Consider the following 288,358-nt stretch of genomic DNA (forward strand, 5'->3'; position numbering starts at 1 on the left):
TCAGATTATGAGATTTTGATCCTCTCAGATTATGAGCCTCTCAGATAAAGAGGCTCTCTATATTTCTGTCCCGATGTTGCGGGGCAACGTACTGCACCATCTTTTGCCATTGACTCTTTTGTTCATAAGCTCATCAGATTACTTAGTGCTCAGCTGCTTGATTGAAAAGTAGCTGAGGAGACCTTGGACAGAGGATAATTCTTTCGTTTTGGCAAGGGCAAACCAGTGCAGGGTTGGCAGAGATGGACCAGAGTTGTTGTGGCCGAGGGCAGAGGGTCTGATGGGGAAGCCTGCTCCAGCCCGCTCTGATCCCTGGTCCATCTGCAGAGAACATGCATGATCAGAAGTTCCTCCTTCTGAGCTTGAAGGTTCATTAGTCAGCAAAGTAATAAGGACTATATATTACCAAGGACTCAAGGCCTACTGAGAATTTCTTGTGTGTGTATTAATCTCGGCAGAGCAAAGCTATGCCAAGCTTAAAACTAATCTGCATTAATGAACAGCCTCCTTGATTTCCATTTTTATGATGTGTGCAGCATGGTGATTTGTTTCTCCGCGGCTCGTAATGGGATGGCTGACTGATGAATCACCTTCTCCGAGAAGCTTGTCTGTGAGCAGTAACATTGCAAATGGGTGCAAATCAAAAAATCTGTTATTATTTCATTAAAGGGATGACACAGGCTCCTAGTTTCCAAAATTATCCCCTCTCTTCACACGGCCCACTGAAGTTTCTGTCTTGTTATGTGGGTGTGTGTTGAACCAGTCTCTGTGCTCATGCTATATAGAAAGATGCAGGCTACTTGGGATGATTTTGACATAATCTAACTCCGCCAGTCAAGCAGGAGAAAAGGCTGGAGGAGATTATTTGATGGTCAGATACAGGTATTTGGAGTGAGTTGAATAGAAGAGTTTGGAACCAGGACCAGATCTAGGAAAGCTGGAAATAGTGGGGTGAGAACATGGAAAAGAAGAGGAGGAGCAAAAAAAATAAAGCAGGGTGCAGATGGGTGACTCTTGGGTTTTAAATTTAAGGCTTAAACCTGTGAGCACAAGATACTGTCCAAGCACCATCATCATCACTACCAACCACCACCATCACCACCGTCATCATCCCCATCATCATCGTCGTCCTGGCTGGCACTACGCTAATCGCTTTATATGTCTTTATCTATAATTCTCATGGTAACCTTTTGAGAGAGGTGTTAGTATTCTTCTTCTTTCTTTTCTTTGAAAAAAAAATTGAGATAGAATTCATAAATCACAAAATTCACCCTTTTAAAGAGCACATTTCTGTGGCTTAGTGTCTTTCAGAGTTATACAGCCTTCATCACTATCTGATTCCAGAACATTTCATCAACCAAAAGAAACCCTGCAACTAGGAGCAGTCACTCCTTACTCTTTCCTACCCCATAGCCTCTGGCCACAACCAGTCTACTCTCTGTCTCTTTAGATTGCCTATTCTGGATGTTTCCTATAAGTGGAATCATACACTATGTACACTTTTGTGACTGGCATCTTTCACTTAGCATAATGTTTTCAAGGTTCATTTATGGTGTAGCGTGTATCAGTTCTTCATTCCTTTTTATGGCTGATAAAATTCCATTGTATGAATACGCCATATCTTGTTTATGCACTCACTGTTGGGTGTTTTCTTTGTTATTGTGAATGGTGCTGATATGAACTTTAATGCACAAGTTTTTGCATGGACATTTTTGCTTTCAATTTTCTTGGGTATATACCCAGAAGAGGAATTGCTGAATTGTATGGTAATTCAATGTTTTTTTTCATGTGCTTATTAGCCATAGAATGGCTTCAGAGAAATGTCTATTCAAATAATTTGCCCAATTGGTAATTGGGTTATTTCTTTTTTATTGATGAATCATAATGTTTCTTCATATTTTCTGTATACCAGACCTTCATCTGTTATGTGATTTGCAATTATTTTCTTCTATTACATGGGATTTTGAAAATTTTTCTTTATAGTGTCCTTTGAGCATTTTTGTTGTTGTTCAGTCACTCAGTTGCTTTGGCCTCTTTGTGACCCCATGGACTGCAGTATGCCAGGCTTCCCTGTTCTTCACCATCTCCTGGAGCTTGCTCAAACTCATGTCCATTGAGTCGGTGATGCCATCCAACCGTCTCATCTGTTGTCCCCTTTTCCTCCTGCCTTCAGTCTGTCCCCTATGCTTCCCTGGTAGCTCAGAGGGTAAAGTGTCTGCCTACAATGCAGGAGACCTGGGTTCGATCCCTGGGTCGGGAAGATCCCCTGAAGAAGGAAATGGCAACCCACTCCAGTACTCTTGCCTGAAAAATCCCATGGACAGAGAAGCCTGGTAGTCAGAGAGAGTCGGACACGACTGAGCAACTTCAGTCTGTCCCAGCATCAGGGTCTTTTCCAATGAGTCAGTTCTTCCCATCAGGTGGCCAAAGTATTGGAGTTTCAGTTTCAACATCAGTCCTTCCAATGAACATTCAGGACTGAATTCCTTTAGGATTGACTGGTTTGATCGCCTTGCAGTCCAAGGGACTCTCAAGAGTCTTCTCCAACACCACAGTTCAAAAGCATCAATTCTTCAGCACTCAGCTTTCTTTATAGTCCAACTCTCACATCCATTCATGACTACTGGAAAAACCATAGCTTTGACTATGTGGACTTTTGTTGGTAAAGTAACATCTCTGCTTTTTAATGCACTGTTGAGGTTTGTCGTAGCTTTACTTCCAGTGAGCAAGCATTTTTTAATTTCATGGCTACAGTCACCATCTGCAGTGATTTTGGAGCCTAAGAAAATAGTCTGTCACTGTTTCCACTGTCTCCCCATCTATTTGCCATGAAGTGATGGGACCAGATGCCATGATCTTCATTTTTTGAATGTTGAGCTTTAAGCCAACTTTTTCACTCTTCTCTTTCACTTTCATAAGAGGCTGTTTAGTTCCTCTTCACTTTCTTCTGTAAGGGTGGTGTCATCTGCATATCTGAGTTTATTGACATTTCTCCCGGCAATCTTGATTGCAGCCTGTGCTTCATCCAGCCCGGCATTTCTCATGGTGTACTCTGCATATAAGTTAAATAAGCAGGGTGACAATACACAGCCTTGATGTACTCCTTTCCCAATTTTGAACCAGTCCATTTTTCCATGTCCGCTTCTAACTGTTGCTTCTTGACCTGCATACAGGTTTCTCAGGAGTTAGGTAAGGTGGTCTGGTATTCCCATTTCTTTAAGAATTTTCACAGTTTGTTGTGGTTCACACGGTCAAAGGCGTTAGCATAGTCAGTGAAACAGAAGTAGATGTTTTTCTGGGATTCTCTTGCCTTTCCTAGGATCCAACGGATGTTGGCAATTTTATCTCTGGTTCCTCTGCCTTTTCTAAATCTAGCATGAACATCTGGAATTTCTCAGTTCACATACTGTTGAAGCCTGGCTTGGAGAATTTTGAGCATTACTTTGCTAGCATGTGAAGCGAGTGCAGTTGTGCAGTAGTTTGAACATTCTTTGGCATTGCCTTTCTTTAGGATTGGAATGAGAACTGACCTTTTTCAGTCCTGTGGCCACTGCTGAATATTCCAAATTTGCTGGCATATTGAGTGAAGCACTTTAACAGCATCATCTTTTAGGGTTTGAAATAGCTCAACTGGAATTCCATCACCTCCACTAGTTTTGTTCATAGTGATGCTTCCTAAGGCCCAGTTGACTTCATGTTCCAGGATGTCTGGTACTAGGTGAGTGATCATACCATCGTGGTTATCTGTGTCTTTAAGATCTCTTTTGTATAGTTCCTCTGTGTATTCTTGCCACCTCTTTTTAATATCTTCTGCTTTTGTTAGGTTCATACTGTTTCTGTCCTTTATTGTGCCCATCTATACATGAAGTGTGGAGAAAGAAATGGCAACCCACTCCAGTATTCTTGCCTGGAAAATCCCATGGACAGAGGAGCCTGGTAAGCTGCAGTCCATGAGGTTGCTAAGAGTCAGACACGACTGAGCAACTTCACTTTCACTTTTCATTTTCATGCATTGGAGAAGGAAACGGCAGCCCACTCCAGTGTTCTTGCCTGGAGAATCCCAGGGATGGGTGAGCCTGGTGGGCTGCCGTCTATGGGGTCGCACAGAGTTGGACACGACTGAAGTGACTTAGCAGCAGCAGCAGCAGCATACATGAAGTGTTCCCTTGGTAGCTGTAATTTTCTTGAAGAGATCTCTAGTCTTTCCCATTCTATTGTTTTCCTCTGTTTCCTTTGAGCATAACAGTTTTTAATTTCAATGGCATTATTTTATCCTTTTTTTCTTTTGTTGTTTGTGTTTCATATGTCATGTCTAAGAAACATGTCTAATTTGAGATTACAAAGATTTATTTCTATGGTTTTCCCTGTTTCATAGTTTTAACTCATATTTTGATCTTTGATTCATTTTGATGTGTTTCTAAGATAATTTGTATATAATTTTTGTATATGGTATGAGGTTAGGCTTCAATTTCATTTTTTGTATACAAATATTCAGTTATCTTATCACTATTTTTGAGAAAATCTTTTTCCCATTGAATAATCTTGGCAGTGGTTGAAAATCAACTGTCCACAAATGTCTGCATTTATTTCTGGATTCTGAATTCTATTTCACTAATTTATCTGCCCATCATTATGCCAGTATGAAGTAATGTTGATTACTGTAGCTTTGTCATAATTTTTGAAATTGGAATGTGTGAATCTTCTGAATCTGTTCTTTTTTAAGATTGTTCTGGCTATTCTAGATCCCTTGGATTTCTATATGAATTTTGAGATAAGCTTGTTAATTTCTCAAAAAAGCAAATGAGATTTTGATAAGTATTGTGTTGAGTCTGTAGATCAGTTTTAGGGTACTTCTATTTTAGTAATATTGTCTTCTAGTCTATGAACATGGGATGTTTTTATTTATTTTTATCCTTAATTTCTTCAATTATATTTTGTAGTTTTCGGTGTGAAAAATTTTCACTTTTTGGTTAAATTTATTTTTAAGTATTTTTTGATTCTATTGTAAATGGAATTTTCTTCATTTGTTTTTTAGGTTGTTCATAGCTAGTGAATAGAAATGCAGTTGATTTTGAACATTGATCTTGTGTTTTGTAACCTTGTCAAACTCATTTATTAGCTCTAGTAGTCGTTTGATTTTGTGAATTTCTTAGGATTTTCTATATAAAAAATCATGTAATCTACAAAAAGAGATAGTCTTCCTTCTTTTCTAATGCCAGTGCCTTTTATTTTTATATTTTGCCTAATAGGCTTAGCTAGACCTCCAGTGTAATGTTGAATAGACATAGTGAGAGCTGACAGTCTTGTCATCCTTACCAAAACCTTTCAGCTTTGCCATCCAGTCATACTTTGTCATAACTTACAAGTTTATATATATAACTTACAGGTTTTATATATATATATATATATATATATATATATATAAACAAAGTTTTAAACTTTGTTTATATATATATATATATATAAAATATATGCCATTGCTGCATCATTATTTTATACACATATAATGATATATATATGTCATATTTGTATTCTTGACTCTGAAGAGCTCTACCAGCTTGGACAGCAACGTGTTTTCTGGGAAAATAAGCTTACTTTTCTACTAATAGTGAGCAAGAATTTTCTCTAGCTCCAAATTGCTGGTGATAAGACTCATAATGGCTTAGGACTGGGATTTAGGAATGTGATGCCTAGGAAGTGTATTTTTTTTATTATACACATATCATGTATCATGTATATATACAGCCAGGCATAGTTATGTTACTTGTTGTGTTGTATCACTAGTTTATATATATATATATATACACATACACACACACACACACACACACACATATATGTTTTTTAAATATATTCACAAAATCATCTGTTCCTCTGTTAAAACTCTATTGTTTCTCTTCCTGTTTTTCCATGATGAAGTCTGAAACATGGGGGAGAAACTGTAAAGAATTGTACTCAAGAAAACATGTGAGAAAACTGTGATTGCCTTATATATGAACAGTGACCATGTAATTTGTCATTAAATGAGCACAGTTCTGAGAGTGAAAGGGAAAATCATTAATAATTAAGAAGAGGCAGCAAAGTTGAGTCTGGCTAAGGAAAACTGAGATATAAGTTCATGATACTTAGAAAAGAAGATAATAAGATATGTTTTTTAACATCTACCATATGATTTGAACACCGAATGTCATCAGTATATAGCATGTGTCCTATTATACTAATTCCTGTTGTCTGTTGAAATACAAGTCTAGAATTACATTCTAGCTCATGTAATTCTAAAGAACAGGAGTGGTTCAATGTGCTCTTTTGCAAACAGCCTTAGCCACAAGTGTATCTTTCAGGTAATGTGACGCATAGACATCTAAGTGACAGGAGGCACTTTCCTCTTTTTTGAGGAAATGTCTTGTCTCGGCCAAAGGATTGTGTAGTGCACAGGCCTCTGCTAAGGCAGATGGTTTTTCTGGACCAGATCACAAGCTGGGATTAAGCTTTTGAAAATGAATAATGATTTGGCCTCCTGCATAGCTGGAGTCCCAACTGATAGTTCTCGTTTAACCATCAGCACAAATCACAGGCAGTGCCCAACTCACCCGTGTGAGGAGTTCCAAACATTCATTGGAAAGTTGGATGTTTGGCACTAGAGTTTATTTTCCTCAAAAAAACAGCAACAATTAGTTTCCCAGGCTGGCCAACAGAGCCCTTTAAAACCCCAAGTGTGCTGTATAATTGACCCCAGAGAGCTCTGCTGGCCCCATTGGGACAATAAAGTTTTCTGTGAAAATGTGAGCAAGAATTTCCTCTAGTTCCAAGTTGCTGATGATAAGGAGCATGGTTTGGGGCTGGGGTTTTGTGAAGTCCAGACAGTGGAGCCTGGGTGTTGTCATTGTTGTTTAGTCACTCAGTCATGATTGACTCTTTTGTGACCCCACGGACAGTAGCCTGCCAGGCTCTTCCACCCATGGGATTTCGCAGTCAAGAATATTGGAGTGTGTTGTCATTTCCTTCTGCAGGGGCTCTTCCTGACCCAGGGATTGAACCCATGTCTCCTGCATTGGCAGGTGGATTTTTTTTAACCACTGAACTGCCAGGGAAGCCCCTAGGATGCTGTGTTAGTTTCCTCTTGCTACTATAACAAATGACCACAAATCTAGTAGCTTAAAACCAAACAAATTTACTATCTTATGGTTGCAGAGATGAGAAGTCCTTCATGAGTCTCAATGGGCTAAAATCTAGGTGTCTGTAGGGCTGCCTTCTTTCTGTAGACTTTGAGGAATCTATCACCTTCCCTTTTGCAGCTTCTAGAGGCCACCTACTTTCCTTGGCTCATGGCCCCTTCCTCCTTCAAAGCCAGCAACTGCTACTAAGTCCTTCTTATGCTGTCGTCGGGCTTCACTCGTGGTTCAGCTGGTAAAGAATCTACTTGCCAATGCAGGAGACTCAAGAGATGTGGGTTTGATCCCTGGGGTAGGGAAGATCCCTGGAGAAGAAAATGGGAGCCTACTCCAGTATTCTTGCCTGAATAATGCCATGAACAGAGGAGCCTGGAGGGCTACAGTCCATGGGATGGCAGAGTCAGACACGACTGAGCACATGCACACGCATGCATGCTGTCATCTCTCTGGGTCTCTCTTCTGTCTCCCTCTTCTACTTCTAAAGACCAATGTGATTACACTGGGCCTGCCTGGATAATCCAGCTTCATCTCCCCATGTCAAGGTCAGTTGATCAGCAATCTCAATTCCATCAGCAATCTTCATTTTCCTTGGCTATGTTAAATAACACATTCACAGGTTCCAGGGAGGAGGTCATGGATGTCTTCAAGGGGCCAATGGCCACAGGTAACCAGGAGTAAGGAGGTCCGTCTGAGTATCACATTCAATTAATTGCTAAGTTTTATTGATAGTATTTTGCAACTCCCAACAGAAACATCCTTATCTTTTTATTTTTTAAATTTATTATTTTATTTGGCTACTCTGGGTCTTAGTTGTAAAATGTGGAATCTTTTTTTTTTTTTTCATTTGTTTTTATTAGTTGGAGGCTAATTACTTATATTATCAAGTGTGAAACAGGAATCTTTTTTTTTTTTTTTTCAGTTGCAGTGTGCAGGATCTTTAGCTGCAGTATGACTTCTTAGTTGTGGCACGTGGGATCCAGCTCCCTGATGAGGGGTTGAACCTGAGCCTCCTGCATTGGGAGCATGGGGTCTGAGCCACTGGACCACCTGGGAAGTCCCCAAACATCCTTATCTTTTCCGTCTCCCTGGCTGTTTTCCTTATCGCCTTTCACATGTAATGCTTTTCCAATGCATTGACAGTTGCAGAAGGCCAGCTTTTAGAAAGTAAAAATGATTGAGCACTGAAGTGACCTGGGCCAGCCACATGGAGGGGTCTGGCCTTAAGGAAGAATGATGAATGTGTAGGAGAGGTTCCCAGAGGGATATCTTGGCACAGATGTAAAGATCTCAACTTGTTAGGAATGGCTAGTAATGATGATGAGATGAAAGGGAAAAAGAGGAAGCCATGTCAAGTTAGGAGATGATTCCAGAGGCTCCTGAGTTCTGGCCTGACGATGGGTTTGTGTAAACATACAGAGTGGCCATTTGAAAGAGCACAAGATCGGGCCAGCCTGATCCTTCTGGTAAAGAGGGACTGTGAGGCCCTGATGCTGCTCTGCTCTGCTTCTCAGACATGAACGGAAATGAATCGTGGATCTTCAGCTTCACCAAGAGCCTGCTTTGTCAGCCAGTCTAATTCCCACCTTCTTTGCAGCATCTCATTCAAGGAAGTTGCAGTCCAGCATCTCATAATACTTGAAAAGCAATTTAAATCTTGACTTCAGTCTTAGGAAAATGCCAATGAGGGATTACCTTCAATTCACAGAGCCAAATTTTCAAAGCCCACATACAGTGCGGCAGGTAGAAGTGGTGGTTTGGGGGTGATTTAAATGCACTGTATTTACTGTGTACTTTATTTCTAATATTATTATGTCAGCTCCACCTCAGATCGTCAGGCATTAGATCCTGGAGGGTGGGAACCCCTGCTCTAGTGACTCAGGCCACAGGAATTTCTTTGCTTCCTTGTCTGTTTCGTTCTCTTTCATGTTTCTTTTTCAATTTGGTGAAAACTCAGCTAGACGATTGCTTATTGATCCAGAAAAGCAAAGCCAGGTTCTCCTTTGTGGGTGGCAAAGGGCCAGGTTCTTGACACTCATATAGTAATATGTTTTCCCACCAAATTTAGTTCTTTCAGCCAAGGTAGAGAACAGGGAGGTGAGGACTGGTGGACGCAGGGCCATGGGCAGGTTGGTCCCCAGGCAGCTGTGGCCTCCTCCCCACTAATGGAATCAGTGTCATGAGGCATCGAGGCTCCATGAGAGCGGAACCGAAGCCAGCACCCATGGGGCTGCAACAAGAGGCAGAATCTTGCTGGGGTTTCATTTAAATGGATTCATTTTACAAATATTGGGATTTTTAACTCACTCAAGAAACAATGAAACACCAACTCTGGTTGTACGTATTAAATTATAACAGTGGTGAGGCAAATGAAGAGGTGCTTAGCAGATTTAAATAAAGAATTAATAGAACAGAAATTGGTAGCATGAAATTAGCACCATGTCGATCTAATCTAATGGTGCATTACCCTTCACCAAAATAGATACGGTAGGCTCAGCACTTATCTTTCTTGTGGCACTTGATGGCTAGAGGTCTTAAAGAACTTTTCAAATTACCCTTCAAAATTAATTAAATCTCTGCCTGGAAGTAGGGGGAGGAAGAAGCAGCTATCTGTAAAATAAAATGCAAAGACTCTTGCGTTCCCTGTCCTTTCTAATGCTGGCAGGCTGGTTTTTCTCTGTTCCAGCATGCATCTTTGTGGAGCTGACAGGTGACCTCTAGCATTGGGTTGGTCTTCCTTGGGACCGCTGTCAATTCCACCTTATCTGTGGATCTTGCCCACAAATCCTTCTAGAAGTGACTGCCTCTTCCAATCTACTGAAATCCTTAATGTGCATACATGTGTGCTAAGTTGCTTCAGTTGTTTGACTCTTTGTGACTCTATGAACTGTAACCTGCCAGACCCCTCTGTCCATGGGATTCTCCAGGCGAGAATACTGGAGTGGGCTGCCATGTCCTTCCCCAGGGGATCTTCCTGACTCTGAACCAGCATCTCTTACATCTCCTGCATTGGCAGGTGGATTCTTTACCACTAGCGCCACCTGGGAAGCCTGAAATCCTTAATAAATGGATGTACCCCATGTTATTCATAGACAGCTCTGCAACCAGGTTTTTGTCTTTGGGGGAAATATGGGCCATATTTTCTATATCTTTCTTTTTTTCCTGTGGCTCTCACCAGTGTTTCATATAAAGCTGGTGCCAGGAGGAATATTAAAAAATATTTAATAACTACTTTAACTGGGGCACCAACTGATCAGAACATATATCTAACACCCAGTACAGCCAAACCACCATAAACCCACTAAACATCAGCCCTGTGGGGGCTGGAATCATTCATTAGCTCATAAGATAGATCTAGGTTGTGACCAATTTCTTCTTCTGGAGCAGAGAATATTGCCAGTATGACTAATATAATTGGAAAGTTATAGCATCTTTATTTTACAAATAGATAAAACACTTTAAAAGAACTTCCTGGGTGATACTGAGGCTTGCAAATTGCATTTACGTTTTGCAAATAATGACAGTACAATGACATTAATAATGACAGTGCCATACATTTTTATGGTTCTTTATAAATTTTTAAAAGAATGTTCTCATCTGTGGTTGCATTTTATTTCTTAGAAACTTTGAGATATGACAGGTATTTTCAAATTATAAAGAAACTGATCATCAAAAAGATTATGCCTTGCATATTGCATCATGTAAATATTGACATGCGTGCCCCTAGGCACACATACGTACTTGAAGAGACGTACGTGTAAAAGGAAATGCCTGTGTTTGGGAAGCACCTGGTTCAGAGAGATGAAAAATTATGGTATTGTTTAGGAATGCATACAGTGCAATACATTGAAAGTTTGGAGGATGAACAGAAACATTAGGATTCATCTCATATGGATGAAGCTTCTCACCAGAAGTGTTCAGAACAGGAGTTTTGAGAAACTCGAAGAGTGAAGCAACTTCAGGAGTTTGGGGTATATACTTATGATGGTGGGTGCATGGTCAGTTGTGTCTGACTGTTTGTGATCCCATGGACTGTAGGCCACCAGGCTCCTCTGTCCATGGGATTCTCCATGAAAGGACACTGGAGTAAGTTGCCATTTCCTCCTCCAGGGTATCTTCCTGATCCAGGATTGAACCCGCATCTTCTGTGGCTCCTGCGTTGCAGGTGAAGTGTTTACTGCTGAGTCATCGGGGGAGCATATACTTATATAACTGGTTAAAACTTCTCAGTCTATTACAGGGAGCCATATCCTGAGATCCAATGATATACTTTCAAGAGGGTCTTTGAATACTCTGAAATTATATGGGGCACTTTCTATGTATAGATGTGAACTTATCTGAGGAGTGAATTCAAAGCTTTCGTTGAGTCTTCAAAGACTCTGTCATCCAAAATAGTTTAGTAATCTCTGCTTCAGGGAGTTTCAGTTATTTATCTTAAATGATAAATTATTGTTGTTATTTAGTCGCTAAGTCATGTCTGACTCTTATGACCCCATGGACTTATAGCCCTCCAGGCTTCTCTATCCATGAGATTGCCTAGGCAAGAAGACTGGAGTGGCTAGCCATTTCCTTCTCCAGGGAATCTTTCTGATCCAGGAATTGAACCCCAACCTCCTGCATTAGCAGGTAGATTATTTACCATTGAGCCAGCAGGAAAGCCCAAAAGATAGAATAGCATTAATTATGGTTTAGGATTAACACAGATAACTTGCAAACTTATAATGATATAGTCTAAGTTGTTTGTTATTGTATAAACTCTAATGACTTTATATATTATGTTAATATATTCTCTTATATCTTAATATCATATTATCTAAGTCATCTTTTCCATATTGCTTTGCTATTTCTATTGCCTGCTTCCCCAATCTCCTTTCCTGAAAGCCTTGATTTTACAATCTTCTGCACCTCTAGGCAATTTCTTCTTACTCCTTGGGGTATACAAAGAGCCTGAATGACCCCAGGCTCTAGAGAAGGACTGTAAGTTTCTACCACAAGCATCTTCCTGAATATGTGCCATCACTCAGACCCTCAGATTCTCACCTGGCCTTTTCTATCCATATTATGCCCAAGAGTATAATGGTTTGCACATTTCTTTCTATATTACCCAATCCATTAATTTTCTGATCAAGAGTAACTGCTATCAAATGATTGCCTTGTTGGTGACAGTAACATATTGATTGGCTTAGCTTTCAAGGGGGAAGTAATAGAGGTTAATGGCCCACATTTGATTATGCCTTGTTAACAGGTGAGGCTGTGGGGGATTGTGGAAAGGACTGGAAATCAGGGCCTCTGGGTTTCCTGAACGATGCATGATACCCTCTGCCTAACGTGTAACCTCTTCTCATCTCTGAAATGGCCTCGGTTGTAAAAGGTCCTTTCTGATATACCATCATACAATTCCTTAATAGGCCACCTAAGCAGACACAATCATTTTGGAGAGAGCTCCAACAATCAGAGATACTTTAGCATTTCCAAAATGCTTGCTTCATCTATTGCTTAATCAGTGGTTTGTAAGAAATCATGGTGATTATTGAAGGACAGGGCACCATTTTTACAGCTTCCATTAAGGAGTGAAGCCAGGCTGTGGCCGGGCTGGCTCAATAAATCATTTGTATTGGGAATATATTTGTCAGTTTTTCTGCAGATTGTGTAATTATTGCATCGTTTTATTTCCAGTGCTCATAAGTGGGGATTAAAGCTGACATTTGGTAATTGAAACAGTGTTCTCCCTTTCATAGCATAGTTAGCAGGAATTGTTAAGAACTTTATTTCTCTCCAAAGGGTTTTCTCTTTCTGGCTGCCTCTGAGTTCCTAGGGTTTCATACATTTTGTACTGGGTAGGCTCGCCAAGGCATCAAGGACCACTACCAACAGCTGCCACAAGTTTAAAACCTTTAGAAGAAGGAACAGATTGCAGTTTGCTCCTAGGAGTTCGTTGGGTTTAAATTTCTGAAATATTAAGAGACACCTAGTGTAAGAATTTTGAGCATTTTAACTTTTGTCTTTATTTATTTTTTATTGAAATATAGTTGATTTACAACATTGTGTTAATTTCTGCTGTTTAGTAAAATGATTCAGTTACCCACATGTGTTCATATATACTTTATATTTGTAAAATTTGAACATTTTAAATGAGTAGAGTTTTTCCTGCCTCAGGTCTGCAAGGAAAGGGTTCTCTTCCTTCCGTGATGCTTCTTGCTCCCCATCCAGCCTCCGAGCACACTCAAGACCAGAGGGTCCCGAGCTGTGTGCCAGACCCCGTCAGTGTTTGTCACAGTGACCCTAAGGGGTTGCCAAAATAAGAGTCTGCAGTTTATATGAGTGTGAGCTGATTGACTCCAAATCTGCCTTCCCCTCTGACACCCCATTGCTTCACACATTCCCATCACTTTCAGAGGAATTTCTTTTCTCATTATCGTTAATACTTTTCTACCTATAATGACATTTGAATTGACAGCTTTTCCCAGTGCCCCCTCATCTCACCCTTGCCGCAAACACACATGCACCCACACACAAGGACACATGCACAGTCCCTCACACACAGAGGGAAGCACAGATACTTACGCACACACAATATGAGAGGCTCTGTAGCCTGCATATGCATGACGTGCACTCACCTTCATATACATTGCAGTGAGACCCACAGGGTCTCCATGGGGCAGTTTCCTGTTTTCCCTGGCCCTGGACTCTGATGCCAGGTGCTCTGAGCTGCCCCCTCCCATCCCTGCCTCTCTCTTTCTGAACAGCACAGCCAGCTTTCTGCATCTTCCGCCTTCTGCTGAGGATGAAGGTGTGGGGCTGAGAGGCTGAGATGAAAGACTCTGACTGCACAGCTGTGGGAGTTTTTTGTCAGATCGATGGTTGGGATCCCGGGCAAGTTTGACTCTTGGGACCAGGCAGTGGAGTCCTGCTGCTGCTGGGCTGACATCTGGGCATACAATCTTCCCCTTCAGAACTCTAGGAATAGGACTTCCTCAGCAACCTGAGGTGGAGTGCAGGCCTAGGGAAATATGGGAAAGGACCCTTGGCGGTTCTTTCTTTTTAAATGAATTTTTATGGGAATATAGTTTCTTTATAGTGTTGGGTTTGTTCCTGCTGTCCAGCAAAGTGAATCAGCCAGACGTGTACATACAGCTCCTTTTTTTTTTGGATTTCCTTTCCGTTTAAGTCTGGGGCTTCCCAGGTGGCTCAGTGGTAAAGAAACCACCTGCCAATGCAGGAGACGCAGGAGACTCAGGTTTGATCCCTGGGTTGGGAAGATGCTCTTGCCTGGGAAATCCCGCAGACAGAGGAGCCTGGCGGGCTGCAGTTGATGGGGTCACCAAAGGGTCAGACACGACTCAGCAACTAAACAGCAACAACAGCGTCCCATCTCAGTCACCGCAGAGGATTGAGGAGGATTCCCTGTGCTGCACATGGGTTTTCGTTCAGTTCAGTTCAGTCGCTCAGTCGTGTCCGACTCTTTGCGACCCCATGGCCTGCAGCACGCCAGGCCTCCCTGTCCATCACCAACTCCCAGAGTTTACTCAAACTCATGTCCATTGAGTTAGTGATGCCATCCAACCATCTTATCCTGTCGTCCCCTTCTCCTCCTGCCTCCAATCTTTTCCAGCATCAGGTCTTTTCAAATGAGTCAGCTCTTCTCATCAGGTGGCCAAAGTATTAGAGCTTCAGCTTCAACATCAGTCCTTCCCATGAGTATTCAAGACTTATTTCCTTTTGGATTGACTAGTTGGATCTCCTTGAAGTCCAAGGGACTCTAAAGAGTCTTCTCTAATGCTATAGTTCAAAAGCATCAATTCTTTGGCACTCAGCTTTCTTTATAGTACAACTCTCACATCCATACATGACTACTGGAAAAACCATAGCCTTGACTAGATGGACTTTTGTTGGCAAAGTAATGTCTCTGCTTTTTAATATGCTGTCTAGGTTGGTCATAATTTTCCTTCCAAGGAGTAAGCGTCTTTTAATTTCATGGCTACAGTCACCATTTGCAGTGATTTTGGAGCCCAGAAAAATAAATTCTGCTACTGTTTACACTGTTTCTCCATCTATTTGCCATGAAGTAATGGGACCAGATGCCATGATATTTGTTTTCTACATGTTGAGCTTTAAGCCAACTTTTTCACTGACCTCTTTCACTTTCATCAAGAGGCCCTTTAGTTCTTCTTCACTTTCTGCCGAAAGGGTGGTGTCATCTGCATATCTGAGGTTATTGATATTTCTCCCAGCAATCTTGATTCCAGCTTGTGCTTCCTCCAGCCCAGCGTTTCTCATGATGTACTCTGCATATAAGTTAAATAAGAAGGGTGACAGTATACAGCCTTGATGTACTCCTTTTCCTATGTTGAACCAGTCTGTTGTTCCATGTCCAGTTCTAACTGTTGCTTCCTGACCTGCAGGAGGGTTTCTCAAGAGGCAGGTCAGGTGGTCTGGTATTCCCATCTCTTACAGAATTTTTCAGTTTATTGTGATCCACACAATCAAAGGCTTTAGCATAGTCAATAAAGCAGAAACAGATTTTTTTTTTTGAACTCCCTTGCTTTTTCAATGATCCACTGGATGTTGGCAATTTGATCTCTGGTTCCTCTGCCTTTCCTAAATCCAGCTTGAACATCTGGAAGTCACAGTTCATGTACTGTTGAAGCCTGGCTTGGAGAATTTTGAGCCTTACTTTACTAGTGTGTGAAATGAGTGCAATTGTGCTGTAGTCTGTGCATTCTTTAGCATTGCCTTTCTAGGGATTGGAATGAAAACTGACCTTTTCCAGTCCCATGGCCATGTTTTCATTAGTTGTCTCTTTTATGCGTAGCAGTGTGTATATGCCGATCACATTCTTGCTTGACCCCTGCCTCTCCCAAGATGCTCCATGTTGACTCAGCAGTAGTAATACAAGATTCATAATAGTGTGGTTTTAGAGGCAAACGCTTCTCCCATTGGATGACTGATGCCAGAAGTTCCCTCTGAAATGAACAAAGTCTACGCCTTCTCCAAAGTTTAAAGATAAGGGGAGCTTGCGGGTGTTCACGGCGAGTTGACCAATTGGCTCTCACGTGCATGGACGAGCACTGTGGTGTGAGCTCAGAGCAGCAGACCACGGCTGGGAGAACAGGACCGTCTCTGGTGTCCTCAGCCAAGCCGCCACCTCGCTTCCTTTCTTACTTCTCCCATCTGTCAAAAAATGAAAGGGTTGGCTTAGAAAATCTCCAGACCCTTTCATCACTAACTTCCAGATATGTGTATTATGATAAATTGACTGAAGCGCTATCATATTTTAGTGGGAATGGGGTGAAATAAGGACACAAGGGAACCAGCATCTGAAATGGACCCAAATAAAGTAGGGAAATCAGCCCTAAAGTCAGGCCTTCTCACTTCAAACTGGAAAATCAATGCGAGCCTGTTTGACCATCTCAACAAGGGTCTCCTGGTGCATTAGACTAGGCGTTGTGAGAATTGCAGGGAGTTATGTAAAGCAAGCCTACGTGAGTGGAGGAGCAGGGTATGTATTGAGCAAAGAAGCCTTGAAGAGATTTGTTGAGGCATTTAAAACAGACAGATGTACACATAGTTCCTCCATCAAAGGTTTAGCACTGGGGAGAGGCGTGGAAATTTTAAATGTAGAAGCGGGAGATTCTGGAGATACACTGGAAAAGAAACTTTCATCCCCGTGTACCAGTTGTTACTGTTGTTTGATTACCCAGTCATGTCTGACTCTTTTTCGACCCCATGGACTGTAGCCTGCCAGGCTCCTCTGTCCTCAGTCCATGGAATTCTCTAGGCAAGAATCCAGGAGTGGGTTGCCATTTCCTCCTCCAGAGGATCTTCCCAGAACAGGGACTGAACCCGCATCTCCTGTGTCTCCTGCCTTAGCAGGCAGATTCTTTACCACTGAGCCACCAGGAAAGTCTGTTCCAGGACACCACATAATCAAGGGTTATCTGCCTAGAACCACTTGGTACTGGAATTATAACTATTATCCTCCTGTAGAGGGTCCTGGTTGTTTTCCTGTCTTGCAGTTTCTTTTCACTATGCTGATCCTACAACTGTGTATGAGTTAGAATACTTCATTTATCATATTCATCCATATGGTTGTTTATACAGATATCAACCTGCCTTACCTTATAAGATGCTAAAGGAAATTAGTCAGCTATATGAAAATGAAGATGCAAAAGTAAATCTGGAGCCCTTGGAAGAAAAACATGAATGAACAGAGGTAAAACATCTAGCATTGAATTGAAGAAATTCTTCATTTCTGATACAGAACGCTGGAATCCCAGAGAGGAATTCTTTCTAAGTGAACATTCCATATTATAAACTTTTTATTTGAATGACTTACTGTAAATGGAAGCTTTAAGTGATCTGTGAAGTCTGTTAAAATGTGTTTTGAGTTCGTACAGTCAAAGCTATTGTTTTTTCAGTAGTCGTGTGGATGTGAAAGTTGGACCATAAGGAAGGCTGAATGCCCTAGAATTGATGCTTTTGAACTGTGGTGCAGGAGAAGACCCTTGAGAGTCCCTTGGACTGCAGGGAGGTCAAACCAGTCAATCCTAAAGGAAATCACCCCTGAATATTCATTGGAGGGACTGATGCTGAAGCTAAAGCTCCAATACTTTGGCCACCTGATGCGAAAAGCCGACTCATTAGAAAAGACCCTGATGCTGGGAAATATTGAATTCAGGAGGAGAAGGGGATGGCAGAGGATGAGATGGTTGAATGGCATCACCGACTCAATGGACATGAGTTTTAGCAAACTCCAGGAGGTGGTGAAGGGCAAGGAAGCCTGGTGTGCTGTAGTCCATGGGTTACAAGTTTTTCAAATAGGTATATATGGTGGACAGGCAGAGGGACTAGAAAAGAGACTTGTTGCCTGTTCTTGATCACATAAGTTATTTTTGCTGAGAAACTATTAATAAAAGAGTTAAATTTGCTAAAACTACACTACATGGTGTTAGTGACCCACCCACAATGCTAAACAGATCTGCCTTAAAGAAAATTCAGAAGGAAATATTGTTGTTCAGTGTTGTCCGTAAACTCAGAAGGTGGGTTTATATTTGCGTTATGATATAAATGAACCAGACTCTCCTCGACATGCAGTTTTCATCTAATGAAAATTTTACTGCGACTATTTATAATTGGCAGTATATCTTCCAGAAGAAGGTAGATTAGGAATGGCATTTGTCCTTAAGTGCATCAATAAAACCACATTTTGAAATTAAGACAAAAAAGAATTGCAGGCAGGCAGTTTGCAGACTCCTACCTAGTGGGGTGTCACAAGCTGTGTGACCCTGGAAAAGCTACTTAACCTCTCTGAGCTTCAGATGATTCATCTCTAAGTTAAGGACAATAATTCCTACCTGGGAGGTTATATGAGCCACACTTTGCAAAAGCATCAACGAGAGAGCAGGGTATACAGCAGGCTCTTTTTGGATGGTCTCACAGAGATGTACTGTGGCCCAGACACTTGACCTAGCAAGTTCCATAGAGCAGAGAAGAACATGAATACATAACATTTAGCTCTTTGGCGTTTGGAAAGCACGTTGCTTTTAAATATGCCTGCTTGCAGGAGGTTTTCTAAAGGTCAGCTATATGTGGCTTATTAAGGAAGATGATTGAATCATCTGGCAGTTTGAGAAGAAAAAGACAGATGGATTTCAACAGCGTCCTCCCGCACAATTGACATTTTCTGTTACAAATCAAGATGGGATTGTGGAGTTGCTCGTGTGGTTCTCCAAAGGAGACCGTGGTGTTGCTGGGCTGCGGCTCTGGTGGCTTGTTCCTTGTTTAGCCCAGTGAGGATCCTTGTTCCTGTCACTCTGAGTTACTGAAGGATTCATCATGCCCGAGACTCACAAGGGGGCTTCATTTCCACTTCCTGAGGAGGAGTGGCAGGGGGCAGATAACTTCATAAGGTGAGCAAATTGAATTGATTACCATCTGCAGATAGGGTGAACGCTTTGATCCTAGTCATGCTGGCAGGACCCCCAGGCTGTCTGATTCACTTAGACAAGAGCCCTGAGAGAACGGGCAGGGTAAGAAGCCCATATGCTCACCTGGCAGTCTGGTGCCATCTCGATTGAGCAGATCTTCAGAAACATGGAGAGCATCTTTACTACTAACGACCACCCACCCCTCCGCCCCCGCCCCTACAGATGTCATAGCAAGACTCTGAAGACAAGAGATATGCCTTGATCTGTTTTCATGTACTCATGTCTGTGGCTTTCTGATATCAACCGATGTGTTCATTGGTACGTGTCTTCCTTTTTGTCCTCCTCCTTCTGCAGGTAACGGGCTCAGTGCATCATTCATTCAGGAGGGCTACATGGTGGGGTAGAAGGTAGTGGCCTGTTGGTTATTCTGTCTTTGGTTTCTCAAAAGCTGAATTGCTCAGGAGAACTGCTGTAGTTTGCTGAGGAGGTGGAAGGAAAGAAGTGATTTTATTTTTATTTATTTATTATTATTATTTAGTTTATTTATTATTGGAGTATAATTGCTTTACAGTGTTATGTTAGTTTATGTTTTATGGCAAAGTGAATCAGCTATATGTGAACATATATCTCCTCCCTCTCAAGCCTCCATCCCACCCTCTAGGTCATCACAGAGTACTGAGCCGAGCTCCTTGAGCTATATACAGCAGCTTCCTACTGATGATATATTCACACATAGTGGTGGATGTATGTCGATCCTACTCTCCCAATTTGTTCCACCCTCCCTTTCCCTTACTGCGTGCACATATCCATTCTGTACATCTGCATCTCTATTCCTGCCCTGCAGATAGATTCATCTGTACCATTTTTCTAGATTCCATACATATGCAATAATATATATTTGTTTTTCTCTTTCTGACTTACTTCACTCTGTTTGATAGACTCTAGGTCTGTCCACATCACTACAAGTGATCCAATTTTGTTCCTTTTAATGGCTGGGTAATATTCAACTGGAGAAATGATTTTAGAGAATTGTAGAGAAGCAAGAGAGATCAGAAGACTCTCTCCACTTGCCCCCACCCAACCCTGCCCTCTACTAGACTGGGACATGAGGAAGAGAGATCTCTTAGAAGCACTGAGATAATTTATTTATTGATCTTATTTTGCTCTATGCATTTATAGATTTATCACTACTGGGTGCCCACTTCTAAGTGTCCTCTTCATTCTTTCCATCCCCAAATCAGTGCCTTTGGCTCTTCTCAAGAGCTCAAATATTGTCTGGTTCCTCTGTTTCTGGCAGATGGTGGTTTTATGAAATAGCGGAAGCTTCTCATATTGCAAAGAAAAAGTGCAAATTTTCCAGAATGACCATGGGGTCTGTATCATATGGCAATGAGCATCATTGGAGAGATTAGAACTGCAGGCACACTTTTAAGATAGGATTTTACTGTGCGGTGGAATGAAAAAACAGAAGTGTACAGTGTTTCCTATGGACTCCAGCATTTCAATTTTATTATACTTTTATTGAATATTCAATAAAAGAATATGACACCCTTTCAAATTGTGTTCATGTAACCTACTGCTATGAAGTCAAATGGAGACAGATAGCAGATCTGTGTTCTCAGCACAGGTGGTGTTCAACTGATCTTTAGACTTACATTTTTCCGGCATTGAGCATATTTTAAGTCCTCAGCATTAAAATCCTCAGTTTCTCATGGCTCAACTCATGTTACTTGTATGTTGCATTGCATTCAACAGTCCAGAATTTTTGTTTGAGAACATGTTTGGACTTTGGTTTGTGCTATTGTTAGCCAGTAATAGTATTGTTTCCTTCATTCATTCTACACAAATTTATTGAGTGCCCACTCATTGCCAGACATTGCATTAGGCTCAGAGGAATAAGACATACTGTCTTCCTGTCCGTGATTTTGCAGTTGACCAGGCAAGACAAACTCAGCTGATGCTATGCTTATGATCCCTTTTAAGCATTATGGCAGCATAAGGCAGAGGGTGATACAGTGGGCATCCAATCCAGGCTGTGGGGGTGGGGGCGGGGCAGGGAAGGCTTCCATGGCAGAAGAGTAAGGGAGGGGGAAACAGGGCAAGTGGCAGCAGCATGTCTGGTGATAGGTACCCATCAGCTCGATGTGCCTGTTTGACTCAGGAACTCAGATTTCAAAACACAAACCAGGGGGATTCCCTGGTGGCTTGGTGGTAGAGTCCTTCTGCCAATGCAGGAGACACGGGTTCGATCCCTGCTCTGGGAAGATCCCATGGAGAAGGAAATGGCAACCCACTCCAGTACTCTTGCCTGGGAAATCCCATGGACAGAGGAGCCTGGCAGGCTCTAGTCCATGGGGTCCCAAGAGTTAGACATGATTCAGCGACTAAACCACCACCACCATCCTGGTACTAGCCTCACCCACATTTATAGGCTAGACTCTATCAGTTAAACCATGCTCACTTTACATGGAAAAAGTGAAAGGTTTTTTTTTTTTTTTAATTGCAGGTATTTCCCTATTGGTCCTGTGGTTAAAATTCTATGCTTCCACTGCAGAGGGGCGTGGGTTTTATCCCTGGTCAGGGAACTAGGATCCTGTGTGCCTGCACAGTGTGGCCAGAAGCAAAAATGCAACAATTAATGTTTTTACATCATGGTTACTTTGTCCTGTCTTCCTGGAAAATTGCAGTACTTGCCTCCAGGCCAGTGCCTCCAGGGGAATCCAGGTTTCAGAGTCTGTACCCTCTTCTGCCCCTTCCCCTGGGTGTCCTGTTAAGCTGCTGGAACTGTTAAGTTATTCTTGCCCCTTGCCTCTAGTCCTGCACAAGCCTGAAGTTGTCTTTGATTTTATGATAGGATAGCTCTTTCTTGGACGGTCCAGTTCTCCAAACTAAGAATCATGTCAACAGAGTCTTTTAAAAGCAATGGAGGTGACAGAAAGCTCAACAAGTTTACTGGATTTGGCAATTAGGAGGCTGTTGGTGACTTGGCATGAGCAGAGAAGCCAGACTGAGGTGGGTTGAGGAGTGAATGAGAGCTATAGAAATGGAGAACATGAGTGGGGTCTTCTCAGTCAGAACTTGTCTTGATAGCGAGTGGAAGCGGGTAGATGGTGAGTGCAGAGTCAAGTTGAGATGGAGAGAAAACTGGTAGAGACATTTCCCATGCTACCTACTGGAACTTTTCACCCTGTTAATCCTGAAAGTCACTGAAAAAAGATACTCATGTATTTCAATCCCCACCCCACACCGCACCAATATCCCTTGTTTCCTAAACAGAAAAACTTTCATACCCTCTGCCTGTCATTGACATCCAGAAAGAGAATGCAGTTCATTTTTTTCGCTTTCAAATCATTAAGAACAACACTTCGGGAAAATTCTTGTCGTTGCCAGCTTGCCGAAGAAACAGGCTGTTGTTCTGCAAATGGGCCCCGTGTTATTACATGCATTTATTCTGTCTGCTCACCCAGATATCCCAGGATGCTTGTTTCCATAAAGCCTGCCTGTCATCTCTTATGGGACCTTCACACACCAGTGACACCGATTACCTCGCGTCACAGCCCATCAGTTGTCTTATCTCCAGAAGAATGTGAAATTGCCTAACAAGCCTGCAAATGTGAAGGGCTCCCATTTGGCTTAATCACACATGATGTTGGCCTGTCACATCTGTCCCCATACTGAAGCTGCACCTCCCATTTCTTAGAAAATACAGATTCCAGAGCCCTGGCTTGGCTCTCCTGACTGTGTGAAGTTTGGATCCCTAGTTCCCAATTCTGGGGTGAATTTCATTCTGGAAGTACACTCTTCCTACTGCCCCCTCTGTGCCCTTCTCCCCACCTGATAATTTTTCCATCATCTCATTCCTTAAAATTGATCTTGACAATCTGGCAACCTGGCAAAATTATTATTTTTTATTAGAATATAACTGTTTTACAATGTTGCATTCGTTTCTGCTGAACAACAACATGGATCAGCTATATGTATATGTGTATTCTCTCCTTCTTGAACCTCCCTCCCACCCACCCCCATTCCAACAGTCTAGGTCATCACAGAGCGCCAAGCTGAGTCCCCTCTGCTAATACAGTAGCTTCTTGCTAAGCTGTCTGTCTCACACACCGTAGTACATATATGTCTGTGCTACTCTCTCAGTTCATACCCTCCTTCCTTCCCCTACTGGGTCCACAAGTCCATTTTCTATGTCTGTGCCTCTTTTCCTGCCCTGAAAATAAAATTCACCAGTATCATTTTTCTAGATTCCGTATATATATGAGCTATGATATTTGTTTTTGTCTTTCTGACTTACTTCACTCTGTGTGACAGGCTCTATCCACATCACTTCAACTGACTCAATTTCATTCCTAGTTATGGCTGAGTAATATTCCATTGTATATATGTACCACAGAGAACTACCATATGACCCAGAAATCCTGCTACTGGACATATACCCTGAGAAGACAACAATTCAAAAAGGCACATGTACCCCGGTGTTCATTGCGGCACTATTTACAAGAGCCAGGACGTGGAAGCAACCTAATTGTCCTTCAGCAGATGAGTAGATAAGGAAAATGTGGCAAAATCATTTTCAGCATTTTCAGGCTTTTAACTGTGTTTTAAGTGAGTGATAGCCTTGGACCTTACTCGGGGCTAATGCACACATTCAGGTATGCACATCCAGCACATGTTGCCGGTTTGGGAGGATGTGTACGCCCTTGTCTCCCTTGTACTTCCACACTCCTTTGCAAAATTTTCCTACCAGGGTTTTCTTTAATTTTTATTTTGAGACTATAAAATATTTTATTAAGCAAAAACATACTTACTTCTTGAGTTTTGTCTTCTTTTTCTTAGGGATTGTTAAGGGTAATTGACAACACACATTTTCATAGAGTATAGTAAACGCTCACAGAATACTTGTGAAATCTGCCAGGGTCTTCTAGTTGGGTTGGTCAAAAAGTTTGTTCAGTTTTTCCAGAAGATGTTATGGAAAAACTTGAACGAACTTTTTGGCCAACTCAATATAATCCACTAGCTGTCAGCAGGCGTGATTGTGGTCAAAACTGCCCCCATCAGAAAAGGTGCATCTTTCACATTCTATGAAGTGAAAGATACTGTGGTGGATGCAAAGATGAGTAGAGTGATGGTCCGGCTGTCAACGAGGCAGAGGGCCAGACACTATATCAGAGGTGCATGTATTATATAAAGGATTGGGGAGCTGGGGACACAGTGTCATGAAGGAGGCCAACATGTGATTATATTTTTTAAAGGAGACAAACATGCTGAGGATAAATCAGTGCTTTGCTCTGTGGTCCAGAGGTTTCGGGAGCAGCTGCTTGTTTATAGATGCTGTGTTAATGACATTTAGAAATTTTCCGAATTCCTGATTCTCTGGCATTTGTGACCTTACTGGCTGTTGCTCTGAGGGGGTAGTCAATTCTTAGAGGCAGTAAAAGGCTCACCCCCCAGGAGGGAGCATCCCTTTCATTTGCAAACTAATCCAGAACCTTCACTCTGACCAACCTCCTCTCTCTGGTTCTGAACTCTAGGAGGCAGGTTCCTCTGCCCTAATCAGCCAGAACCAGGTACCAGGCACCTAGAGACCACCTCTATAACTCAGAGCCCGCTGAATACTCCAGTGAACCAATCCTAAGCTGTTTCTTGTGGAAAACACAATAAATGCTCTGGGCCATGCTTTCCACTCACCTCTTCAGGCTCTTGATCAAATCCGGTGTTTCCCTACGCAGCCCTGAATGCACTGTCCACTCTGGAAATGTAGTAATAAAGTAGAATCTCTGCATTAAACTTCTTTCAATGCATTAGCCTTCCTGTGTTGTCATTCAGTCACCTTTATAAATGAAAATCCTACGGTTGCATTTTGAGACAGAAGTGGGTTCTCAGATGTAGCATGACCCAGTTTGAAGGAAAGATCTTGGGTCTTGGGCCATCTGCTTCTTAGAGCTTATGGGCAATGGGGGTGAGTCTTTCCCTTTGTCATTAAATTCTTTATGAAAACATGATTTCTAGCAGTGGCATAGTATTATAACCTACATTTATATAATACATTTAATTAACCTAACTAATATAATGTTGTTTTCATTTTTTCACTTTTACATATTTCTGTAATAAGGGGCTTCCCTGGTGGCTTAGATGTAAAGAATCGGCCTGCAATGCAGGAGACCTGGGTTCAATCCTTGGGTTGGAAAAATCCCATGGAAAAGGAAATGGCAACCTACTCCAGTATTCTTGCCAGGAAAATTCCATGGACAGAGGAGCCTGACAGGGTTCTGTCCATGGGGTCGCAAAGAGCTGGACACGACTGAGCAACTAACACAGAAGCATACTTTTAGATTAAATGTGAACATTCTTGTTTCTTTCCTTTAAGAAATTTTAAAGATAAATGACCAAACTCTAAGAGACATTTTTGTGGAGATGGGATGAGTTGAAAAGAGATATGTTCCCTGAAAAATTCTGAAGGCATGGTCTATTTTTGTTTCTGTGCCTTATTTTAAAATAAGATTTAAAATCATGGTTTCTTAGGTAAGATAAACAATTTTCACACTTCTCAACCCTCAACTCTCTGCCTGTATATCAGGCTCATTGCCAGTGGACAGTTTTCAAACTCACACATGTTTTAATCTTTAGAGTTAAATCAATTTATGCAGTACATGGCCACTTCCCACATGCTAATAAACATGTGGGAAGTAAAATTGTTAGGCAGTGATTTCAGCATTGTTTCCACAATTCAAGTGCTTCAGAGTGCCTGTCACTTCTGTTTGTTGTAACTGAGTAAGACACCATCCCAGACCTCACAGACTGGGCTGTTGGCTGCCGATTGTTCAGAAGGCAGAGAAGAGATGACAACAGTGGTCAGAACCCTGGAAATGTGAAGAATTAAAATGAGGTCTGAAATGTGACTATCAGTTGACAGCAGATTTTTTTTTTTTTTTTGGAAGCGGAGACATTAGAACTTGTTATATCCAGGAACAAAGGTATTTTACCTATCGCCCTAGGCTCTGTGCCGAGAAGAGTGATACACACCGCTGTTTCCTTTCGGGAGGGTCTTTGCCATGTGCAAACACCTATGACCATGTTTTCTTGATACTCCTCAGTGACATTTTTTTATGGGTGGATTTGCTGATTGACAAATTCCATTTGTCACTCAGACCCCAGTCTGAAGTTGTTCCGGGAGTTCTTCAAGACAGCTTTCCCCTGTAACTTACATGCTGTTATATCTTTTAAAAAATTATTTTAAAAATTATTTATTTATTTATTTGTGGCTGTACTGGATTTTCCTTGCTGAAGGAGGGCTTTCTCTAGTTGCAGCAAGTGGGGGCTACTCTCTAGTTGGGGTGCGTGGGCTTCTTATTAAGGCGGCTTCTCTTGTTGTAGAGCATGGCCTCTAGGGCATAAGGGCTTCAGTAGGTGTGATGCATAGGTTTAGTTGCTCTGTGGCATGTGGAATCCTCCCAAACCAGGGATCAAACCAGTGTCCCCTACATTGGCAGGCAGATTCTTAACCATTGTACCACCAGGGAAGTCCCATAAACTGGTTTTAAAGACAGTTCTCAAAGACAAGTTTTCCAAGATCTCTTTAGCAATAGCAGAATGTCTGGCCTGGACCTTTGGACTCCCGCAAGGATTCTCAGATGTAACATTTTTTGGGCAGACATATGCACGTGTACATACAATGATATGGGCCAAGGGGTCAACAAAGTGGATTGAGTGTCTGCTAAGGAGGTGCCTAACTCTGGGGGTCAGTCTTTGCCTCTGTTAGTAATCTGATTAGTCAGAGAAAGTGTGGAAAGTGGTAAGGCCCTGTTTATACCACCTACCATTCACATTTGCCTCTGTAGTTAAAGCAAGAGGACAGCTCCTCTGTGATAATTAGCCCGAATGGAAAAATCCAGTGGGAATCACTTCTGGATGTTAGTAGAAACTGGGGGTGCTTGACAGAAGCTATGAATGCTATTTTCAGTTTCAGACCATTGTCTTAGTGAAATGGCTAAAATTAACTTTCTTAAGTTTCCCAGGAGCCAAGCTTCCCCCAGAGGAAGAGGCTGCGGGCGAAACGGTATGCACTCCATCTGAGATACCTGGGCTTGGCGGGACCAAAGCAGATCTGTGAAGTCTTCTGACTAGTCAGCCCAGCAGCTGCTCACTGTGCTGCCATCTGAAAGAGTGGGTTTCATCCTCAAGGCACGGCTAGGGAATTAACCCCAGTCTTGCCTACCTCGTGGGGGTTATTGTGTCACAGATATAGTACAGATAAAAGACCTTTAAAGTTGTTTTATGGCTTCCAAGGTAACACAGTGGTAAAGAGTAAGTCTGCCAATGAGGAGATGCAAGAGACATGGGTTTGATCGCTGGCTTGAGAAGATCCCCTGAAGGAGGAAATGACAACCCACTCCAGTATTCTTGCCTGGAAAATTCCATGGACAGAGGAGCCTGGCAGGCTACAGTCCATGAGGTCACAAAGAGTGAGACATGATTATGCATGCACATCAGACATCATAAAATTGTTTATTTACATTCTCATTATTAGGCCTTGAGCCATCTAATAATATTAAGGGCATTACAGGGGAAGTGGATGACTAGGATGTTAAAAGTCCATCTGAGATTCTAGCAAAGGTGCTAATTACTTACGAAAGTCACAGCAAAGGTGGTTTGAGAGATGGATGATAGTGGCATGGCAGCAGGTGTTATAGAGAAAATTCATTTCAAAGACATGAAACCCAACACTCAAGGCTTCCATTTCCCCTGGCCACTCACTGTCATGCTGTCTTGGATTTAAGGTTGTGGCTGGGGAGTGGGCTGAGAGCACCTTCCCTCCAGGAATCCCCACTTGTGCCCCTGGGGCCCCTGGGCCAGTTCTGTGACCTTTCTGCTTGTACTCTTCCGTGGTTGACTGTAAGGCAGACTGAATTGGAAGAATTTTATGGTTCAGGGAAGAGCATAATGAAAGTGGAATTACTACTCATTCATAACACAAATAAACACTGAGCCCTTATTACAAAACATGGCACCAAAATCTTGTATCACAGAGGGGAGCGTGAAATGGGCAAGAAAATCAATGTAGAGAGAAATGAAGCTTTTTAGAATGAAGAGATGGAGGACACATGTTGGGCAATGGAAGTGGATGTGAGATATTCTCTCAAACTATCCAGCCCCTTCCACTGCTGCCCTCTAGGGTAAGCTACCATCGTCTACTGCCTGGGCAATGAGCCTCCTCACTGAGCCACTAACAGACGCTCTGGTCCCCTTTCTAATCTGTTCTCCTCCCTTCAACCATCTTTAAAGACTCAAGGCTGATCATGATACTTTCCTGCCTATTACCCTTTGGCGCTTCCCACTGCTCCTAAGATGAAGACTAAACTCTTTCTTTTAATGAATTTTGATTGGAGTGTAGTTGGTTTACAGTGCTGTGTTAATTTCTACTGTACGGCAAAGTGAATCAGCTCTGTTTCCATATGTCTCCTCTTTTCTGGATTTTCTTCCCATTTACATCACCACAGAGCATTGAGTAGAGTTCCCTCTGATGGACAGTAGATTCTCATTAGTTAGCTGTTTTATACATAGTATCAATAATGTATGCATGTCAATCCCAACCTCCCAATTCTCCCCCTCCCTCTCCCCCTTGGTAACCATACGTTTGTTCCCTATGGATGAAGAACTCTTAGGTGGCCCAGCAGGGCCTGCACGGCCTTGTTCCTGACACCCCTCCACCTCTCCGCGTATCACGCTGTCCCTCCCTGGTTGTGTTTTAGCCGTGTACTGCTTTTCTTTTTGTCCCGTGTGGTCACCGTGCTCCTTGCAGGGATGGAGGCTTCCACCTGAGGTTCCTTCTGCCTGGCGCTCCCTATACAGGGTGAATTTCCACATTTCTAGAGTTAACGATCATTTAATGTCAGAGTCCATCCTTGATCACTTTGTTTATGTCAGATCCCCAACTGTGAGCCTGTCCTACATCACCTTTGTAGCAGTTTTACATCCTGGACTGCAGTGTTTGGTCATAATCCTTTCCCCTGCTTGTGTGATAGTTTCTTTTTTTTTTCATTTATTTATGTTAGTTGGAGGCTAATTACTTTACAATATTGTAGTGTTTTTTTTGCCATACATTGATATGAATCAGCCATGGATTTATATGTGTTCCCCATCCTGAACCCCCTTCCCACCTCCCTCCCCATCCCATCCCTCTGGGTCATCCTAGTGCACCAGCCCTGAGTACTTGTCTCATGCATCCAACCTGGGCTGGTGATCTGTTTCACAATTGATAATATGCATGTTTCAGTGCTATTCTGAAGGGAAGAACCTCATCCAGTTTGGGTTACAGGGTGCTCAGATGTTATCAGGTGTTCCTAGGACATGATGCATAACAACGGCTCATTAATACATGTTGGTCAGTCAATAAAAGCAAATAACAAGAAATGGTGAAATGCCACTCTAAGACTGGACTCAAGAAATCTTCTCAAAGCCGTTGTCCCAAAGGAGACATTGGGTGAGTTTATAAAGTAGCTCATCTGTCTGCCTTTTTCTTCCAGGTGAGCAGAAATCCTATTTTCTAAGTTTGAATCTCTTCCCTGCATTCAAAGTCATTTCTAACATGCAGCTTCTTAAATTTCTTTTATGAAAACAGCTTGAAATTCTGGGTGGAAAAGAGTCTTTTTCTATGAAAGAAAAGTAATTTAGTTTAGATGTTATTCAGTTTGATCTGCAAACCAAGAAAATACCCAGAGTCAATTAGACTGGCTCAGGGGGCCAGTAGGTGGTCCTTTGTCTCAGAAGCTGTTTCTTTCTCTCTTTTTTTGGCTCTACAGATGTGACCATGGAAGCCAGTGTGATAATACAGAGTGAAATTCATGTACTGCTAGCAGATTTAGCTGTTTTCTTGCCAAATGTTATGTTCATTAAGACTGAGCTATCATCAAAACAAAACAAAGGAGTCATTCAGGGAACCAGTTAGAAATGCAATCTGGTATTACATTTCTGATAACAAGGATAAATCAGTTCTGATGAGTCCCAGTAAACAGGTTTTGACTTCCTTTGTAATTTTTGAATGACGTTTTTAACTTATTACTTATGTGTGATTTATTTGAAGGGATTACTACCCATATATTAAAGACTCCCAAGTTTGAGGATCTTTAATCATCTTCCATATCATCAATCATCAAGGCAGAACGTTGAGGGAGAGCATATACTGCCTCTAATAAACCTTCCCAAGGCGTAGAGAAGCTGTGAGACAGCAGGTTTCAGATTTTATAACATTTGCTCAGTTTGATGTGCATTAGCTGGGTACCATTTAGCAGCAACCTCTGTATCAGCCGGGCTTCCCAGGTGGCGCTAGTGGTAAAGAACCCGCTTGCCAATGCAGGAGACATGAGACGTGGATTCAATCCCTGGGGCAGGAAGATCCTCTGGAGGAGGGCATGGCAACCCACCCCAGTATTCTTGCCTGGAGAATCCCATGGACAGAGGATCCTGGTGGGCTACATACAGTCCATGGGGTCACGAAGAGTCAGACATGGCTGAAGTGACTTAGCAGGCTCACACACACATGTACTACCTAAGCCAAAGAGGGAGGTGAGCAAGAATGGTGGTCAGAATGACTTGAATAGCTTCTTCTGAAGGGTTATTTCACGGACCTGGGCCGCACAGTAGCTTCTCACTTCAGCCTCAACATCCTCACGCCTTGATGCCACAGTCAGTTCCCAGCACTGGTGGCCTAATTCATAAGGAAGCACCCAGCCTAGTCCCTAGCGCCTGGTATTAATAACACTTGATTGTGACTGTTGAGAACTGGAATTTGATGGCAGCTTCTTATACTGGTTTCTCCAAGATTTATTTTCAGAAATTTTCCACCTAGGAAATCGTACTCAGGTCCTTTTCTCTTATAAATCAAATTCTCTAAAAACGGAAGCTTGCAGATTCATATCCTTTTCAAGGTTCAACTTTGCTTCCAAAGAATTATGATTTGCTCTGATGTATGAAACCTTAAACATACAAAACTAATTGCAGACCGGATTTTGCAGTAGTCACTAAAGTCCAAAGTTTTAAATTATTTTCATAAATTATAGTGGAATGAAGGAAGGGAAATGATGTGAGGGCAGAATAGTTATTTTTGTGACTTCTTGGAAGAAAAGTGTTTTATTCTCCACAATTACTCATCCTTTGGGAGCAGGGCTGATCCTTTATCGGGGAAAGGCAACCAATCATGGTGTCTGATTGGAAGGGCACCGAGAGGTCTCTTCTCCACTCCAGTGAGAAAAATAGTCTTCTGACTGGTCTGCCGCCATGTCTGCAATTCCAACCATGATGTCTTACTCTAAAGACAAGTCTCTATTATAGAAATGTGAATATATTCACCAGGAAAGGTAGTATTTCATATCTGTACAGCTACTAAATTAAAAAAAATGAACTGGTCCATTAGTTTGTCCCGGAAGAAATGCGTGCTAAAGAGTGTTCCAGTCCCTACAGTATATTCAGTCTAAGCTGGATCACCATTTGTTAGTAACATCACAAAAGTGACTCTTACATTGATCAGGGCCCTGTCTGTGATTACAGGAGCCTGTGTGCTTCCTGGGGCTGGAGTCCTGTCTCCCTCGTGGAATCCCCAGAGTGGAGCCTGTGGCCTGATGACATATAGTAGGCTCTGTTGTCCTCCTGCCCCTTTATTTAAAGACTGTTTTTTAAATTTTAATTTCAGTGCTCAGCCACGCAGTTGTGTCTGACTTTTTGTGGCCCCATGGACTGTAGCCTGCCAGGCTTCTCTGTCCGCGGAATTTTCCAGGCAAGAATACTGGAGGGAGTTGCTATTCCCTACTCCAGAGTATCTTTCAACTCAGGGATAGAACCCGAGTCTCTTGTGATTCCTGCCTTGGCAGGTGGATTCTTCATTACTAATCCCACCTGGGAAGACTTAATTTTTATTTTATTTATTTAGTTTATCTTTTTTGGCTGTGGTGGGTCTTTGTTGTTGTGCCTGGGCTTTCTCTACTTGCTAGCGGGGGCTACTTTTTGTTCCAGTGCCTGAGCTTCTCGTTGAGGTGGCTGTTGCGGAGCACAGGCTCTTGGTACACAGGCTTCGGTAGTTGCCGTGTGCGGGCTCCGGAGAGTGCAGGCTTCAGTAGCTGTGACGCATGGGCTTAGCTGCTCCTCAGCCTGTGGAATCTCTCCAGATCAGGGATCAAACCCATGTCCCCTGTATTGGCAGGCAAATTTTTATCCACTGTACCACCAGGGATGTCCAAGACTATTTTTTTTTTTAAGAGCAGTTTTAGGTTGACAATAAAATTGTGAAGAGCCTTCAGAGATTTCCCATGTACTCCCACCTCCACGTATCCATAGCCACCTCTCTTTACCAACATCACTCAATAGAATAGTACCTTTCTTTCTTTCTTTTTTTTAACCAAGGATGAACCTACTTTGACACATCAAATTACCCTTAAATCCATAAGTTGATCTTAGGGTTGACTCTTTGTATTTTACATTCTGTAAGTTTGGAAAAAATGTGTAACAGCATGTATCCATCATTATGTCCTGCAGAATATTTTCATTGCCATCAGAATCCCCTGTGCTTTGCCTATTCATCTCTCCGCCTACCAGCAGCCATTGATCTTTTTATTATCTCTATAATTTTGCCTTTTCCAGAATGTCTTATAATTGGAATCATACAGTTGTAACCTTTTCAGATGATCTCCTTTCACTTAGTAATATGCATTCAGTTCTATATCTTTTCATGGTTTCCTTGCCTTTTTACTCCTGAATGATATTCCGTTATCTGGATGTACCACTGTGGTGCTTTTTACTCAAACAAAAATGAAGCTAGGAGATTCACTTGGCCTGTATTATTCTTCCTCCTTTAAAAAAATTTGTTGCTTTTAATCAAACTGATTTGTAGGCATGTAGTTGACATTGGAAAAGACCCTGATGCTGGGAGGGATTGGGGGCAGGAGGAGAAGGGGACGACAGAGGATGAGATGACTGGATGGCATCACCGACTCAATGGACATGAGTTTGGGTAGACTCCGGGAGCTGGTGATGGACAGGGAGGCCTGGCGTGCTGCAATTCATGGGGTCACAAAGAGTCGGACACGACTGAGCGACTGAACTGAACTGAACTGAACTGACATGAGATGCAGTTTCCTATTCTTTGCCATACTACACTTCTGTGCCTCAGGTAAGTTAGATACATTGATGTCAGAAAATTAGATACAGTTAGAAAAACTTGACAATGTTGTTATATTATTTGTCACATACTTTAAGGTCCTTTGGTATAAGCAGTGTGCTGGATAGGTAGTTGGTTGCCATTAGAAAAAAAAAATCTTATCAGGAACCCACTTTGCAGAGGTGGGTCTTTCAAATGCTCCCAATACTGTTATTTCTGATCTGCATTGGTGGGGAGTGGGAATGCTAGAAGCAATTTTTCATTGGAGAAATGATCAGTGTTCCAGGAATGTGATTGGCTAGAATGTATAAGGATCTGCAAACCCAGTAATACATCACTCGCCAAAGAGCTCTGAAATGAAAAACTGCCCAAGTGAAACTAAAGAGTCTTCACTCATTGGTAGCTGGAGGTTGTCTGAAAGGGAACCTGCTCTGCCTTCTGGCAGTTAGCAGAGTTTTATGGGGATACAGGCTCCCAAGTTAGGAGAAAAAGAAACAAGCAAACAGTATGTGTTGTGGGGAGCACATCAAACGTTCATTTCCCAACACTCAGAAGCAGGTGGTCTGTAGATAAGAAAATTGAGAAATTACATTTAGTGGGTTCAAGTCTAGTGAGGGAAATGGGCGTTTCAGGAAGTCCAGGAGAGCACATTTTTTTTAGTTTGGGGTTGCAAGGCTGGGGTCTCACAAATCTTGGTGGTTGAGGTGGTGGTATTGTTCAGGGGATTGCATAGATGTATCTTAACCCTTTATGCACCTGTGTAACTGTGTTCTAGGTCTGGATTTGTCTTGGTCTTTGTACCTTCTTCCCTTGCTGGCATTGTTACCTGATGTGACAAGGAGACTAGCAAATCCTGCTTTTTGGGATTCTGAGTTATCTGGGAGCTCCGCTTTGCATCCTGATGATAGATTTTTCTAGGAGAGAAGCAGGGACATCCCCAGGCTTACAGAAATAGTTAGTAGGATCGGTTTTGTGTTTACCTACTTTATTTGTATGAGTAGCAGAATTCTACTTGAAATTTTTTTTCTATAGCACAGCAACTGTTGGCAATATATCTGTAGTGGCAGGCATATTCCTAATTCCTAGAAGTTCCTGATATTTAAAAGAAAATCTACATATTGATTTAAGTCTATTCACAACCAATATGGACAGGAAAGGGAAACTGGGTTTAACTGGGACTGACATTGTACTTGGATTATTGGCATCTTCATAATAACCCTATGGGATAATAATTATAACCCAATTTTGTAGGTGTGAAAATTCAGACAAAGAGGTTAAGTCATTTTCCCAGGGTCAGTAGCAGAGTTAAAATCTGAAACAAGCTCTGTTTAACTTTCTCTTATTTCAAAAGCCTAAGCATTTCCAATAGCATCATCTTCCTTCTCAGTATATGGAAGAAGGGATGTTTGTGGTTTCATCTTGTAAAGTAACAGTATACCAAAGAGAAGGCATTTTAATTTAGTGTTCATTCTTACTTTTAAAATATTTGTGCTCCATCTAAATGAAGAATACACTCTGCTCAATGCTATGAAAAATAAAGCTGAATTAATTTCATGTTTGTTAGCCTGTTGAAATTTCCAGATGTGGTTAAAAATCAAATGTGTTATTTTGCTATTTAAGGTTTGAAATGTAAGCTCTTTGAGAAGTCTGTGTTGTTTGGGGGTTTCCAAAGCTCTTGATTCTTTCTTGCTCATTTACACTGGGTTTGCAACTGAAATTATCCAGAGCAGCAATAGCCTTGAAGTATTTTCTGTATTCCATCAAGAAACCCAACATGTCCTTTCAAAACTTAATTGAGCAGCACAAAGCTAATTAGCTGTCCGAAGACACGCCGTTTAATTCACAATCCAGCATTAATTTGTTCAACACAATGAGCTTATCTTCCATATAAATGCCTTGCCCTATGGCTTCTCAAGCAGCTGCAATATACAAGAATGACTGATAACTCTTTCCTTTAAATGTGATGGTTGCTTTTTTTATTTTCTCTTCCTTTGGCCAAAAGAAGGCTGAATAGCATGCCAATTGTAATGGGAATGTTTTTTGTGGGTGGCAAATTTGAAGAAAATAGATGGCTAAAAGACCCATAACATGTAGTCATCAGAGAATTACCAAGTTTTTAGGGAATGCAACCATCATTGAATCTCAGTCCTGCATTTCACAGACTAGGAAATTAATGCTCAAATAAGTTCTGAGTGTTGTTCAAGGTCACTTGATAGGGTGTGACATATACATATTCCATACTTTTTCCCCTCAGTTATAAGGAATTGCTTTATTCTAAAATAAGGGCCTTGTCTGCTATTAATCAGTTGGTAACTAAATAGATACGTGTATTGAGAAACTAAGAAGAATAGTCCAATAATTAATGTTCCTACCCGAATAAGTATGTTTATCAAACGCTGTGTGTTCAAACCCACACATCCTTCAAGTCTCAGTTCAAACCTTCCCTAGTCTCTGACTCTTCACAAACCTCACCTCCCTAATGTTTTAACCACTCACTTCAGATCTTCATCCCTAATTCCTTTAATAACTCGTGTTGTTAAAGCATGTGCATGTGGACATGCATATTAGATTTTAGAAGTTTTGATTTTATATTACACATCACTATAACAAGCTCTTAGGAATAGGTTTTGGCACACATTTTATGTTTGCCCAAGCCCCTTGGTGAGCTTAGCATCTCATATCCAACAGTTAGTAGGGGGGAAGCTCAGGGTGGACACACAGGTAATTTGTGCTTATGAACCAGCAGGAGCACACTCAGCAGAGAAGGAACCCAAGCCTGCTTTGGTTCTGCCTACACAACCTTTTCACCCAGGTGGGACCTTTTTTTTCTTACTGAAGTAATAAGATAATTGAAATCAACTGTTGTCCTCTGATAGCCTAACTCAGCGGAGATTTCCAAGTTCTTATTTTGCTTGCCACAAGCTGGGACTTTGTCAATAAGATGTCTATAGTTATGTCACTGAGTTTGTGTACTTCCCAGAATTCAACATGCCTCTGGGTGCACAGGTTCTGAAAGACCTTGTAGAACTGAGAAGGGAGCTGATGAAATATATTAACAACCTTCTATCAGTGTGGTCTGTTCAAAGTTCAGTTAGTCACCAAAAATCCTCGTTTGCATCCTCCCAGGTAACTGAATTGAATACCTAGTAGGCAGAATTGAGAGTTTGGTTTTGCTTTCTGAAGGCACTGTTTAAGACCCCATTGGTGATGACATTGACATTTTAATACCTTGTGTCTGTTGAATTAGGTGACATCATGTGGAGAAACCTCCTGAATCCTAGAGGTGTTCAAATGCAAAAGGTTGGCTTGTTAGTTCCCTACCTCCACTGCAGGTAGCTGGGTGCTTCACTCCACAAGTCATGTGGTCTGCCCCAGAATGAGGGACCCAGAAATCCTAGGAGGCCCTTGAGCCCAGGAGGCAGAGAGCAGGATGTATTTGATGAGCAGTAGTAATGGTTACTGCTCTGGGAACAGACTGACTGTGGACTAGTCTCTGGTGGACCAGTAATGTTACTGACATTGACTATGTGTTCAGTTGCTCGGTCGTGTCCAACTCTTTGCAACCCCATGGACTGTAACCCACCAGGCTCCTCTGTCCACGGGATTCTCCAAGCAAGAATACTGGAGTGGGTTGCCATTTCCTTCTCCAGGGAATCTTCCTGACCTAGGGAATGAACCTGAGTCTCCTGCATTTTCTGCATTGATAGGCCGATTCTTTACCTCTGAGCTACCTGGGAAGCCCCACCAACATTGATTGCCTTCTCCAGTCCATAGAAATTGACTAAAGGCCAGACAAGAAATTCATGCAAGGCTTTACTGGGGCCCCTGCTGCAGCAGCAGGGAGAGAGAACAAACAACAATTTCCCTTGCTTGCTTGCTCCCTGAGGGTGTGGTGAGCTTGTTCCTTAATGGGTTGAGGGTATGGGTGTGTTCAGGGGTCTGGCCGGAGGGGTGGCTTAAGTGTTTCATGCACCCCTTAGGAGATGCTGTGTGCAGGGGGCATGCACAGTACCTTGCTTTTGCTCTTGGTTCTTCAGAAGTGGAAATAGGGTGTTTTGGTCTTTTTGTGTCTTTTGTCCAGAATTTGTCCCAACTGCACAGGCATGCAGTTATTTTTAGTCCCATGTGGTTTCTTTGTATTTTGTTGCTGGAGGAGAGGTTTGCTCAGGAACAGGCATTGCAGCAGTTCCAGCAAAGTGTCCCAGGTCCCATAGTAAGGCTCTCGGTACCCCAGTCTTCCTGCCTTTGAGAGAGGTGACAGTGTTGTAACTACCACAACTTTGCAGGTGACACCACTGGAATCCTAGCATCTGGAGAAGGCAGGGGAGCTGGCAAGTCAGAATCAGTTAAAGCTCAAACTAGGGCACTGGATTTCTTGGTTGGGTTAGTATTCAAGAAACACATACTATCATTATTGTATAAGGAGACAGACTGAAGCCTGATTTTCGCCTCAGTTCATTAGACTGGAGAGCAGAGTAGACACAATATTGTCACCCACAGTTGATGTTTTTATATTCTGTTGCAAAAATCAAGTTAATAAACCTCTTTATTTCTTTTTACATGAAAAAAAATAGAGATTGAGAGTGTTTTTTTAAAGGTAGATTTCAAATAGTTATTGCTGTTACAGAGATTATGTTAAAATGTCACTATGGAAGTTGCCCATTGGTTTTTCTTCATGAGTCACACGTTCCACGTCCCAGGACACTTGAGGATAAAAACCATAGTGCATTACTTAACCTAACTAGATGTGTCACAGCCAAATTGGTTGTTGCTGCTGCTGCTGCTGCTAAGTCACTTCAGTCGTGTCCGACTCTGTGCGACCCCATAGATGGCAGCTCACCAGGCTCCCCCGTCCCTGGGATTCTCCAGGCAAGAACACTGGAGTGGGTTGCCATTTCCTTCTCCAATGCATGAAAGTGAGAAGTGAAAGTGAAGTCACTCAGTTGTGTCCGATTCTTCGCGACCCCATGGACTGCAGCCTACCAGGCTCCTCCATCCATGGGATTTTCCAGGCAAGAGTACTGGAGTGGGGTGCCATTGCCTTCTCCAAAATTGGTTGTTAGGACACTGGTGATTTAACAGTTCTCTGATGTCAAAGTCTGTTATTCTTTGTGTTCAGCTGATCCCATGATGCTAATTGCAAGTGATTTTTGGCAATTGTCAAGATTATTTGATTTGGGCAGGTCATTTTGTTAAACCAAGTTAACAAACATTTCATCTTGTTAAACCAATCTCTTTCCATCTCTTAATCTCACATTTGTCCTGATAATTGCCTCAAAATTGGATTCTCTGGGTATTCTTCAGTATACATTCTAATATAAACCCATAACTGTAAAGTGTATTATACGGATTTGGACACACTGGTCTGTTGCTTTGCCAGTTCTTCCATCATATTTATTAATGATTTAGATTCTTCCTCCAATGAGATGTTCAGTTTTGCAAGCTTACCTTTGGTTGATCTATATGTCTTTGGGAATCAAAATGTGTCTTGGTCACCCCAGAAGCACAAGTCATGTTGTTAAGTGTATTTCTAGTTTCGGAGCAGCAGATACTCGTCTAACTTTAACAGAAAAGTAATTTATCACAGAGATATTAGATATCCTATAGGAATAATAGAAAAAAAGTGGAGAAGAAGGATAGGTAGGATAAGGCAGGAATTGAGGTAGGTTTGGGGATTCATGCAGCAGAAATAAGTCAATTGTCTTTGCAGGGCCCCACTGCTGGAATGAGTGAGATTTCTAACATTGTTTTATTTATGTTTTTGATATGCAAGAAGTGGATTTATTTAGAGATAAACACACTCCAAAGATAGAGTGTGGGCCCTCTCAGAAGGCAAGAGCAGCCTTGGGAGAAACGCTGCATAGACATGGCGTAGGCTGTTGCAGAAGGCAAGAGTGGCCCACATTGTTTTTTTTTTTTAACTCTGTCAAGATTCAAAGTCCTGGTTCAGCATGTCTGCTCGGGTCAACTGCTCATACGTCATTTGGGGCAAGGGAGGTACCTTGGTTTACAGCTCCCCAGGACTTCCCACAATGAGGGAGAGGTGAGAGCCTCCCCCACCCCCGCAAAGAAATTTGGAGTACTGTTACTTTTGAAAAAAGAGAAATAAACAAGAACCTATATAGGGAGTGAGTGGGTTTCCCAGGTGGTGCTAGTGGTAAATAACCCAGCCTCCCAATATAGGAGATGCTGGAGGTGCAGATTCAATCTCTCGATCGGGAAGGTCCCCTGGAGGAGGGCGTGGCCACCCACTCCAGTATTCTTGCCTGGAGAATCTCATGGACAGAGGAGCCTGGCAGGCTCTAGTCCATAGGGTCGCAAAGAGTCAGACAAGACTGAATCGACAGCACGCACGCACAGGGAGTGAGTGCTTTGAAGACAAATGATTTAATTTGACTGCGTGATTGAAGTAACAGGATTGAAGCGCCTTCCTTTGCTGTGTATACTGCACTGGGGAAAATTAGTGGGCTCTGGCCCAAACCTGGTATTTAGCCAGATTTGGTTTTCCAATTAGTGCAATCTTCTATTGGTCTGTGATTTGACTTTGCTGCCACACTTCTGATAAATTTATATTAGTGTCGGTAATATCTAGAAAGCTTAAAAGTTCCTCAGTTATAAATGAACACTTTTCATTAATATTTAGAGATTAAACTCATTTCTTATGAGCAGATGGAAACAAATGATAACTTGGCCTTTACTGTACAAAATTAATAGCAATTTATCAACATTTAGGCAAACTCTAGGCGAGTTTTAAGTGCTAGAATTTGTTGATTAACGTGGCTTTCTTTTGTTAATTGACTTTTAGACAACAGAGGTCCATTTAAATAACTGTTTTCTGGGGATGTGGCTGCATCAGAGTCTCTATTGTTTCCTGGAAATCACAGCTGTGTTGGTCCCGAGATTAATGAGTGGAGAGAACTATTTCCAGCAAAGGCCCTGGAGGCTGTTTTGGGAGGTCCTTGCTGTGACAGAGAACTTCAGATTTAAGGCTGATTGTCCTAAGCTCTTGGATCTGCATATGGGCTGCTGCTTCCCATACACACGATATGGAGCGTGCATGCATGCATACGAAGTTGCTTCAGTCATGTCTGACTTTTTGTGACCCCATGCCCTGTTGCCTACCAGGCTCCTCTGTCCATGGGATTTTCCAGGCATGAATACTGGAGTGGGTTGCCATGCCCTCTTCCCTTCTCGACCCAAGGATCAAACCTGCGTCTCTTACGTCTCCTGCATTGACAAGTGGGTTCTTTACCACTGGTGCCACCTGGAAAGTCCACACAATATGGTAGTACTGTAACAGTCCATTTGAATTTTGGCTTGTGTCAGTCATGCTTTCTTTATAGTCCTACCTTCTGATTTTTTTTTGGGGGGGGGATGTTTATTTGATCAACAGAAATTGATTTCCATTGACGAGATAAAGATGCTTTGCAGGAAACAGGGCCAGCTTCCTGGGCTGGCGACCTGTGCTGCCACAGGGAGCCTGAGCTCAGAAGGGTCTCACTTGTTTGTTCTCTATAGTTTTGAACTTTTTGTTAAAAATATCTAAGTTTTCACTCTGTCCACCCATTCTCCTTCTGAGTTCTTTGATTATCTTTATGATTATACTCTGAACTCTTTTTCAGGTAGGATCTCCCTTTCACTTAGTCCTTCTTCTGGGGTTTTATCTTGTTCCTTTGTCTGGAACATCGTCTTCATTTTGTCTAAGTTGCATTTGTGTTTAGGTATGTGGCAGGTTAGTTATGTTTCTCCACCTTGGAGAAGTGGCCCTCTGTAGGAGATGTCCTATGCGTCCCAGCTGTGCATTACCCTCTGATCACCTAAGCTATAAGCTCCAGAGGTTCCGCATGAGAAGGCTGCGTGGGTCCTTCGGTGGTGGTGGACTGACTATGTGTGGGGTCTGGCCCCTGATCTGGTTGGTTGCCAGGCCCTGACTTGTGCGGATGCCGCTGGCTGCTGTTTACTGGGACCTGGTCAAGAGCTGGGATTCTCAGGTGGCTTAGTAGTAAAGAATCTGCCTGCTAATGCAGGAGACGCAAGAGATGTGGGTTTGATCCCTGGGTCCGGAAGATCCCCTGATGGCAACCCACTCCAGTGTTCTTCCCTGGGAAATCCCATGGACAGAGGAGCCTGACAGGCTACAGTCCAAAGGGTCGCAAAGAGTTGGACACGACTGAGCGACTCAGCACATATGGTCAAGAGTTTGCTGATTGTGGAATCCTGGGGGGCCCCAGGGCTAGTGCTGGCTAGTCATGGCGAGAGTCAGGGTCCTAGATGCTCTCAGGCTGTGGCCCATGCACTGGTTGGTGAAACCAGATCCTGGGCTTGGTGCCAGGCTACCGGTAGGCAGAGCTGGTTCCTGAAGTCTGGCTGCAGGGCCAGGGATCCCAGAGCTTGTTTCAGATCAGTGGTGGTGGGGGCAGGGGAGGGGTGCGCTGGTTCCTGACACAGTTGGGTACGGGGTCCACGGTGTCCAGGTTGTGTCGGCCTGCTGTTGGGTATGGTGGTTGTTCAGCTGGTCCCAGGGAAGGGTCTGGCCTGCACTGGGGGATCGGCATCATAGTTTTTTTGCTTCTAGTATCTTCCTTCTGGTAACAGACTAGAAGGCTTCCCTGCTGGTTCAGTGGTAAAGAATCCACCTGCCCATGCCTGCCAATGCAGGAGACTTGGATTCGATCCCTGGATTTGGAAGATCCCCTGGAGAAGGAAATGGCAACCTACTCCAGTATTCTTGCCTGAGGAATCACAAGGACAGAGGAGCCTGGCGGGCCACAGCCCATGTGGTCGCAAAAGAATCAGATAGGAATTACCAGCTAAACAATAAGTCTAGAGACAGGTTGAGAGGCTTGTGCCGGCTTCCTGGTGGGAAGGGCGTGTGCCGCCTACTGGTGGGCGGAGCTGGGTCCTGGCCCTCTGGTAGGCTGGCTATGTCTAGGGGCGTGTCTAGGAGGGAATGTCCTCCCTCCCAGAGAGGGCCCTGGGCTCTTTAGTCTTCAGGCAGCCTGTCTGCTGATGGGTCATGCGGTGTCGAAGCCCAGTTGGTTGTTTGGCTTCAGGCATCCAGTCTCAGCACCTCCTCCTGGAGCCAGTTTTGTGTGGGGCAGGTTTTTGGCGCCAACGGGCCAAGATATCAGCTGCCAGCGTTGTTGGTTCTGCTGAATGCCCCCCAGTATGACTGCTGCGTGTCCGTGTTCCCCGGCTCCCTCACCCGCATGCGAGGCAAAGCTGCAGCCCCTGCTGCCCCCAGGACCCTCCAAGACCAGCAGGTCGGTCTGGCTCAGGTTTCTGTCAAATTGCTGCTGTTGTCCCTTTTCGAGTGTGCACGCGGTTTCGTGCGCCTTTAAGGGAGAAGCCTCTCTTTCCCCAGTCCTGTAGGCTCCTACGGTCTTATGGACAAACCTGAATGAACTTTGTGGTCAATCCAATATCTTAACCATAGCACTTTTTCAATGCCCCTCACATGGGAGAAACCACTTTTCTTTCCCACCCCAGCAAGCAGGGGAAAGAACACCTCTGCCTAACTGCTATGGTTAAGATGTCTATTCAGTAAAATACCATACAGAAGAATTGAGAATCAATGGTCTCTAAGCTTGGAGCAGCTGCTAAAATTAGTCAAACAAGGGAGAGAGGGAGCTCATCACTTTTGTATGATATTTTACTGAATAGATATTCTTGATTATTTGTGATAGGCTTTTTATGGACTTTTCAGATATTCTCAACAGGGATGAAGGAAGCTGAAACTTCACTTATGAATAAGTTTAAGTTTAGTTTAGTTGCTCAGCCGTGTCTGACTCTTTGAGACCCCATGGATTGTAGACTACCTGGCTCCTCCGTCCATGGGATTTTCCAGGCAAGAGTACTGGAGTGGGTTACCATTTCCTTCTCCACTTATGAATAACTTATTAACTTATGAATAGGGAGCCAAAATTATCTGCTGGATACCCAAGTCTGAATAACCATTGTTTATGCTACATTCTAAGTCACTTCAGTCATGTCCAACTCTTTGCAATGCTATGGACTGTAGCCTGCCAGGCTTATCTTTCCATGGGATTCTCTGGGCAAGAATACTGGAGTGGGTTGCCATTTCCTCTTCCAGGTGATCTCTCCGACCCAGGGATCAAACTCATATCTCCTTCATTGATTGTCAGGAGTGTTCTTTACCAATAGCACTACCTGGGAAGCCCCTAACCATTGTTTGCCAGTTGGCTTTTTAAGGAACAATACTATTCCATGGCAAAAGTGGGTAGTTCATTTGCATCTTGAACAATCACGCAGTTTTTTTTTTTTTTTTTCTTCCTGGAAACAACTATTATAGTTTGGTATGCAGCTGAAGTGCTTTCTGCGAACTGCCCATTTTGATATACAGAATATTAAAAAGAGGTCTTTTGGAGTTGTGACTTAATATAATGCAGAATGTTTACAGCTTCATCATGGTCATTCTTAAGTGAAATTGGCATTTTTGTTCTACCATATGTGAGTACTAGTGAAAAATGAAAACTACTAGTTCAGTGCCCTCACCTTTGTTTGGGCTAAGGCATTGGCGGTTTTATTCACCACTGCTTTGGGACCATCAGTGTAAATGTGGGCACAGTAGGTAAATAGCATTTCTGTGTGACTGTGAAAATATTTTTGACCCAGGTGCTCCTTGAAAGTGTCTCAGGGGTTTCATGGGGTTTGTGGACCACACTTTGAGACTAACTACTCTAGGAAAACAGTTTCATCAGCATTAATGGGGTAGAACAATTTCTTATTGGTTTTAGAAAACTAACCATTCTGTGTAACAAATCTTCATGGAAAAAAGTACACTCTGAATTTCCAACCTCTGAATTACTAAGAAACTGAGAACTCACCCCATTTGTAAATTGAGGACAGCTTGTATGTTAATAGTTTGCATAATACACCAGTCTCCTAGTTTACGTGGTGTTCAGTTTCTTGAAAGAAGGCAAATAATTAAAAAACATTTAAAATTAATTTTCTTATAAGAAGAACGATATACATTTCAGTGAGTAAGAAACCATCAAATGTCATTTTACTATAATGCATTAATATTCTATGTAAACACTTCTAGACAGAATGAATATGGTGAAAAATGATTTATTTATGAAATGAACAATAACAAAAATAACTGAAAAGCCTCCCTCCCCAAGACATTAACCTACAGTCTTTACTAATTCTATTCTCCATCTTTTTCATTTTCTTTACAAGAATTCTTCTTCTTATTGCTGTTGTTATTTGCATTGTTGATTTGTTATGTGTTAATTTCAGATGTATAGCAAAGTGATTCAGATATATATATATATACACACATACACATATATATGTTCTTTTTCAGATTCTTTTCCATTATAGGTTATTATAAGATATTGAATACAATTTCCTGTGATGCACAGTAAATCCTTGTAATTTATCTATTTTATTTATATTAGTGTGTATCTGTTAATCCCAAACTCTTAATTTATTCCTCCCTCTCCCTTTGCCCAGGCTTCCCTTGTGGCTCAGCTGGTAAAGAATCCGCCTGCAGTGTGGGAGACCTGTGTTCGATCCCTGGGTTGGGAAGATCCTCTGGAGAAGGGAAAGGCTACCCACTCCAGTAATCTGGCCTGAAGAATTCCATGGACTATGTAGTCCATGGGGTCGCAAAGAATAGGACACGACTGAGCGACTTTCACTTTCACTTTCTCCCTTTCCGATTTGGTAACCATAAGTTTGTCTTCTATGTCTGTGAGTCTATTTCTGTTTTGTAAATAAGTTCATTTATATCATTTTTTTAAAGATTCCACATATAAATTATTTCATAGGTTATTTGTCTTTCTCTTTCTGACTTCACTTTATATGAGAATGTCTAGGTTCATCCATGTTGAAGCACATAGCATTATTTAATTTTTTATTCCATCATTATAGGAATTCTTGTAAACCAATTTGTTTTTCATACTCCAGGTTGGTCAGAGTTTGAAATATTAGTTTGAAATATATTAGTTTAGCGTATTTTTCATTCTTGGCTGTGTATCTCATTGTGTTCTCCCACCTTCCATATTTAATGAATATCCTCTAAATGTATAATCATCAGCTGAACTGATTCATCTGGCCAACCAGTGAATCTGCAGGTTGTCAGATGATGCTAGTCCATACACATTAGTTCAGCTACCAGCTGTGCATTAAGCTCTCCTTGCAAGGGCGTTGTCATCACATATGCAGTTTCTAACTTCCAAATGAAAGGTGGGATATATCCAGCAGGTGGATGTTTGCTTTTCTTTTTTAAATTTGTATTTACTTTTGGAAAATACAAATTGTATGTCTTTAAAGTGTACAGTGGATGCTTTGACATTCATATACATTGTGAAATGATTGCCTCAGTTTAACCAATTAGCATATTTACCACGTGTGACGTGTCCAGAATTCATCTTGTAGCTGAGTTTGTGCCCTTTGATCAGTATCTCCCCTTTTATTCTATCACCTTGTTTCCCCGGACCCCACCCCACCCCATATGTCTCTGGTAACCACTGTTCTACTCTCTGTTACCATGCATTCAACTTTTTTAGATTTCACATGTATGTGAGATCATGTGATGTTTGTCTGTGTCTAGCTTACTTCACTTTACATTATGTTCTCCAGGTTCATCCCTGCCATCACCAATGGCAAAGTCTTCTTCTCTTTAAGAGCTGAATAGTATTCCATTGTATGTGTGTGTATATCTTATTTATCCATTCATCTATTGATGGACACTTACATTGTTTCCATATCTTGACAACTATAAATAATGCGGAAATGAACATAAAAGTGCAGTGACAGTGATTTTATTTCATTTGGCTATGTACCCAGAAGTGGGATTGCTGGCTCATATGGTAACTTATTATAATTTTTTGAAGAACCTCTGCTGTTTTCCATAGTGACTGTACAATTTATATTCCCACCAACAGTCACTTATTAGAGACTCTCTTTTCCCTGCTGTATATTCTTGTTTCTTTTGTGGAAAATTAGTTGACCTTATATGTATGGGTTTATTTCTGGGCTGTCTATTCTGTTCTGTTGATCGTTTATATCAACACTATACTGTTTTGCTTACCATAGCTTTGTAACAGTCTAAAATAGGGAGCTATGATGCCTACAGCTTTGTTCTTCTTGCTCAAGATTGCTTTAACTATTTGAGCTTTTTGTGAATCTGTAAAAATGTTGGGATTTTAAAAAAATTATTTATGAAAAATGCTACTGGAATTTTGATAGGGATTGCACTGACTCTGATCACTTTGGGTAGACTGGACATTTTAACAATATTAAACCTTCCAATTCATGAACATGCAATGTCTTTGCATTTACTGTGTCTTCTTCTGTAAGGCTGGTGCCAGGGATTCAGCCTGTAACCTGACATTGTGCTTGTACACAGCCACAGAGGCCAGGACTGGCGGCAGGCAGGGTGGTCCTGCAGAATCCTGGGGCTGGGGCACTTCGCACGCTCTGATTAGGGTGGTTCAGGTGGGGGGTGGATATGGAGAGGGACTCAGGCAGCCAGAGTCTGGAAATGCAAAAACACGTGGGGCCTTCAGCAGGGAAAGCTGGAGGGAGTCCTTGGCAGCTGTGCTGACTGTGTTTTGCTAAGTGGCAAAAACCGATGGCATCTTTCACACTGCAGGCCCCTGGGAGCATGGTGGCACCCTCCACACAGGTGATACTGGAAGAACCTGCCTGTCTTTACTGTTCCTTGCTGTCTCCCCAGAAGTCAGATTTGCTCAGTGCATGGGGTGAAACCAAACAGGTCGTTCATGCAGTGGCACGAGAGGCTTGGGATGCTGGTTGCTCCTTTTCCCAGTGAGGGACACTGTCTTGGGCCATGGTGTTCCCCTTTGGTGCTGAGCAGTGCTGTCTGGGATGATGCAGGTAGAATGAAACTCTTCTTTCTGCCCTTTTGATGCTGCTGTTCTTAGGTTTTTATTCCACCGTGTCTCAGGAGCATCTGAGGCAGCTCCTGAGCCCTCTTAGGCATGTTTCCACTCATAGATAGCTATTTGTTCTACTCTGTGAGGATGGAAGCTGGGCTTCCTCCTCCACCGTATCGAGGGTGTCCTACTTTCCCATGTTGGTGATATCACTCCCTGATTATTATTATTATTATTATTATTATTTCTGCACCAGGTCTTTGTTGCTGTGAGCAGGCTTCTCTAATTGTGGCGAGCTACTCTCTAGTTGCAGTGTGTGGGCTTTTCATTGCCGTGGCTTCTCTTGTTGTGGAGCATGGGCTCCAGGGCACGTGGGCTTTAGTAGTTTCAGAGCACAGGCTTAGCTGTTCCCCAGCATGTGGAATCTTCCCAGGCCAGGGATCAAACCTGTGTTCCCTGTGTTGGTAGGCGGCTTCTTAACCACTGGACGTCCAGTCAGTCCCTTAATTCTTGAAATTAAAACCAGCTGGCTGGGTCAGAAGAGTGCATGAGGATGTTTCTAGTTTGGGATGCCATCCTCCTCTTGATTTTCTTCTAGAACTTTGGGATGAGTTGGGCTAACACTGATCCAAGTGGCATGTCCAGCTGTTTTCTCCCTTCCAAGTGGAAACACTAGTGTTCTGGTGGCCCCTTATTTCCTGCTGCCGACGATTGTGTGTGTGTGTGTGTGTGTGTGTGTGTGTGTGCGTGCGCACGCATGCAGGAGGAGCCTCAGCAGAGTCAGTCTGCTGTGCCCACTCCTCAGGGCAGCAGTGGAGAAAGGTTGGCCTGGTTCCAGAGGTGCCAGCCATAATCAGTGGTCCTGCTTCATTCTGTCATCACCACACGCCGTGTCATCACTCCCAGGGCAAAGATACGGACTAAGGACTGTTACAGTCTCATCTGCATACTCTGTTCTGACAGCTCACTGCATGAACCCAGTGTCTTTGAATCCAGTCTAGACTCTCACCATATGTAAGTCATACTTATTTGTGGAGCCTCGTTGGCCTTCCTTGTCACTGAATCTTGGTTGGGGTGTGCAGTAGAATCTGCTTCTACTTAGCCTCCTGTCTTGGGGTGCTGGGGTTGACATGGCAGCTCCTTGTTTCCAAATCCTGCATACTCTACACTGAAATGAATGACTGTTTCTCTAATGAACATCTTCCTGTAACAGTGACCTGGGGGATAATAGTCTCAATGGAGCGCACAATATTTCGTTACGCCCAATCCCAGGATGCTGGCTGCCTACTCTTCCTTTGGCTTAGGTGTTTCTTGGCAGGGCAAAGAAGTTGAATTTCTTTACATTAAAATGGATATGAGAACATATGTGCACACAAATAAGTGAATAACCAAACGCATTTCCAGAATACCCATAATTTATACACTTAGAGGTGGACATATTTCTTCTCAATAACTTGACACAAATGAGAATGTGTTGTCTAGGTAGTGAACTCATCAGAGATTGACTGAGGCTGTCTCTTGTTTGTTGGAATCTCCTAGGGCCCCTCATAGTGGAACTCCGATAAACCTTGGCAACTGACTGCCTCTGGTAATGAGTTTGTCAACTCTGAAAGCCAAGTAACTCTTTGGTGCCTCAGATACAATTTTGTTACTTACAACAGAGAGCTCACTGCAGAGTTCTGAAAGACTCAGTGCTTAATCTCTAGGAGAGGGGTTGCTAAGCAACCGAGAAGCTGGGTGTTGTGAGGCTTCAGTCCCCTGCACACCTTTTTTTCCTGTACTTCCTTGTAGCCCACTTGGCTCCTGTTATCATCTCCTAAAGCCACATTCAGGCGCCCTTGCCATTTCAAAACCCCATCTGAAATCTCAGCTTCCCTAGTGGACACATCTGTCTTGCTACATGTCGTTGAAGTTAATATGTATCATCTCAATATTTTACTGATTTCTGGTTTCTATTTATCTAAACTTTCCAGTGGAGGTAGTGTGCATAATCTTTGTTTTTCTCAGGTTTCCCCCAACTGAGGGTATCTTAGGATCATGAAAACAGAACCTACACTTTTTTCTCTGCCTCTGACATCAGTAGAATTGCTGCAAATATACACTTCCTCAGATCTTCCTGCTAGTTCAGGAAGTCTCTGGAGGCATCATCTATGTGTTCTGAGAAGTGCTCTTTGTGGCCTCTTAGCTTCTACTGTTTTTTCCTTTCTTGTGCTAGAGGTTGAACTTCCTGATTTGTTGAAGGATTCTTCTATCCTTTGCAGGTTAATGACCTTTGCCATAAGGCCTGCCATGTTCCTGCAAAGATGCCTCCCATCCCAGTATGGGAAACAAGTTTGAGTGTGAGGATGCTGCTCCCTGTTTCTTAATAGAAACCTAGTGGGACTGTACCCTTTGCTCTCAAATTTGTGGTGCACTGAAATTTTTTAGTTCTAGAAGGGATCACATTAACAGAAGTACAATTTAATATCCATACCATAATATGCAAGGAGCTCCACGCTTTGCTTCTGTCTCCTGAAGAGCATGAACCACCAGCAACACGTCTCAGATCCAGTCCTCATTTCTCTTGCATCCCACCTGGCCTGGAGTCTCTCATTCATCCCTGGCTCCTCTTACTAGACCCATCCATCTTTCCTTCTCTCATCCCTCTCGTTTCTCTACTATTCGTTTGGTAGCTCATCCTAAGAGTGTCCTTCCTTTCATTCTCCTTCCAAATCCAGCTACACCCTGCCCATTCTCAAGGACAAGAGAGGATAATTTTTTTTCCCCCTGAGAGCAAATGATGGGACAGGGGAACTGAGTTGGCAATTATGGAATTTTCTTGGGTGGGCTGGAGGGAGGAGAATGCTTGCATGAAGAAGTATTAGCCTGCTGCCCAGAGATTGCATCAGTGCTGCTGCTCCTGCTGCTAAGTCGCTTTAGTCGTGTCTGACTCTGTGCGACCCCATAGACAGCAGCCCACCAGGCTCCCCCGTCCCTGGGGTTCTCCAGGCAAGAACCCTGGAGTGGGTTGCCATTTCCTTCTTCAATGCATGAAAGTGAGAAGTGAAAGTGAAGTCGCTCAGTTGTGTCCGACTCTTCGCGACCCCATGGAATGCAGCCTACCAGGCTCCTCCGCCAATGGGATTTTCCAGGCAAGAGTACTGGAGTGGGGTGCTATTGCCTTCTCTGCTCCTGGGCCTTTCATCAGTGGTGGAGCAGCATATAACAGATTATGAGCAGGAGCCCTGGAGCCTAACCTTCACTGTGACACCCTCCCTTCACCACAGATGTTCATCTAGATGGGAGCAGGCTGCTCAACATCTTTAAGTCTATTTCAGTTTCCTCATCTATAAAATAGGCTTTGGTGATGTTGACTAAGAAAATGTATGTAAAATGCCCAGTAAATGTTAGTTGTTTTATTTTTGGTTACTACCTTCTCTCCCCAAGATTCTGACAATTCTGGTCCAGGTGTGGGGAGAAGAGGGCATTGATGTGGGACCAGAGGGCAGTTGGAGGTATATAGACCCTGCTCTTTCCATTTGACTGTGGCTTTCCATTCTGCCCGTGTTGAGCTCTTCTTTCCCAGGAGAGCTGCCCCCAAGTTTCTTAGGCAGAGACATGCCTGGAGCAAGAACTGCACACCCCCTGATGGGGCTGGCCCAGCAGGGGATCTACAGCTCTGTCATTCTCAGATTTCCTGCTGCAAATGAGAAAACACTTCTTGTTCTGGGTCCATGCTGATTAAGTCAGCAGATCACTTTTCTTTGGGTCTCAGTTTCCCAACCTATAAAATGAGTACAGTAAGTCACCCCCATAAACGAATGTGTTCCATTCCTAGAGCGTGTTCATACGTCCAACAAAGTTAGCATAGATACTCAGTTAACACAATTGGCTATATAGTACTGTACTAGAATAGATTTATAACACTTCTCACACATATGCAAGAAAAAACAAACCCCAAAACAAAGAGAACACTTTTAATTTTACAGTACTTTGAAAAGAAGTGCAGCAGTACAGGACGACAGCTGGCACACGGGCTGGTAACACTGCCAGCTACATCCCTGCTGTTTTACACTCGCTTCCAGACACTTGAGCTTGAAATGAAGATACTGTACTAGTTACTGTACTCTATGCAGTCCTGTATGGTAAAGGGCACAGAAGCATAACCACTCGCAGGGGATGCACGCATGTGATGATGCACACCAGAAATGTGAACTAACGTAAGTGATTGGACATGTAAACACATGTTCACATCTTTGAAAATTCGCAACTTGAAGGTTCATGGGTACGGTATTTACTAGTATGTAGGAACAGAACATTTATCAAATGTATCTTGAAAATCATTATAATCCTTTCTGTTGTGGGAGACACTGGATGTTGATTCCATCTCTGGTTTATTTGTGTACTATTGTTATAATCTTGTAGGTGAGCAGACCCCAAGGGTTAGATTAGTCAGTCTGTGTAGATTCTGTCTTCCCTCTGAATTCACTTAATCCCAACACATGATCAGAACTGCTCTATGCATACATTTAGGATCTATGACTGATGAACCCAGCCACGATAACTGAAGACAACCCAGGAAGCTTTTATTAAGTGAAGAATAAAAAGTAATTTGGTGCAAAGCACTTTTCCTCCTGCTGTGATATTTCTCAGCCTCTGTTAGCTCCGCTGGGCAACTCACACACTGACTTCTGCCTGCAGCCCACCAGCCTCACCACCTCCACTTTGTCAGGGCTACTGAAAGCTGGCCACTGGCGCTTCCTCACTGTTACTGGGCCAGCGGTGAATAATGGGCAACCGGAATGTTCTTTCTCTTCCAAATGGTCACAGATGGCCTGCCACGCTATAATAATGTGTGTGAGCTTTTCCCTAATGGTCAGAAAAGGTGGTTTAAATTTTGCAATCAATACTTTGTTCGCTTGTGGCATTTTCCTCTATTAGAACCTTTCTTTCCAGAGGATGTCCTCATCTACAAAATGAATTCTGCACTAGTCCTTAGCTACCCAAAGCTCATCCATAGCTTTCTCTGACAACTCCAGCCTCCTTATTTTACACCATCCTTCTATTACTCTTAATCTTTCATGGTTTTACATTATAATTTTTTTCTTTCATTTTTAAATCACTTTTCCTCAAACTGGACTGTCAATTCTATGAGTAGAAACCATATTTTCTACCTCCTTGTACTGACTAGATGGTTTATAGTCAATAAATACCTCCAAGCTTATAGATTAACATTTGTACCCATAATTGTAGGTGGATGGATAGAAAACCAAGGTGATGTACTTGTCAGTTTGGGCTATATCACTAGCCATCTCAGAATCCCAGTAGCTTGTAGCAGTAAGCATTTATCTCTGTCTCATAAGTCTGTGTGTAGCCTGTGGTCTGGCTGATGGAGGCTGGGCTTGGCTGGGTCAGTCAGGATGGACCCCAGGCTTCTGGCTGGGCTCAAGTTTTTTCTTCATGTCTTTCTCTCTTTCTTTTTTTTTTTCCTGGCCTTGTGGCATGTGGGATTTTCATTCCCAGACCAGGGATCAAACCCATGCCTCCTGCAGTGGAGGGATGGAGTCTTAACCACTGGACTGCCAGGGAAGTCCCTCTTCAAGTCTTCATTCTGGGACACTGTCTGAAGGAATAGAGGTTCTTCATTAATTAGCATTCCTAAGATGTGTTCTTCATCCATGAAAATCCCATGACTCAAAGGAAGTCACATGACTCAGCTGATATCAATGAAGCAGGGAAGTTCCTCCACCCACTGCGGGTAGTATTGCAATGTTCCCTATTATAAGAAGATCAAGAGCTGGGCACAAGAATCAAGCCATCACAGATGGCGGTCATTGCCCTTGAAACTGGAAAAGACCCAGGAAGACAACCCACTCCAGCCCCCGTCCTCCTAGTCTATAAATTTTCGTTCCAAGTGTTGTCCAAGGACCAGCAGAATCAGCATCACCTGAAAGCTTGTTAGAAATGCAGAGTCTCAGGCCCCACCTCACACTTGCTAAATTAGAATTTTTATTTTAATAAAATCTTTAAGGGATTCACATACACATTGAAGTTGAAAATGGTCTTAAGTAGCATTTTCATAAGATGTGCTGTGAAAGACTAATAGGTGTTATATGGGGAAAAAGATCCTTCCATAATTAAATAAATTTGGGGGTATTTGAGGACATCTCAAAGCTTTCAACCAACTAATAAAGACTGCAGATCTCAGTGATGGGTTGTTTTAATAACAAGTGACACAGACTGAGTAGCCTAAAACAACACAAGTTTATTGTCTCACAGTTCAAGAGACCAGAAGTCTGAAACCTAGAGGTTGTCAGGGTTGGTTCCTTCTGGAGGATTCTGGGAGAATCTGCCCCATGCTGGCATCCTAGCTCCTGGTGCTGCTGGATGCCCTTTGGTGTTCCTTGGCTTACCGCTTCATCACTGCAATCTTTTCTTCTCTCATTACACAGCTGTCTTTCCTGTATGTGTCTCTGTGTGTCTGCCTCTTTCAGGAACACAATCGTGGATACAGGGCCCATTTTAACCCAGTGCGACTTTATACTTACACCTGCTGTGACCGTATTTCCAAATAAGATCACACTCTGGGTGGACCTCATACTTGAGGAGAAACACCATTCACTGCCCACCCCCCGAGGGATGGATATGAAATTTTGCATTCCCTTGACATAACTCCTTAGGGAACACTTTCTTTATAGAAGAGCTCATAACACAGACTTAGATGAGACTCTAAACCATCCTACATCTATGGCTCTTGATTTTCTTCCGAGAGTTTTCTAAGAGTGAAACTCTATAGATTCACTTTATAACCTATTTCAAAATGATTCCAAGTCTTGTCGGTAATTATTTATCAAGGTGGAAAATCTGTAGCCTAAGGCTAAATGTAACAATCAGGTAAATTTTGTTTAGCTATCTCATAAAATTGCATTGAGAAGTAACTCCATTTTCATATGAGGACTTGATATGATTAGTATTCAGGATGACTGATATTTAAAAGAAGCTAAAACAATACTAGTTCCCATTTTTTCCTTTGCATGAAAATCTAAATATTAGGATTTCACAATTAACTCACCCATGAGACTGTAATGATATCTAATATGAACAAAATTGATGGGATTAGAGAAGGGCAAGTTTGAATAGCCAACCTCTCTTTTTGGAAACAGATGCCTAGTTTCCAAGTAGGAGGAACTGTGACCCTAGGTCACTAAGGTGTCGTCTTTGGGGACCATTGAAAGTCCTGAATTAGGAATTGTCTTGGGAACACAGGTTTATTCTACTTGGTGGTGGTTGCTTAGTCGCTAAGTCATGTCAGACTCTTGTGACCCCATGGACTGTAGCCTGCCAGGCTCCTCTGTCCTTGGGATTTCCCAGGCAAGGATACTGGAGTGGGTTGCCATTTCTTTCTCCAGGGCATCTTCCTGACCCAGGGATCGAACCTGATTCTCTTGCATTGCAGGTAGATTCTTTACTGGTGAACCATCAGGGGATCCCACTAGCCATTACCAAAACATGTACATTTTGAAGAAAAAAATTTTGGGTAAAATTACAGATTTCATATGCAGTTGTAAGAAATAATATATAGAATCCCCTGTGTCCTTAATGTAACATTTTGTAAATAACTTCAGGACAGTATCACAGCTAAGATTTGCCTTTGATGCAATCCACCAATCCTACTCAAAGCGCACCAGTGTTGCTTGTACTCACTTTTCTATGTGTATGTGTGTGTTGTGTGCTTGTATATGTGTGCATTTAGCTCTGTATAATTTTATCACATGGTAGGTTCATGTATCCACCACCACAGCCAGAATACAGAAGAGCTTCATCACTCCAAGAAGCTCTCATACTGCTTTTGCACATGCATTTTGAATTTAAATTCTCCCAGCAAATTTTCCTGAGTCATCTATGCTCATGGAACCCTGAAAATTATTCTGCTTGGAATGGACGACCTCCCACCTGGACTGGCTGGCTGGGAGTGCCAGTCAGCAGTTGTGCAAACTTACAAAGTCAAACTGGACAGCGGAGAAGGCAGACCCATGTCCTTGGCCTCCTTAGCATCAGGCACTAACTAACTGAACTAACTGGCCAGAGATAAGGACTTCATTTCAAATAACAAATTAACAGTTTCCCATAACTCCATTAATGCATGGCTGTGATCCCATGAAATTGCATCTCTGACAAACTGGCTGCACTAAAATTTACTCTATGTAAAATGATTGTGCTAATTACTTTCTCTTTATGCTTGTATAATCGGCTGGCTGGCAATAACATCTTCGATGTAGTCATACACTAATGAGAAAAGCCATCCAATCTCATGCTGCCGGTCATTAGCAAGTGGCTTCAGGGGTCAAAGGGTAACTTCCCCCTTTGGTTGAGTTGAAGTGGCTGGTGTAGAAAACATCTTTTCTTACTTTTTTTAAAAAGCTTCAGGTGCTAACGAAATCTGGATATTGATAGAAGAAAGAGTTTGTCAAGGTCTGGGGGCTCTTATAAGCACCCTTACTCTTTCCCTCTTTGGAAATGGGACTCACAAATATAATGAAGCTGGCAGTTTCTCTTAGTTGTTCTCACATCCCATTCCATTTTTTATCTTCCTCTCCCAACACACCCACATGCATTCTAGCCCAGTGCTGACTTGCTATTCTATTTTTTAAACTTTTTATTTTATATTGGAGGAGAGCCAGTTAACAATGTTGTCATGGTTTCAGGTGGACAGCAGTGGGACTCAGCATGCATCCATTCTCCCCCAGACCCCCTTCCCATCCAGGCTGCCACATAACATTGAGCAGAGTTCCTTGTGTTATACAGTAGGACATACATGTTGATTCCAAACTTCCTAACTATCCCTGCAGCTCATTCTTCCCCTCTTGGCAACCAGAAGTTCATTCTCCAAGTCTGTGAATCTGTTCCTATTTTGTAAATGAGTTCATTTGTATAATTTCCTTTTAGATTCCACATATAGTGGATGTCATATGATATTTCTCCTTCTCTGAATGATTTACTTCACTCAGCATGACAATCTGTAGGTCCATCCACGTTGCTGCAGATGGCATTGTTTCATTCTTTTTAATGGCTGAGTAATAGTCCACTGTATAGATGTACCACATCTTTATCCATGCCTCTGACAGCGCACATTCAGGTTGCTTCTGTGTCCAGGCTAGTGTAAACAGTGCTGCAGTGGACATTGGGGTGCATGTATCCTTTCAGACCACGTTTTTCTCTAGGTATGTGCCCAGGAGTGGGATTGCAGGGTCATGTGGTAGCTCTGTTTTTAGTTTTTTAAGGAATCTCCATACTATACCAATTTAAATTCCACTGGCAGTGTAGGATGGTTCCCTTTTCTCCACACCCTCTCCAGCATTTATTATTTGTGGATTTTTGATGATAGCCATTTTGACTGGTATGTCTCCTTTGGAGAAACTTCGATGCAGGTCTTCTGCCCATTTTTTGATTGGGTTGTTTGTTTTGATGATGTTAAGCCTCATGAGCTGTTTGTAAATTTTGGAGACTAATCCCTTGCTGGCCACATCATTTGCAACTGGCTTGCTATTTTAGATTATCCTTACTTTATACTAATGATTCTCAATAAAATGGTAGTATCTAATACTGTATTTTATAACTTCATTGGGCAATATTTCTGGACTTCACAATGAAAATGGACTAGGTCCAGGGAGGTCAGATGTCCTGCGATGAATGGGGTTGTGGAACACCTCAATAAGTTGGTCCCCAGCCTTTCAAGATGCCACACCAATTATTCATATAGATGAAAAATCTGATTACTGTGATCAGAACCTGGAACTTAACTTCATTATGCTTAGAACACCAAATATTTCTGTATGCTTTTAATAGACACTGACTTTTCCGGGAATATACCTGCTGGGAAAATGGAAAAAAGGTTGTGTTTTATCTTGCTCTGGAATTTGAGTTGTTCAGTATTTTGGAAAACTCACAATTACAATGGCAAAGGTTGTTGAGGAATTTGAGTTGCTAACTTAGCACATCTGCGTCAGTCTGCATTTGGAGCGTTTACCTTCACAGTGATTCCGGGTCTGGTGCTGACTACTCATTCCATCTTCTAGTCTAACTGTGTCTGGGCAATGGCATTTTGAAAGACATATGATCTTACTCAAAGTTGACTTTAAATTTCTTTTTCTTCCCCTAAAGAGGGAGGTAGGTTATATCACCATTAAATTTTGTCTCAGGATGATAAAGTGGGTCTTATGAAATATTTAGTATTAATAAAGGTGCTGGGCTTCATAGAGGTAAAAAACACTGCTTTAGAAGAATGATGTAATAAATAATGATAATGATAATAATCATCATCATTGTAATAAAATAATCCTCATGACCTTTTCACCAAGACCTTCTTACTCTTAACAGGAGCCCGACTGGTCCTCTCACATCTAATCTCATCTCCCACTATCACACCCCCAACCTCCACCCAGCTTTTGAGTGCTTTTTCTGAAATGAAAATTAGATTTTATGACCTATCACTCTCTACTACTTTATTATCGTCTGGTTTTTTCAACCTGGAGTATTCCTCAGAATAGAGTTGTATCCTAATAAAATTGAGTTCCTTTGTAATCTTACATGTTGCATTTCATACATATAAAAATATTTTTGTGAGAAGGTGTCCTGTAGATTTCATCACACTTTGTAAGGATCCATGGCACAAAAAAGGATAATCATCTAGTTCAAGTGTATAAACACTTGTGTGTATAAATACAAGTGTGTGTAAACACCTTACTTTGTGTGTATAAACACCCTACTATTAGTGTGTATAAACACCCTTTGTGTGTATAAACACCCTACTATTAGTAATTGAGTCCTGCCCACTTGCCCACTCCATTTCTTTCTTTCTATCTTTCTTTTACAGTTTCGGCTGTGCTGGGACTTCATTGTGGCTTCTCTATTTCTGGTATACGGGATCTTACTTACCCAACCAGGGTCTGAACCCAGGTCCCTTGCATCGGGAGCTCAGAGCCTTTCCACCGGATCACCAGGGAAGTCCCTGCCCACTCCCTTTCTCACCCGCTTCCTCCCTCGTCTTTTCCCCTCCCCCTTCTCTGCCCCTACATAGACTTGACTATCACTGTAGGGTCCTGAGGAGACCATGCTCTTAAACTTGGTGGGCATAAAACTGTAGGCTTTGAAATGCTCTCCTGCTTGCCCTCACCTGCCTCACGTGTCAGTCTGAGTGGCCATCCCCACTGAAGGCTTCCCTTCACCGTCCCAGCACGCCAGGGTGCCGCTCCCTCCACCCACACTGAACCCGGTACGGATGCAGGCCAGGCTAACGGCAGCATTTCATAGTAATGCTGCTTGAAGTCAGGGTTCGTGTCTTCCGACCCTGCTGTCCTCTATGCCCAGAAAAGAGCCTGCATGTAGTAGGATTATAATAAAAGGCAGACGAATGGCTGTCACACACATTAATTTAGGATAAGCGATGCCACACCTCTGTGAACATACAGGAAGGGAGTCTGCAGCTGCTGACTACAGACTGCAAAAGCGGAGGTGCCTTTGCTGCCTTGTAGTGACAACGTCATCTCCAGACTTCTGGCTGGTGGATTTCTCTTCTCCCCACAGTCTGGTGTTTTATTCCTCTTCCTCCGTCCTTGGCCCCCTTTAGCTGAGACTCTTCTCTGTTACACCAGGGGATGGTAAGGGGTGGGGGGAGTGGGGAAGAGGTACTGGGGAGCTCCTGGGACATGACCACGGCCATTTGGGATGTCTCAGTGTCATGTCCCAAATATTTTTTTGTTTTGTTTTTAAGATTTTTTTTTTTTTTGATGTGGACCATTTTTAAAGTCTTTATTTGATTTTGTTATAATACTGCTTCTGGCTTCTGTTTTGGATTTTTGGCCTCCAGGCATGTGTAATCTTGGCTCCCTGATCAGGGGTGGAACCTGCGCACCCGGCACTGGAAGCCTTAACCACTTAACCTCCAGGGAAGTCCCAGCGCCCCAAACCTTTCAGTGTTTCTAAACTGGGGAGGGGAGGGTGGTGTCTTTGGAGAAGGGTGACTGTTTATTGGCAATTGTGGGAGAGGCTGAGCTTTCCATCTAGGTTGATATGAAATGAAATCAGAGCCTTGTGCAGTAATACAGGCACTTAAAGCCTAGAAAAATGGGAAGAAGAAATCCCCAGGAATTCACAGAAACTTGAGAGAAAGTTCTGTGTGTGTGTTAGTGGCTCAGTCATGAGAGAAAGTTCTGGGCTCCTATTAAGTCTTGGAAATGAGGTCCCAGTCAGTCTTTTTCTTAATTCCATTGGAGTATGATTGCTTTACAAAGTAAATTAACTATATGTTTGTGATGGACAGGGAGGCCTGGCGTGCTGCTATTCATGGGGTCACAAAGAGTCGGACACGATTGAGCAACTGAACTGAACTGAACTGAACTGATGCATATACATTCCTCTTGGACATCCCACCCGCCTGCCATCCCCGCCCCCGTAGGTCATCACAAGGGTACTGAGCTGAGTTCCCCGTGCCATATAGCAGGTTCCCACCAGCTATCTATTTTACATGTGGTAGTGTATATATGTCAATTCTAATCTCCCAGTTTGCCCCCCTCTTCCCCTCCCCATGTCCACGTATTCATTCTCTTAAGTCTGTGTCTCTATTCCTGCTCTGCAATTAGGTTCATTTGTACCATTTTTCTAGATTCCACATATACGCACTAATATGCAATAATTGTTTTTCTCTTTCTAAGTTATATATACCCTGAGAAACCCCATAATCAAATGACACAGGTACCCTAACGTGTACATGTGTGCTAGGTAGCAGTATGCAGTACTAGGTACAACAGCCAGAACATTGAAACAACTTCAGTGTCCAGTGGCAGGTGGATGGATAAAGAAGATGTGGTACATATATAGAATGGAATATTTGGTCTATAAAAAGGACCAAAATTGGGTCATTTGTTGAGTCAATTTTAACCAGATTCGAAAGGATAAGGATTGCTTCCTGACATCTGGGTTGGAGAATAAAAGACACACTTGTAATAATGTCCTTCATGATCAGAAATAAAAGATTGTAGTCCCTTTGGGACTTTTCTTTATACTTTCCTCAAAGGTTTTCACAGTAGGTCTCTAATAGAGAAACTCATCAAGTAGATTATTTCCTCCCTGTTCGTCAGGGCAAGGCTAGCCTGCTCTCGTAGAGAGACTCAGCAGTAATTGGGTGGCTTAAAAAAGGAAGATGTGGGTTTTTCTCTCATGGAACAGTTCAGGTTGTTGGGCAGCTCTGCACCAGAAATCATGCTGAGGAGGAGTCCACGGGCCTCTTTTCAGCTGGTTTCCCAACACCTCTAGTTCAGTGCTCCTCAAACTCCATCAGGCAGGTGGCCCGTTTGTAGAACTTGTTAAATGCTGGTTCTGGTTGTGACATGGGTCCAAGTTTCTGCATTTCTGGTAAGGTCTGAGAGTAATGAGGTTGGGAGTTCAGCTGTTTGGACTTCCACGGAGGGGCCAGTATAGGGAAGCCTGGGTGCAAGGTTTCAAGAGCCATGTCTGCAAGTGACATCCACACCACTGCTCTTGTGTCATCAGTGAGATGTTAGCTGTGTGGCCACACCTGGTACAAGGGAGCCCCGAAAACAGATGCTTGGCGAGTGGCCATGGTCCTCACATACTGTAACCCTGGGAGAGAGAGAGATGGGATGCCCGTGGAGAACCAGTACCTTCCGCTACATCATCTCTGCTGGATCCGTCCCTCGTAGGCATTGCATAAAGGAACCGGCCTCTGTTCTTTCCACTATGGTGTTACAATGTCCTGTTCACTAACAGGTGGTGGAATATAAGTGCATTGAAGTTGAGAACACGCTTAAATTTGTGGATGCAAACTCACATTTTTTTCTTATAAGAATTTCCTTCTCACATGCTGGTATGTCACCTTCGAAGGACAATGGGTGGAGTAAGAGATGGTGTGTCAGCAGAATCTCGTGTGACCCTCACTCAATCATTTGACAAATATTTGAATCCCAACTACTTGAAGACCATTGCTTTTGATGTTGAGAAAGTAGCACTGAAAGACAGGTGTGGGACGTAGTTTGGGTGGTCGCTGAGGGCGTTTCCTCATTTAAAAGTCTCCCTGAGTTCTGATTCCATCTCTACCTCTTAATCCTGGGTAACTTGGTACACATCTTTGCCTCAGCTTCCTCGCCTATAAAACTGTATAATAGAGGTATCCTATTGGTTATTTGAGGATCCCATGAGATGATGTATGAATCATTGTTGTTATTATGCCTGTCCTCAGAATGCTTACACTTTAACATTCCTCATCATATATATCCTGGCAGAAAATAAATCAAGGACCCCTCTATAGGGATTGTACGAGATGTGATCCCAAGATACTCCATATGCCCTTTAAAGCAAAAAGTGACAGTCAGTTGGGGCTAGGGCCTGCCTCCACTTTCCACCATTTTCATTGGGGGAAATCTATTCCTTTGGGAGGATGAGGCTTCATTTAACCACCAGCTTTCTACTTTCTTCCTTTGATAAAGTGTAAACATTTTGTCAACCTTCCACATCACCTCAGTTTTGATTCTGATGTTGGAGATTACTCCATCAACCACACAGCGAGCTTACCAGTCACTGATGATCTTGCATTGTTTCTCTGTCTCTGAAGAATTTCCCCTTATTTACAGGAGTGAAGTGACCTTGACTTGTAGAGGTTCTCACATCCATTTGCACTCAAGGTTTCTTTACGCCACCCTCTCTCTTACTGCCACTTAGAATTCTGTCCTACATGTCCTATATTATAACTCCAGAGATTTCAAATTCTTTTTTTTTTCATTTATTTTTATTAGCTGGAGGCTAATTACTTTACAATACTGTAGTGGTTTTTGTCATACATTGACATGAATCAGCCATGGATTTCTTATTTGGACTAGGGTTATAGAACAAGGCATAGTGTCATGATAGGTGGCTCTTAAATGGAGCACTTCAAAATCGTGTGTCAATTTTAAGGCTGCTTGGTAATTTTATGATTTTTTTAACTTACCTAGAAAATGCAAAAAATGATGTATTTAGAGATGTCTGTATATGTTGGGCATGTCTTTTATGGGCTACATACTGGTGTGACAATCAGATGGAACCTTTGGGTTCCCTCCTCAGAAATACACACATATACAACAACCTACAAAAATTTGCATAAAATTCCAGGGGTTTCTCTTTAAGTTCATGAACTCCACGCCACAAAATATCAAAATGGAACATCCTTGGAAATGTGAGGGCTTCACTGATGGTTCAGAAGGTAAAGAATATGCCTGCAATGTAGGAGACCCAGGTTCGATCCCTGGGTTGGAAAGATCCGCTGGAGAAAGAATGGAAACCCACTCCAGTGTTCTTGCCTGGTGAATCCCATGATCAGAAGAGCCTGGCAGGCTACAATCCATGGGGTTGCAAAGAGTTGGATAATACTTTGAATTTCATGTTTTATATGTGAGCTCATATGTCAAAGGTTTTATGTTAAGCAAAAGAAGTCACTATAGATTTTATCAAAGCAATTGTCAACATTTATTTCAGTATATTTTTAAGCAAAAGCAATCTTTCAAAACCCACTCTTATTGATTGAACTCTTTTAAATAGTATTCTGCCCACGTAAAATTTCTGTATGACTGTAGGCCAATCATGGGTGTTGTATAGCACTGTACGAGCTAACAATGCCAGCTCCGTTAGTAAGTGTATTAACAACTTTCATACTGGTTCTTTTAATTGAATCATTTTGCTTTATTTCCTGGATTAACCTATCATCATCCATGCCTTTAATCAAGTGGAGAAAGCCTACTTTGTGTGGATCAAAACCTGGAGCTTGTGTAGTTGGATAATTCATTGAAATTTTGTTTTTATTTAATTTCCTGTATACATTCAAAGGTATAGGCAGTATTTTGACCTTCAGTGCCTTAGGGGGGACATGTTGGCAAGGCAGATAGTGGAGGTTGCTTGCAGAGTGTTTTTTTCTTGGGTTTGGTGTTCTGAAAGCTCGAGCAGGGGAATTATACTGGGGGTGGGAAAAGTGAGAGAAAGCAAAACCGTACGACGGAGCAAAGGTGATTTCCAAGAACTAGGGGCCGGTGCATGGCCTTTGGTCGCTATAATCTCATCCTTCTCAGTAACCCGGAGGAAGACAGGAGCTTAGGTGCTGAGAGTAGGGCAGCAAGTGGATAGTTACTTGGTCTGATTTCCGCAAGACAGACTTAGGATGCAGATTCCTGCCCTGGACAGAGCTGGACTTTCAAGACCATGTGCCTATCAGCAGTGACTCATGGGAACACAAACCAAAGGACTTACAGGAATGTCTTCCTCATGCCGGGGACATTCACAGGGCTCTAGGGAGGACAGGTCTGTAATAATAAACATACTGACTTTCCTACCAGACTGACCGTAAGGGTGGGGTGAGGTGTCAGGACCAGATCTATTGTAATTTAAAGTAAATAAGGCTTCATGGCATAACTGGCCCACCTGCCTGTGCAGTAAGAGTCACACTCATTCATAAGATGCAGATGCAAGTGGAACTCACAACAGGGTGGGAGAAGTAAGACTTAAGCACCAATGTAGACAGTAATAGGAGTTATAAAAAACAAGAAGGCAAAAAATTTGTTGGAGGGAGTAGGAAAAACGTTTTATGAAAGAAGTGTTTTTTTGAGCATGTATTAAAGGACTGGTACAATTAAGATGTGTGAAAAGGAGGAAAACATCTTTCCAAGTGTAGGAAATAAGTGAGTGGAAGCATAAAGAGGGGCATTGTGAGGAATGAGAGGAGTTTGGTTAAATTGTCAGTTGTAACAAAAGGATAAGTGGGAAATATCCTTGTAAACGTAGTCTAGGGCCATGCTAAATATTTTAAAAGGAGATAGAATCCTCTAATACAAAAAGAAATAAGGGATCAATATTTTGAAATCTATATGACTTTGTATAAATTTTTTAATCTCTTGGATCTCAGTTTTCTTTATCTATGGAGTGGGGGTGATATTACCTTGTGGGGTTGTGCTTAGAATTAGAAAAATAATGATGATGACAATGATCATAGTTACCATTTACTGAGCACCAAGGTATGTGTATGGCGTGTAATGGTGCTCAATAAAAGTGGCTGATGTTATATCAGTTGTCAGTTGCTCAGTTGTGTCTGACTCTTTGTGACCCCATGGCCTGCAGCACGCCAGGCCTCCCTGTCCATCACCAAACCTGGAGCTTGCTCAAACTCATGTTCATTGAGTCAGTGATGTCATCCAACCGTCTCATCCTCTGTCATCGCCTTCTCCTTCTGCCTTCAATCTTTCCAGCATCAGGGTCTTTTCCAATGAGTCAGTTCTTCGCATCAGGTGGGTTTCAGCTTCATCATAAGTCCTTCCAGTGAACATTAGGGACTGATCTCCTTTAGGATGGACTGGTTGGATCTCCTTGCAGTCCAGGGGACTCTTAAGAGTCTTCTCCAACACCAGTTCAGAGGCATCAATTCTTCAGTGCTCAGCTTTCTTTATGGTCCAACTCTCACATCCATACAAAACTACTGGAAAAATCGTAGCTTTGACTAGATGGACCTTTGTTGGCAAAGTAATGTCTCTGCTTTTTAATATGTTGTCAAGGTTTGTTATAGCTTTTTTTTTTTTTTTTTTACAAGGAGCAAGTATCTATTAATTTCATGGCTGTAGTCACCATCTGCAGTGATTCTGGAGCCCCCCAAAATAAAGTCTCTCACTGTTTCCATTGTTTCCCCATCTATTTGCCATGAAGTGGTGGGACCAGATGCCATGATCTTAGTTTTTTGAATGTTGAGTTTTAAGGCAACTTTTTCACTCTCCTCTTTCACTTTCATCAAGAGGCTCTTTAGTTCTTTGCTTTTCATGTGTGATGTGTATAATTCAGCTACTCAGCTATTTAGACTGTGAGAAATCTTCAGAAACTATTCACTAGTACTAGACTTTTCTAGGACTCATCCAAATTTCTAGTTCTTTCCTCTTGGGATTGTAATTCTTTGAAATTAGGCATGGGCATGAAATTGCAATGGCCAATGAAATAGGAAGAATAATGTGCTACTTCCGTGCCTTTATGTGATGGTGCACAAGCCTCCCTTTTCTCTTTTGCTACTGTGGCAAGCTGTGAAGCATTGTTTTCAGATGGTGGTATCAGGTGTTGGAGCTTCTGGCAACCCGAGTTGCTAAATAATTATGATGAGCAGAGTTCTCTGCCTTCTGCTGATCAGTGTAGACATGTAGCATGAAAGAGAGATAGACCTTTGCTGTTTTAAGTTACTGAGATTTGGGGGATGTTTGTTACTGCAGCATAACCTCGTATGTCCTAACTAATGCATCTCTGGTCCAGTTCACCAAGACAGAGGAACAGCTTAGCTCGGTTTGGCTTGAAAGAGATAATTGGCTTTTTTTCTTAGCTTAGCCCAAGTCAACTATGATAACTCCTAAGGCCCTTCCCTTTCATATAGTACTGAGATACTAAGCTTTTTTTTTTTTAATCAGTCTTTTTTATCACACCCAGAAATTCTGCCTCCATAGGTTCTTTTCTAATATATCAAGCTCATTCTTTAAGCAGGTCTTATGTTAGTTTCAAAACCTACTGTTTTTATTATTTTTCTTTCTCATTAGTTATAAACCCAGTCTGTTTCTGTTTTACTCAGTTGATCTTTCTATAGCAAAAACAATGGACTCCGAGTCCCATATCACTAGGAGAATTGCTATTAATCCAAAGCAAAATAATAATAATAACATTTGTGGAATGCTTAGTATGTAATAGGCAAATGCTAAGTTCTTTCCCTGTGTCAACTTATTTTATCTTCATAACCCTCTGTGAAGTTAGTACAACTATTATTTCTATTTATAGACATTATAGAAACTGAGGCACAAAGCGGATGACACTCTAAGGAAGGTGGGTAGCCAGAACTCGAACCCAGAGGTTCTGACTCTGGAGCCCTCACTCCTGAATGCTACATCAAATTGCATTTCTTCAGGGTTAAGCTATTATTTTGGCAAGAGCATTTCTTTGGGTACCCCTTTCAAGATGTCCTACCAGGTATTCTTCAAGATCATCAATTAAGCAACAAGTATTGTGGGTTTCCTCTCTCTCTCCCTTTTTTTCTCTCCTTTTCTTCCACAGATATTAAGCATCTATCATGGATTCATATATAAGAAGTCATGATTTTAAAGTAGCAAAGAAATCATAATGTAGTTGAAGCTACTTCTATTAAGTTTTATGAAATTGTTAGAGAGCAATAGAATTCCAAATATATAGTCAAGTGCTGAATTATCTGCCACAACCAGAGTCTGGACGAGCTGCAGAAGCAGAGATCAGCATGACCTGGAGCCAACAGGACGTGCTTCCTACATCTGGGCCTTGAAGGATGGGTGGAAATTGGTCAGTAGCAGGGATAGGAGGGTGAGAAGTTGGAATTAACTTGAATCTGTGATTGATAAATGGATAATTGGAGTTTTTGCTGAGAAAACACAGTGGTAGTTAACTCTATCAGCATGCAGATATGCTGGTAAGAACTATTTCTTTGAAACTATTTTTCACTGTATCTTAAAATAACAACAAGGCCCCAAATTATAGATAGAGAAATTATAGTAATAGAGCTCAGGAAGACAGATTTTTATGGGAAAGTATTATTCACAGGGAGTTAAAAGCTTTTATGCTTTATAGAAGCTCTTAGGGTTGAAGCAAATCTCATGTTCATTTATAGCCTAACTCATTTATGCATTGCTGGGAGATTTTGCAAATGTAACCTCAATTCTGCCCTTGCCTGAACTCTGAGAATACCCCAGGCTGTATTTGTTCATAAAGGTGAATTTCTTTTTGAAGAGCGATTTGATGTAATTTTTGTTTTTCATGAAGCCTATTACTGTGCGTATACAATTTGCAAGTATCCAGGGCTCTGTTTTCTCCTGTAATGAGAGAACTGTGCAGTCATCTGTGCTTCTCTGACTGTCTGATTCCAATCACAGTCACGTTTTTGGAAAGAAAAGCAGCCACAGTGGGAAGCAAAATCTCTCTCTTTTTTTTGGTTTTCCATCAAGATCTGCCACCCTTTACCACTTCACCTACTTGCCACTGATGGTCTGAGTGTATTTACTGAGTCACCCTCCAGGATCCAGTAAGCTGCCTCTTTCAATGTCCTACTTTTATTGAGTTTAGAATGACAAGGGGTTCTTGGAAACCATCTGATCCAACTGCTTTATTTTGTAGGTGAGCTCTGAGGTCTGTTAGAAGAGATTCCTTCCCACTCATCCACAGCTTGCAGTGGCAAAGATGAGCACCTGGGTATCTTTGCCTGGATCTCCTGGTGAGATCATGTCCTGGGAATTGGGGATAGATTAGCGACTGTTAAAAATTTCCACCAAGAAGGTAACATGGATGAAACAGCAGACTAGGCAGTCAGGAGTTTCCTTTGTTTGATCCTCCCACAAATAAAGCCTTTCTTCTTCTTGACTGTTTCTCTTTGGAGACACAGGGCCAGGTTGTTAGGGGATTAGAGAAAGCTTTGTGTGAAAAGTGAAATTCACTTTTCTGTACAGCAGAAAGTAACACAACATTGTAAATAAACTACACTCAAATAAAGATTAGAAGAAGGAAGAGAAGAAAAAAAAAAGTGATGTATCAATCAACAAGCACCCACCAAGCATGAATTCTGTTCCCAGCCCACTGCTGGGTGCTAGGAGTCATGTAGAAGGACAAACCATGACCCTGAGTTGAAAAGATGGTACAGTGCATTTCAGAGAGGCACAGCTAAGCTGTAGCAAGGAAGAGCATGTGTAATGAGATGGTTAGTTCCTTCAGAAGGAGAGATCAATGTGATGGAATCAAAGGCAGCTGGGGGAACCTTCATGGAAGAAATGGTACCTGAGTAGTATCTATTGCTGAACACCTAAAGATGGTACAAGGGCGCCCCCAGCCACCCTCAGCTTCTCTCTCTAAATTCCATCATCTCCATGTCTACACATACTCACCTGTGTTCATGATTTTCCAGAGCAACTCTGATTTCAACCAACTTTCATTTAATAATTATGTAATTCATTATTAACCCAAATGTGCTTAAATTTTCCATGCGACTCAAGACATTCTGTATAATGTTTTGAAGAAAATGCTTTGGTAGAACAAATGGAACATTTTCTTTGATCTGAAGAATATGGTTTCAGTCCTCCACATTTGCATTCACGATCTTTAAAGTCTAGCATCTCACATTTTTACATTTTCTAATTTACAGTGTGATTTCTCAAACATTATTTTATTTGATCATAAAAGTAGACTGTAAGGAAAGGAGAATATTGTTAATATTACTGTTTTAGAGATGAGAGGACTGAGATTCAGTGAGGTAAAATGTTAATGTGAACACAGACCCTCTGAGTTCTACCTGGGGCTCTTTTTCTCAAATTACTTGGTTGCTCATTTTAATTGATGTTTTTATCCTGTGGTTCTTACTCTCTATTTCCCTGAAGAATCCAGTTCAGGTAAAATCAGCCAATAGTACTGTCTTCATGGTACTATTCAAAGTAAAATTTTTGAAGTCTAGAGGTGTCGATGAAGCTTTTAGAATGAAAATAGTTATTAGTTCCGGTGCCTATTTTTGGTTGGCTTTAGTCTACCATAAACTGACCTTTTTTCATAAACTTCAGTTATTCTGAATCTAAGTATATATTCCGGTTGTAAATTTTCTGATCATTTCCCATTTCATTGTTTTTACTGAGGCTCCTAAGAAATTGAAAAATCACACATCGCTTTTTATATTTGTCAGGCGAGTGTATTCTCTTCAGTTCTGTCTCATCTCAACAAAAATTTAAAGCGATGGACCAACTCCTGCAGCTCAATTCCAGAAAAATAAATGACCCAATCAAAAAATGGGCCAAAGAACTAAACAGACATTTCTCCAAAGAAGACATACAGATGGCTAACAAACACATGAAAAGATGCTCAACATCACTCATTATCAGAGAAATGCAAATCAAAACCACAATGAGGTACCATTACACGCCAGTCAGGATGGCTACTATCCAAAAGTCTGCAAGCAATAAATGCTGGAGAGGGTGTGGAGAAAAGGGAACCCTCTTACACTGTTGGTGGGAATGCAAACTAGTACAGCCACTATGGAAAACAGTGTGGAGATTTCTTAAAAAAATGTAAATAGAGCTGCCATATGACCCAGCAATACCACTTCTGGGCATACACACTGAGGAAACCAGATCTGAAAGAGACACATGCACCCCAATGTTCATCGCAAGCACTGTTTATAATAGCCAGGACATGGAAGCAACCTAGATGCCCATCAGCAGACGAATGGATAAGGAAGCTGTGGTACATACACACCATGGAATGTTACTCAGCCGTTAAAAAGAATTCATCTGAATCAGTTCTAATGAGATGGATGAAACTGGAGCCCATTATACAGAGTGAAGTAAGCCAGAAAGATAAAGAACATTACAGCATACTAACACATATATATGGAATTTAGAAAGATGGTAATGATAACCCTATACGCAAAACAGAAAAAGAGACACAGAAATACAGAACAAACTTTTGGACTCTGTGGGAGAAGGCGAGGGTGGGATGTTCAGAGAGAACAGCATGTATATTATCTATAGGGAAATAGATCACCAGCCCAGGTGGGATGCATGAAACAAGTGCCCGGGCTTGGTGCACTGGGAAGACCCAGAGGAATCGGGTGGAGAGGGCGGTGGGAGGGGGGATCGGGATGGAGAATACATGTAACTCCATGGCTGATTCATGTCAATGTATGACAAAACCCACTGCAATGTTGTGAAGTAATTAGCCTCCAACTAACAAAAATAAATGAAAAAATAAATAAATAAATAAAGCGATGGACGTTAGAGCCCTCGACGTGTCATAGCTCTCGGGCAGACTGTGTTATAGCTCTTAGGCAGATCAGTGTTACAGCTCCATGTTACAGCTCAATTTTATTTAGAAAATAGCAGGAAAATACATCCTCAAGGCATGAGGGTATGCTGACCCAAAGACGAGAAGAGAAAAGAGGGGGGGCCCGGCCCTTTGGCTCTTCTTTTTACATGTTTTTTCCTTCCCCTGGGCCTGCCATATGTAAGTTGGGTTAGCCAGGAGTGCTGTTTGTTCTACCTGAGGTCCTTACTCTGGTCCTTGGACCTTCCTTTGTTCTATTTTTGCAGGCTTTTCCCTTCCTTGTCTTTTTGCCACTGCCATTCTGGACTCCTGTTTCCTATTCTAACTACCTAACATATTCATGGCATGTGGTAGAATATCTTTATTTTTTCAAAAATATCACCAGTGCTACTTTATGCAATGGTTGACATTACAAAAATGTTATGTCTGAAACTTCAAAAAATTAACATTAGAAAAAATGTGTGCCTGTTCAATGTTCCCTATCATGTATGATCTCTGAAGCCATTTTTTATCTTGTGACAAAGTCATGAAATAGATTTCTTATTTATTGTTCAAGACCACTTGAGTGCCATAATTCACTTCTTTCATATAGAGTTCTAAACTAGGCCTTGTTTGTGTGGCGGGAAAGCTGGAACAGAAATTGAAGCTACAGTCAATATTCTTGAAGAATGCAAGATCTATCTGGGGAGACAGAATGTACCCTTTTGCAAGTGGCAAAAGAATTGATAGTCACCACTCTATTTATTTAGGTATTTAGGTATTCTGTTTACTTAGAACTCATTCAGTCTTTCAAATATAATAAATAAGGTCTTGCTGTGTGACAAAATGCATAGATAATATCTCCCTTGACTTCTTGAAGCCTACATTATGACTGGGGAGACTTCTCATTCAATTTACAAATAATTATAAGACAATAAGAAATGAGTGCCTTAAGAGGAAAAAAAAGTGCTCAAATGAGGAAGAGAATATTTCTGACAGCTAATCATGAAGGTCTTGGAAAAGTTCAGATTTGCAAAGTATCTTGAAGAATGGATAGGATTTTGGTAAGGGATTTGGGAAAAAAAGTGCTGGCATATAGAGAACTCTGAGTGAGTGAATGGCAGAAGATCAAGGTAAGCCCTGGGGCCACTGTGGCTGGGACACAAGATGTTTGTGGGGGAGGCATGGTAAGGAATTGTAGATACTAGAGGTTCTGTGGCTCAGGGCTTTCTGTTACCATTCATGATTTTGATGTAGTCAGAAAACAATGACTATATTTGTTGTCTATTTATTTCTTAAGGAAAATTGTTGCCCAGGTTAAGCTGACTAGTTTGAGACGACTGGCACATATTCTCTGTGCTTATTCTAGACATTCATGATTCTATTCGTGTATCCATCTATTTGCAAAAGCTTTCAATCACCCAGAAATTCCTCCCTTTGTGGCCAAATTCAGAAACAAGTTTCACTGTTTACATGCAAAAGAGTTCCAATGTAATAAAAAACAAAACAAAACAGAGTACTGATTACATGTTGGGTTTCAGAGGCATGTATATAAAGTTTGATGATGTGCATGTGAAGTCTGAGTATAGATACAACCTTTCAAAGTTGGGTGACATCTGGCTGATATGTTCCAAAACAGTTGTTCTGGATGCTTGTAGGCATTTGTTTTGTCTGGTCACTTCCCATGCCTGTCAGTTTTTAAATATTTGTAATTATCTTCCCTAAATATACATAAGAGAAATGCTTTTTACTAGTCTGGACCAAGACCATTTGTTTAAATAAAATGCTGCATTGGTGATATGTCATGGTCAGTAATATATCATATTATATTAAATGGGAATCATTTATATTAAAATCCTCGTTGCTTTATGGGGAAATCCATTAGAAATTCATCATCATGAAATTAGGCCTGATACTTGAGCAATGTAAACAGATTTTAAGTTGCTGTGACTTAAATATGTGTCATTAAACCTTATCTTAGTGTGACTAAGATAAGATAACCAGTTGAAGGAGCCTTTCCCACACCTATGACCTATGACATGATGTCTGAGGCCCTGGAGGCAGATGGCCTGAGTGCAAATCCTGACTCTGCCATTCATTAGCCATGGCTCTGGGCAAGTCCCTTCAGTTCAGTTCATTCATTCAGTCGTGTCCGACTCTTTGTGACCCCATGGACTGCAGCACGTCAGGCTTCCCTGTCCATCACCAGCCCCGGAGCTTGCTCAAACTTATGTCCATCAAGTCGGTGATGCCATCCAACCATCTCATCCTCTGTCCCCTTCTTCTCCTGCCTTTAATCTTTCCCAGCATCAAGGTATTTTCCAATGAGTTGGCTCTTCTCATCAGGGGGCCAAGTTTTGGACTTTCAGCTTCAGCATCAGTCCTTCCAATGAATATTCAGGACTGATTTCCTTTGGGATGGATTGGTTTGATCTCCTAGCAGTCCAAGGGACTCTTAAGAATGTTCTCCAACACCACAGTTCAAAATTCTCAATTCTTCAGCGCTCAGCTTTCTTTATAGTCCAACTCTCACATCCATACATGACTACTGGAAAAACTATAGCCTTGACTAGACAGACCTTTGTTGACAAAGTAATGTCTCTGTTGTAAATTGAGTCTAGCCATCAGACATACTTTTAATAACTGTTCAGATAATTAAATAATTTAATATGTGTGAAACCCTTATAGCAGTTTCTGGTACATAGTATGTGCTTGATAACTGTTAGTAAGTATCCTATTTTCATGATTGCATTTATTTTTTGGGGATACAAGTAGGAAATACTGTTGTTCTGAAATACACATATTGAAGAGGAATAGTAACTGTTTTCCAATGATACTTTTTATAATTACATCATGATTTTTGTTATACACAAAGATCTTGATGAACAACAATTGCTTACATTCTTACTAAAATTCCCTGAATGAATGCAAAGAGCTATTTTTCTTAGCCTCACCCTCTGTTCTCTATTTCCTGTGGATGAGATGATAGCTTGGCATTGTGTTTAGAATGCCAAGTGTTGCTTTCTCACACTTGGGGGCTTAAACTGTCTATTCTGCATTGTGTAACCCATGCCCAAATGTGCAAGGGAGTCTTCCCACCTTAAAACGAGTGGACTCTAGTGCTCTCAGGAGAAGGAAATGGCAACCCACTCCAGTATTCTTGCCTAGGAAATCCCATGGATGGAGAAGCCTGGTGGGCTACAGTCCATGGGGTTGGAGAGAGTCAGACACAACTGAGCATGCATGCATGCTAATGCTCTCTGCCACTAGGTATGACACAGGATACTGAGGTGACTGATGGGAGACCAGGTGGCTGATGAGGGCCGAGCATCCAGAAGCCATCCTCTGGCAACAAGTGAAGGAGGAGGTCAACTTTTCCCAAATATGTGAGGTCAAAGTCAACTTGCCCTAGCAACCAGGTGATAAAAATTCAGTCTTCAGGTTAACTTTTAGGCGACTCACAGAATTTAAACTTTCCCCTAGAAGGGTTGGAGAAGGCAATGGCACCCCACTCCAGTACTCTTGCCTGGAGAATCCCATGGACGGAGGAGCCTGGTGGGCTCCAGTCCATGGGGTCGCTAAGAGTTGGACACGACTGAGTGACTTCACTTTCACTTTTCGCTTTCATGCATTGGAGAAGGTAATGGCAACCCACTCCAGTACTCTTGCCTGGAGAATCCCATGGATGGGGGAGCCTGGTGGGCTGACATCTATGGGGTCGCACAGAGTTGGACACGACTGAAGCAACTTAGCAGCAGCAGTCTAGAAGGGTGAGATTCTAGGCAGAGGGAATTGAAAGTGTAAAAAATGCTTAAGTGTAGCTTTTGGGGGAGGGACTGGAAAGACTTTTGTGTGGTTGGAGCATAGACTGAAAGATTCAAAGGGAGACAGGAGAGGACTTGGAAAGTAGGCACGGGCAGGTTCAAGTGTAACAACATTGCCAGATAGTAATTGATACCAGCTAGGTGCCAGGGACTGCATCAGTAAATAAGGTGGTCACAACCTCTTGTTTTTGTGGTGCTTATGAAACCTGAAGGGCCTTGACTAGCAGGCTAAGCAGTTTGGATTTTACTTTGCAGATTATGGGGATGATGGAAGTGTTTGAAGTGATGGAATGACATCTTTAGAAAAGTATTTTGGAAGATCATTCATGGACGGGCAGCTAAAGGGAGCCTTGCTGGCTAGAAAAGAAAGAAAGTGTCTGACTCTTTGCGACCCCATGGACTGAAGCCTGCCAGGCTTCTCTGTCCATGGAATTCTTTAGGCAAGAATACTGGAGTGGGTGGCCATTTTGCTGGCTAGAAGGCCACTGCAAATGTTCCCGCAAGAGATGGTAAAGGCTTAAATGGCAGTGATGCAAGAATATTTAGGGAGCAGAATTGATGGGATTTGGTGATCAATTTTTAAGTAGGTGTAAGTTAAGAGAGGAATGAGATAATTTTCTGGATTCTGCTTTAGATAACTGTCTATACATTGAGCAAACATGAGGAATCAATGACACATGAAGTTTCCTAAAGTCCAGTGCAGAGCCTATTGAGGGCTATATACCCAATAACACTGGCTCTGGTTAAACAACCTGCCCAGGGCTTGACCCAGAGTAGATGCTTAACACCTTTTGTCAGGGGAAAATTAGAATTCCATGTTTATTAAATTTTAGCAGTTCTGGTTCAACCAAGGACCAAAACCTAAGCACCATATTCCAATATTTAAGAATGAAGCAATACAACCAGAAGAGAAATTGAAGACATGATCATTATTCTTGAAAAGTGGACAGTTCAGTAGGAGAAACACAATATACCCTTCGGCAAGTGGCATAAGAATCAATGGTTATTACTCCATTTATTTGGATAGAATTCAATCGGTCTTGCAAAATATAATGAGTAAGTTTCTTCCATGTGACAAAAAGCCATAAATATGCTGAGCACTTATAGGAGCTCAACATGTATTAATTGAATCTAAAATGAAATCTGGTCAATATCGCAACCATTTCCTTTTAGACTTTGCCCTGAAGAATAATGTTTCAGCCTCCTCTTTTTTGCTGTACTTGCTTGTTCCCAGGACTTTTCTTGCTTGGACTCTAACCCTATCCTAACACAGTTCCTCTACCAGGAGTGGTAACCAATATTTCTATTTTGCTCGAGAGTTCACAAGATCCTTTCAGCATTCACTAGTTACCTTGCCATTCATTTAACAATTTTCCCACCATCTGGTAATACATCTTCCATCATTCCCTGGATTTTGTTTTTCAAATTTTCTTGATACTGGCTTTTCAGAGGTTACCTTCTGTTCACAACCAGACATTCAGTATATAAAAGAATCAATCTGGGGTGTCCAACTCAGGTGAACTTTCCTAGAACTTTTTGAGTTCTTCTGCAATGCTACAGTTTATAAACCCCTATTCTATCAGGTGGCAGAGACTTAATCTTAGTCAACTTGAGAATGCCCCTGCATCTCAGGTTTAGGGGAAATCACTGGGTTCTTGTTGAGTTCTCCCTGCACTAGAATATTCTGAAACGTCCATTGTCCTATTTGGTCTTGAGTCTCAGTCATCTGCCTGCCAATGCAGATGATGCAAGAGATGTGGATTCGATCCTTAGGACAGAAAGATCCTCTGGAGTAGGGAATGGCACCCACTCCAGTATTCTTGCCTGGAAAAGGCCATGGACAGAGGAGTCTGGCAGACTACATCCATAGGGTCCCAAAGAGCTGGACATGACTGAGCGCACACACACACAGTCACATAGGTTGTTACTGCCTCTCCTCTTGCACCCTCCGTGTGTATGCCGTGTCTGACTCTATGACTCCTGGACTGTAGCCTGCCAGGCTCCATGGAATTTTCCAGGCAAGAATGCTAGAATGGGTAGTCATTCCTTTTTCCAGGAGCTCTTCCTGACCCAGGGATCAAGCTTGTGTCTCTTGTGTCCCCTGCATTGGCAAGTGGATTCTTTACCACTAGTGCCACCTGGGAAGCCCTCTTGCGCCCTTTAAGACCCTTCAGTCTGGCAGTTGTCTTTGAATAGGACATGAGATTCAAGCTCCTGCATATCATGCTTGGTCCTAAAACACTTGGTGAAGCTCTCTAAGCCACATCTGCCTGGACACAGCATACAGTCACTTTGCTCTGGCGTCTTGCCCACCTCCTTGAATTTTACAACAGAGAGAGGGGCACAGACCTTCTCTCTCTCAGGGATCCTCTTAACCTATGTAGAGTTTCTGCAAAGACTCCAGTTCTGCCCGGGCATGGTGATCAAGGCAGAACAAGGAACTTTCTTTCTCAAGAACCCATAATTAGGTAAATACATGTTGCTTTGTTTTTGCTTCTTTTCTTTCTCTCCTGAAAGGAACTTTCTGTAGTCCTTGGGTCTCTAAGTCCTGTCCTTCTCTAATTTGTTATGTATCTGATTTGTAAATCTCATATTTCTCCTCTGAGTTCTCTTTGTTTACACTGAAGGGCTTGACTTTTGAAATTCTAAAAGAATCACCTCGGTTTTCCTTTTTCCACTTTCTGTAACATTGTCCAGTCTCTTAATACAAAGTGTCTCCACTTGGCAAGGGGAGCCAAAGGTACTTGGAAATGAAGATTTTTTTAAAAAAAATTGCGTTTATATATCAGAATGGTATCTTGCTTGTTTATCTTCCTTTTCTTTCTTCCAAGAAGCACCAGCCTGGTATTAGGAGTTGAAACATGGTGATGGTTTTGGTGGTCACATTCTTAAGATCTTTAGAAAACTGATCTCATCTATAAGACCTACAGCAGTAATTTTCAAATGCACACAATTTTCTAAGATTCCTTAGGAGATACTGACTCAGATTCATGGAATGGAGTTTTGGATTAAGGAATTTTTTTTGTTTTTAATCTTCCTAGGGCTAGATCAGTGATTCTCAAACTTTGGTATGCATCAGAATCATGGTTTCTAGTCTAGTAAGTGTGGAGTAAAACCTGGGGTTTTGCTTTTCCAATAAGTTCTAAGGAGATGTTGAAGCTGTTGCTGGTCTGGAGACCCCACTTCCAGAATGGCTGCCTAAGTGAATGGTTCTCACACTTTGCTGCATTTTGGTATCATCTGGTAAGCTTTAAATATTTTTAGGGTTGAGACTGCACCCCATATCAAATCTGTCACCATCTCTGGGAGTGGGAAACAGGTACTAGTCCAGTTCAATTGCTCAGTCATATTTGACTCTTTGTGACCCCATGGACTGCAGCATGCAAGGCATCCCTATCTGTCACCAACTCCTGGAGCTTGCTTGAGTCGGTGATGCCATCCAACCATCTCATCCTCTGTCATCCCCTTCTGCCTTCAATCTTTCTCAACATTAGGGTCTTTTCTAATGAGTCAGCCCTTCACATCAGGTGGCCAAAGTACTGGAGCTTCAGCTTTATCATCAGTGCTTCCAGTGAATATTCAAGATTGGTTTCCCTTAGGGTTAACTGGTTTGATCGCCTTGCAGTCCAAGGGACTCTCAAGAGTCTTGTTCAATACCACAGTTCTAAAACGTCAATTCTTCAGTGCTCAGCTTTCTTTATAGTCCAACTCTCACATCCATACATGACTACTAGAAAAACCATAGCTTCAACTTGACAGACCTTTGTTGGCAAAGTAGTCTCTGCTATTTAATATACTGTCTAGGTTTGTCATAGCTTTTCTTCCAAGGAGCAAGCATGTTTTAATTTCATGGCTGCAGTCACCATTTGCAGTGTTTTTTGGAGCCCAAGAAAATAAAGTCTCTCACTGTTTCCATTGTTTCCCCATCTATTTGCCATGAAGTGATGGGATCAGATGCCATGATGTTAGTTTTTTGAATGTTGAGTTTTAAGCCAACTTTTTACTCTACTGTTGAATTTTCATCAAGAGGCTCTTTAGCTCCTCTTCACTTTCTGCCAAGAGAGAAGTGTCATCTACATATCTGAGGTTATTGATATTTCTCCCAGCAATCTTGATTCCAGCTTGTGCTTCATTCAGGCATTTCGCATGATATACTCTGCATGGAAGTTAAATAAGCAAGGTAACAGTATACAGCTGTGCCATACTCCTTTCCCAATTTTGAACCAGTCTGTTGTTCCTTGTCTGGTTCTAATTGTTGCTTCTTGACATGCCTACAGATGTCTCAGGAGGCAGATAAGGTGGTCTTGTACTTCTATCCCTTTAAGAATTTTCCACAGTTTGTTGTGATCCACACAGTCAAAGGCTTTAGTGTAGTCAATGAAGTGGAAGTAGATGTTTTTCTGGAATTGGTTTAAAGCTACCCGGGAAATTTCAATGTGCTCCTGAGTTAAGTTCTCTAATCCTTTGATTCTCAAGCTTCATAAGTGTCCAGATCATCCTCCTGCTGCTGCTGCTTCTAAGTCACTTCAGTCGTGTCCGACTCTGTGCGACTCCATAGATGGCAGCCCACCAGGCTCCTCCATCCCTGGGATTCTCTAGGCAAGAACACTGGAGTGGGTTGCCATTTCCTTCTCTACCAGATCATCCTAATGTTTAGTTAAAATGCAGATGCCGATTCTGTAGTTCTGAGATGGAGCAAAGGTTGGACATAATTTGTATAAAAGAAAATGCTCTAATTGTAAGTGAACAGTTTGCATTTTGACAAATGTGGGCACCTGTTTCAGCACTACTTCCATGAAGGTATAGGACGTTTTCATCACTCTAACACGTTTACCCAAGCCCCTCTCTCCCCAGTCCTGACTTCTAGCCCCAGGCACTCACTAATCTGCTTTCTGTCAAAACAGATTAATCTGGCCTATTCTAGGCTTTCACAGAAATGGAATTATACGGCATGTATTCTTTGATGTCTAGCTTCTTTGGCTTGCTCACTAGAGATTCTTCACTTTTAATAAGATCTCAGTTATGTAGACCACATTTACTTCTCCAAAGCAAGGGATTTAAGGATTTAGGCAGGAATTTTTGATGTAGGGTATTTAACCCAGAGACTTCAGTATGATTGGTATTGATTAAATAGGATGTATTAAAATGATTTAAAATGTAAAATATTGAATATACGAAATCAGAGTCTGTGATGACTAGAGGCTTTGTAGGGCAGAGGTCTCCAACCTTTTTGGCACCAGGGACCAGTTTCATGGAAGATATGTTTTCCATGGACAGGGAGGGGGAGGGCTTGGGGATAATTAAAGCACATTATTATCTGTTGTGCACTTTATTTCTATTATTATTACATCAGATCCACCTCAGATCATCAGGCTTTAGATCCAGAGGTTGGAGACCCCTGCTGTAGGGAACACATTGGGTACAAACTGTTGCAGGCATGAAACTTTTGGGAGAAGAGCAGGGAGTGGGTGTTGAGGGAGGGGCCCGAGGGGATGCAGCAAGCCAGCCAATCTATAGGGAGCTGGAGGTTTGGCTACCTCTGCAGTTACTCCAGGACTGTTGCCTGGAAAATCCCATGGATGGAGGAGCCTGGTGGGCTGCAGTCCCTGGGGTCGCTAAGAGTCAGACACGACTGAGCGACTTCACTTTCACTTTTCACTTTGATGCATTGGAGAAGGAAATGGCAACCCACTCCAGTATTCTTGCCTGGAGAATCCCAGGGACGGGGGAGCCTGGTGGGCTGCCGTCTATGGGGTCGCACAGAGTCGGACACGACTGAAGTGACTTAGCAGCAGCAGCAGCAGCAGTTACACCAAAGCTCTCCACCCTCAACATGGCACAGGTTGCCTTTGTTTTCACTTTATGCCTCTATATTCGAGTGATAAGGCGTTCCTTTTCTTGGCTTTGACAATTTGGGGAATTGCAAAGCTCAGGAGGAGGTAAGATAAGATGCCTGAAACTGCATTTTAGAAAAATGATGTGTAATATCCACTTTATGACATCTAAATGAGGTCTTTTTTTTAGCTGTGTCCCTGGGTCATGCCCACTGCTAACTTTAATACACCCACATGCTTGTACCCATCTTTCATCTTGTCACCAAATTTAAAGAATACTGTGTTTGTTTTTATCTGTCGTGTGTTCCCTTGTTAGATGAGAGTATATTTTATATTTCTTATTAAATGGCAACAGTTATTTTTGAAGGTTGATAATTTATAGCTTTACTACAGGGAACAAACTGAAGGGGGTTAGTGGGAGAAATAAGCTTTTTGTTTTATTATGCTCTGGGAACTGATTATGGACATAAAAAAATAAAACAACTCATACATTCACCAGAGCTTATTGTATTATCAGGTAATACACCTGCCTCTCTGATAAATAGGACTCAGTAGAACAGTTAATAAAAGCCTGAGAGTTATTTGGTACAGAAATACAACAGTATAAAGCTGCTCAAATGCAGTCTATAGCATTTTTTTTTTCACCATAAGGAAGGCCTTGAAATTCTAACAGTAATTGAAGACAATGCTTTGTTCACCATCACAACATGGGTGGGGGGAATTTCCCATTTCACGTGAAATCTTTCAGGAAATCTAAGCCTTAGGGGTTGGACACTTTTGCAAACAAACCAAAAATAACAGTGCACCACAAATCCCACTCATGCATGGCTATGCATGTCTACAGAACTCTTCCGTGAACACTATATATCTGGATTCTCACAATAACCATGAGTGTTAGGCTATACAGGTATCATCTCTATTTGATGACATGAAGCCCAGAGACTTCAAAGGATTTACCCAGGCCCCACAGCCCACTGGAGGAAGTTGGCTCTGGAACTCTATGGCCAGTTACTATCCCCAAGATATCAGGGAAAAGCATCTTTGTGATAAACTCTAAGCCACTATGGTGTTGTGTTTTATAAAATGGTAACTCATAGTATTTAAAAAATTTTAATTGAAGTATGTTGGATTTACAATGTGTTAACTTATGTGTTACAGCAAAGTTGATTCAGTTATACATATGTAAACTTTCTTTTTTGTTTTATAATATCAGGATTTATAATCTTCTTTTATTGTTATTTCTTCCCTCCCCCACGTTTTTATTTTTCGGCTACACCACCAGGCATCATGTGGGGTCTTAATTCTCCAACCAGAGATTGAACACATGCACCCCTGGAGTGGAGGTGTAGAGTCTTAACCACTAGACAACTAAGGAAGTCCCTCCTTTTTTTTTTTTTTTTTTGTTATGGTAGACAGCAAAGTCTGGTTAATGATAAACTCTGATTATCGGATTACTGGATTACTAGAAGGGCTTCCCTGGCGGTAAAGACTCTGCCTGCCAGTGCAGGAGATGTGAGTTCTACCCTGGGTCGGAAAGATCCCCTGGAGAAAGAAATGGCAATCCACTCCAGTATTCTTGCCTGGGAAATCCCATGGACGGAGGAGCCTGATGGACTATAGTCCATGGGGTAGAAGAGTCGGACACAACTTGCCAACTAAACAACCACCACCACCACCACTCCAAGATTACTAGAATCTTAGCAGCTTAGACTTACAGGTAGATGACTCAAAAATTATATTGTTCAAACTGGAGCATTTTAGAAAGTGAAAGGTGGTATTCTTAATCATTACATTGGACTGAGATAGACATGAGAACTGTCTACAGAAAGGAGACTGGACAGTTACCCTATCTAAGACAGCTTGTGGAAATTCTATTGCTTTAACCTACATCAGAGAAAAGTCCTCTCTAATCAAACAGGCAATGTAATTTCTCCAAGGAATACAGAAGAAAGTATTCCTGAGGGAAGCCTCTTGTTTCTCCCCCAATGCCACTTTCAGAAGTATTAGCTCTGATGCCTATCATGGGCATTGTGTCTGGTTTCCTAGAATACCTACTTCTGCTGGTTTCCTAGAGTACCTGTAACAGAGGACCACAAAATACATGGCTTAAAACAGCAGAAATGTATTGTCTCACAGATCTGGAGGCTAGAAGTCCAAAATTAAGTGGCTGTCTTAACCATGCTCCACCTGAAGCTTCTAGAGAAGGACCTTTCCTGGCCTCTTTCAGTTCCCGGTGGCCCCAACACCCCTTGGTGCATGGCACCATCACTTTAATATTTGCCTCTGTTTTCATATGACCACTTTTGTGTGTCTCTCTCTTTACATGGTATTCTTTTCTTATTAGGACACCAGTCACATTGAATTAGGGTCGACCCTAACAATCTCAGCTCTGATAAAGGTCTGTATAGTCAAAGCTATGGTTTTTCCAGTAGTTATGTACTGATGTGAGAGTCAGACCATAAAGAAGGCTGAGCACTGAGAACTGATACTTTCAAACTGTGATGATAGAGAAGACTCTTGAGAGTCCCTTTGACTGCAAGGTGATCAAACCAGTCAGTCCTAAAGGAAATCAACCCTGAATATTCATTGGAAGGACTGATGGTGAAACTGAAACTCCAGTACTTTGGCCACTTGATGCAAAGAGCAGGCTCATTGGAAAAGACCCTGATGCTGGGAAAGATTGAAGGCAGGAGGAGAAGGGGACCACAGAGGATGAGATGGTTGGATGGTATCACCGACTCAATGGACATGAGTTTGAATAGACTCCAGGAGATAGTGAAGGACAGGGAAGCCTGGAATGCTGCAGTCCATGGGGTTGCAAAGAACTGGACATGACTCAGTGACTGAATAACAACTAATGACCTCATGTTAACTTCGTTACATCTGAAAAAATCTGTTTCCAAATTGGCTCCCACTCACAGGTACTAGGGGTTTAGGACTTCAACATACCTTTTGGGGGTCACAATTTAACCTAGAATTTTATCCTTCTTGAACAGAAACTTATTTCTTTTTCTGCTCTTTTTAGCACAGCTTAAATGGGATAGTATTTCAAAAGGAACTTTTGTGAAATTTAAATGGGAAGATAACAGCACTGTTTCCAAAGAACTATTTTCAGTAAAAGCAGTGAAGAGTTCTTTATGTCAAGATAATCAGATTATCAGGGATAATGTCAGAGAGGCTTGCCACACTCTTGCCACCTGAGCTTCTGTCTGCTTCAAAAATGAGACCTGTGGGAACCATCTTGTTTTCCTAAGACTGGAAGCTCTTGTTCTTTGATAGATCACTCTGTTCACAGTTAAATCCCAACTTCCCCTAACTAATCCTTTTTATCTCTTTCAAATATTCTTTTCCAACCAAGGATGGCTCACTCAGTGCTGTGGGATGAATCTGTCTAGGTTATCATTCATTGACACACATAAATCCAACATGAATGATTTTTCTTTTCTTTACCCAGGTTATAAGCATGTTTTTTTCTGGAGAATTCTGAGATACTATGCTTTGATTTCTCCCTCTTTTTCTCTCTCTAGTCCCCACACAGAAAAGTCTACATCATAATATTGTAGAAGAGTAGGTTCCTTCTTTTTTATTGTGGTTGGGGCTGGTAGCTGTAGTTCAAAAAGGGAATTATAAATATATTTATACACACACAATTTTAAGATAACTATATAAGAACATGTTAACTTAATAAAATACAGAATTTTACATTGCTTAGAAGAGGTAACCTAATTTTTATAGTATAGTCCAACATTTTAAAAAAATATGATAATATCAACTCAGGATGTTCAATATAAAAAGTAATTCCTGTGTATTTTATATATTGTATTAATAATTTTGGGTCTATAATATTGATTCTATTTCTCTTATTATCCTCCATCTTTCTCATCTTTAGATTCATTTGTTTCTGTCATGGATAATACAATTTCTGTATCATCTCTGGTTTTACTTTCCAGCATATAATGTCCATTAATCATTTGTTGCCTGTTATTTTTCTTTCATATGTGACATATCCAGAAAACTACTCTAAAATTTCTCCCTGTTAGCACTGAGTAAATGGATATTATGCCTTTTTTTTTACATAAAAGTTGAAACCTATCACGTGCTGTAAAAATTTTAGTTCTGACAATTTTTTTAGCATATGGATAATCTTTTGATTATATATGGATTTGTTTCTTTTTTATTTTTTAAATATTTATTTGGCTGTGCTTGGTTTTAGTTGCATGTGGGATCTTCTATCTTTGTTGTGACACTTGGTATTGAACTCAGGCCCCCTGCATTGGGAGCATGGAGTCTTAACCTCTAGACCACCGCTGAAGTCCCAGCCATGGATTTCTTGGTTGGAGTTTCACCTCATCTTTATTGGATTTATCATACCTACAATACATCCTTAATTATTTACAACTTTGGATTACAAAGTTGATAAAATTATACCTACATCAATGTCTAGTTTTTGATAGTATACTACAATTATGCAAGTTATTGTCATTGGGGATGTGGGTGAAGGATATAGGAGAATACTTTGTACTATTTTTTTTTGCAACTTAATATAAATCAAATATTTCTATTAAAATCAAGAAAGTGGAATTGGAACTTGAAGGCTCATGTGAAGACATTTGAGTGACTTCTTCTGAATTTGTATATGTTTTACAGCAAAACTTTTACAGTTTTACTCATACCTATTTCAATAATAATTTTTGAATCTCACCTTTATTTTATTGTAGAGATTTAGCTAAGCATTTAACTTAATGTCTGAGGAAGAATTCTATTCTATTCGTCCTCTAACTAGTACAAGGTAAAAATGAAAGGCTGTAATTATAGTCATAATCACAAGTAGCATAAATAGGTTTATAAACAAATGGTACTCAGTATTCAAGTATGGGTCTCCAGTCCTTGGTACGCCATGACTTGCTGAAGGAATTCAACTACATTTGTTCTCAAGCTAATATAGAGAAAATTTATCCCACAATCTGATTACATGCAGGACAGTTAAAAATGCTTCTATTGTATAGCGAGCATAATCATTCTATAGCAGTTCTCTCACACTCCTCTCACAGACGAGGAAATTAAGGCCTCAAAAGTTATTTTACTGGCTTGCATGCTCAGCAAAATTGTTGTGTCCGTCTCTTTCTGACCCCATGGACTGTAGCCTGCCAACCTCTTCTGTCCATGGGATTCTCTAGGCAAGAATGCTGGAGTGTGTTGCCATTTCCTCCTCCAGGGGATCTCCCTTGCCCAAGAATCAAACCTGCGTCTCCTGTGCCTCTGGACTGCCTAAAGACATACTGACTTGGAAGCAGCACTGAGCTTAGACTAGATTTTCCTAGGCTCTGAGTTCATGAACATTCCCACACTTTTATGAAGGTCCTAACTGACAGTCTGTGGGACTCGAATTGATTAAATTTGATTTGTAGGTTGGGTGACAACACTAATTTTAGCTTGAGGGAATTTGTAACTTTTTTTTTTTTTTTTTTGGTGAAAGCCATGCTCCTTCTTACTCTATATTAAAAAACTCTTCAGGTTTGAAGCTTAGACAGTCTAGAAAACACTTCTCATTCCACTGGAAAAAGAATGTTAAGCAGTTTGGAAGTCTTTTGGGTCTCTAATCAATTATTCTGGTCTCCTTCCACTGAACAAAAACTTCAGCAGAGATGAATTGCTTCTTGGCAGGTTTTATTCCCACTTTGTTTTACTAGGATTTACACTGCTGCCTTTTCCAGGCTGTCAATTCTGAGAATTCCCAGAAAGGGAAGGAAATGGGTGAAATCTTGGGGAAGTGCATGAAAACACAAAAACGTTTATGTTTGAAAAACAAAATTTTGTTTTTCCCTTCTAAAGGAATTTCATAAAAACCAACAGTTTTATCAAATAACAACATATAGAGCATCTACCAACAATAGCAGGTATACATACATCTTTGTATGTACTTTTAACATTGTCTTTACCTGTTTGCACAAGAGTTAAACATCACTGAAAAGTGAAACATCCAGCCTGTTATCCAGAAGTTCACAGAATCTGGGTAGAGAATAGGACAGTTTTTTCTTAACCCTGGTTTAACTCTTCTCCTTTCATAAACTACGGTTGTTGTTGTTTAGTCACTAAGTCGTGTCTGACACTTTTGCAACTCCTTGGACTGTAGCCTGCCAGCCTCCTCTGTCCATGGGATTTCCCACTCAAGAATATTGGGGTGGGTAGCCATTTCCTTCTCCAGGGGGTCTTCCTGACCCAGGGATTGAACCCATGTCTCCCTAGTCTCCTGCTTGGTAGGCAGTTTCTTTACCACTGAGCCACCAGGGAAACCCCCATAAACCAGCATGCTACCTGTTAAAATGATTCTAGGGAACTGTAGTGAAAGCAAAATTCACAGGCTCTCTAGAAGCAGGACTTCTAAACCATAGGATATTGAGGTTCATTTGTTATCTCTGAGAGGAGACTGCATTATAAACACTCCTCAATTATACTTGGTCAGAGAAAAGTAAGCCATTACTTCTCATGAGCTCAAATGCAACTACTATTTTGAGGACTACCTTTTGCATGACTTCTGGTTAATTAGATGCTGCACTTAATTTGATGTAATGATTCATCAGTCTAATATTTCCTTTGTAAAAAAATTACCTCTGAAATGATAATATTTTCTTACTCAGAAACTCACTCCCACCTTGTAACTTATTTTAAAGATGAGATTGCACACAGTTTGTCAGTCTTTTATGAAAATAAAAGTGTGCTTAGTAGAATTGGGCTGGAATCTGCAAAACAAAAACTCTAGTGCTGCTGCTGGAAGGTAGTAATGGGATGGAGGATCTATTAGGTGTTATTTTGTAAAGCTATGTTGTGGCAGAGTGGGGGTGGAGCTGGAGGTTATGCCTTCCCAGGTTCTACTGTAACAGTTCAGTTCAGTTCAGTCGCTCAGTCGTGTCTGACTCTTTGCAACCCCATGAACCGCAGCATGCCAGGCCTCCCTGTCCATCACCAACTCCCAGAGTTTACCCAAACTCATGTTCATTGAGTTGGTGATGCATCTAACCATCTTATCCTCTGTCATCCCTTTCTCCTCCTGCCTTCAATCTTTCCCAACATCAGGGTCTTTTCAAATGAATCAGCTTTTCGTATATTAAAAAGCAGAGACATTACTTTGTCAACAAAGGTCTGTCTAGTCAAAGCTATGGTTTTTCCAGTGGACATGTATGGATGTGAGAGTTGGACTATAAAGAGGGCTGAGTGCAGAAGAATTGATGCTTTTGATCTGTGGCTTTGGAGAAGACTCTTGAGAGTCCCTTGGACTGCAAGGAGATCCAACCAATCCATCCTAAGGGAAATCGGTCCTGGGTGTTCATTGAAAGGACTGATGTCAAAGCTTTTTAATATGCTGTGTAGGTTGGTCATAACTTTCCTTCCAAGGAATAAGCGTCTTTTAATTTCATGGCTGCAGTCACCATCTGCAGTGATTTTGGAGCCCCCCGAAATAAAGCCAGCCACTCTTTCTACTGTTTCCCCATCTATTTGCCATGAAGTGATGGGACCAGAGGCCATGATCTTAGTTTTCTGAATGTTCAGCTTTAAGCCAACTTTTTCACTCTCCTCTTTCACTTTCATCAAGAGGCTTTTTAGTTCCTCTTCACTTCCTGCCATAAGGGTGGTATCATCTGTATATCTGATGTTATTGATATTTTTCCCAGCAATCTTGCTTCCAGCTTGTGCTTCATCCAGCCCAGCGTTTCTCATGATGTACTCTGCATATAAGTAAAATAAGCAGGGTGACAATATACAGCCTTGATGTACTCCTTTTCCTATTTGGAACTAGTCTGTTGTTGCATGTCCAGTTCTAACTGTTGCTTCCTGACCTGCATACAGATTTCTCTGATGAACTATGAATGGAGGTTTGTGACATTGTACAGGAGACAAGGATTAAGACCATCCCTAAGAAAAAGAAATGTAAGAAAGCAAAATGGCTGTCTGAGGAGGCCTTACACATAGCTCTGAAAAGAAGAGAAGCAAAAAGCAAAGGAGAAAAGGAAAGATATATCCATTTGAATGCAGAGTTCCAAAGAATAGCAAGGAGAGATAAGAAAGCCTTCCTCAATGATCAGTGCAAAGAAATAGAGGAAAACAATAGAATGGGAAAGACTAGAGATCTCTTCAAGAAAATTAGAGATACCAAGGGAACATTTCATGCAAAGATGGGCACAATAAAGGAGAGAAATGGTATGGACCTAACAGAAGCAGAAGATATTAAGAAGAGGTGGCAAGAATACACAGAAGAACTATACAAAAAGATCTTCACAACCCAGATAGTCGCAATGGTGTGATCAGTCACCTAGAGCCAGACATCCTGGAATGTGAAGTCAAGTGGGCCTTAGCAAGTTTCACTATGAGCAAAGCTAGTGGAGGTGATGGAATTCCAGTTGAGCTATTTCAAATCCTAAAAGGTGATCCTGTGAAAGTGCTGCACTCAATATGCCAGCAAATTTGGAAACTCAGCAGTGGCCACAGAACTGGAAAAGGTCAGTTTTCATTTGAATCCCAAAGAAAGGCAATGCCAAAGAATGCTCAAACTACCGCACAATTGCACGCATCTCACAATCTAGTAAAGTAATGCTCAAAATTCTCCAAGCCAGGCTTCAGCAATACGTGAACGGTGAACTTCTAGATGTCTGGTTTTAGAAAAGGCAGAGGAACCAGAGATCAAATTGCCAACATTTGCTGGATCATCAAAAAAGCAAGAGAGTTCCAGAAAAACATCTATTTCTGCTTTATTGACTATGCCAAAGCCTTTGACTGTGTGGATCACAGTACTGTAACTGTAAACTTTTCTGTAAGCATAACAGAAAAAGATCATGCCATATTTGCTTTGCTTTTGTCTGTTCCTTTCATTCTTATAAGTTACCTATAGTAATGTATCTTTTGTGTTAGTTGCTCAGTCATGTCCAACTCTTTGTGACCCATGGACTGTAGCCTGCCAGGCTCCTTTGTCCATGGGATTTCCCAGGCTAGAATACTGGAGTGGGTTGCCATTTTCCTTTCCAGGGGATCTTCCAGACCCAGGGATCAAACCTGGATCTCCCTCATTGCGGACAGATTCTTTACTGTCTGCCCCAATGTATTGTTGTCATTGTTGGCGTTTAAAATTTTTTATGTACTGGTTTATTAGTTTTTTTGGGTGTACTGGGTCTTTGTTGCTGCATGAGCTTTCCTCGAGTTGAGGGAAACAGGGGGCCACTCTGTCGTCGTGGGGTGTGGGCTTCTCATTGCCGTGGCTTCTCTTGTTTTTGGAGCACAGGTGCTAGGGCGCTCGGGCTTCGGTGTCTGAGCCATGTGGACTCAGCAGTCGCGGCTCCTGGGCTCTCGGGTATAGACTCAATAGTTGTGGTACACGGCCTTAGTTGTTCCACAGCATGTGGGGTCTTCCTGGATCAGGGATTGTACCCGTGTTGCCTCCATTAGTGGGTGGATTCTTTACCATTGATCTACTAGTGAAGTCCTACTTGTTGACTTTTTTTTTTTTTTTTTTACAATACAGGTGGATAAATGGAAATAGTGAAATGAGTAAAGAGTTTGACAAATATAGTCTGCACTCAACAAAGTGTTTAGTACCTGGAAAAAAAAAAGAATGTTGTTCAAGACAATAGTACTCTTCTTATAGTCCAGAAGGCTTTTTCTTAAATTTGGGGAAGTAAAATTTAACAACTGCTAGTTCCACAGGGAACTCTACTCAGTGCCCTGTGGTGATCTAAAGGGGAAGGAAATCCAAAAAAGAGGGGATATATTTATACATAGAGCTGATTCACTTTGCTATAGAGTAGAAACGAACACAGCATTGTAAAGCAACTACACTGCAATAAAAATTAAAAACTGCTAGTTCCACAAGGACAATCTTGACATGGACTGAGAAAGGTGGTTTTAATTAAAGCTGTGATGCTTCATCATCTGAACTTTGTTTATTGCTTCATGGATCTGATTTATGCAGAGCAGGGGATAAATAAATTCTTAAATGTGAAACATGGGTCAGAAGAATTAGAAGGCACATTAACTTTAAAGTGTAACCAAGAGCATAAACATATTTGCTTCTGTCTGAAACCAAATATAAAGTTTGTTTCTGCTTATGAAAAAAAAAATAAGCTGTTGCCTCATAATGCCAACATATCTACTTGTCTGTCAGCATGAAGCTAGAACCTCCTTGTGTCTGAATAAGGTTAAAACATTTCTAGCTGACTCAGTCCATATATATGATATGAAGACTGCTGGAATTAAAAGTAACACCCATTCAGTATCACAGGTTATCTTAATAGCTTTGCAGCAAAGATTGTCCGATTTGATTCTCTGAGATGTTTAAAATGTCAAAACTCACTGGGGCCCATCAAAAGTGACCGCTTGCTTGTTGCCTATGTGTGTGCACTATCTAGGTCTCAAGCAAAATGGTTATACACTTAAGTTATATAAAGAAAACTAAACCTATAGGTTATAACCCTAGAGAAAATATGTGTGTGTGTTTAAAGTAAATGATAAAGTTCAAGAGGTGAGATCGTTTCTACTGCAGGCTCTAGGTAAATGCTTTATCCATGGCTCTACCTTGATTTTATTTTAAAATTTTTGTTTATTTATTCATTCATTTTTGATAGTTAAAGCAAAAAATCTATTGTGGAGGGTTACAACATATGTATCAGTATGAGTACTGATATGAAGAACCAATTCATTGGAAAAGACCTTGATACTGGGAAAGACTGAAGGCAAAAGGAGAAGGGGACGGATGATAGAGGATGAGATGGTTGGATGGCATCACTGACTTGATGGACATGAGTTTGAGCAAACTCTGGGAGATAGTGGAGGACAGAGGAGACTGGCATGCTATAGTCCACAGGGGTCGCAAAGAGTCAGACAGGACTTGTGACAACAACAACAGCAGCACAGTGTAACATATAAAAATAACAGCACAAAAAAAGGACCGGGTATAAATGGGCTTGTGTTGCTGTAAGATACTAACGCTACCCATGAAATAGTACAGTATTTTTAATTTGTATTTTTTGCTGTTTTTATTGAAGTACAGTTGATTTATGCTTTATTAATTTAAGGTATACAACATGGTAGTTCAGTATTTTTATAGATTATATTCTATTTAAGGTTATCATCGGATACTACCTGTATTCCCTTTGCTGTACATAACACCCTTGCATCTTATTTATTTTATGGCTAGTAGTCTGCACCCCATAGTCCCCTTTCGTTATTTTATGTCCCTCTGCTCACCTCTCTTTCCACTGGTAACTGCTAGTTTGTTCTGTCTATGAGTCTGTTTTTGTTTTGTTATTCATTCATTTGTTTTATTTTGTTAGATTCCACATAAGGTTCTACCTTGATTTCAGTGTCTCTAGTGTTAGTAGAAATATCCCCAGAGTGTCATCTATAAGGGGTTCTACTCTGTAAAGCAGAATTTTCCCTTGGTTTCCAAAGTCCTTTAAAAGTTCATTCTCAAGACAAGAGATAACAAGTGTTGTGAGGAGGTGGAGAAAAGGGAACCCTTATTCACTGTTGGTGGGAATATAAGATACTGTAAAAAATAGTATGGTGGTTCCTCAAAAATTATAAGTAGTATTACTGTGTATGTGTGTTAGTCGATCAGTCGTGTTTGACTCTTTGCAGTCCCATGAACTGCAGCCCATCAGGTTCCTTTGTCCATGGAATTCACCAGGAGAGAATAGTGGAGTGGGTAGCCATTCTTTTCTCCAGGGGATCTTCCTGACCCTAGGATTGAACCTGGGTCTCCTGCATTGTAGGTGGATTCTTTACCACTTGAGCCACCAGGGAAGCCCCAGAATTAACATGGGATCCAGCAATCTTAATTATGGATATATATCCAAAGGGATGAAAACAAGATATTGAAGAGATATTTGTTCATGACAGCCAAGGTTTGAAATAACCTATGTGTCATCAATGAATGGATAAAGAATGAATAAATATTATATATATATATATATATATATATATATATATATATAAAACATTCAAACATATGAGAACATTATTTAGTCATGAGAAGGAAGGAAGTCTTGCCATTGCTACAACACGAGTGCATTTGAGGGCATTATACCAAGTGAAATAAGCCAGACAGAGAAATACAAATATTGCAAGGTGTCACTTATGTGAGGAATCTAAAAAATAAATCAAAGTCATAGCAACAGAGATTAGAAAAATGGTTGGTAGAGCCTGGTTGGTAGGGGAAATAGGGAAGTGTTGGTAGAGTGTTACAAAGTTTCAATGATAAGATGAAGAGTCTGAGGATCTAGTGTGTAACATAGTGACTCTGTGTGCAGATCAAGAAGCAACAGTTAGAAATGGACATGGAACAACATCCTGTTCCAAATTGGGAAAGGAGTACATCAAGGCTGTCACCTTGCTTATTTAACCTATATGCAGAGTACATCATGCAAAATGCCAGGGTTGATAAAGCACCAACTGGAATCAAGATTGCCAGAAGAAATATCAATAATTTCAGATATACAGATCTCAAAAATGACAGAATGATCTCTGGTCGTTTCCAAAGCAGACCATTCAATGTCACAGTAATCCAAGTCTATGCCCCCACCAGTAATGCTGAAGAAGCTGAAGTTGAATGGTTCTGTGAAGACCTACAAGACCTTTTAGAACTAACACCCAAAAAAGAGGTCCTTTTCATTACAGGGGACTGGAATGCAAAACTAGGAAGTCATGAAATACCTGGAGTAACAGGGAAATTTGACCTTGGAGTACAGAATGAAGCAGGGCAAATGTTAATAGAGTTTTGCCAAAAGAACGCACTGGTCATAGCAAACACCCTCTTCCAACAACACAAGAGAAGACTCTACACATGGACATCACCATATCGTCAACACTGAAATCAGACTGATTATATTTATTGCAGCCAAAGATGGAGAAGCTCTATACAGTCAGTAGCAAGACCGGGAGCTGACTGTGGCTCAGATCATGAACTTGCCAAATTCAGACTTATATTGAAGAAAGTAGGAAAAACTGCTAGGCCATTCAGGTATGACCTAAATCAAATCCCTATGATTATACAGTGGAAGTGAGAAATAGATTCAAGGGATTAGGTATGATAGACAGAGTACCTGAAGAACTAGGGATGGAGGTTCATGATATTGTACAAGAGGCAGGGATCAAGACCATCCCCAAGAAAAAGAAATGCAAAAAGACAAAATTGTTGTCTGTGGAGGCCTTACAAATAGCTGTGAAAAGAAGAGAAGCTAAACGCAAGGAGAAAAGGAAAGATATATCCATTTGAATGCAGAATTCTAAAGAATAGCAAAGAGAGATGAGAAAGCCTTCCTCAGTGATCAGTGCAAAGAAATAGAGGAAAACAATAGAATGGGAAAGACTAAGGGAACACTTCATGCAAAGATGGGCACAATAAAGGACAGAAATAGTATAGACCTAGCAGAGGCAGAAGATATTAAGAAGAGGTGGCAAGAATACACAGAAGAATTGTACAAAAAATATCTTCATGACCCAGATAATCACGATGGTGTGATCACTCACCTAGAGCCAGACATCCTGAAATGTGAAGTGAAGCAGGACTTAGGAAGCATCACTGTGAACAAAGCTAGTGGAGGTAATGGAATTCCAGTTGAGTTATTTCAAATACTAAAAGATGATGCTTTGAAAGTGCTGCACTCAATATGCCAACAAATTTGGAAAACTCAGCAGTGGCCACAGGACTGGAAAAGGTGAGTTTTCATTCCAATCCCACAGAAAGGCAATGCCAAAGAATGCTCAAACTACCACACACTTGCATTCATCTTCACATGCTAGCAAAGTAATGCTCAGAATTCTCCAAGCCAGGCTTCAACAGTATGTGAACGGTGAACTTCCAGATGTTCAAGCTGGCTTTCAAAAAGGCAGAGGAACCAGAGATCAAATTGCCAACATCCATTGGATAATCAAATAAGTGAGAGAGTTCCAGAAAAACATCTACTTCTGCTTTATTGACTATGCCAAAGTCCTTGATTGTGTGGATCACAACAAACTGTGGAAAATTCTGAAAGAAATGGGAATACCAGTCCACCTGACCAGCCCTTGAGAAATCTGTATGCAGGTCAAGAAGTAACAGTTAGAACTGGACATAGAACAACAGACTGGTTCCAAATAGGGAAAGGAGTCTGTCAAGGCTGTATATTGTCACCCTACTTATTTAACCTATATGCAGTGTACATTATGAGAAATGCTGGACTGGATGAAGCACAAGCTGGAGTCAAGATTGCCAGGAGAAGTATCAATAACCTCAGATATGCAGATGACACCACCCTTATGGCAGAAAGTGAAGAGGAACTAAAGAGCCTCTTGATGAAAGTGAAAGAGGAGAGTGAAAAAGCTGGCATAAAGTTCAACATTCAGAAAACTAAGATCATGGCATCTGGTCCCATCACTTCATGGCAAACAGATGGGGAAACAGTGGAAACAGTGGTAGACTTAATTTTCTTGGGTTCCAAAATCACTGTAGATGGTGACTTCAGCCATGAAATTAAAAGATGCCTGCTGCTTGGAAGAAAAGTTATGACAATCTTAGGATATTAAAAAAGAGACATTACTTTGCCAATAAAGGTTCATATAGTCAAATCTATGGGTTTCTAGTAGTTATACATAGATGTGAGATTTAGGCCATCACGAAAGCTGCATGCTGGATAATTGATTCTTTTGAACTGTGGTGTTTGAGAAGACTCTCGAGAGTCCCTTGATCAAACCAGTCAATCCTGAAGGAAATCAGTACTGCATACTCATTGGAAGGACTGGTGCTGAAGCTGAAGCTCCAACTTTGGCTGCCTGATGTGAAGAGCCGACTCATTAGAAAAGACCCTGATGCTGGGAAAGACTGAAGGCAGGAGGAAAGGTGATGACAGAGGATGAGATTGTTAGATGGCATCACCAATTCAATGGACATGAGCGTGGGCAAAATCCTGGAGATGGTGAAGGAAAGGGAAGCCTGGTGCAATCCATGGGGTTGCAAAAAGTCAGACACGATGAGCAACAGAACTGACCAACTGATATTTGATAGCACTTTATTACATAATTGAAGTTTGCTAAGAGAGTAGAACTTAAATATTCTAATCCCTAAAATATAGAAATATGTGATAATAGATGAGGAGAATCCTTTTACTGTCACACTATCATCACAATGCACAGTTTAAATATCCTACAGTGTTTTGAATTATATCTCAATAAAACTAAAAAATAAAAATAAATGAGTCCCAAGGGAGATTCTGTTAATGTGTTTTCTTTCCAAGTGTACTGTTAAGTCTCCAAGGGCTTGACTGCTGTCTTAATCAGCTTTGTGTAGTCAGTGGTGAGCATGCTGTAAGTACCCAATGCACATTTGTTGTGTGAATGAATGAAAAGCTTGCTGGATGGATGGGAGATTGCTCAATCCAGTCTCTATGAAGGCAGCTGCTTTCCCAACTGACCCTTTTTCATGGTGTTTCTCAAACATGTGGTCGAAGTATGTTCCATGGGTTACCTGCATCTGAATCATTTGGAGACTTTCTAATAATGCACATTCCATTTGAAACAGATCTCCAAAGTTGGAATTCAAAGTCCTGCATTTTCAACTGTAGCAAGTTCCCAGGTGATCCTTTGAGATGGGCAACCGCTGCCTTAGTAGTTATGAAGCCATCTCTTCCCATCTCTTTATAAAAATAACATCTTAAGGTCACATAGCTTTCCTCATTGATACAACTTGCAAAGTCACCTTTTTGAGTGTTTTCTACATTTGCTGTCACCGGATGAGGAGAATGAGTGTGCACACAGATGTTAAATCCTTAATTGGGGGTTACAAGCACGTGTGATCTGTGGTTAAATTCTATGGGCAAAATTCTGGCTTTTATTTTAATATAAACCATTACTTATTAAAAATGAAATAATTGAAAAGCCCCATGTTTTAAAAAAATTATGTATTTAACATAACAAATAGATGATCTCTGATACCTATCTGTTCCTAGTATGCTTTTTGTCAAAGCAATAAAAATATATAACTTAAAAGTTGTTCAGAAGGCCTAAATAAAAAACTCTGTCTTTTCTGTCTCTACACTGTGTCATTTCCCAGAGAGCATCCCTTTTAGCCATTTCCTTTTTTAGGTTTGACATTACCTCTATCTATTGGTTAAGATGTGTTTATCCACAACCTGATCAAAGTGGCCTCAGCATTTTAGATCTTTATTATCTCACATCAAAAAAAAAAAAAAAAAAAAAGACTTAGGTTGTTCTAGATCTCATTCAGCAGTTAAACAATTGAAAAATTATTGTCTCTGTTCCATGGAGTCATATTTAATTCATTATCATTTCTTCATTTTCTTATTACCTCATGGTCACAAGATGGCTGCTCCTAGTCCACTATCCTGAATATGTTCTAGGCAGGAAGAAGGACAAAGAAGTCTTGTCTTGCATCTGAGACTTTTATTATTATTATTGTGTGTGTGTGTTTGCCTGCAAATGCAAGGGGATAGACAATGTGCATTGCTGACTGATACAGTGGCTGGTTGGTAGAGTTGTTAGTTTCTCCCCTTTGGAACTCTTTCTCATTCCCTTTCTCCACTGTCCTTGTAATGGGTTCAAGAACAAATTCAAGACACACTTAGTGTCTAGAGTTTCCAAGGGGCAGGTGGTTTCTCTCTGGCTCTGCTGTGAAGCTTGTGGGACCCTAGTTCCCTAACCAGGAAGAGAACCTGAGCCCTTGGCAGTGAAAACATGGCATCCTAACCTCTGGACTGCCAGAGAGCATTGCCTGACATGGGTTCCTTCCCTTGGATAAGGACAGCCTTTTCCTGTCTATTCAGGGCTTCCTGGTTACATTATGCCCATTCAAAGTCTTCTGTTTAGAAATGTGTTAACCTAGCTTACTTGCTGATCGTCTTCCTCCCATCCCTTTGGCGTTTGGTTTTCTGTCTCTTTCATTTTACTGAAGTCTAAAAAGTAAGGCAATATGAAAGCTTTTGTGCTAGTTTCATTCACAACCCCATGTTATTACATTTTTGAACTGTGTCTACCTGACCCTCCTTTCTTTCACAATGACTTATAGTTTTAGGCTTAGAAAAATGTTTTTTCTCTATAGTCTTGGTTGCCTTAATTTTGTTTTCATCCTAGATAACTTGTTTTTTGCTGTTTTTGTTTTTGTTTTTTTTTTCCATTTCACCAAATGCAATATTCTTATGTCACTCCCTTATTAGAAATTCCCTCAGTGATCCTTGTGGCTGGCCAGATAAAGTCCAAACCATACATCTGGCCCATACCTACGCCTCCAGTCTCCTCTCTGGTGTTTCTTAATACCCACTCTACTCTCGAGACGACCTTACTTAACTGGTCTTCCCCCCAGTATACCTCTGAGCACATTGAAGGCAGAGGCTAAGCCTTTTCTTTCTATTACTCTTCATGGCCCAGGTCTTATCACAGAGTGTGTGCTTCATAAATGTTCTTAGAGTAGATTAATGGCTAAATTCAAATTTCTTCCCCAACTGGTTACATCCCTGTTCAAACTCCAGATGCTTCACTCAGCTAAAAGGATGTGCCTCAGTGTTTTCCTAGCTCTGCCTCTGAGTGATCTGAAACCACCACCCATAGAAGCACACAATGACTTTGCCGTTTGGCTTCATCACCTCCTGTTGACATCTCTCCACCACTGCTATCATCTCACTGGACTTAACCTTTATGGGAAAAACACAAGGTGATCCCCATCCATCTTGAACTCCTTTATTTAATGTATCCCCACTGGTCACATTTGCTTATTAAAGTATAGAAAGAATGATGAGGTTTTCATGGGTCTCCAAGTCATAAAAATGCTGAGCTGCATGGAACTTTAGAAATTAACCAGAATGAGCATTTCATCCAGGGGACCAGGAGACTCTGTGTGACCCAAAAGAGGGAAAGTGCTTCTCAGGGACACACCGTGCGGTCAGTGGTAGAATTAAAATTTAGCAGCTGGATCTCCAGATGCACAATTCAGTGAGTGCTTTTTCTAGTTTGTTTAAGTGCATTCTTACACAGACATACACACACACAGATAAACTGTGTACTGGTTAATGAAATAGAAAATTGAACGAAACTTTAACTACTTAGTGCTAACATATTTGATTTTGTTTTTTTAGGATACAAATTTTATTCAAGTTCCCATAGACTATAAACTAGGAGGCACTGGAACATATCCAGGGACATAAAACAAGATGGAAAAATTTCATGGTCTAAAGATATTGAAATCACACAGATTATTCTTATCACTGTGGAATTATAACATATTTGAATTTATAAAGCTTTTTGAAGTTTTTTGTCTTGAGGGGTTCCAACAGGGATTTTTAGCAGATGCAATATCAGCAGTGTTTGTGGGGAGACTTTTCTTTATGTGGTGTGTCCTACGCACTGCAGCCATTGGCATTCTTGGTCCCCTCCTGCTAAAATGTCAGTGGTGGTGGTTTAGACCCCAAGTCATGTCTGACTCTTGTGACCCCATGGACTGTAGCCTGTCAGGCTCCTCTGTCTATGGGATTCTTCAGGCAAGAATACTGGAGAGGGTTGCCATTTCTTTCTCCAAAACGTCAGTAATGCTCCCTAGATCAACAGTTGTGACAACTCCCCAGATCCCTGCCTACACTTCCAAATGCCCTGTATGGAGTCAGCCTTGCCCAGGAATCACTTTTTGATCCTCAGAGCAGAGAATGTAGGGTAGGGCTGGTTATGCTGATTTGCCTGATGAGAAAACTTCTTCTGGGAAGGGTCAGTTACCTGGCAGAGACAGGGCTATGAGTGATCAGGAGATGAGACCTTAGTTCTTTAAGCACTGGTTTTCTGCTGTTCCTATCAGACAGTTGATTTATTTCCAGTCCAGCCCAGACTCTGGCCTACTCAGAGGTGTCCCTGCTTGACCAGCAATTGTCGATGTGATGGGAAGGAGACAGGAAATAATGAAGAGCTGAGGCCCAAGAGGGAGGAAGGAGAGGCAGAGTGCCTGAGGCCCCCAGATCTCACCACCAAGAAAAACACTACCTGTGGGAACCTTTATTTTATATTTTTTCCCATTTATTTTTATTAGTTGGAGGCTAATTACTTTACTATATTGTAGTGGTTTTTGCCATACATTGACATGAATCAGCCATGGATTTACATGTATTCCCCATCTCGATTCCCCCCCCCCCACCTCCCTCCCCATCCCATCCCTCTGGGTCTTCCCAGTGCTCCAGCCATCAGCAGACAAACCTTTATTTTTAACTTCCCCAAATGGGGAGCAACCAAGATGTCCTGCAATAGGTGAGTGGATAAACATGCATGAATGTATGGTTCATCCATACAACAGAATGCTATTTAGCAATAAAAAGATTGAGCTCTCATGCTCTACAAATACATGGACAAACCTTAAATCTTAAATCACTAAATGGAAAAGCCAATCTGAAAGGATGCCTGCTATATGATTTCACTTATATGACATTTTTGAAAAAGACAGAGCTATAGAAATAACAAACAGATCAGTGGTTGCCGGAGATCTGGAGCAGTGGGTGGGGTTGGGGGAGATAGGACTGTATGAGTGAAGCACAGGGCATTTTTTAGTGTGGTGAGACTATTCTGTATGATGTTATAATTGTGGATACCTGACTATACACTTATCACAACCCATAGAACTTTAAGGCACAAAGAGTAAACCTTAATATATGCAAATGAAAAAATAATTTAGGGTGTTGGGGAATCTGTGGATAGAATGAAAATGTGATTAAAAAAAGTCTAGCTGTATTACAAATGTATGAAACAATTATTACTGAAAGATATAGAGGGAGGGGTGCTGACCTAAGTAACCCTAAGTAACCTAAGGGTTAGGGTTAGGGTTAGGGTTAGGGTTAGAAATGAGGGGAATCTGTAAGACTGAAGGCAAAAGGAATTGTACATAAGCACTGTACTGTACTGTAGTTGCTTTTAAATTTTTTCCCACAGAAATACAAGTTAACAATTCTGAAACCACTATACATATATGCTGGAACTGAACAATTAGGGAAATGAATGGAGGATGACAGAAGCCAGGTTTCCCACTGTTAAAGTGGGGAGGTTACAGATAAATAGGGAAAGAAGACTGAAATGATCCATGTGGTAATAGATTGATGGGAGACATTAGTACATATTCTTATTTAGCTTACTATACATACAGATGGTTACATACAAAAATAGTTACGGACATGTGTATAGAAACAGACTAGCAAATACATATGTATTTTTTTCACTGTGATGACCTAAAAACAGCACAACCCCAGGAGCAATGAGCACACCCAACATCCAGACCTTGATTTCTAATGTTACTGTCCAATAAAAGGCTCTAGGATCCTTGGAGAAATGTTTCAGAAACTGGCAATAGGAAGGCACCTGGGTAGCCTCCACCCCCTTCTCCTTTTCCTTCTCCTTCTTAACATCTTTCTGGAAGTATAATTGGCATACAATAAGCTGTGCAAATATGAAATGTGAAATTTGGTAAATATTTATTTTATATATATATATATGTGCCATAGGCATTCCTATATGTATATATATATACACACATACACCTGTGAAACCATCAGCATGATCACGTAATGAACATATCTACCACTTCCAAAACTTTGCTCATGCCTTTTTATAACATCTTCTTCTTACCCCTCATCTGTACCTCCCTACAGGCCACCACTTATTTACTTTCAATCACTATAGATTAGTTTGTATTTTCTAGAGCTGTATTCAAATGGAATTATGCAGTGTGTAATCTCCGCCCCCCTCCCCCACCCGGCTTCTTTTATTCAGCAGGATTGTTTTGAGAAAATCAGCCATGTTTTGCATGTATCAACAGTTCGTTCATTTCATTGCTGAGTGCTATTCCATTATGTGGGTCATGCCACAATTTATTTATCTGTTTGCTTGCTGATATATATTTGGGCTATTTCCAGATGGGGCCTTTCATATGAAGCTTCTAGAAATGAACATACTAATGAACATATCTAGAAATGGAATGGCTGAATGATATGGTGGTGGTGGTTTAATTGCTAACTCATGTCCGACTCTTATGACCACATGGACTGTAGCCTGCCAGGCTCCTCCGTCCATGGGATTCTCCAGGCGAGTATACTGGAGTGGGTTGCCATTTCCTTTTCCAGGGGATATTCCCAACCCAGGAATTGAACCCGGGTCTCCTATATTGCAGGCAGATTCTTTACCAACTGAGCTACAATATGGTAGGCATGTGTTTTAATTTTTAAGAAACTGCCAAACTGTTTTCCAAAGCGATTATAACATTTTCATCCCTGCTAGCAGTGTATGAGACTTTCTGCTCCTCCACATCCTTGCTAAAGCTTAAAATCATTATTCACTTTGAATTTTAGTCATTACAATAGATGTATCTCATTGTGTTATAATGTTAAACCTCTTTTCATGTGTTTATTTGCCATTTGTGTATATTTTTTAGTGAAATGTCTGTTAAGGAAACATTTTGCCTAATTTTAAAAATTGAGTTGTTTGCTTTCTTATTAATGAAATTTCTTATAATGAAATTTGCACATTCTAAATGTAAGTTCTTTATCATAGTTAACAGCTTTTTGCTTTTTAAAGTATTTTCTCCCAGTATGTGGCTGTTTTCCCCATTACCTTAACAGAATCTTTTGAAGACAGAAGTTTGAACTTCTAATGAAGTCAAATTTGCCAATTTGTTCTTTTATGAATCATACTTTTGGCTATATATTTAAGAATTTTTTTTTTTTTGCTGTACACAAGAAACTAATACAGCATTGTAAAGCAAGTAGACTCTGATAAAAATTAATTAAAGAAAGATATATTTGTCTAATTCACAGTCACAGTATTTTCTCCTGTATTTTCTTCTAGAGGTATTATGGTATTATGTTTTACACTTAGGTACACAACTCATTTTAAATTAACTTTTATATATGATATGATGTATGAATCAGTTAATTTTTTGCATATGAATATCCATTTGTACAAGCATCATTTGCTGAATAGACTGTCTTCTCCACTGAATTGCCTTTGTCAAAAATCAGTTGTCCATATTTGCACAAATCTAATTCTAAAGTATTCTGTTCCATTGAACAGTTTACCAATACTGCACTGTTTTCATTTCTAAAGCTTTGTAGTAAGTCTTGAAATCAGATAGCCTTAACTTCCCTGTGTCCTTTTCCCTGCCTGCTGTTCGCATGGAACTCACTGTATTGCCATTGCTAATAAACACAACTGTTTCAGCCAGTAGACCCACAGCCCTTGGCAGGTAGCATGACTGACTGATTTTTTAAAATGTAAACTAGATCATGTTTACGTCATACTGTCTCTCTCCAGTCATACTATTCTCTTTGCTTCTACTCCACGTGCACCAAGCACATTTCCATTTAGCAGACTTTGTAGTCCCCTCCCCACTCCCCACTCTGCCTGTAAATCCTTTCCCCCGAGAGTCACATGACTTGTCCCTCCTTTTCACTGAGGCCTCTCCAGGTCTCTGGCCCATGGAGCCAAGGCCTTTCCTGACTGTTTTCTCTGGAGTGCCTTTTCTGTTTTCTATATCCATCCACCCTGATTTGGTTTTCTTCAGAGCTCTCTTCTCTATCTGACATGGTACATTTTATTATATATTTATTTGTTTCTTTGAAGTTTATTTCCCTTACTAGAGAGTGAAACTTCTGTGAGAGGACTTTTGTCTGCTTTTTTCCTGTTGTTTTCTTTTTTTTCTGTGTATCTAGCATTGGGACAGTGACTGGCACATTGTAGATACTTAAAAGATAAGTCTTTGTAACTCATTTCTCCCCATTGTAGCTGGTGGATAGGAACCTATGTAAAGCAGAGTTAACATAGTAAATCACACTGCTCTTCTCAGAAAGATCTTGCAGGATTGACCCTGGGCTGGCATCTGGGAACTTGGCTTTCAAATGGGCTCCCACCACTCCTAGAATTGATCAGAAAGTTATTCACTCTGCCTAAACTGTTTGTACAAACAGTATGGTTTATGCTGAACACCTGCTTTCCTTTGTGGAAGGAAAATAAAAATGCCGTCAGTATTGCTAAGAGAACTTTCTAAAATGGAGCCAGGAGGCCATGGAAGAAATGTGACTTAAACATGTGTCAGCCTGGCTGGAATCTGATCTTTTGGCCACTTATTGTCATAACAAAGACATCCAGAACATCTGCCAGAAACTCAAGATACTTATCGAACCCTTACCCCAAAATAGCTCATGACAGCCTATCTAGTTATTGGACTTACCTTAAAATAGCTCATGATTCCTAAGGTCAAGTATTTCCTGACTCCTGTCACAGTCGATCACAGTTCTCACCAGGCAGCTGTAGCACAACCTGGTGACTTGTGTCTTTATAAGCCCCTGACTCCTTCCCTTTCCTGAAACACTCTTCTGGTTTTATCAGAATCGTATATATATCAAATTGCAATCCTTAAGACCCCAAATAAACTCTTTGCTTATTTACAGCCTTCTGCTCTTTTCTTTTTTTGATTGACACCTCCTGGGATTTTGTGATTTTGATGCAGGCTAGGCAGAGAGTGCCTATGTGACCAGCCCCCACTCAAAGCCCTGGCCTCTCAGGCTCAAATGATTTTCCTGGTAGAGGGCATTTCACAGATGTTGTCATTTGATGCTGAAAGAATTAAGCACACTGTGTGTGACTCCACACGGGAAGATTCTTGGGAGCTCATGTCTGGTCGCCTCTGTTCACTTCATGCGCCTTTTCTCTTTGCTGATTTAGTTTATATCTTTTTATTGTAGTAAATCAGAGTCATGAAAATGACTGTATGCTGAGTACTGTGAGAAGTTCTGCTAGTGAAGCATTGAACCTGGGGGTGGCCTTAGGGATGCCCAACATGGAAAGGATTATTTTTTCAAAATGAAAATTAAACAAATGGTCAACATTAAGGAGCCTTTCCAGTAAGAGAAGAGTGTCCAGTCACAGAGCCTGGGGCTCAGGGGCAGCTCTGCAGTCGCTGAAGGGTCTCTGGGATGCAGGTCAGACTCCAGTCTGAGGTGGTTTAGGGGCCTGGAGGAGGCTGGATGTTTTTAGCAGTAGTATGTATAGTGAGCTTGATTGCTGGCTCCACATTCTACATTGTTAAGAGGAGTAAGAGTTTGTTCATCTAAAGTGAGAGCTTTACTTGTGACCTGTCACTTCAGGAGCCGTATGTGCTAGCTCTGTGCTTAGCACTCACAAGGGAACTTCACAGTTGGCTTTGCCAAGTTGCTGAGCACTGCGTTGTGGATGTGGGGTCTCCATGCCTCCCTCACCGAAAGGCCATGTTTGCACCGGAGTCTGGAGTGGCTGAGTGTCATGTTGGAACTGAGGGTACCAGCTGTGAGGCCTGGCTAAAGGGGAAGAAGCAGATGTCAGGACAGCCACTCTGGGGTGGGGGAACATTCCAGATGAATAGAGGTCTGGTTCTTTCAGGGGCCTCAACCATTTTAGGAATCATTGTAGGGATTCATGTCTCCTCCATTGGTTCTCAGGATCTCTTGCCCCTTCCTCACACTGGGCTCCATGAATAGGCTGTCTTCATCTCTCTTGTTGTTGTTGTTGTTTGGTCACTAAGTTGTGTATGACTCTTGTGAGCCTGCCAGCCTCCTCTGTCCATGGATTTTCCCAGGCAAGAATACTGGAGTGGGTTCCCATTCCCAACCCAGGGATTGAACCCGAGTCTTTGCACTGGGAGGCAGATTCTTTACTGTTGAGCCAGCAGGGAAGCTCCTATTGAAATTCAAAAGCTCCTATATGAAATCCTCATGTTGGCTTATCTAACTTTCAGCATTGCAGGAGGAGGAGGGCGACAGGATCCTGTGTGGTGATGGAGCTGAGTCAGGGAGGGACAGCTTCACAATTAGATGGCTTGGAGGCCAGGGGCTCTTGCCTCTCCAGAGTTGTTCTATGTGGTACTCAGCATCAGCTAGTTCTCTACTCTCTCTTTTTCCTGCCCTGAAGACTGAGAAATCCTTATGTTGAGATGGAAGAACCATCAGATCCAAGGATTCTGGATCATAGCATTGCCACATGGAGGCCAGGCACCCTGAAGTTCTTGGTCATGAAATAGTCTTTCGCAGGAGACAAAAATAAACAAAATTTTGATGTGAGATTTTGGAATTTGTTACCCAGCAGAGCCTACCCTAGACTGCCTAAAATACCTTTGACTCAATCTTTTCTGCTCCTCATCCTCTCACCCCCTTCACTTCACCCCCAGCCCCAAGCCATGCTAACTATCCTATTATGATTCGATTACCAAATTTTAGCAGTGTTAAGCAAGCCTTCCATTAAACCCCTTTGTCATAAAGACCTAAGGAAGAGAATTCATTATAAGAAAAGGTGAAGAGGCCACCTTTTGTTTAATTAGTGTTAAAAACTCTCTAAAATGACAAGTTATATTCTTCTGGTCCTAGGAATGACTGAGTACTTAATTAATCCACAAAGCAGTTGTATTCCTGTGAGTCAGGCAAAGTCCCCAGGAATGTCACCATGCTACAGAAGGCAGCTTTCTCTCTCTGTCATTTGTCCACATTATTGAGTCATCCATCATCTGTTCACATTATCTGTCCATCATCCATCCAAAGCGGGGAAGAGTTCCATCACCAAACTTGGTTCCTTTATTTTAATGTCTTCATTTTTAGCCCACTTTCCAGGGAGCTCCTTTTCAAATGCTAACAGGAAGAGATTAGCTTTAATAGCCTCTCTCATTAATTGTCTGACCAGAGTAAGAATATGTCTTGAGAGACAGATTTCCCTTCCACGTGCCTGTGATAACGTCAAGGCACTATGCAGGATCTCCAGGTCTGTGAACGACCCCAGAATACAAATTGCTCTTTCAGAGGTATTTGACTCTGCTCCTAGAGAAACTATAATCTCAGCATGTCAGTTTTGACATTTCAGTTAGTAGGCATTGCACATTTTTGGTAAGACAGGGAGTTATTAATGGTATGGAAGGGGAGACACAGAAATATCACCCAATGTCATTTACATCTGTTCTGTCAAAAGAATGAGCAACAATCCATCATGGAAGGTTTAAGTGCCCTCCTGCCAGGGGTGAAGACAGAGACAACAGGAACAATATTAAACTAGATGACCCCTTAAGGTCCTGTTCACTTTTAGGAGCTATAAATGGTTGTATTTCAGAGCTAGAAGTACCATTTTAGATAATCACTTTATACATGAGGAAACCACGACCCACTGCAGGTGATAACAACTGTGATGGTGAGGTGGGTTTGGAATCTCCCTTTTCCTTCAACATTTAGTAACTTGACCACCTACCATGTGCTAGGCTGGGACTTTTGTTGTTTAGTCCCTTTGTGTCCAATTCTTTTGCAACCCCATGAACTGTAGCCCACCAATCTCCTTTGTGTGTTGAATTCTCCAGGCAAGAATACAGGAGTTGGTAGCCATTTCCCACTCCAAAGGATCTTCCCGACCGAAGGGTCAAACCCAAGTCTCCTGAGTTGCAGGCAGATTCTTTACCACTGAGCCACCAGGGACACCTAGGCTGGGGCTACCATGGTTAAAAACATAATGTTCTTGACTATGTAAGAGCTCATGGCCTAGGTTTTCATTTATGTCTCTCCTTACATCACAACAAATTGTTTCAAATTTGGACGTGCTTTCATTTCTGGACCATTTTTAACTCTGAGATGCAAGAGTGGCCTAATGTTTTTTTACACTTGATATTCTTCCCTTAAAAAGACTCAGTCATTTGATTTCAATATTTCCTCTCTATACACAGTGTTATTAATCAAAACCAGAAGTTCTTGGGAAGGATAATATATATAAAATCCTTAACCCTTTATTGATAATTATTTTTATATCATTTTTATGAACAAGAAAATGAAGCTCAGATAGCTTAAATTACATGTCCATTTTCCAGTAAATAATATGAATTGAAATCCAATGCACATCTGACTGATTCTAAAGCCCCCACTGTCTTATTTATAAACTGCTTTAGTATTCTAACTCTGCACATTCTTGGGGAATACATTCTAGAAAATCATATTAAATAGAGAATCTGCTTGTTCCCTTACTATTTTTTCACAGCCTTTTCTTTCTTTTTTTTTAAGTTAACTTTGGGGAATAGGTACAATAAAATGGTAGGGATATTAACTTCTCTCAAGGTAGAAAAGAATGGTTTCAAGGTGAAAGATCAGAGAGTGTTGGGAGCCTAGGATTCTAAGTCTGTGAGTAAGAAGGGTGACCAAAGAGGTCAGACTATTTGTTTGAGAACTACCCACAGTGAGTGAATTCTGAGTGGCACAATGAGGCTTGTTGCTACGACACCAAATAATTCCATATTCAGTGCAATGGAATCCCCATTTGTGTTCTTAAAAAATTAAAGCAGTTTTATGGATATTAAATGTTTAAGTGGCTCCAGCAGCTAGAAAGAAAAATCATCTTATGAATAAAACAGGCCAGTGCCTGATTGCTTGCATGAAAAGTATTTGAAAAATGTGTTTGCAGAGTTCGGGGCTTGACAGCTTTTGTTTTATGGTGTGCAGTGATAGGAGGCAGTGGATGAGTGAATATATAAATGATGGTAGGTAAAATAAAGAATGTAAAAATTTTGAGAGAGAAAGGAAATTTCTTCAATACATTTTTTGCCTGAGCACTTATTATGTGCTCAGCTACATACAGGTCTTCATGGAGAATGCAAAAATAGCCTCTGGTATGGGTTTTGCTTCATCCTTTTTTCATGTATTAGCTTGGAAGGCATTAACATATTTGGATATGTATCAAGTCAACCATGAGGTTCTAATGTGTTAGCACAGTAGATTTTTTGAAAAATGTGGTAAAATTCACACCCTGTTAAGTGTAAGGTTCAATGAGTTTTGACAAATCTTTTTATTTGTGTATTCACCATTACAATTAAGAGGTATAAAGTTTTTATTACCCTAAAAATTCCCATGTGACCCTTTGGAGTTAATCCCTCCCTCCCAGAGACTGACAACTGTTACTCTGATTTTTTATTCCTATTATTTTGTCTTTTCCAGATTATATTAATATTATATTAATTGGTATTATGCTAACAGTATGTAGATTTTTGTGTCTGCCTCTTTTGACTTAGTGTTATGCTTTTGGAGATTCATTCATTTTTGCTTGCATCACTGGTATTGATACATTTCTGTTTTAGTGCTGAGTAGTGTTCCATTGTATGGATATGCCACAATGTATTTGTCCATTTACTAATTAAATAACATTTGGATTTTTAGCTACTATGAATAAAACTTCTATAGAGAGTCATGTACAGATTTGTATGTGGATGATAAAATAAATATTTATCACTAATGTAAGTATTCAGTATAGGTTTTCACAGTGGGCAAGCCGCTTTTTTCTCTTCCCACTTAGTAACCTGGGAATCTAGGCTTCTTTCATTTTGTGGATCCCTAACCACTTGACCAACCTAGATAGCATATTAAAAAGCAGAGACATTACTTTGCCAACAAAGGTCCGTCTAGTCAAGGCTATGGTTTTTCCAGTGGTCATGTATGGATGTGAGACTTGGACTGTGAGGAAAGCTGAGCACTGAAAAATTGATGCTTTTGAACTGTGGTGTTGGAGAAGACTCTTGAGAGTCCCTTGGACTGCAAGGAGATCCAACCAGTCCATCCTAAAGGAGATCAGTCCTGGGTGTTCATTGGAAGGACTGATGCTGAAGCTGAAACTCCAATACTTTGGCCACCTCATGCAAAGAGTTGACTCATTGGAAAAGACCCTGATGCTGGGAGGGATTGGGGGCAGGAGGAGAAGGGTCCAACAGAGGATGAGATGGCTGGATGGCATCACCAACTCAATGGACATGAGTTTGAATAGACTCCTGGAGTTGGTGATGGATAGGGAGGCCTGGTGTGCTGCGATTCATGGGGTCGCAAAGAGTTGGACACGACTGAGCGACTGAACTGAACTTAACTGAACCACCTACGGCCTTGACCCTCTTTGTTTCCAGCCCTTGGAAAGGAAGGGGACCTGCTTCTACTATTCCAACCCAGAAGGGATACACCATAGTGTTGTTTGTGTTCTACTGGTAAGAAGCGGACAAGTGGCCACCCCAGGATGCAAGGGATCTGGGAATTTAGTCCCATGAACCACTTTACATTATGGACAGGGTGCATGGATTTTTGGTGGACTCATATCTGTTGATAACAAAATTTATTTGTCCAGCAAATATTTATTGAAAGCCTAACAAATACCAAGCACTGAGCTAGGTGCTGGAGATAAAGAAGTGACAAAATAAATAAGCAAACCCATCAAAAGCTCAAAACAGAAAGTCTAGTCCTTAGTATCTTGAGTTTATAGTTTGGTAAATTTCAGGGAATTATCATGTGTTTTATTTTCCTGGAAAAAGTTAATAGGAATGAAAGTGCCTAATCAGAAAGAGTGGGATATGGAATAGATATGAGAATTATAAAATGGCAGATGAAGGAAAAATCATGCCAAGTGGGTCAGGGAAATCTCCCCAGAAAAGATAAGATTTCACCTGAGTTCTTAAGGATGTTAGCAATGTGGGTAGAGTAGCAGTTTCAAAAGAGAGAAATGATCCAAAAAAGGGAGTGGAAGGCGTGACATGCCTCACATATGCCTTGCTGGAGGTGGGTAAAGGCATTTACCTGAACTCTCTGCTTTGCTAAGATGTCCACATACTGACCTTTCCACCCCAGTACAAGGCTCATTTAAGTTGCTTTCTAAGGAATTTCTGTTCAGTTTGGCAGTTTTAATGGTTGCTGCTCTGTTTTGCTGATGGTAATTGAATGCTTTAAAGTGTAGAATTGCATACCCCACGGTGGCAAAGTTTTTCATAAATTGAATAAGCAGTCCTATCTCCTAGTGGGTGGTTCCTAAATATTAATAGCATTTTTTCTGAACAAATTAAGCTAGCAAGAAGGTTACTTTCTTTCCTTTTACAGAGCGGTTTGGAGAGAGATGCTGATTACAAATTAAACCATTGATGGTTTAAATCTGGAGATTTATTAGTATGGTTGATTTCATATGTCATTTGCTGTTTGGATGTAGAGAGGGAAACAAATCTCTGATAGGTACTTCAGAGAAGATTTAAGACAGAACGTTAGGTGCTTATAAAATTATTCAGATGGTGGTAGCAGCAGCAGTCTGGGGGTCCCTCACAGTAGCTGTGATCTGGAAGTCAGGAAACTGCTGCCCCCATGACCCAGCAGGTGAGAAAAAGTGATCCCTAGAGTTCAGACAGTTCTTGCAGCCTCTGAAGAATGCCTCCACCTTATTTGCCTTCTAAATCTCACAGCGGTTTACCTTGCTCCTAGAGTCTATATTTCATCCATATTCTTAGATCTAAGGGAGTCTAGGAAATGTAGATTTTACTCTACTTGTGATTTAGAGTGACTGTAAAAGAGGTAACATTACTAAGCACCAATTGATAACACTTAATGTAATTATCACACTTATTTTTCTTGTTCCCTCACTTCTGTTTCCTTTTATGGCAGCTAAACAGAAAATGTTATACAGAAAAACCATAGAAAAAGAGATACTGAAGGCATTATTATTATTCTTAACTTTAAATATGAGAATTCATATTCCTATCTGATTGTTTTCTTATAAAAGCTGGTATTAAAAGTAATAATGATCCTTAATTTCTCATGGGAATATTACATAACATCAGATATTCTGCTTCCTGGACCCACTGGTCTTCTCACACATTGCTTTGGCTGTGCTCCTCAGACAACTTTGTTGCATTTTCCCCAAATAATTTTAAGTCAACAATTGATGAAATACAGATATTTTACTGAAGATGTAGTTGTAAGATGGGGAAGAGGATTCATATTGCAATCTATTTAATAAAACTGCTTGTTAAATCACCATGTCTTCCCATCTAAGTTCCTCTTCCCAACCTACTTTCTCCTTCTCTGGGAAGCTAAGAATCCTCTATGTAGTGTCAAGAAATGTAGCCAACACCTTCCACTTACCTGTCTACTACTCAGCAAAACAAAACCTGGACAGTTAGCAGAACTGTCACTATCAATCTGTCCGCATGGCCTTTTGCCAGGAAAGTAGGAAAATCACAGAGGTTTCTTTTTACCTTACAACCTAAGTGGCTTTTCAAAGTCCTTATCCAACAAAATAGTATATTTTTATAGCAAAATTCTATCTTAGAAAAATGCATTTTCTTTTTCTTGTTGTAGTTATTATAAAGCTTTTTAGCTCTGGAACAGGGGGTCTGATAGTCAACATTTTAGAGAAATGATCAAGAACTGTAATTAGTAGTATACGAAAAATAATAATTTTATGGCACAAATCTTTTTAAAGTTTACATTGATTAAACAAGACACTATAAAACTAATTAAAATGTCATTTAACTTAGATACTGTGATATATTTATATTTAAAAATTTCAGGTTTGAAGCCCTTTTATGTCCCTCATTTAATTTGAACACTGCAATAATATAAATACACAGTACTATTACTATTTTTTATTGAGAGATTTTCAACATGATTCCATATTTGTATGTTTTGCAATATGATCACCCTGCAAAGTTAAAGATGCTTTTTCCTGTGGTGAGAACTTGTAAGATTTACTCTCTTAGCAACTTTCAAATATACAGTATAGTAATATTAACTATAGTTGCCATGCTACACAGGTCTTATTTCTTACCAGAGTTTTGTGCTTTGGAATAGTGAGTTCTGAGGCTATAAAAATTGTGGCCAACTTATTTCCTTTGTTCACTATGGGGTATTATGGGGCACATTGCATCTATATATTTCTTTTTTATATATCGTATCTGATAGTCCCAACCCCATCCAGTTCCATAAAAATTGTGATAATAATAAAAATACCCAACTTTGACTGCCTACTTTGTGCTTTTGCTTTATAGACACTGTTGGAATCCTCAAAACATTACAAGATACATAATACATGACACGTATGTACATGTGGAGGATATTCAACTTGCCCAAGAATAGAATTTGTAAATGCTGAAAATACCATTCAAACTCAGAGTTTTTGTTCTTTCTTTTCTTATTTCCTGTATCCTGTAAAGCAGAATTCAGCCCACAGTGATTCAATTCAATTTAACAAATAATTACTGGATATTAATAACATCTACCTCTTTTCAAAATGAAAATGAAATTTGTTAAATTGTAAAGAATTTCAAGATAGGTACTGTAGTCAGTTGCTCAGTTATGTCTGACTCTCTGCAGCCCCATGGCCTGTAGCCTGCCAGTCTCCCCTGTCCATGGAATTTCCCAGGCAAGAATACTGGAGTGGGTTGCCATTTCCTCCTCCAGGGGATCTTTCTGACCCAGGGATCAAACTGGCATCTCTTGTGTCTCCTGCATAGGTAGATGGATTCTTTACCACTAGCACCACCTGGGAAGCCCCTAGATAGCTATAGCAGAGCATTAAATTGAACACAGGGTCCTCCTAAAGCACAGGGCACAGCTTAGGTGCCCAAGCTGTTCCTGGGTGTTGGCTTATGTGACCACCATCATACCAGGCTTTGTAGATACAAATACGAGTAAGATACCATCTTCCTGTTTGGGGAGTTTTCAGTTGTTGGGGGTTTGGGGGGCATTTCTTTCTCAGAATTACCTATCAAGTCTGCATTATATTCTCTTGACTGTCCTTGGGGGTGACAAATCTTTTCTTTCCGAGGGGTAAGATTTCCTGAAATAGCTAAACTCACACAGCTATGAGTTTTGCCCATAATTTTGAGAGAGCAGCCTTGGTAGTTATTAATGGCAACTTTTGATTCCAAACAAAATGTGACTCTAAGGAAGGAAGCTTGATTTTCTTGTGAGACCCTTGATCTAAGACTGGGCATATGTCCAATAAAAATACTCCAAAAATACTGGCCTTGAGAACCAGGGTGCCTTCTCAGAATAGGCAGACTGTATTGAAAGCAGTGCTGATTTGATTTCTGCTAATTAGCAATGGAAGTTAAAAATATTATCAGTTTCAGTACCCTAAAGTCATACTTTATATGCTTGGGAGACTGTTTCCCTGGTATTTTTCTTTTTCTTTCCATTCATTTTTATTAGTTGGAGGCTAATTACTTTACAATATTGTAGTGGTTTTTGCCATGCATTGACATGAATAAGTCATGGATTTACATGTGTTCCCCATCTTGAACGCCCCTCCAACCTCCCTCCCCATCCCATCCCTCTGGGTCATCCCAGTGCACCAGCCCTGAGCACTTGTCTCATGCATCCAACCTGGACTGGCGATCTGTTTCACATGTGATAATATACATGTTTCAGTGCTATTCTCTCAGATCATCCCACGCTCGCCTTCCCGCATAGAGTCCAAAAGTCTGGTCTATACATCCGTGTCTCTTTTTCTGTCCTGCATATAGGGTTATCGTTGCCATCTTTCTAAATTCCATATATATGCGTTAGTATACTGTATTGGTATTTATCTTTCTGGCTTACTTCACTCTGTATAATGGGCTCCAGTTTCATCCATCTCATTAGAACTGATTCAAATGAATTCTTTTTAATGGCTGAGTAATATTCCATTGTGTATATGTACCACAGCTTCCTTATCCATTTGTCTGCTGATGGGCATCTAGGTTGCTTCCATGTCCTGGCTACTATAAACAGTGCTGCGATGAACATTGGGGTGCACGTATCTGTTTCAGTTCTGGTTTCCTTGGTGTGTATGTCCAGGAGTGGGATTGCTGGGTCATATGGCAGTTCTTTTTTTTTTTTTTTTAGTTGGAGCAGTTCTATTTCCAGACTTTTTTAAGGAATCTCCACACTGTTCTCCATAGTGGCTGTACTAGTTTGCATTCCCACCAACAGTGTAAGAGGGTTCCCTTTTCTCCACACCCTCTCCAGCATTTATTGCTTGTAGACTTTTGGATAGCAGCCATCCTGACTGGCGTGTAATGGTACCTCATTGTGGTTTTGATTTGCATTTCTCTGATAATGAGTGATGTTGAGCATCTTTTCATGTGTTTGTTAGCCATCTGTATGTCTTCTTTGCAGAAATGTCTGTTTAGTTCTTTGGCCCATTTTTTGATTGGGTCATTTATTTTTCTGGAATTGAGCTGCAGGAGTTGCCTGTATATTTTTGAGATTAATCCTTTGTCTGTTGCTTCATTTGCTATTATTTTCTCCCATTCTGAAGGCTGTCTTTTCACCTTGTTTATAGTTTCCTTTGTAGTGCAAAAGCTTTTAAGTTTAATTCAGTCCCATTTGTTTATTTTTGCTTTTATTTCCAATATTCTGGGAGGTGGGTCATGGAGGATCTTGCTGTGATTTATGTCAGGGAATGTTTTGCCTCTGTTTTCCTCTAGGAGTTTTATAGTTTCTGGTCTTACATGTAGATCTTTAATCCATTTTGAGTTTATTTTTGTGTATGGTGTTTGAAAGTGTTATAGTTTCATTTTTTGCAAGTGGTTGACCAGTTTTCCCAGCTCCACTTGTTAAAGAAGTTGTTTTTTTTTTTTTCCATTGTATATTCTTGCCTCCTTTGTCGAAGATAAGGTGTCCATAGGTATGTGGATTTATCTCTGGGCTTTCTATTTTGTTCCATTGATCTATATTTCTGTCTTTGTGCCCGTACCACACTGTCTTGATGACTGTGGCTTTGTAGTAGAGTCTGAAGTCAGGCAGGTTGATTCCTCCAGTTCCATTCTTCTTTCTCAATATTGCTTTGGCTATTAGAGGTTTTTTTGTATTTCCATACAAATTGTGAGATTATTTGTTCTAGTTCTGTGAAGAATACTGTTGGTAGCTTGATAGGGATTGCATTGAATCTATAGATTGCTTTGGGTAGTATACTCATTTTCACAATATTGATTCTTCCAATCCATGAACACGGTATATTTCTCCATCTATTTGTGTCCTCTTTGATTTCTTTCATCAGTGTTTTATAGTTTTCTATGTATAGGTCTTTCGTTTCTATAGGGAGATATACTCCTAAGTATTTTATTTATTCTTTATTATTCTTATAAATACTTATTCTAAGTATTTATTCTTTTCGTTGCAATGGTGAATGGTATTGTTTCCTTAATTTCTCTTTCTGTTTTCTCATTGTTAGTATATAGGAATGCAAGGGATTTCTGTGTGTTAATTTTATATCCTGAAAATTTACTATATTCATTGATTAGCTCTAGTAATTTTCTGGTAGTGTCTTTAGGGTTTTCTATGTAGAGGATCATGTCATCTGCAAACAGTGAGAGTTTTACTTCTTCTTTTCCTATCTGGATTCATTTCATTTCTTTTTCTGCTCTGATTGCTGTGGCCAACACTTCCAAAACTATGTTGAATAGTAGTGGTGAGAGTGGGCACCCTTGTCTTTTTCCTGACTTTAGGGGAAATACTTTCAATTTTTCACCATTGAGGATAATGTTTGCTGTGGGTTTGTCATATATAGCTTTTATTATGTTGAGGTATGTTCCTTCTACTCCTGCTTTCTGGAGAGGTTTTATCATAAATGGATGTTGAATTTTGTCAAAGGCTTTTTCTGCATCTATTGAGATAATCATATGGTTTTTATCTTTCAGTTTGTTAATGTGGTGTATTACATGGAGAGATTTGTGGATGTTAAAGAATCCTTGCATTCCTGGGATAAAGCCCACTTGGTCATGATGTATGATCTTTTTAATAAGTTGTTGGATTCTGTTTGCTAGAATTTTGTTAAGGATTTTTGCATCTATGTTCATCAGTGATATTGGCCTGTAGTTTTCTTTTTTTGTGGCATCTTTGTCTGGTTTTGGAATTAGGGTGATGGTGGCCTCATAGAATGAGTTTGGAAGTTTACCTTCTTCTGCAATTTTCTGGAAGAGTTTGAGTAGGATAGGTGTTAGCTCTTCTCTGAATTTTTGGTAGAATTCAGCTGTGAAGCCATCTGGTCCTGGGCTTTTGTTTGCTGGAAGATTTCTGATTACAGTTTCGATTTCCATGCTTGTGATGGGCCTGTTAAGAACTTCTATTTCTTCCTGGTTCAGTTTTGGAAAGTTATACTTTTCTAAGAATTTGTCCATTTCTTCCAATTTGTCCACTTTATTGGCATAGAGCTGCTGGTAGTAGTCTCTTATGATCCTTTGTATTTCAGTGTTGTCTGTTGTGATCTCTCTATTTTCATTTCTAATTTGTTTATTTGGTTCTTCTCCCTTTGTTTCTTAATGAATCTGGCTAATGGTTTGTCAGTTTTGTTTATCTTTTCAGAAAACCAGCTTTTAACTTTGTTGATTTTTGCTATGGTCTCTTTAGTTTCTTTTGCATTTATTTCTGCCCTAATTTTTAAGATTTCTTTCCTTCTGCTAACTCTGGGGTTCTTCATTTCTTCCTCCTCTAGTTGCATTAGGTCTAGAGTTAGGGTATTTATTTGACTTTTTTCTTGTTTCTTGAGGTAAGCCTGTATTGCTAGGAACCTTCCCCTTGGCACTGCTTTCACAGTGTCCCATAGGTTTTGGGTTGTGTTTTCATTTTCATTAATTTCTATGCATATTTTGATTTCTTTTTTGATTCATTCTATGATTTATTGGTTATTCAGAAGCATGTTTTTAGCCTCCATATGTTTGAATTTTTAATAGTTTTTTTTCCTGTAATTGAGATCTAATATTACTGCATTGTGGTCAGAAAAGATGACTTGAATGATTTCAATTTTTTTGAATTTTCCAAGACTAGATTTATGGCCCAGGATGTGATCTACTCTGGAGAAGGTTCCGTGTACACTTTAGAAAAAGGTGAAATTGATTGTTTTGGGGTGAAATGTCCTATAGATATCAATTAGATCTAGCTTGACCATTGTGTCATTTAAAGTTTGTGTTTCCTTGTTAATTTTCTGTTTAGTTGATCTGTCCATAGGTGTGAGTGGGGTATTAAAGTTTCCCACTATTATTGTGTTACTATTAATTTCCTCTTTCATACTCGTTAGTGTTTGCCGTACATATTGTGGTGCTCCTATGTTGGGTACATATATATTTATAATTGTTATATCTTCTTCTTGGATTGATCCTTTGATCATTATGTAGTGTCCTTTTGCCTCTTTTCACAGCCTTTATTTGAAAGTCTATTTTATCTGATATGAGTATTGCGACTCCTGCTTTCTTTTGGTCTCTGTTTGCATGAAATATTTTTTTCCAGCCCTTCACTTTCAGTCTGTATGTGTCTCTTGTTTTGAGGTGGGTCTCTTGTAGACAGTATATATATGGGTCTTGTTTTTGTATCCATTCAGCCACTCTTTGTCTTTTGGTTGGGGCATTCAACCCATTTACATTTAAGGTAATTATCAATAGGTATGGTCCCATTGCCATTTACTTTGTTGTTTTTGGTTCGTGTTTATACAACCTTTCTGCATTTCCTGTCTAGAGAAGATCCTTTAGCATTTGTTGAAGAGCTGGTTTGGTGGTGCTGAATTCTCTCAGCTTTTGCTTGTTTGTAAAGCTTTTGAATTCTCCTTCATATCTGAATGAGACCCTTGCTGGGTATAGTCATCTGGTTGTAGGTTATTCTCTTTCATTATTTTAAGTATGTCCTGCCATTCCCTTCTGGCCTGAAGGGTTTCTATTGATAGATCAGCTATTATCCTTATGGGATTCCCCTTGTATGTTATTTGTTGTTTCTCCCTTGCTGTTTTAATATTTGTTCTTTGTGTTTGATCTTTGTTAATTTGATTAATATGTGTCTTGGGGTGTTTCGCCTTGGGTTTGTCCTGTTTGGGACTCTTTGGGTTTCTTGGACTTGTGTGACTATTTCCTTCCCCAATTTAGGGAAGTTTTCAGCTATTATCTCCTGAAGCATTTTCTCATGGGCTTTCTTTTTGTCGTCTTCTGGGACTCCTATGATTCAAATGTTGGGGTGTTTCACACTGTCCCAGAGGTCCCTGAGGTTATCCTCATTTCTTTTGATTCTTTTTTCTTCCCTGCTTCATTTATTTACACCATTTTATCTTCTACCTCACTTATCCTATCTTCTGCCTCCGTTATTCTACTGTTTGTTCCCTCCAGAGTGTTTTTGATCTCATTTATTGCATTATTCATTTTTCATTGACTCTTTTTTATTTCTTCTAGGTCCTTGTTAAACATTTCTTCCATCTTCTCAATCCTTGACTCCAGGCTATTTATCTGTAACTCCATTTTGTTTTCAAGATTTTGGATCATTTTTATTATCACTATTCTAAATTCTCTTTCAGGTAGATTACCTATCTCCTCCTCTTTTGTTTGGCTTGGTGGGCATTTTTCATGTTCCTTTACCTGGTGGGTATTTTTCTGCCTTTTCATTTTGTTTAGATTGCTGTGTTTGGGGTGGCCTTTCTGTATTCTAGTGGTCTGTGGTTCCTTTTTATTGTGGAGGTTTCTCCCAGTGGGTGGGGTTTGACGATTGGCTTGTCAGGTTTCCTGTTTAGGGAAGCTTGCGTCGGTGTTCTGGTGGGTGGAGCTGGATTTCTTCTCTCTGGAGTGCAATGGAGTGTCCAGTAGTGAGTTTTGAGATGGGTCTGTGGGTTTGGTGTGACTTTGGGCAGCCCGTATGTTGATGCTCAGGGCTGTGTTTCTGCGTTGCTGGAGAATTTGCATGGTATGTCTTGCTCTGGAACTTATTGGCTCTTGGGTGGTGATTGGTTTCAGTGTGGGTATGGAGGCTTTTGGATGATCTCTTATGGTTAGAAACTGGGAGCCTGTTTGCAGTTTGGTGGGGGTGCCGTCTCTGGGGCCAAGTTTGCCCCTTTCCCCTCCCCCCTGCCTCCTGCCTCCAGCGGGGGATGTGCCGGTCCGCCGCAGGCTAGCTCTCCTCTGGGATCGCTCAGTTCTTCCTTTGTTCTGCGAAGGGGCCCACAGTGTGTTCTGGCCGGTTAATTTTCTCTCTCTCTCTCTCTTGCTATCCCACAGTTTAAGTTGCTATCTCGCGTTAGCTCCCTCCAATTGCCCTCAGGGCATTCAGGCGTGGTCCTTACCCTAAGCAATGCCGCCCGCTCCTCTCTGTTCAGCCCCCACTTGGTGGTGGTGGATGCTGGCATCTGGGGTACTTTTCTGCTGGGAGTTGCTTTTAGGCATGTAATCTGTGGGTTTTATTTATTTTTCCTCCTGGTTAGCTTGCCCTCCGAGAGATTCGAAAACTTCCCCGAGACCCGCCAGTGAGAGGGTTTCCTGGTGTTTTGAAACTTCCTCTATTAGGACTCCCTTCCCGGGATGGATCTCCATCTCTAACTCTTTTGTCTCTCTTTTTATCTTTTATATTTTGTCCTACCTCCTTTTGAAGACAATAGGCTGCTTTTATGGGCGTCTGATGTCCTCTGCTAGTGATCAGAAGTTATTTTGCGGAGTTTGCTCAGCGTTCAAATGTTCTTTCGATGAATTTGTGGAGGAGAAAGTGGCCTCCCTGTCCTATTCCTCTGCCATCTTAGCTCCTCCTCCCTTGTATTTTTCTTGAAAAAAAAATTTCCCCCTTGTCTGTATGAGCTGTGATACACCAGGCTTTGCTAGAGGCTGGTAATGCTGCAAAAAGACTAGTTCAGGAATGAAGATGAATGCATAGATCTTGTGAAATGATGAAACGATAGACTAGGATAGAATCCTGTGAAGTCATTGGACTTTGGAGACTGTCTCTAACAAGGTTGGGGATCAAATGCAACATATTTGGTAACGTGCTTTGCAAAGGGGAGCACTAGATAAATATAAGAAATGGCGTAGCTTCTTCTCGCTTTACAAAGAACAAAAGCACTTCTCTCTCAGCCTGATCATCTGTCTTCTGACTTTACTTCTTAAGGTCAAGTTTTTGTGGGCTGGGTCCTGCTGGACCACTGCTGGGTCGCTTAGTTATAACCCAGCTGCTATCTTCTCACCATTCCAGGAGAGGAGCCGAGCCCTTTATTTTCTGGGTGATGAATGGGACCTGCCTAATCCCTTGGCTTCCCCACTTTCTTCCTCTGAGTTAGAGACTGGCTGACTTACATTATAGATTGGGTCAGCTATGAACAAGGAGTGTGCTGGGAAAATGAAATGAAGAATGGACTCAGTTATTCTAAGGTTTATTTTCCCAACCAGGCAAGGGAGAAGAGTTTCTCTAAATAGGTAAGACCATCATCAGTAGCTTGGATAGCTGTCAATTTTAGTCAGCTGGTGATGTAGGGTCTGTCTGTATACAATTAGAACCTGAGTCTCAGGACAGCCAGGGGATCCCAAAATAATCAATGTCATTCCAGTTATGAGGTTTTCTCTTCTCTCTCTTGATCTCTGTCACTGTTTATACAAGCACTTTGGTTGAAACAGGTTGTGAATCAAAAGACCAAGACCATCCCTCTGTTTACCTTGTGGATGTGTGTGTATGTGTGTATTGCTATGATGTTCATAGTCTGGAATAATGTGTAATTGCTCAATTAATTAAAAAACAAAAATACCTCCCTCACATCTTTTTTATGTTTGATTCGTTATTGTTAAGGTATCAGGAATTCCTGAAGTAAAATGCAGTGTCATCTAATTCAACCATTAACAATTTGAGAATTTTTATTATTTTTTAAAACTAAAATCTGATCTGCAATAAGTGTTGCCATCAGTTTACAAGCCTCTTTCAAAACAATCTCATATTTGTAAAATCGTTCTCCTATAGCTTCAATCAGTGCTTTAGACTCTTTTTTTCTTTAAAATCATCTAGTTCAGTATTTCTGGTTTTCAAATTTTTTTTACCTTTGTCATGAAAGATTCAAATAACACCAACTTGAAAATCTTGGCTTTGAGGATTTGATTTTTAATAGAAAACAACTAGCTGAATAATCTCCTCCTTTTTCCAGATAAACTGATTTCTTAGGCCACCTTGAGAGTTTCATTTCTCTTTGATTTCCCTTACCAGTTTCAATCTTATCTCTGGATAATCAAATCCCCATAAATGTAAAAGCCTTCTTTTTTGAAGTTGCTGTCATTGAAACCTTGACAGCTTTCTTATCTATGCCCTGAGCTGCTTCCTCAGCCCCTGCTAAGGTCCCATTGAAATGTATCTTTTCTTTCTCTCTCTCAATGTGTTTTGACCCAACACATTGTATAATATCTGGGGATATGATGGTTGTGTATATTTAACTTGCACTTTTTGAGAGACTGAGTTAACAACCTAATTGATAAGACTTTTATATCAATCAACCAATCAATCAAAATATTTACTTAGCTGCTGGTAAGACTGGGTGCTAAGTCACACATTAGAAATCATGAGGCACGGTCCTTCGCTGCTTTTGAGAGAAGTTTGCATTCTAGTGCATACACTGATTTCAAATCGTGGTGTTGGAGAAGACTCTTGAAAGTTGCTTGGACTGCAAGGAGATCAAATCAGTCAATCCTAAAGGAAATCAACCTTGAATATTCATTGGAGGGAGTGATGCTAAAGCTGAAGGTTCAATACTTTGGCCACCTGATGTGTAGAGCTGACTCACTGGAAAAGACGCTGATGCTAGGAAATATTGAGGGCAGGAGGAGTAGGGGGTGACAGAAGTTGAGATGACTGGATGGCATCACTGTCTCAATGGACATGAGTTTGAGCAAACTTAGGGAGATGGTGAAGGACAGGGAAGCCTGGTGTGCTGCAGTTCATGTGGTTGCAAAGAGTCAGACACAACTTAGTGACTGAACAACATGTGCACTGCTAGAGGCTTGAATTACATCCCCAGAGCTCCAGGGAGAAGAGACTGCTGGCTTCTTTGCATCACTCTGCTTTGCTTCTGCTGTAGCATCTTCATCCAGTGAGACATTTGTGGTTGTTGGTTCCTCTGTCTATACTGTCAACTCCCCTTTATCATCGGATGTTTAGCAACTAGAACAGTGAAGGGTATCTTCAGTACTTCTGTCTGGATGATTGATGGAGGCAATGCATGTCTAAATGTTCTGTAAGTTCTGTTCCAACCCAGTTCTGAGCCTATACTCACTGTGTAGAGTCCTGTTAAAATGTAGTCCACCATTATCCATGGCAGGGATTAAATCTGTAATTTTGTCTCTCTCTCTCTCTTTTTTTTAAAAATACAGAGGTGGCAGAGATTTTCCTGGGCTACCTTTAGGTAGAATTATTCTATGACACCCCTCCTTGCCTCCTTTCCATCCCAAGGAAAATAAACCTATGTTTGATACTTTCTTCTCCTTTGGAGAAATTAAATTTTACTATTCATAAAAGAGGATGGTCTACACTATTTAGGATTTCAGGGATCACGGGAGTAGTATTCAGATCCTGAGAAGGATACCCAAGGGATGGTGATTCTTTGTCATAGCTGATTCCTGAGGCCATCTGGTTTCTAAGCCTGATTTGTAACCCAGGGTGATGACAAGGGACAGTACTGCATCACACCAGTGCCCAGGCTTCAGGTGAAGTGGGCCTCTGTCTCACAGTGTTCTGGGAGAATAAATGGCTCCCCTGGCCTGTGCTTTAAGCCTCAGGAATGTCTATGGTTTGAAGAAGATGCCTCCTAATCTCTGGTCACTTCTCCCATGTCTGAGGTTTGGTGCAGACATCTGTAAATTTCCCCAGTTACTAAGTTGTGGGTTCTGCTTTATCAATGGCCTCTTCATTTACTTGAAGGTACTTTTCACCAATTTCATGTTCTATATATAACTTTGGGTCTGGGGTTTATATTTCCTATTCCGTGGGTGAAGAACAATGGTGAGTTTTGAGCTAAAGAGATTAGGTAAGTAGAAAAGTGAAAGTGATTGTTGCTCAGTCCTATCCAACTCTTCGCGACCCCATGGACTGTAACCCTCCAGGCTCCTCTGTCCATAGAATTCTCCAGGCAAGAATCTTGGAGTGTGTTGCCAAATTCCAATTAAAATGTGATCACTCTAGGACTTCCCTGGTGGTCCAGTGTTTAAGAATCTGCCTTCCAATCCAGGGGACACAGGTTCAATCTCTGGTCAAGGAACTAAGATCCCACATGCCTTGGGGCAACTAAGCCCTCAAGCCACAACTACTGAGCCCATGTGCCACAACTAGAGAGAAACCCCTGTGCTAAAACTAGAGAAGGCTGCAAGCCGCAGTGAAGATCCTACGTGCCAGCTAAGACCTGACACAGTCAAATAAATATTAAAAAAAAATGTGATCACCTCACTTCAACAGGATTAAAAGGCTTTTTTCCTAGAGGGGAATAAACATATTTATGAACACGGAAACAGCACCAGCCTTCACATGCTTCTGAAAAAGGGGCTTTTTGCCATTAATATCCAGTAGCTTTAGCATCCATTCTGAACATGTCTGCTGCCCTGCAATTAGTCTCCAGCATCTCAGTATTTTCCTTATTTCTTATTCTTTTTATGGTCACATCTACTCATAAGAGAAGGAGTGAAGTTTGTTTCTGTCTATTGGTTGTTAAAACTTTAAACTGAGGAATCTTTTCTCAGAGTGCCTGTATTTTAACAAGTGCAGACCTGTAAACCAAAGAATTAGAGCTCCACACACGAATTGTAAGTGTTGGCCAGTGAAGCCTAAGATATTTTGGAGTCATTAGACATTTTTGGTTCTCTTAAAATATCCTGAAATGTGGTGAATCATCTACTCCATCAGCATGATTTGGATTATTGGCGGTCAGTGATACTGTTTAAAGCTTTCTTTGATGTCAAAATACATTTTATAGGGGTTGATGTTAAATATCCTCCATGATATCAACCTCCATAGTAAAGAATGTCTTGAAATGGGTCTTTTGGGAAATGGCAGCCCTAAATCTTTCATCTTTGTCACGTGCCCAGTGGCTGGAACTGAAGTCTGGGGAGGTCCCCAACATTGCAACCTGATGTTTATGTTTGAATCCGACTTGACTTCATAAAGTCCATGTTGATTATAGGAAGGGAGTACTGGGAGGCCCTCCTTCTGGCTGCTATTTGGATCTCATAGGAAAGAGACATTAAAATGGCACGAAGGAAGGGAGGATGGAGCAGGAGGAGAAATCCTTAGCTCAATGCTTTAATCAACCCCCCTTTGTCCACTGGACCCATCATCAAAGATCTGCTTGTCACCTTGTGGGATGTCTTTAGGAGGTTCCAACTGTACTTGTTGAACCTACTCACTTTATTTGTTTTGTCTTTGTTTATAGACTCTTGCTGAAGATTGGGTTCATCCTAGTTGGACCAGAAGTCTCCAAGTGGCCCTTGATGCATGGAAACTACAATTCCCCACAGCACACCAGCCCAAGTGCCTGGGCCCTCAGCTTGGAGAGAAACTGGGAGTACTACTTACCCAAATGAAGAAGTCAGATCCAAGGCAGGAGACAGAGTAAGGTAATAGTATTACTTTTCAATTGCTGGGTAACATACCAGTTTAGCAGCTTAAATCTATACAACTTTATCATCCTGCGTTCCGTGTGTCAGGAGTTAGAGCGTGGATTAGCTGGGCTCTCTGCTCAGGCTGTCGTGTCGGCTGGAGCTGCAATCTCATTTAGGCTCGGGATACACTTCCAGGGTCACTAGCTGTTAGCAGAATCGAAGAATCGAGTCTGTTTTCTCCTTCAAGGCCAGCGGGCAAATCTCTCTGACTTCAAAGAGGGGCCCAGTCTCTCTTCTAAAGAGTGCACCTAGTAGGGTTATGCCCACCCAGGATAATCTCCCCACTTAAGTTGATTAACTAAAAAAAAAAAAACAAAAAAAAAAAACACAAAGCTTAATTATATTTGAAAAATTCCTTTGCCTTGTAATGTAGCAACCCCAGGAGGGATTCCATCATACCACATATCCTGCCCATACCCAAAGGCAGGGCCTTATGGAGGGCTCGTATGCCAGGGAATTGTGGCTCTCTTGTGGGCCATCTGAACATTCTACTTATCAAAATGATGAAAACAGTGTGATTCCAGGAGTCAGATAGTCCTGGGTTCAACTTCTGTCCTAGGTCTTTCCTGTCTGTTAAGTAATATTGGTTTTCTGATACCTGACCTATCAAATGAAGGTAGTCATATACTGTGCAATCTTGTAGAGATTTGAGGCAGTTTGTGTAATCATCTAGCACAGGGAGTCCCCCATCAGCAAGGATATTATGATAAGAAGGGAAGATACTGCTCTTGGTCAAGGAGTGGGGGGGAGTAGATAAGCAGTAATGCTGATATGTTATGAGCTTAATTGTTGTGGAAAAGTTTTTGAAGGCCTTTGGAATATTGAACTACATCTGCAAATCCACGTAAAGAATGGGAATTTACCAAGTAATAACTGGGCAGTTTCACATTTATGTTTTCAATTTGTTCAGCCTAAACCACAAAATTCAAACAAAGAAGATGTGAAAGTCTGGCCCAGACATTGCAAACTTGCAGCATCTGATGATAAGAATAGATAGAAGGAAAATGTTTTTCCTGTTTTTATAATAGAGCTAAATTTTTCTATTTATGAAAGTAATATATGCAAATTATATAATTTGGGAATTATGTATAAATACAAAGAAGATAACCAATATAGGAATTAGTTTGTTTCCTTCCAGTCTTTTCTCCTTGCAGTTTAGATTATTAGTATCTTTCTATGCATACAGTTGGGCTTCCCTATGGCTCAGTGATAAAGAATCTGCCTGCCAATGCAGAAGACACAAGAGACATGGGTTTGATCCCCGGGTTGGGAAGATCCCTTGGCGAAGGAAATGGCAACTCACTTTAGTATTCTTGCCTGGAGAATCCGATGGACAGGGGAGCCTGGCGGACTGCAGTCCTTAGGGTTGCAAAGAGTTGGACACAACTTAGTCACTAAATAACAACATGTGTACAATTACACATCCTTCTTATTTATCTTAATATTAGATGATAAACAGGCTTCTTTTTTTGACAACTGTTAAAACCATCGTTTAAAATGACTACAGTCTTTCGGGGTTGCAATTTTGCATTAGTTTGTGTGGCTATTTGATTAATGTCTCCCTTCACCAGCTGGGATATAAATTCCATAAGACTATGAACCAAGTCTCTTGTGCATCACTGTTGTAGCCCTCGCACCTAATGATACCTGGCACATGGCAGATAAACAATAAGTATTTGTTGAAAGGCTGAAAGAATGAATAAATGACTATATCGTATGAATGGGCTATAATTTACTCACACTTTATTGTTGTTAAACACTTTTTTCATTATTATAAGTGAAGTTGCAGTGAGTATTGCACATAAAGCATTTCCCATGAATAAAATGGTTCCCCAAATGCAGTGTATTTAATACTAGTATCCACCCATGAATGCTATATCATTCTTGTAAGTGTCAAAACATAGACAGACATCTGTAATATTTTTGATGGGAGAATCTGGTCTCATTATGCTCTTTGGGTTTGCTGGTTATAACATAGAACATACTGCTGCTGTTGCTAAGCCGCTTCAGTCGTGTCCGATTCTGTGCTACCGAATAGATGGCAGCCCACCAGGCTCCCCCGTCCCTGGGATTCTCCAAGCAAGAACAGTGGAGTGGGTTGCCATTTCCTTCCCCAATGCATGAAAAGTGAAGAGTGAAAGTGAAGTCACTCAGTCATGTCTGACTCTTCGTGACCCCAGGGACTGCAGCCTCCCAGGCTACTCTGTCCATGGGATTTTCCAGGCAAGAGTACTGGAGTGGGGTCCAGTGCCTTCTCCGAGTTGTGTCTATAGGTAAGACCCAAAGTGGGAATTTTGCAAAGGTGCTGTTTGTTTCTCTGGTGACCCCCAAGAGCTTGGGTGGCATCTGGGTATAGTAAGAGATGTACTTGCAGTAGACAGAATTCTAAAAATGGGTCCCAAGATTCTATGATTAATCTACAGGCTATGAATATAACGAGCTATTACTACCATAATTATGTTGTGTTATATGGCACGGTTGACTTTAAGATAGATAGATTAAAAGAAGCAGCTAGGGAATGAGATGCCCATAAAGGCTCTGAAAAACTCCTGCATGTTTCTTAGAATTTAGAAAGTCATACACATGTGTAGGGCTTTGTGCATGCTCAGGGTTGTGTGAATCCTGAGAAAAACCTGAGATAAATGTCCTAAGCTCTCACTTCTGGCTCACCTTGAAGTTCTATATAAATCTGAAGTAAAGACTAAGGTAAAGTTGTCAGCTGGCTGGCTGATTGTTAAGGTGTTCCCCAACATGTACACCAAGATTCTAAACAAAGACTGAGACACCTACTGGTTTCAAGAGTTTAAAGAAATTTCTGTTTATAATTAGCAACTACTAAGCTAATTGAGCAGACATTTCATTTACCAAATAAAACAGAGAATACAGATTTTATAAAAATAGTTCAGAAAAGTTACCAAACAACAATCATCAGTAATAACAAACTCTGGGAGGGACGGAGAATACAATTTTCAGAGTTTCCATATATGTTCCATTTTCAACAAAAATTATGAGACATGGAAAGAAACAAGAATGGATAGCCCAAACAGAGGAAATAAGCACATGATAGAAACTGTCCCTGAGGAAGCCCAGATGGTGGACTAAGTAGATAAAGATTTTTAAATCAACTATTTAAAATATATTCAAAATAACTTAAGAATATCAGGTTAATGAAATCAAAGAAACTATGAGAGCAGTGTTTCACCAAATAGAGACTACCAATAAATATATAAAAGTTATTTAAAAAGAACCAAATAGAAACTCTGGAGCAAAAAAATGCAGTAAATGAAATTAAAAAAAAAAAAAACTTACTAGAAGGGCTCAAAAGCAGGTTTGATAAGGTGGAATAAAGACTCGTTGAACTTAAAGATAGGTCACTTGAGGAACAGAAAGAAAAAGGAGAGAAGAAAAATAATGAACAGAGCCTTAGAGACCTGTGGTGTAGTCAAATGTATGAGCACACACACAGTGGGAATCCCAGGACAGAATGGAGCAAGAGGAGTAGAGGGAATGCATGCAGAAATAATGGCTGAGATTCCCCCAGGTTTGTTAACATAGAAACAAAGACATTGATCCACACATCTTAGAAGCTCAGGTAGCTCTGAGTAGGACAACCTCAAACAGAGTAACACCTAGACAAAACATAATCAAATTGCTGAAATGCAAAGACAGAGTCTTGAAAGCAGCAATAGAGAAGTAACTCATCACTTGGAAGATTAACCTGATTTCTCATCAGAAACCATGGACAGCAGAGGCAATAGAGTGATGTATTCAATGTGTTCAGAGCATAAGAATGTCAACCAATAAATCCATTAAATCTACCCTTCAGAAATAAAGGAGAAATTAAATCATTGTGACATAAATGAATTAGAGAGAATGTTGTATACAAAAATTAACTTGAAAATGGATCAAAGACCTAAATATAACAGCTAAAATATAAAACAGAATGAAACACAGGTCTAAAGCTTCATGACCTTGTCTTAGGCAATGGTTTCTTAGCAATGCCACCTAAAGTGCAAGGAACCAAAGAAAACAGATCAATGAATAGCATCAAGAAAGTAGAAAGATATCCCCCAGAATGAAAGAAAATATTTGCATAAACACACACGCAATGGATAATATATCCTTTTTGATATATGATGCAATAAAATATTTGTATATAAAAAAAGAAAAAAGATAGATTATCTAGATGGACTTTATTTAATCACATGAACCCCTTTAAAAGCAAATTTTTTTTTCTGGTTGGTGGCAGAGGGAAGTGAGAGAATGCTATCCTTATCTTCCCTGACATGCAGAATCTTGTGTAAAGATTCAACTGTGAGGCTGAGTCTAGAATTACCTCACAATTGTCTTCCTCTGTTCTTTTGTTTTCTTTTTTAAATTAATTTTTATTGGAGCTTAGTTGATTTACAGTGTGTTCGTTTCTACTGCACAGCAAAATGGATCAGTCATACATGTACATATATCCCCTCCCCTTTGGACTTCCTTCCCATTCAGTTTCCCCACGGTGCGTTGGGTAGAGTTCCCAGTGTTACACAGCATGTTCTCGTTAGTTATCTATTTTTTGTGCAGGTGTGTTAAGTTGCTTCAGTCCTGTCTCACTCTTTGTGACCCCATGGACTGTAGCCTACCAGGCTCCTCTGTCCGTGGGTTTCTCCAGGCAAGAATACTGGAGTGGGTTGCCATGCCCTCCTCCAGGGGATCTTCCCAACCCAGGGATCGAACCCAGGTCTCCTGCATTTGCAGGTGGGTTCTTTACTGCTAGTACCGCCTGAGAAGCCCCTGTCTATTTTGTACATAGTATCAATATTTTATATGTATCAGTCCTAATTCTCCTTGTTCCTTTCTTATTTGAGTATTTTAGAAGGACTGATGGTAGATGTAATTAACTGTCATAATTTTAGAACTGTTTTGGCAAATATATCCTCAAAATGTGATTTTGACTGACTGGCTGACAATCTGGAGTCTCCACAGAAGGCCACTTACCAGAGGACTTCACCATTGCTCAGAATCTAACTTTCAGCACCCAACAGACTTGGGAAGCAGCCTTTGTCTCCACACTGGGAGTGGGCGGGAAGAGCAGTAACCAGCCTGGTGGAAAATGATGGATGAACTGCTTATGCAAAGTGTTCATGGGTACAAGGGAAACTTAATTAAAAATGAGAGTTTTGAATTTCAGATGAAGAAAACATTCTAAACACATCATAGCATTAAAACAATAATAGCAACCAACTAACCAACAACTTAAACAGGTATTTATTTAAAAAGAGAGAGAAAAAATTGAGTGGCCTTCAGACTTTTTTGTAATGTAAAATGCCAGAGAAAATAAAGCAATGATTACTGATGTTCAATGGAACAGTTTATGCCCCCAAATTCTCTCCTTAGCCAGTTATCATTCATTTGAAAGCTGTGAAAAAGAATACACAGGTATGCAAGACTTTAGCACTATAGTACTTTTCACATTTTTTAAAAAACTAAAAATTTCTTAACAATAAGGGAAATAAATGAACTAGTCAAAATAAATGGAATAGAACAGGAAAAAACATAAAGAAATAAGAAAGATTAAAGACAATTTTATAAGTTAGAAAACAGAATACAGTTTATATTAAGTTCTAAAAACTTAATTTGTAAAAAAGCAATAATATAGACAAAAGATTATGTAATCCAAGTAGATTAAAAATACACTAGATTTAGCAATGACAATATAAGCAAATTAAATCAATTGTACAAAAATAATTTCTAAAATACTAGCCTATTAATTTTCAGTTTCATTGAAATATATAATTTTTTGATAAATATCCAAAAATTGGTACATAGGATAGAAGTTATCAATATATCAATAACTCTAAAATAATCCAAAGATTGAAGAAATAACCCCAGGAAATGGGTCAGGCCTAGGTGGTTTCACTAGTGTTTTATGGTCTTTTAAGAGATACACGATACTGATATTGTTTAAACTTTGTAGAGCACTGGGGAAAAAAAAGACCCTTGCAATAACTTTATTTTTGTATGGATAGTGTAAGCCTTGTGGCCAAAACTTGAAAGAGGTAGCACAGGACAAAAAGAAATGAAAAACTGTGAGTAATTTCTCATTTATCCACGAAGCAAACATGTTGAATAATATATTAGAAATACAAATCCAGCAGTATATTCAATGAATAATTCACCATGACTAAGTAGAATTTATTTTAGCAAAATGAATATGGCACATTTGAAAATCTATTAATATAAGTCATGATATTAGTAGGTTAAAGGGAAAACACTATTATCATAATTTCCAAATATGCATTTTATAATATTTAATATTATGATTAAAAGAACAAAATCTCAGTCCTTAGGAATAGGTGTGTCCTTCCTTAACATGTGGGGACTGGAAGCATGGTCTCAAGTGAACAACAGACACACCAACGACACAGTGGGTTAGATGTGGTCGGATGAAATAAAACACTTCCTAATGTCATCCTTAGACTTCAGCACAGTTTTGGAAACGCTACTTTATGCAAATAGAAGTGAAAATAACAGCAAATGAAAGAATGAAAATTGGGAAGGGTAAAGTTATAATTTATAGGAAATATAAAGAGATGAATGGCTTCTGAAAAACCCTATATAATCAACTAAAACCAGCTATTGGACATAATTAGAGTTCAAAAGATTTTAATTTGTGTTTTATTGCATAACAGTTAACAACTAGAAAACAAATTAGAAAGTAATTCTGACTTATAGGCACACCGGAAAAAAACAACAACAGAACAGCAAATTGCCTGGATCAAGGCTTAATGTGTCCTAAAGGCAAAATGGAATTCCACAACGTGGGTGTATCCGACTTTGGGAAAAGAAAGATCAGTTTCAACTCCTGTTCTTCCCCTTACTAGTGATGTGACTAGTTAACCAAGCTTAATTTCATCCTCTTTAAAGCTAAGAGAATAATATCTCGTGGGATTTTTATGAGGGTCGAATGAGACAATGCATCCGAAAGCGTTCAATAAAATGCTGGCTTATAGATTATTATTGAGAAAATTTCAAAACTATTGGCACATGATAATAATCCATCCTGGAAAAAGTTAATTATCTGGACAAATTTGTATGCATAATAAGTATACATAAGTAAGTTCTATGTAGTTTTGTTTTAATAGAGAAGATTTAGAAATGAGTTAATGTCACCAATAGAGGATTAATGAAATATACTATTATATAGCTAAGTTATTTAATGTTTACATTCATTTAAAAATATGACATGGTAATACATTCACTGATAATGTGAATTGTCGTAATATGTCTGGTGAAAGGATGAGCAAATATAGAATTTCTGATCCTATTTTGGTGAAAATTCCATATATGATCATATGTATTTAATTGTAAAATGAAAACTACAAGGATATACACTAAAATAATAGTAATGCTTCTCTATGGATTTTCAGATTTCAGGCCATTGCTTTTTTTCCTTTGTATTATTTGGGTTTTTCAATAATTCTATAAAGAACATTAATTCCTTGTATTAGTAAAAATAGTAAGAAACGGATTGCTTGAGGACCTCTCTTGCACACTGAAATCACTTGTCGAATCCTACAAGCTGACTTTCTCTCCTGACAGAGTTTAGGTAAAAACTTACCTCTTAGTCCTTTGCCTGATCCACAGTCTTTGGGAAGTTAAAGCCCACCCTTATATGATTGATGCGTTTCTGTACATGTGTCAATATCATCAGTCAAGAATTGCTCTGACTTGGGAACCATTGTCTCTTTGATGTGATTTGTGCATCTCAGCTCTCATCATTCATTCAACAAATATTGACTGTGCATCCAGATATTCTGCCAGATCCTTGGTATGAGCTGTTGGTCCGGGGTCCTAGAGAGATCCAAGAAATAACCCTGTTCTTTCTTGGCTAGGTTTCTGAATCAACTGAGAAATAAGACAAAAGAGGGAGCATCTTGAGAAAAAAATGTTTGCTAAAATTGTTCAGTAGACAGCTCATCTGATAATAGTTGGAGTCTGAAGAGCAGATATGCTTTACTAGGTCACTGCCTTCCACTGTTTGGGTGCAGAGGGAAGGACAGAGTCCACATCTCACATGGGCAGCAGTGTGGATGGACTTATACCCCCGAGTTGAGCTCTGCAGATAAAAGACTCTCCAGGTGACTTTTTCTGAATAAGGGTGAGGAAGGGAGTGGAGAGAAACCAGGTGTATGATGCTACTTTGATTTTTTCCTATGGAAGGAAAAGGCCAGGGATAGGGACACCCTCCCCAGAGAGGCAGTGGTTGTCTAAAAGAAAGTAAACTGCTAGTTTCAAAGTCATTCCCCCTATTCCCAACCATTGTTTTTTGGATATTTTCCTGGAATCCCTGGTGGGCAGTATAGAGTTTTTCCCCTGGAAGACTGAGTGGAGGCAGAGAGTGCTATCAATTAAATGAACTCTGAGGCCACACTATGCTTAAGGCTAAACATTAATTCCCAGGACTATTTCTCTTTCCAAATTATGTCTAGCTATATTTTTCAATATAGCCCACCAGAGATACAATAAAATTAAATGACAACATTAAGATACTCCTAATAATAAAATGTCAAGAACATAGAAATGCCCCAAATTGAATATAAACACCCTCCCATTATCCAATTCCTGGGGAGAAATTAGTCCAAAAATTAAATTGCTTTGCAAGTTCAAGTGCAAAGAAATTAAAGGCAGAAATCAAATTTGCTTGCCCCTGTAAGTGAAAGGTCTAATGAAAACAAAGTTCTTTTCTATTTTTTATTTTGTTCATTGTTAGCCAAAGGTGGTCTCTTGGGTGGAATTGGGGTGCTTTTAGCAGCTTTCATTGGGATGATTATGATTGCTTCAGGAACTCTGAAGATGAGTTAGTCCAATGCCAAATTTCTGATGAGCCTCACTTTTAAAAGACTGCAAATTGCTTCTATGTGTGCTGAGTCACTAAGTTGTGTCCGACTCTGCAACCCCATGAACTGCAGCCTGCCAGGCTCCTTTGTCCATGGGATTTTCCAGGCAAGAATACTGAGCAGGTTTCCATTTCATACTCCAGGGGACCTTCCCAACCCAGAGACTGAACCTGCATCTCTTGTGTCCCTTGCATTGTAGATGTATTCTTTACCACTGTGCCACCTGGGAAGCCCAAGTTGCTTGGACACTGATAATTACTAGTACTGTTGTCACCTACACCACATTTACAAAACAAGCCAATCCCCAGCTCTAATAGTAGAGTTTCCAGGCAAAGCTTTGTGTATAGAACACAGTACTTAATGCTTCCCAAGTCCACAGCAGAAGCTCAGTGGTTACTGAGAAGATCAACTGTAAATCCCAATTTCCCTGGAACTGTCCCAGTATATGTCTTATCCCAAAGTTATGATCAAATGGCACATTAATTCTCCAAATCACTTGGTTTAAAAAATAAATTATAGGGACTTCCTTGGTGGTCCATTGGTTAAGAATCCGCCTAACTTAAGATGACAAATATTTCTATATTTTCTCCTCTTTTTCTCTTCTTTTTTTTATTGCTTTTGAATGTTCAGTTATTCCAGAACCATTTAACTTACAGGTGGTAGACTCAAGAAAAATGTTATAAATTGAGTGACTTCCCAATAAAACTAAAATCTAGATTACCTTCATCAATAGAATGGTCAGATAATTTATTTTTTAATATTTACTTATTTATTTGGCTGCATCGGGTCTTAGTTGCAGCAAGCAAGATCTTTCATTCATCTATATGTCTAATCTTATGCCATCACCACATCCTTGTGACTACTGTCACTTTACAGTAAATATTGAAATCAAATGTATGAGTTTTCTAAATGTGTTAATCTCTTTCAAAATAGTTTCAACTCTTTCAGGTCCTTTGTTTTCCTATGTAATTTTAGAACCTACTGTCTTTGCTCCTTTTTGTTCATTTCCTTGCTCCCTTGAGTGGACTCCTTGCTCAGTGTCACAGAAGCTGGAGTTTGAATTCATCTCCTCCAGCAGTGCCAGACAAGACCTGGTCTTGTGAATGATTGCCTGGAGGAGAGTAACTGTGAGTGCATGCTCCCTATAGGTAGGCAGCCTCCCAAGAAAGAAAGAGAGAGAGAAGGGCTGGTGTGTAAGTCAAATGGACACCTAAAATCAAGCCCCAGAATAAGGTGAATCAGGCATGCCTCCTGTTACAACCAGAGCAGAGAGGATTGAATCTTGTTCCAAAAAGAACGGGAGAGAGAAAAGGCCTCAACTATGCATGCTCTTTTACCATTTCTTCCCAAGTGAGTAATCAGTCACCCAAACGAATGAGAAGGGATGAAGAGAAAATAGGAAGGTAACTGCCATCAATGGAATTGTATGCTCCCCATCAGTGTTGGCTTAACCTGTCAGCATTGAGTTGATAGTCTTAGTTTCCATTTCCATGTGATGAGGGAACCTACTTCTTACCTTTATGTATCTCATGAAACAAAGATGTGTGTGTATGTGTGTGTGTGTGTGTGTGTGTGTGTGTGTAGTGAGGGGGTGGTGCAGAAGGAGTTTGTCCTAAAAAAAAAAAACAAAAAAAAACCCCAGTGAAGTTGGTCATGGTTTGTGTAGGACACCTGCAGAGAATTCAGCTGATATCTTCATAAGTCATTGCCATACAGAAGATCTTCATAATTTTTAAGGAGTTTTTTTTTTTTTTTAAATAAAGCTTAGTATAAAATACTGAGATTTATTTGGGGGAAAAAGAACTTCCTCTTACAAAAGTGATCATGGTAGATTCTTAATCATATCTCAAGTTAGTTTTATTTCTCAAAACATAGCTTTTCCACAAAAATGCCCTCCCTAGTTATTTTTGGTCTCTCGTTTGTTTCTCTTCCATCCCACTGATGCTTTACCATGGAGCTGTAGCTGAATTCCTCTGTGAAGATGCTGACACATGGGCCAAGGGTACCATCTATGAGTGCCTGACAGCTGATCCTCACCTCACTGGATTCTGCACAGGATAAAGCCAATGCTTGCCCTGGACTCTGTCTTCTTGGCCCCAAGAAAACCTTTCTCTGGTAGGTTTTCCGGAGCTTTTATGAAAGTGGTTCTTTCAATTTCAGAAGTCAACTCTCTTTCATTTAACTATCCACAAACTCTCCCCTCTTCCTTAGGGGATAGTTTTCTTGTGCTGCCCTCAACTTCTCCTGTGCTCCCCTCAACAAAATCCCTATTGTGTATGTACTCTTCTTGTCCTGTAGACCCTGGAGAGCTGACAGCCCATAAGTTTCTAAAAAAGATTTACTCTTCAGCTTGGATGAGATACTTTGCTGTAGTTAATTTCTCTTCTCATCCTATTCTCAAAATAGGGAACAACATATGAACTTTAAGTATGTTAATTTGTTTACAGCTTATTCTTCTAGAGTAACTCACTCTTACTTAAAATGGGTCCTCAACAAGGCATTTCGCATTTTAAGCCTCATCGTGAATTGAAATGAAAGACCATTTCTTCTTATATTTTTAAGTGGTCCATTGGTACAGCTGTCTGGCAAAAAGCCCTGAAAAGACGCGTTCCATTTCGCGTAGGTTTTGACTTCAACTTCTTCCTGAAACATGAGAGGTTTGGTAGAACTCAGATATAGGAAAGGAAAGAGATGACAGCATTTTGGGAGGTGTGTATTATAGACTGAGAAATGATAACCACATTTGATGCTTATTAGGTGCTAGGCACTGATCTAAAATTTATCCATTTATTTTGTTTTCAGTCCTCCCTGGCTAGAGTGTAAGCTCCATGAAAGCAGAGATTGCTGTCTTTTCAATTTCTTGGTCTATCTCTAGTTCCTAGATCTTGGAATCAATGAAAAGATAGTTACTGTCTTAGTAAGTCTCTTGGCCCATGCAGTGAGTACTTTGATTATTTGGATGTTACACATGAGTAAACAGGGACTTAATTGGTCATGTAATTTGTCCAAGGCCATGAACTTAATGAGTAATACAGCCAAGAATCTAAGGTCTGACTCCTGAGTCCATGGTTGAAACACTTGTCTACACTATATCTCCATCTCTCTCAGTCCTATCAATAACAACTCTGTGAGATAGATACCACCCTTACTTTATGGATGAGGAAATTGAAGCCCAGAGAGGTTAAATAATCTGACTGAGGTCACACAGCCAGTACCTTGGGAAGGTACGTCTTGAACTCACATAATTTTGACTCTAAAGTCCACACACTTCTCCTTGTACTGTGGTGTATTGGTGAGAGGCTTTAAAAATTAGTATAATTATACATTTCAGGCTCAAGTTATGATGATGTTGAGAATAATGGAAACTCGTCAGTGGCAGAAAACAGAAGCTAAACATAGCTCAAATCAAAGATACAGGATCCTTACTTCTTATGGTTCAGGATCCAGGTTTCCTGGGGTTCACCTCTTTCCACATAGTGTCTCAGGTCATAAGGAGGCTGTAAACCTTGCTTATGTGCTCACCAGCCCTCAGGGCTGAAATATACCTTTTTCTTTTCAGTTAGTGCCACTAAAGACAGATTTGTTTGCTGTCCATTTACCACGATGATGGGTCACTGATCCGAGTCGAGCTAAGAAGGCTGTATGTTAACCAGCCAGAGCTGTGGAGGGTACTATAAAAATGATGAGGGAAGCTATGAAGGCACTCTCTGTGCCCTGAAGCTACTAAGGATGAATGCTCTGTATTCTGCTTTTGTGCTCTTGTGGGCATGGGGAGATAAATACCAAGTACTGCACAAATCCACCTGTCCAGATTCCAGCAGACGTAAGCTCTTTAGGGAATATGGTGCTTAAGAAGTTAATAATGTTTAGAAATCTCTGGGTCTGTCAGAATAATGAATGCAGCTAATAAACATTCTAATTAGTTAACCTAGAGAAAAATCTTTGCAACTCTAGAGCGGACATTTTCATATTATCCTGAATGTAAACATTACCTTATCACAGACTGCTGTTTAAATGTTACTCTATATCTTTTCTTGGGTTCAGACACTGTTATTGACTATGCAAAAAGCTGCAGAAAAAGACTTAATAAAAAGTGACAGCAGGCAGCTTTCCCTGCCGGCAGAGATTAAGCGCTTAGCTCTTGGCATTTCAATTACCTAAAACTAATGGAATAAATATTTTACAATATTATTGCCTTTTGGGGGGTAAAGCACTCAGAGAGAAAACTATACATGAAATGGAATTTTTTTTCTTAATGAAATAATTGAAAATGGATTTAATATCAGAATCTGATCATTAAAAAAATAAAGACACCAGCATGAAGAGATCGGGACATAATTTCTTGTATGCATGGCCTTCGCCACTGTCATTTTGCCTCCAGCATAACTTTAAAATAATGCCCTCTAACTCTATCCATAAAACCCTTTTAGCTGAGCTCAGATGATTTTATGATGGCATAAATTTATTAGGGTAATTTTTTTTTTTTTAAGCATGAGGCTAGTCAAGAATTTCCAGCTTCAGAGAATATTACATTTTAGGTGTCATGGGGTTGAGGTACGATTAAGTTTACTCTTTGACTTGGCTCTCAGTGATCCTGTTTTGTGTTCTTCCTTGTCCCCTGGCTTATTGAAGACACAAAAAAGCAACAGCTGCCTGGGAAATGTGCTTTCTCAATGCAGTGATACTTCTTTATTACCTAGTGCAGAGCCTTCTATGCAATAATGGATTTTCTCCACAGATACAGAGGGCCGAAAGATAAATCACACACTGCTAATTTCAGTGTTTGATGTCTTTGGAGAGAGGGAAATGGTCTATTTTCCCTTTAGGTATGTCATCATTTTTAGTAAAGTCAATAAAAATAATGTCAAATCTGAATCTGCAAATGACTGGCATATTCCATAATGTCACATCATATCTGATAGGGCCCATTAGTTTATAGTTATTGTTTATAGAATTTATCATAGTGTGTGTGTGTCTAGGAAAGTTTTATGATGGAACTAAAAATTCAAAAATACCTATAATCTTTTAACAGATCTCTTTCCCTATTCAACTGACTCGCCTTGTGCACATGGCATTTTCAGTTCAGTTCAGTTCAGTTCAGTTGCTCAGTCATGTCCAACTCTGTGACACCAGGGACTGCAGCACGCCAGGCCCTGTCCATCACCAACTCCTGGAGCTTACTCAAACTCATGTCCATTGAGTCAGTGATGCCATCCAACCATCTCATCCTCTGTCGTCCCCTTCACCTCCCACCTTCAATCTTTCTCAGCATCAGGGTCTTTTCTAGTGAGTCAGTTCTTCGCATCAGGTGGCCAAAGTATTGGAGTTTCAGCTTCAGCATCAGTCCTTCCACTGAATATTCAGGAACTGATTTCCTTTAGGATGGACTGGTTGAACCTCTTTGCAGTCCAAGGGACTCTCAGGAGTCTTCTCCAACACCACAGTTCAAAAGCATCAATTCTTTGGCACTCAACTTTCTTTATAGTCCAACTCTCACATCCAATGGAAAAACCATAGCTTTGACTAGATGGACCTTTGTTGACAAAGTAATGTCTGTGCTGTTTAATATGCTGTCTAGGTTGGTCATAACTTTTCTTCCAAGGAGCAAGCAACATTTTCAAGGGACATCTAAATAGTCATGGGTTTTATATGGTTTTATATTTGTTATATCAGTGATAACAGAAAATGATTTATTTATTGAAATTGCATCTATGTATGGCAAAACATCACTTCAAAGAAGACTTGATACTGCATCCCTTTTTATTTTTAAATTGAGGATTTATGTATACTGGCCAATATGCATGGAATGAGAACTATCTTTGAAATTAATTATCTGAAAAGATTATTTGATTACTTAGGAAAATATGTATACGTGAAGAAAGAACTTGTTGGACACTGAAGAAAATGAACAAGAAATTCTTGCCAGAGGATTGATTAAATTTTTCCTAATAATATAGTAAAATTATTCTGTAATTTCTGTTCTATAGATTGAAGACAAATGATCAAATTATAGCCCATGTAGATTAGGGAACCTTATAAATTCAGTACCAAAATCCAGAACTCTATAACCGAGAATAAACCCCTTTAGCATGTCTGTTGCATTTGCTTCCTAAATCTGTTCATTTCTCTGCAACTTGTCTTGTATCAATCTAACCCTACCTGCCATTTTCTGCTTTTTAAGTCAGTTGTTGCTCTTCTAGAATAATTTCTCAACTCAATAGCCGAAGTGATCAATTAAAGGTATAAGCCCCCCCCCCCCCCCAAAAAAAAAGGTATAAACCCAATCCTTTAATTCCCCTGCTCAGGCTCTCCAGTGACCTCCCATTACTACAGAAATTTAATCCCACCCCTTATCATCCTACAAAGCCCTGCCTAATCTGGCTCCTGCAGTCTCCAACACCTCAACCCCTAGCACTGTCCATCTCATTGTCTCCAACCATTCTGGACACCTTTTTCCCCTTATCTGAAATGTTCCTCCTGCAGACCTTAGAAGATCATCCATCACTTCTCTGAGTCCTCAGTTCAAGTCACATCTGTCAGGGGTGTTTCCTAACCCACACTATACTTAGCACATTTCTTTAAAGAACTTTTCAATATCTAATATTTATTTACTGATTTATTTATTACTATACTTCTCCTACAACAAGGCATCTTGTAAAAGTAAGTACCTGACTGGTCTTATTCACTAGTCTACCCCTAGTTCCTAGAAGAACTCCCAGTACTCTGTTGGTTCTCAATGCATATTTCGAATGGCCCTTATGTTTCTCCTGAAACTTGGAAGTTTTTTATCTACCTGAGTACAGTAGATTCCTAATTCCTAATTCATATCACTTGAATGTGCTCTTCTTCCCTATCATGCTGATCTGAATGCTTAACTGGGAAGCATTTTTATCCAACATAGATGGCTAACTACAAAATTAAAAAGAGTGGTGTGAGAACTCTGGTGATATTTAGGATGGATAACATTTTTATTATTTTTAGTGGCATGATGAAATAAGAATCCTTCTAAATGTTCTGGATATCCCCAGGTAGAAATTATCTTGTGAACAGGGTACCCCTGAGGTGTTTTGATTTCAAAGCTTCGTGTTGGATTTCATGATCACCCACTGGATTCAGGATTTATTACCCTACATTATTTGACAGATTGATAGGATCAAAATCGTGGCTGAAATTGTGGCCAAGATTCAGTTCCAACACCATACAAAGGGTAACCCCACCCCACCTGCAGCTTTATTCTATGTATACCTCTCCTAATTTATTACTTTTTAAAAATGCATATTAATAACCTAGGGACTTAGGCAGTGAGATGTCTACTTGTTCTTTCTGTAAGGTCAAGGTCAAGACCATCTTTCTAGGACCTCTTTCCTACTCTTTGCTTAAGGCTCAAATTACCTCCATTTACTTCCAGAAATGTCCCTCCTGTGTGTTTCCAAAACTGGGGAAGTTGGTAGCTTTTACAAGTGATGCTTCTTATTCAGTACTGAGTGTGTGAGTTGGAATATTCTAAAAATTTATTTTCTGGGTTCTTAGAAGTTCCAGGAACTCTGTAATATACAGCAAAAGCACAAATTCTCTGTGAAGATTTTGGAGGAGGAAATGACCTTATGTAGGAGGAAAATGTAGGGGGAAAATGACCTTACACAAGAAGTTCTAGAAAAGAATTCCTAGAACTATATTGATGAGGCATCTGAGAAGAAAGATGATGTTCTACAAGTAAGGTTTTATTTTACATCCATGGAAAATTTAAAGATAGTGTTAAAATTATGGAAAAGTCTTGATGAGAATTTCCTGATAGGTCTCATCACATAGACAGTTTTACATCAGCTAAATTTATTGACATCTTCATGTATTCTTTAAGACTTCTCTCCAAATTCACTGAATAAGAAATTCTCTATTTCCAGATGGCTTTATTTACATGATCATCTGGACCTGTGATGTTGCATAGGTGTTTACTACCCAGTTCATGCCAATAGTCTTCTACTTTCCTGTGTTCATATCACACCTCTGAGTTTCATAGGACTTGTTAAAAATTCTTGAATGTTTACAAAGGATTCATTGTTATTAAGCATATTTAAATTATCAGTGATCAAATCATCTGCAGCCATGAAATTAAAAGACACTTGCTCCTTGGAAGAAAACCTATGACAAACCTAGACAGCATGTTACAAAACAGAGACATCACTTCGCCATATAGTTAAAGCTATGGTTTTTCCAGTAGTCATGTATGGATGTCAGAGTTGGACCATAAAGAAGGCTGAACGTTGAAGAATTGGTACTTTTGAACTGTGGTGCTAGAGAAGACTCTTGAGACTCCCTTGGATAGCAAGGTAATCCTAAGGGAAATCAACCCTGAATATTCATTGGAAGGACTGATGCTGAAGCTGAAATTCCAATTCTTTGGTCATGAGGTGCAAAGAGCTGACTCATTGGAAAAGACCTTGATGATGCAAAAGATTGAGGGTAGAAGGAGAAGGGAGTGACAGAGAATGAGATGGTTGGATGGCAACCCTGACTCAATGGATGTGAGTTTGAGCAAATTCCATGAGATAGTGAAGGACAGGGGAGCCTGGCATGTGGCAGTCTATGGAGTTGCAAAGTGTCAGACATGACTTAGAGACTGAACAGCAACAAATCAAACCATGCAGTTTTGGAAGGGTGATGAGCTAACAGATAAGTGAAATAAAACACAAATTCCATAAAATGTTCCAAAGATATTTGGAAATCTAGCATTTTAAGTGATAAGAAAAAATAGATTATTCAAAAATTATCAGGAAATCTTCTTAGAAGTAGGTAGACATTGATAAAAGCTGAGGCTTTAAAATCATTTTTGATCAATTGATAGCTTAAATGTAAAAATTATACTATATGCATACTAGATTAAAATATAGATGTTTTAGTTATTTTGATGCTGAAGAACTTTTTAAAGTATAACATCCCAGCTAGAAACTTGTCACAAAAGGATGATAGGTTTGACTCCTTAAAATGATTAACATTCACGTAGAAAAATGTCTTGAAGCAAAGTTTAAAGAGTGAAAAAGTGGAGAAAGTTTGCTTTGTAGATCAGGATTAATATCTCTAAAATATTTTTTTAAAATCCTATAAAATATTGAGAAAACATTTCTGTCCCCATAGGAAAAATATGCAAATATGCAAAGGACATAAAGAGGTAATTCACAATGGGATAAATAAAAATGGCCAAGAAACATGGTAAATATGATTAACATTTCTGATACTCTATAAAAACAATAGCCCCCCCCACTTACTAGATTTGTATATAAAAAAGATTGGTAACACAACACATAAATAGAACATAGGAAAATGGACACTCTTATACACTGTTAATAGAGTACAAATTAGTACAATATTTCTCAAGGGCTATTTGACCAAAGGCACCAAAAAGAGAAATTTTGATCCTTTTTGATCTAGGAATTCCACTTCTAGGAAATTGTTTTAAGGGAAAAATAAGCCAAAAAAGGAAATGATAAACTAAATGTCAGAAGATAAGTGTCTAATAATGATTATTATTGAAGGATCATTAATGAGTGAATATTGCTTGTATTAATAATACTGACAAAGTAAGAAGATTCACATTTAGTGAACTTTAATAAGAAAACATTTAACATATGGTGCATATATTTATTTTAGAATACGGAGAGCCATTGATAAGGGTGCCAGTCTACATTAATTAACATAGCATGACAGTCACAACATAAAACTGAATGAAAAAGTTGTCTCTCCAATGGCATGTACAATATGCTACCATTTATTTTAAAATATGCATGTAACATATATGTAATTGATATAACTCCTTTTATGAGCTTGTGTTTCAAAAATAAGATGTTATAGCTCCTTTTAAATTCACATATTAGAAAGCTCAAGTCTGGGCTTCCCTGATGGCTCAGTGGTAAAGAATCTGCCTGCCAAAGCAGGAAACACAGGTTCAATCCCTGGTTCAGGAAGGTCCCACATGCCAAGGAGCAACTAAGCCTGTGCACTACAACTATTGAGCCTGTTCTCTGGAGCCTGGGAACAGCAACTACTAGAGCCCATGCTCCACAAGAAGAGAAATCACTGCAATGAGAAACCCATGCACTGCAACTAGAGAAAAGCCTGCCCAGCAACGAAAACCCAGCAGAACCAAAAATAAATAAATAAAAAAAAAAAAAAAAGAAATAATTATAATAAAAAAAAAGCCTTTTGAATGCCCAAGTCCCCAGTTTGCCTCTAAACTGAAATATCCTTTTCTCTTCCTAGGGTTCCCTCTACCATAATGGTCTCAGCAAATTGCCAAGGTTCTTTGTCACACTCATAGGATCAGTTCAGATTAATTTTGGCTTACAGCAAGAGTCAGATCTCAGCTGTGTTTGCTTGAAGCTGAGCACACATCAGATAAATACACTAAAAACTGGTTCCTTGTCAGGGTCACCTGTTGCCAAACCAAAGACTTGAGGTTGCAACGTTGTTTGTTTGTTTTTTTTTTTTCCCCCCTGAGTGGCCTGACATTATCAGATCCACAGCTGGAGCACATCGTAATTCCCATCATATCTGACATGACCAAGTCTGAACTTCTGTTTCTGGTCACTTTTCCTGGACCTAGGGCAGAATCCTTCCAGAAAGCCAACATGTTCTGCTGATGGATGAGAGAAGAATGTTTCCCCTGCCTCACCTCTGAATACCGCTGCAACCTGGACCCTCTCAGCCACTCAGGAGCAAGCCAGGTTTGGTAGATTTCAATGTCCACCAATCATAAGCTCTATTTCCCTAGGCCCTGGACATTTCAACTAAGGGCTTGTTTTTTGTATCCCTATAAGGATTTCTCTATAGTGGTCTTATTGGTCTTACTGGATCAAACCAATAGATTTCCATATTTTTCTTTTTTTCATATCTTAAAAGAAATAATTTATTTATTTGAATTGGAGGCTAATTACTTTAAAATATTCTGGTGGTTTTTGCCATACATTGACATGAATGTCACGGGTGTACATGTGTCCCCCATTCTGAACCCCCTTGTCACCTCCCTCCACATACTATCTCTCTGGGTTGTTCCAGTGCGCTGGCTTTGAGTGCCCTGTTTCATGCATTGAACTTGGATTGGTGATCTATTTTACATATGGTATACATGTTCAGTGCTATTCTCTCAAATCATCCCACCCTCACCTTCTCCCACAGAGTCCAAAAGACGGTTTTTTTATATCTGTGTCTCTTTTGCTGTCATTAGGGTCATCATTACCATCTTTCTAAATTCCATACATATGCATTAATATACTGTATTGGTGTTTTTCTTTCTGACTTACTTCACTCTGTATAATAGGCTCCAGTTTAATCCACCTCTTAGAACTGATTCAAATGCATGCTTTTTAATAGCTGAGTAATATTCCATTGTGTATATGTAACACTATTTTCTTATCTATTTGTTTGCTGATGGACATCTAGGTTGCTTCCATGTCCTAGCTATTGTAAACAGTGCTGTGATTAACATTGGGGTATGCATGTCTCTTTCAATTCTGGTTTCCTCAGTGTATATGCATAGCAGCGGGATTGCTGGGTTGTATGGCAGTTCTATTTCCAGTTTTTTAAGGAATCTCCACACTGTTCTCCATAGTGGCTGTACTAGTTTGTATTCCCACCAACAATGTAAAAAGTTTCCCTTTTCTCCACATCCTCTCCAGCATTTATTGTTTGTAGACTTTTTGATAGCAGCCATTCTGACCAGCGTGAGATGGTACCTCACTGTGGCTTTGATTTGCATTTCTCTGATAATGAGTGATGTTGAGCATCTTTTTATGTGTTTGTTAGCCATCTGTATGTCTTCTTTGGAGAAATATCTGTTTAGTTCTTTGGCCCATTTTTTGATTCGGTTATTTATTTTTCTGGTTTTGAGCTACATATTCAGTTTAGTTCAGTCGCTCAGTCGTGTCCGACTCTTTACGACCCCATGGACTGCAGCACGCCAGGCCTTTCTGTACGTCACCAACTCCTGGAGTTTACTCAAACTCATGTCCATTGAGTCGGTAATGTCATCCAACCATCTCATCCTCTGTCGTCCTCTTCTCCTCCTGCCTTCAATCTTTCCCAGCATCAGGGTCTTTTCAAATGAGTCAGCTCTTTGCATGAGGTGGCCAAAGTATTGGAGTTTCAGCTTCAATATCAGTCCTTCCAATGAACACCCAGGGCTGATCTCCTTTAGGATGGACTAGTTGGATCTCCTTGCACTCCAAGGAACTCTCAAGAGTCTTCTCCAACACCACAGTTCAAAAGCATCAATTCTTCTGCACTCAGCTTTCTTTATGGTCCAACACTTACATCCATACAGGACTACTGGAAAAACCATAGCCTTGACTAGACGAATCTTTGTTGGAAAAGTAGTGTCTCTGCTTTGTAATACACTGCCTGGGTTGGTCATAACTTTCCTTCCAGGGAGTAAGTGTCTTTTAATTTCATGGCTGCAGTCACCATCTGCAGTGATTTTGGAGCCCAAGAAAATAAAGTCTGTCACTGTTTCCAATGTTTCCCCATCTATTTGCCTTGAAGTGATGGGACCAGATGCCATGATCTTAATTTTCTGAATGTTGAGCTTTAAGCCAACATTTTTGCTGTCCTCTTTCTCTTTTACCAAGGTGCTCTTTAGTTCTTCTTCACTTTGTGCCATAAGGGTGGTGTCATCTGCATATCTGAGGTCATTGATATTTCTCCCAACAATTTTGATTCCAGCTTGTGCTTTGTCCAGCCCAGCATTTCTCATGATGTACTCTGCATATAAGTTAAATAAGCAAGGTGACAATATACAGCCTTGATGTACTCCTTTTCCTTTTGGGAGCCAGTCTGTTGTTCCATGTCCAGTTCTAACTGTTGCTTCCTTACCTACATACAGGTTTCTCAAGAGGCAGCTCAGGTGGTCTGGTATGCCCATCTCTTTCAGAATTTTCCACAGTTTATTGTGATCCACACAGTCAAAGGCTTTCACATAGTCAATAAAGCAGAAATAGGTGTTTTTCTTGAACTCTCTTGCTTTTTGATGACCCAGTGGATGTTGGCAGTTTGATCTCTAGTTCCTCTGCCTTTTCTAAAACCAGCTTGAACACCTGGGAGTTCATGGTTCACATACTGTTGAAGCCTGGCTTAGAGAATGTTGAGCATTACTTTACTAGCATGTGAGATGAGTGCAAGTGTGTAGTAGTTTGAGCGTTCTTTGGCATTCCCTTTCTTTGGGTTTGAAATGAAAATTGACCTTTTCCAGTTCTGTGGCCACTGCTGAGTTTTCCAAATTTGCTGGCATATTGAGTGCAGCACTTTCGCAGCATCATCCTCTAGGATTTGAGATAATTCAATTGGAATTCCATCACCTCCACTAGCTTTGTTCTTAGTGATGCTTCCTAAGGCCCGCTTGACTTCACATTCCAGGATGTCTGGCTCTAGGTGAGTGATCACACATGAACTGCTTTTATATTTTTGAGATTAATTTTTTGTCAGTTGCTTTGTTTGCTATTATTTTCTCCCATTCTGAAGGTGTCTTTTCACTTTTCTTATAGTTTCCTTCATTGTACAAAAGCTTTTAAGTTTAATTAAGTCCCATTTGTTCATTTTTGCTTTTATTTTCATTACTTTGGGAGGTGAGTCATAGAGGATCTTGCTGTGTTTTATGTCAGAGAGTTTTGCCTATGTTTTCCTCTAGGTGTTTTATAGTTTCTGGTCTTGCATTTAGATCCTTAATCCATTTTGAATTTATTTTTGTATGGTGTTATAAAGTGTTCTACTTTCATTCTTCTACAAGTGGTTGACCAGTTCTCTGCACCATTTGTTAAAGACATTGTCTTTTCTCCATTGTATATTTTTGCCTCCTTTGTCAAAGATGAGGTGTCCATAGGTGCGTGGGTTTATCTCTGGGCTTTCTATTTTGTTCCATTGATCTATATTTCTGTCTTTGTGCCAGTACCATACTATCTTCATGGCTGTACCTTTGTAGTATAGTCTGAAGTCAGGCAGGTTTATTCCTCCAGTTCCATTCTTCTTTCTCAAGATTGCTTTGGCTATTTGATTTTTTTTTTTGTATTTCCATACGAACTGTGAAATTATTTGTTTTAGTTCTGTGAAAAATACCATTGCTAGTTTGATAGGGATTGCATTGTATCTATAGATTGCTTTGGGTTGTATACTTGTTTTCACTATATTGATTCTTCCACTCCATGAGCATGGTAAATTCTCTACCTATTTGTGTCATCTTTGATTTCTTTCATCAGTGTTTTATGTATAGGTCTTTTGTTTCTTTAGGTAGATTTATTCATACTTATTTTCTTCTTTTCATTGCAGTGGTGAATGGGATTGTTTCCTTAATTTCTTTCTGTTTTCTCATTGTTAGCATGTAAGATTGCAAGGGATTGCTGTGTATTAATTTTACATCCTGCAACTTTACTATATTCATTGATTAGCTCTCATAATTTTCTGGTGGCGTCTTGAGAGTTTTCTATGTAGAGGGTCATGTCATCTGCAAACAGTGAGAGTTTTACTTCTTCTTTTCCAATCTGGATTTATTTTATTTCTTTTTCTTCTCTGATTGCTTTGGCTAAAACTTACAAAATTATATTAAATAGTAGTGGTGTGAGTGGGCACCCTTGTCTTGTTCCTGACTTTAGGGGAAATGCTTTCAATCTTTCACCATTCAGGATAATGTTTGCTGTGGGTTTATCATATATGGCTTTTATTATGTTGAGGTATATTCTTTCTCTGTCTGCTTTCTGGAGAGGTTGTTTTTTTTTTTTTATCATTAGTTGGTGTTGAATTTTGTCAAAGGCTTTCTCTGCATCTATCAAGATAACCATATCATTTTTATATTTCAATTTGTTAATGTGGTGTATCACATTGATTGATTTGTGAATACCAGAGAAACCTTGCATCCCTGGGATAAAGCTCACTTGGTTGTGAAGTATGATCTTTTTAATATATTGTTGGATTCTGTTTGCTAGAATTTGTTGAGGATTTTTTCATCTATGTTCATCAGTGATATTGGCCTATAGTTTTCTTTTCTTGTGGCATCTTTGTCTGGTTTTGGTATTAGGGTGATGGTGGCCTCATGGAATGAGTTTCAGAGTTAACCTTCCTCTGTAATTTTCTGGAAGAGTTTGAGTAGGACAAGTGTTAATTCTTCTCTAAATTTTTGGTAGAATTCACCTTTGAGGCTATCTGGTCCTGGGCTTTTGTTTGTTGGAAGATTTATGATTATAGTTTTTATTTCCATGCTTGTGATGGGTCTGTTAAGATTTTCTATTTCTTCCTGGTTCAGTTTTGGATGGTTATACGTTTCTAAGAATTTGTTCATTTCTTCCCAGTTGTCCATTTTGTTGGCATATAGTTGATGATAGTAATCTCTTATGATCCTTTGTATGTCAGTGTTGTCTGTTGTGATTTCTCCATTTTCATGTCTAATTTTGTTGATTTGATTCTTCTCCCTTTTTTCTTAATGAGTCTGGCTAGTAGTCTATTTCATTTATCTTCTTGAAGAACCAGCTTTTAGTTTTGTTGATTTTTGCTATAGTCTCCTTTGTTTTTCATTTATTTCTGCTTTAATTTTTATGATTTCTTTCCTTTTACTAACCCAGGGATTATTCATTTCTTCTTTTGCTAGTTTCTTCAGGTGTAAAGTTAGGTTATTTGTTTGATTTTTCTCTTGCTTCTTGAGGTAAGCTTGCATTGCTATGAACCTTCCCCTTAGCACTGTTTTTACAGTGTCACATAGGTTTTGGGTTGTCGTGTTTTCATTTTCATTCATTTCTATGCATATTTTGATTTCTTTTTTGATTTCTTCCATAATTTGTTATTCAGAAGCATGTTGTTTAGCCTCTATATGTTTGTATATTTAATAGATTTCCCCCCCGAAGTTGACATATAATTTTACTGCATTGTGATCAGAAAAGATGCTTGAAATGATTTCAGTTTTTTTGAATTTACCAAAGCTAGATTTATGGCCCAGGATGTGATCTATCCTGGAGAATATTTCATGTGCACTTAAGGAAAAGGTGAAATTCATTTTTTGGGGGTAAAATGTCCTATAGATATCAATTAGGTCGAACTGGTCCATTGTATTATTTAAAATTTGTGTTTCCTTGCTAATTTTCTGTTTGGTTGATTTATCCATAGGTGTTATTGAGGTATTAAAGTCTCCCACTCTTGTTGTGTTACTGTTCATTTCCCCTTTCATACTTGTTAGCATTTGCCTTATATATTGTGGTGCTCCTATGTTGGGTGCATATATATTTATAATTTGTTATATCTTCTTCTTGGATTGACCCTTTGAACATTATGTAGTGTCCTTCTTTGTCTCTTTTCATGGCCTTTATTTCAAAGTCTATTTTATCTTATATGAGTATTGCTACTCCAGCTTTCTTTCAGTCTCTATTTGCGTGAAGTATCTTTTTCCAGCTCTTCACTTTCAGTCTGTATGTGTCTCTAGGTTTGAGGTGGGTCTCTTGTAGACAGCATATATAGGGGTCTTGTTTTTGTATCCATGTGGCCAGTCTTTGTCTTTTGGTTGGGGCATTCAACCCATTTACATTTAAGGTAATTATTGATAAGTATGACCCCGTTGCTATTTACTTTTTTGTTTTGGGTTCAAGTTTATACACCTTTTCTGTGTTTCCTGTCTAGAGAAGATCCTTTAGCATTTGTTGGAGAGCTGGTTTGGTGGTGCTGAATTCTCTCAGCTTTTGCTTGTCTGTAAAGCTTTTGATTTCTCCTTCATATTTCAATGAGATCCTTGCTGGGTATAATAATCTGGGTTGTAGGTTTTTCTCTTTCATCACTTTAAGTATGTCATGCCATTTCCTTCTGGCCTGAAGAGTTTCTACTGAAAGATCAGCTGTTATCCTTAAGGGAATTGCCTTGTGTGTTATTTGTTGCTTTTCTCTCACTGCTTTTAATATTTGCTCTTTATGTTTGATCTTCATTAGTTTGATTAATATGTGTCTGGGGTGTTTCACCTTGGGTTTATCCTGTTTGGAACCCTCTGGGTTTCTTGGACTTGGGTGACTATTTCCTTCCCCATGTTAGTGAAGTTTTCAACTATTACCTCCTCAAGTATTTTCTCATGCCCTTCTTTTTACCTTCTTCTGGGACTCCTATGATTTGGCTGTTGGGGCATTTAACATTGTCCCAGAGGTCTCTGAGGTTGTCCTCATTTCCTTTAACTCTTTTTTTCTTTTTTCCTCTCTGCTTCATTTATTTCTACCATTCTATCTTCCATCTCACTTATCCTATCTTCTGCCTCTGTTTTTCTATTGTTGGTTCCCTCCAGAGTGCTTTTGATCTCAGTTATTGCATTATTCACTATTGATTGACTCTTCTTTATTTCTTCTAGGTCCTTGTTAAACTTTTCTTGCATCTTCTCAATCCTTGCCTCTAGTCTATTTATCTGTAACTCCATTTTGTTTTCAAGATTTTAGATCACCTTTACTATCATTATTTTGAATTCTTTTTCAAGTAGACTCCCTATCTCCTCCTTTTTTGTTTGGTTTGGTGGCATTTATCATGTTTCTTTACCTGCTGAATATTTCTCTGCCTTTTCATTTTGTTTAGATTGCTGTGTTTGGGGTGCCCTTTCTGTAGGTTGGAAGTTCATGGTTCCTCTTTATTGTGGAGCCTGATCCCTGTGGGTGGGGTTGGACGAGTGGCTTGTCAAGGTTTCCTGGTTAGGGGAGCTGGCATCTATGTTCTGGTGGGTGGAGCTGGATCTCTTCTCTCTGGAGTGCAGTGAAGTGTCCAGTAGTGAGTTTTGGGGTGTCTATGGATTTGGCATGGCTTTGGGCAGCCTGTCTTTTAATGCTCAGGGCTGTGTTCCTGCTTTGCTGGACAATTAGCATGGTGGTCTTTGCTGGAGAATCAGCATGGTATGTTGTGCTATGAAACTTGTTGGCTCTTGGGTGGAGCTTGGTTTCAGTGTAGGTATGGAGGCTTTTGGGTGAGCTCTTTTCTGTTAATGTTCCCTGGAATCAGGCATTCTCTGATGTTCTGAAGTTTTGAAGTTAAGCCTCCTGCCTCTGGCTTTCAGTCTTATTCCTTCAGTAGCCTCAAGACTTCTCCATTCATACAGCACAGATGACAATACATCTAGGTTAATGGTGAAATGATTCTTCACAGCGAGGGACACCCAGAGAGGTTCACAGAGTTACATGGAGAAGAGAAGAGGGAGGAGGGAGATAGAGGTGACCTGGTGGAGAAGAGGGGGCATCAAAAGGGGAGAGAGCAATCTAGCCAGTAATCAATTCTCTAAGTGCTCTCCACAGTCTGGAACACCCAGAGAGATTCACAGAGTTGCATAGAGAAGACAAGGGGGAGGGTGGATATGGGTGACCAGGAGAAGAAGAGGGGGAGTCAAAAGGGGAGGGAGCAATCAAGCCAGTAATCACACCCCTAAGTGAACATGGATACTGTAGATTCTTAAAGTTACAAAATTGATAATAAATACCAAAAAGCAAAGTTTAAAAATAGAGTTTAGACTCTCAAAAAAAAAATTAAAAATACAAAACAAAATCAATCACAAAATTTATAAATATACACATATGAAATTTGCTTTAAAATAGGGCCTTTTTGGCAAGGTAATAGTAGATTATAAAAATGAAAATTGAAGAAGTAATAAAGGAGTTAAATTTTAAAAAAAATTAAAAAGTGATAATAGTAAAAATACATCTAGGAATTTCTCTGGAGCTGTTGTGGGCAGTGTGGGGTCAGTTGTTTCAGATATTTCCTTGTTCCAGCTTGTACTTGTCCTCAGGGTCTATAGGCACCTCCAAAACTTAGTCAATATTAACTACAGGGTTTTAATCTGTTGCACCTGTCACTTCCAGAGCAGTTCCCTCCTCTTTGCTTATTTTGGCTTCTTCTGTTTGCAAGTCTCTTCAGTGTCTAATTTCCACCCTGACACAAGGAGGTGAAGGTGGTCACTTACTTAGGTGCACTTGTTCAGTTGTGTCATGAGGAGGGAGGGACACTGCAAGCAAATCTCACCGGCATGTGCGGGGAGCACTCACAGTGTCTGGACCACACTGGGTTTGCCCCAGCTCTAGGTGGCATGTGCTTCTTGGGTCTACACTGCTCAGGCTCCAGGGTACTCTGCAGGACCTCCCTGGTCCCGGCTGCTGGGTTTCCTGGGTGCACAGGGGGAGCACCGTCTCAGGTGTGCCGTGTGTCTCCTCTGGGGAGCTGATCTCAGGCTGTGACCCTCCTGGCAGATGTCAACCGTCCAGGATCCCAGGGAGACGTGGTTAGCAACTGGGAGCCTGCTCACAGTTTGGTGGAGGATGCCAAGCTCTGGGCCTGAGATTGCAGCAGCCCCTTTTCTTCTGGCTCTGGCTGTCTCTCTGCCTCTCTGCCTCTGGCGGCGGGAAGGGGCCTGTATGTGGCTCTCCTTTGGTATTCACTCAGTCCTTTGTTCTATGAGCAGGCCAGGCTGTGCATTAGAGCCTTTCATGGGAAAGTTCTCTCTTATTTTTTTCTCCCCCTATGGCGATCCCACAGTTTGGGTTGCTATCTTATGTTAGCTCCCTCAGATAGTCCTCAGGGCATTCAGGCCTGGTTCTTACCCTAAGCATTGACTGTGCCGGCCGTGCCTCCCTGTCCAGCCCCTGCTCACTGGTGGCTGACATGAGCCTCTGGGCTACTTCTTCACTGACAGTTGCACTTAGGTTCCTATTCTGTGTTTTTGTTTTTGTTGTTGTTGTTTTTTTCCTTCCAGTTATGTTGCCCTCTGAGATCCCAAAACTCCCCACAGACCTGTCTGTGAGAGGGTTTCCTACTGTTTGGAAACTTCTCCTCTTTCACGACTCTCTCCCCAGGACAGGTCTTCATCCCTAACTGTTTGGTCTCTCTTTTTGTCTTTTATATTTTGTCCTACATCCTTTAGAAGAGAATGGGCTGCCTTCCTGGGTGCCTGGTGTCCTCCGCCAGTGTACAGAAGTTGTTTTGTGGAAGTTGCTCAGCATTCAAATGAACTTTTGATGAATATGTGGGGAGAAAGTGGTCTCCCTGTCCTATTCCTCTGCCATCTTGGGACTGCTCCCCCAGGTTCCATGTTTTTCATTCTTAGTGAAAACAGTTGAATTTTGAAACTTACCCTCCAGAAAACTCCATAGCATTTCTTCATGTATCTCAGCCATATTCAGATTCTTGGTACCATTAGTATGTTTTATAAATAAAAATTTTCAATGAAATATTTTCTTGATACTTGTTCTCTTCAATGGGAGATGGGATTGTTGGAAACAGAGAAAGGGAGGCATTTAGAGATGCATTTTCCCCCAAATTTCTACTATTTTATTTCTAGATGATAAAATTTCAGGTGATTTGCTTATATTTTTTTCTACATTTTAGTTTTAAAAATAAGCATGTTTAACATTTTAAAAACAAGGATAAAGAAACTATTTAGTTTTGGAAAGTATGAAATTTCTCAAATTCCTTTATGCAAGTGTTTTGATGCAAGAGCACAACCAAGCAATTCAGTGTTTCTAGGCCACAGGTAATCCACAAGTAAAATGGAAGGGTATGATAACTTATCTATAGCTCAAAAATGTCTTCCTAAGAGAAATAATTCACAGTGTCAATATGCCAGAGAATTCAGAGATAGAACATATTTGGAGGCACTCACTTTACAGAGGAGGTGGCAGAGTTCTAGAAGATATAACTGGCTTCCTAAGATGTGTGTGTGTATGTTGTGCTCAGTTGTATCTGACTCATTGTGACCCCATGGAGTGTAGCCTGCTAGGCTCCTCTGTCCATGGCATTTTCCAGGCAAGAATACTGGAGTGGGTAGCCATCCCCTTTTCGAGGGGATCTTCCCAACTCAGGGGTGAACGCACGTCTCCTGCGTTGGCAGGTGGATTCTTTAGCACTGAGCCACTTGGGAAGCCCTTCCTAAAGATAGTGAGGGCTTTCCCAATAGCTCAGTGGGTAAAGAATCTGCCTGCAATGCAGGAGACGTGAGTTAGATTGCTGGGTTGGAAAGATCACCTGGAGAAGGGAATGGCTTCCCACTCTGGTATTCTTGCCTGAAAAATCCCATGGACAGAGGAGTCTGGTGGACTGCAATCCATGGGCTCACAAAGAGTCAGATACAATTGAGCGACTAAGCATACAAAGGTAGTGTAAATCATCAGGGGAGAGCTGGGACCACACCCTAGTTTTTGACCCCTCCATTTGAGTGAGACTGAATTCCACCACTCTCTGGGCCTGTAGTTTATTTTTCACTTTAAAAATAAAAAGTTTATAAGATAGTCTTTAAGGTCTATCTCTGCTTTAAAATTCAATGACCTTTGAAAAAAAATAGTGACTCAGAAGACACATGAGACAGCTTGGAATATGTTGGCATCACTAACTGTATTGAGTTAAATTATCACATTTATTATAGTTGGAACTACTTCAGAATGAGATCTTTTATTTACTAGTAGCAGAAATGTGTTTTCTTTATTTGTGTAGTTAAAAGTTATTGGAAAAAATGAGGCCAGTGCCTCAGTCTTCAAGGGAGCTCTTATCTCCCTTGACTCTGCGTTAGACGAGGATGGTTGTAGGTTTTCTCATTGCTGTCACTTAGGATGCACTGTAAAGCGTATTTTACCTAGATTGCTTCAACAAACTTTTCAACCCTCCGAGCAGTAATTAGCGCATTCCGCTCTTTTGCTTACCTTGTCCTTTTCTACCCTCATTACTTGAGACCACGTGCAACTGAGATGGCTTGATTTGTCTGGTGCTAGACAACTGAGATTTGTCTGGAATACTCTGCGTTTCATTCATATGCTCTCCAGGACCTTCTTTTCATGATTTGTTGGGGGCATTCTTTTGATCTGTAACTTTCATCTAAAGTCATTCAAGCTCTGTTTCATCTCCATAGTAGATCTCTGATGCATATCATTATATCATAATATTAAAACATATCATCCAAACTTTTCAAAACAAAAATTTTAAGAATCATCCCCAGTAGTATTAGGATTGGAACTCAGAAGGCAGGCCTCAAGAGGAAGTGCCTAACATAGCTTGTATGGGATTGGTGACCCTATAAGAATCCAGATGCAGTAAAATCTGGATACCAATCCTGTATTCCATCCTCCTTCATCATTCTCTCCACATTATCCCACTTCTTCCTTTAAATTATTTATTAACTTAACAATGTTTAAATTATATAAAAATTATTAGAATAAATGTGAAGTTCCTCTACAAAGGGTAATCCACATGCCCACTCCTCTCTTAGTTGTAGCCATTAACATTTTTGATGAGTGTCTTAGTAAACATCTTTCTATTTATCTCATATGTATATACACATTAGATGTAGATTAAATATACAGATAGGGATGTAGACATATATATGGATTTAGCTATATAGATATGGAAGGGCTTCCCAGGTGGCTCAGTGATAAAGAATCAACCTGCCAATGCAGGAGACATGGGCTCAATCCTGGGGTCAGGAGGATCCCCTGGAGAAGGAAATGGCAACCCACTCCAGTATTCTTGCCTGGGAAATCCCATAGACAGAAGAGCCTGGCAGGCTACAGTCCGTGGGGTCGCAAAAGAGTCAGACATGACTTAGCAACTAAAACAACAACAAACAACATATAGGTATGGATGTAAATTAACATAGTTTTCCATTTTACAGTTAAGTGGATTGTGGTATATATATAATTTTCTGACTTGTTAAAAACTTAATAAGCCCTGGATATGTTTTTGGGTAAGTAGCTGTAGATCTATTCATTCTTTTGAATTTATCCATTATATAAGTGTACCATAATATATTTAGGGCTTCTCTGGTGGCTCAGCAGTAAAGAATCTGCCTGCAATACGGGAACCACAGGAGATGCGGATTTGATCCCTGAGTCTGGAAGTTCCCCTGGGGGAGAGCATGCAACCCACTTCAGTATTCTTGCCTGGAGAATTCCATGAACAGAGGAGATTGGAGGGTTACAGTCCATGGGTCACAAAAAGTTGTACACAACTGAAGTGACTTTACATGTACCATTATATACTTACTATTATCCTAAGAATGGATATTATTACTAATATTATTAATTATTAAAATGTGTATTCAGCATTTTTTTTTCAATTTTCTTTGTAAAAACAATGCTACAGTAGTGTCCTTTAAGGCCACCTGCAAGTATTTCCTTACACTTGTCTTGATTCAAATTCACAAACCTCATCAGATTTGCTTGGCCATGGTTTATTGTTAGATGCTGCTGAGTGACCTTCCAGCTAGCCTGGTGTTAACTATTTTCTCATAGTAGGCCCCAGAGGGAAGCCTTGATCAATCACAAACAGAAGATATTGGGAAGCTTGTGGATAAATTATTTTCCTTCCTTCTATCTGATGGGCTTTTGCCAGATGTAGTGTTTAAATGTGCCCTCTCAAGAGATGTGCTTTCTGCTAAGGCTGTGCAGTGGCCAGATTCATAATTCACCATTTTATATTTGCTTTCCCTCCTTCTTCACCTCATTTTCTTTTTCCTCTAATCTAACTTTCTTGGGATTGTATGCCTAATGAAATATTAAATATCTATTTTGCCTCAGGATTTGTGTTCTAGAAAATCTGGGCTTAGAAAAAGTTGTTGTTGTTCAGTTGCTCAGTTGTGTCCAACTCATTGCAACCCCATGGACTACAGCATGCCAGGCTTCCCTGTCCCTCACTGTTTCAAGTCTGTTCAAATTCATGTCCGTTGAGTTGGTGATGCCATCTATCCATCTCATCCTATCTTGCCCCCTTCTCCTCCTGCCCTCAATCTTTCCTAGCATCAGGGTCTTTTCCAATGAGTCAACTCTTTGCATCAGATGGCCAAAGTATTGGAGATTTAGCTTCAGCAACAGTCCTTGCAATGAATATTCAGGGTTGATTTCCTTTAGGATGGACTGGTTTGATTTCCTTTAGTCCAAGGGACTCTCAAGGGTCTTCTCCAGGACCATGGTTTGAAACCATCAATTCTTTGGTGCTCAGCCTTGCTTGGTGGTCCAACTCTCACATCTGTACACCACTACTGGAAAAACCATAGCTTTGACCGTGTGGATCTTTGTCGGCAAAGTGATATCTGTGCTTTTTAATACACTGTCTTAGGTTTGTCTTAGGTTTGTCATAGCTTTTCTTCCAAGGAGCAAGTGTCTCTTAATTTCATGGCTGCAGTCATCATCCACAGTGATTTTGGAGCCCAGGAAAGCACAATTACACCAAAAAAAAAAAAAAAATTACACCACCCTACCTTTTAATCAGATATATAGTTGCAAATATATATGTTTTTGTTTTTATTAGTTGTTAATACTTACATCATAAGAAGAGCTATGTTGATATGTACGTGTGTGTGTGTGTGTGTGTGTGTATATATATATATATATATATATTATAAAGCAAGATATTCCTTTTTGAGCACTCGATAGTGGTAAAGAACCTCTCTGAGTGTATGTTCAGGTGCAATGAAATCCTTTAAGTGATGAGTTCTAGTGCTTTAATTTTGTAGCTAAATAAAACAAAGCCTGAATTAGTTCTTTATTCTTCTCTGAATTACACTATAAAACTGTTACTGCTCTCCACAGAAGCCATCTTTCAGAAAATATGAAGTTGCTGAACAGAGCATCATTAGGACACCCTAGATTACATTTTTTTTTAATGTTGGAAAGATAGTTGGTAACATAAACTTTCATAACTTCATGATGCAGAGAGAACTTGATTAGCCTTTTGCCCAAGGTTTAGCCTACTGTGCAGAGGGGAGAAGGAATTCAAGGATATTTTCACCTTATTTTGTGTTCCAGGGTGACATGGGTGTAGGCAAGGGGAGAAATGGTTAGAGTCTGAGATAAATAAAAACTGTCAAAACCTAGGCAACTGAAGCCTATCTCTGACTTGTCATCTCTCCATGGTGTTCTCAGTACCAGCAATCATAATCCTAACCCACATTTGTAGTTTCTGATCTAGGAGGGGCTAACAGTCCCTCTGTGAGTATATTTTCAAATGTGTACATGTTATTTAAAACATTTCATTTACTGTGAGAATGTTGGGAACCACAGATAACCCTTAAATTATAGATCTGACTCTATAGTGTGATGTTCTCAGTCACGCATATCCTCGTACACTCATCCTGTGTCTGCCATGTAAATGGACTTAGATTCATACAGGGGATTCTGACTGCACTGTTAATGAAGCCCAATTTTTTTATTTTTTTGTTTGTTACTCTGTGAATGTTTTTCTGAGTTGGCCTCACTTTCAGAACCCTGAAACTTAGTTGGGCACAGGGCAGAAGGAAGATCATGGATTCTCTGGAGAGTCTCCAAGGGAGATTTCTTTAGATCAGGAGAGTAGGTGGATATATAGGAATTATGTTATCTTTTCATATTTGCTTAATCTGGAAAATGGATGTGGTGCTCTAGTGAACTCCTAAAAAGAGTACACTCAGCCAACCATGAATGCAGGGTCTCAACACAGGTGTAGGAGGAAGGGGGGGGGTGCAGTTTAATGGAGTGGAAATATGTTAGCAATGTTTCTAGTTGCCAGCAAGCCAGATACACCTGTGTTGGCTTAGAATGAGGTCTGTGTGGATTTATAAAATGGAAACCTCATTTGAATTCTAACTAGATTAAAGGCATCGATGGATTCAGGCCAGTTTATCCTGTAGTTGGGAGAACCGGGGCTCTCTTGCGTAGTTACCTACTGAAACACATGCTCTTGCAGTGCTTTACTGATGAAAAAGCAATATTTAACTAACTGCTATCATCTGGAAACCATGACTTGAATTCAGAGTTGCCACTTCTCAAATTGCAGCTTCCTGCTGATATCTTACATGCCAGGTCAGAGGGCAAAAAGAGAAAGCTAAAAATGCAAACTGTACCCTTTTCATGATTCAGTGTTTTCTCTGACCACTTCATGTTTCTGAAATACTTTATAGTAAAATCTTAAGAAAACATCTTCATTTTTCTCAAAATAATTCATATACAAGGTTATAGAAAGTAGAATGGCGTATTTCTCATAATGGTGAAGACAACATTCTTCAAAGTCTTAGTGTCCATGAATCATTCTGGAATGATTATATATGGTGGGTAACTTGAATATATGTATTTTCAGTCCTCTATTTTAGGAAATGTGATAAAGATGCTGCTAATTGTTTGATACTTATGTAGGGGTCTATGTCTGTATGTTTTTCCTTTGAATCTCTGAACAATTGAATCTTGTAGAAATGGTTCTATGCCACCTTTAACGCCTAGGTCTTAAGAGACTATCAACTTCTACATCCTGTCCTCTAGAATACTTACACTTGGAATCCAGTATCGATGCGGTGAAAAAACTCAATTACCCCAGTGTAGAAGTCCATCTTGGAGAAGGCAATGGCAACCCACTCCAGTACTCTTGCCTGGAAAATTCCATGGACGGAGGAGCCTGGTAGGCTGCAATCCCTGGGGTCACTAAGAGTCGGACAGGACTGAACGCCTTCACTTTCACTTTTCACTTTGATGCATTGGAGAAGGAAATGCCAACCCACTCCAGTGTTCTTGCCTGGAGAATCCCAGGGACGGGGGACCCTGGTGGGCTGCCGTCCATGGGGTCGCACAGAGTCGGACACGACTGAAGCGACTTAGCAGCAGCAGCAGCAGAAGTCCATGTATGAAAGAACTAAGACCCTCAACTGATGGTATTCCCGGACTTTCCAGTCAACAGCCAGCACTTACTTGCAACTGTTTGAATGAGCCATCTCTGAAGTGGATACTTCACGTCCACATGAACTGCCCCAGCTAATTCCATGCAGAGGAAAAGCACTGCCCGAGCCAAGCCAGGGCCAAAGTCCTGACCACAAATTGTGAGATATAATAAAACAGTGGCTGATTAGAGTCACTGGATTTGGAGGTAATTCATTATGCAGCAAAAGCTAGCCAGAACAGAAATTTTGGCATAGGGATGATTAAGAAATCTGGTTTCAAATTCTGGCTCTAACATTTAATAGCTGTGTGATTTTGGAGACAGTTATTAAACCCTTCAAGGCCTTCCCAGGTGACTCAGGGGTAAAGAATCTGCCTGCCAATGCAGGAGGTGTGGGTTCAATCTCTGGGTCAGGAAGATTCCCTGGAGAAGGAAATGGCACCCCACTCCAGTATTCTTGCCTGGAAAATCCCATGGACGGAGGAACCTGGCGGGCTACAGTCTGTGGGGTCACAAAAGAGTCAGATATGACATAGTAACTAAGCAACAACAACATTAAGCCCTTCTCAACCTTAGTTTCCTTATCTGTAAAGTGGAAATAATAATATATGTTTTAAAAACCAAGGTTAAGCATTAAGGCTATAATATGTAAATTGATTATTACATTTCCTGAAAAATGATAGTAACTCCAAACGGAAGCAATTGTTTGTTATTCATCAAACATTTAGCCCACTACTCTGTACCTTCTTCTTCCTAAGCAGTTTTTCAGATTAGGGTATTGCCAATGGGAACACCATTTTTGAAAATCAGTTTAGCAAGGTGATTCAAAGCTTTAAAATGTTCATATATCTTTCATCAGGTAATTCTATTTTATGAGTCTGTTCTAAGGAAATATTCCTAAATACTGACCATAATAAATCCCTTCATGAAATAAAATGCTTATATAATACTCTGATCTCTGCACAGTACTTATAAATGCAAAAGTCTTTTGATTTCATCACTGTATTTTCCAGACATAAACCAAAGTTTTCAGCAATGCTTGAAACTCCCCTCAAGTTGAAACCATCCCAGGCATCTTAACTTAGAAAATATTAACAACACTGGAATCAAGATTGCCAGCAGAAATATAAATAACCTCAGATATGCAGATGACACCACACTTATGGCAGAAAGCGAAGAAGAACTAAAGGGCCTCTTGATGAAATTGAAAGAGGAGAGTGAAAAAGTTGCCTTAAAACTCAACATTCAGAAAGCTAAGATCATGGCATCTAGTCCTGTCACTTCATGGCAAATAGAAAGGGAAACAATGGAAACCATGACAGACTTTATTTTCTTGGGCTCCAAAATCACTGCAGATGGTGACTGCAGCCATGAAATTAAAAGGTGCTTGCTCCTTGGAAGAAAAGTTATGACCAACCTAGACAGCGTATGACATTACTTTGCCAACAGAGGTCCGTCTAGTCAAAGCTATGGTTTTTCCAGTAGTCATGTATGGATATGTGAGTTGGTTTATAAAGAAAGCTGAGTGCCAAAGAATTGATGCTTTTAAACTGTGGTGTTGGAGAAGATTTTGAGAGTCCCTTGGACTTCAAGGAGATCCAACCAGTCCATCCTAAAAGAAATCAGTCCTGAATGTTCATTGGAAGGACTGATGCTGAAGCTGAAACTCCAATACTTTGGCCACCTGATGCGAAGAACTGACTCACTAGAAAAGACCCTGATGCTGGGAAAGATTTTGAAGGCAGGAGGAGAAGGGGACGACAGAGGATGAGATGGTTGGATGGCATCACTGACTCAATGGACATGAGTTTGAGTAGGCTTCAGGAGTTGGTGATGGACAGGGAGGCCTGGCATGATGCAGCCCACAGGGTTGCAAAGAGTCAGACACAATTGAGCGATTGAACCAAACTGACTAGGTTAAGTACATACACTATAGGGCTTCCCAGGTGGTACTAGTGGTAAAGAACCCATCTGTCAATGCAGAAGACATAAAAGATGCGTGTTTGATACCTGAGTCAGGAAGAGTCCCTGGAGGAAGGCACGGTACCCACTCCAGTATTCTTGCCTGGAGAATGCCATGGACAGAGGAGCCTGGTGGGCTATGGTCCACAGGGTCACAAAGAGCTGAACATGACTGAAATGACTTAGCATGTGTATACACATCATTCAATAAGGAAGCGTAGCTTTTAAGAATTGCCTTTCATTCAACAAATATTTATTGAATACCAACAAAATGGTAGATTCTGCGTAAGTTCCTAGGAGAACAGAGATGAAACCACAGCCTCTAATTTTTCCTAGAGAGACTCATGAGGGGTCATTTTGGCCAGAGTCAGTCCTGCTTCTCATGCATTCCATAAATGTCTGTCTACTTCTATGTCTGGAATTGTCACAGTCTTTTTACTCAGAACCATCTTCCCCATGTTACCAGTCAAGGTGAAGGTGATAGTCACTCAGTCATGTCCAACTCTTTGTGACCACATGGACTTTAGCCTGCCAGGCTCCTCTGTCCATGGAATTCTCCAGGCAATAATACTGGAGTGGCTTGTCATTTGCCTCTCCATTTGCCAGTCAAAGCATGATTCAGTTTGAGCTCTCCTTCCTCCAAGCAGTCTTCCCTGGATCTGAGCTACACACTCTCTAGCTCCAGTGTATCCCCATGGTGCTGGCTTCTTGCAGTGCTCAATCTTTACTCATCCCTAGTTATTCTGTGTAGTTAGTTTTCTTTTTAGGTAACTGTATATTATTTTCACAACTAGGTAAAATTTTTAAATTAATCTCAAATATAATATTTCTTATGTGTACATGATACCTGGATATCTTATTAAATTACATATTCTGATTCAGTAGGTTTGGGGTGAAATCCTGGATTCTTCATAGATTCCAAGAGGTAAAGAGAGAAAAAATGATTTCAAGTGAAAATGTGCCAGGTGGGTTTTGATATTTTGTTTTTGATACCTTACAATATAAAGTTGCCCATAAGACAGTTCTTCATAGATGCCAAGCTTCCAGGTGATGTCCTTGCTGCTTGGACCTAAGACCACACTTTGAGTCACAATAGCAAGGATGGTGAGAACAGGGACCAGCATATTACTCTGTTTTTCCAACACCTTGGGCAGTGCGTTGGATGAGGTGAAAGTGTTCAGTAAATGTTTCTGGTGGGGAAAAATAAAGGAAGAATACAAACCTTGGGACAACACTGACCTAAGTTACAGTATCAATTCTACTACTTAATACTGTGACTGATCATGGACATTTACTTATTTATAAAACAACTTTTTTTGATTTTTGTGATATCAGAATTAAATTATATATTTTAAAATTCTTGGCATAGTGGTAATCTGTAGCAAGAAACTGACGAATAATATTACCTGTTAATGATGATATAGGAAAATTTTGCTTTTCCAGACTCAAGAAGATTTCTTCAGTGGTATGATTCTTGGTTTTGTACAGAAGCAAATAACTCAGAGGGAAAGTAAATGAAAGTGAAAGAGCTGGTCGCTCAGTTGTTTCTGACTCTTTGCGACCCCATGGACTGTAGCCTGCCAGGCTCCTCTCTCTGTGGAACTCTCCAGGCAAGAATATTGGAGTGGGTTGCCATTCCCTTCTTTAGGGAATTTTTCTGATTCAGGGATTGAATATGGATCTCCTGCATTGCAGGAGGATTCTTACTGTCTGAACTACCAGGGAAGCCCAGAGGGAGAAGGTACTGATAAAATTTTTGACTTTATTTGTAAAGATTATTGCATTTATAATTTATCAGTTCTAACATCTATTCCAAGAGGTACAAGAAAAAAACCAAGACAAATGAAAATATGCCAGGTGGGTTACCACATGTTTCTAGTCACTCACAATGCAGAGTTGCCTAGAAGAAAATCGAAGCTAATCAATAATCCCAAAGGAGAAAACAATGTCACTGTCATCTTCTTACTAATCTGGTTCATACCCAGCCTCTTTGGCAGAGATACTGTCTAGGTCTTCTCCAGATGAAGCCCTGGCAAAGGCCCTCATTAGGATGCCTCAGAAGGTGAATATTGAGAGGGCTGGCTTGAAGCATTTGGTGCTCAGCTAATTGTATTGGAAAAGGAGTTGCATGCTGAAGAAATCCCTAAGCTGCACTTGAATCTGCTCTGCTCATCGACTGGCAGAAACAGTGGTTACAGTATCCCCCAGATTCCGACAGTTTGTATTGCAAGTGAGGGAGTAAGTTGTCTTTCTTGCATGAATTGTATTTCAGAGCAGGAAAACAATTAGTGAAGGAAAGTTTTTTTTTTTTTTTAAATTCATAGCTTAAAAATGAGAAGAAATGATAGAAATAGAAAACCACGTTTACAATCTTAATGGATCTAGATGATGGTCCTCAATAGTTGCTAAAACCATTAGATAAGAAACATTAGATGTGAAACTTAATAAGAGATGAATCAGGCTGACATTACCTGAATTCACTAATTAGTCTTTCCATCACTAAAGGAGGGAAAAATAGGACATACTTTTCTTTTGATGCAAGGCAATAGAAAGTGTACAGAAATATTACAATAGATTGTTTACAAAAGAAATAACCCATAACTGATCAGACCTCTAGATCTAACTCCCAGTTTACTGAAAAATATAGGAGATGGAGGTCATGTTAAGTGATATTAGCATAATTTAATCAGTCAAATTCAGTATTCTGTAAGACAAATGGTTTAGTTTTTTCAAATAGTAAATACCAAAGGGGAAAAAAAAGGAGAATTGTTATATATTAAAAGGTACTTATACTCACACAATCTTAATATAATATATGAGGACTTTCCTGGTCATCCAGTGGCTAAAACTTTGTCTTGCAATGCAGGGAGTGGAAGCTCAGTCCCTGGTTGGGAAGTTAAGATCCCATATGCCTTATGACTAAAAAACCAAAACATAAAATGGAAGCAATATTGTAACAAATTCAATAAAGGCTTAAAAAGAGGTCCACATAAAAAAGTCTTAAAAATTAAATGTAATGTATGAAACTTGTTTGTTTGGATTGTTGCTCAAATAAATCTTAAAAATATTTTTAAATATTTAGGAACACAGAACTTGAAGTAGGTATTAAAATATTATAAGGAATTATTGATAATCTCATGATGATGTTATTGGAATCACATTTTTAAAAGTCCTTACCTGTTGAGATGTCTCCTGGAGTATTTCTTGATGAAGAAGCCCATCTTTACTTGGAAGAGGAAACAGTGACACTCAAATTCAGAGAAGTGAAGTATTTCACTGGATAAATTAGCAAAAAAATGAAGTGTTTGTGTTGTCAAGTGTGACAAAAATGAGAGTAAATGAAAACTCATACATCTGGTAGAAGTTTAAAGGGTAGAGCATTTTACGCAGCATCTTGGCAATATTTGCCAGAGTTCAGGTTGCATGTCCTCAATATTAAGAATTCAGGGAATTTCCAGAATTCTTCTTCCAGCTTTGTGAATCAGTGGATCTATATGGAAGCTCCACCTCCTGCTATAGATCTGACTGGACTTGGTTCTTCCTTCATATTCAGGCTCAGGACTGTCCTGTGTTTTTAACTTTTGTTATCAATAAATATATTTTTAAAATATTTTAGAAATAGTACTGAAGGTTCCCATAAGCACTTCTCTCACAGTTAATCCTATTTTAAATAACATATTTGTATAGTGTGTTTGTTATAATTAATGAAAAATTGATTCACTGTTATTAGCTGAAGTCTATAGATTATTTGGATTTCCTTGGCTTTTACCTAGTGTCTGCTCTCTGTTCCAGGATACTGTCTGGGATATCGTATATTTAGTTGTCATGTCTCTTTAGGGTCTTCTTGGACTGTCGCAGTTAGTTAGACCTTGTTATCAAAGACCCTAATAGTTTTGAGAAGTACTGGGCAGGAATAATGAAGGATGCCTTTCTATTAAATTTTTTCTGGTGTGTCTTATGGTTAGCTTCAGGTTATGGCTTTTGGGGAAAAAATTCAGAGACACAAATTTTTATTTCATTCTTGCTTAAATTGTTTCAGCTTTGGCTGTTGGCCCCTTTAATGTCAGTGTGTGTGTGTGTTTTCTTTCAGCACTCTCTTACTTTCTGGGCTACCAAATGCTCCAGACTCATTTTGTATATTCCCTGCCCCAGTCCTAGGACCAGCCATCTCTCCAATAATCCCTGGTTCCTTATTGGAAAATAATTTTAGAAACCAGTATTTGGGTGTTAAGTGTGCTCATTTCTACTGTGGTGTTATTTCTTGTACGCTTTCTCAGCTGACAGAGCAAAAATATATCTGTGTATATCCTTATACCTGTAAATATTTCTTTAGGCACAAAACTATACCTATGTTAAGTTAGACATGAGTTCTTACTGAGGTTTCCAATTCTAATCCATTACCACACAGATCTTTCTAGCTAATTATCCTTGCTAATCTGTAACCTTCCAAAAGTAAGAAACTTGGCTCTCATCATCCACCATCTATTTACTTAATTCTTCATTTTCAGTGGATAGGTATAGCAGTGTTAGAATTATTAATCCCTATCTTATGGATTAATCCCTATCTTATCAACTGACTATATTCAGTTCCTTTTGCCCTTTCTCTTAAAGATTCCATTAATTTTCAAAGTCCCTTAGGTCAATACATTTTCCCTACCTCTTTGCTAGGTAGCCAAGTAGTAGAGAATCTGCCTGCCAATGCAGGAGACGTAAATTCGATCCCTAGGTCAGGAAGATCCCCTGCAAAAGGAAATATCATCTCACTCCAGTATTCTGTCCTGAAAAATCCCATGGACAGAGGAGCCTGGCAGGCTACAGTCCATGGGGTCACAAAGAGTTGGACATGCCTGAGCATGCATGCATCCTCTTCACTGAACTTGTTTCATATATTTTAAATACAATTAGATTATCTTCTCATGGTCTGCCTTCTTTTTTGGGATCCTCTAAACTCCTAAATGATTTTTTAAAGTTTGCATTTATTAAGGTGCATTCGTTGTGTTGTAAATTCCCATGTGGTGCTAGTGGTAAAGAATTCACTTGCTAATGCAGGAGATGAAGGTTTGATACCTGAGCCGGGAAGATCCCCTGAAGTAGGAAATGGCAACCCACTTCAGTATTCTTCCCTAGAAAATTCAATGGAGAGAGGAGCCTGGAGGGGCTATAATCCATGGGATTGCAAAGAATTGGACATGACTGAACACACGCATCACACACATGGGTTTTGATAAATGTATAGTGTCATGTACCACCATTAGTTGTTGTTGTTTAGTTCCTAAGTCATGTCCAACTCTATTGCAGCCTGATGGTAATTCATCCTTCTTTTCCTCTCTGTAGCATCAGTTGAACTTTTTACTTTATGGTTTTTCCTTTTCAAGAATGTCATATAAATGGAATGCTATTGTTTGTAACCTTTCTGGAGGGGCTTCCTTTACTTAGCAATATGCATTTAAGGTTCCATTATGTCTTTGTAGCCTGAAGGGTTGTTTCTTTATATCACTGAATAGTATTTCATTGTATGATATACTACAGTTTATTTCTACAGTCACCTATTGAAGAATATCTTGTTTTCAGTTTTTGGTGAAAGGATAAAACCACTATAAACTTTCATATGCAGGGTTTTGTGTTGACACATACTCAGCCCATCTGAATAAGCAACTAGGAGCAGAAATGCTGGATTGTAGGGTAAAACTATGTTTAAAAGAAACTGTCAAACTTCCATCCAGAGTGGCTTTAGCATTTTGTATTTCTACCTGCAATTAATTGTATTCCTAATGCCCTCTATTCTTGCCAGCATTTGGTTTTGTTTTTCGAATCTTAGCTTCTTTAATAGGTGTATAGACATGTCCATTCCATTCTCCAGTGGACCACTTTTTGTCAGAACTCTCCACCTTGATGTGAACGTCTTGGGGGGCCCTACTCAGCATGGCGTAGTTTCATTGAGTTAACAAGGCTGTGGTCCATGTGATTAGACTGGCTAGTTTAGTGTGATTGTGGTTTTAGGCTGTCTACCCTCTGATGCCCTCTCTCAGCACCTACCATCTTAGCAGGGTTTCTCTTACCTTGGACGTGGGGTATCTCTTCACGACTGCTCCAGCAAAGCACAGCCACTGCTCCTGACCTTGGACGTGGGGTATCCCTGGAGAAGGGAATGGCAAACCACTTCAGTATTCTTGCCTTGAGAACCCCATGAACAGTATGAAAAGGCAAAAATGTAGGGCACTGAAAGATGAACTCCCCGGGTTGGTAGATGTGCAATATGGTACTGGAGATCACTGGAGAAATAACTCCAGAAAGAATGAAGGGACGAAGCCAAAGCAAAAACAACACCCAGTTGTGGACGTGACTGGTGATAGAAGCAAGGTCTGATGCTGTAAAGAGCAATATTGCATAGAAACCTGCAATGTTAGGTCCATGAATCAAGGCAAATAGGAAGTGGTCGAATAAGAGATGGCAAGAGTGAACATCAAAATTCTAGGAATCAGCAAACTAAAATGGACTGGAATGGGTGAAATGAACTCAGATGACCATTATATGTCCTACTGTGGGGAGGAATCCCTTAGAAGAAATGGAGTATCCATCATAGTCAACAAGAGTCCAAAATGCAGTACTTGGATGCCATCTCAAAAATGACAGAATGATCTCTGTTAATTTCCAAGGCAAACCATTCAATATCATAGTAATCCAAGTTTATGCCCCAACCAGTAACGCTGAAGAAGCTGAGGCTGAACGGTTCTATGAAGACCTACAGGACCTTTTAAAACTAATACCCAAAAAAGATGTCCTTTTCATTAAAGGGGACTGGAATGCAAAAGTAGGAAGTCAAGAAACACCTGGAATACCAGGCAATTTTGGCCTTGGAGTACAGAATGAAGTAGGGCAAAGGCTAATAGGGTTTTGCCAAGAGAACGCACTGGTCATAGCAAACACCCTCTTCCAACAACACAAGAGAAGACTCTATACATGGACATCACCAGATGGCCAATACCAAAATCAGATTGATTATATTCTTTGCAGCCGAAGATGGAGAAGCTCTATATAGTCAGCAAAAACAAGACCAGGAGCTGACTGTGGCTCAGATCATGAACTCCTTATTGCCAAATTCAGACTTAAACTGAAGAAAGTAGGGAAAACCACTAGACCATTCAGTATGACCTAAATCAAATCCCTTACGATTATACAGTAGAAGTGAGAAATAGATTTAAGGGACTAGATCTGATAGAGTGTCTGGTGAACCATGGATGAAGGTTCGTGGCATAGTACAGGAGACAGGGATCAGACCATCCCCAAGAAAAAGAAATGCAAAAAAGCAAATGGCTGTCTGAGGAGGCCTTACAAATAACTGAAAAGAAGAGAAGGGAAAAGCAAAGGAGAAAAGGAAAGATATAAGCATCTGAATGCAGAGTTCCAAAGAATAGCCAGGAGAGATAAGAAAGACTTCCTCAGTGATCAATGCAAAGAAATAGAGGAAGACAATAGAATAGGAAAGACTAGAGATCTCTTCAAGATGATTAGAGATACCAAGGGAACATTTCATGCAAAGATGGGCACAATATAAGACAGAAATGGTATGGACCTAACAGAAGCAGAGGATATTAAGAAGAGGTGACAAGAACACACAGAAGAACTGTACAAAAAAGATCTTCACAATCCAGATAATCACGATGGTGTGACCAGTAACCTAGAGCCAGACATCCTGGAGTGTGAAGTTAAGTGGTCCTCAGGAGGCATCACTACGATCAAAGCTAGTGGAGGTGATGGAATTCTAGTTGAGCTATTTCAAATCCTAAAAGATGATGGTGTGAAAGTGCTGCACTCAATATGCCAGCCAATTTGAAAAACTCAGCAGTGGCCACAAGCCTGGAAAAGGTCAGTTTTCATTCTAATCCCAAAGAATGCTCAAACTACCACACAATTGTACTCATCTCACATGCTAGCAAAATAATGCTCAAAATTCTCTAAGCCAGGCTTCAGCAATACATGAACCATGAATATCCAGATGTTCAAGCTGGTTACAGAAAAAGCAGAGGAACCAGAAATCAAATTGCCAACATCTGCTGGATCATCAAAAAAGCAAGAGAGTTCCAAAAAATCTGCTTTATTGATAATGCCAAAGCCTTTGGCTGTGTGGATCACAATAAACTGGAAAATTCTCAAAGAGATGGGAACACCAGACCACCTGACCAGCCTCCTGAGAAATCAGTATGCAGGTCAGGAATCAACAGTTAGAACTGGACATGGAGCAACAGACTGGTTCCCAAAAGGAAAAGGAGTACATCAAGGCTGTATATTGTCACCCTGCTTATTTAACTTATATGCAGAGTACATCATGAGAAACGCTGGGCTGGATGAAGCACAAGCTGGAATCAAGATTGCTGGGAAAAATATCAATAATCTCAGATATGCAGATGACACCACCCTTATGGCAGAAAGTGAAGAACTAAAGAGCCTTTTGATGAAAGTGAAAGAGGAGAGTGAAAAAGTTCGCTTTATTAAAGCTCAACATTCAGAAAACGAAGATCATGGCATCCGGTCCCATCACTTCAAGGCAAATAGATGGGGAAACAGTGGAAGCAGTGGCTGACTTTATTTTTCTGGGCTCCAAAATCACTGCAGATAGTGACTGCAGCCATGAAATTAAAAGGTGCTTGCTTCTTGGAAGAAAAGTTATGACCAACCTAGATAGCATATTAAAAAGCAGAGACATTACTTTGTCAACAAAAGTCCATATGGTTTTTCCAGTAGTCATGTATGGATGTAAGATTTGGAGTATAAAGAAAGCCTTTCGAAAGATGGTAATGATAACCCTATATGCAAAACAGAAAAAGAGACACAGATGTATACAGAACAGACTTTTGGACTCTGTGGGAGAAGGCGAGGGTGGGATGTTTCGAGAAAACAAGATCGAAACATGTATATTATCTATAGTGAAACAGATCACCAGCCCAGGTGGGATGCATGAGACAAGTGCTCGGGCCTGGTGCACGGGGAAGACCCAGAGGGATCGGGTAGAGAGGGAGGTGGGAGTGGGGATCAGGATGGGGAATACATGTAAATCCATGGCTGATTCATGTCAGTGTATGACAAAACCCACTACAATATTGTAAAGTAATTAGCCTCCAACTAATAAAAATAAATGAAAAAAAAAAAAAAAGAAAAGAAAGCCGAGTGCCGAAGAATTGATGCTTTTGAACTGTGGTGTTGGAGAAGACTCTTGAGAGTCCCTTGGACAGCACGGAGATCCAACCAGTCCATCCTAAAGGAGATCAGTCCTGGGTGTTCATTGGAAGGACTGATGTTGAAGCTGAAACTCCAATACTTTGGCCACCAGATGCAAAGAGCTGACTCATCTGAAAAGACCCTGATGCTGGGAAAGATTGAGGGCAGGAGGAGAAGGGGATGACAGAGGATAAAATGACTGGATGGCCTTACCGACTTGATGGACATGGGTTTGGGTAAACTCTGGGAGTTGGTGATGGACAGGGAGGTCTGACGTCCTTTGATCCACGGGGTCGCAAAGAGTCAGACACGACTGAGTGACTTAACTGGTGAACTGAGGCATATCCATTGTTGTTTTAATTTTCACTTTTAAATGATAATGAATATTAAAACTTTTTGGTGTTTATTTGCTATCTGTGTATCTTCCTGAGCTGTTTGTTCAGATAACTTGCTCTTTTTAAAATTGGGTTATTTTCTTATTAATGAGTATGAAGTGTTCTTTGTATATTCTGAATACAAGTCCTTTATTAGGTAAGTGTTTTGAATTTTTTTCACCCGGTTTGTGACTTATCTTTTCAGTCTCTACGCAATCATTTTTATTTTTACTTCTGGGGCTACAGAATAGAGATGATTAGCTATATTATTCTTCTAATAGCAGTGGCAGAGCCTAGAAATAACAATCAACCTCACAATCTTGTTAAAATCCCCTAATTTTGTTATTTGATAACATTGCATTAAGCAGAGAAAGTCACATAGTCAAATTTTGCATTAATGACATAGGATAGAATATACAGATAGTAGATGGGGAAGAGTGAATAATCTTAATAATAATTGATCACCCTATCCATGAAACTACAGTGGCTATTACTTTATTTTGTGTCTTATTTAATATTGAACATTTCTTCCATCTTTCTGAAAGATCCTAATGTGAAAAAGCAATACATTCTGTATTTCTTTCTTATGCATAATTTTACTTCCCAGACATTGTTCGCATTGATCAATGTTGCATAAGTAAGAGCTCATCTAATAAATACTGCTCTGACTGCAATTCAGTGAATAAAGCTGGTTTCTCTCCATTGCCTTGTCAATGTTTGCATGTAGCTCTGTTCTATAATAATTTTTTACAATTATCTAACAATGTTATAATGGATTGGTTGCTTATTACCATTTTTTTTAAAAATCATGACTTCTCCAGTCATTCTTTTTTTTTTTTTTATTATTATTATTTTTTTCCAGTGGGTTTTATCATACATTGATATGAATCAGCCATGGATTTACATGTATTCCCAATCCCGATCCCCCCTCCCACCTCCCTCTCCACCCGATTCCTCTGGGTCTTCCCAGTGCACCAGGCCGGAGCATTTGTCTCATGCATCCCACCTGGGCTGGGGATCTGTTTCACCATAGATAGTATACATGCTGTTCTTTTGAAATATCCCATCCTCACATTCTCCCACAAAGTTCAAAAGTCTGTTCTGTATTTCTGTGTCTCTTTTTCTGTTTTGCATATAGGGTTATCGTTATCACCTTTCTAAATTCCATATATATGTGTTAGTATGCTGTAATGTTCTTTATCTTTCTGGCTTACTTCACTCTGTATAATGGGCTCCAGCTTCATCCATCTCATTAGGACTGGTTCAAATGAATTCTTTTTAATGGCTGAGTAATATTCCATGGTGTATATGTACCACAGCTTCCTTATCCATTCATCTGCTGATGGGCATCTAGGTTGCTTCCATGTCCTGGCTATTATAAACAGTGCTGCTATGAACATTGGGGTGCACGTGTCTCTTTCAGATCTGGTTTCCTCAGTGTGTATGCCCAGAAGTGGGATTGCTGGGTCATATGGCAGTTCTATTTCCAGTTTTTTAAGGAATCTCCACACTGTTTTCCATAGCGGCTGTACTAGTTTGCATTCCCACCAACAGTGTAAGAGGGTTCCCTTTTCTCCACACCCTCTCCAGCATTTATTGCTTGTAGACTTTTGGATAGCAGCCATCCTGACTGGCGTGTAATGGTACCTCATTGTGGTTTTGATTTGCATTTCTCTAATAATGAGTGATGTTGAGCATCTTTTCATGTGTTTGTTAGCCATCTGTATGTCTTCTTTGGAGAAATGTCTGTTTAGTTCTTTGGCCCATTTTTTGATTGGGTCATTTATTTTTCTGGAATTGAGCTGCAGGAGTTGCTTGTATATTTTTGAGATTAATCCTTTGTCTGTTTCTTCATTTGCTATTATTTTCTCCCAATCTGAGGGCTGTCTTTTCACCTTGCTTATAGTTTCCTGCGCGCCCGACTGGCGCCAGCGGAAACTGAGACTGGGTCCGCGGAAGGGAGGGGGCGCGCCACACCTGGGTAGAGTGCGCCCACCAAGCCCCTGGCTTCCAGTCATTCTTTTTATCAAACTTATTCCATACAGTGGCCTAGGTCTTCTATATTTGAACATGATGTCAGCTTTTTTCTACTTGAAAATCAACTTAGTTGGATATATCTTTTTAGGTCATACAGTCTTGCCTTGATAACTGTAGCAGTTGCTTCACCATCATTGTAATTGTTGTGGTGATTCATTAATATTATTTTCATGTTCTACTTTAAAAATTAAAACCTTAAAGAAAAGCAAAGTTTAGAGTCTTCCCAATCCCAGTACATTATTCAAAGGCAATCAATGATATCATCTTGTGTGTTATCATTCAAGACCATTTTATGTCATATATGTGTATATATATATGTATATCTCTCTTTCTATATATATATATATACACACACACACATATATATATATATATATTCCATTTTGTTTTAGAATTTAACATCACTATGGAAAGCTCTGAAAAAATTTTGAGCAGAAGTAAATTTTTTTCCCGAATTTTCCTGATACCCTCTCACCCTTAGGAATCTTTCTTTTTTTTTAACTTTAAATTTTATAGTTGATTAAAAATATTATGTTAGTTTCAGATGTACAGCAAAGCGATTCAGTTATACCTATATGTGTACCTATTCTTTCTCAAATTCTTTTTCCATGTAGGTTGTTACATTAGAGTGAGTTGAGTTCCCTGTGCTATATAGTATGTCCTTGTGTAGCACAGGGACTCTTTAATCTTTGAAGTTTGGTAATGTCTTTAAAAGTGTGTATTTCACTGTTAATTATTCTATGCCATTTTCTGGAACGTTTCACACACACATGCACACACACAGTAGAAGACAATTGTTCCAATACACGGCAGAAGAAAAATTTTCTGAAAAAAAAATATAAATTCAAATTCATTTGTATTTTGGAAAAATGTCTCTTTTACTGTATCTTTGATTGTTTTTTTATCCATTCTTTTGACTTTACTTCAAGAAGGTCTACTATATATCACTTTGTGTTCTGCATATATCACTCTCCCCTTAATTATTATAAATTATTTTTCCAATTTTCTTTTCTCAGTTTGGTAATCTAGTTTCCTGGATGTTTTTAGTGGTCATTTCTACTTTATACTCTTTATAACTGGTTTTCATTTCCTTGATAGTTTTATTTTCCACTTCTGAGATGTCAGTTTACTATTCACTTTGTGTTTCTTTTTATATTTTAGTATATTTTGTATTATTATAATTCATGCATTTCTTTTTATATTTATCTTTTATATACACTCAGATTTCAAAGAAGTTAGGCTTTCTAAAATTTATTTGATATCATAGATATTTTTCTTTTTGTTTTTCATTGTGCTGGGGCTTCATGGTGATATATAGGCTTCTCTAGTTGTGGCTCATGGGCTTAGTTGCCCCATGACATTGGGATCTTAGTTCACCAACCAGGGATTGAACCCACGTCTTCTGCATTGGAAGGTGGATTCTTAACCACTGGATCACTAAAGAAGTCCCATAGCCATTTTTTATATCTACATTAAACATTTATTTTCTCCTTTAAGTTATTATATATTTTCCATGTGATACCATAGTCTTTTATATGTTTTCCTTCCTTTCTCCTGGTATTATCCTGAAGAGTAGTTTTATTTGCTTTTTGTTTGTTGTATTATATTCCTTCTTTTGGTGTTTTTGTCTATGCTAAATCCTAATTGATTGTGAATTGTATTTATGTAGGCTTTTGGACTAGCTTTTGTCTAGAATATATGTGACAAGGGGCTGGGGAGTGAGCCAGCAGAGTGGGCAGTTTAAATTTACAAATATTGTTTCCAAACACCTTCTCACCAACTCTGCTATTTATTTTGCTCCAATAATATGGGTGTTCTGCACTCTCAAAATGTGACTGCCACCCCTCTGAGGAAGTAGGAAATCTCTGTGCCCAATGGCTGAGTTCTGTAGGCCGTAAGTCTCACTCTTCTTATTATCTAAAGTGTTTGTTTTTCCGCAGCTGACTGTTAGAAACAGCTAAGAGCAGAAAACCTACCCAGTCACACCGGAAGGTGACCCTTTGAGCAGATAGCATGTGAGCTCTTTTCTGCATCATCCCCTCTTAATCCTCAGAGGAGCAAGATGTATCAATAGCCTCTCAAACTCTTGAACTTGTCCTAAATAAGAGAACTATACATTGGGATCTTTAAAAACTTGCTACATTATATGGAAAACTTTTGTCAGGTTAGAACATAAAGGCACTTATTATGCCTTTGTGTTTCATTTATTTGATACAATTAACATGTGTTGTGGATATTTTATAATTTCAATGAAAATGGGATTCATTCCCCACCTCCTCTATCTGATTTATTGTGTTGATTTTGCCTAATGGTAAATATATCTTTATACAACTATTTTTAACCAGATGTCTCTTTAAGTTTTATTAACATTCAGTTTTCTAAATTTTAGAAGTTAAAAAAAATTTTACATAAGAAACTTGGAATGAATGTTAAACCACAGATATAAATCAATGAGTAAGGTGATCTGGCACCCACTTCCTAGAGATAATAGGGCTTATCAGATAACTTTGAATATTTCAGCATCCGCATAAGCTATAAAAAGCCCCGTACTTGTGGAAACCTGCTGTTAGCACCAGGGGCTCAACTCGTTGCTCTGTGATGACATGGGGGTGGGGTGGGGGGAGGGGTGGGAGGGAGGCGATATATATTTACATAGAGCTGATTCACATTGTAGTACAGCAGAAACTAATAAACATTGGAAAGGAATTATACCCCAATAAAAAAAAGGAAAAAAAAAGATTTACAACAACAAAAATCCTTGTAGACTGAAAGCATGTTTAATTTGGCTTAACCAAACATCTAAGTGTTCACCCGATGACAACAGAAACACAAAATATAGTCTCAAATATAGTTTCAAAGGTGATTAGTTAATTGATAAATCAAGAAATACTGGTCTGAACCTAGTAGTGATAAGGAAATTGCTAATAACAACAGAAAAATGAACAGCTAAGAAAGATAAAAAGTGGTTGTCTCAGGTATAGGATAGGAGGAATAAGGAGAGGTCAGGCAGAAGACTTGTTTTTTATCCTAAACTTTTCTATATTGTTTGATTTTTAACAATGTTGGTGAGTTCCTTGGATGAGATAAAAATCATTCATTAAAAATAATAAACTAAAAATAAAAATAAAATAAATAAAAAAATAAATTAGATGTTAGTGAAAATAGCTTTTTAAAAACATTTTGTTAAATGCTTCTCTTATCACAGACTTTAGGTCTTAAATATTAAATTAAGGTGTGCAGTAGGGTTTGAATATGGAGTAATGTTCATATCTCTGTTTTATGCATTTTAACATCAGAATATCTCAGCACCTGTTGATACACTGTTCCATATTTCCTAGTTCTTTTTGACCCCCTGTGTTCTAGATCACGTATCTTAGATCTGTGTCATTGGTTGTGTTAAGTACATACATTTATTGTTAAGGTCATATACATTTCATTTTCTGTTTCTCGTAGAGCCTGTTTGGAGAGCACTAAAAGCATCCTTTACATCTGTTGGGTGTCCCTGTCTCTAGATTCTAACACTAGGTTTTTCTGGGTCTTCCACCACTTCTCCCAACAGTCCATAGTCAAGCACCTCCCTTGCCGTGGTTCTAGTCACCCACATGGAGGACTCCTGATTTTGAAGAGAAGATAAAGCAGTGACGAGTGATATACTTTCCAGTTTTGGGAAGTGATATACTTCCCAAGTTTTGAGCCTCCTGGGACCAAATTTTCTTCATCTACACATATGTGCATGCATGGTGAGCTGTTCAGTCATGTCTGACTCTTTGCAACACCATGGACTGTAGCCCACCAGGCTCCTCTGTCTGTGGGATTTTTCAGTCAAGAACACTGGAGAGGGTTGTCATTTCCTTCTCCAGGGGATCTTCCCAACCTAGGGATAGAACCCCTGCATCTGAAGCATCTTCTGTTTGGCAGGCAAATTCTTTACCACTGTTGCTGCTGCTGCTGCTAAGTTGCTTCAGTCGTGTCCGACTCTGTGCGACCCCATAGACGGCAGCCCACCAGGCTCCCCCGTCCCTGGGATTCTCCAGGCAAGAACACTGGAGTGGGTTGCTGTTTCCTTCTCCACTGTTACCACATGGGAAGTCCTCATCTACACGAACAGAATGTCAAATTGGGTAATTGGTGAGGTCTGTTAGGAATGTGGGGCTTCTCTGATGGCTTAGTAGTAAAGAATCTGCCTGCAATGCAGGAGACACAGGTTTGATCTCTGAGTGGGGAAGACCCCCTGGATTGGCTTAGAGTATGCTGATGAGCTTCCCTGTTGGCTCAGTGGTAAAGGATCCACCTGCACCCACACACAAAAATAAACTCAAAATGGATTAAAGATCTACATGTAAGACCAGAAACTATAAAACTCCTAGAGGAGAACATAGGCAAAACACTCTCCGACATAAATCACAGCAGGATCCTCTATGACCCACCTCCCAGAATATTGGAAATAAAAGCAAAAATAAACAAATGGGACCTAATGAAACTTAAAAGCTTTTGCACTACAAAGGAAACTATAAGCAAGGTGAAAAGACAGCCCTCAGATTGGGAGAAAATAATAGCAAATGAAGAAACAGACAAAGGATTAATCTCAAAAATATACAAGCAACTCCTGCAGCTCAATTCCAGAAAAATAAATGACCCAATCAAAAAATGGGCCAAAGAACTAAACAGACATTTCTCCAAAGAAGACATACAGATGGCTAACAAACACATGAAAAGATGCTCAACATCACTCATTATCAGAGAAATGCAAATCAAAACCACAATGAGGTACCATTACACGCCAGTCAGGATGGCTGCTATCCAAAAGTCTACAAGCAATAAATGCTGGAGAGGTTGTAGAGAAAAGGGAACCCTCTTACACTGTTGTTGGGAATGCAAACTAGTACAGCCACTATGGAAAACAGTGTGGAGATTTCTTAAAAAACTGGAAAAAGAACTGCCATATGAGCCAGCAATCCCACTTCTGGGCATACACACTGAGGAAACCAGATCTGAAAGAGACATGTGCACCCCAATGTTCATCCCAGCACTGTTTATAATAGCCAGGACATGGAAGCAACCTAGATGCCCATCAGCAGATGAATGGATAAGGAAGCTGTGGTACATATACACCATGGAATATTACTCAGCCATCAAAAAGAATTCATTTGAATCAGTTCTAATGAGATGGATGAAACTGGAGCCCCTTATACAGAGTGAAGTAAGCCAGAAAGATAAAGAACATTACAGCATACTAACACATATATATGGAATTTAGAAAGATGGTAATGATAACCCTATACGCAAAACAGAAAAAGAGACACAGAAGTACAGAACAGACTTTTGAACTCTGTGGGAGAAGGTGAGGGTGGGATATTTCAAAAGAACAGCATGTATACTATCTATGGTGAAACAGATCACCAGCCCAGGTGGGATGCATGAGACAAGTGCTCGGGCCTGGTGCACTGGGAGGACCCAGAGGAATCGGGTGGAGAGGGAGGTGGGAGGGGGGATCAGGATGGGGAATACGTGTAAATCTATGGCTGATTCATATCAATGTATGACAAAACCCACTGAAATGTTGTGAAGTAATTAGCCTCCAACTAATAAAAAAAAATAAAACAAAACATAAAGCAGAAGCAAAAATAAAATAAAAGAAAATAAAATTGTCCTATGCAACCCCCCCCAAAAAAAAAAAAGAATCCACCTGCAATGCAGGAGATGCAAGAGACTCAGGTTCGATTCCTCGGTTAGGAAGATAGCCTGGAGGAGGACTTGGCAACCCACTCTAGCACTCATGCCTAGAGAATCCCATGGACAGAGGAGACTGGCGGGCTGCATTCTCTAAGGTCACACAGAGTTGGATATGGCCGAAGGGACGAAGCAGCAGTAGCATTAGGAATGTAAAATGTTCAGATTCTATGGAAATGTGGAAACAATGTCATTATGTCATTCACTCTGAATGACCTAAACCATGATGTCAGATGATTTAAAGCCTCCCTCTCTACCTCTCACTGACAAATACATGTGGGGAGTCACATGAATATACTTCTACAGAGTGCTTGAAATGAGAGGGGGAAGCTGATACGGGTGTTATTGGGAAAAGAGCAAAAATGCAGAAGCAAGGTAGTGTGGCAACTATCAATTTCAGAAATCTAATGATGTGAGAGGACTTGGGTATGGCTGGAGTCTAAGGAATAAATGAGAAGTTTATCCCACGAATCCAAGCTCTTTAAACATCTGGAGAGACTCCAAGATTTCTGGGTGGAGGGGGGAATAACAAAACCACTTGCTTAACATCCCCCTCTTTTCAGGAGTCTGATAATTAGAGCAAGGCAGAAATAACGAGGAGCTCTGCAAGGTCATATCAATCATCAAAGCAGGAGAAATATAGTCCCCAGTTCCTGCAAAAACCCATAGCAAGAGGCTGAGGCTTCACTTGATAGATTTAGATGATTCATTTGTTCCTTCAGTGAGTATTTGTGTGTGTGTGTGTGTATGTGCTCTGTCATGTCCAACTCTTTGTGACCCCATAAACTGTAGCCCACCAGCCTCCTCTGTCTGTGGGATTCTCCAGTCAAGAATACTGGAGTGGGTTGCTGAGTCCTTATCCAGGGTGTCTTCCCAACCCAAGTCTCCTGCATCTCCTGCATTGCAGGTGGATTCTTTACTGCTGAGCCAGCAGGGAAGCTCATCAGCATATGAGGCCAATCATTATTCTGAGTTCAAAAGGTTCCAAAAGCAAAATGATACAAAACAAAGCAAAAACTCTTGGCATTTTGTTACATTTTGTTTTGTACTCTTTACTATTCTGCTTGGTCTTCTCTTGAACTGTCTGAGGTGGGCACAAGAAGGATGATTACTCCCATTTAGCAGATGGGATAACTGAGGCAAAGATGGGTCATATAATATGCCCAATGCCAGGCAGCAGATTTTCACAGAGGTAGGATCAGAATTCTAGGTTCCTGATATGTTGGCAATCTTTCTGCCTGCTTACATTGCTGCTTCTCCAATTCATCCACACAGGTGACTCAGAGGAGGAGGTTTATATCAAGGCCCTGCAATAGAACTTGGCAGAGAATAGGTGCTCTGTAAAAGGTGGCTGCCCCTTTAGTTTGAGCCACTCCTTTCCAACACCACTCTCTGGAATGCAGGCCCTTATAGGATGGGATTTTTCTCAATGATCCCTGCAGTGAAACAGGATTTTTTAAAAATGGACTTACTTATAGGATGGACTTACTCTACGTGGGAAAATGCAGGCTATGGATGGAGTCTGCAAAATTTTGCAGCTGAGGCTAGCAAAACTACCCCATTCTTATTTTGCTAGCTTTTTGCTCTTAGGTTTCATATCTTCCTACTTACTAATGTTCTCATCAGATATATGCAAACGACTTATGACTATTAGCATTGACACTAGCAAAATGTAGGTTTTGTCTAAGTAAATGGGAGAACTCCAGCCAGCATTTGCATTATTTGAGCCTTTTATTTATTATTTTTCCATCACCTTCCAGTTGTGCATTCTCTCCATGTATGCCAGAGATTTGCTTTATTTTCATTTTTTCCCTCAATTATTTAATGTTGGCTTTGAGGCTCAGGAGTCATAACACAATTGCATGATTAATTTTGTTCCTCTGTTACAATGGAGTTTTCATGAAATTAACTATGCCATTTCCTTCTCAGTAATGTCCTGTGATGAATATTTTATTTTTCTCAATTGCTATGTGGCTGGCATTGCTTGATATTTTGTGGTACCTTTTCAAATAACAAGATGCTCCTGAGACCTTTCAGAGCCTCTGCTGCAGCAGAGTGGAGCTCTGTGCCTTAATAGGAAAGCCAGAGATCAGTTAAAGGAACGTTCCTCTCCAAGAGCACAGAAAATGCCTAATATGGGAGCCACAGGGTTTGAACAAGATTCACCTGACCTCCCAAAGGTTGTATATTAGAAATCATCATGGCATCAGCAGAGAAAGGGAAATAAATGCATCCCATCATGGAGATATGTTGTAGACCAACCTAGTTCCATGACCTTACCTACTAAGAACTGCAAGGGCTTTCTGTTTTTCCATGAGCACAGAGTTGGCTCTAGAATATTCATCATAAAACCTCCTCTGGCAACTCCAAGGGCTGTGTTGTTGTTGTGTAGACAATAAGTCATGTCTGACTCTTTTGCAACCCTATGGACTGTAGCCGGCAAGGCTCCTCTGTTCATGGAATTTTCCAGGCAAGAATACTGGAGTGGGTTAGCATTTCCTTCTCCAGGGGATCTTTCTGATACAGGGATGGAACCCACATCTCCTGCTTGGTAGGTGAATTCTTTACCACTGAGCCACCGGGAAAGCCCCCTAAGGGCTGTGTGAGTGAGTTAGTGAAAGTCGCTTAGTTGTGTCCAACTCTTTATGACCTCACGGTCTATAGACCGCTGGGTTCTTCTGTCCATGGAATTCTCTGCTGAGTATTTTTCTGAGATGGACATAAGTTCAGCAACAAGAACGACCCCCTGAAAGAGTGACCAGAGCAAGTGCAAGGCAAAAGAAAGGAAAAAAAAAAAATTGAGCAACTACTAATGGCCAGATACTCTAGTGTTTTAAAAATATCTCATTTAATTGTCAAAATTACCTTGCAATTGGGTTATGAACCCCATTGTAAATATGAGACCTCTGGCGCTCAGAGAGGTTAAGTAACTTGTCTAAGGGACCCAGTGTCAGGCATTTAAATATTTGCTGATTAAATAATGAATGAATGAATGTTAACGCTGCCAATGCAGGGGATCGATAATGGGAGTTCCTCTTATCTCTATTTTAGAGGAATAAATATTCCCTTGGCAGGCGGATGACTTAGCAAGTGACATGGGAGCTTATTAAATGAAGTTATTGGCATGAAGTGCTGGGGGGATAAGGGTGCTCTGTCCCTCTGTCCCAGCTGCGTGCTCTGTAGTCTCATCACAAGATTGGAAGTGCATGGCTCTGCTTACCTTCCTTTCCACCCCAGCCCTGCTTTGCCAAGGAGCATTTAGGAAGCTCTGGGCATTCTCCTGAGATACTTAATGGGATGTAATTATACATGATTCTGTATGTGGCCAAGGACTGGGGACAGGAATCAAGGTCCTAAGTGTTTTCTGCCTTTGGGTGCATTTGAAGGTATGGGAGTTTAAAGAATTGGAAACTTCAAAGCTGGACAATAAACGTGGGTTTCATATTTAAATGACAGAGGATGTGCCTGCAAGTCCTGCTTAGAAGCGCTCATTTCCTTTGCAAGTCCTGTTTCTGCTAAACCTTGTGGTTTTTCAAATTGTGCTGAGAGCAAATCCCACATCCCCTTTGAAATGATTTGGTTTCTGCACTCAAAACTGGTCTGAAGGGCAAACTGCTGAAAAAGCTTCTTTCCCCTTGAATTAAATGCTCTCGGGCAGGGGGAAAAGAGTGTGAGATTGTTGTGCCTGGTTCAAAGCATGCCAGGTATGGCCAGTATCCATATCAGAGCCTCCAGTGCCCATGGTGACATTAATAATGAATCACGAGTTTCTTGCAGATTTTCAACTAAGCAGTGTTGCTTTTCCTGTGGTTAGGTCAGTTCCAGGGTGTTTGGCGCTGGCATTTCAGGTATGTCCTGCCAAAATGAATGCAAAGTAATTAGCAGCAGGCAATGCTTTTGCTTTGCTCACCAGAAGTAGTCTTTTAACCTAAGCAGAATGGAGTTTTCATGTGAATCTTGGTTGTGAAAAATCTCTCTTTTCTGAGGATTACTAACCAAGCCAGGTAACTGCTGGGTGGGTTTGAGATCTTTTCTCTGATATTGATGGACCCATATTAGGTGGAACTGGGTGACAGCAATTGCAATAGGCACATTAAGGAAGTGGGGTTGGGTGGGCCTCATCTGTCTGCCAGGCCGAGGATAGCTGAAAAAGGACTCCTTCTGGTTTCGCTCTGTCTCCACGGCCCTCCCGCAGTCTGTGCCATGGGCAGCTCTCGTCTGACCATTGCAGAAACCTCCTAACTATCCCTCCTGCTTCCACTCTCAACCTGCTCCCATTTAGCAAGCCAAGGTGAGCTGCTGCTTCTCCCTTTTTCCCCCAACATTTATCTATTTGGCTGGGCCAGGTCTTAGTTGCTGCATGCACGATCTTCCATCTTCGTTGTGGTATGCGGCATCTTTAGTTGCGGCATGAACTCTTAGTTGCAGCATGTGGGATCTAGTCCCCTGACCAGATGTCAAACCTGAACCCCCTGCCTAGGGAGCACGGAGTCTTAGCCATTGGGCCACCAGGGAAGTCCCTGGATGAGCTTCTTAAACAAAAGCCAATCTAGATGATTCACTCCCCTGGTTGAAAACTTTCAAAGGTTTTCAGCTCCACTTGGCATAATTCCAAAACTCCGCCCCGGTCGGCTGGTCCCGCAGGTCCCTGCTCTCCCCTCCCGTGCCCTGGCTGTGCTGGACTTCGGCCAAGTCCCTGCACCCAGAGTTCTCACCCCTCCACAGACCTTCTCACGCCTTCTCACCTCTGCCCTCTCTGCTTCCCTCTCTGTCCGTCTCATCTCTACAAATCCATCAAGTCTCATTTCAAAGTTGGTTCCTCAGAAAGTCTTCCCTGACTTTAAAATAAAAGTCAGTCCTCATAGGGGAAGAGGCCAAGATGGCAGAGCAGGAAGGCCCAGAATTATTCTTCTCCCAGAGGCATATCAACATGACAAGTGTTTACAGAGCAACTGTCTATGAGAACAACCTGAAGACTAGCAGAGAATGTTTTCCACAACTAAGGATATGAAGAAGGAACCACGTCAAGAGGGTGTGCAGAATCTCATGTGCTCTGAGTCCCAGCAAAGAGGCAGTAGTATGAAAGGAACCTGGATCAGACCCACTTTCTGAACTTAGTGAGCCTCCTAAGAGGCAGGAGGCAATGGGAAATGGAGACATTAGCAGCAGCCATTTTTGGAAGCCCGTTCTGCCGTGGTGATACCGGGAAGCCCTGTTGTGGAATCCACCCTGGTGGCTCAGTAGTAAAGAATCCATGTGCTAATGCAGAAGACATGAAAGACGTAGGCTCGATCCCTGGGTCAAGAAGATCCCCTGCAGTAGGAAGTGGCAACCCACTCCAGTATTCTTGCCTGGAAAATCCCGAGGATAGAGGAGTTGGCAGACTATCCAAGGGGTCACACAGAGTTGGACATGACTGATATGACTTAGCACATACTCCTGCCTACTAGTGCCAGTGGCTTACTTTATCACCAGTACTGTGCCTCCAGTCATGAAGGGTTCTGGGTCCACCCACCAGTAGACTGGCAGCAGCTGCCACACCTCCCTAGGCCACATAGCCAACCATATGAAAAGCTTATGCCACTGACAGCAGGCCTGTGGTTATCACACAAGGCAAGGCCTGGCAGCCAACTAGAACCTGGGGACCAGGGATGCCTACCAGAATATGGACAGTATGCAGGTTTCTCAAAAAATTAAGAACAGAAATACCATATGATTCAGCAGTTTCATTTCTGAGTATTTGCCTAAAAAGAAATCAAAGCACTAATTAGAAAAGATATATGCATCTCAATGTTTATTGCAACATTACTTACAATAGCCAAGATATGAAAGCAATACAAGTCTTCATCAACAGATGAATGGATTAAGAAGATGTGGTGTATATACACAATGGAACATTATTCAGCCACCAGCAATGAAATCTTCCCATTTGTAACAACATGGATGGATCTAGAAGGTATTAGCTAAATGAAATAAGTCAGAGACAGAAAGGTGAATACCACAGATCCCACCTGTGTGTGGAATCAAAAACAAAACAAAGCAAATAAATGAAAACAGACATGGAATAAATAGGTGGTTGCTAGAGGGGCAGGGGATGAGTGTGGGTGAAACAGGAGGAAGGGATCCAAAGGTACATACCTTCAGTAACAAATTAAGTCATGGGGATGTAATATGCAGCAGAAGGAATATGCTCAACAATGGAGTAATAAGTTTGTATGGAGTCAGATGTTTACTGGACTTCGCTGGTGATCATTCATCCTCTATGTAAATGTCAAATCACTATGGAGTACACCTAAAATCACATAATATTGTGTGTCAACTGTATAGATAAATGAAAAAAATATTCTCATACTGTTTCTTGTATTTTCCTTTCATAGAATTTAAGGCTGAGGCTGTTTGTTAGTGTGTATTTTATATATGTCATTATGTATCTATATCTATATCTATCCTCCTTTCCACTGATTTATAAGCTCAGTTAAGCAGGGATCAAGTCTGTTTTATATTCTTAGCACCTAACAGAGTGCCTGACACATAAGAATTACTATTTATTGAATGAATAAAAAATTGGTTTCTTCCATAATTGAAAAAGACACATGTACCCCAATGTTCATTGAATACTATTTACAATCGTTTGGACATGGAAGCAAGCCTAGATGAATCGATAAAGAAGTTATGGTATATATATACAATGGAATGTTACTCAGCCTTAAAAAGGCAATTCTCATGAGGCAGATGAACCTAGAGCCTATTATACAGAATGAAGTAAGTCAGAAAAAGACAAATATCGTATATTAATTCATATATATAGGATCTAGAAAGATGGTACTGATGAACCTATTTCAAGGCAGCAGTTGAGACATAGATATAGAGAATAACAGTGGGGGAAGGAGAAGATGGGATGAATTGAGACATTGAGTAGCATTGAAACATATACATTACCATATGTAAAATAGCCAGTCGGAATTTACTGTATGATGCAGGGAGCTCAGACTTGGTGCTCTGTGACCACCTAGAGGGGTGGAATGGGGTGGGGGGGTGGGAGGGAGGTTCACATGGTGGGGGACATTTGTATACCTACTGCTGATTCATGCTGATGTATTGCAGAATCCAACACAGCATTGTAAAGTAATTATCCTCCAACTAAAAATAAATTTTAAAAAATTGGTTTCTTGTGCCATTAGTCAAGTTGACTTGCTTTCATTTTAAAAACCACTATATAGGATACCCGATTTCAGCCCTCACATCAGTGGGCACAGCCTTCCCTGGCTCTTGTATTAACTGTGGCCTCAGCATGTTGGTCTTGGTGGGCGTACTGCCCATACCAGCCCTGTTGGTATCTGCTCCCTCTCCTGATCCAAGTTGAACCCTTGGAACCTGACATCATACCACTTGATCAAAATCTGATTCTTGATTGTTCCAACCTCTTTGGCAGTGCTTTGAGCCTTTGCTCAAAGCCTGTTTTCAAAATCCTTATATTTTTAAGTTGCAGCCTCTTGATAGATCTCCCTGAGGAGTATTTGTAACTCTATAGCACCATGAGAGTCAACTTAAGCCTCGCTCAACTTCTTATCTTGGCTTATGTGAGCAGGAAGTCCTAGTACAAATATTTATAAAGTAATCTCCATTGAAAATATTATGGTTGTTGCAATTTACAGGAAGTCAAGCTTTTGGGATTCCTCAAAGTCATAAAACTTAAGATTATAAGTGATACACTTTGGGGATGAAATTATAAATAGAAGTGTGATGCATATGTATTGTTCATTGAAGAAGGCCTTCTTATCTCTCCTTGCTATTCTCTGAAACACTGCATTCAGTTGGATATCTTTCCCTTTAGCCTTTCACTTCTCTTTTCTCAGCCATTTGTAAAGCCTCCTCAGACAATCACTTTACCTTCTTTCATTTCTTTTTCTTTGGGATGATTTTGCTCACTGCCTCCTGTACAATGTTATGAACCTCTATGTATAGTTCTTCAGGCACTCTATCTACCAGCTCTAATCCCTTGAATCTCTTTGTTACCTCCACTGTATAATCATGAGGGATTTGATTTAGGTCATACTTGAATCGCCTAGTGGTTTTCCCTTCTTTCTTCAATTTAAGCCTGAATTTTGCAATAAGAAGCTGATGATTGGAGCCACAGTCAGCCCCATGGTCTTATTCTTACTGATTGTGTAGAACTTCTCCATGTTTGACTGCGAAGAATATAATGAATCTGATTTTGGTATTGACTCTTTAGTGATGTTCATGTGTAGTTTTCTCTTGTGTTGTTGGAAAAGAATGTTTGCTATGATCACTGTGCTCTCTTGACAAACCTCTGTTATATTCCAGTTAGGCATTCATCTAACATTCCTCTTACCCCTACCCTTGCTAGGAGTCAAAGAAGTTCTTTGTTTGGAGTTCTCATTCCAAATTTTGTGAAAATTTAAATTGTCTTACCCTTGGCTCTCTGCACTTCTCACTTGAATCTGACCCTCTACAAGAGCCTGGCTCCTTTTATTCCTCAAGTATCTTGCAAATACTGCAGTATGTTTAATCCCCACAGCACCAGATATGCTGATTTTGTGGCAGAGAATTCATCTTAACTCATCATGAGGGAAAGGGCAATGACACAGAACGTTCAAGAATGCTACTTCAATCCCCTTTTCATTTTTTTGAACAAAACAACCCTCAACCTCTCATTAGTAAATGTTATGTGCCTGTTAGGAAAAAAGCTTCCTGACTCTAATTTATCTGGTGGCATTTTCTATCACAGTAAACAAAATATTAGTGAAAGGTTGAGCCTGCTTCTGCCTTTCCCTTTGCCAATTTACAAAATAAACATTTACTGATTTGGTCATTTAGAGTTTAAACTATTGAACTGAAGACAGATGTTCTTTGAACAAGGATTGAAAGGAGGAGACTGATCAGAAATTCTCACAAGGCTGGAACTTAAAACATTGATAATTACAGCATCTCTTATCTGTCACCAGAGCCTGTAGGGAGAAAATGTGGCCCTAGATTTTCTGAAGATGTTACAGTGTACACCAGCTAATGGGCTTTGGAAAACCTTTTTCTTACGTGTTCTTCCATGGAATTAAAAAGAAAATCGTTTCTGAGTTTAGCTTTGTATACTGAAATTTGTCCAAACAGTCTATCAAACTGATGCATAACTGAATACATATGTTCCTGTTCATTTTGGGGAGTCAGTAAGCACTATGAAAACAAACCAACTCAAACAATGTCAGCACCACCCCAAAAGATATGACAATGGAACAAAATTCTTCTTTTTTAAAAAAATTGCATGGAAAAGGAAATGTGATTATTTGGGGGAAATAACGGTGCAGCAAATGGGATTTTTTTTTTTTTTTCTGTAGTCAACCTCTGATAGCACTGAGAATATAAATGGAAATATAGGATGGGTGCGTGACAGTTTTCTTCAGGCATGAGAGTCATACTAAGAACCATTCATGATTGAAAAGGTGGACTGCACACAGTGTGACCGAAGTCATGGCTGTGTACTTTACCCTCACTGGCTACCAAGGAAAAAAAGTCCAATGTCAGCACAACACAAAAATGCTCTTGGTGGCTAAAATTGCACCATCAAGATCCATCACTTTGGGAAAACCAAGATTTTTGGTAGCCATCTTGGTTTAAAATGTTTTCCCTAAAAAGTCACAAACAGGATATGTAGAGGTTGGGAATGGAGATGTAGATATGGAGAAAAAGAGAGGTTAGCCTATAATTATATTAGCCCTGTTTGGGATAGGAAGGCTCAGAAGGAACAAAAATGGACCATACTAGTGAATGACATTACCCAGTGGTGAGTTGGAGGACAAGAATACACCAATCACAAGGCAACCATCTCCCTGGTTTAATCAAAACCAAGGTCAACTGTGGCTTCCCTTGTAACTCATCTGGTAAATAATGCTGCTGCAATGCACGAGACCCTCGTTCGATTCCTGGGCTGGGAAGTTCCACTGTAGAAGGTATAGGCTACCGACTCCGGTATTCTTGGGCTTCCCTGGTGGCTGAGACAGTAAAGAATCTGCTTGCAGTGAATGAGGGAGACCTGGGTTCGATCCCTGGGTTAGGAAGATCCTCTGGAGAAGGGAATGGCTACCCACTCCAGTATTCTGGCCTGGAGAATCCCATGGACAGAGCAACCTGGCAGGCTACAGTCCATGGGGTCGAAAAGAGTCGGACAGAACTCAGCGACTTTCACAAGACCATCTGTCTGGGTGGGGCAGAAATTTACTTAGTGAAATAGCACACTCCAGTGAAGCCAAGGATTCTTAGGGACATTTTCTGACTTTTTGTCCAACACCTCCAGAGCAGTCTAAGAGGCACAGTGGGAAGAGAGTGGTGCAGTTAGACCACAAAAGGGTTCATGCCTGCAGGCAGCACTGTCTGAACTAGCCAGAGAGAGAGAGAGAAAGGACAGTTTGGAAAGAAGAGGCTCATCCCAGGAACTAAGACAAAAGGGGAAGTTATCCTGAGTTCTTCCCTTCTTCCTCCTTTTACTCCTGTGAATGTTTATAGAAAATTACAGTTCTGCTCTGTATTTTGAAAGAGAATATAAATCTACTGCCTCCCGACATGTCACAGCCACCATTTGCCACTGCCAACCACCTATGGATTTCTTATAAGCAGGGTTCATTCATTGTGAAAATTAGATAATTGAAACAATCTATCTGCTTCAGGCTGCTGGCTTTGGGGGCGACGTTTGCCTGTTGCTATGACAAGTAATTTTCAGAGTGAAATTTTAGGCACAATAACTCACTGAACAATACCCTGTTGCCCTGTTCTGTTTATCAGGAAGGCAAGGCCTTTTTAAGGATAAAATTATTTATTTATTTACATTTATTGGCCACTGGATATGATAAGGCAACATCCTGCCAATTAGTATTCTAGCCAGTCCCTTTCTTCTGCCTTATGATCATCTTCCATGCTGAAAAGGAAGATTTGATAAAAGAGTAAAATTATGTTGATGGTGGTCCTCTGGGATTCCTCAGTCATATCTTCTAGACGGTGAGATATTGATTATAGTACAGATCTTGATGGGATGAAATCAGAGGAACTGAGAAATCCATAGTTCATGTTGCTTCACAGATATGCATGTGGCATCTTTATCCAGGGATTAATGATAATTTTATATATTCTAGTCATAAAGAAACATCTTTTAAAAAATCAAGTATACTTGATTTATGATGTTGTGTTAATCATGCCGTACAGCAAAGTGATTCAGCTATACATATATATATACACATTATTTTTTAAATATTCTTTCCACTGTAGTTTATCATAAGACATTGAACCTGGTTCCCTGTGCTGTGCAGTAAGACCTTGTTTTCTGCCCACTGTCTGGCCGCCAGTTTGCATCTGCTCACCCCAGCCTCTCACTCTGCCCCTCTCCCAAGTTTCTACTCCTTGGCAACCACAAGTCTGGTTTCTATGTCTGTGAGTCTGTTTCTGGTTCACAGATAGGTTCATTTGTGTCATAGTTCAGATTCCACATATAAGTGATATCATACGGTATTTGTATTTTCAGAAAAGAGAGTCTTCAAAGGAGCATGACACAGGCGTGGAACATTTTCTCTGTGTTTTATAGGATTAAAAGCAGCCAGCAAAGTCAAAAAGGTCAAAAGAGGACATGAGCTCTGAGAGAGCTGGGACTTCTGCTGTTTTTGATCTCTGCCTTGTTCCTGTTGCCTGGAAGGGTTCAAGGTCCAACAGGTGCACATGATAGATATTTTCTGAACAAGTAAGTGAATGAATTGCTTTTTCCCACTTCACTTCAGACACATTACATTCTAGTGCCCTCCCCCTTTCACTTTGCATCAAAACCTGCTCTTACAAATCTATCCCCATTTAAACACAAGTCCTTACAACCTACTCCAGGAAAAGGGCACTATAGATCCACATAAGTTGGAGAAATTTTGTGTGCTAGATTCTATTATTGATAATTGAAAATATTCTTGGGAATACCAGAGGCACCTTCTCCTGTAGCTAAAGAATTTGAATAACTTTACCTGACTTAAATTTTCCTAAACTTTATTCTTTCATTTCATTTGGCAAATGTTAACTGCACATCTGTTATATGCTAGGAAATGGTCTAGACATAGGAAGCAACTATGGAATTTACATTTTGGTGGGGAAGACACAAATTAATGAAGTATTTTGTCTAACCAAATGGTGGTACGTGCAATGAAGAAAAAGAAATAGAAAAGAAAAATAAGGCAAGAGCGGTAGGGAGGACTGTGACGGGGTTACAATTTTAAGTTGAGTGGTTATCATTGAGGAGAGGTTAGAGACACTGTGGGGAAAGGCTTTCCAAGTAGTGGAAGCAGCAGCTGTGAAGGTCCTGAGGATGTCTGCATGTCTGGAATGTGTGAGGAAACATGAGGGCCAGGGCTGCTGGGTGAATCTAGGATGGGAAGAGCAGTAAGAGGAAAGGTCGTGGGGGTGAAAGGGGTGGAGGTGGGCGTCAGGTTGTGTAGATCACGCGTGTGTGCTAAGTCGCTTCAGTTGTGCTGTGGGATTCTCTAGGCGAGAATACTGGAATGGGTTGCCATGCCTTCCTCAAGGGGATCTTCCCAACCCAGGGATTGAACCCACGTCTCTTATTTTCCCTGCATTGGCAGGTGGGTTCTTCATCACTAATGCTTCCTGGGAAGCCTTATATAGGGCATGTCTAACTACAAAAGTGCTTTACTGGTTTTTAAGTACTGTCTCTGTGTCTCCTCACACACAATTAAACACAACCACACACACAACTTTAAGAAAAGAAAAAGAAAAAAAATCAAGACTTGTTTCCTCCTAAGGAAAATGAGGAAAATAATAGTGTCCTCATTTTACTAAAGTAACATAATAGTGCCCTCATTTTAAAATTAGATACACATTTTATAGAGTTGTGGGTATTTAATGAATGCTCAATAAATGTTAAATCTCTGCCTTTTTTCCCCCAAACCATGTTGTCTGCCCACTCTCCTGTCACTTAGAGTAATAAGTAATGAGCATGACATGCAGAATCAAAGGGACAGAGCAAGCACTGAAACTGAATAGATAAAAACTCAAACCTTAGTGAATTCAATGCAGTAGATTTCACTAATGAAGTCGATGAGAGAAATGAAGAGATTCCACATCAGAGGATGAAGAAAATAGACTGGGCAACAGGGATAAGGATTCTGGGCTGTAAACATAGATGGTGGGTGCAAACAGTGAGAAAGGCCCTGCTATCCACTAGGGAGGTTTCCTGGAAGAGTGAATACTGGATGGTTTCTGGGGGGTAAATGGGAGGATGAATGGGCCTTTCTGACAACCCACATTGAAGGCTAGTAGACATCCTGGGTTGGACACAGGGAAATATATAGATTCTGAAGGTTGGCCAATCACTGCTTGAGAGTTTCTATTTTCTTACATAATAACCAAACACATGATATTATCATAGCTTGTTTATCTAATGAGTAGAAAATATCTTTCATTGATATTTTACTCTGTGTTTCCCCAATTAGACTGTCATTGAGCTTCTTTTCATATGTTTATTGAAAATTAGGGTTAAATTATTTTAATTCATTGACATTCATTGAGATTACTTATATTCATGTAATGTGTTCGTTTATTTCCATGTTGCCTTACTAATGGTTATGAGTATTGTTGCCAACTTTTGGTATTGCTAGCACCGTTTCAATGAATAATCTACCCAGGTCATCTTGTACTTATTTAGGTTTGTTTGTTGGATAAATTCCCACAAGCAAATCACTGAATCAAAAGTATATGTATTTAAAATAATTAGTGGGAGATATATTTAATAATTTAATCATTGTATAATATAATACAAGAACATATTGAAAGAAAGTGAAAGTGATAGTCGCTCAGGCATCTCTGACTCTTTGTGACCCCATGGACTGTAGCCTGCCAGGTTCCTCTGTCCATGGAACTCTCCAGGCAAGAATATTGGAGTGGGTAGCCATTCCCCTCTCCAGGCTATCTTCCTGACCCAGGAAAGAACATATAATAATCTTTGAAAAGATCAAGGGGGTAAATTGCAAAAAGTAAGTCTTTAATCAGCTTCTCCCCTCTAACTACCCAGTTCCTTTTCCTGGAGGCAAATATTGCTACCAGCTTACAGAGAATCCTTCAGAAATATTCCATGTATATATAAGCAACTATACATAGGAACATTCCTTTTATTTAGGCAGATCTGTGCTTTCTTTTGCATTGTAGTTTGTAGAAAAGAGATAGCTCTTGCCAGGACATTGATTAAAACAAAGACAACAGTCTTTGATATAAGCATTCTGATTGGAACATATTTCTTTATTGTCTTGTCATTTAGTCTTAGCCATACACTGTCACCATGATGGATGCCGCCAATAAAAGTGATTATTCCTTTAATTTTAGTATGCTTAACACTTCACTTGGGAGGAAAAGCTGGCTGTAAATATGGGGCCCTGCACTGTTCCTGGCCACAAATTTTGGAGCTTGCTTCAATCTGGATTGATTACTCTCTACAGCTGGTACGCAGCAGTTACACTGGGATCCCTCTTCCCCATCATCCTGGTGGTTCTCCTTGCTTCTCCCTTGTGTTGCTGTCTCTTATTTCTTTTGTCCCATAAAGTATTCTTCCCTAGATTATCTCTTCATTTTGGGGAAATATATCTCTTCATAGCTTTTGATGAAAGAAATGCGTGGGAGGTTAATAGCTTAAGAACTGATTGATTTGAAAATATTTTCCATGTATTCTTACTCATAACCGGTATTGCCTGGGTACTGAATTCTGTGTTGGAAGTTGTTTTTCTTCAGAACTGTGAAGGCATTTGGTAGAGAGTTCAGTGTTATATTTCAGAAATCTGAAAACTCATTTCTTCTAACTGGGAGAGTTAAATATCTTCTAATATGTTGAAATTGTAGTGAGTAAACAGCTGTTTTGAATTTCTGCCTCTGTATTTGACATGAGTGTATGACAGTCCTGCTCACACCCAGAGTCTGGACATTTAGAGAGAGCCTGAGCTCAGGATTCCCACCACAAACTCTGCCATTGCTTTCCTCAGGGAATCTTTTAAAATAATCACTTATAGTTGAGCCAATAAAAAGGGACCTATCAGTCTCTCAATTTATCCCCCCATTCACCCCCACCCTGGCCACACCTCTATTCTCTATGACTTCATCTGTATTCCTGCCTTGCAAATAGGTTCATCTGTACCATTTTTCTAGATTCCACATATATGTGTTAATATATGATATTTGTTTTTCTCTTTCTGACTTAACTTCACTCTGTATGACAGACTCTAGGTCCAGGTTCTAGAAATGACCCAATATCATTCCTTTTTATGGCCAAGTAATATTCCATGATATATATGGAATTTTTTCCATTTTCCATTTTTCCATCCCATTATATATATTATATATATATATATATATATATATTATATATAAGATGTACCACATCTTCTTTATCCATCCCCCTGTTGACGGACATTTAGTTGGCCTCCATGTCCTGGCTCCCTTATGTGAAATATAGAGCTAGTGGGAACCTGTTGGGTAGCACAGGGAGCTCAGGTCGGTGCTCTGTGATGATGTAGAGTGGTGGGATGGAGGCATGGGAGGGAAGTCCAAGAGGGAGGGGATGTATATACGCATATAGCTGATGCAGTTCATTACAGCAGAAACTAGCACAGTATTGTAAAGCAACTATACCCCAATTAAAAGAAAGACTCCTGACCCAACCACCTTATAAATAATAGGTGCTCAGTACCCTGCAGCTCCTGCTTGCTCATGATCCGAGAAGGGATTGCCCTTCCCCCAGCTCACTGTGCCCCCCCTCCTCTTTGTGAAATCTACAAGTAATAAATCATGGACTTAGGTCGTTTGTGTGAGTGTCCTGTGTCTTCAATTGAAACAACTCCTGAGTTTTCGCTTCTCTGAAGTGGGAGCTCAGAGGCCAAGGGAGCTACCTGCTGACCCACGCGGGTGGCTTGTACCTCCTCATTCAGCAGGTCATAGTCTAAATATTCTTAATTTAATACACCATCAACTGGCCCTCCAACACACCAATGAAGGGAATTTTTACAGTGTTATGCCTTGGTCTATTACTGTGCATTTTGCTGGATTCTTGTAGCACTTTTCAGTGTTGAAACTGTTCTGTAGTTTTGAGAAGTTTTCATGCCCTAGTTTATTCATGATTCTTCCTTTCCTTTTCCTCTCTTTTCTCTTCTAGGAAGTCTTTTAATTTCAATTTTCTTCTTCTGGGTTAAGCCGTCAGTTTTCTTATCTTTACTTTAAAATTTTCATCTGTTTGTGCTCTATTTCATAGAGATATCTTCAAGTATATATTTTAACTTTTTCTAAAACTTTTGATTCTTAACATGCTTTTAATCTATGTATTTAATCTTCAAGTGTATATTTTGTCTTTCTCTAAAACTTTTGATTCTTAACATCCTTTTAATTTATGTGCATTAAGTTGCTTCAGTCATGTCTGAATCTGCAACCTATGAACTCACCAGGTTCCTCTGTCCATGGGATTCTCCAGGCAAGAATACTGGAGTGGGTTGCCATGCCCTCTTCCAGGAGAATTTCCTGACACAGGGATTGAACTGGAGTCTCCTGAGGCTCCTGCATTGCAGATGGATTCTTTACCGCTGAGTCACTGGGGAAGCCCTTCAATTTATGAGTTGCTTTAATTTGTTCTATGGATTTTCTTTCTTAGAATATCCTGTTCTTAATTCATTGATGGACTATTTACTAATATTACTCCTTGACATTTTTAACATATCATTTTAAGTTTTTTTAAATTTCAACAAGTTTCTTATCCATCCCCTTTAATTCCTTTATTATCTTTTAATTGGGCTGTCTTTATTTTTTATATTAGAGTCTTTCTTTAGGTTTCAAGCAATCCAGACTTGTTTGCTCAGGACTAAGGATTAGGGTCTAGAAATCTATTGGAAGTTCTGAGAGTATAGTTAAGCTCCTCTTGGAGATTCATTATAAGTCAATCCTGATGAGCTTCAGTAATGCTGAAGAAGCTGAAGATGAACGGTTCTATGAAGACCTACAAGACCTTTTAGAACTACCACCCAAAAGAGATGTCTGGCTCTAGATGTCTGGCTTTTCACTATAGGGGACTGGAATGCAAAACTAGGAAGTCAAGAAATACCAAGAGTAACAGGCAAATTTGGCCTTGGAGTACAGAATGAAGCAGGGCAAAGGCTAATAGAGTTTTGTGAAAAGAACACACTAGTCGTAGCAAACACCCTCTTCCAACAACACAAGAGAAGTCTCTACACATGGACATCACCAGACGGCCAACACTGAAATCAGATTGATGATATTTTTTGCAGCCAAAGGTGGAGAAGCTCTATACAGTCAGAAAAAACAAGACGGGGAGCTGACTGTGGCTCAGATCGTGAACTCCTTATTGCCAAATTCATACATAACCTGAAGAATGTAGGGAAAACCACTAGACCATTCAGATATGATCTAAATCAAAACCCTTATGATTATACAGTGGAAGTGAGAAATAGATTTCAGGGACTACATCTGATAGGCAGAGTGCCTGATGAACTATGGATGGAGGTTCATGACATAGTACAGGAGACAGGGATCAAGACCATCCCCAAGAAAAAGAAATGCAAAAAAGCAAAATGGCTGTCTGAGGAGGCCTTAAAATTGCTCTGAAAAGAAGAGAAGCGGAAAGCAAAGGAGAAAAGGAAAGATATACTCATTTGAATGCAGAGTTCCAAAGAATAGCAAGGCGAGATAAGAAAGGCTTCCTTAGTGATCAATGCAGAGAAATAGAGGAAAACAATAGAACGGGACAGACTAGCGATCTCTTCAAGAAAATTAGAGATACCAAGGGGACATTTCATGCAAAGATGGGCTCAATAAAGGACAGAAATGGTATGGACCTAACAAAAGCAGAAGGTATTAAGAAGAGGTGGCAAGAATACACAGAAAAACTATACAAAAGAGATCTTTAACAGCCCTCAGATTGGGAGAAAATAATAGCAAATGAAGAAACAGACAAAGGATTAATCTCAGAAATATACAAGCAACTCCTGCAGCTCAATTCCAGAAAAATAAATGACCCAATCAAAAAATGGGCCAAAGAACTAAACAGACATTTCTGCAAAGAAGACATACAGATGGCTAACAAACACATGAAAAGATGCTCAACATCACTCATTATCAGAGAAATGCAAATCAAAACCACAATGAGGTACCATTACACACCAGTCAGGATGGCTGCCATCCAAAAGTCTACAAGCAATAAATGCTGGAGAGGGTGTGGAGAAAAGGGAACCCTCTTACACTGTTGGTGGGAATGCAAACTAGTACAGCCACTATGGAAAACAGTGTGGAGATTCCTTAAAAAACTGGAAATAGAACTGCCATATGAGCCAGCAATCCCACTTCTGGGCATACACACTGAGGAAACCAGATCTGAAAGAGACACGTGCACCCCAGTGTTCATCGCAGCACTGTTTATAATAGCCAGGACATGGAAGCAACCTAGATGCCCATCAGCACATGAATGGTTAAGGAAGCTGTGGTACATATACACAATGGAATATTACTCAGCCTTTAAAAAGAATTCATTTGAATCATTTCTAATGAGATGGATGAAACTGGAGCCCATTATACAGAGTGAAGTAAGCCAGAAAGATAAAGAACATTACAGCATACTAACACATATATATGGAATTTAGAAAGGTGGTAACGATAACCCTATATGCAAAACAGAAAAAGAGACACAGAAATACAGAACAGACTTTTGAACTTTGTGGGAGAATGTGAGGGTGGGATATTTCAAAAGAACAGCATGTATATTATCTATGGTGAAACAGATCACCAGCCCAGGTGGGATGCATGAGACAAGTGCTCGGGCCTGGTGCACTGGGAGGACCCGGGGGAATCGGGTGGAGAGGGAGGTGGGAGGGGGGATCAGGATGGGGAATACGTGTAAATCCATGGCTGATTCATATCAATGTATGACAAAACCCACTGAAATGTTGTGAAGTGATTGGCCTCCAACTAATAAAAAAAAATAAATAAATAAAAAAAAAAAAAAAAAAAAAGAGATCTTTATGACCCAGATAATCACGATGGTGTAATCACTCACCTAGAGCCAGATATCTTGGAATGTGAAGCCAAGTGGGCCTTAGGAAGCATCACTATGAACAAAGCTAGTGGAAGTGATGGAATTCCAGATGAGCTATTTCAAATCCTAAAAGATGATGCTGTGAAAGTGCTGCACTCAATATGCCAGCAAATTTGGAAGACTCAACAGTGGCCACAAGACTGGAAAAGGTCAGTTTTCATTCCAATCCCAAAGAAAGGCAATGCCAAAGAATGCTCAAACTACTGCACAATTGCACTCATCTCACACGCTAACAAAGTAATAATCAAAATTCTCCAAGCCAGGCTTCAGCAATACGTGAACCGTGAACTTCCAGATGTTCAAGCTGGTTTTAGAAAAGGCAGAGGAACCAGAGATCAAATTGCCGAAATCGACTGGATCATCAAAAAAGCAAGAGAGTTCCAGGAAAACATCTGTTTCTGCTTTATTGACTATGCCAAAGACTTGGACTGTGTGGATCACAATAAACTGTGGAAAATTCTGAAGGAGATGGGAATACCAGAGCACCCGATGTGCCTCCTGAGAAATCTGTATGCAGGTCAGGAAGCAACAGTTAGAACTGGACATGGAACTACAGACTGGTTCCCAATAGGAAAAGGAGTACGTCAAGGCTGTATATTGTTACCGAGCTTAGTTAACTTATATGCAGAGTACATCATGAGAAACGCTGGGCTGGATGAAGCACAAGCTGGAATCAAGATTGCTGGGAAAAATATCAATAACCTCAGATATGACACCACTCTTATGGCAGAAAGTGAAGAAGAAGTAAAGAGCCTCTTGATGAAAGTGAAAGAGGAGAGTGAAAAATTTGGCTTAAAGCTCAACATTCAGAAAACTAAGATCATGGCATCTGGTCCCATCACTTCATGGCAAATAGATTGGGAAAGAGTGCCAGACTTTATTTTTGGGGGGCTCCAACATCACTGCAGAAGGTGCCTGCAGTCATGAAATTAAAAGACACTTACTCCTTGGAAGAAAGTTATCACCAACCTAGACAGCATATTAAAAAGCAGAGACATTACTTTTCCAACAAAGGTCTGTCTAGTCAAAGCTATAGTTTTTCCAGTAGTCATGTATGGATGTGAGAGTTGGACTATAAAGAAAGCTGAGCACTGAAGAATTGATGCTTTTGAACTGTGGTGTTGGAGAAGACTCTTGAGAGCTCCTTAGAGTGCAAGGAGATCCAACCAGTCCATCCTAAAAGAAATCAGTCCTGAATATTTATTGGAAGGACTGATGTTGAAGCTGAAACTCCACTACTTTGGCCACCTGATGTGAGGAGCTGACTCATTTGAAAAGACCCTGATGCTGGGAAAGATTGAAGGTAGGAGGAGAAGGGGACGACAAAGGATGAGATGGTTCGATGGCATCACCGACTCAACACAGAGGCCTGGCGTGCTGTGATCCATGGGGTCGTGAGGAGTCAAACATATCTGATCTACTGAACTGAACTGCACTGATGGGCTTTTTGCAAGAGAATCCCCAAAGATTGGTAAATTTTTTTATTTGTTTGTTTTTTGGTGGCTGTGGTTCTGGTCATAGTCTTCAGAGAAGAATCTTCTGATTTCTGCCTAGAGGGTAGAAGGCTGGTTGTTGCTTTTCAGCCCTACGATGAGGTCCAAGTCTGGCAGTTTCAGTACTCAGCATTCAGCATGCATGCATTTCTTTCATCCCCATGCTTTCCGTGGATAATCTCTGTGATAGGCTGACAGGATAATAACTCAGGCAGGGTTTCTATGCTGAAGTCAAGGAGAATGTCTTCTTAGAAAATCTCAGTCTGTTCTTATGGCCTTTAACTGATTGGATGAAGTCCATGCATAGGAACAGCAATATGTTTATTCAAAGTCTACTGATTTAAATATTAAGCATATCTAAAAATATCTTCATAGCAGCATCTAGATGGGTCTTGTTGTTTAGCTGCTCGGTCAAACTCTTTGCAACACCATGGACTACAGCATGCTAGGCTTCCCTGTCCTTCACTATCTCCCAGAGTTTGCTCAAACTCATGTACATTGAGTTGGTGATGCCATCCAACCATCTTGTCCTCTGTCATCCCCTTCTCCTCCTGCCTTCAATCTTCCCTAGCATCAGGATCTTTTCTAATGAGTGGGTTCTTCACATCAGGTGGCTAAAGTATTGTCACTTCAGCATCAGTCCTTCCAATTCAGGGTTGATTTCCTTTAGGATTGACTGGTTTGATCTCCTTGCAGTCCAAGGTATTGTTAACAGTCTTCTCTAAAAGGATATTTCACTCAAAACCTGGGTACCATAGCTTAGCCAAGTTGACACAAAAGTTAGCCAGCACACTCTTTTATCCTTTCCATAGTAAAAATCATCTTTAAATTTCTACTTGTTTTGTGGAGGGACAATCACAAACCAGTTTGGGGATGAGATCTAGAAATATATGTGATTGTATTTTGAGTTGATTTTATCGAATCTTCCTCATTTTTTGGTGCCCTCCTATCTCATTTTCAATTTCATAGATATCTGGTATTACCAGTTCCTAGGCCCTTTGAGGATTACCTAAGTATAAATTAGGTTGATTCCTTACTTTCTTCACTCTAAGCTTAAAATTTTGTTGTCTTTCATCAGTTTGTTTTCCAGATTTCAAAATATTTTGCTGTTGCACCTTCTCCTGTCCTCATTATCTTTGTGGCTCCATATCTTTTTATCCTTTAAATTTACAGAGGTGTTATGGCATGAATATTTGTGTCCCCCACCATTCATATGTTGGAGCCCTAAGCCTTAATGTGATGATATTTGGAGGTGGAGCTTTGTGAGATAATCAGGTTTAGATGAGGGCATTAGGGTGGGACCTTCATTCTTGCTTTAGTGTCCTTATAAAAAGAGGAAGAGAGACCAGGACGCACACACTGTCTCTCTGCCTTAGTCCTGTAAGGACACAGCTTGAAGATGGTTGTCTGAATACCAGAAAGAGGTTCTTACCTGGAACCAAATCTGCCAGAATCTGGATATTGGACTTTCTACCCTCTAGAACTGTAAGAAATAAATATATGTTGTTTAAGCCACCCCGTCTGTGGCATTGTGTCACAGCAGCTCAGGCTGACTACTGTAGATTTTGGTACCAAGAAGGAGGGTGCTGCTGTAACAAATAACTAAAAATGTAAAAGCAGCCTTAGAGTTGGATAATGGGCAGTGTCTGGAAGAACTGTGACAGGCAAGATGGAATAGATGGTAAGGGCAATTCTGGTGAAGGCCAGGAGGTAAATGAGAATCATGTTATTGGACAATGGAGAAAAGGAGATCCACCTCATAAATTGGCAAATGACTTTGTTGAGCTGTGTTCTAGGGTTTGTGGAAGATAAACCTTGTAAGTGAGGAAGTTGGATGTTTTATCTGAGATAGCTAAGCAAAGCTTTGAAGGAGTGGCTTGGTTACTGCTGACTGCTTGTAGTAAAGTCCGAAAGAGAGAGATGAAATTGTTAAAGTGAAATCAGAACTTAGATACTTGAAAAATTCTCAGCTTATTCATATTGTGAAAATTGAGAAAACTTGTTCCAAAATGAACAATAAGGGTGGCTGAGCATGGTTTGAAAAATACATTATCATGAGTGTGAACCATGGATCTGGTCAGCCACCATAGATCTGATTAGCCATATGGATCTAATTAGCCATGGATCTAACTGGCAGAAACAGTGCCAGAATGAATTGAGAGGAGATGAGACAAAATGAAGGAAGGTTGTCAGATTTCTTAGATCCCACAGATCCAGGCATAGATTTGATTGGTCATGAATATGCTCTATTCTGTAAGAGAAGGAACAAATAACCTCAGTGGCAATTCAAAGACCATCAGGGGGATGCCTCTTTAGTTTCAAATGGGAGGCCATTGCTTCAGTTTCAACAAGCTGGACAGTGGTGATCAGAGCTTTGGAGAAGCCATTTCCACTCAGCAGAGCCACAGAGATGACACCAGGGACTCCAGTGGGTCTGAAAGGCTGATCATTTAGCCAAGTAGGATTATTCTCCAGGCTTAAGATCATATGGTATTAGCCTTGCTAGGTTCTGGACTTACTTGGTAGTCATCACATCTTTCTTCTTTTCAACTTTTCCCTTTTAGAATGAAAATGTCTGTTCTACACCTGTCCCACCACTGTACTTTGGAAGCAGGTAACTTGTCTGGTTTCACAGGTTCACAGCAAATTTTATCTCAAATGAATTGTACTTTGACTCTTACCCACAATTAATCTAGATGATATTTAGATGAGACTTTGGATTTTAAAATTGATATGAGTTAAGAAATTTGGGCTTTGGGGATAGAATTAATATATTTTGGATGTGAGGATACGAATTTTGGCTGGCCAGAAGCAGAATGTTATAGGCTTAATGTGTGTGTGTCCCCCTTAAATCTGTATGTTGAAGCCCTAATCCTCAATATGATGGTATTTGAAGATGGGGTCATTGGGAGATAACTGGGTTTGAATGAGGGTCCCTAAGGTGGGGCCTTAGGATGGGATTAGCGTCCTTGTAAGAATAAGAGAGACCTGAACCTTCCTTCCTCTCTACTATGGGAGGAGACATTGAGAGCATAGCTGATTAGGCCAGGGAGAGAACTGTCATCAAGCATGAAATCTTGACCTTGGACTTCTCAGCCTCCAGAACTGTGAGAAATAAATTTCTTCTGTTAAACTGTCTATAAGATTTTGTAAAAGCAGCCCACATTAACTAATATGGAGGGTGGAACCTGGAACTTGCTTGATATGTCCCTATTTGCAGAGGAGGAGAAATAGGGTAATATCTAGAGCATAAGATACTATTGAAAAAAGAAAGCTAAAATGTAGTTAGAGTAGAGGGTTATGGGTGGTCTAGGGGAAGCGTGAAGACCCACGGTTTCTTTTCGGTCACGGAAAAGAGCAGTAAGGGATCTTTTGTGGAAAATCACACTTGCCTCAACATTTGACTTGTTAGCACTCCTAAGTGCTTCTAGAGAATGTTCAAAACGTTTAGAACACTGAGAAAGATAGGATGTGTTCTGCTGTGAATAAGCATGTACCAGAGAAGATTCCATTGCCATTTTAAAGAGAGAGCAGATAAATTTAAAATGGGATGGTTTGATGTGAGCCTTCTGCTGGGTAATGAATGGTATGGCACGTGATCTCACAGCTCCTTGTGGCATATTTTTAAGTATGGTACTTGCAGATGACCTTTTACAGAGGTAAATTGCATATAAGGGCCTATAAGTGCCACATTTAATAATGCTTCAGAGACATTAGGAAGACAGCAGTTATTATTTGGGGATAAGGTCCCATTATTAACTTTCAGGTGCTGCTGAGCAGCAAATCCAGCTTCAACAACAGATGTCTCATTCTGAAGCTTTAAGAATGGATCCAGCCTGGCATATCTATACTCAATAAGTTAAGGGTTGGGGAGTAGAAAAAATAACAAAGGAAAGGAAAAATGCTTCAAGTACGAAAATCTAAATGGTTCACTCTGGAAGATAATATTGACCCATCATTTTATGGGGAAAAGGCAGTCTTTGAGCTGGAATGGAATATAATGGGATCCTAGTTTTTACCTGAGTTGTCCATTTCCAGTCTTCTCTATCATGCATTCTGAAGGTATTTTTTCTGGGTATTTGTTGTTTGTGTATGTTAGCTTAGTTGCTTCAGTCATGTCTGACTTTTTGCAACCCCATGGACTGTAGGCCACCAGGCTGTTCTGTCCAAGGGATTCTCTAGGCAAGAATACTGGAGTGAATTGCCATGCCTTCCTCCAGGGGTTCTTCCCAACCTGGGGATCAAACTCATGTCTGTCTGCCTCTCTTGCATTGTAGGTGGATTCTTTACCCACCTGGGAGGCACCTCTGCTGTTTAGTTTATCTTATATAGCTGCTAAATTGAAATAACACTCTCATAATATTTAATAGTAGTGAAAGACCCTTCAAATGGCTTTTTTTTCTACCTGCAGGAAGAAGTGGAAACTCCTTGATCTAGTAATCAAGACTATTTATATGTATAATGTGGACTTTGCAACATGACTCTTTCTTCCCTGACTCTTTACTTTCAGGGTATCTTGCTTACAGCAGATTGATGTTCTTTCTGCCTGTTAATGTATTATGCTTATTCATAATTTCCTGCTTTTGTTGTGATATTCTACCCTTCCTCTTGAGTTACTATAGTTCAGAGATCAGACAATTTTGTCTGTTAATGGGCAGATAATAAATACTTTCAGCTTTGTGGGCCATATGTTATCTGTTGAAATGCTTAATTCAAGTCTGCTGTTGTTCAATAAAAGTAGCCGTAGATGACATGCAAACAAATGGGTATGAGGGGAGGGACCGAGAAAGAGACACAGATGGATCCTGAAATTTCCTCCTTTTACGGATGCACTGAATGTACAGCTATGCATGAAGCAGTTCCTTCTGAAGGAAATCCAGGAATGACATGAATGTCTCCTGTACATCTGGAGAATGAGGCAATATCCACATCAACACAGGTGAGAAAGGCTGAGAGCAACCCTATCCCACCCCAGCACTATATAATCAAGGGGAACCACTGAATCCCAGCCTCTCCCTGGGGAGTGAAGGGTTTGGGCCACATATAATATTGTTCAATCACTCTGTCACAGACGACTCTGTGGCCCCATGGACTGTAGCACACGAGGCTGCCTGGTCCTTCGCCATCTCCTGGACTTTTCTCAAACTCAAATGATGCCGTCCAACCATCTCATCCTCTGTCATCCCCTTCTCCTCCTGCCCTCAATCTTTCCCAGCATCAGTCTTTTCCAATGAGTCAGCTCTTTGCATCAGGCGGCCAAAGTATTGGAGTTTCAGCTTCAGCATCTGTCCTTCCAATGAATATTCAGGATTGGTTTCCTTTAGGAATTGACTGGTTTGATCTCCTGGCAGTCCAAGGGACTCTCGAGTCTTCTCCAACAACACAGTTCAAAAGCATCAATTCTTCAGCACTCAGCCCTTATTATGGTCCAACTCTCGCATCCATATTGACAACTTACAAGGCTGACATCTGAGGGATGAGCTTGTTGCTCTGGCTTGAGCAACCATTGTGGTTATCTCCCATGGCTCAGTGCAGAAAGGGCAGGCAAAAATGACTTCTTTCGCTCTTTCTTTGAAAAGAGTTGAATACATAAATACTTTGCAAGAAAAAAAATTGAAATAAACAGCCTATATTTACACCTCAAAAAACTAGAAAAGGAATAAACTAAAGCCAAATTTAGAAGGAGAAAAACAGTAACAAAGACAAGAGCAGAATTAAATGAAATAGAAACTAAAAATACAATAATACTAAGAGCTGATTTTTTTTTAAGGTAGGCAAAAATGACAAACCTTAGATCAGGTCAGTTCAGTCACTCAGTTGTGTCCGACTATTTGAGACCCCATGAACTGCAGCACACCAGGCCTCCCTGTCCATAACCAGCCCCTGGGGTTTACTCAGACTCATGTCCATTGAGTTGGTGATGCCATCCAACCACCTCATCCTCTGTCATCCCCTTCTCCCGCCTTCAATCTTTCTCAGCATCAGGGTCTTTTCTAATGAGTCAGTTCCTCACATCAGGTGGCCAATGTATTGGAGCTTCAGCTTTAACATCAGTCCTTCCAATGAATATTCAGGACTGATTTCCTTTAGGATGGACTGGTTGGATCTCCTTGCACTCCAAGGCACTCACAAGAATCTTCTCCAATACCACAGTTCAAAAGCATCAATTCTTTGGCACTCAGCTTTCTTTATGGTCCAACTGTCACATCCATACATGACTACTGAAAAAACTGTAACTTTGACTAGACCGGATGTTTGTTGGCAAAGTAATGTCTCTGCTTTTTAATATGCTGTCTAGGTTGGACATAACTTTTCTTCCAAGGAGCAAACATCTTTTAATTTCAGGGCTGCAGGCACCATCTGCAGTGATTTCGGAGCCCCCAAAAATAAAGTGTGCCACTGTTTCCGCTGTTTCCCCATCTATTTGCTATGAAGTGATGAGACTGGATGCCGTGATCTTAGTTTTCTGAATGTTGAGTTTTAAGCCAATCTTTTCACTCTCCTCTTTCACTTTCATTAAGAGGCTCCTTAGTTCTCCTTTGCTTTCTGCCATAAGGATGGTGTCATCTGTGTATCTGAGGTTATTGATATTTCTCCTGGGAATCTTGATCCCAGCTTGTGCTTCAGACCAGCATTTCTTTTTATTTACTCTGCATATATGTTAAATAAGCAGGGTGACAATATACAGCCTTGACGTACTCTTTTCCCAATTTGGAACCAGTCTGTTGTTCCATGCCCAGTTCTAGCTATTGTTTCCTGAACTGCATATAGCTATCTCAAGAGGCAGATCAGGTGGTCTGGTATTCCCATCTCTTGAGGAATTTTCCAGTTTGTTGTGATCCACACAATCAAAGGCTTTGGCATAGTCTATAAAGCAGAAGTAGATGCTTTTCTGTAAATTTCTTGCTTTTTTCATGATCCAACAGATGTTGGCAACTTGATCTCTGATTCCTCTGCATTCTCTAAATCCAGCTTGAACATCTGGAAGTTCACAGTTCATGTACTGTTGATACCTGACTTGAAGAAATTTGAGCATTACTTTGCTAGTGTGTGAGATGAGTGCAATTGTGCGGTAGTTTGAGTATTCTTTGGCATTTCCTTTCTTTGGAATTGGAATGAAAACTGACCTTTTCCAGCCCTGTGGCCGCTGTTGAGTTTTCCATATTTGCTGGCATATTGAGTGTAGCACTTTCACAGCATCATCTTTTAGGATTTGAAATAGCTCAACTGGAATTCCATCACCTCCACTAGCTTTGTTCCTAGTGGTGCTTCCTAAGGCCCAGTTGACTTCACATTCCAGGATGTCTGGCTCTAGGTGACTGATCACACCATTGTGATTATCTGGGTCATGAAGATCTTTTTTGTACAGTTCTTCTGTGTATTCTTGCCACCTCTTCTTAAAGCCTTCTGCTTATGTTAGGTCCATACCATTTCTGTCCTTTATTGAGCCCATCTTTGCATGAAATATTCCCTTGGTATCTCTAATTTTCTTGAAGAGATTTCTAGTCTTTCCCATTCTATTGTTTTCTTCTATTTCTTTGCATTGATCACTGAGGAAGGCTTTCATATCTCTCCTTGCTATTCTTTGGAACTCTGCATTCAAATGGATATATCTTTCCTTTTCTCCTTTGCTTTTTGCTTCTCTTCTTTTCACAGCTGTTTGTAAGGTCTCCTCATACACCCATTCTGCCTTTTTGCATTACTTTTTCTTGGAGATGGTCTTGATCACTGCCTCCTGTACAAAGTCATTAATCTCTATCCATAGTTCTTCAGGCAATCTGTCTATCAGATATAATCACTTGAATCTATTTCTCACTTCCACTGTATAATCATAAAAGGGTTTTGATTTAGGTCATACCTGAATGATCTAGTGGTTTTCCCTACATTCTTCAGTTTAAGTCTGAATTTGGCAATAAGGAGTTCACAATCTGAGCCACAGTCAGCTCCCGGTCTTGTTTTTTTCTGACTGTATAGAGCTTCTCCATCTTTGGCTACAATAAATATAACAATCTGATTTCGGTGTTGGGCATCTGGTAATGTCCATGTGTAGAGTCTTCTTTTGTGTTGTTGGAAGAGGGCGTTTGCTATGACCAGTGCGTTCTTTTGGCAAAACTCTATTAGCCTTTGCCCTGCTTCATTCTGTACTCCAAGGCCAAATTTGCCTGGTACTCCAGGTGTTTCTTGACTTCCTACTTTTGCATTCCAGTCCCCTTTAATGAAAAGGACATTTTCTTTGGGTGCTAGTTCTAAAAGGTCTTGTAGGTCTTCATAGAGCCATTCAACTTCAGCTTCTTCAGCATTAATGGTCAGGGCATATACTTGGATAACTGTGATATTGAATGGTGTGCATTGGAAATGAACAGAGATCATTCTGTTATTTCAGAGATTGATTCAAAGTATTGCATTTTGAACTCTTGTTGACTATGATGGCTACTCCATTTCTTCTAAAGGATTCTGCCAACAGTAGTAGATATAATGATCATTTGAGTTAAATTCACCCTTTTCAGTCCATTTTAGTTTGCTGATTCCTAAAATGTCAATGCTCACTCTTGCCATCTCCTCTTTGACCACTTCCAATTCGCCTTGATTCATGGACGTAACATTCCAGGTTCCTATGCAATATTGCTTTTTACAGTATAAGACTTTACTTCCATCATCAGTCACGTCCAGAACTGGGTGATGCTTTTGTTTTGGCTCCATCTCTTCATTCTTTCTGGAGTTATTTCTCCACTGATCTCCAGTAGCATATTGGGCACCTACCCACCTGGGGAGTTCATCTTCCAGTGTCCTATCTTTTTGCCTTTTCATGCTGTTCATGGAGATCTCAAGGCAAGTATACTGAAGTGGTTTGCCATTCCCTTCTCCAGCGGACCATGTTTTGTCAGAACTCTCTACCATGAACCATCTGTCTTGGGTGGCCCCATATGTCATGGCTGATAGTTTCATTGAGTTAGAGAAGGCTGTGGTCCAAGTGATCAGGTTGGTTCAGTTCTGTTCAGTCACTCAGTCATGTCTGACTCTTTGCAGCCCCATGGACTGCAGCACACCAGGCCTCCCTGTCCATCACCAACTCCTGAGTTTGCTCAACCTCATGCCCATTGGGTCAGTGATACCCTCCAACCATCTCATCCTCTGTCGTCCCCTTCTCCTCCTGCCCTCAATCTTTCCCAGCATCAGGGTCTTTTCAAATGAGTCAGCTCTTTGTCTCAGGTGGCCGAAGTATTTGAGTTTCAGCTTCATCATCAGTCCTTCCAATGAATATCCAGCACTGATTTCCTTTAGGATGGACTGGTTGAATCTCCTTGCAGTCCAAGGGACTCTCAAGAGTCAGTTTTCTGTGATCCTGGTTTTCAGTCTGTCTCCCTCTGATGGAGAAAGAGAAGAGGCCCAGGGAAGCTTCCTGATGGGAGGAGCTGACTGAGGAGCAAAGGGTTTTTTCTGATGGGCGGGCCCATGCTCAGTAAATCTTTAATCCAAGTTTCTCTTGATGGGTGGGGCTGTGTTCCCTCCCTGTTATTTACCTGGGGCTAAACTATGGTGTATATAATGAAGATAATGGTTCAGTTCAGTCAGTTCAGTCGCCCAGTCTTCTCCAACACCACAGTTCAAAAGCATCAATTTTTCGGCACTCATCTTTCTTCACAGTCCAACTCTCACATCCATACATTACCACTGGGAAAACCATAGCTTTGACTCGATGGACCTTTGTTGGCAAAGTAATGTCTCTGCTTTTTAATATGCTGTCTGGTTTGGTCATAACTTTCCTTCCAAGGAGTAAGCGTCTTTTAATTTCATGGCTGCAGTCACCATCTGCAGTGATTTTGGAGCCCCCCAAAAAATGTCAGCCACTGTTTCCACTGTTTCCCCATCTATTTGCCATGAAGTGATGGGACTGGATGTGATGATCTCAGTGTTCTGAATGTTGAGCTTTAAGCCAACGTTTTCACTCTCCTCTTTCACTTTCATCAAGAGGCTTTTTAGTTCCTCTTCACTTTCTGCCATAAGGTGATGTCATCTGCATATCTGAGGTTATTGATATTTCTCCTGGCAATCTTGATTCCAGCTTGTGCTTCTTCCAGCCCAGCGTTTTTCATGATGTACTCTGCATATAAGTTAAATAAGCAGGGTGACAATATACCACCTTGATGTACACCTTTTCCTATTTGGAACCAGTGTGTTGCTTCATGTTCAGTTCTAACTTTTGCTTCCTGACATGCATATAGGTTTCTCAAGAGGCAGGTCAGGTGGTCTGGTATTCCCATCTCTTTCAGAATTTTCCACAGTTTATTGTGATCCACACAGTCGAAGGCTTTGGCATAGTCAATAAAGTAGAAATAGATGTTTTTCTGGAACTCTCTTGCTTTTTCCATGATCCAGCAGATGTTGGCAATTTGATCTCTGGTTCCTGTGCCTTTTCTAAAACCAGCTTGAACATCTGGAAGTTCACAGTTCACATATTGCTGAAGCCTGGCTTGGAGAATTTTGGGCATTACTTTACTAGTGTGTGAGATGAGTGCAATTGTGCAGTAGTTTGAGCATTCTTTGGCATTTCCTTTCTTTGGGATTGGAATGAAAACTGACCTTTTCCAGTCCTGTGGCCACTGCTGAATTTTCCAAATTTGCTGGCTTATTGAGTGCAGCACCTTCACCACATCATCCTTCAGGATTTGAAATAGCTCTACTGGAATTCCATCACTTCCACTAGCTTTGTTCCTAGTGATGCTTTCTAAGGCCCACTTGACTTCACATTCTAGGATGTCTGGCTCTAGGCGAATGATCACACCATCGTGATTATCTAGGTGACCTCCTTCAAAAGGTCCCATGCATGCCCTGCTACACTCAATGCCCCCAACCCTGCAGCAGACCACTACCCTCCCACGCCTCCCCTGGAGACTCCTGGACACTCATGGGCAAGTCTGGGTCAGTCTCTTGTGGGGTCACTGCTCCCTTCTCCTGGGTCCTGGTGTGTACAAAGTTCTGTTTGTGCCCTCCAAGAGTCTGTTTTCCCAGTCCTGTGTAAGTTCTGGTGGCTCTAGGGTGGGATTAATGGTGACCTCTTCCAAGATGGCTTATGCCATGTCCAGGTCTGCTGCACCCAAAGCTCCTGACCCGTGTCAGTCCACTGCTGACCTGTACTTCCACAGGAGATGCTCAAACACAGTTCTGTGTCAGTCTCTGTTGGGTCTCTCAGTCCTGGTGCTCACAGGGTTTGTTTGAGCCCCCTGAGCATCTCTGGTGGGTATGGGGTTTGATTCTGAACACAATTTTGCCACTCCTACCATCTTTCTGGGGCTTTTCCTTTGCCCTTGGACATGGATATCTCCTCAAAGTCACTCCAGTGCCACACAGCTGCAAGAAAAAAGAACACAAATAAAATCAGAAACCAATGAGGAAACATTAGAACTGATAACACAGATGTACTAAAGGTCATAAGAAACTACTACAAACAATGATAAACCAGCCAGTTAAATAGCCTAGAATAATTGGATAAATTCCTAGAAACAAAATTCACCAAGGTTAAATCATGAAGAAATATAAAATATGAAGAGACCAATTATTTTTAGGGAGATTGAATGAGTAATCAACAACCTGCCAACAAAGAAAATTCCAGAACCAGATGAATTTAGTGCTGACTTCTACCAAACATTTAAAGAATTTATACAAATTCTTCCCAAAGTCTTCCCCAAAAAAGCATAAGAAGTATACTTCCTAATTCATTTTATGAGACCAGCATTATCCTGATACAAAAACCAGGCAAGGAAATAACAAGAAAGGAGAGCTACAGTCCAGTATCCCAGATAAATATAGATGTAGAAGTCCTCAACAAAATGTTAGCAAAACAAATTTAAAAGTACATTAAAGGACTGTTACAGTGCACTTAAGTGGGATTTATTTTCAGGATGTGATGTAAGGATGGTTCAGTATCCACAAATCAATATGTGATATGCCACATTAACAAAATGAAGGGTAAAATTCATAAGATCATCTCAATAGACGCAGAAAAAGAGTTTGACAAAAGTCAGTGTCTTTTAATGGTAAATGCACTCAATAAACTAAGTATAGAAGGAATGTATGTACCTCAACATAATAAATGCCATATCTTACAAGCCTATAGCTAATACCATACTCAATAGTGAAAAGGAGAAAGCTTTTTCTCTAAGATCAGAAACAAGACAAAGATGCTCATTCTCACCACTTTTATTCATAGTGCTGGAAATCCTAGCCAGAGCAATTAGGCAAGAAAAAGAAATAAAAATCATCTAAATCAGAAAGGAAGAAGTAAAATAATCTCTGTTTAGAAATGGCATAATATTATATATAGAAACCTTAAAGACCCCAACAAAAGTGTACTATCAGAGCTAATAAACAGTTTCAATAAAGTTGCAGGTTGTCAATGGGTACCAGCCTTCAGTTATATGATGAATAAAGTCTGAGAATCTAATCTATGATTTAGAGACTATACCCAATAATATTGTGCTTTATAACTGAAATTTGATAAGAGAGTAGAACTTAATGTTCTCATTTAATAAAAGGGGGTAAATATGTTCAGTGATAAACATTTTAATTAACTTAATGGTGGAAATCCTTTCACAATGCATAAATATATCAAACCATGATGTTACAAACTTTAAATATTTTACAGTTTTGTCAATTATATCTCAGTTGAGCTGAAAAAAACTGAAAGTCTCAAAAGTTTGTGACCTGATTTGGTCCTTGGGTGTAGTTTACTTACTGCTGATCTAGCCTCCTGAATCCTACTATCAGAAAAACCAGGCAAAAAACACAGCATCTTGTATGACTTCATTTACTTGAAAGGTTCAGAACTGGTTCCATTAATGCAAGCCCCGTATTCTCTTAAGACCATCCTCAATGCATCTCCTTTTGTCTTCAAAGGCATCAGGATTTTCGCCTCTTTGTCTTTATGGTTTCTGGTCAGAGTTAGCCTGGTTAGAGTGTGCTCCTCCTACGTTTCTCAGGGTTTTTTCTCTCTCATTTTCCCAGTCTCGTGTCAGAAGCTGAACCAGAACTGGAAATAACATGGATGTTTTTGTTTGGTTTGTTTTCTATGTCAAGCCGAATCAGATCTAAATAGATTTACAGCTACAATCACTGTCCCACATCCTTGTTCTTAGTTCTCAGCTCAACATTCTTTTCTTGTCTCAGACACTGAGATCCAACCCCTGATCCAGGGGTTCCCCGGGTCTGACCCAGAGATCAAGTCTGGGATGGAGTTGGAGAAAAGTTCAGGTAGAAAAATTCTCTTCCTTTATCCTCTTTCAGCTAAACAAAAAGTAGCAACAAACTAAACATGAACTACACAAGAAAACCCTTACCAAATTTAATTTTAAGCTAATACTTTTTTTCTCTTTTTCCCCTGCTTTCCTCTGTCATCCGAGAACTATAATGCTTGAGTTAATGGTTTTTATTGACCAAGAGTAATGATCATGGATGCATTTAGGCAAACCTGGATTCTCTGTGATTCTGGGATTCTGATAAGATACACAGGCTTGTATTTCTCTGTCTTGGTTCTCATATGCTTTTGTGATATCCTGAGTATTTTTACTCAGAAATTGGCAAATGTTATGATTGCTGGGTGAGACTTTAGAGGTGAGTGGTTATTGCTTGGGAAACCTTACCTATATGTTCTTCCACTTAGAAAGTTCTCAGTGAAAACTTACAGGAAAAAAAAAAAAAACACACCCATGAAATTTAAAAACATAAAGTGTAAACATATGAGAGTCAAAGTGATTTATTCATCACTTTAGCTATTAGATAAAGCATGAATGTGAAATTAGCAAATTAGATTGATATCTCGTCTGGTTAGTAACATAGTATTAATAGCTTGGTCAGGTCCATTAATTATTTTTACGCCCCATATGACTAGATCTTGTTTATAAGATGGGCTCTGAGGGAGGGAAATGTGGAGCCATTCATTACCAACAGGCAGAGACTCTGTGACTTTTTAAGTACCGAATAGAGTCTATGAGCCACATTAACATCTGATCAGTAGAGTTTCGGGTCATAGTTAAAGTCACTGAAATGGTGTGTGCTCTACAATTTGGACAGCCTGTTATAAGGATAGCACAAGGCATCAGACACCCTCATCTGACTTCCTCCTCGGAGTTTTCTATCAAAACTCCCACCTGCTTCCTCACTTTTTATCATATTAGTACTCAGAAAAATGAGTGACCTAAGGTAAAGCCTTTTGAATTTTCATTAAAATTAAAAAAATCAGTATGAAAGAAAAAATAATCACTATTTTGCCAGTAATTCCTCTCTCAGTTTTTCTTTCTTAAAAGGAATCTGAATAATTTGGGAGATGTGGACTGATTATGTTATATTGGGATTTCAATTTTAAAATTAGAATTTCAACATTAAGTTATTTCCATTGAAGCTATATGGAATTGCTATTTTTAACAGTCAAAAAGAGTATAAATTCTGGTAATTTCATTTAATCCAGTTTAGTAATGTGAATAGTATTCATTGATTTTCCCTCTGTCAGTTATTCTGCTGTGTAAAATCTTTATTTTCTTATTAATCCTTATATTAATCATGTGAATAGTGCTCGTCGATATCCATCAGTTCCTCCCCACCCTTATTTCTACCAAAGTCACATTAAATGGACCTTGAGAAGCTAATGAGTTTTCAAGACCAATCCCCTCCCTATCTCACTCCCAACGCTGCACTTCCTACCAGATTGCCTCTTCTAGACTTGTTTTTTATGGAAACTTTTGCAGTCATTGCCATCATCATACACTTTTTTAAAACCAGTTTTTAAAATCAAGGTAAAGTTAATTTACAATGTTGTATTAATTGCAGGTGTATGGCAAGTAATTCAGTTGCTATTTTTATTATATATTTTTGCCATCATCACTCTGAAAAGTTCCTTTTAAAGTGTTAAATAAAGGTCCTCATAACTCGAACAGTCTGGGAGCCATGGTCTAGGGCTCGTTTATTAGCTCTGGCTGCTGCTGCATCCTTTATCGTGGTCAAAAGTAGATGCTGTAATTAGGCCTCCACTTGCCAGCTTGCTTAGATCAGCTGGGGACATTAAAAATCAGCCAAGGCCTGAAAGCAATCAGAGTGAAATTGGATGAAACTTCTAATGATATCTTCAAACAGAATGTTTCCCAGAAGTCACCATTTCCAGACTAGCCAGGTTTGGAAACCTAGGCTTAACTATTTAGAATGAACATGTATATCACATCCTTTGCAGAAATGGACCTAAAACCTCTTGGACCTCTTAAGAGATTCTGGACATTTGAAAAAGATCTTGGATTCATCTGGTCAAGTGAACACTGGGGTGGGTTTATAGCAATTCCTTGCATGTGGCGAATAGGCAGACAACAGGAATCTCCAGATGAAGACAAAAATGGAAAAAAGAATATGGGGATTGGATAGGAGAGTATAAAGAATCCCTTCCCCTCCACACCCCACCAACACCATGAGAGGTAGTTGTGAGCTCCATGCACTCGGTGAAATGTTCACACTGTGTGTGGTCCAGAGCCTGCACCTCACAGGAGACTTGCAGACCTGGGGCACTTGTGTCCTCATCTGGGAGCATGCTGTGTTGTTCTGTCAACGTAATTATCTCCATCAGTTTACATATGCCAGTTTATAAAGAATATTTGCATCTTTAACTGTGACTGTCCATGTCCGTTCATGAATCATATTCCACAGTCCTGTTGTCACAACCATGCACCCGTACTTCTCAGGTCATACCGGGTAATATCCCATAAAAGGAAAGGAGTAACAAGAAATATTAATAGTATTATAATAATGATGGTCAGTTGGATATGTCATCTCTGCCTATTTCTGCAAATCTCTATTGACCCAAGGTGAGGTCTCAAGATTCTTGCTAATATCCTACAGAAGTCTTTTATAAAGCTGGTTCTTCAATCTCCAGATGTGTTTAATCTCTATTTCCTTGTCCTCCATCTTCTTAATGCCCACTTTCTTTATTAGCACTTGTTTTGTTAGTCTGTTTGATAGACCTTTGGTTTTTAGGCTTTTAAACGTTTCTGGAAAGCCCTCTCCACTTTGCTTGGCCTGAATGGGTTTGGGTCTCTTTCATAGTGCTTCGTTTCAGGCAACTGAGTCAAAACATAGAGCTACTATGATGTGGGTGAAGCAACTCAGCATGTGAGTCAAGATGTACGTGTGCATGCATGCTCAGTTGCTCAGTCATGTCCAACTCTTTTGCAACCCCATGGACTATAGCCTTCAGGCTCCACTGTCCATGGAATTTTCCAGGCAAGAATATTGGAGTGGGTCCCCATTTCCTACTCCAGAGGATCTTCCTGACCTGCATCTCCTGTGTCTCCAGTCCCGGGTTTAAATCCTGTCCCAGTTATGTTCCAACTCCCTTCTTCAAATCCCCGAGTTTCCCTTTTACCATCGTCCACATCTTGTCATGACCCTCTGCAGTGCCTGTCCCCAGAAGTGCAGGTCAGTAGGATTTCCTTGCTGTACCTAGTGTCTCCCTTCCCTCCTTCCTTGTTTAATTGTATTCAGTGGCTCAGTGAGGTAGGGCTCCAATATGCCCTTATGTCCTCAAATTCCCTTTCAACCAGGATTTCAACAGAGCATGAGGAGTGTTGAGTTGCAGTTACAACTAGAAAAAAATTAGAGGTGCTCATAGAATTGACTTTCACAAGATTCCATGCAAAAAAATCTGCCTTTTTCGATTCCTATATTTCCAGGCAAATTACTTGTTTCTTAGGAAATGAAGGACTGCCTCTTGGTAGGACTTCAGAAATTACATTTTGGTAGGACCTCAGAAATTACTCTAGTTTCCAGGAAGAAATTGCTGAAGGCCTAAACTAACTGCTTACCATGAACCACACTCCAAAACTCTAATTCTGAGATATAATGTTATACGCTTTAAAAAACTCTCTCTCTGTTGACTAGTAGTTGGGCCTCTCCTGACCAACAATGATGAGAAATAAAATACATTAAAAAAAAATGCAGGTCATCTTTTTCTCAACCTTGTTTTTAAGCACCACATCATCCTCTGATGCTTTGTGCTTATTCCAGGACATTTTCAAAGCCTTGTGATATTTCCTGGCCTGACCTTCCCGTGTCCTTATGTGACTCTCTACCTATAAAAAAAAGCCAAATTCACATTAAAATATATTGAAGACAAATAACATACCCAGATATCAGGAGGTTATTATAAAATTGAATCAAAGCAAACATTAATAGATAAGCATAAAACAAACTCAGATCTTATAGTCTTAAAGGGATTAACATATGATTTTGACTTTAAATGCCCTGAAAAGATTATTATTAGACTCATTAATGACCATTTTTCCAAAGTTGGACACCAGTGTGTTTGCTTGATTTTGTTGTACATGTCCTAGACAGACCTTTTAAAAAGCGAAACAATGTATTGGACTGTCTGCAAGTATGGAAATAAAGAAATATTGATGTAGCTGGAAGTATACCAACTGAAGAACCTATTTCTGAGAGATAGGTCAGAATTCTTGAGAACAAGTTTCTTTGAAAAACAAAATTGTGCTAGGGAGGAGACGTGTCGCATCCTCTTGAATTTTTGTACTCAGATATAAATTGACTGGTCTAAATATAGGAATAGTTGGTTTGTAAATTGAAAATGCATTAGGACTTTTTACTCCCATTCCCACGGGATTGCATTGTTTGAGAGAAATGTGTCTGGGGCTGTGTTTTGTTTGATCTGAAATGGCCTTGAAGACTGAAGGGCAGAGTAGGTTCTACTTTGGTTATTGTAATGCCAATATATTTATATTCAGTGCAAGCTTGGTGACTCCTAGTCAAAAGGGAGGTGTACTTGTTTAACGAAAGATTTTTCTGGATGATGGATAGAACATATGGCAGCCTCAGATTTTCTGTCCTATTCTGAAATAAATGTAAAAATATGTGTTTGCCTTTCTAGGATGCAACATTGGCTTTAGGTATTCAGATGCAGTTTAGAGAAGACCCTCCAAATGTCAATGGACTTAACAGAATGCATCACATCTTTATTGTGGGTCATTAGCAGTCGGGGGATGAAAACTAGATGGGCTTACAAAAAGGCCAAACAAGGAGACTGGTGACTCTGGAGGCTTATTTGCCATTATTGTAGTTGAAGGAGATGCAATTTGATCTGAGCTAATGACACATTCTAGTCCTATGAATCTGTAAATACCATTTGATTTCCTCTGAAGATGAATTAATGCTCCCCCAACAGGAAATAAAAATGAAAAAGATTCTGAAGTTGCTCAAGGAGAAAGAATTATATAATTTCAAGACTGGAAGGAGAAAGAGGAGAAGCACGTTGATTAGGCAGATGCCTAGCATAGATCAGGCATGATAACTCCCTCCAGATTTCTTGGCTGGAGAATCCCCATGGACAGAGGAGCCTGGCGTGCTACAGTCCAAGAGGTCGGAAAGAGTTGGACATGACTGAGGAACTAAGCGCAGCATAGCATAGATCAGGAACAAGTTATGTGCTCAGAATCAATTACTATATTTAATTCTCACAACCACCTTGTCAGCTCCATGTTATTATCCTTATTTTACTTACTAGCCTGGAGGTCAGAGTAGCCTTCGCCAAATCATAGAGATAAGAAGCATGTAAGAAAACCCTTAATTCCTTACTAGCTATTTGTGTCAAATAGAGCATGGAGATAAGTCAAACTTCCAGGCTCAGGGCCAAGTGGTTGAAACAAGACTGCATAGAGCCTTGACTTTCCCATTCCAAAAAAACCCACTGGGCTTTTATGGGCAAAGGGATTTGTCATTGGTATCATGCTTACACATGGTTTCCCTAAGTGGCCGCTCCATAGGACAAAGCTACCAATGGGATCCCTCCCCTTTAGATAACTTCATTAACCTTGTCTGTTATGTTAGTCCCAGTTTATAGCCTCTTGGTGGGGTCCCAGTTCCCTGTGCAGCTCTTCCACCATCTACTCTCCAAACTATTGTCTAAGGTCATCATTCTGCTTGATCCCAAGTACCTCAAGTTTAGAGTTGATAATATCTTGAGCCCTTGCTCAAGAACTTCTAATAGCTGAATATTGAATTTCCCACCATCCAAACCTACCGTGTATGAACATCTCCAGGAATTAATTCCCTTTGGGAAATAAGACTATTTGTGTTTGAATTCTTTAACCTTTGGAAATTTTTTCTTTATATCGAGCTCAAATGTATTAAGCTACTTCTGGCTAGTCCTAGTTCTCTGAAAACTTAACTGATTTTTTTTCAAAGATTCACAGCAAGTCCTCATCCAGCAAAAGTTGAGAAGGGTTTGGAGTTGAGTCAAGTTCCCAGGCTTAGACTGACATTCATTCATTCAAAATATAATTTTGAGTTAGTACTAGCTGCCAGCTACAGCTGTAATTGCTCGGTATACATCAGTGGACATAAACCATGAAGAATAAGTCTAATTTCTATTCCATAATAAAAGGTTTTAAATCTTTGAAGTCAGTTATCTTTTTTCCATTGAGCCACCTCAGGCTTACAGGCTTAATCTATCCAGTTCTTTGTATATACGATATGATGTCACCACCCTTTATAGGGAGCCTCCTTAGAAATGAGGGCCAAAAGAAAGTGGGCCACATTATTTTACTCTTCATCACATACCTTCAATGTCTAACAAATAGTAATACTCAATAAACAATTATTAAAGATAATATGAATGCATCTTGCTTACTTCTTGAACTCTTCTAATTTGGTCTAGAATTAGAAGTGAATCTCCTTGAGCTAGAATTTATAAATTTACTCCCTGAATAATGATAGAAATCCTTTTTCAGTATGATATAAGATTAATCACAAGTGTTATTTTAAGGAAACTACGCAAAGTAAGGCAATAAATCATTGAAAAAGCAAGAGAGTTCCAGAAGAACATCTATTTCTGCTTTATTGACTATGCCAAAGTCTTTGTGTGGATCACAATAAACTGTGGAAAATTCTGAAAGAGATGGGAATACCAGACCACCTGACCTGCCTCTTGAGACACCTGTATGCAGGTCAGGAAGCAACAGTTAGAACTGGACATGGAACAACAGACTGGTTCCAAATAGGAAAAGGAGTACGTCAAGGCTGTATATTGTCACCCTGCTTATTTAACTTATATACAGAGTACATCATGAGAAACGCTGGGCTGGAGGAACCACAAGCTGGAATCAAGATTGCCGGAAGAAATTTCAATAGCCTCAGATATGCAGAGGATACCACCCTTATGGCAGAAAGTGAAGAAAAACTAAAGAGCATCTTGATGAAAGTGAAAGAGGAGAGTGAAAAATTTGGCTTAAAGCTCAACATTCAGAAAGCTAAGATCATGGCATCTGGTCCCATCACTTCATGGCAAATAGATGGGGAAACAGTGGAAACAGTGGCTGACTTTATTTTGGGGGGCTCCAAAATCACTGCAGATGGTGACTATAGCCATGAAATTAAAAGACACTTACTCCTTGGAAGGAAAGCTGTGACCAACCTAGATAGCATATTAAAAAGCAGAGACATTACTTTGCCAACAAAGGTCCACCGACTCAAGGCTATGGTTTTTGCAGTGGTCATGTATGGATGTGAGAGTTGGACTGTGAAGAAAGCTGAGTGCCGAAAAATTGATGTTATTGAACTGTGGTGTTGGAGAAGACTCTTGAGAGTCCCTTGAACTGCAAGGAGATCCAACTAGTCCATCCTAAAGGAGATCAGTCCGGGGTGTTCATTGGAAGGACTGATGCCAAAGCTGAAACTCCAGTACTTTGGCCACCTCATCGGGAGAATTGACTCACTGGAAAAGACCCTGATGCTGGGAGGGATTGGGGGCAGGAGGAGAAGGGGCCGACAGAGGATGAGATGGCTGGATGGCATCACCAACTTGATGGACATGAGTTTGAGTAAACTCTGGGACTTGGTGATGGACAGGGAGGCCTGGCGTGCTGCGATTCATGGGGTCGCAAAAAGTTGGACACGACTGAGTGACTGAACTGACTGACTGACTGACACAAAGTAAAAGTAAAAGTGGATGATTAATGTTACAGGTAGGCATTGAAATAAAGAATAAGCTTACAACCATATGCAAATAGATCTTGGAACCACCGAAAATGAGGACCACAGCACATCAAAAAATGGTTGTGGATATTTGGAACTTTAGATTTATTTGTCCGAGTAAAGAATTTCCCAGAAGAGCAAACCCCATTATAAAGGATTTTATTATTATCAGCAGTATATCTTGAACTGTAGCTCTCACTAGCAGAATGCACCATTTTTGCATGAATATATTTAAAATAATTGTCATCTTCTTTGAACTCCTAGCACTTAGTGCTAATGACAATTAACTTGTTAACTTACTCTTGTACTGTCCTCTGGCATCTCTTAAAATGTTACACTATTGCATGTTTTGTGTTATTTTGCTTTTTTAAAAATCTCTTTAACTAAAGTTAATTTTGTAAGAAGTGTAATGTTTTTCACTTCTTTATGGGTCTCACAAAGTCTATAAGAACACTGTTGTATTAGTCAGACTGGGCCAAAATGCTATAACAGATATATCCACAGACCTATAATGACTTAAAGGCAATTTAACTTTTATATCTTATTCATTTAACCAAGCTGGGTATTCTTGTTCATAAACATTGTGAATTCAGGCCTAGTAACTTTCACTATCTACTTCCTCCCTCCCCAGAACTTTGTTGCCTCCTACATCAAGCTTGTAAAAGTTCAAAAAACTTAGCTGAGCCACATCCCATTCTTAAAACTTGGTTCCCAAATGCAAACATAATTTCCAGTCAGTGTTATTGGAGAGTTGAGTCACAGAGGCACAGGTGATGGGGGAACGTAGTCCTTTCCTGAGCAGCCACTTTCCAGACCCAAGACCTGTAGTCTAGAAGGCAAAAATGGATTCTGACGGACAGCTAGCTGTCTCTGCTAAGCACAAAGTGGTTTAACAAATATTTGTTGATGTACTTATATCAGCAGTAAAGATTAAATTGCTTTTATTTCTTCTTGGAACAGTGCTATTAAATGCCCCTTAGAAATTTTAGAAAATTCTGCAGTAGTGTGTGCTAGATTATACATTTCTTCAACAATGATTTGAAAGATTGCTGATGTTTATCTAGGGAGATGTGAAGCAATTTAATATTATTAATTGCTAACAAACGGATAAGATTTACACGAATTGTCAAAGCTTAAAGCTCCAAATAATCATTCTTCACACAGGAAAATTTATTATGCCATTATGCTTATTTCTATCAGGGTTCCTATAGTGCAATTGCTGTTCGCTATTAAATTTTTATTGCACATTTAATTTATCTTTCCCTCTAGTGGGGAAATGTATTAGAGAATTCATTTGACACCAGTATCATCTCCCCTTCTCTTTTTCTCACTCTGCTTGCCCTGAAATAGATAGGAGTATATTTGTATCTTGGTATTAATTATACAAAAGCTTAGGAGAACAATGCTTGCTGCTGCCTGAAGGGAATTATCCAGCTAGAATTAGCGTTATGGAAAAGCAAGTGGACTTCCATTATAAACATCCATTTTCAGTGGTTTATAAAGAGTTCTGGAAAACATCCATTTATAAGTGAAAGCTTGCTTTTCATCGATTAAAATAGAAAGTAATTTTGGTTTCCAAATTTTGGTTTCAAAAGGCTTGTAAAAGGTTGAGGTTGGGGGCTCTTTCATTTCTAAGGTGCTATATTGAAAATGAGATCTTATATTTCTGAAGGTAGAACTTCTATGTTCAAAGGTTAATAATCTCGTTCTTTGCACCTCTTCCTGCCCCAAGAGTTACATATAGTTGAATCAAGAGGAAAACAATGATACAAGATACATAAACCACCTTTTTTCATCACCAATGCCTTTTTCTTAACAGGGCCTAATTCAGTGGAAACACCCTAGACCTTGGTACAGTACAATCATTCTCTTGACTTTTGGAAAGATTTCTAGCTCTTGGGCGTGATTCACCAAGACAGAAGTCAGCTTGTATTATTGATTAATCTGAAGGTTTGGTCTCTCACAGGATTTGATAACACACTGCAACTATATTTTTTGCACATTGAACAACTACTGAAGTTTTGTTTTTGCTTTGAGTAGGAGGCTGGACATGACAAAATATTTGTGATCCCATTTCTAGAGCCTAAGAGAGGTTAAATATTTTTTCCTTTGAGCCAGTACAACTGTAAGGCTTGCGAATCTCAGAAGGGAATGCATAGCTGTCCTCTCTCTGGCAGGAAGAATCTCTGAACCCTCCAGACTGGTGGTTATGATTTCCATGTGCCTTCATTCCCACCCCACTAGAGCATGTTTTCCGTTGCTCATGATGTTTAATCTACATACATTCCCAGGTGGTGCTAGTGGTCAAGAATCCACCTGTCAATGTCGGAGACACAAGTGATGCAGTCTTGATCCCTGGGTGGAAAAGATCCCTTGAGGTTGGAAATGGCAACCCACTCCAGTATTCTTGCCTGGAGAATTCCATGGACAGAGGAGCCTGGTGGGCTACTGTCCATGGGGTCACAAATAGTCGGACACGACTGAGCGATTGAGCACAGCAGACACATATTTTCCAAATGACTACATTTATTTCCTTATAGACAGTGACATTAACGTCCTGGAGAACAGTGCAATTAGTGCTCCAGAAGAAATAGCACTTAAATCTGGCAGTTACAAGGTTTAGGTACTGGACAGTAGCTTGAGGCTTAACAGCTTCTGAGTAATTTTTCCATCTTTCCTTTAATACCTGAAAGTATCAGCTAGTCGAGAAAGACTGAGAAACCCACCAAAGCCAAGCTGCCTTTTCCGTTCATCTTCTGAGGTCGTTTTCTGAAACCTCGTACATTATGTTCAGCCGGACACACCATCTAGTGGGCTTCCACTTTGGTCATGATGTACTCTTGCAACCCTACTCTTTGGAGTCTTTCTGGCAGCCTCAGAACCACCTGGGACAAACTGTTTTTCCCCTGATATTTCTGTTTATATAATTAGGTAGAATGCCAGGGCTTGGCATCATTGACTAACCAGCACACAGTGCTTAGTAGCTGTTCAAGAAGTTGTGTCCGTGTTGCTTGAGACTTAGGGGACCCATCTGACAACGCTTTTCCATGAACTGATTCTCTAGCTTCCTCCTGCAAGATCCCTCCAGACACATACATACACACTCACTCACCCTCAACTGGTCTTGACTGTTCACTGGTTACAAGTGACTGGAGCCTACTCAGACTGGTCCCAGATGAAGGAGGTGATTGAAGAATAGAAGAGGTTACAGAGGTGGAGGAAGTGTTGAGTCACTGAGACTGCTCCTTCCATCTCTCACTGGCTCCTAGGAACTCCCGTCTCAGACGTTCTCTATATATTGCTGTCATTTTCTTAGTTTTTCTCTGCAGAACAGCTTTCTCTCTCAAACTTCCCTTTCCTACTTCCCAATTAGTTTACTTGTCATTAACTTGGTTTGCGTGATTCTGACTCCAACTCTGACTCTTGAGGAATATTTGGTTTAATCACACACTGTCAACTGCCTTCAGTCTTCATATGCTTTTGTTGACATTCTTAAGTTTAGTAAGTGCCAAGTATCTGTAGCCTCCCGACTGACAGTCTTCTGTAGTCAGAATCAGTTAAAGACAGTTGAAATTCTGAAACCTCATTGTGTCATTTACTCAAACTAGGTGACTTGCTTTATGATATCATTTTAAATCATCAAAAGTTTCATTATTTGAGGATTTATTAAAGAAAAAATAACAGGAACCACAGAGAAATAGGAGAGGTTTTGCCAAATATTTTCATGTAGAAATTAAATAAAGGAGGAATTTTTCCCTGTTTTCTTACGTCCTAAAAAGTTTCCTGGGTAGACTCTAATTTATATTCCAAATTTAAGTTAGCAATACACTTTGTATAATAGAAAACCCACTTTTTTCTCCTTTACTAAATAAATGTTGAATAAACTTCTAAGAATATTGGTTTGATGACTATTCAATGATAAATTTACCTAGTTCAGTTCAGTTCAGTCGCTCAGTCGTGTCCGACTCTTTGTGACCCCCTGAGCACACCAGGCCTCCTCCCTGTCCATTACCAACTCCCGGAATCCACCCAAACCCATGTCTATTGAGTCGGTGATGCCATCCAACCATCTCATCCTCTGTTGTCCCCTTCTCCTCCTGCCCTCAATCTTTCCCAGCATCAGGGTCTTTTCAAATGAGTCAGCTCTTTGCCTCAGGTGGCCAAAATATTGGAGTTTCAGCTTCAACATCAGTCCTACCAATGAACTCCCAGGACTGATCTCCTTTAGGATGGACTGGTTGGATCTCCTTGCAGTTCGAGGGACTCTCAAGAGTCTTCTACAACACCACAGTTCAAAAGCATCAATTCTTCGCCCCTCAGCTTTCTTTATAGTCCAACTCTCATATCCATACATGACCACTGGAAAAACCATAGCCTTGATTAGATGGACCTTTGTTGATAAAGCAATGTCTCTGCTTTTTAATATGCTGTCTAGTTACCTGTATTTGTCAGGCTGGCCGTGGTTTTGTCCAGCACTCAGAGCAAGTTCTGACCCACATTATCTCTAAAAGCCATACTTAGGCATTTGCCCAGTTTCCTGTGTAAGGGATTTTTAACCCTGGCTGCCCTGAACTTCTGGCTGAGTGTCTCCCCAAGTCAAGGAGAGCCTGAGTAGAAGAGAAGCTATCAGGAAGAGGGGTGGGAGAAAGGGGAGAGGCTGGAGCTGACCTGCCTTTGTCTCTGCCAGGATGACAACTGTCCCCCTGGACTGAGCAGAGGCTGCTCCTTTGCCAGGCTCGTCTACGTTTTAGTTTGATTTCTTCCCAGCACGTCACTTCCCTGCAGAGTCATGGATTGCCTCTCTGATTTGGTTTGGCAGCATTAATCTAAAGAACATGTTGGAACTTCCCTGGTGGTTGAGACTCTGCTCTTCCACTGCAGGCAAATAACCATGTCTTGGCCAGGGATCTAAGATCCTATGTGCCACATAGCTCAGTCAAAAGAGAAAAATTAAAGGACACATTTAATGGCCTGGGCATGGTTACTTGCATGATTTTGTTTTGTTTTGTTGGTAGCTGCTGACCTCTGTTAACACCGCTGAGGCCTCGAGTCTGCTAAAGCCTTGCTTCTGCTTGGAGCCCAGATTCTCTTCCCAGACGCTTGGCGTTTGCAGTTGCTGCCCTCCAGACACCGTGCTCTTAGAGGTGTTCTAATTCTGGGCCACTGCCTGCTGTCAGAATGAATGCCTGTGATGGAGAAAGAAGGTGGCAACCGCTCCAGGCACGCTGTCTCCTGTCCTAATTCATCGCTGTCTCGTGGGGTCAGGCTTCTCTGCTCCCCGGGCCGCGGGTCTCTAGGCGGGGTGGAATCTGCACCCTAGTGATGGATGGCAGTGTTCGGGAACTCCTGGCTGGAGCTGCTGTCCACTGCAGTGAGAGCGGCCGTCAGCAGAGGAGGCAGAGCGAGCGGAGTTCACCTTAGAAGCCGCGCACGTTTTTCCCAACATTTGGTGTCACTTGTTATTAGCGCTGATGGCTTGTGGCCACGGGCCTTCGCTTCTCCTGACTTCCCTGGTGTCAAGGGCTACCCAGGCTCTTCTGCAGGTGATAGTTCAGACTGGCAGTTCTGATGTTCTCTTTGATTCCTCCCGTCCCCACGGACTTAACACCCTAAGGCTCTCTCATTTCCTCCGGCATTGCATTACATTCTGGACAACATTCTCCCCTTAGCCAAGGCCCTCTTTGTCTCACCCAGCAAGGACTGGAAAACAACAGTAGGGGGGCCGGGAAGAGGAGACTTCTGTGTAAGAAGCAAATCTCCACACTTCATTTGGAGATGACTCTGAAATAAGGCATTTTCCCTGAGGAAAGTAGATCAAAGCATTGCCACTTTGACAGATTTCTTTCTCTGATGATTTACATGGTGGTTTTCTGAGGTCCCGAAGTTCTTATCACTTGTAACTCCTCCCAAACTTGAAACATTTTTGACTGGAAGTTGAATAAAGAAAAACCAAAGGAAGCTGACAACCAGAAGGGGATCACTGGAATGCAGATTTCAGCCGCCCTACAGGGCTTATTTTGTCTCCTCTCCCTGAAACCACCTACTGTTCTAGTTACACACGCTGACACCTTTTTCTCTGATATCCACAGATCCTACCATTGTGCTGTGAAACATGTGGCTTAAATTATTACATAGCTGTAGGTCTATTTCTAGGTCTTTAGGACTTTTAATACTGCAATTTAGAGGACTTTTTCCTCTAAATTGGGGTGTAATGGCTTTGGGGGCAGAGGCCATATTTTATCTGGAATAACCTGAGAATGGGGTGGATTGAGTCTTGAGTGGTTTTTCCCAGATTCAATTACAAACCCTGAAGTAAGCACGAGAAAAAGCATATTATTGTAACATCATTGATGTTATGAAAAGCATTATTGACTTATTTATGCCTCCAAATCATTTTAGAAAGTGATTTGAGGAATCTTATCTCTCTTTGTCTTTATGCCTACAAGAAGACTTTTTTTTTAAGGTGAGGAAATGGCAGCAAAAGGAAAATGAAATTAGAAAAATAAGGTAAATAGAAAGTTTGATAATATATAATGAATATCAAAAGACACTATTTCCCTGCTGGAGATGAGTCACAAATTTAGCTGCAAATTTATCAGCAACCAAAACAAAGGGGAAATACAGTCTGTTACAAACATTATGATGCCCATAAAATGAAAGCTTAAGTAAAAACACAGAATGCCTGCTGTTTATAGTTCTGAGATACCAGTACCTAAAACTCACGATTCCCAAGAAGGGCCACTGATGCTATTATTGCCAACACTTTGTCATTGCCAACATTTTCAAAAACAGGCAAGTTTCTCAGCATCCCCCCAGCACATGATAGCTGGGGGGTTAATAGACATATTGATAGTAGCTCATAGTTTCATAGACGTTGTTCCATGACACTTCAAAACAGTTCATCATGCAGTAGTATTTTTCTTGCTGAAACCAATGGAACAAAAATTTTGTGTGGTTTGTATATCAGTAAGCATTGGTAATCAACCCAGTGGAGGGCAGGTGTGACAAACTAGTAATATCCCTAAAGTTATGGTTGTGTACTTGAGTAGAAGGTCATAAAATCTCCCCCAAGAGGAAGCCTGAATATTTGTGTAAATAGTTAAGCAGGGAAAGTATCTCATTTGAAATAACTGCCATGAAATTGTTATGTAAATGTTCATGACCATGTGTTCCATACTAGCAAATTAAAAAAAAAAAAAAAAAGGAAGTGGGAAAATATTATCCACAACTGCAGATCTAGAATCAATGGAAAGAATAAGGAGTAGAAAATGTTTGTTAGAGACTTCCTTGATGTCCAGTAGCTGAGACTCTGTGTTCCCAATGCAGAGGTCTCAGGTTTGATCCATGGTTAGAGAACTAGATCTCACCTGCTGCAAGTGAAAACGAAAAAATCCTGCATGCCTCAGTGAAGATCTAAGATCTCACTTGCTGTAACTAAGACCCAGACCAGACAGACAAATAAATAAAATGAATTTTAAAAAGAACATGTTGGTTAATGATTCTCCATGAACCCACATTTTTAGGAAATTGGATTGTTCATTTAGGAAATTAGTCTTGCTCATCTTGTCTGTTACAGTATCTCAACAGTGACAATGCTGGGTGGTCTCGTAAGCTTTCTGAATCTGGAGAGCTAGAGGGGGAAGCACATAACTTGGAGAATATTTACTAAATTATTGTGGGTGAAGGGAAATAAAGTACTTGCTAAAGAAAAGAGGGATAAAGGCTTATGAGAGGAGAGAAGGAAGGACCAGAAAAGAAAGAAGAAAACTGGGCAAGGAGAAAGGAAAAAGAGGGAATGGGATGGACACAAGCAGGAGTAGAGAGAGAGTAAATGGGGAAGAAAAAAGACATTCTAAATAAACCTCAAACAGTGGTCAGCAACTTGACTTTCATGCAAAAAGCTGTCAAGAGTAAAGTTTCCTCTTCAGTGCACAGAAGGTAAAGAGAAATGAAAGGGACTTTTCCTTCCCTCTCCCTATCAATCTTCTTCCTGCCTTGTAGGTTTTCTCACGCCCCACTGCTATCGTGGCTCACTGCAGGTGGTGGACAGTCCCTCCAGAGGGAGAGCAAGAGACACACAAGAGTTTGTGTTCCAGAGCACTGGAGACAGGGTCCAAAGGGGTTGGGTTATGCAAGGCCCTGCAGATGCCGATAAAGAGTACGGATTTTGCTTCATAGTCTAGATGGCAGCATTGCAGGGTTTTACAAAGGTGCACAGTGAGATCAGTTTCAATTTAGAAATATTCCTTTGGCAGCATTACAGAGCACAGATTGAAGAGGGCACTTGCTCAATTCTGTCTCCAAATACTTTGATACAGTTGAAATCCAGAATATTTTCATCACGATGAGGATCTCCTGTTGCTCTTTTATAGGCTACATTTACATTCTTCTCATTCCTCTCCTTGACTCCTGGCAATCGGTTATCTGTATTTCTATAATTTTGTGTTTTTAAAATGTTATTTAAATGGAATTATTTAGTATGCAACTTTTGAGATTAGATTTTTTTTACTCAGCATAATTCTCTAGAGATTCTTCCAGATTATTGCATGTATCAACAGATCATTCATTTTCACTGTTGAATTATATATTCCATGGTATGAATGTAGCATAGTCTGGTTAACTTTTCACCCACTGAAGGATGTATAAACTGTTTCCAGTTTTGTCTATTACAGGTATGACTGCTATGAACCTTCTTGTACAGGTTTTTGCCTGAATGTATATCTTCATGCCTCTGGGATAAATAGCCAAGAGTGCAGTTGCTGGGTTGTATGATAGTTGTTTGATTTTTGTTGTTGTTTTAAGAAACTGCCAAACTCATTTTCATAGTGATTGTATTATTTTTCATTTTTACCAACAATATATGAGTGATTCCATTTCTAAATATCCTCACTAGCATTCAGTGTTGTCACTACTTTTTATTTTAGCCATTCTGATAGATTTATATTGAGATCTCATTGTAGTTTTAATTTGCATTTAGTGGATAGCTAATGGTGTTGAATGTCTTCTCATGTGCTTATTTTCTATCTGTATATTCTCCTTGGTGAGATGTATCTCCGTGTCTTTTGGTCTTTTGCTCATTTTCTAATTGGTTGCTTTTTTGGTTGAATTTTCTTCTTATATATTCTAGTCCATTATCATGTATGTGGTTTACAGATATTTCCTCCCATTCTGTAACTTGTTTTTTCATCTTTTTAACAAGCTCTTTCCCAGAGCAAGCTTTTTTTTTCTTTTTGATGAACTCCTAATTTACAATTCTTCCCTTTTATCAATTGTCATTTTAGTGTCAAGTTAAGAACTAGCCCAAGGTCCTGAAGCTTCTGAAGATGTTCTTTTATGTTTTCTTAAAAAAAGTTTTGTTAGCTTTGAGGTTTATATTGGTTCATGATCTACTTTGAATTAGCTTTTTTATAGGAGGTGATACTTAAGGTGAGGTCTGTTTTTTTTTGCTTTGATGTCCAATTGTTCCAGCACCGTTTGTTGAAAAGGCCATCCTTCCTCCATTAAATTACTTTTGTACGTTTGTCAGAAATCATTTGGGTGTATTTGTGTGAGTCATTTTCTGAGTTCTCTATTCTGTTTCATTGATCTATGTATCTATTCCTCCATCAATGCCTTGGAATCTTGATAACTGGAACTGTGTAATAACTATTGAAGTCAAGTAGACTGATTATTACCACTTTATTCTTACTTGTCATATTTATCTATTCTAGTTCCTATACCATTCTATATCAGTTATAAAATAATCTTGTCCATATCTATAACAATCTTGTTAATATTTTGGTTGCGTGCTAAGTCACTAAGTTGTGTCCAACTCTTTGATGACCCCATGGATTGTAGCCCGCCAGACTCCTCTGTCCATGGGATTTTCCAGGCAAGAATACTGGAGTGGGTTGCCATTTCCTCCTCTAGAATATTTTGACTGGAATTACAGTAAACCTAAATGTCAGTTTGGGAAAAATGGATATCACTACTTTGTTAAATCTTCTAATCCATGACCATGATTCTCCACTTATTTTTATATTTTTTGATTTATTCCATTAGCAGTGTATTGTTTTTAATCCATAAGTCATATTTATGTTTTGATAGACTTATATCTGAATCATTGTTTTTGAATGATTATAAATGTTATTGTCCTTTAAATTTTGTTTTCTACATGTTAGCTTTCACTATTTAGAAATGCAGTTGATTCTTGTGTGTTGATCTTGTATTTTACGAGCTTGCTGAACTTACTAGGAGGTTTTTTGGGGAAAGATTCCTTGGGATTTTCTAGGTAAGCAATTATGCTGTCCCCAAATCAGCACAGTTTTACTTCTTCATTTCCAGTCTGAATGCTTTTTATTTCTTTCCTGATTTTATTGCCCTGGCTAGAACTTATAGCACTATGTTGAATAAGAGTGATGAGAACAGATATCCCTGCCTTGTTCATGATCTAAGGGAAAATGTTGAATAATTCAGTCTTTCACCATTATGCATAATGTTAGTTGTAAGTTTTCTGTAGATTCCTCTGTAGTTGAGGCAGTTCTCTGTCTTGTTTTTTAGTTTCTTCTTCTTTTTTTAATTATCAGTGAGTGTTGCAGACTAAATACATGTAGGAGATGCTTCAGAGGAAAGCATCTTTCTGTCTGAAAGAGGTCTAAGAAAGTTTACCAAGGTATGCAATTCAGAAGGCAAAGAGAAGTGGGATGTGGCTTCACAACAGTGGACTTGAAGATTAATATATAGAACCTTGAAATTGGCATACTTCATTGGTGTTCATAGTTGAGGCAACTCTGGCATTTCCCATTTTCTGGAAATCTTTCTCCACTGGCCAAATGACCTGCATCCTACCCTCTCACAATGAAGCTATTTCTGTTGACCCATGTTATATGCTGGGCTTCCCCAGTCGCTCAGCAGTAAACAATCTGCTTACAATGCAGGAGATGTGGGAGACATGGTTTTGATCCCTGGGCCAAGAAGATCCCCTGGAGGAGAAAATGGCAACCCACTCTGGTATTCTTGCCTGGAAATTCCCATGGACAGAGGAGCCTGGTGGGCTACAGTCCATGGGATCACAGAGTCGAACATGACTGAGTGACTGCTGGATGCTGACTTTGTCATCTGTGAACAGAAATCACAGATGGAAGACAAGTGAAGAAAACTCAAAGCCTGAAAGAAAAAGGGGATAAGACTTCAGAAGATCCTATAAATCAACTAAATTCTTCTTTCACAGAGTATATTTAACAAATGATATAAAATATTGAAGAATCAAGCAATAAGAGAATTAGCATTTGTATTGAATATATATATATGTACTAAAAACTAGAAAACAAAACTGAAATAATTAAAAATTATTGCTCTTAGAGTCTTGAGATAGGGGTAAGTTGGGATGATGAGATGTTACTTTTGATTAAAAATCCTTTTGTAGTAAATTGAAATTAGTATCATAAACCAGCTATACTTCAATAAAAAGAAAAGAATGTATATTATTGATGCCAGCAATTACAAATATGTATTATGTCTTTAAAAGAGTCATTGCCCATCATTTTGTTGATTATGTATTTGAAGGTAATAAAACTACTACTTAAAAATATCCTCTGATATTAATTTTATAAAAAAAATATTTGCTTTGGATAAAACTAAATATTTAAAATGCAAAACAAATTTATAAACAAATGAAAAAGATACCAGAAGACAACATAGTTCTATTTGTCTAATTTTTAAAGTTTCTAGGTAAATCTTTGTAAGAGGAGCATTTAACAAAATATCTGGCATGTAATAGATGTTCAGAGAGCATTTGTTGAATGAATTGAAGTTGTGAGCTAGTTATTTAAAAAGTTCTAAACTTTCCCCCTCTCATCCACATATTTCTTTGTTTTTGTTTACATAATTTAGAACTTTCGACCTGGATTTCTGTTTGTATTTTTATTAACTCAGCAGTTAACTCATTTCAGTGATTATAGCCCATTCTTTTAAAACCATAATAAAAAACACAACTTCTTCATTCTTGAATGTTTAATTTTGAATAACTTTTCCATTGGCTGGTCTACATCTTTCAATAATTTTCTCAGAATCGATATTTGGGTATTAGACTTCTTATACTCATATACATATATGTAAGTATAAAAGGATATTTGAGTATTTTTAGACTTTTTACACTCATACCTATATCTATCTATATTTATATATATAAAACATTTGTGGCATTTCCATACAAATGGCAGTTGGATGAATATCTTTGTTTAACAGCTTTTTGCCTAAATCTCTACACTGTCTTTTTATTTTCATGTTATATAAGGGCAATCTGCCTTTAGCTAGAATATGGTTCTTTTATGCTTTCCCTGTTGATCCTTGGATACTTGTAGGTTTCTTTCTCTAGATTTGAAATTTAAAACTTTTATCAAGAAGTCTATTTTCATTAAAATTTTCAAATTCTTTGTGAGCACCTTTTGATTTGCCAAAATGAGGTAGGACAAATCCCAATTTGAGTATCACCAGCTGTTCATCTTCTCAGTTTGGAAGTGCCTTGTTTTTCCTTTTAAGATAAAAAGTATTTTTGGATAAGTGAAAGTGGCTTTCAAATGTACTAAGGTTTGTACAGAATCATCATGTCAGTGAAGGATATAAACTCCATAGCTATGTTATATTACTGTGGCTTATTAACAGGATAGCTTTTCCTTTAGTTAACTACCCATATGAGAAGCCAGTACATACAGAATCGCTGTGATTTCTAGTCCATGAAATGTGTTCAAGGCATGCCCAAGGAATTGGATAAGATGTCAGTAAGTGGAAAAGAAAGAAAAAACCAAAAATCCTTATGTACAGTTTAACAGGACTGTGTGTAGTTGAAAAGTCTTTTAGTCTGAGCGTCCCTGATAGTTGTGGTACTTTCGGAGTATCTTTATGCTTTCACTGAGTTAAAAAAAAATTGAACGAAGGCAGAGATAATACCCACTAATTGTCTGCGGCCCGCGTAGTAGGGTGCATCCATGGTACTCAGTTGGTTTTGACTGGCAGGTGTGCTTATCATTCACTTGGACAGATATTGTTGAAGAATGTCCCAGCTTGAATCCAAGCTGCATTTACCTAAGTTGTTAGGTTTAAGATGCATTTATTTCAGGCTCATTTTGAAATGTCATGTGAATAGATACAGTGAGCCTTGTGGCCTTTTATTGTGAAGCTCCTAGGACCTTGCTACTCACAGTATGAATTGAGGTCTCACAACATTGAGATCACCTGGGAGCATGTTAACAATGTAGAATCACAGGTCCCCTCATGTTCTGCGTGTGTGCATGCTCAAGTTATGTCCGACTCTTTGTGACTGCATAGAATGTAACCCACAGTTACAGTGGCCATGGGATTTTCTAGGCAAGAATACTGGAGTGAGGTGTCATTTCCTTCTCCAGGGGATCTTGCCGACCCAGGGATTGATCCTGCTCTCCTGTATTGCGAGGCAGCTTCTGTACCACTGAGCCACCCTCATGTTCTACTGGATTAGAAACTACACATTACATTTTGACAGTCACTGTTCTTGGAGTTTCCTATAGCAAATACATCCTAAAGAAAGAACTGAAGTATGCACAGACTGTTGCCCAAACTCATGGGTTAGATTTGATGAGCTTGATCGTTTTAACTGGGGGAAGCTAAAATCTGTGTGGGCTTTGAGTTCAGCTGTCTTCTGCAGCTTTGGTGCCTGCAGCTTTGACTCCTGTGAGAGATAGCTCCTGAGTTCTTGGCTGTGCAAAGATACCCATAACATTGGCATTGGTGGACACGCTGGCATCAGCGCTGGGCATCATCTGCATAGCTGCTGCTCTTGGCTTTGCAGCAACAAGAAGCTTCAACCCGCTGAGCCAAACGAGAAGAGAGGAAAAGTGCTGCCGGCTTCCTTTTGCCAAGAAGGCTAGTTTTTGGAGCACAATCTCACTTTCTACCTCAGAGAAAATGGAGCCATCAGATGGTTGGCCTGTCATTTACAAAATTGCTTTCATCTGCATCCATTCTTTCCTTATTTTCTGCCCTGATTTCATGACTTTTTGCTTTCTTAAGGATCACATGCTGTTATTCATCCCCTTAATCTCATCTATCTTTAATTCCTCTTGAAATACTGATCTCCTTGAATTAACTTTTAAATTTATATTTTTCTTAAAACAGTAGTTCCTTTGATTCATCTTCTGTACTATTAGGCTCTCTTTCTCCTTTTAAAAAAATTAAGTGCTTTTATTATTTTGAAGTGGGCCAGAAGTATTTTTTTCCTTGTAATGTTATTTTTTCTTTAATGTGTTTATGCAGCTTTATTGAGATTGTAACTGTAACATAACAATGTGTAAGCTTAAGGTGTACAGCGTAGTGATTTGATATATTTGTTATTTTTAAAGATATCCTTCTTAAAAAGTTATTGCAACTATTACTTTTATTTCTTTATCTTTCATTTATTGTCACTGATTTTTAAAGCTGTGGTATATACTGTAAAGTAGAAAAATTGCAAAATAATTATGCATGAATGACTAAATAATGTAATTTTTACTGTTTTTCAGTTTTAGAAGAATAGAATAGTGTTGTATATAAATATATATACGTCTTAATTCTTTTACTCATGTGTGTGAGATTCATCTATAATGTTAGCTGCATCTAATTGTTCAGTTTTGCTACTGTATAATGTCTTATTGTCTGAATATGTCACGTTCACTTATCCATTCTTCTCTAAATGGACATTTGACCTGCTTCTAGTTTATAGCAATTATGAATAATGGTTCTATTAACATATCTGTACAAATATCTAGGCACCCATTTTTGTAAGAGTTGCTATATGGTATATTCCTGGGATGGAATTACTAGGTCATAAGTCACATATCTTTAATTTACTAGATAATGCAAAATATTTTCCTTTTCATTAACTATATTTAGTGTGTTCCTTTTCTCAGTGTTCTCAACCAACAGTTGATGGTGTTCGACATTTTACCCTTTCCCAAGATAGTGTGTAATGCTATTTCATTGTGGTGTTAATATTTATTATCCTGATTACTCATGAAATTATGCTTTTTATGTATGTTGACTAGTTAGACTCTTTTTAAAATAAATGATTATTCAACCTCAGTACAGTTCAGTTGCTCAGTCATGTCCAACTCTTTGCGACCCCCATGGACTGCAGCACACCAGGCTTCCCTGTCCATCACCAACTCCGGGAACTTGCTCAAACTCATGTTCATAGAATCGGTGATGCCATCCAACCATCTAATCCTCTGTTACACCCTTCTCCTCCTGCCTTCAATCTTTCTCAGCATCAGGGTCCTTTCCAGTGACTCAGTTCTTCACATCAGGTGGCCAAAGTATTGGAGTTTCAGCTTCAGCATCAGTCCTTCCAATGAATATTCAGTACTGATTTCCTTTAGAATTGGCTGGTTTGTTCTCCACGCAGTTGAAGGGACTCTCAAGAGTCTTCTCCAACACTACAGTTCAAAAGGATAAATTCTTTGTCGCTTAGCTTTCTTTATGGTCCAACTCTCACATCCATACATGACCACTGGAAAAATGATAGCTTTGACTAGATGGACCTTCATTGGTAAAGTAATATCTCTGCTTTCTAATATTCTGTCTAGGTTAGTCATAGCTTTTCTTTCAAGGAACAAGCATCTTTTAATTTCATGGCTGTAGTCACCATCTGCAGTGATTTGGGAGCCCAAGAAAAGAAAGTCTGTGACTGCTTCCATGTTTCCCCATCTATTTGCCATGAATCTTAGTTTTCTGAATGTTGAGTTTTAAGTCAGCTTTTTCACTCTCCTCTTTTACCTTCATCAAGAGGCTTTTTAGTTCCTCTTCACTTTCTGCCATAAAGGAGGTATTATCTGTATATCTGAGGTTCTTGATATTTCTCCCAGCAATCTTGACTCCAGCTTGGGCTTCATCCAGTCCAGCATTTTGCATGATGTACTGTGCATATAAGTTAAATAAGCAGGGTGACAATATACAGCCTTGACATACCCCTTTCTCAATTTGTAACCAGTTTGTTGTTCCATGTCCAGTTCTAACTGTTACTTCTTCTTTTTTTTTTTTTAAATATGGAACGCTTCACGAATACAGATTTGTTTTGAAGTGGGTAAGGTGACCTAGTATTCCCATCTCTAAGAATATTCCACAGTTTGTTGTGATCCACACAGTCAAAGGCTTTAGCATAGTCAATGAGGCAGAAGTAGATGTTTTTTGGAATTCTCTTTTCTATGATCGAACAGATGCTGGCAATTTGATCTCAAGTTTCTCTGCCTTTTCTAAATCCAGAACATCTGGAAGTTCTCAGTTCACGTGCTGTTAAAGCCTGGCTTGGAGAATTTTGAGCATTACTTTGCTAGCCTATGAGATGAATGCAATTGTGTGGTAGTTTGAACATTCTTTGGCATTGACTTTCTTTGGGATTGGAATGAAAACTGACCTCTTCCAGTTCTGTGGCCACTGCTGAGTTTTCCAAATTTGCTGGCATACTGAGTGCAGCACTTTCACAGCATCATCTTTTAGGATTTGAAATAGCTTAGCTGGAATTCCATCACCTTCATGAGCTTTGTTCATAGTGATACTTCCTAAGGCCCACTTGACTTCACGTTCCAGGATGTTTGGCTCTAGGTGAGTGATCACACCATCGTGGTTATCTGTGTCATGATCTTTTTTTTTTCCCTTTATTTATTTATTTTTTCAGTGGGTTTTGTCATACATTGATATGACATGATCTTTTTTGTATAGTTCTTCTGTGTATTCTTGCCACCTCTTCTTAATATCGTCTGCATCTGTTAGGTCCACACCATTTCTGTCCTTTACTATGCCCATCTTTTCATGAAATATTCCCTTGGTATCTGTAATTTTCTCATTCTATTGTTTTCCTCTATTTCTTTGCATTGATCACTGAGGAAGGCTTTCTTATCTCTCCTTACTATTCTTTGGAACTCTGCATTCAAATGGGTATATCTTTCCTTTTCTCCTTTGCCTTTAGCGTCTCTTCTTTTCTCAGCTATTTGTAAGGCCTCCTCAGACAACAGTTTTGCCTTTTTGCATTTCTTCTTCTTGGGAATGGTTTTGATCACTGTCTCCTATACAATGTTATGAACCTCTGTCCATAGTTCTTCAGACACTCTATCAGATATAATCCCTTGAAACTATTATTCAATCTATTTGCCCATTAAAAATTAGATGGCTTATTTCTTATTAATATATAGAAATTCTTTTTTATAGTAATTTTTTACTGCAAATACCTTTTACCAATCTGAACTTGTATTGAATACATTATCTTTGAGAACTTAAATTTTGACATTAATGCATTTGAAAGTTTTCATTTATGGATAGTACTTTTTGTGTCTTATTAAGGAATTATTTTTAACTAGAACTTCTGAAGAGTTATCTTAAAAAAATCCTTATGATTTTTCCTTTTATTTTTAAATCTTTAAACTACCTGAACTTGATGGTTGTGTATGCTTGAGGAAATAATAGTTCGTCTTAATTTCCTTCCGTGTGAATATCCAGTTATCTAAGAATTATTTCTTGCAATGCTGTCATTTTCTCCTTTCACAATGACATCTCTGTCATATATCCAGTATCTATTATGAATAAGTCTATTCTCTGCCCTTTATTACATTGCTCTATTTGTCTATCCATTGTTACCATAGTTTAAAAATAATTCTAACATACAGTAGAGGAAGCCCTTCCAACTTATTCTTCTTTAAAAGTGTCTTGGTCATCTTCAGTCTCCTTGTATTAAGTTGGCCAAAAAGTTTGCTTGGGTTTTCTTGTAAGGTGTTATGGAAAAAAAATAGAATGAACTTTCTAGCCAACCTAATACTTCAATTTATTTTAGAATATACTTTGCAAATTTTGTAAAAGTATTGACTAGCATATTGGATGGGACTGAATTAAATCTATAAATCAATTTGAATATAATTGACATTTTAAATGATGTTTCAATCTATTAATATCTCTCTCAATACATTTCAGCAAAGCTTATGTATGCGTGCCGTGCATGCTTAGTCACTTCAGTTGTGTCCGACTCTCTGCGTTCCCGTGGACCATGGCCCGCCAGGCTCCTCTGTCCATGGGATTCTCCAGGCAAGAGTACTGGAGTGGGTTGCCATTTCCTTCTCCCAAGCTTATGTATATACATAAGCAAATATTTAAATATAATATGTTAATACAGTTTACATATATGGATATATATATAAGTATATATTAAAGGTGCCACACATATATATTTAGCGTTCGGTGCTATTGTCAATGGCATCTTCTTTAAAATTTTATTTTCTAGTGATTTGTTCTGATATTCTATATAAAGCTGTTTTCATAAACTGATTTGGTATTCAGCAACATTGTTATAATCACATATTATTTTAAATAATTCATCTGTAGATTATTTTTGGATTCTATACATATGCAATCATATCATTTGTATGAGACACCACTTTTATTATCCTTTTCAAATTCTTATACATTTTAAAATAATTGAAGTATAATTGAAAAAATTGTAAGATATTTCAAGTATACAGTGTGATGGTTTGATAAATGCATGCATTGTGAAAGGATTCCCACCATAGGGCTAATTTATACCTATCACCTTACATATTTACTGCCTACTTTTTGTGTGTGTGTGTGAGAACACTGAAGTTCCACTCTTAGAAAGTTTCACTTATGCAATACAGTATTATCACCTATAGTGACTACATTAAATATTAGGTCCTCAGACCTTATTAATCTTATAACTGAAAGTTAATATCTTCTTATCAGCCTTTACCTAGTTTCCTCACCCCTATCCCCAGGCCCTGGCAACCATCATTCTCATTTCTGTTTCCTGTAAGTTCATTTCATTTTAAACTCACATGAAAGTAATACCATAAAGTATGTTTTTCTCTGTCTGGATTATCTCACTTAGCATCATGACCTCCACATTCATTCATAATATTGCAAATAGTAAAAACGGCTTCCTTTTTAATATCAATAATATTCCATTGTATATGTCATATTTTAAAAATGGGGTGTTTCTGTATCTTGACTATTCTGTTCAATGCTGCTGCAAAGTACAGATATCTCTTTGTGATAATGAGTATTAGTTTCCTTTGTATATATACTCTGAAGTGAGATTTCTGGATCATAATGTAATTCTATTTTTAATTTCTTGAGGAACCTCCACAATGTTTTCCAGAGTTCTTCAGCAGCTTGCATTCCCACCAACATTGTATGGGGGTTCCCTCTTCCCCATATGCTTGTCAGCATGGTTGAGGATATGCTAAAACCTTTCAGTGTCCCAGAGGATTGCAGTCAGCAGTTGGATGCAGGCTAGTTAAAGGCTGACCCTCTGGCAATAGTTGGGAAAGTGTTCAGTCTAACTTCTTCCAGGGAAAGAGTGAGAGAGGGGCTTTTTTGCCCATCCCCTCTGTGCTGAGCCTGAGGGTTTAGCCATTGGAGTGGGAGTGCTTATGTGTGTGTGTTCAATTATGTCTGACTCTTCGTAACCCCATGGACGGTAGCCCCCCAGGATCCTCTGTCTATGGAATTTTCCAGAGATGAATGTTGGATCAGGTTGCCATTTCCTACTCCAGGAAATTTCCCAACCCTGGGATCAAACCTGCATCTCTTGCATCTCTTGAATTGACAGGCAAATTCTTTACCACTGAGCCACCTGGGAAACTGGGAGTTCTTTTGCACTAGTAAAAATCAGCTTCTTTGCTCTATTCCTGTGGGACTTGTGAATGTTTAAATCTCATTTTGTTACCAAAACTAGGTGATTTGGGGGCCTTAAAGTTGCAGTGCTAGATGTGTAGACAGGCTTTTTCCAAGGAAGTGCTGGCAACTTGGTTTTATTTTGGAGTGAACAGGAAGGAGAAGGAGGGGAAAGTGCCCACTGGCTCTTCTGGGCTCACAGACCATCACAGTACTTAGGTGTATGCTAACTAGAAGCTGGACTTTCAGGCAGCAGGTTATAAAATATGTAGTCAAACCTCTTCAAGGGGAAGACTGAGTGATGGGCTTTTTAAAAAAATTTCCCCAAAGGAGTCTAGTATGTCTTTTGATTTGTTTATTCATACCTATGTTATTTATTTATTTATGTTATGGCTTTAAGGACTATTTTCCCCCAAAACTTATCCATTTGTAATTGAAGGAAAATTGTTTTACAATGTTGTGTTGGCCTCTGCCATACATCAACGTGAATCAACCATAGGTATAACATGTGTCCTCTCGGTCCTTAATTTTCCTTCCATATCTCACCCCTTCCCACCCCTCTAGGTTGTTACAGAGCCCCGGTTTGAGTTCCCATTGGTTATCTATTTTACACATGGTCATGTACATGCCTTCATGTTACTCTCTCCATTCGTCCCACCCACTACTTTCTTCTCCTCACCCATGTCCATAATTCTGTTCTCTAAGTCTGCGTCTCCACTGTTGCCCTGTAAATAGGTTTACAGTACCATCTTTCTAGATTCCATCTATATGCATTAATGTTAATATACAATATACATGTTTTTTCTGACTCTTTCTGGCTCCCTCTGTGCTGAGAACTGGTATATACCATCTGGGAGTGCTCTTAAGCCCTTTAACAATTGCTGCTTTTCCTTCTATGGTCCTGTAAATGTAAGCCCTGTTGGCTTTCAGAGCTAGGTGATTTGGGAAGCTCAGTTGGGTAGTAGTTTTAAAAGTTGGGCACTAGTTGTGTTTCCACGCCCTTAGTTTCTGAGGAGAAAGCTGGGAGTTTGTGCCTGATAATGGCACAATGCTCAGGGTAGGGTTGATCGTGGGACTATGTCAGTCTTTGCTACCCATTTTGATGTGGGTATTTTCTTCACCAGCTAATATGTAGGACTCACTCATGTAGCTTCTGGATTTGTCTCAAGAAGAAATTGTTCTGAATTAGATAGCACCACAGACTCAATGGACGTGAGTTTGAGCAAACTCTGGGAGATAGGGCAGGGAAGCCTGGAGTGCTGCAGTTATGTGGTTGCAAATAGTCAGACATGACTTAGCAACTGAGCAAGAGCAACAAAGCTTATGTAGATTCAAGTATCCTGGAGAGGAGGGGAATTCAGGAGCCTTCTGTGTTGCCATCCCAGCCAGGAAATGCTCAGTTCTTACACATTTTATTTCTTTTTTTATCTTACCTCATTGGGCTAAATCTCCAATACAATGTCAAATGAAAGGGTGATAGTGAGAATCCTTGTTTTATTTTTGTTCTAAAAGGGAAGGATTTTAAATCTGATGTTTTGCTAAAGTTTTTTAAACTTTTCTTTCTCTTGTATATATTTTTATTTGGATTCAGGAAATTTCTTTCCAAATGGATTCCCAAGACTTTTTCTTCTTTAAAATGAATGAATGTTAAATTTTTTAAAAAAATTTTTTATTTTATTTTATTTCTTTTAATTAGTTGGAGGCTAATTACTTCACAACATTTCAGTGGGTTTTGTCATACATTGATATGAATCAGCCATAGATTTACACGTATTCCCCATCCCGATCCCCCCTCCCACCTCCCTCTCCACCCGATTCCTCTGGGTCTTCCCAGTGCACCAGGCCCGAGCACTTGTCTCATGCATCCCACCTGGGCTGGGGATCTGTTTCACCGTAGATAGTATACATGCTGTTCTTTTGAAACATCCCACCCTCACCTTCTCCCACAGAGTTCAAAAGTCTGTTCTGTATTTCTGTGTCTCTTTTTCTGTTTTGCATATAGGGTTATCGTTACCATCTTTCTAAATTCCATATATATGTGTTAGTATGCTGTAATGTTCTTTATCTTTCTGGCTTACTTCATTCTGTATAATGGGCTCCAGTTTCATCCATCTCATTAGGACTGATTCAAATGAATTCTTTTTAACGGCTGAGTAATATTCCATGGTGTATATGTACCACAGCTTCCTTATCCATTCATCTGCTGATGGGCATCTAGGTGGCTTCCATGTCCTGGCTATTATAAACAGTGCTGCAATGAACACTGGGGTGCACATGTCTCTTTCAGATCTGGTTTCCTCAGTGTGTATGCCCAGAAGTGGGATTGCTGGCTCATATGGCAGTTCTTTTTCCAGTTTTTTAAGAAATCTCCACACTGTTTTCCATAGTGGCTGTACTAGTTTGCATTCCCACCAACAGTGTAAGAGGATTCCCTTTTCTCCACACCCTCTCCAGCATTTATTGCTTGTAGACTTTTGGATAGCAGCCATCCTGACTGGGGTACCTCATTGTGGTTTTGATTTGCATTTCTCTGATAATGAGTGATGTTGAGCATCTTTTCATGTGTTTGTTAGCCATCTGTATGTCTTCTTTGGAGAAATGTCTGTTTAGTTCTTTGGCCCATTTTTTGATTCGGACATTTATTTTTCTGGAATTGAGCTTCAGGTGTTGCTTGTATATTTTTGAGATTAATGCTTTGTCTGTTTCTTCATTTGCTATTATTTTCTCCCAATCTGAGGGCTGTCTTTTCACCTTGCTTATAGTTTCTTTTGTAGTGCAAAAGCTTTTAAGTTTCATTAGGTCCCATTTGTTTATTTTTGCTTTTATTTCCAATATTCTGAGAGGTGGGTCATAGAGGATCTTGCTGTGATTTATGTCGGAGAGTGTTTTGCCTATGTTCTCCTCTAGGAGTTTTATAGTTTCTGGTCTTACATTTAGATCTTCAATCCATTTTGAGTTTATTTTTGTGTATGGTGTTAGAAAGTGTTCTAGTTTCATTCTTTTACAAGTGGTTGACCCGTTTCCCCAGCACTATTTGTTAAAGAGGTTGTCTTTTTTCCATTGTATATCCTTGCCTCCTTTGTCAAAGATAAGGTGTCCATAGGTTCGTGGATTTATCTCTGGGCTTTCTATTCTGTTCCATTGATCTATATTTCTGTCTTTGTGCCAGTACCATACTGTCTTGATGACTGTGGCTTTGTAGTAGAGCCTGAAGTCAGGCAGGTTGATTCCTCCAGTTCCATTCTTCTTTCTCAAGATTACTTTGGCTATTCGAGGTTTTTTGTATTTCCATACAAATTGTGAAATTATTTGTTCTAGTTCTGTGAAGAATACTGTTGGTAGCTTGATAGGGATTGCCTTGAATCTATAGATTGCTTTGGGTAGAATAGCCATTTTGACAATATTGATTCTTCCAATCCATGAACATGGTACGTTTCTCCATCTGTTTGTGTCCTCTTTGATTTCTTTCATCAGTGTTTTATAGTTTTCTATGTATAGGTCTTTTGTTTCTTTAGGTAGATATACTCCTAAGTATTTTATTCTTTTTGTTGCAATGGTGAATGGTATTGTTTACTTAATTTCTCTTTCTGTTTTTTCATTGTTAGTATATAGGAATGCAAGGGATTTCTGTGTGTTAATTTTATATCCTGCAACTTTACTGTATTCATTGATTAGCTCTAGTAATTTTCTGGTTGAGTCTTTAGGGTTTTCTATGTAGAGGATCATGTCATCTGCAAACAGTGAGAGTTTCACGTCTTCTTTTCCTATCTGAATGTTAAATTTTATTGAGCCTTCTTTCAGAAACTACTGAGATCATTGTATAACTATTTGGCAACCTATTACTAGGAGGAGTATACTAATTAATTTTCTAATGTTAAAAACAAAAATTTGCATTTAAACCAGTTTTTTTGATACATTAATGAGTTTGCTTTGTTAATACTTTAAGATATTTGCATAAATATTAATTAGTAAAAATTATCTGCAACTTTTCTTCTTACACTGTTCTTATACTTTCATATCCAACCTATGCTGGCCCCATAAAATGAGTTAAGAAGTGCTCCCTCACTTTCTCTACTTTTTCATTCCTCTTCTCTACTTACTATGTAAACATTTAAATTATTTTTAAGAATTGGTAGATTTCCATGGCTAATCACTTATTGGGGTTTGAGTTTTTGGAGAACATTTTGAGAATTACTGAGTCATTCACTTTAATGGCTATAGGGCTGTTGAAATTTTCAAATCCCTCTTGGTTTTGTTTGGCTAAGTTATATTTTTCTTGAACCGTGTACATTTGTTGTAATTTTAAAAAAATATTCACATAAGGGTGATTTAATATCCTTTTCTCATCCATTTAGTGTCTTGAGCATCTGAGATGATATTTATTTCTCCATTCCTTGTGTTGACTAACTGTGCTTCTTCTCTGTTTTTTTCCTGTAAGCTTTACTGGTCATTTATAATTTTTTTTAATATTTTTTAAATAATTTTTTTATTAATCTTTTTAAAAGACTTGATCATTTGTATTGAATGTCTGCTTTCATCAATAATTTCTAGTCAAATTTTTATTATTTTCTTCTATAATTTTTATCAGTTTAATGTGCTTTCCTTTTTCTCATTGTTTGCGATGGTATCACAGACTGGATTCACTTGACTCATACGCTGAGATGAAGTTTGTAGTGTGAGATGGGAAAAAGTGGAATGAAAGCAGAAGCAGCGCCAAACTGTGATGCAGGCTCCGTAAGCCTGAGCCAACGTGGTGGGGAGCTCTCAAGCAAATACTGGCCTTCAGAGCATTATCTTTGAATATAGTGTTGAATTTTCAACATTGGACTGGTCTGGTCAACCCCTTCGTCACCCAGTTATTAGATATGGGCCTGGCCTTATGGTTGGTAGGTGGCTTTCTGCAGCTGAGGCGGACCCTGTAGGAGCTGACAGATGAAGATTTCCTGCTGACTGTTTTTCCCACAGCTGGACAGCAAGTCCTTCTTTGAAGAAGGATCTATGCCAGATGGATGTATGTTAATTTTCACACATTATTATTTTCTAAGACATGTATTAAATCTGTACATTTCCTCTGATTTCTCCATTATTTGTAGCCCACATATTTTGCAGTGTAGTATCTTTTTTTGTTACTATTCAATAAAAAAGGCTTCCCTGGTGGCTCAGATGGTAAAGAATCTGCCTGCAATGCAGGAGATCTGGGTTTGATCCCTGGGTTGGGAAGATCCCCGCAAGGAGGGCTTGGCAATCCACTCCAGTACTCTTGCCTAGGAGAATCCCCATGGACAAAGCAGCTTAGGGGGCTACAGTTCATGGGGTCACAAAGAGTTGGACATGACTGAGTGACTAAGCACACACACATTCAATAAAAGCTCATTTAAAATTTTCTAATTATGATTTCTTCTTTGACATATTGGTATGACAAGAGATATTTAATTTCTAAAACTATATAGTGTTTTTATTAGTTACTTTTGTTTTGACATTAAATTTAATTATAATGTGGTTGTAAATATAATCTGTATGATTTCATTCCTTTAAAATTTGAGACTTGATTCATGTCCCAATATTAACCATTTTTGTCAATGATGTGCTTAAAATGAATGTGTATTCTGTAGCTGTTAGCTGTTTCATACTTTAGAGTCTCTAAGAACCATCAAAAAGCCTACTTATCTATCTGCTAGTGATTACTATTGATTTCTTTCCTTACTATCCTTTAAAATTCATATCCTTTGGAGTGTTGAGTCACTGAAGCCTTCAGTTTGGATATGAGAGTGAGGGAGAATGGGGTTTGTGGTCAAGGAGGTAACAGATGGACTCTATTGCCATGTGGTACTGTGAGGGGGGAAGAGCTGTATGGATCTCTGTGGAGGATGGAGAAAACAAATGCCTGAATAAAAGAGGAAAGGGAGTTTTCAGGATATAAGAAAGAAGAAAACAAAGTAGGAGGGAGATAGGATTGCTTGGAGGACAAACTCTACTTTCTTCTTTCTGGAAAACATGTTTTTCAGCCATGTAACAACTATGAACTTTTATTTGGCAATAGTTTTGTTAAAATAGTGTTTTCAACTTGGGACACCCTTCAAAGACTATGAGGTGATTATCCATACAATAGCTAAAGTATTAAAGTATCTGAAATACTTTGTTCATCCCCATCTTTTGTTGAGCTAGTAACAATAATTCACTTGCTGGATGGATTTTCCTCCAAATGTTTTTCCCTTTGCTTTCATTCTGCCTGTATTCCTGCATCCCTCCTTCATTTCCACCATCTTCAGGAAGGAAGAGAAAAGCAGAAAGAGGAAAACAGGGAGTATTTCTGACTTTAGGGAACCTGAGATCACTTCAGGTAAAGGTGAAATATTTGGGAGAAGTGGACTTTGAGAAGAGTAGAACTTTTCCCACATAGAGAGAAAATTTCTCCAACCTGGAAGAAGGTAGGAACAGGAGAGACAGTGAGAGCAGAGTTTGGTGGGTCCCAGAGACAAGGCTTTGCTTTTTGTTCCTCTGATAGTAGTTTGGGAGGGACAAAACACTACTAGTTGGAGAGGTTCTGTATTTTCTTTAGGCAACAACATCCTAGAAAGGGAATGGCTACTAGGCATGGGAAACTGGAGTATAGATCTTCTCACATAGATTTTCTAGCCAGGGCACAGAACTACCAGATAATCCACAGAACTAAGAGGTTATGATGTGAATTAGGAGGGTGTCAGCAGGGACCTGAGGGCAAAGATGCAGCTATTTCAGTGTACACAAGTGGAACACATGCCCCTAACCAACTTGTACCTCAGAGCTACATGAACAGTGTCTCCAAATAAAGGCAACCCTGTGGAGATAACAGAGACCCCAAACATCACAAAGGATAGGAGCTCAAAATACAATTTACAAACACACACACACCACTGTTTATAAAAGACATTTACACACATGTCTATTGATATTACATCCTCATTTTACTTGCTCCCTACAATAACCTAGATAGCAATACATTATATTCATCTCATGAATAGGAAACTGGGAGCTAAAGAACTTAAAGAGCTTGCTAAAATTTGAACTTAGAAATGTCTGATACTTGACTTCTTGTATTTTAATTACTGGGTGCCTGTCTGTTTCTAACCAGCACCACTCTCTTTATGCCCCCATCCTGGTCACCTAATCCCACAATGGAGTTATCATTGGATTGGTAAGGGTTTTCTCTGAGTCATATAGCTATTGGGAAGATAAGTGACTATTTGGCAGAATTACTTATCCTTTAATGTAAAAATTTGAAAATTATCAGTTAATTATTTATCAAGTGTCCATTCCACATAAAGCATTATGTTATGGGTCCAATATTATAAGATGAGTTTAAGAAGTCAAAGATAAGGGGAACACAGTCTTTTGTTCCAAAGGAAATTTAATCCAGCAGTGGGGTTGGAGAGAGAGATATACATACACACACAGGTGACAATTAGTGGGGTGGATGTGGAATTCACCACATTTAGGGCTGCCCAAGGAGATGGCTGGTGCCATGTTGCAAAGTTTTGTTACAGAAGTACAGTTTATCACAGAGAATTTCATTTGAGTGTGAAGAGAGAAGGTGGCAGAGGGGTGCGGGGCTCTTTTAAATTTGATGTAGGGGCCTGTTTTAAATTTGTTATTATAATTAGATTGATTCTAGAATATGGTGAGTGAGTGTACATGCAGAATCTGAAGGAGGTAACTATATTTTGTAATAGTTTCTTAAAATCATAGTCCAAGATTCCAGGAAAAAGCTTTGACATTTCAGGGCAGCCGTAAGAGGAGAGAACAGGACCTCACTGTTAGACACTCATTAAACTATGTATGAAGAGCAAGGAAGGACTTTCAGAAATCCTGAGTTAGGGACACAGAGCTTAAACGCAGAGCATCTTAGGCTCTTGAATTTCCTCTCTGGTTGCATCATTGTTCTTTATTGACTGTTTTATAAACTCACATTATCTCAGCTTGGTTAAGGACAGCAGTCTTTAATCCTGGCAGAACAGATAAGGATTATTAAACCCTGAGCCTGCTCTCTGAGACAAATTATGGGGCCACCTTCCTCAGCATCATACTAATGTTATGGATTCTGTCAACTCTCATCCTGTTCAGAGGGTGTTAGGACATCCAGTGTAACCTTCATGCCCCTCTCAGATCTATGTTTCTTAAATTCTAAATAAGATAATCAGTTTGACTCTTTCAGAGGTAGATTTGAGATCAGACTCTGTGAAGTGAAGGAGGGTGAATGCAGATTTGTGAAGATTTCCGTGATTCTTCAATTAGAGAATTCCTTTCTCTGGGACCCCACAGAGCTTTGTTTTATTTTCTGTGATTGCCCTTATTGCCTCTATTATGTGTACTTGTTGGAGAGTACACCAACCCAGTACTGTCTACTCATTTCTGATTTCAGCATTGTTTCTTTTCGAAATTCCCCTCCTTGACTCCATGCCATTTAGTAGGGCTACCAATTGCAATACCAGATTTCTCCCATCACAGGACTGGGTGTAAGACCCAGGCTTGACCAATCAGACTGCATCATTTTCTTGGGCTCAGTGATTGGCTCATGGGTGAAATAATGATCTTAGAGTGACCAAAGAGAGCTCTTCCCTGAATTTTTTTTATATATAGATACAAAGGAGATAGTCTTTCCCCTTGGATGTAAACTGGAAGAGTTTGACTATAAAGCTAGTTCTGATTATTCCCCCTAACTTACAGAGAGGTCTAAGGGGAATAGGACCTAAATACAACTTTAAGCCAAGTGAGAGAAATACTGAGATTCAGAATTGTTATGCTATTTGAATTCTTAGATGCAGTCTTTCCTGAGGCTAACTTCTCTTTATTCTTAGAATCTTATTTGCTAATGTAATTCCTTATTTTAAACTTAAACTAGAATATAAGTTCCTTGAGTGAGGGCATGGGTTTTATTTTTGTTTTTCTGCTCTAGTTCTAAATGCTTAGAACAGTGCCTGTCACATAGTAGGCACTCAATTAATAGTTATTTAATGAATATTTGCAATGTAATGAAGCCGACAAAACACAGTATAAATATCTTTCCAACTATTTTATGGAATTATTGAGAAAAACCCAGAGAGCAATTACCATAGTATTGTGGGAATTGAAGCTAGTTTCTTGGGATGTGGCATAAATTTGCTGTTGTTCTGTAAATCTTTTATTTTAAAATATAACGCACAGGAAAAGTGCATAAAACATAAATAAACAAATGCAATGGATGAGCTAAGAAGTGAAACCTGTGAATTACCACATAGGTCAAGAAATAAAACATGGTCAGCATTCCAGAAGCTCCCCATATGTTCAGTTTGGAATAACTTCAAATCTCTTTACCTGCTAGAGGTAAATGCTATGCTGAATTTTATGGTAATCATTTTCTTGCTTTGCTTTATAATTTTAGCACCAATATATGTCTCCCTTGACGGTGCTGTTTATTTTGTATATTGTAAACTTAATATAAATAATATTGTACTTATGTATTTTTTGTGTTGTGCTTTTTTATTCATATGTCTATATGATTTATCTGAGTTGATGCACATTGTTTTATTTATTTTAATTTCTATATTTTATAAATATAGCATATTATTAAACACAGTAGCATATTCTTATATATGTACATATTTTTATAAATATAGTAATTTTTCCTTGGTTTTGGCTATAAAGTCTATGCCACTGTTAAAGTTATTTTGCCTGTACCCTGCTGCTGTGTGCCCATGGTTTCTATGATGTGTTTACCACCTAGGAGTGAAATTGCTGAGTCACAGTGTATGCCTGTTTTTAGATTTAGCAGACAATGCTTTATATTGTCACCAAATACTAGGCTTTCTTAGGTTTTTATTTTTACCAACTTGAGGTATATATACTTGTAGATCTTTGTAGTTTTCATTTGCATTTCCCTGTAGCATTTGCTTACTAAAGAGGTTGATCTTATTTTATTTGTCTATTGACCGACCATTTGAATTTTCTCTTTTACAAAATGCTCAGTTAAGACTTCAAACTACTGTTTTTATTGATTTGTCCAACTTTTTATCAATTTGAAGTTCCTTGTGTAATCTGAATACAAGTTCTTTGATAGTGATGCAGTTAAAAATAGTTTTTCACATTCTGTGGCTTATATTTTTTTACTTTGTGTTTTAATGAATAGATGTTTTAAATTTATTATTGTCAAATACATCAGTATCTTTCCTTTGAGGCCCTTCTGTAAACTTTTCCCTAAAGTGACACACCAACATTTTTCTCATTTTGATAGAAGCAGTCCCTAAGCACAACCCACGGTTAAGGGGAAAGGAATTAGTCTTCACCTTTTCAAAGGAGGAATCTCAAAGAATATTTAGACATCTCTTAAAATCATTAAATGTGCCAAAATCAGGTGAAAGTTTTTAGAGAAAGGGTAGTAGGGTATATTCAAGTGAGAGAAAGAAATCACAGATGCTGGAGAGAGGAGATCCAAATACATATGGTTTATCTTTCATAGGTGTTATCTTTGCCTTTAGTGCCCCAGATCTTGGAGGGCAGTGACTGTATCTAGCAGAGATGGACACTTACTTGGTGTCTAGTAAAGATTTACTTGTCATAAAGGAATCCCCAATTCCTGACCAAATTTCTATGATAGTGGTAATTCTTCCAGTTGATCTGATGGGTTCAAAATATTGATTGCCCTGATCTAAATGCTGAATTTAGGGTCAGATCTTAACTAATAGGCTAACCAAAAAAAAAAAAACCAATTTCAGGTCAAATCAGTCTACAGTCAGAATTATGAGAAGCTCCTATTGCTCTGCCTTTAGCCATTTACTGTGCCCCCAAGATTTTGCTCCTGTTTCTTCCCTTTCAAATTTAATCATCTTATTTTCTTATTCTCATTCAATCTGTCATATCTGGGAAGATCTATCAAAATTCATTCATTTGAAGATGAATGGAGACTTACTCATAATGGAGACTTACTCTTAATATTAGTAATTTATTAGAAAAATAATTATATCGAGGGGTTTTTTTTGCATTTTAAAAGTGTATTTTGAAGACACAAAGCTATAATCTAACATGATGCCTTTCCTGAAAGTACAGTAACAGAGTGTCCATTTATTCCTACACTTGTTAATGTCCCAAGAGTTAGAAGAAATGCCATTAAAAGACATGAGCTATCGTATTTATGGGCAAGGATCTGCCATCTAACTGTGTTCTGCTTTGCCTGCTATACTCATTTGCCCTTGAATTTATCCAGACCCAAAACGCCAGCATATTTGGCTCTGCATTTATGTTTTCATGCAGTCTGTGATTTTCCTTCTCGTTCCAATTAGCCACTGCTCTAATCAATTTAATCCATCTCTGACAGCAAGCCATATTTCCCTACCTTGTTGATGAGCATGTCATGTGGAACAAAGTCAGAAGCCTCCCTGAAGTCAAAATATATTATGTCTGTCCCTTCCTCCCTACATACAAGGTCTGCCACTCTGTCAGAGGCGGCAATTGAATTGGTCTAACATGATTTGTTGGTCACAAAGTCATGCTGCCTATTACCCATCATTCTAAGCCCTTCCATGTACTTGCAAATTGATTAGGCATCTTGATCTTGTGGTTAATGTACTTTTTGTCATTGTTTAGAGCTGGGGACACACCAGTGCAATCTTGGGCTTCTGTGAGCGTGCATTTACTATCTATTCTTTGTTCCTTAAAGATAAGGAGCTCATTTGCTTTTACAACTCAGAAATTTTCAAAAAGAAAATTTACTGCTCCCAAGGACTCCTGGGATATTTTATTAGTAACCTATCATTGGTATGAATAATTAAAAGAAATTATGTTTTCCATTCTTATCAATGGGAAAGGCAAATATTTATTGAATGTCTGGTATGTGAAAGACACTTTCCTGTTAGGTTGTGATATTTAAGATGGTCTGAAATCTTGTTTGTAGGAAACATGAACATGTTGAAAAATAATTGACAATGTTATTTTGTGTGGAGAAGAGGGAAAAGAAAGACCATAAAACTTTTTAGTAGGTTGTATGTTACAAGTTATCAGGTTTTCTTTATGCCTGATTGTCCAGTTATTTTAAATAGCAACTCACAAATATTATTTGTATATTCTTTAGAATTGAATTTGAATTATTTTCAAATTGACTGCTTCCTGAATTTATTATTTTCTTATATCCTCAAAATTTTTAGTAGCAGTGAGGTTGATTTCTTTGTTTCTCATTGTCATTACATTTATTTCCTATTTTTCTTTATCTTTCTTTTTGCCTTTTTACCTTTTGTCTGTCTACCAACTTCATTTTTGTGCCATTACGGGCTTGTAGGTATGTTCTTCCAAGATGAGGGAATTTTTTCAATATTGTTGATCAAAGGGTCTCTTAGGAGCTCACACTGTACTGTTCCAAGAAAGGCTTGATACTACCAGTGGTCACCATCAACAAAATATTAAAATATAGGTCTATATATTTACATTGATAGAAATATAACACTTTATGAAGAAACATAATTGGCAAAAATTTAGTGACCACCTTTGTTTTTATCAATTTATTTTAAAATACAATTTAGAATTGGAATATTAAGTTAAATTAAAAGACCCTTGCTCCTTGGAAGAAAAGCAATCCAAACCTAGACAGCATATTAAAAAACAGAGACATCACTTTGCCAATGAAGTTTAGTCAAACTATGATTTTTGTCAAAGCTATGATTTTTAGTTTAGTCAAAGTTAAAATTTTAATCAAAGCTATTATTTTTCTGGTAGTCATGTATGGATATGAGAGTTGGACCATAAAGAAGAGTGAAAGCCAAAGAATTGATGCTTTCAAACCGTGGTGATGGAGAACACTGGAGAGTCCCTTGGACTGCAAGGAGATCAAACTAGTCAATCCTAAAGGAAATAAACCCTGAATATTTATTGGAAGGATTGATGTGGAAGTTGAAGCTCCAATACTTGGGCCATCTGATGCGAAGAACTGACTCATTGGGAAAGACTCTGATGCTGGGAAACACTGAGGCAGAAGGAGAGGGGGGTGACAGAGCAGGAGATGGTTGGGTGACATCATTGACTCAATGGACATGAGTTTGAGCAAGCTCTGGGAGATAGTGGAAGGCAGGGAAGCCTGGCGTGCTGCAATTCATGGAGTCACAAAGAGTTGGACACAACTTAGTGGCTGAACAACAACAATTAAGTTACAAATGTCTCTGGACAGACCAGAACATTTTTCATTATACCCGACTATTATCAACCAATATTTATCAACTACATTTATTAAATAAACTTTAAGGAAATATCTTCTATATCACTTATGGATAGGACTTCTGCCTTTAAAACTTCTCAAATCTTGAGAGCTGGAGAAAAGAATATCAGATAATATTACATAATTATTGCTAGTATGAGGGTAGTATTAGGTAGGGAATTAGTTTTGGGAGAAGGATGTTGATCTACTCAGGGATGAAGTGTGGTGGTATGTGTAACTACTTTGAAACATTTTGGCAACATATAATTTTGTAGATATATGTACAGTTATACATATATATGTATATACATATAATACATGAAGTCTCAAATCTTAGGTCCCGAGCAGTTTTTTGTAAATCTTTGCCCCCTGCTTTTTCTTATCACTGCGTTATATAACTTTACTATACCACAATCTTCTTTAGTTTTTCACTTATATGTCTTTGGTTTGCTTCCTGCTATGATCCCTAATTAATTTTTGCAGTGTATTGAATGGGAATCTCAATTGCATATCATAATGTCCCATTAATGTTTTAATATTATTATTGTTTTTCTTTCTTATTTTATTATTGGGATACAATTGCTTTACCAAGTTGTGTTAGTTTCTTGTGTACAAAAACATGAATCAGCTATATATATACATATATCCTCTCTCCTTTGAGCCTCCCTGCCGCCCCCATCCCATCTCTAGGTCATCACAGAACATGGAGTCAAGCTCTAGAAGGGGAAGGTGGGATGAATTGGGAGAGAAGCCTTGATCCACTAATATTTTAAGCCTCACATTGTTCTTTAGTCTTACTCCTCTCTCTGCAACCAGTGAAAAGTAAATTGAGGCAAGGAAACTCCTGAGTTTGCATTGAAAACTGTGATCCATTTCTGCTCCTCCGCTTTCTGATTTTCTCTTCCTTTAAGGTGTGACAATAAATATTTGGGGAACAAACTAGTGAAAAAACAATAGGTGAATATGCTTCCAGCAGACAGGTCGTCCTCAAGACAAGTTTATTACATTCATCATGTAGGTATTTAAAAATCTGCCAGAGTCCCTCCTTGCTAGAGACATCTTGTAAAAGGCTTTCTTGAAAAAAGCTTGTTTTCTCTAAACGTAAAAGGATAGAACATTTTAAAAGAGAGTTATATTGTGATGCAACTTGGCTCTTTCCTTGGCATAAGCAACATTTCCTGGAAGGTAAAGGGTTAAAGTTGATCTCGCAGCATGGCAATTTTATTTCAATAAAGCAAAATAAATTAGTATGATGCATACTGCTGAAATCAAAGTAAACGCTAGCATGGTGTTATTGCACAAAAATGTCTGTGAAAAAAGAATGCAGATCAATAATTGATTATCTCTCATTTAAATTTTTTATTCTCTGTCAGTAAGGATGCAGACTAGAGGGAGTGAAGACTTTTAAAAGTCTTTATTTGAAGTGTGCAATGCCTGGATGAAAGCAAGCCTCTTCCAAACATAGTTCTCTTGCCCTCTCATCATTTTAAATCTGTGAATGTGAGGCACACAGAAGCTCAACTTTTGAAATACATTAAAAACAGCAACTGCCAAAAACAGCAAACTCAAGTTAATTAAGGGGAAGTATGGGATAGACTATAAGCTTACTGCATAAAACACATAAAATATAATTTTTCTGACTCTTATGTGTTGAGAATTTTGTAGCAGGTTAGAGATATAGAAACTTCGAAGTGAAAAAGTGAATGTTAGTCACTCAGTTGTGTCCAACTCTGTGACACCGTGGACTGTAGCTTGCCAGATTGCTCCGTCCATGGGGTTTCCCAGGCAAGAATACTGCAGTGGGTTGCCATTTCCTACTCCAGGGGATCATCTCCACCCAGGGTTCAAACCTGGGTCTCCTGCATTGTATGCAGATTCTTTACCATCTGAGCTTTAGAGGTCTTTTAACTTGGCTTTCTTTTTGAACATCTAAGTAATGACTGGCCATCTTGTCTTTAGATGCTAGGAGGCTTCTGTGGTATGAAGGTTAGACATTTCTACTATTGGACAAATTAAATGCTAAGAATTTTTTTAGCTGTATTGGACTATATTGGACTGTACTATTTCAGTAAATTTTGCTAATGGATCCTGACTTTGTCTTTAAGGGCTGCAAACAATAGTTATCAAAGGAAGCATTATATTATAGAAAAGTGGTTGTCAAGAGTGGCCCCTTGGCCCCTAGTATCAGCCTCACCAGGGAACTTGTTATAAATGCATTTATCAGGTCCAGCTCAGAAATATTAAATAAAAACTTCTTTGGGATGGGGCCTATTGTAACCCATGTATTAACAGGTCTTCCAGATAATTCTGAAGCATGCTAATTTTTTTTTTTAGTTTTGTTTTTCTTTTATACTGGACGATGTTTGATTTACAATGTTGTATTAGTTTCAGGTATATAGCGAAGTGATTCATTTATACACAGTCATCTATCCTTTTTCAGATTCTTTTCCCATATAGGTTGTTACAGAGTAGAAAGTAGAGTTCCTTGTGCTATACAGTAGATCCTTATTGATTATCTATTTTGTATATGTTTCTTTGTTTTAGTCACTTAGTCATGTCTGACTTTTTGCAACCCCATGAACAGTGGCCTGCTAGGCTCCTCTGTCCATGGATTCTCCAGGCAAGAATACTGGAGTGTGTCACCATTTCCTTCTCCAGGGGATCTTCCCAATCCAGGGATCAAACCTGGGTCTCCTGCACTGCAGGCAGATTCTTTACCATCTGATATAGTAGTGTATATATGAAACATGCCGATGTTTAAGAATTCCTACTTTATCTCTTCTTCTTAAGAATTAATGTATCATTCTAGGATGGTTTCTAGAACTGCTGTTAACTTCCCCTGAAAATGATTTGGATTAAGTAAATAACAAGTTATCCTATTTTTAAAAACATCCTAAATCAAGTCTACCAAATTCAGTTCAAGAGGTGACAAACTTATATCCTGACTGATCAGACCAAGGAACATGAAAAAGAGAATAATTTTCTTTTTTTTTGCAACTTAAGCAAAGTAACTTTTTCTGACTGTTATAAGCACCATGGATCAAAGTGATTAAAGGGAGAAACTCAAAGCAACATCAACAAGAACAAAACATGGTGAAAATGTTTTTTTTTTTTCCTTTTTCCTTTTTGTAAATTAGGATATATCATTTCTTTTTGTTGCTTTCAATGTCAGGAAAAGCCTATCCCTAGTACTAAGTCTAATTAAGATCATAATTTACCATTGGAAGAATTGAGATTGGATCTAAAATATCCTTGTTATTCTGCATATGAGGAAACTGAGTTTTATTTTTTTATTTTTTTTTCTGTTTTTTTATTTTTTTTTCATTTATTTTTATTAGTTGGAGGCTAATTACTTTATAATATTGTAGTGGGTTTTGTCATACATTGACATGAATCAGCCATGGATTTACATGTATTCCCCATCCCGATCCCCCCTCCCACCTCCCTCTCTATCCGATCCCTAGTGGATCAATTAGCCACCCACAGGGAATTTACGGTCAAATGCATCTACTTATAGCAGATTCTGGACCCCAGAATATTCCATGGATTCCTGATTCTCCAAGCTTTCCTGACCATGTCAGGCCTTTCTCTCCTTATTCTGAATCTGTCCTTGTTACCATGGAAGCCACAGAAACAGAGTGGCATCATGCACACTCTCAGGATTGGAGCAGTTCATGGTTGTGAACGAGTCCCGGCACATCATGGTGCAAATGTAAAATTCCCAAAAGTGAGAGTGTAGACAATCCAAAGGACACAGAATTCTCCAGTCTGTTTATTTACCCATAGGCTCCTTCACTCATTTGTTTTCTCTGTTCAGTGAGTTATTTAATGAAAATTTTCTTAGAGCCTATATGTGCTAATTTTGAACTGGTGACTGGGGGAATTTTGAATGTTACATAGAATTGAATCTCACTTCCATGAAGATAAGGACTGGATTTTATACATATTATAAACTTGAAAGTGATTATGCATTGGCTTTGCATGTTAAATTAATATTTATTTGACAGGTTATTGCAGAAAGAACAATAGAAGTAGTTTCTATTAAGTGCCCCCTCCCCAGCTAAGAGTGGAAAGGCAGGAACTATCATAACCCAGAGAAGAGAGAGTCAGTAGAGGCCTCACTGTGGCTGAGGCAGGATTTGAACTGAATGTGGGAATAAAGGAAGTGACTTCTAGACTGCAGAGCTTGAATACAAGCTTCTAGTTCTGAAGGCCCGCGGGGCATTTGGGAGACATTGACGATTGTCAGTGTCTTCACCGGGATGAAAGCATTATTCTTCCAACATTGTAACTTGGGCTCCTTGAATATTTTTGAACTATAGTACCTAAGAGTAATTACACATCTGAGTGTTTTTAACTTAATAGAGAAGTTTGAAAATTTAAATGCAAGTCCATCCACAGCTTTTAAAATGGCGCAATTTCATTCTCTTTCATGGCTGAGGACTATTTCATTGTAAAAAGATGTATATGTCTGTAGCCAATAGAAGGGTAAAAAAGAACATTCATGATACTCCCCACAATGCTCTTTAGCCTTACAATAGGAAGACAATGTCATAAACTGGAAATGTGTTTACTATTATGATAGCTGTTAAAGAATGGAGTAGACAGGGCTGCAGAGGCCATTTATTCAAGGATTTATTGAGTACCTACTGTGTACTACATACTGGAAGTAAGTGCCGAGCTTTGGGAGGGTGAGTGGAGGGGAAAAGTACAGGACTTAACCTAGTCTGGTGCACAACCATGAGACTGTGTATAGGTGTGTGCACACATGTGTGTGAGATGTGATACGTTGTGATGTGGATGATGTGTGCAGGGCTGCATAGGAATGTGCAAGATAAGATTACGGGTGATTTGTTTCTCTGTTCAGAGCTTGCTTGTTGTTATGATATTGCTTTTAAAATAAATTTAAACTTCCAGAATAAAAAAAATGGAAGCTCACAGGTAGTGGAAGTATTTGCATGGGAAGAGATTACTAAGATATTTGTCAAGGCTCCTCTTTGCCAGACATGTGGCTTTCTGATTTTCATTGCTGCCTGCCTATGTGCTCAGTCGTGTCCTACTCTTTGTGACCCCATGAACTGTAGCTCACCAAGCTCCTCTGTCCATGGGATTTTCTAGGCAAGAATACTGGAGTGGGTTGTCATTTCCTACTTCATTTCATTGCTGTGCACTGCACTTATCTGTAGAAGAGTTATCAACAGTTATTTACTGAGCAACTATAATGAACAGGAAATGCTGTGCTTAGAAGAAACAGGGTAAAGGTAACAACTGTTGACTAAATTAGCTTCCAGGCTTCACCCCTGTGACGGTATCCATCTCTGTTTCCAGATGATCTGCTCTGCTTAGATACACAATGCTAGATTATGAATGGCAAGTTAAAATGTTCATGGGACCAGGCAGGTAGAACAAGTGACTGAAACAGATGCAGGTGCATATGCTGACATTGGAAAGCTGGAGAAGGTTTGCCAGTATAAAAAAGACCGTTGTTACAGAGCCCAGCTGCCATATATTCTGAATTTTTCAAGAGAAGTTAGGCATACAGATGCTATGTAAAATCATCCATTTTTAAAATATTGTCTCCAACGTATAAATCATTGTATCAGCTACACAAAACACAACAGCTCTCATCTGGACCTGGGCTTCAGCTTGCAAACTTTGAAGTTAGATGACTCTCAGCCTTCCAGAAAGCAAGTCTTTGGAGGACTACTACCTGGACGTGTGTTCTGGAACTCTGTGATCTCTCCCAGATACTATAACCAGCTTCTGGTTTCCTAAGAGCTCTTGTGTCTGCTTGATACTGTACAAAGGCTGATTTGTGAAATTTATGTTCAGTGAGCCTCTTGTTAGGGAATTTGACTTGGCATATGTCTCCTTCCAAACCTCAAATTGTGTTTCTGGCCAGACAATGTAATAATCATGCCCAAGATATCCCCAAATGCTGCAAAAAAATTGTGAGAATCCACTGAGGTTTGAATAGAAATGCTAAGCCTCTTGTTATGGATTGAAAGTATTCACCATCTCCCATCCAGATAATAAAATGAACAAATTATGCATTTTGAAAGTGCCTGCATGGTTCTGCATTGTAGTGTCAGCTGGATGAGACCACATGCAGTGGGGCTTCCTGCAACTTCCAGAACCTGTGTTAAAATCATACAAGCTGCATTTATTCTGTGTTTTTTATTATTTCTTTGTGACATCAGTTTAGACTGATTATAAAGATAATCCTCTTCTGCATTACAAAATACCATTTGTTGAATTTCTCTGGATTGTGTTTCTGGAATGTTTGGACCATGATCATACATGAAATAATTTTTTCCTTGCTACCTAGTACACACACACACACACACAAACACACACACACTCATGTACAAACACACAAAACTTCAAGAAACAGTTTTTACTGTTACTACATGAAATACACTGTGGTATCTTTTTGTTTTTTTATTTTTCTCCTAGACTAGCCAAGTGTAAACTGTTCCATTCTATTGCATTAATAAATCATTTAAAAGATGTTACAATCCACTAATTGGCTGCAACTCACAGCTTCAAAATAATTGTTCTAAAATGTCAGTTGATAATGATTCTTGTTTGACTTGATTAGTCAAGGTCAATGCTGAATAAATCCTTATAGCAAAAAGAAAATCATAGAGGAAGAGAAAGAGCTAGAAGGAAAGAGAGGGAGACAGAGAGAAAAGGATGGATAAAACAATTCCAGTGTATGGTCCCAATTATGTAGTTAGTCCTTTTATGTATCATTCTAATACCTACCATTAATTGAGCACTAATTAAGCATTAGTTGAGTTCCTGTTGAGATTGGAATTGGAATGAAGACAATGAATATGGTACCTATGGTGAAATATTTAAGGAAACACGTTCAACTGTCCAAAGGATGAATCCTAATAAACCTGGGACTTTTAACATGGGCAAGAATCAGGATAAAAAAGGGAAATCTATTTCTATAAAAGGATACGGTATAGGTCATTTCAGGGTTATTAGAATAAGTGTAGGTGTTTAGGAGATTTGGTCTGGAATGAGAAGACCCTCTCTGGTTCTTGAAAATCTTGAAAGTCTAAATCATACTATGATTTACTTCTCTTTTTGAGATTTGCCGTAAGTAGATCAGTCTTGGATAATGCTTATGTTTTTGTTGATGATTATGATGACAAACACAGTAGTATTTTCATTGCCAGGCACTGCAGTAAGCAATTTGCATGCATTAGGTCGTTCAGTAGCTTGTATCTTGGCTCTTCCTCCTCCATCTGGCTGGACTATTCTCCCCTCAGAAGCAGAGAACTCTCCTCCCACTTGGTCCTGCATTCTTTCAAAACTTGCTTCTCTTTTGCTCAGTGAAGACAGGGTGATGGGGACAGAGGGAGTGGAGGGGAGATTATGCTTGCTCTCTTTTTGTAGACCCCCCATCACCTTCCAGGCTTTGTATAGGGCCCTATTGTAGGGAAGTCAAAAGTCAGCAGTATGGCCTAAGTATGTTCAAAATACTTCTGAATAAGCAGTGTGGATTATCTGTAAATACCAAAATGTAACCCAGTCGCTGTTCCTCACTGCTCCTCTTTTCTTACCACTTGAGTTGTGGTTTATTAGACACTTTTTCATGTTGCTTCCAGGACAGCTTATGTTTCTGCTTCCCCTCTTACCTTTCTACTCCTGTTCCCTCTCAGTTTTTTGTTTGTTACCCCCACTTTTCCCCACTTGTTCCTTCTTATCTCTCTGACCTCTCTGTGTTAGAGAGCCCTGAGCTTAGTTCATGGACCTCTGTTGTTTTACTCCCTAGGGGAGCTTGTCTAGTCTCATTAATTTAAATACTATGTTATGTTCATGATTCAAAAACTCATATCTTTAGTTCAGAACTTCCCTCTGAAATTCTACCTACCTGACATCTGCACTGAGAGGTCCAAAGGGTGCTGTGCCGCAAAGAGCTCTGAGAATGGAGATAACCCAGCAAGGCTATGACTGCCGTCCTTAGGAAACTTGGTCTGCAAGGGTTTCATTGGCTGGCATTTGGGAACGTGACCCTCAGAGTCAGTGTTTCCAGTCAGCAGTTAACCATTGAGACTAGCTCATTGTGTCTAAATTTTGCAAAGAGTGTGGCTTATGCTGAGCATGTGCTTTTCTTCTGGAATTCTGGGATTTTGGCGAAGCTTGGCAAAAGGTATGAATGTGATCTGTCTCCAATAAAACTGTTGTGCACCGAGTCTCTAGTGAGCTTTCCTCATACACATATTGTGCATGTGTAGCCACAACTTGTTGCTGAAAAACCGAGCCTGTTCTGTGCTTCTGCTGGGAGAGGACTCATGCTAATGTGTTTCTGCTTGCTTTTAACTTCATTCTGTGTGTTTTTTCCTTTTGCTGAATTTTCTTTGTACCCTTTTGCTATAATAAATCTTAGCTTTGAGTCCATGTATATTCTGCATTCTGTTAGCTCTTCCTGTGAATTTTTGAAGTTAGGAATGGTTTTGGGGATTCCTTAAATAGTCAAACAAAGTTAAATGTCTAAAATTGAGCTCTTGATATTCTTAACAATCAATTAACCAAACATAAACAAATAATTAAGCAAGTGCATAAAAATGATTCCTCCTGTGACTCCTTTTCTAGTCTTCCCTATTTTCATTAATGGTAATTCCATTCTTCCAAATTACCCAAGCCCAAATTTTTAGTATCCTATTTTTCATCTGTCTTCCTATCCCAGTACACATGTGATCCATCAGCATATCCTGCAGCCTCGAAGTTTTAAATGTAACTAGAATTCAATCAGTTTTCACTAACCTGACCATCTGGTGCATGCTACCGTGTAACCCCTCCTCTGAACCTATCACTTAGGTTATTCTTAAGAGTTTTGTTAAAGCAGTCAGAAAACCCTCTATCGATACTATGTATAAAATGGATAACTAATGAGAACCTACTGTATAGAAAAGGAACTCTATCCTTAATGCTCTGTGGTGAAGTAAATGGGAAGGAAATCTAAAAAAGAGGGGATATATGTACATGTCGAGCTAATTCACTTTCCTGCACAGTATAAACTAACACAATATTGTGAAGCAACCACACTCCGATAAATGTTTTTAAAGTGCAAATTAAGTTATAGAAATCTGCTCCTGAGCCTCCAACGGTTTCTCAGTAAAAGCCCAAATCCTCAGCGTGTTCTTTCCTATCTGAACCACTTAAAGCCGCCACCTCCACAAGCACTGCAGCACTCAGAGGCTCTCGCCACTGTCAGACCTCTCCAGCCCTGCCCCTCTGCAACCAGCAGGCACTGCCCTGAGGCTCTCTGAGGCCCCTTCATTATTGTTCCTTCTGCCTGAAACATTCTTCTGCTCCTATTCACGTGGTCAGCTCCACAATTCAAATGTCACTTCTCAGTGAGGACCACTCTGCCTGTTCTATCTAAAACTTTACCCCCACCCAACAGTTTGTATTTTGCTTCCTGCTTTTTATTTACTTTGCTAGTTTTAATTTCTAATATATTGTTATGGACTGAAATGCATCTCTCCAAAACTCATATGCTGACGACCCAATTCTCAACATGAATGTATTTAGTGATAAGGTCTTTAAAGAGCTCAGTAAGGTTAAATGAGGTCATCAGAGTGGGGCCCTAATCCAGTCCAACATGACTGGTGTCCTTGGGAGAATCAAGGATGAGACAGCAGACAGGCTCACACATAGAGAACAGGCCATGTGAGCCAACGGCAGGAAGGCAGCTGTCTGCAAGGCCAGGAAGAGGGACCTCAAGAGAAACCAAATATGTAGACATCTTGATCTTGGACTTCCAGCCTCCAGAATTGTGAGGAAATACAGTTCTGGGATTTTTTTTTTTTTAATTAGCACACATGTGTGTATATATTTATTTATCTATAAATATATATACATGTATACACACACACACATAAATATATACACACACTAGTTATTTTAGTTATTTGTTTTGAATACTGCCTATATCTTTCATTAAATGGAAGTTTCATTTGGGAATGAGTTTTTATCTGTTTTATTCATCCCTGGAATTCTCAGTACCTATAAGGAGGCTGAAACAGGAGAGGGATCAATTACTATTTGTTGAATGAATTAAAAAAAATTGGTGAGAAACCAATCTTGATCTCCCCAGCTATTTTTTTCACCTCTGCATTGTTGTAGATTGAAAAAAAAAAGTGTTTCAAATTCTTTACTCTTTCTTATATATGCCCTTGGCAATGTGATTTTGCAGTTCTTCCTTATGGAGAAGTAATATCTGGGACTTTGCTCACGGCCCAGTGACTAAGATGCCACTCTTTCAATGCAAGGGGGCTGCATTTGATCCCTGGTCAGGGAAATAGATCCCATATGCCACAAATGAGAGAGCATACCACAACAAAGAAATTTCCTGGCACAGGAAAATAAATAAATAAATATTTAAAAGAGGAAGAAATTTTCCTCATTTCCGCAAGTAGACTCAAATGAGTTGATTTCCTCACTCATTGAATCTGGATTGACTTTTTGACTTGCTTTGGCCAATAGAATACTTCAGTGTGCTAGCTTTGAATCTAGGTCTCCAGAGACCTTGTATGTATGTTAGTCACTCAGCTGTGTCTGACTATTCACAACCCCATGGACTATAGCCCACCAGGCTCCTCTATCTGTGGAATTCTCCAGGCCAGAATACTGGAGTGGGTAGCTTTTCCCTTCTCCAGGGGATCTTCCCAACCCAGGGATCAAACCCAGGTCTCCTGCATTGCAGGCAGATTCTTTACTGTCTGAGCCACCAGGAAAGCCCTGGACCTAGGTGTACATTGACCTTACTTGCTTCCATTCCCTTTTTAAAAACAGGCTTTGCAGTGAAAACAAGCCTAAGACATCATATTGGAGGACAAATGACTATGTGGAGGAGAGACAATCACCCTAGCTGAGAACATTTTAGACAAGAGAGTCTACAGCTGACCACATACATGTGAGCATGACTAGGTTAGATTGGCCAAACTCAGCCAAGATCATCAGAGCGTCTCAGCTGACCAATTGATTAGTGGGTAATAGTACACCTTAAAAAAAAAACAAAAAAACAAGGATTTAGAGCTTTAGTTATTGTGGTATTATAGTGGCAATAGATAATTGTGCATCTGATCATGACTGCAAAAAGTATTTTGTGTGTCAGAGATGTCTCCTGTCTTTGAAAGGCATCTCAGCTTAAAGGAAAGTTTATTGGCTCTGGAATTAAATCGAATTGGGTTCAAATCCCAGCTCCATCATTCACGGTTAACCTAGTGCAATTAACTTAACCATTTGAGCTTCTCCCCATAATTTGTAAATTAAAGACAGTAATGTGTGTGTGCATGCTACGTCGCCTCAGTTGTGTCTGACTCTTTACGACCCTATGGACTAGCCTGCCAGGCTCCTCTGTCCATGGGATTCTCAAGGCAAGAATACAGGAGTGGGTTGCCATGCGGTCCTCCAGGGGATCTTCCTGATCCAGGGATTGAACCTGCATCTCTTGCGTTTCCTGCAGGCAGGTTCTTTACCACTAGTGCCACATGGGAAGCCCAAAGACAGGAATACCTGCTTACCGAGCTCCTGTGAGTAGTAAATGAAAAATTCACATCAGACACCTGGCGTAAATACTGCTGTTGATCTAAGAAGCATCACCAACTTCCTGTAATAACTACTTATAGATCGTTCATATGTACATGAATTTAGTGCTCATAGACACTATTTATATTTTTTCTTATTAGACCCATCAGCCTGATATACATGCTATTGATTATTCAAAACTGTGCCTTCTTTTAGCCATCCTAATTGACATCTCTCAACTTCAAGATTTAATAACCTGGTTCATTTTCATTTCATTTGTACCCTTCATGATCTTATTGACTTAGGCCAAATACCTTCTTAATTTCCTATTTCTGAACAAAAGAGGCTAATTTCCCAACATCAATATAGAGAAAACTGGACACTGATTCAGTACCTTCCACCTGGAAGCTGCAGATATTCCCAGCAACTGTTGGTTACCTTAGCTAGGTCTAAGTGAAATATGGCCTTCCAAGGCAAGGACAGAGGCCCTTGAACTAGCCATTCAAAGTCCCACAAATCTGCCTGTAAATACTTAGGCAGCTATTTTTAAATATTCTTTTATTTTTTGTAGTCTCTTCAATAAAAGAGAAGCAGGTTAAATATGATGCAATTTGATGCAGGCTAAATCTAATGTCTTAGGCATTAAATTTAGAGAAATACATGCTAAAGAGGAGCCGGCTTTAAATTTTTTTTAATTTTATTTTTTAACAAGAAGTTAGCTTAAGCACTACTTTTAGGTGAAAGCATTCTGTAACTGACATCATTTTTAAGTGCTCTGTATTGATTAAACACTTTAGCTGGATTTGTAAGTCTGGTCAGAAAATATAAGTTGTAAATCAAGATCCGACTTTTCCTTTGATCCCATTTTAGCTTTCTCTTTCTCCTTTGGGTCAGAGGATGGATAAAAAAATGATGATAACATCTAATACAATTTTGGAAACTAAAATCCTTTTGATTGGTAATGATTTCTCTCATAGAAAAACTTAAATACAATTTTTTTGAAATGCATAGGCAGGGATTCATTGGTACTTGTTTTCACAAGAATAAATTGATTTTCCCATATTAATTGTTTCAATAAACCATCACTCTTCTAGTCAAGTCATTAAAATTATTCCATCTCAGATGCCTTTTAATCTAAATTATAAACTGTCATTTTAGAAAGAAAACTGGAAAAAGATTAAGATTTCTTGTTTGAAAGCAGGATCTTGATTTCTGTTTTATACTTTCCTTGTAGAATTAAAGTTAGGGTCCTAAGGCAGCTTCCATATTTCTGCAGTGTTATTTATTACCTGTGCTTTCAGAGAAATATGAGCGTGTACCTATAAAACCTGCCCCAGTTATGTATAACAAGAATATTCAGTATTTAGAATACAACAGCAAGTTTTATTGTGGCAACAAGGACATTGCAATGATTTGAATTTCTAACTCTGTAGGCCCAACAGACAGTTGAAAAGAGAAATTGATTATCTGGTTGATGTACACAGAAAGCCATTTTGTATGATGACATTTGGTGCCTGGGTTGCACAGCAGTCTCCATTCTTTCTGTCTTTTGGGTCTAGATTTTATAGGCCATTGCTTTCAAGTAGTTAAGAATCTATTTTACTAAATATAAGCACCATCCAAAAATGTTCAGTCTCTTAGTCATGTCTGAGTCTTTGCAGCCCCATGGACTGCAGCACACTAGGCTTGCCTGTCCTTCACTATCTCCCAGAGTTTGCTCAAAGTCATGTCCATTGAGTCAGTGAAGCCATCCTATCATCTCATCCTCTGTCACCTCCTCCTCCTTCCCTCTGTCTTTCCCAGCATCAGAGTGTTTTCCAATGAGTTGACTCTTTGAATCAGGTGGCCAAAGTATTAGAGTTTTAGAACATAGAAAAAAATTGAATCTATCTTTACAAGTTTCCTCTTTTTGAAACTGTGTAAACCTTCTGTATCACACCTGGTCTCAGGACTTAATGAAGCTCAGGTTCTTGATGTCTCATTGCAGAAAGAATTCAATGAGAAACAAAAGTGATAGGAAAGAAGTGGATTTATTTAGAGAGAAACACACTCCAGAGAGAGAGTGGGGGTCATCTCAAAAGGTGAGAGTAGCCTGGAAATATGGCCTGGTTAATTTTTATGGGCTGGGTAATTTCACAGGCTAATGAGTGTGTGCTCCACAGACCTGCTAGTCCATTACTGGCCCAGCCTCAAGACCAAATAAAGAGCCTGGAGTCAGCAACAGAGACATTAGTAGCTAGGGGATTGGGGGGGGGCTTATATTTCTTAAGCCAGGCCCTGGAGTGACCCCTCACAGTGTGTGGCAGATGACAGGCAGGACAAGGTAGTAGTCTTCACTCCTAGAAGGAGAGGGGGAGTTAAAGAGGGAATTGACTTTAGGTTGGCTCATGGGTTACCAGGGAAACCAGTACAGGGGCACACCCTTAGACACACTATCATAGTAGAGATGGTTGTGATCTGAAGGTTAATTAGAGCAATCACTAGTTGGGATGGTTGGGGGGGCAAGTATGTAGGTATTTATTGATTAAGCTCTATGATTAAGCGAATGTCAGTCAGGTGAGTAGGGAGGCAGGGACTGGTTGAGCAGGGTGTGTATGGAGAACAAGGGAGTAACCATCTCCAGTGGCCCATCATTAGACAACCACCCACTAAAATTACCAATAGATGGCAGGTATTCTTCCTGCTTGGGCTGGTGTTTGTTCCTCTATATGAAGGGAAAGTGCTGTCTTGATGGCAGGTGGTTGGAGCAAGGGATACTTCTGAGTGGAGGAGTAAGTGTGTAGGGGGTGGGAGAAAAGACCTTAGGTGGTCTTCTCCTGTCCCTATTATCCCCTACATTTCTGCTCTGGGGATGATGTTTAAAGAGAACATCAAAGACAGACCTGATCAATAGAATGGAAAGCTAAAAGTTCTTTAGAGCTTTGGAAACCCAAGGGAGCTACAAGCTAATGCAAATTCTATTTTATCCCTATCATCTTTCCTCATAGCAGTCACAGTCTCCTTTTTAGTCCATCCACTAATCCCACCTATATATAACATAACTGTAAATCCCCAAGTGTATCTATAGCCATACCCCAGTTACTCCCATGTTGCAATTTTCTATAGCAAAATGTTGCCAGTTGATCTGAGCTTGTTGGATCTTCAACAAGCACCAATCCCAGAGTAAGCTAGAAATATTAAGGTCTATTGCTAATTAGTAGAGCTCAGTTTAGGTGTATGTAGAGAGTGAACAGTAAACAAAGGGGATTATCCAAAAAAATTCTAATTATGTTTATCAGAAAAGGGAAACAGATGGCTTGAGTTGGGGAGCACAGAGGGGGGAAAAAGTCCTTATCAAGATCAGAAATTACTGTAACTTAAGTATCTTAAAACTTTTTCTGACGATGACACATGCCATGGTCACATAAATGAGCATACAATTACATAATAAAAATACGTCTTCCTTTAGCCCTACATTCCAGTGGTAACTATCATCTACTTTCTTGGGTATCTTCATCAAGTTGGCCATACATGTTCATATATCTATCTACCTGTCTATTTATCTATTCATTTTTCTTTTTATATGTGGTGAACTTACTATTCTCATGTTTTTTGCACCTCAGCTCGTGCCTACCATAGGAATCAGTCAACGATGCTATCTGCTACTACTACTTGTGGATTTTAGCTATATTTCTCTTTGAATAACCCTTTTTTCTATCCTAAGAGAGCAATTAGGTATGTATTGTGTCACTTTTCTCTCAGTTACCTGCCCATCACTGCTGACAATCATGGCACCTGACCTGTTATTAGAGTGGACCTTGGCATGACCTAAGGCAGTGGTCTCAACCCTGACTGTGCTTTAGAATCATCTGGGGAGCATTTAAAAATTATCAATGCCTGAGCCTTGACCCAGGCTAATTACATTAGAATCTTCAAGAGTAGACCCCAAGCATGGCTGAACTCTTAAAGCTCCTCAACTGATGAAAGTATGCAGTCAGAGCTGAGAACCATAAGTTTCAGCTTGTCAAGACCACTTTAGATCCCCATTCGGCTAGATAGTGTTTTAGCTCTTGTTCCCAGTTTGTATTATGTGTTAATTTGAAAAGCATTCCTCCTGATTTCTAGATTCTTGTCACTGACAGAAAAATCTCTCCAATAATTTTTTTCCTATTTTTGTTTAGTTATTTTGTAAAAAATTAAGCTTTTTTTCTCTTTAAAATAAAATATATTAAAAGTTCTGGTCAGCTGATGGTTTAAGGGTTTATTTCATTCTGTACAACTGAGGTTTTATATATTAAGAAAATCATATGACCTCAAATGACTAATGAGTTTCTGTGAATGTTAAATTAGTTTTGCTTACATTGATTTCTCTTGATCTCTCTCTCTCTCTTGTTGGATATTTCCAGACCAGGTTTCCATCTATTCACTATTTGCATACACACACATACCTGCATGGCCATCACTCAACCATGATAACCAAATTAATAAAATTTTCATTAGGATTTCAGTTCATGGATCATTTCCTAGGACTAACGGATTTACTTGCAGCCTATATTTTCTGTGTTACATGAGGCAGACTTTCCATAGGTATAGCTATCTAAAGCATATTAAGAATGTTTAGTGCATTTTTTTTAAGAAGGAGAAGGTATTTTGGCAAAGTGGTTACTGGTGAAGAGCCAAGTAGGTTTAAAAGCTCATATTACCCCTATCTCTGATCTCATGGAACAAGTCCCAAAATTACAATAAAGCAAGTCCCTACTTTTATAAAATGCTGTTTCTAAAGAGATTCCATTTTAGCAGCATGAAAGTGAGTGTTTATAAAGAAGTATTTTAAGTTAGATTGGTGAGTGGGTAAGGGTGACAGTTATTCCTAGTTTTGGAGAAGCTACTCAAATTCCTGTCCACACAGTATCGTATGTTCTTATGGATAAATTGGAAAACATGGTGAGAAGTATGGCAGAGGACAACTGAGACCTGAAAATGGATGAAGTGACTGGGTGCCATGAGGTACCAATAACCTAAATTTGTTTTAAAACACTGATTCACAGGATTTCCTTGGTCATCGCAGTTCCCCAACCCCACGCCCAACCTCACCTCCCCACCATTTTATAATGTTCAAATGATTTGCAATTCAAGGGGGTAGTTTCTTTGGTTGAGGTAGTAGTTCTCAAACCTGTCTAACCAACACACCATTTTTATAAGAAATATATTGTGGAGTCCTCTTTACTATCCTAAAATATTGATATAAACAAGTGTGTATGTATAATAACCTAACTATATACTAAAAATTATCATTATAATGTCCTCACTCTAATATAAAAATATTAAAAAGATTTATGATGAAATACTATATATTCCAATCTATAAATGATCAGATATGCACAGGAATAAACACTAGGACACATAATAAATAGTCATCACTATGGCCACATTTCTTTTGTTTCTTTTTCAATAATTTAAGCATAATTAATCTACAATATTATGCTAGTTTCAGGTGCACAACAGTCATTCATTATTTTGTACATTAGGAAATGATCACTGTGATAAACTGGTTGCCATCTGCTATCATGCAAAATGATTACAGTGTTATTGACTATATTCTCCATGTTGTACATTTCATCCCTGTAACTCAGTTGTTCTGAGACTGGAAGTTTGAACTTCTTAAACTCCCTCACATATTTCACTCAACTCCCAACCTCCTTCCCCTCTAGCAACCACCTGTTCATTCTCTGTATCTCTGATTCTATTTATGTTTTGCTATGTTTGTTCATTTGTTTTTTAGATTCCACATGTAAGTAAAATCATATAGTATTTGTCTTTCTTTGCCTAACTTATTTCACTTTGCATAATACCCTCTAGATATTACCTGAATTCTTATTTACTTAATGTATTTTATAATTTGACTTTCCTTTTTAATTTAAATAAATGTACTTTAAAAGAAATGTTATATAAGTAGAAAACCAGTATCTGGCACAGTAAAAAGGTAATTATAAAAGCAAATGCAATGATATTGTTGTCTACATAACCTCTTGAGATAAAGCTTACTTTCTTTTGGTTAGTGTTAGTCATTATTAGAATATGTGAAAAGCAGATGAGCAATAGACTGAGACTTCATCATTAACATAATCAGAAATTTTAGAAAGTAATTGCAACAATTACCACTCTAGGACTATTCCTTTTCTTACCGTTTGTGACATGGATGGTGAGTTAGTATACCTTCATACATCTTCAGCCATCCTGCTTTTTCCTGAGTCCCTCATGGCATTTAAACAGTAATCCACATTGCTGTCTCTTCTTAGGTGGATCCACTTATAAGCCCCTCAACTTTGCTGTTAATAGTTTGATTATTTTCTGAAGAATGAATAAACATGGGACTTAATAATTAAAGGATAGTGAAGGTATTACATTTTATCTGGTTAGCAGTGAGTGAATATTAAGTGGATGATTGATTCAGGCTCAGCTGTGTCTATCAACACAGTACTTCAAAAGAATGCTAGGAAAATTCACACAAATAACAAGAAAGCTTAACTCCGTGTTGATTTTAGGTAATAAATTATAGTCAGGAATCCCCTGACTGGGAAATTGATATAAATAATAAACTGTATGGAAATTAATATAAATAACCATATATAATACCAATTCTCTTAGTGCTCCCAGTTTCAGAGATGTATCCAAAAATACCAACATGATTCAATGTTATTTCATTCCATTTATGGGTACCACACAAGTAATCACATACATCACCAAAATCACCTGTAATATTCCTCACATGTTGAAAACTCTGATGAGTAAAATCTAAATTCTAAAACACAGAAGAGAGAAATAATTGATTAGGTTGAACAACTGAGATTTTTGAAGGTCAAATATCATCAATTATTGACTATTTAGTATGTTTCAAAAATACTTGATAATCATTATGAATTTCTTTGTATATAACCATAGTGCAGTGTGGGTTCTGTTGGGTGGAAAGAAAACCAGACTATGAGTCAGGATCTAGGAATAGGCTCCACCATTAACAGTGTAATATTGGGTAAATTACTTCTCCTTGGGTAATGTTCACTCTTGCATGTGGAGAGAACATTAACTAGATTTGTGGTTCCTAAAATATGCATCATTGGCCTCTGTGAGTCTGTGGAGCTAATGAAATATGGTCTTGAGTATGTGTTCTCATCAAGCATATTTTGCATAAAGAATAACTTATATCTTGCATAATATCTGAGTGCTTCCATGATAAATGAAGTGTGAATCAATACTTGAATTCATAGTAGAATTTTATTTCATTATATATTTTATAATTATAAAATAGTAAAATATAATTGTTGCTTTTGAAGAATATACCTTTAAAGCTATCATCAGTGTTGAAAGATGTTTTCCCTTGTCAACTAGTAAAGACTAATATTGAAAAAAAAATGCTTTCAGTGAGAAGAGCCAACTAATACTCAAATTAGAGGCAAAGAACAAATCAAGGATGAGGCCATTGGCCTCTTTATTTATCAATGTGATGCCTAGTAAATATTTTCATTTGGGCAAAATGGCTTATGGAATAAAGACTAAGGATATGCTTTCTCATGGAAACTTGATAAATCCCTGTCTAAAATTGTCTTGAGAAAGACAAAGAAGTCAGTTTGCAAAATAATCATGAATGTGGCTCTTGGCATTTGGAGCTGAATGGAATCAAATGAATAAAATACCAGGTTGGATTTTGAGAAGGTTAGAATCTCCAGAAGAATCCCCAACTTGGATTACAATTGATTGTGGATATTTAAGACTATGATTGTCAGGGCTTTGAACTTCTGCAAATAGAGAAGAGACTAAAACCTTCTTTCAGTCTCTTAAGGAAGCGTCATTGTTTTCTCCATATGGTTTCAAAAAGGATAATGGTGAATGAAGTCATGTCCAGAGGGCAGAGTCAAGAACGACAGCTTCAGTCTAATCATGATAATAATCTTCAAAGATCATTCCCCAGCTCCTGCGTACTGGGCCCTTGTAACATCCGCCCAGTGAGATTTCGGAACTGCTGTAGACTGGTGATTTTCAGTTCAGTTCAGTTGCTCAGTTGTGGCTGACTCTTTGTGACCCCATGGACTGCAGCATGCCAGGCCTTCCTGTCCATTACCAACTCCCAGAGTTTACTCAAACTCATGTCTGTTGAGTTGGTGATGCCATCCAATTATCTCATGACTAATGATTCTGAATGCCTCTAATCCTCCTTTCTGAATGAGACTGTTCATTGTGATATTCTGTCCCTTTTAAATCATTGTCTGTTGAATGTATGAGAGGCATACAACTTTTAGGTTTCCAGATCAAGAGAAACCACATCTAGATTGAACTGTTCATGTTTTCAAAAAGTCCCAGAATTTAAGTTTTATACTATAGTTATATGAAAATTATGACTTTTTTTCAAGGGAGAATTAATGTATTTAGGATATACAAGGGAAGGAATTGTATATTTGTGACTAAAAGAATGGTCTAAGTAGGTTGTGTATTTTCCTCAATTATCTGCTGCTCTCCTGTAAGAGAATTACTCCTTTTGCTTCAAGTCAGGTTTAGTCATTTGGCTTGCTCTTTTTTTTTTTTCTTACTGCCACAAGTATTGCAAACCCAGATAGGACTTCTCCTTGAGCCTGGATCTAAAAAGACAACATGGAATAGAGCTGTGCCCAAGCCCCGCTGACGTAAAATGCAAGCAAGAAGTAAACCTTTGTTGTAAGCCATGGAGACTTGGGAGTTATATGCTATTGTATGTACCATGATGAAAAGAGTTTAATACCATCACAGAGCTAATGGTAGCAGAGCCTAAACCAAAATAAGAGCTTTTGATTACCACTTACAGGGTTCTTTTCATGGCATCTCAACTTTGTTCATGAGTTGAATATATTTGAATGTTTCAATGGTGGTCATGGTTTTTAAAATACTGTTATTAGGACACACAAGAGTATTAGAATATTAAGATATTTGCACAGCCCATAAACTAAACTTAGGACATATCCAGACCACAGCCAAGTTAAATAGAACAGGGAAGCAACTGTCAAACTAATTTAACTTCTGATATTCCTTGCTCCAGTTATCTAAGTATTTAAAGGGGAAAATTTTTCAAAATTATTCATTTTTTACTCTCTTGGGTTTTAGGCTTACTTAGGTATAGATTCAATCTTAAAATTTTCACTAAAGACAGTGTGAAGGATGATAACTCTTGGAGTAGAACACTAGATTAAAATGGCCTCTTTCTTTTCCCACCTGAGAACTGGTTCCAATAAGATCTGACTAAATTAACTAGAAAATCCTTGCACAAGGGTCCAAAGCCACAAAAAAAAATCATTGTGTGCAACGGTCTTGAGTTATCACACATCACTGCCAGCTGCTAAAAGTAATACCCGCAGCAGTACCATATTTTAGTGTCTGACTTAGAGATATCATTTAATCACTTTTATCTCACATTTGGATTGTCTCATTTTATGGAACTGCTTTAACCACTTTTTTTTTTCCCCTACAAGCTAATGAGCCTAATGTACCACTTTCTGTGTTCTGAGGTAACTGAAACTTAAATATATTCAACCTCAACTGTCCTTTATTATGGTAGAAGGTCTTTGCTCCACAGCTGAATCTGAAAGCTATTTGAGATGAGATTGTATCTTTATAAGAAACTTGCTGTAGAGAATCTGCCATTTGTCTGTGAGTGTTTTAGTGCAGCAAAAATGTAGTCACATATATTCATTTTATTTTCCATCATTCCTTTTCTATTCTCTTAGTTAAGATTTTTACCCAAATGCATTTTTTTCTTTGCTCCTTCATGTTTTAAAATAAAATTTTTAGCAAAATCTATTCAAGAATTCCTAGATGCCAAGAGATCAAAGAATACTTTTTACAAACCACTTTCTAAATGAGAGAAAAAAACAAGCTGGATAAAAGAAAGAAACAAATGAATACTGTGTCTTAAAAACAGAAGGAGTTTGTCCTGGTGTTTGAGGATAATTTTTAAAAATTGAGACCCAAATGATGATGGTGATAAAGACCATGGCACTGAGTCTTTAGGAACTCAAGTTCTAGCCTGGGGTCCTTAGCTAGCTGAGAGCGTGAGCAGCCACAAACCTTTCCACCTGTTAATTTCCTCATCCACAGTTTGAAGCCATTAAATCAGCATATATTAATACTTTGTTGTTATTCAGTCTCTCAGTCATGTCTGAGTCTTTGCAACTCCATGGACTGCAGCTCACCAGGCTTCCCTGGCCTTCACTATCTCCTGGAGCTTGCTCAAACTCATGTCAGTGATGCCATCCAACCATCTGATCCTCTGTCGCCCCATTTCCCTCTTGCCCTCACTCTATCACAGCATCAGGGTGAATTTTTTCCAATGAGTCAGCTCTCCATATCAGATGGCCAAAGTATTGGAGCTTCAGCTTCCAGCATCAGTCCTTCTAATGAATATTCAGGGTTGATTTCCTTTAGGATTGATTGATGATCTCCTTGCTGTCCTTAGCTCTGTTTTTATCAGTGATCTTTGATTCTAAAGAAATCATAGGAAGAGGAACTATTTGCTCTAAACAGGGGGTTTATCCAGTGTGTGTACAAGGGCAGATATCTTGCATCAGTATCAGAGGTACTACTGTCAAAAGTGACTTAAAAATCAAGCATTTCCCTGGTGGTCCAGTGGTTAAGACTGTGTTTTTCCAATGCAGGGGGCATGGGTTCAATCTTTTGCAGTGCAGCAGCAAAAATAAATAAATAAATAAATAAAGGAAGAAAGAAAGAAAGAAACAAAAGTGCCAAAAAAATAAAATGATAAAAAATTTTTTTTAGCTATTTTCTAAGAGCAAGGCAATGTTCAATCTTCCAAAAGCTGCTGGGAGTGCATTGCTAGTTTATTTTTTAAGAGTTCAGCAACCTTGGGAATCTCTAAAATAACCTTTTCCTGGTTCTGTTTTTATTTTGTTTTTCTCAGACCTTGAATTGTCAGCCATCCAGCATGAAAAGTAAGAATTTTTGGAGGGGAGGGGGGTAGGAAAAAAAAAATCCATTCTTTAAAGAAAATACACCCATTCTGAACCTTTCTGAAGAAAATGACCTCATGCCTATTGAATTGCCAAGGCACTTGGGTAAGAAAGTGTTCTTTTCGCCTGGAGGCAATATGGTATATTTTGATTTATGTCCTTGACATGTTTTAAAGGTTAAGAAAATGTTCAATATATTTCTTCTTTTAAAGTTAAGGGAGTCACTTCCTCAAACATGGCTGTTTAATGTTTGACACTCTTTAAAAATAAGTAGAAAGCTGGAATTGAAGGAACAAGTTTCAGTGTTTGCCTGAGTATAAGGTGCAGAGTTGCTGCTAATGCATATTCAATATTGTTTGGGGAAATTGAGGCTGTTTTGGAGGCCAGAGTGACGTGAGGGTAGGGAGTGTTTGAAAGGTTGAGTCACTTCTCTTATGACTCTCTCCCTATGGGGCTATGTATTTTGTTTGACACTCAGGAAATGTAAAATAAGGAGGTAAAAAAAAAAAAATGTTGTCTAAGCCACAGCTTTATCAGAGATTTGCACCTTTTGCCCATACAAATGAGAAGTGAAGCCTAGAAGAACAAAGAAGATTAAGTGAGAGCCCCACTATTGGATTTTTAGATCTCTAAAATTTTGAAAGTCAATGATGAGTTTGAATTGTTGTTGTCAAAGTGACTTTCAGGGCACTGATTCTGGGTCCAATTATAAATATATGTCAAGATAGAAGCTGTGAGCACTAGACCCCACTCTGTCCCCACAGGCTAAGCCACTCAAGAGAAACTAAATTTCTTTCATTTTTCCTCTCTGACCCTCAACTTCCCATCATGTGATATGAAGATGGTGGACCAGATGATTTTTAGGGTGGATTTTCATATACATGTATCCACTCTTAGATTCCTTTCCCATGTAGAACAATACAGAGTATTGAGTAGAGTTCCCTGTGCTATACAGGAGGTCCCTCTCAGATTTATTTTGGATGCTCGTATCCTTTCAGTTCTTTTGACCTCTAGAACTTTCCTGATATCCTATTGTCTCATGTTGGGAGAAATGGATTTAGTAAGTAGATCTTAATGCGCTACTTTCCAAAGGTATTTAATTCTTTTTTGTCGTCATTGTTGTGTACTTTATGTTTTATTTGACTTTGAACACTGCAAAATGTTATCATTATTGATTTATGTCAACATTCATTTAGATATATCTATACTTGTATCACTTCTTTGCTCTTAACTTCTTGGATTTCAAGCTTTTCATTTTTCATCTTGTATTTCAAGTGATCATTTTTCTGCTACCTGAAGGCCATGCTTCTTCAGAATTCCTTTTAATAAGGTGTTGTTTCAAGTTGCAGTTGACCTGAACATATTAAACACTCTATTAATATAAGCCACTATTATTATTTGAAAATGTTTCATTTGTTTTCATATCTGCTTGTGTGTGTGTGTGTGCATACTCAGTTGCTTCAGTTGTGTCTGACTCTTTATGACCCTGTGGACTCACCAGGCTCCGCTATCCATGGGCTTCTCCAGGTGAGATTACTGGAGTGGGTTGCTATGCCTTCCTCCAGTTCTTATCTGCGTACTCTCTATTTACTCCACTAAAAATGTATGTCTCAAGCTGGAGAAGCTCAAACAATCATTTCCTCATTTGTCCTCCATTGTCAGATCAATTGTGTAGCTTACTGGAAAGGCTCATTCAAGATTTTTTTTTTTTAAGCCATTGCCATAGACCAGGCAACTTAAGGACTTCCCAGGTGGCGCTTGTGGTAAAGAAACTGCCTGTCAATGCAGGAGACAGAGTTCAATCCCTGGGTTGGGAAGATTTCCTGGAGGAGGAAATGGCAACCCATTCTGGTATTCTGGCCTGGAGCATCCCATGGACAGAGGGAGCCTGGCGAGCTACAGTTCATAGGGTTGCAAAGGGTCGGACATGACTGAAGTGACTTAGCAAGCATGCACGCAGGGGCAACTTAAACATCAGGCACTTATTTCTCACAATTATGAAGGATGGCATCCAAGTCAGGGTGCCAAGTAGGGTTGGGTTGTTTTTTTTTAAATAATTTTGTTTATTTACTATTTCTGGTTGTGCTAGGTCTTCCTTGCTACATGCAGTCTTTCTCTAGTTGTGGTGAGCTGGGCTACCCTTTGATGCAGTGCTCAGGCTTCTCGTTTCTTCTCTTGTTGCAGAGCACAGAAGCTACAGCGCAGAGGCTTCGGTAGTTACAGCACACGGGTCTCAGCAGTTGTGGCACACAGACTCGGGTGGCTCTTGGGCTCTAGAGCATGGGCTCGGTAGTTGTGGCACATGGGCTTTAGTTGCTAAAAGGCATGTGGAATCTTCCCAGACCAGGGATCAAACAAATCCATGTTCCCTGTATTGGCAGGTGGATTCTTACCCACTGTAGCACCAGGAAAGTCTAATATTGGATGTTTGAATGAGTTCATCCATTCATTCACTCACTCATTTTTCATTCTGTACATGTTAAATGAATGTCCACTGTGGGACAGGATTTGGGACTACAGAGACAAGCATTTCTATCTCCATACTGATGGGGCTAACTCTCTCATGGTAAGATGATTAAGCAAAGATGTAATTGAAGTACAATATGGGAAGTGCTCTATTAGGAGAAATAACTAATAATTCCTGGGGACTGGTGGATACTGAACAGAGAGATGTTTTTGAATAGGGATCCTCTAGACAACACTTTATATTATTACCTTGTAAGATCGACCCAATATTTTGGCTTCTGGAAGTGATCTTAGGTAGGTCAATGGGAGAAGTTAAAACTTGGTTATTTAGCTGTCCTAGATATCATTAAATTTCTATAATGCAGGGAAGGTAAGTTTGTGAATAACAGGCATATTCCACTGAAACTAATGAGTTGGGGAAGAAAAAAACCTGGAACAAAAAGAACTGCTGTGTTGAGAGTAGCCACATTGCACTCTATTGATTTAAATGATCACAGATTGCCATTACTTCAGGTTCTGATGAAGGCACTTTCAGCTAAGCCCTACAGAGACAGAACAACATCCTTGAGAGGTTTTCTTTAAGGGCAGAGCACCCTACTGAACTTCTAACAGAAGGACCTTGTTGGCTGCTGGGAATGAAAGCAAGGGGAATACTTATGTATGAAATGAAGACAGCCATAGCAGAAGAAAAGCATCATTGTATCCAGCTTTGATGAGGACGTTTCTTACGAAGAGAAGTTTTAGTTTTAATTTTTCAGTATCTTTAAGAAATGTGGTTATTTCTGGATTTCCCTGGTGGCACAGTGAATAAAGATTGGCCTGCCAGTGCAGAAGACTTGGGTTTGATCTGTGGTCTGGGAAGATTCCACATGCAGAGGAACAACTGACCTCCTAAGCCATGACTACTGAGCTGTGCTCCAGAGCTTGGGAGCTGCAACTGCTGAGCCCACGTGCTACCAACAACGGGGTCTTCTTCACCAAGAGCCTGCGCTCGGCAACAAGAGAAGCCATCACAATGGTAAACCCGCGCACTGCACAGAAGGGTACGCCCCACTCACCACAACTAGAGAAAGCCCATGCGAAACAACTAAGACACAGTACAGCCAAAAATAGGTTTAAATAAATGGTTATTTCCATACTCACCCCCTCATATAATTTGTTGGAATATTTTGAATGCATAACAATGTGGTTTTAGATGGAAGAATTCCAAAGCATTTAAAACCCAAACACAAGAATACAGGTTCTCATGCCAATAAATTCATTTTGTGAATAGATGCTAATAATGAATTATAAGTAATTATAAAGCAATTGTATAAATTATTTAACGATAATAAGTTAATGTGTTCGCTTATAAAGGGAGAATTATTGTTGTTGAGCTTTTTGCAGTACCAATGTTAATTACCAAGAGTTGTATTCAGTTCAGTTCAGTTCAGTCACTCGGTCATGTCCGACTTTTTGCAGCCCCATGAACTGCAGCACGCCAGGCCTCCCTGTCCATCACCAACTCCTGGAGTTCACCCAAACTCATGTCCATTGAGTCGGTGATGCCATCCAACCATCTCATCTTCTGTCATCCCCTTCTCCTCCTGCCTTCAGTCTTTCCTAGCATCAGGGTCTTTTCAAATGAGTCAGCTCTTCGCATGAGGTGGCCAAAGTATTGGAGTTTCAGCTTCAACATCAGTCCTTCCAATGAACACCCAGGACTGATCTCCTTTAGGATGGACTGGTTGGATCTCCTTTCAGTCCAAGGGACTCTCAAGAGTCTTCTCCTTTAGGATGGACTGTATTAGAGTTCCAAAAAAAAAAAAAAAAAAAAAAAAACAAAAGCTTCATTGACTCACTCTTGAGGTTATTAGGAGTGAGTTACTTGCAGGTTATATCAACCTACAGACTATTTGTGTTAGACATAAGGTGTTTTTCTGTTTTTTCTTTTTAATTGGAGTATAGTTGCTTTACAATGTTCTATTAGTTTCTATTATACACTGGAGTTTATCAGCTATATGTGTAATATTGTTCCTGATGTAAGACCTTTTCTTAAAGATGAATTAAATTAGTTCAACATAGCTTGCTCTTTGTGAACCTGTGATAGTGCCTATTGGTAACTGTTTCTTTGGGCAGAAATCTGGCAGAATTATCAGCCATTGCATTAAACTGTCCTCCACTGCAGAGACCTTTTCCAACTATGAAAACCTGGACCACAACTACTCACCTGTGAGATACTGACACTTCTCATTATTCCATTAGTTCTCAAAGATTATATTAAATATGTGCTTTTTGATCAGTTTTGTATGTTCTTTTAGTGCCCTGGATGGAATTATTGTGGGCTTACACATCTGCATCCTTTTAAACTAACTCATTGCTTTTATACCAGCCAAATTTACCAGAATTTGCCCAAACTCTTTAATCTGCTCTTTGTGACCCTCCCAACCCTCAAAACCCAACTTGACATATCTTTCTTTAACCAGATCTCAAGGAAGCTCCTCCCAAGGAAGATGCATCAGAAATTACTGTACTAATGAATATTGTTTGATTGAAACTCATCATAAACTCTCTTGAATTATGAGTTAAGGTCAAGGAGGGTGGATTTACAGCTAGCACTGAACAAGGGAAATTCATATCACTAAAAAGCTTGTTTTAATTAAGCAGAAGTTTTTGTGCTAATGAAGAACACATATTGAGGACCTCTAACCAAGAAGCTGATTTATCATGATTAGCATATATCCATTTTGTATTCTTCCCTCTGTTTCTGTGCTTCTACAATGCTTGCCTGAGAAATGATAATTAAGATACAATTAAAAGGCCTAAATGGGAGAGAAATCCAAAAAGGAGGAGCTATATCTATATGTACAGTTGATTCACTCTGCTGTACAGAAGAACGTAACACAACATTGTAAAGCAATTATACTCCAATAAAATTAATTAAAAAAAACTGTTAAAGATGAATGTGATTTGGAAATTATCCAGGGGAAGGCTGTTTCAGACAAGTGGAACCATACATGTTACCCATGTGAGAATGCCATTTTAAATTGGATTTCGCCTTTTGCATTTAAAGGTCAAGGGGCCTAGTACAGAGACCAAGGGAAGATGGACATAAGGTGATACTGAAGACCTGGTGTGGCTGGTGAGGTGTTCACGGAAGTGTGATAATGCAGGACATGGGGCTGAAGAGCAAGGATGCTTGCGGCTCGTGAAGGTCTGTACACAATGCCAACGGACTTAGATTTTGTCTAAAAATCTTTATAAGCATTAAGCTCCTGAGCAAAGTACTCTTATTTTAGAATAATCACTCTGGGGGTAGCTTGAAGAATGGGGAAGTGGAGAGAAGCTGGATGTGGGAGGACACCAGGGTCAAGAATGTTCACTGGGAAACAGTTGTAATGGTCCATAAGAAAGATGGTAGGAGCCTGAACCCTGGCAATGAGAAATATCAGGAGTCAGACTTGTGAGTCTGGAGGAAGGTCTGTGTATCAAGGGACACAGCTGTGGTTCTCAGCGTAAAAGACTGAAAATAAGTCCCAGAAAAAGAAAAAAAAAAAAAAGCATAAGGATATTGTTTCCTTAAATTCCTTCTGTTATTTGTATAATATTTTAATTTTAACTCCCACATTCCTATGCCCACTCATAACGGCACTCAGTGGGGCTGCAGTGGTGGTCTGCACCAGCGCTTCAGTCCAGAATCCTAGTGCACACTGGAATTCACTGCTTTCATGGCCACAATTTAAGGCATACTTGGATTGCATGCCTGGATGGGAACCTTGGCAAAATGGCAAGGGAACATTTTGGGGGGTAGTCTTTTATTACTGCAGAAATAATAAAAATGAGTGAACAGAGTGAGTGAGTATAAAAGCGCCCAGACCCAGGAACTATAAAGAAGTAAGTCACCTTAATCTCAGACCACCAGATGCTGACTGCCCATGTGGGCTTTCCTGAGAGGGCCTGGAACTGTTAAAACTATGGAGGCAACAAGCAGAGGGCAGATGGTGAGTGCTTGAAGGTTGCTGAGAAGTCTGACTTTACTGACGGTATGACAGTTCTGCAGGAAGAGAAAGAGGTGCCTTTTAGTTAAAAGAACAAAATGCTAGACTTCCCTGTCAGTCCAGTGGTTAAGACTCCATGATTCAATTGCAGGGGTATGGGTTCAGTCCCTGGTTGGGAAAGTAAGATCCCACATGCCCTGTGGCCAAAATTAAAGAAATAAATAAAAAATAAAGCCTTCCTTTAAAAAGGATAATAATGCAACAAAATACCTTTTTGAAGAGACCAATGGCAGGAATATTACACTGCTTTTACCTCTTACAGCGCTTCCCAGGTAGTCCTAATGGTAAAGAATCTACCTACCAATGCAGGAGACACAAGAGATGTGGTTTCAATCCCCTGGTTGGGAAGATACCCTGGAGAAAGAAGTGGCAACCCACTCCAGTATCCTTGCCTGGAAAATTCCATGGACGCAGGAGCCTGGTGAGCTACAGGCCATGGGGCTGCAAAGAGTCGGACACGGCAGTAACTAAGCATATTTACCTGTTCTGTCCCCACAAAAGAGTGATACGGAGAAGCACCAAGTGGGTCAAAACTAAGATTTGGGCCTAATCCCTCGGCAGCAGACCATCCTTAGGAAAGGAATGGGGGCAGTGCTTGGAACAGGGACCATTTTAAAGCCCATACACATATCAAAGCTACTTTTAAAATTTCTATTGGATCTAGAAAAAGAATTTTTGCAGGTGTTTACATTAAGTAATTTAGCATCTTTATAATTTGTAATAGTATCTTTTATAATTTAGTGTCTTTCCCTATGCTGATACTCTATGATTCTCTGCTTTTCTAGCATATATGATAAAAAGGCATATCATTTTACACATTTACCCAAAGACCTGTGTCAGGATAGAGACACCTTGGTTGGGCCAAATGCAGTGCTGCCCAGAGGCACTGCATGCAGTGTGATTAGAGATGTTCATACAGGAGAGAAGCCCAGAGCTCCGGCCTTTGGAATTGTTTCAGTACCAAGTACCATGAGACAGCAAATTAGGAACATGTCAATAAAAGGAGTGTAAGATGAGCTGAAAGGAATGGTATAGGGTGTACCTGTGAATGAGGTGAAAGTGTTATGAACCCTTGCTTGTTATTATTGGGTGTGTGGAGAGTGGTGGACCTATAGTTTAAAGGCATAGGGCATGCTCGTATTTATCAGGAATAGATGAACATCTGTGGCAGTGATTCTCAAAGTGTGGTTTGGACCAATAGCATCAGCATCACCTGGGAACTTGTTAGAGATGCGGATTACTGGACCTCTCCTCTTATCTATTGAATCAGAGACTAAGGGTGGGAGGTGGGACATACCAATCTGAACATGTTGTAAGGCAGTGTGGAAAAGTGCACATGGAAAGTATTGAAGGGGAAAAAGGCAGGTATGGGTCAGGAAAAGTTGAGTTTTTATTATGTATGTATATATTGTTTTACAATATTGTGTTGGTTTCTGCCATTATCAACGTGAATCAGCCATAGGGATGTGTATGTCTGGGACTTCCCAGGTGGCACTAGTGGTAACGAACCTGCTTACCAATGCAGGAGAAGTAAGAGATGCAGGTCCGATCCCTGGGTTGGGAAGATCTCCTGAAGGAGGGCTTGGTAACCCACTCTGATATCCTTGCCTGGAGAATCCCGTGGACAGAGGAGCCTGGCGGGCTACAAAGAGTCAGAAACAACTGAAGTGACTTAGCACTCGTGCATGTGTATGTCCGCTCCCTCCTGAACTTCCTTCCTCTCCATCTCACCCCTCCAGGTTGTCACAGAGCACTGGATTCGAGCTCCCTGTGTCATATGGCAAGTTTCCACTGGCTAACAAAGTCTGTCTTCCTCTAAGGGGTATCCACTTTCCTTCTCTTGACTTCATGGCAGTGAAAGAGGAGATACCGTTGCAATCTGAACCCAAACATCTGGGGATTATTAAAGTAGTATAAATCTTCTTTAAAAATTTATCAAGATGGTACCTACTTTGTTACCTGCCCCCCATATTCCTAATGCAAAGCCATGATTAATTAAACAATAACAACAACAAACCCCTGATACATTAATTTAGATGTTGCTCAGCCCAACCATCACTAATAAGAATAATCACCTTGGATGTGGAGGCCACAGAATTCTTAGAGGAGGGCACCTTTTGAATCTCAGCCAAGGAAACCAGTAGTGCCTTTCTCTTGTCCCTCAGCCTTTCCAAAGATGTTTAAATAGCTCATGGGGTTTAAGATTTTTTAAAGTATCATTTAAATGGTATTAAATTGGCATATTTTCACCTAGCCCCAAAGAATTAATTTTCAAAAATTCTGCTTGATCATTAGCACAACTGGTGTCCTCATTAATAAACTGAGCTGCCGCCTTCCATGTCCTCTTACCTTTGTGCTCTGCTATTTACAAGCTGGTTGCAAAGAGCTCTTGCAAGTCATTGCATTATAATCAATTTGCTTGGCTTTCCTTCTAGATTCATTAAATTGTCTTCGAGGGTGCCCATTAAGTATGCATTTCTCATCAACTAAGTGGTTCAAAATGAAGGCCTCTGAACACTTCTAATTAGCTATGTAAAGTTTAGAACAAAGTTAATAGAGACCCAAGAAGACTGGAGTTACAGGCCACAGACTGCCAGCTGCCAAGAAATACAAAATCAAAAGTGTAGTTTTTCTTCCCTGAAGATCTCATTGAAAAACTGAGATAAAAGAAAGTCTTCTGTTTACTGTCATGGTCACATTTGTGGCTAATTATTGTTATTTAGGTTAAATCACTTGCATAAGAAATGTGTTCGCTCACTTGGAGAGTAGTGACTAGACTTTGCAGGCCCTGTACACCTTTTCTGAAACTTGTGCCAAGGGGGGTCTTGAATCTAAGAGATTGTTAGAACACTCCAGAGGGGAAAACACTTTTTTCCTCTTGAAGGAAAGCAACCAAAAATGAACTCTTACCTAGCCACAGAAACGGAAGGGCCTTAGCAAGACCACTTATAAGATGTTTGAGGGGCATATTGAGAGAAAGTGGAAGATGGCCTCTTAGAAGAGCGGTGATTTTCAACTTCTTCTGTGCACTGGCATTACTTAGAGAGCCTTGGACAAATGGTTATACCTGGACCTCACCCCAGACCAATTAAAGAAAAATCTCTGCCAGTGGTGTAGCCAAGGCATGATTATTGTAAAGAAGAAATTCTTCAGGTGATTTTAATGGGCAGCCAAGGTTAAGAACTACTGAGTTAGAATCTGCCAGTCAAAATAGAGCTGCCATATGACCCAGCAATCCCACTCCTGGGCATACACACCGAGGAAAACAGATCTGAAAGAGACATGTGCACCCCAATGTTCATCGCAGCACTGTTTATAATAGCCAGGACATGGAAGCAACCTAGATGCCCATCAGCAGACAAATGGATAAGGAAGCTGTGGTACATATACACCATGGAATATTACTCAGCCATTAAAAAGAATTCGTTTGAATCAGTTCTAATGAGATGGGTGAAACTGGAGCCCATTATACAGAGTGAAGTAAGTCAGAAAGATAAACACCAATACAGTATACTAACACATATATATGGAATTTAAAAAGATGGTAGCGATAACCCTATATGCAAAACGGAAAAAGAGACACAGATGTACAGAGCAGACTTTTGGACTCTGTGGGAGAAGGCGAGGGTGGTATGTTCTGAGAGAATAGCATTAAAACAAGTATGCTATCAAGGGTGAAACAGATCACCAGCCCAGGTTGGATGCATGAGACAAGTGCTCAGGGCTGGTGCACTGGGAAGACCCAGAGGGATGGGATGGGGAGGGAGGTGGGAGGGGAGATCGGGATGGGGAACACATGTAAATCCATGGCTGATTCATGTCAATGTATGGCAAAAACCACTACAATACTGTAAAGTAATTAGCCTCCAACCAATCAAAATAAATGAAGAAAAAAAAAAGAATCTGTCAGTCATCATTTTCTGGTCCCCAAAGAAAAAAAAATTGGGATCTATTTGGGATAAAAGGAGGCCTCTTTATTTATTTTTCAGAGCAGCAGTATGAATGATTCAAAAGTCACATATGTGTTTTGTTGATCGCTGTATTAGATGTTTAAAAATGTCATCCAGTTGAACTTTGCATAAATAATAAAGTTAGTCACATGCAAATAAATCCTATAAACATTCATTACTAAGCCTGACTGTGTATGTTTTGAGGGGATGGAAGCCACTGATCTTGAAACGGGCCCTCAAAATATAGAGCAGATAGAGTTGAGAGCAAACTCTAAGATATAAATATTTTGATTTTTATAGATTTTCTTTAGTACTTTCAGGCTCTAGAGACTTGATGTGGAAGGACTATGACCCTCACAGGTGAATTAGACGGTGGCTGACACTTGGCTTATAAAGGCTTTAAGTGGCTTTCAGCTGTGGGTCCCAGATACTATATACTACAAGTCCACTGAAATTCCCAAACCTTGGTAATAAAATCATATCTTTCATATCAGTTCTTCACATACTATAAATGTAAAAAATAAAAAAATTAGTTCAAGATTTATAAACTGACAGCTGTCTTGTTTGGCCAGCTTTATGTACCGAGCCTTACTCTAGTGATATTCCCTGTGTGTCAGGGTGCTGTGAAACAAGATCCAAACTAGATTTGATGATAATCTTCAGACTTTTTTCGTCGAATTTGTCTTATGGGATACAGGTCTTCCTCACACATTTTTCTCTTAACAGAGCAAGATGAGCAATATCTCATTCTATGTCACCTCTCAAAAAGTGTGGTTGTTATTTTCAGTGACTAAGTTGTGTCCGATTCTTTGCAACCCCATGGACGGCAGCATGTCAGACTCCTCTGCCCTCCATTATGTCCTGGAGTTTGCTCAAATTTATGTCCATTGAGTTGGGGATGTTATTTAACCACCTCATTCTCAATGTATTAATACCTTCAAGTTCAGTTCAGTTGCTCAGTTGCGTTGACACTTTGCGACGCCATGGACCGTAGCACATTGGTTTTAGAAAATGCAGAGGAACCAGAGATCAGATTGCCAACATCCTCTGGATCACTGGAAAAGCAAGAGAGTTCCAGAAAAAAACATCTATTTCTGCTTTATTGACTATTCCAAAGCCTTTGACTGTGTGGATCACAATAAACTGGAAAATTCTGAAAGAGATGGGAATACCAGAGCACCTGACCTGCCTCTTGAGAAATCTATATGCAGGTCAGGAAGCAACAGTTAGAATTGGACATGGAACAACAGACTGGTTCCAAATAGGAAAAGGAGTACGTCAAGGCTGTATATTGTCACCCTGCTAATTTAACTTACATACAGAGTACACCATGAGAAATGCTGGGCTGGAGGAAGCACAAGCTGGAATCAAGATTGCCGGGAGAAATATCAATAACCTCAGATATGCAGATGACACCACCCTTATGGCAGAAAGTGAAGAAGAACTAAAGAGCCTCTTGATGAAAGTGAAAGAGGAGGAGAGGGTGTGGAGAAAAGGGAACCCTCTTACACTGTTGGTGGGAATGCAAACTAGTACAGCCGCTATGGAGAACAGTGTGGAGATTCCTTAAAAAACTGGAAATAGAACTGCCATATGACCAGCAATACCACTTCTGGGCATACACACCGAGGAAACCAGATCTGAAAGAGACATGTGCACCCCAATGTTCATCGCAGCACTGTTTATAACAGCCAGGACATGGAAGCAACCTAGATGCCCATCAGCAGACAAATGGATAAGGAAGCTGTGGTATATATACACCATGGAATATTACTCAGCCATTAAAAAGAATTCATTTGCATCAGTTCTAATGAGATGGATGAAACTGGAGCCCATTATACAGAGTGAAGTAAGCCAGAAAGATAAAGAACATTACAGCATACTAACACATATATATGGAATTTAGAAAGATGGTAATGATAACCCTATATGCAAAACAGAAAAAGAGACACAGATGTACAGAACAGACCTTTGGACTCTGTGGGAGAAGGCGAGGGTGGGATGTTCAGAGAGAACAGCATCAAAACATGTATATTATCTATGGTGAAACAGATCACCAGCCCAGGTGGGATGCATGAGACAAGTGCTCAGGCCTGGTGCACTGGGAAGACCCAGAGGGATCGGGTAGAGAGGGAGGTGGGAGAGGGGATCGGGATGGGGAATACATGTAACTCCATGGCTGATTCATGTCAATGTATGACAAAACCCACTACAATATTGTAAAGTAATTAGCCTCCAACTAATAAAAAAATAAAATAAAATAAAATAAAAAG

The sequence above is a fragment of the Cervus elaphus genome, chromosome 33, assembly GCF_910594005.1.
Source record: "Cervus elaphus chromosome 33, mCerEla1.1, whole genome shotgun sequence".
NCBI lineage: Eukaryota > Metazoa > Chordata > Mammalia > Artiodactyla > Cervidae > Cervus > Cervus elaphus.